The sequence below is a fragment of the Rana temporaria genome, chromosome 7, assembly GCF_905171775.1.
Source record: "Rana temporaria chromosome 7, aRanTem1.1, whole genome shotgun sequence".
Classification (NCBI taxonomy): Eukaryota; Metazoa; Chordata; class Amphibia; order Anura; family Ranidae; genus Rana; species Rana temporaria.
In genome coordinates, this window is record NC_053495.1 from 171,820,184 (window position 1) to 172,045,367 (window position 225,184).

Sequence of the window (225,184 nt, forward strand, 5' to 3'; positions counted from 1 at the left end):
TGCTGATGAAGATGTATTACAAGCTCACTATTCAGAAATCTGTTTGATTTTCTAGGAGTGATTATTAATTGATTCATTAGTAGCTGATGGTTTGATGTAGTAAAACTTCCCAGGTGCAGAGTTACTGGTCGGTCCCATAGAATAGAGCGATAGCTGGAATAGATGGGGGGGCATTCACATACTGGATATTTCTAAATAGATTTTTGTAAATGGTTTATTGGAAACCTTCCCTGCGACATACAGGACATGATCAGTAGCTCATATGGACTTGGGACTCTACTACATGAATGAGCTACCAATGGCCTGGCTTGTGTGTGGGGTTGCCACCTTTTCTTCAAGTCAAACCTGAACACTTTTAGCGGCACATAGCATTTTTTATTGTAGTATACACTATACATATATTTTGCTATTAAATAAAAAATTTTAATCACATGAAGTTAATAACATGAGTCCCCCTTTACATCAGAGTCCACAGAGTTTCCCTTTTACATCAGAATTTGCAGAGTTCCCTTTCACTGTAAGAAGGGACTCTGCAGACTCTGATGTAAGGGAGAACTCTGGGGACTCTGATGTAAGGGAGAACTCTGGGGACTCTGATGTAAGGGAGAACTCTGGGGACTCTAACATAAGGGATCCTCTAGGAACCCTGATTTAAGGGGGAACACTGAGAACTCTGATGTACGCAAAATACTTTGATGTAAGGGGGAACACTGTGGCCTCTGGTGTAAAGGGGGAACTGTGATGTAAGGGGTGCTCTGAGAACCCTGATTTACTTGTTCATTTATTTGGTGGGGGGTGGGTCAGCCACGCCCTGTGATCTTTGACATCTGGGAACCCGCTTTCTGACTTTTGACCTCTGGGGGAGGTCCCTGTTCCAATTCCTGAGTCCTAGCCTTATTCTTCAATGGAAAACCCTAACCCTAAACCCTAACCCTAAACCCAGTTCCCAGTCCATAGTCCATAGTCTACAGTCCCTAGTCCATAGTCCCTAGTCCATAGTCTATATTCAGGGCAGAACTTAGGGTGGTGGGGGCCCCTGGGCTTGAGTCACTTTCGGGCCATACAGTCCCTAGTCCCTAGTCTACAGTCCCTCGTCCATAGTCTACAGTCCCTCGTCCATAGTCTACAGTCCCTCGTCCATAGTCTACAGTCCCTAGTCCACAGTCCCTAGTCTACAGTCCCTAGTCCACAGTCCCTAGTCTACAGTCCCTAGTCCATCTTGGTAGGGAGCGAGAGAGAGTGGCTACGTTCCTACTATCAGTGGGATCATATAGAGCGAACGTTTCCATCCTCTAAGGCCTCGTACACACGACCGAACATGTCTGCTGAAACTGGTCCGCGGACCAGTTTCCGGACATGTCCGACCGTGTGTACGGCCGACCGGACCGGATTCCAAGCCTAGCGGACAGGTTTCCAGCGGACAAATGTTTCTTAGCATGCTAAGAAACATGTCCGCTGGAACCATGTCCGTCGGACATGTCCGATGGTCAGTACGACTCATCGGACATGTCCGCTCGGCCGAAATCCCTCGCATGCGTCAAAGTGATTCGACGCATGCGTGGAAGCATTGAACTTCCGGGGTCGCGTATGTCGCCGCGTCATCGTCGCCGCCACGTCGCCGCGTCATCGTCGCCGCAATGTCGCCGCCACGTCACCGCATATCCTGTCTGCGGGGAATTTGGTCTGATGGTGTGTACAGCCATCAGACCAAATGATCCCATTGGACCGGTCCGGTCGTCTGTACAAGGCCTTACAGGAAGACAAATGACAGCAGAAAAAAAAAAAAAGGAATTTGGAGATTATCGGAAGGTTGCGAGGAATGGAAGGCATTAAAAATAAATACTTGAATATCATTTTATTTTTTTATCCAGAGTTTAGTGTCACTTTCAATACATGTGTATATATTAGCAGCTAGCTAACTGTAAAAAAAAAATTGCAACTTTGCTGCCATCTTGTGGCTTTGTGTAGTAGTACACTGGGTATATTTTACAATATAGGGCCGGATTCAGAAAGGACTTACGACGGCGTATCTCCAGATACGCCGTCGTAAGTCCAAATGTGCGCCGTTGTATCTTTGCGCGTATTCTTAAAGGCAGTTACGCCTGAACTTGGCCAAGATACGACCGACGTAAGTCTCTTACGCCGTCGTATCTTGGGTGCATATTTACGCTGGCCGCTAGGGGCGCTTCCGTAGATTTACGCGTCGAATATGCAAATTACCTAGATACGCCGATTCACGAACGTACTTGCGCCCGTCGCATTCAGCTACGCCGTTTACGTAATTCTTACGTCCGGCGTAAAGTTATATGAGGCGCAGCTAATGTTAAGGTATGGACGTCGGAACAAGCGTCGAATTTTACGTCGTTTACGTAAGTCGTACGGGAATGGGGCTGGGCGTAGGCTACGTTCACGTCAAAAGCATTGAGCCGACATATCTTAGTGAGTATTTGCGACATGATTCTGAGCATGTGCGCGCATGCGCCGTATGAACGGCCCTTCATTTACATGGGGTCACAGTTAATTTAAATGTAGCATGCCCACTACCTGCCTAATTTGAATTAGACGGGCTTACGCCGGCCCATTTTCGCTACTTACTGAGCAAGTGCTTTGTGAATACTGTCCTTGCCTCACTATGTTACGTCGGCGTAGCGCAAATGGGATGCGCTACGCCGGCCAAAAGATGCGCCGAGCTACCTGAATCTAGCTCATAGAGTTTACTATATTTGGAAGAATGTAATTGGACAGTTTCCAGAATAGACACGGTTCTCCAGTCCTTGAAGTGTTAAAATGGAAAAGAAGGAACAAACTGAGCAGAGCAGGCATTTGCCTACTCAGAATAATTAGGACCTTAAGGAGATTTTGTGTCTATTGATAGGTGAGCATAGATAACACAAATTGTTTGAAAAAATACAAAATGTATTAAAAATAAAATAACATGATCATAAAATCATTTTCCCTTATAGAATGCTGGTTAGCGACGGAAATGATGCTGGTCACCAACATGTTTCACTGTAAAGCGTCATCAGGGTGCCGCATCCATCTAACTCTTCATTTGATCAAATACAAAACAAAGCACAAAGGGTGTCATCAGTATAGATCTACATTAAATGATACAGAGAAACGATCCGCCGGCGTCCGATGGAAACCATAGAGTAGACTGGTGACCAGATGGTCACCAGTCATCTCTATGATCGTCGGAAGCCCGGGCGCGATGTTATGATGTCACGCCCGGGTCCTGGAATGTAAACACAGCCGCAATGGATCTGTGAATTTTTTTTCACGATCTAATGGTTTCCAGCCTGGAGGAGAGATGTGGGGTCTTATTGACCCTGCATCTCTCCATAAAGAGTTCCTGTCACAGTGATTCCTATTACAAGGGATGTTTACATTCCTTGTAATAGGAATAAAAGTGATCAAAAAAATAAAAAACATGTCAAAAAAAGTGTAAAAATAAAAGAAGTTGAGTAAAATAAAAAAATAATATAATAAAAAATATATTTTTAAACGCCCCTATCCCCGGTAGCTCGCGGTCAGAAGCGAACACACACGTAAGTCCCGCCCACATATGTAAACGCTGTTCAAACCACACATGTGAGGTATCGCCGCGTGCGTTAGAGCGCCAGCAACAATTCTAGCACTAGACCTCCTCTGTAACTCTAAATTTGTAACTTGTAAAAAAACAAATAAGCAACGCCTATGGAGATTTTTAAGTACTGACGTTTGGCGCCATTCCATGAGTGTGCGCAATTTTAAAGCGTGACATGTTAGGTATCTATTTACTCGGCGTAACTTCATCTTTCACTTTATACAAAAAAATTGGGCTAACTTTACTGTTTTGTTATTTTTTAATTCACAAAACCGTTTTTTTCCCCAAAAAAAGGCGTTTGAAAAATTATTGCGCAAATACTGTGCAAGATAAAAAGTTGCAATGGCCGTCATTTTATTCCCTAGGGTGTCTGCTAAAAAAACATATATAGTGTTTGGGGGTTCTGAGTAATTTTCAAAAAAAAATATTATGATTTATGCATGTAGGAGAGAAGTGCCAAAATAGGCCCAGTATGGAAGTGGTTAAAGTGGAGTTCCACCCATTTTTTTATGTTTGTCTGTGCTGCATGCTCTAATCTCATAGTGTTCAGAATGGACAATTTTTATTTAATTTGTTGCTTGTAAATACCTTTATTTTGTAGTCCTTCATTACTTCCTCCTCCTTATTTGCCTAGGCTATTTGCAAGGGTTTCTGGGATAGGCATCATGTTTCCCAGTAGTCCTTGCAAACCTGACTGAAACCTATTACATTGCTTGTGCACTGAGCATGTGCGAGATATGCAAAGCTGAAATCCAGGAAGTCATACAGTCTGGCTTCATGATGCCCACACTTAAGATGGCCACGGTCTATTTCTAGATTATAAACTATTTAAATGCTGTAACAACCTAACAAAACGGACCTTAGTTTACAGACTAACTTTACTAGAATACATTAAGCTTGTGTATTACAGGGGTATTTATATTTAAAAAGTGAAATTGTGGGTGGAACTCCCCTTTAAGGTCCTAATTATTCTGAGTAGGCAAATGCCTGCTTAGTTTGTCCCTTCTTTTCCATAGAGTTTACTATAATTTCATAGTTTCCAACTGTCAATGATTTGGAGGGACTGTCCCTCATTATAATAAAGTCCCTCTGTCCCTCTTTCCCCCTCATTTGTCCCTTATTTTGGTCTGATCTATATAGTTGTATATAAAATGCACTTTTTATCTTTCAAAAGGTGTTGCCCAGTGCTAAACCTTTCATCCAAATTCTGAAGTAAATTGCTGCATTTGTAAATTTCAAAAGCCAATATAAAGGAATAGTAGTGGTAAAAAAAAACACTTGTGGGTTTAACTAAATTTCTTTTCTAACTTTCCTTTTCAGGGGGCGTGGCAAGGTGCAGTCCTCCTTCACTTACCTCATCCCTCGATTTTGCTTTTAAATGTCCTTATTTCTTCTGAGAAATCCTCACTTCCTGTTCTTCTGTCTGTAACTCCACACAGTAATGTGAGGCTTTCTCCCTGGTGTGGAGTGTCGTGCTCGCCCCCTCCCTTGGACTACAGGAGAGTCAGGATGCTCTCTACGTTGCAGATAGAGAAAGGAGCTGTGTGTTAGTGGGCGTCCTGACTGTAGTCCAAGGGAGGGGGCGAGCACGACACTCCACACCAGGGAGAAAGCCTCACATTACTGTGTGGAGTTACAGACAGAAGAACAGGAAGTGAGGCACTGTGTCTTGTGCAGATATTTGCAAATGTGTGCAAACAAAACCCTCTGCTTTTTAGCGTGAAATGTTAGGCAAGGTCAAGTTTTTGCAGTTTACTAATGTACATCTAATGATATGTACCCCAAGTTTTGCTGGCCTCTGATTACTGTAATACTCCACCTCTCGGTGGTGCTGGAGACCCCCCACAATTATAAGCTTCTGGGTCTTTGGGAGTTAATAGCAGTGGCTGTGACTGTGGAAGACGACTTGCACTGCTCACCCTCTCCTTCCTGTCCCCTCATCCATTCACAGCATTCCTAATATTCTTCTCCCAGATTGCATCATGTTCTGTGAATGAGCAAGGGAGATCCTGTCCTTCATCTGCCCTTCCTCCATTCACAGGTTAAAATGTCAGCTTTAAAGCGGTGTTTCACCCTGAAAAACAACTTTATAGCATCTCATTGAGCATAGTAGCGTGAACTACAGTATGCCTTTATATTTTTTTTGGGCGCGGTACTCACTGTGTAATCTCGTAGTAAAATGTCAGACTCCCCGCGGGGAATGGGCGTTCCTATTCAGAGGGCTCGTGATTGACAGCCGGCTATGGTGCGTCACGCTTCACGGAAATAGCCGGAGTAGGTCTCGGCTCTTCCCGGCGCTATACGGCGCCTGCGCACAGACATCGGAGCTGACTGCGCAGGCGCCGTGAAGAGCAAACACCTATTTCGGGCTATTTCCATGAAGCGTGACGCGCCATAGCCGGCCGTCAATCACGAGCCCTCTAAATAGGAACGCCCATTACCCGGAAACTTTCGTAGGCGATTACACAGTGAGTACGGCGCCAAACAAATGTATAAAGGCATACTGTAGCTCACGCTACTATGCTGAATGAGGTACTAGAAAGTTTTTTTTTTTTTTTTTAGGGAGAACCCCCGCTTTAAGGTAGGGTGACCAGACATCCCCGGTTTCTGGGGACAGTCCCTGGATTGAGGACACTGTCCCCGGACCAAGTCTGTCCCCAGTTTTGTCCCCGGATTGGATTTGAACAGGGACTGGGGAAATTTCAAGGACAGTCAGTGCAGAATTAATAAAAAAAAAATCTGAATTACAGCCCCCCCCCCCCCACTCCCCCGCACCAACTAGGTAGGGGGGTGTATTTTTTCCATTATCTGCGCCCCTTTCTGATGATCATGTGCTGGTCGGAGTGGGGGGAATATTTCTTCAGTTTCGGGCGCATGCCCATTCAGCTCCGTTCGGATGTTCTTCTGCCTTGGCTTAAGTCCCAGCCAGCCGCCTGCCTGCTTATCTCCTTGCCTTCCCTGGTGGAGTGATCTTCCTCCGCTCCCCACCCAGTAGTAGCGGGGGGCCCGGAGAGTAAGACTTGCCAGGCTGTGAGGTGGGTGGCGACGATGGGCAGAGAGTCGCTGATTGCCGCCATTACTCGTAAAAAAAAATGTCCCCGGATTTTCATTCCCTTCCTTGGCGGCAGCGGCTTTCCCTACCCCTGCTCTCCACGGGCATTGCGGCGGTTTTAATTTCCTCCCTCCTCCTCGGCGGCCAATTAGGACTCTTCTTTTTCGGCCAATTGGAAAACAGGTCTCAGACCTGCTTATGATTGGACTAGATTTAGGATCAGTTTTTCAATGGTAAATATTAATTCGCTGTTCTAACACCTGGGTGGGCTCCTGGCGCAATGCTCTGCGCCACAAGCCTTCCCTATTTCAAAGCCTATTAGAGCCTCTGCTGCTGTAATTCATGCGCCCTGCGTCCTGAAAGGGGCCAGACGCATGGATAAGGGGTGGTGGCGTTCTGTCAAAATAGCAGCCGTGGATGGAGCATGGGGGTGGCGGTTGCGGATAGAGGGGGCGGCACTCCGGTGCCCCCTAATGGATGGGCTGCCACTGTTTAGAAGCGTATTGCATTGGCGGTAATGCATGTTTAGCCGCGTTTAGCAGTGTTACTATTTAGCAGCGTTTCTCTGCCCTCTTCTATCTTCTACTCCCAACTCCAATTACTACAGCTTAAAAACTATTGACGCTGCTTAGCGCTGTATAGAGCGTTCACACGCATTATGCCACAATTACTGGCAGGACCTGAACATAGCGCATGCGCAGATCGTCCGCCGCATTGTCCAACACTATGCAAACAGCGGAGGGAGGTCGTAATAATCAGATTATGCCCCGCTACTGCGGGGCGTGTTTTGTGTGTGTTGCAGTGCGGCTTCAGTGTGTTGAACGGCGGGTTTTGCCTGTGTCTAAGGTCGTATTGCAACACACAAAACCTGGCGTTCAACACACTGAAGACGCACTGCAACACACACAAAACACACCCCGCAGCAGCAACAACATATCATATCAGCTGGAGTGACGTTCTGTACCGCGCATGCGCATAACCATCGGAGGCATTTTTCAGCGGGAGGCACTATTCGACAGAACACCGGCAGACTCGATGTCCGCCAGGACCGGCAGATCATTCCTCAGAGAGGTAGAACAGCTGTCTGCAGATGTAAACAAGGCAGATCGCTTTTCTGTTAGTGAGCCCTGGTTCACACTGGTGCGTTTTGACATCCCAAATCACATGTCAAATCGGCGGCATTTGCCGGCAATGGCACCGTCCTAATCGGTGTGATGCATCATCTGCGGCGCTGCACTGATTTCAAAAAGTAGTTTCTGTACTACTTTTTGTGATTTTGGCCCGTTATTTAAATTGACATCTGTGCAGAAACCCGCACAGATGTCTTTGAAATCGCGGCCGAAATCGGGACTGACAAGCGGGAGTGAAATGGTGCGAGTTCAGCTGAAATCGCACGGCTTTATTCCCGCAGCCCAGTGTGAACCTGGGCTTAGAAACACGGATCTCTGCCTTTGCATAGTACAAGCACCTCCCCCACAGTTGGCAAGCACTCCCTAGAAACACATTAACCCTTTGATCACCTCTGATATTAACCCCTTTCCTGCCAGTGACAGTGCATATTTTTAGCACTGATCACTGTATTGGTATCACTGGTCCCCAAAAAAGTGTCACTTAAAGTGGTTGTAAACCCACTTTTTTTACTTTTACCTACAGGTAAGCCTATAATAAGGCCTGCCTGTAGGTATAAAGAATATCTCCTAAACCTGTACGGTTTAGGAGATATTCCCCTCGCAATGCGCCGCTGATTGCAGTGGCGCATGCGCAGGGGGGATCCTCGGCTGAAGGACCGGCCCTGCCGACCCATGCCGGAAAGGAAATCTCCCGTGCGCATGCGCGGGAGTGACGTCATCGCCGCTTCAGCCAATCACATCGCTGGAGCGGCGATACCCGGAAGACACGCTCGGCTCGGCGTGGACCAGGTAAACTTCCCTACCTCGTTCCGAGGTAAGTACTAGCTCATTATGGCTTTTGCCTTGCAGGTGTAGAAAAAAAACCCCATTTTATGCGGGTTTACAACCGCTTTAAGCCCTGTACACACGATCGGTTTATCCGGTGAGAACAAACAGATGGACCGTTTTCATCGGACAAACCGATCGTGTGTGGGCCCCATCGGTTTGTTTTCCATTGGTGAAAAAAAAATAGAACATGTTTTAAAATTTTCCTATGGATAAAAAAAACGATAGAGAAAAACGGTCTGTGTGGAAGTCCATCGGTCAAAAATCCACGCATGCTCAGAATCAAGTCGACGCATGCTCGGAAGCATTGAACTTCATTTTTCTCAGAACGTCGTAGTGTTTTACGTCACCGCTTTGGACAGGGTCGAAATTTTGACCGATGGTGTGTAGGCAAGACTGATTAAAGTCAGCTTCATCGGATATCTGATGAAAAAATCCATCGGATTAGATTCCATCAGATATCCGATCGTGTGTACAGGGCTTTAGTGTCCGATTGTCCGCCACAATGTCGCAGTCCAACTATAAGTCGCTGATCACCCGCCATTACTAGTAAAATAAAGAAAAAAGTCCATAAATATATCCAATAGTTTGTAGACGCTATAACTTTTGCTCAAACAAATTAAAATACCAAAATATGCTTATTGGGATTTTGTTAACCAAAAAACATGTAGCAGAATACATATTGGCCTAAATTGATGAAGAAATTCGTTTTTTTTTTATTTATTGGATATGTTTTATAGCTGAAAATAAAAAAATATTGTTTTTTCTAAATTGTCCGTTTTTTTTTGTTTATAGTGCAACCGCCCCCCCCCCCCCCCCAAAAAAAAACGCAGAGATGATCAAATACCACCAAAATAAAGCTCTATTTGTGGGGAATAAGGATGAGCTCTGGCGTATTCGCATAGAACACGTGCAGAGCCCGCCAGGAAGTGAGCACGGCGCTGTGCTAATCACAGCCACGGAGACATTGTCTCGATGCTCGGCTGCAGGGATCGTGAAATGTCTCCCTGGCTGTTATTAGCGCAGCGCCATGCACACTTCCTTGCGGGCTCTGCACGTGTTCTATGCGAACACGCCAGAGCTCATCCTTAGTGGGGGAAAAAAAGGACATTAATTTTATTTGGGTACAACATTGCACGACTGCACAATTGTCAGTTAAAGTAACGCAGTGCCGTATCGCAAAAAATGTCCTGGTCATGAAGGGGGGTAAATCTTCCGGAGCTGAAGTAGTTAAAAAGTTCTGAACTTGTAAAGGATCAGCAGTTTTGTGACCACTGTGATTGGCTATCATAGTGGTCACATGATCAGGAGCCAGTCCCACTGACTGGCAATCGATAGTTATAGCGGTGGATAAGGATGAGCTCTGGCGTGTTCGCATAGAACACGTGCAGAGCCCGCTAGGAAGTGTGCACGGCGCTGTGCTAATCACAGCCAGGGAGACAATTGGCCAGATTCAGGTAGGGCAGCGTAACTTTGTGCGGGCGTAGGGTATGGTATTTACGCTATGCCGCCGCAAGTTAGAGAGGCAAGTGCTGTATTCACAAAGCACTTGCGTCCTAAGTTACGGCGGCGTGGCTTAAATGTGCCGGCGTAAGCGCGCCTAATTCAAATGAGGAAGAGGTGGGTGTGTTTTAGGGAAATTAAGCATGACCCCACGTAAATGACGTTATCAACGAACGGCGCATGCACCGTCCGTGGACGTGTCCCAGTGCGCATGCGTCGGATAGAATGCCTAAGATACGTCGAACACTGCCTACGACGTGAACGTAACTTACGCACAGCCCTATTCGCGTACGACTTACGCAAACGACGTAAAAAGATAGGCTTGTTCCGCCGTCCATACCTTGCATTGGCTGCGCCACCTAGGGAGCAGCTTTATCTTTTTGTATCTCTTACGTAAACGGCGTAACTAATTGCGACGGGCGCACGTACGTTCGTGAATCGGCGTATTTTTCTCATTTGCATATTCGACACGGAAAAGAACGGAAGCGCCACCTAGCGGCCAGCGTAAATATGCACCCTAAGATACGGCGGCGTAGGAGACTTACGCCGCTCGTATCTTAGCCTAATTTAAGTGTATCTGGTTTCCAGAATACGCTTAAATTTACGACGCCGTAGATTCAGAGTTACGACAACGTATGTACTGATACGCCGCCGTAACTCTCTCTGAATCTAGCTAATTGTCCCGATGCTCGGCTGCAGGGATCGTGAAATGTCTCCCTGGCTGTTATTAGCGCAGCGCCGTGCACACTTCCTGGCGGGCTCTGCACGTGTTCTATGCGAACACGCCGGAGCTCATCCTTAGCGGTGGATATGGGAATGAGTGCGATTTACACACGCACCCGCAATAGTGTGAACATTGGCTAGAGTAGGAAGTGTGCTACTGGTCAAATCACTGGACGAAAATAAAGGAAAGAAAAACCAATGCAGCCACCACGTCTAAGAACTGGTAAACTCTTTTTTTTTAGTATTGCTTTAATTTTTGTATTTTTATCATATTTTTAAAACATGTATGCAATGGAGTTTGCAGTTTCTGTGGTTTGTAACATTATCATTTGTGAAACTCAAAATATAAATATCATTTTCTGTCCTCCAAATTAATTAATTAAAAGTTACAGGATCTCCACTTCATATATAATTATCATTGCATTATACAAACCAGGAACACCTGACACCTGTCCCACACACAGAACTCTGATGTTTGTTATTTCTGTGTCCACAAGCAGCAAATCTGCAACACTGTGTGCCAAAACTTACCGGCCAATCGGCAGCCAAGAAGTCTTCTTTTCTTTTGCTCTTCAGAGCAGTCTGCTTGTTAACCACTTGTCTACCTGGGCATTTTTATTTATTTTTTTCATTTTTTTTAGCACACGTTAAAATCTGAATTTTTTGCTAGATTGCATCTACCCCCCTCCCAGTCATAACAGTATATCTTTTCTGAAATTGGGCATGCCCATAGAATCGCCCGAAACGCTGGTACCCAAAATTCTTCATAGGTGATGCTTTAACCACTTGCTTACTGGCCACTCTCCTGCCCAGACCAATTTTCAGCTTTCATCGCTGATGCACGTTGAATGACAATTGCGCTGTCATACAACACTGTACCCAAATGTTATCATATTTCCCCCACAAATAGAGCTTTCTTTTGGTGGTATTTGATCACCTCTGCGCTTTTTAATTTTTGTTGAAAAAATGTAAAAAGACTGAATTAAAAAATATATAAATATTTGTATAGTTTGTTATAAAATTTAGCAAACAGGTAATTTTTCTCCTTCATTGATGTACGCTGATGAGGCTGCCCTAATGGGCTGTATTGATGGGCACCAATAAGACAGCAAGGGTGGGCACTGATAGGTGGCACTGGTGGGCACTGAAAGGTGACGTGACACTGATGGGTGGCACTGAAGGGCATTGATAGGTGGCACTGATGGGCACTAATAGGTGGCACTGATAGGTGGCAGTGATGGGCACTCATGTGTGGCACTGATAGGTTACACTGATAGGCAGCACTGCTAGGTGGCACTTATGAGGCACTGATTGGCACCACTTGTGGGCATTGATGGGTGGCACTCGTGGGTATTGATAGGTGGCACTCGTGGGCATTGATGGGTGGCACTTGTGGGCATTGATGGGTGGCACTTGTGGGCATTGATGGGTGGCACTCGTGGGCATTGATGGGTGGCACTCATGGGTATTGATGGGTGGCACTCATGGGTATTGATAGGTGGCACTTGTGGGCATTGATGGGTGGCACTTGTGGGCATTGATGGGTGGCACTCGCGGGTGATCGATTACCAAGCTTTGTTTACATTACGTGATCAGCTGTCATTGGCTGACAGCTGATCACGTGGTAAAGGACCGGGGCCGGGACCGGGACTCGGATCTGTGATCACCTGAGTCTCAGTGACTCGGTGATCACAGCAGGGCGCGCCGGGCGCGTGCAAATGGTCCCAGCAATTCAGGTCCGCTCTGTAGCTGTCATTCGGCTATAGCGCGGACGGCAAGTGGTTAAAAAGCTTTACAGGTTCTCAGTTTAGAGATAATCGTGAATTATGGCCCTGGAAATATTACATTCATGTGCGGTCAGGCCCGGATTTACTCCCTTTGCCGCCCCAAAGCCAGGTCCTTCAATACCGCCTGCGCCTGCGCAGTACAGGGGGGGACATTATCCGCCGGGGGACTTTTTCGGCAGGACACTGAGAAGCGGGGGGGGGGGGGGATGTTGCTGCCAAAAATGACATTGAGAAGGAGGGGGGCTGCTGCTGCCAGGAACTATCTCACCATCCGCATGACAGGGGGGAACTCCCGATATGAAAGTAAAAGTGTCCTCTCCTCTCAGCCGCAGTGCCGCCCCAGCACCCACTGCCACCCCGAGGCCTGGCCTTGTTTGGAATCCGGCCCTGTGTGTGGTGCAGTTGATGTTTCCATATATTTGCTCGCCCTACGCCACCCTTTTTATGTGAGGTGTGTAGGAGGGTGACGGTGGATGCATTCCTGGTGCTTTTTTTTTTTTTTTCACTATACTAGGGTCCAGCATGTTTTTGATGCGTTTTTTTTATACGTTCCAGTGCGTTTTACTGTGTTCCAGTACAGTCCAGTGCAGGAAAAATGCAGCATGATGTACTTTTTTTTTTTTTTTCTGGAACTGGAAAGCCCTGGAACTGGCTGCACTGGTGTGAACTATGCCATTGGAAACCATTAGCTAGATTCAGGTAGAGTTAGGCCAGCGTATCAGTAGATACGCCGACCTAACTCAGAATCTGCGGCGACCTAAGTTTAAGTGTATTCTCAAACAGAGATACGCTTAAACATATCCAAGATACGACGGCTTGCGCCGTCCTATCTTAGATTGCAATATTTCTGCTGGCCGCTAGGTGGCGCTTCCATTGCGGTCGGCGTAGAATATGCAAATCAGTGGATACGCCTATTCACGAACGTACGCCCGGCCGCCGCAGTACATTCACGCCGTTTACGTAAGAGATAGGCCGCCTAAAGTTATTCCATCAAATAGATGAAATAGTAATGTTAAGTATGGCCACCGTTCCTGCGTCGAAATTCGAAAATTGTATGTTGTTTGCTTAAGTCCTCCGTTTACGTCCACGTCGAAATCAATAGGCCTGTGCGGGGGACGTAGCCGCAATGCACACTGGGAAATGTAGGCGCACGGCGCATGCGCAGTTTAAAAAAACGTCAAAACCGTCAGGTCAAGCCCCATTGACATAAAACACGCCCCCTTAGCTAAATTTGAATTAGGCGCCCTTACGCCCGCCCGCTTTAGGCTACGCCGCCGTAACTTAGCAGGCAAGTACATTGTGAATCATGTACTTGCCTCGCTAACTTACGGCGGCGTAGCTTAAATGCCTTAAGCTACGCCGCCTTGAAGTTTCGGCCATCTACGTGAATCTGGCTACATATAACCTACTTTGAATGCGTTTTTGATGCAGAAAATGCACTGGACAGCATGCGGTTTTAACTGACCCTTACACTTTATGGGCTAGATCACCGCACATGCAGTCCAGTGCATTTTATAGGATCTCTCTCTTTCTCTCACACCGGCCTCCTTGGGCTGTGTTGCTAGATATAGACGCGCTAATCTCCCTCGTGTCGTATTGCGTCCGTTCCAATCAATGCACCGTGTTGGTATGCGGTGGAAGAAAAGTTGGACATGTTGGATTTTTGTGCAGCGCAGTGCGTTCCAATATGATGTAAGTTCGCTCAGCAATACACTGCCAGGTATTGGGGGATGATATATAAAATATAAAAAGGTGGGGGGGGGGGGGCTGGAGTGTGTATTACAATGCATTGTGTTATAAATGACTTGATGCACGCCCGCCGCTGTGAATGAGCCCCTCATCTGGGCACAGCCCCCCTATAATGTGAGTCATGACTTCCCTGCAGAAGAATAATGAATACAGTAGAGGAGAGGGGAGGGCCATGTATGGCCAGCTATGTGATTGGTGAGAAAAGTTTATTGGAAGATAAATAAATAATGTGATTGGTGAGAAAAGTTTATTGGAAGATAAATAAATAATGTGATTGGTGAGAAAAGTTTATTGGAAGATAAATAAAGTGATCTCTTCATCCAGATATAGATTGTTATGGAAGAACATTCCTCTGATTGTATATAGATAATAGAGAATGTGTGATCCCAGGATGGAGAATATTCTCACTCCTCTACACCCCAATGTATCATCCCTGGGGGGTGTGTACTGTATATTGTTACATTCAGCTCTCTACAAGCTGGGGGAGGGGTGACTGCTCTCATTTCTATACATTTAGTACGTTTTGCAATATGAGGGGGGGGGGGGGGGTCTGTATATAATGGGGGTGTTAGTTGTTTTAGGGGATCTCAGTATATGTAGGAAGAGTGTCAGTATATAATGGGGGTGTCAGTGTATGTATAAGCAGTATAAGTAGTATACAGGGGGGTCAGTATATTGGGGGTGTCAGTGTGTAAATAAAAGCGGTGTCAGTATATTAGGGATGTCAGTGTATATATAGGGGGTGTCAGTATATAGAAGGGGTGTCAGTATATTGGGGGCCTCAGTATAATGAGGTGTCAGTATATAGAAGGGGCCTCAGTATAATGAGGTATCAGTATATTGGGGGAGGGTGTCAGTATATAGGAGGTGTCAGTATATAGGAGGTGTCAGTATATAGGAGGTGTCAGTATATAGGGGGTATCAGTATATTGGGGGGGGGGGGGGGTGTCAGTATATAGGAGGTGTCAGTATATTGAGGCGGGGTATCAGTATATAGGAGGTGTCAGTATATAGGAGGTGTCAGTATATAGGAGGTGTCAGTATATAGGGGGTATCAGTATATTGGGGGTATCAGTATATTGGGGGGGGGGGGGGGGTCAGTATATAGGGGGTATCAGTATATAGGGGGTATCAGTATATTGGGGGGGGGTGTCAGTATATAGGGGGTATCAGTATATTGGGGGGGGGTGTCAGTATATAGGAGGTGTCAGTATATAGGGGGTATCAGTATATTGGGGGGGGGTGTCAGTATATAGGGGGTATCAGTATATTGGGGGGGGTGTCAGTATATAGGGGGTATCAGTATATTGGGGGGGGGTGTCAGTATATAGGGGGTATCAGTATATTGGGGGGGGTATCAGTATATAGGGGGTATCAGTATATTGGGGGGGTGTCAGTATATAGGGGGTATCAGTATATTGGGGGGTGTCTCAGTATATAGGGGGGTATAAGTATATTGGGGGGGTGTCAGTATATTGGGGGGGTTGTGTGAAATGTTTTAGGGGAACTGAGTAATGTGGGGGAGGGTGAGATGAGATATAACGGTGTGATGTGGGGGCGGGGAGTGTCAGTCGGTCGCAGTGTCCGGAGGGGGAGATCGGAGATAGATCGGGCTCCTCCATCATGTCGGATGACGTCTCCTCTCTGGGCCTCCCCACTAGGATCCTTCGGTGTGCTCGGTGCCGTAATCACGGGGTTCTGGTCCCGGTCCGGGGTCACTCCAAACACTGCGGATGGAAGCTTTGCTCCTGTGATAAGTGCGCTCTGCTCACCGACAAACACCGAGCCATGGCTTCCTACAGGCGGAGCCGCAAATCGCCCATCAACCAGGACAACACCCCCGAGGAGGCCGCACCCGCCGATCCCAGCCGCCCCGGAGCCGGTAATCTCCATACACCGGACATCACACCGGCACACCTATCACACTGCACAGCCCGGATCACCTCCCTGTACTGTGATCGGTCTCCTTCTATCACACCGTCTATAGGACAATATATAGGACGATGTAGATTTGTTTTGATAATTTCCTAATCTCAGTGCACACCAAGCACCGTGCACCATGAGCCTCACTGCAACCCCAGCAATCTTCTGATAATCGCATTATTATTACTCCTCTTCCTACAGCCAATCAGTACAGTTCATGCAAAATTATCCCAAGGGACAAACATGACAATCTTCCCCGTATTATACGTACAATCTTCATTTATTCACCGAAAAAAAAGCCTGTCAGAGCCGATGTACTAACGAGCCGACATTAGTACAGCGATTTCCCTGCCAGAACACTCCGGCCAGCGCTCTCTGCCATTGGCTGAGAACACTGATCGGCAGTCGGCTGCTGGTTTTCCAGACAGACCGACATACACACAGTTTTGGTCTGAAAAAAAAAAAAAATATACGAAACCCGCGCATGCTCAGAAATGAAATAATACATGAAAATACATCATTTCTGGAGTTCTGTTCTGTCCTGAGAGGATTTTTATCACTTTAGTAACCTCTTGGTTTTCAATATGAGACCTGCATGCAAAAAAAAAAAAAAACGGACAATCGTTCATCCAATAGTCTCATCGTGTGTACAAGGCTGAAGACAGCGCCTTTCATTTTAAAAACGTAATTGCTTTCACACTGAGGCGGGGGGCGTCGGCGGTTATTTTACTATTGTTTTTGCGGCGCTATTTGGCCACTAGTGGGGCTCTTTTAACCAAAAAGGGTAAAAACCGCCAGCTGTTCGGCGGCGCTGCCCATTGATTTCAATGGGCAGGAGCACTTTCGTAGCGGTGTGTACACCGCACCCACAGTGCTGCACAGATACACCTAGGCGATTTGAATCGTGGGCGAAATCTCTGCAATTCTGCCTGCGATTCCGAATCGAGGAAAAACACGGGGTGCAGTAATTCTTAATGACAGCCCAATCGCAGTGCAATTTTGTTGCGATAAATCGCGGCTGCAAAAGAAGCTCCTTTTTGAGCAACAAGCTTCGCTTCGATTTTAGCCATGATTGCAGCCCAATTAATCGCGACCAAATCGCACTGCAATTGGGATGCCATTAAGAAGGAAACGTGTCGCGTGTTTGCCTTGATTTTGAATCGCGGCGATTCAAATGGCCTAGGTGTGAATAGAGCCTAAAGAGTTCCTAAAGTGCAGTCACCAATAGTGACCAATCAGAAGCCAGCTTTTACCGACCCGACTTTATAGTGGGTTGTAAATGATTACACCCCTTTCACACTGAGGCGGTTTGCAGATGCTATTGCACTAAAAATAGCGCCTGCAAACCGACCTGAAACAGCGGCTGCTGTGTCTCTAATGTGAAATCCTCGAGGGGCTTTCACACTGGAGCGGTGCGCTGTCAGGACGGTAAAAAAAGTCCTGCTAGCCACATCTTAGGAGCGGTGTGTATACTGCTCCTGCCCATTGAAAGCAATGGGACACCGCTGTAGAGCTGGGCGATTTTCTCCCCCCAAAAAATCTGTGATTTAAAAAAAAAAAACTCGATTCACGATTTAAATTGATTTTGTTTTTTTGATGGACACCACGCCGGTCCTGAGGAGCTTCAGGCAGGAGTTTTTAGGCGAGGCCGCAGCTTCGGCCTAGTCCACGGTGTCCAGCCTTGTGGACTAGGCCGAAGCCCCGGCCTCACCTAAAAACTCATGCCTGCAGCTCCTCAGGACCGGCTGAAAATCTGAATCGATTTGACCTCGCAACTCGATTCACGATTCAAATTGATTTCTTTCCCCAGCCCTTCACCGCGGCTATACCCCTGGCAAAGCACTTCTGCAGAGGCGCTTTGCCTTTTTTGGACGCTAGTGTGGGCAAACCCGCCCCTGCTAGCGGCCGAATAGTGCCGCAAAATTGGCGGTAAAGTACTGCTAAAAATAGCACCACTTTACCGCCACTGCACCTCTTGCCCCAGTGTGAAAGGGGCCTTACTGAACTATAGAACGAGCACCTCTCCTTGTAGAACGAGGCTCGGTGTCTGCTGTCAGGCACACAGGATGGATTTGTGTTGTGATTGGCAGACATTTTGTACATTTCTATTGACTGGTATGAGGAGATAAAAACAAACCTCCGCCCTCGTTCACATTGAATGCATGTCAGTGGGACTTCAGATGCGACTTGGCTGACATCTTTGTGGCTTAGTGCACAGATGTCTATGCAAGTCGCACCTGAAATCACCAAAAGCAGTGCAGGAACTACTTTTTTAACTCTGCACCCCAGAAGCGGAGGATCGGGGCCACTCTGTGAAAAACAAACTGCACAGTGGAGGAAGGTATATTATGGTTGTTATTTAAAAAAAAAAAATCACTTTAAGGCTCATGGGGTCAGCGGGGAAGTACAAGAGTGGTGTGATCCAATCAAGTTACTTGGATTTTATATGGTTGCTAGGGGGTTGCTAGGGGATGCTGTACATCTGTGATATAAACACTTAGGGCCAGATCCACGAAGCGTGGCGCTTCTCTCCGCCCGGCGTAGTGTATCTCAGATACACTACGCCGCCGTAACTTACTGTTTTTTTTTGTATCCTCAAAGATTTCCCGCCATAAGTTACGGTGGCGTAGTGTAACTTAGGTGGCGTAAGGGCGCGCAATTCAAATGTATGTGATAGGGGCGTGTTTTATGTTAATACATCGTGACCCGACGTAAATTACGTTTTTTTTTTAACGGCGCATGCGCCGTCCGTGGGGGTATCCCAGTGCGCATGCACGAAATTAAACCGGAACAAGCCAATGCTTACGACGGTGACGTCATTCTACGCAAAGCCCTATTCGCGAACGACTTACGCAAACGACGTAACATTTTCAAAATTCGACGCGGGAACGACGGCCATACTTAACATAGGATGCGCCTCATATAGCAGGGGTAACTATACGCCGGAAAAAGCCGAACGCAAACGACGTAAAAAATGCGCCGGCCGGACGTACGTTTGTGGATTCGCGTATCTAGCTAATTTGCATACTCGACGCGGAAATCAACGGAAACGCCACCTAGCGGCCAGCGTAAAAATGCACCTTAGATCCGACGGCGTACTAAGACGTACACCAGTCGGATCTAGCACAGCTTCAGGCGTATCTTGTTTTGTGGATACAAAACAGAGATACGACGCGGGAACTTTGAAATTACGCGGCGTATCCATAGATACGCCGGCGTAATTCGTTTGAGGATCTGGCCCTTAGGCCCTATTCTCAACACTGACACCTGTGTTTGTATGCAGAGGACATTTCTAAATACATGTGTGTTTTTTTTTTTTAACTACTTGACCTCTGGAAGATTTACCCCCCCTTCCTGCGATACGGCACTGTACTATTTAACTGACAATTGCGTGCTCATGCGTGTTGTACCCAAAAAAAAAATTAGGAATTTTTTCCCATAAATAGAGCTTTCTTTTGGTGATATTTGATCACCTCTGCGTTTTTTATTATTTGCGCTATAAACAAATAAAACCAATTCTGAAGAGAAAAAAAAACAATATTTTTTACTTTCTGCTATAAAACATATCCAATTAAAAAAAATCAAATTGCAATGCAAAAATTGCACTGAACTCCAGGAAAAACCCGCGTGAGAATCGCACCCATTCGCATCACATAAGTGTGAACCCAGACTTTTTTTTTTTTATTATACAAATCTAAAGAACAGAAAAAGAAAATACCATGATATAATCCCAAGGTATCTGTGGTTTGTTTGGGACTTGTGGTTGGGTGTGGTAAAAACGCAGCACGTTTGCGCATTTTTGCCACCTGTGAACTGCCCCCCCCCCCCCATCAAGCTGCAATAGGCAGCGGACAGGGACATGCCGCAAAGCTTCGCGTCCACGACCAAAATTCACTTGACATGTAGCGGTTAGTGGGTGGTAAGCCCGCCAAACACTACACATTCACTACAAATACTACACTACACATGCCAAACACTGCACATTCACCACAAACACTACGCATAGAGGTGTCCGTTTATGAAGCAGTGAAGAGTGGTGATCCCAGGGATCACCACTGATCACAGCCCATAAACAGTTTATGAAACAGAGATAATCGGGGGGAGAAGTGTTTGAATTTGTTTTCCCGCCGATTATCTCTACACACAGAGAAGTCTCATAGACTGACACAGAAACGGCCAGTTTATGAAGCTGTGATCTGAGCTCTTCACTGGCGATCTGAGTCACAATTCACATTCCCCGATTCACCATCTCAGAGCTGGTGAAGCGGGGAGTGAAGAGGGAATCCCGGGGGTTCTGAGGAGGAAGGAGGAAGATTTTTAACTTCCTTCTTCCTCGTTCAGACCCCCCAACACTGTAAATATGCCCCCCTGTAATATTTATGTGTATACATACATACATATATACAGTATAATGTGTACATGTATATATATATATAATGTGTGTGTGTGTATATACATGTATATACAATGTGTGTGTGTGTGTGTGTGTATACATGTATATATTTTGAAGGGGGACTCGTTATTTTAATTACATTACCCACGCCGTCTATCAGTGTACAGAGCGTGATAATTTATCACTGCTCAATAAACTGACATCTCGTTTTTTTTGTGAATTTCTGGTACTGTAATCTCGTAAAGTCTCACAAGATTCCAGTATCAGGGGCCGTTCTCCACTGTTTGAAGCGTTGGAAGATCAGTTCACTCCTCCGAGGGTGAAGCGATTTTCTCTGCTTCATAAACAGGCACACAGAGGAGAAAAATCTTCACTGTGAATGCCGGAGAACGAAGCAGTGAATAGATTTCACTGCTTCATAAAAGGACACCTTACTACAAACACTACACTACATATTCACTACAAACACTACACTACACATGCCAAATAGTACACATTCACTAAAAACACTACACATGCCAAATACTACACATTCACTACAAACACTACACTACACATGCCAAATACTACACATTTTCGACAAACACTACGCATTTACTACAAACACTACACTACACATTCGCTACAAACACTACACATTCACTACAAACACTATACTACACATGCCAAATACTACACATTAAAGCAGGGGTTGACAAATTTGCTTGGAATCTAGGAGCCAGCTAAAAAAGTTAGGAGCCAGAAAACACGCTCCGTCCCGACGAGCTTGCGCGCAGAAGCGAACACGTACGTGAGCAGCGACTGCATATGTAAATGGTGTTCAAACCACACATGTGAGGTATCGCCGCGATTGGTAGAGCGAGAGCAATGATTCTAGCCCTAAACCTCCTCTGTAACTCAAAACATGCAACCTGTAGAGTTTTTTAAACGTTGCCTATGGAGATTTTAAAGGGTAAAAGTTTGACGCCATTCCACGAGCGCACGTAATTTTGAAGCGTGACATGTTGGGTATCAATTTACTCGGCGTAACATTATCTTTCATAATATTAAAAAAAATGGGGATAACTTTACTGTTGTCTTATTTTTTTATTAAAAAAAGTGTAATTTTTTCCCAAAAAAAGTGCGCTTGCAAGACCGCTGCGCAAATACGGCGTGACAGAAAGTATTGCAACGATCGCCATTTTATTCTCTAGGGTGTTGGGATAAAAAATATATATAATGTTTGGGGGTTCTAATTAGAGGGAAGAAGATGGCAGTGAAAATAGTGAAAAATTACATTAGAATTGCTGTTTAACTTGTAATGCTTAACCTGTAATACCAACGGCCACCACCAGATGGCGCCAGCTTACACATCTGGTGGTAATAACTTGTAAAACCAACGGCTCACCACCAGATGGAGCCAGCTCACAAAAAAAAAAATTTTTTTTTTTTTTTTTTGCCCCCCCTTCCAAGCCAAGTCGCCAGGACCCTATTTCTAGGCGACCTGGCGCCCGGAATTTGTCGAGCCCTGCATTAAAGTAAATGGGGAAGTGCGGCAAGCGCCCTGCAACTACATGCAAATTAAAAATGGGTTAAAACAGGCATTGAGGTACACCATTCCTTATGGTCAAAAATGTTAGGTTTGTTCTTTTTCTTTGTATAACATGAAAATTATAAATAAAGAAAAGTAAAAAAAAAAAAGTGTTGTGGAAGCGTTGCATCACTTATCCCTGGTTCACACTGAATGCGGCTTTGAAATTGCACAATTTCAAAGCCACCTGCTAGTGTGACTTCAGGTGCGACTTGGCTGACATCTGTTGGATTTCATGCACAGATGTCTATGCAAGTCGTACCTGAAAGCTTATGGACATTTTTGTGAATAGAAGACATTTTGTGCTCTAAATAGAGAGAACTGTTGTCTGGGAACCAGATGCCATGGGTGGGAAATAGTGTAAGACCCCTTTCACACTGAGGAGTTTTTCAGGCGGTACAGCGCTAATAATAGCGCTGCTATACCGCCTGAAAAACTCCTGCACTGCATACTTAATGTGAAAGCAGGAGGGCTTTCACACTGAGGCGATGGGCTGGCGGGAGAGAAAAAAATCTCCTGCCAGCAGCATCTTTGGAGCGGTGAGAGGAGCGACGTGTATACCGCTCCTTCCCATTTAAAACAATGGGAAATCGCGGCAATACCGCCCGCAATGCGCCTGTGCAGAGGCGCATTGCGGGCGGTATTAACCCTTTATCGGCCGCTAGCGGGGGTTAATACCGCACCGCTAGCGGCCGAATCCCGCGGCAAAGCCGACGGTATAGCGCCGCTATTTTTAGCCCCAAAAAAAGGGGCCTTAGGCACACAGGATGGATTTGTGTTGTGTTTTAGTCAGACATAGACTGGTATAAGGAGATAAAAACAAACCTCAAAGTGACAGTTCTTAAGGCTGCGTTCACACCTGAGTGCATCGTTTTAAGGCGAAAAGTTGCGTAATTTTACTGTGATTTTGAAATGTTTTTGGCCGCAATTTTGCCACAATTTTATACAGGTCAAAAGGTCACCAATGAAAAAAGCAGAAAAACGCTTGTACTCTACCAAAAAGAAGCTTGTGTACTTTTTTGAGCTTCAGGCGTTTTGCTTCAGGCGTTTTGCTTCAGGCGACAGACCGCTCAGATGTGAACAGGGGCCATTTAAATGAATGGGATTTTGCTTGTTGGACATTTTGGAACCTTTGAGATGAGCGTTTTCCTAGTGTTTTCCTAGCTGAAAATGCTGAGGTGTGAATGGGCTCTAACAGGCCGTGAAGGCAGGGGTGTCAAACTCAATTTCATTGTGGGCTGCATCAGCATTATGATTGTTCTCAAAAGGGCCGGTTGTATCTGTAAGATTAGATGTCCAGCGCACCCCACTTACATTGGATGTCAAGAGCCACCCCACCATCAGAAGTTGAGTCCCCCCACTCTCCCTTACATCACAGTGCACCCCCTTTCCTTATGCTGCTGCTGGGAAGAAGCTGGATGCATTGCTTGAAAGCAGAAAGTAAGGGTCTGGAGTAGGACCAGAGGAGGGCTGGAGCTCTCCTGCAGCTGCAGGAGAGGTGCAAGAGCCACATGAAATGGCCTGGAGGGCCGCATTCGGTCCGTGGGCCTTGTGTTTGACACCTGTGGATTAAGGTATGAGTGTGCTCTACAGACACAGATTTAGCTGTTGTTTTATATTGTATAACTAGTGCTAATTTTGACATCAGAAAGGCCAAAAATTTGATTTGGGTAAAGTGTCGCACGACGTGCAATTGTCAGGTAAAGTAACGCAGTGCAGTATCATAAAGGGCCTGGTCAGGAAGGGGGTAAAACATTCTGGAGCTCCAGTGGTTACATAAGGAGTGTCCAATGCCACTGATTGAAGTTGGTGTAAACAACCCCTTTTTATTTCCCTTTGGAAGTATGTCACCAAAACTGACATTTTTGTTGCAGGGGATGCCAACATTTTTTGTGTATCTTGGAGCAGACAAATGAGTGAGCCAATCACACAAGCAGACAATAACACATCTGGGGGGGGGGCGTCTGTACACCATCTCTATAAAGAAGGCCTCCAGGTTGCCATCTTGCAAGTTACAGAAAATGACAACACTGCAGAATGAAAAGCAAAGATTATTTTTAATATTCAATTACATTATGACGCGTTTAGTAATTTTAATCTATTAAATAAGAAATGTTTCTAATGTGTTGTTTTATCTTGTAGCTGCATCTCCTACCACACGTGGCTCTGAATGCGTGTCGAGTCTGGTTAGCTATGAGCGAGAGAGAGAGCCCTCAAGGATGTACCTTGGCATCCCACCCTTGTACCACTACTCCGCCTTCCCCATGGGCTTTTCACCACCAGCATTTGGAAGTGCAGCCCCATCTCCGCCTGGCATGCCTATGACTTCTATCCGGCCATACCTCCCAGTGAGTACAGTATATATAGATCCCGTATGTATACCTCCCAGTGAGTACAGTATATATAGATCCCGTATGTATACCTCCCAGTGAGTACAGTATATATATAGATCCTGTATGTATACGTCCCAGTGAGTACAGTATATAGAGATCCAGCATGTATACCTCCCAGTGAATACAGTATATATAGATCCAGCATGTATACCTCCCAGTGAGGACAGTATATAGAGATCCAGTATGTATACCTCCCAGTGAGGACAGCATATAGAGATCCAGTATGTATACCTCCCAGTGCGTACAGTATATAGAGATCCAGTATGTATACCTCCCAGTGAGTACAGTATATAGAGATCCAGTATATATACCTCCCAGTGAGTACAGTATATAGAGATCCAGTATGTATACCTCCCAGTGAGTACAGTGTATATATATATAGATCCAGTATGTATACCTCCCAGTGAGTACAGTATATAGAAATCCAGTATATATACCTCCCAGTGAGTACAGTATATAGAGATCCAGTATGTATACCTCCCAGTGAGTACAGTATATAGAGATCCAGTATGTATACCTCCCAGTGAGGACAGCATATAGAGATCCAGTATGTATACCTCCCAGTGCGTACAGTATATAGAGATCCAGTATGTATACCTCCCAGTGAGTACAGTATATAGAGATCCAGTATATATACCTCCCAGTGAGTACAGTATATAGAGATCCAGTATGTATACCTCCCAGTGAGTACAGTATATAGAGATCCAGTATGTATACCTCCCAGTGAGTACAGTGTATATATATAGATCCAGTATGTATACCTCCCAGTGAGTACAGTATATAGAAATCCAGTATATATACCTCCCAGTGAGTACAGTATATAGAGATCCAGTATGTATACCTCCCAGTGAGTACAGTATATAGAGATCCAGTATGTATACCTCCCAGTGAGGACAGCATATAGAGATCCAGTATGTATACCTCCCAGTGCGTACAGTATATAGAGATCCAGTATGTATACCTCCCAGTGAGTACAGTATATAGAGATCCAGTATATATACCTCCCAGTGAGTACAGTATATAGAGATCCAGTATGTATACCTCCCAGTGAGTACAGTATATAGAGATCCAGTATGTATACCTCCCAGTGAGTACAGTGTATATATATAGATCCAGTATGTATACCTCCCAGTGAGTACAGTATATAGAGATCCAGTATATATACCTCCCAGTGAGTACAGTATATAGAGATCCAGTATGTATACCTCCCAGTGAGTACAGTATATATAGATCCAGTATGTATACCTCCCAGTGAGTACAGTATATATACTCAACATTGTTGAGTATATATACAATTTAACATTGTGGTGTTAAAAAAAAAAAAAATATATATATATATATATATATATATATATATATATATATATATATATATATATATATATATATATATATATATATATATATATATATATATATATATATACAGTCCTCAAAATTTCCACTCGCCTACTAGCATTTGGCGAGTGGATTTAAGCTGGGGGCGAGTGATGACAGGGCTGCATGACCAATCTCCCTCCAATCTGTGCCTACACTTAGAGTCCTGATGAGATTGGCGGCCGAAGAGGAAAGGTGCATGCTCGGGAAAAGTAGTCTGGTGAGCCAGGCAGAGCAGTACACAGGTGCTCTTATTAAGCCATGGGACCTAACAGTATGACCTCTCTGAGCCTGCCCCCCTCCCCCGACCAATGTAGCTGGAGAGCAGAAAGTAATGAGTGAGGTGGAGGATTGCAAAAATTACCACTCCGGTGCAGCGCTCACTGAAAGTTGCCCTGACATGAGAGCAGCAGCCTTCTAGTTTGTGCAGTTTTCTTCTCCTTGTGCTCTATGTAAGTTTAGCCTGAGCACTGTGAACAGACTGGTCTCAATGTGTGCTGTGCGCTGTCAGTGTGCGCTGTGCTATGGTGTCAATGGCTGTGCAGTTGTGTGGATCTCAGCGCTGGATTGTACTCCCTCCCGCTGTGTTGCAGCTCCTCTCCTCTCTGCCAGCCTGAATAAAAGGGGGAAGTGGGGACATGCAAGCGTGGAGCCGCACACACAGGCTCCTGATGATGAGATGAATGGGAGAGAGAGAGAGGATGGATGGGAGTTGCAGAGGAGACAGCAAGAGAATGGGGAAGAGACCCAGTTCTAGTGCCCTGTCCCTCTGATCTGCCCCCAGTGCCCTGTCCCTCTGGTCTGCCCCCAGTGCCCTGTCCCTCTGATCTGCCCCCAGTGCCCTGTCCCTCTGATCTGCCCCCATTGCCCTGTCCCTCTGGTCTGCCCCCAGTGCCCTGTCCCTCTGGTCTGCCCCCAGTGCCCTGTCCCTCTGGTCTGTGCCCTGTCCCTCTGGTCTGCCCCCAGTGCCCTGTCCCATTTTGTTAAAGTTGTTGTTGGTAATATTTAATTTTGTAACTTGATTCTGCATAAAACATTGTCATTCCATGAGATAATCTACGAGGGTGTGTTTACGGGTGCAATTAGGCGCAGGGCAGTGTATGAATTAGGTGGGGCAACTGGTGGCGAGTAACTCTTGAGGCCTGGCTAGTAGCTCAGGACTTGAAATTTTGAGCCCTGTATATATATATATATATATATATATATATATATATATATATATATATATATATATATATATATATATATCCAGTATGTATACCTCCCAGTGAGTACAGTGTATATAGATCCAGTATGCGCATTTGTTCTGCTTTTGATATTTCTTGAATGGTTTGCTTGTGTTTGCCACCTTTTTGTGGGTAAACATGGTGTCATCTTTTGAGTAAGATGGTTGCAGCTGGGTAGAAGTATATAAGTGGGGCGCACAAGTCTCATGGTAACTAAGTACACCCATAATTTTGCTCCACTAGGCTTCTGCTTCCCACCCTTCTCCATTCCCCAGCAACACAGGGTGCAATGGATGATGTCATTGCCTTTTGGGGTTTTTGGCCTGGGATCATAAAAAACACAGAAAATTACAGTTTTTCAAAAATATTTATATTTTTATATATAATTGTATTATGTTTATATCCCTTTAAATTCTATGTATGTTTTCACACTGGTCCATTGGGCTTCCATTGTGGTGTTAAAAATGTATCTCCTAGTTCAAATGCTTTGAAAAGGCAGCAAGAACCCATCAAAAACGCACCTGTGTTACATTTTTATGCGTTTTTTGAGTCACATGACCTATGAAAAACACAGTATATCATGGTAAAATTGCTACAAAATCAGGGCGCATACGTGGTAAAATCGCAGTACGTTTTTGGTGCCATTATCAGCACTTTTTTCTCTTATTATAATGCAATTTTCGGAAGAAATTTCTGTGCATCACTAATTTCAATAAAGGGATTTAGGACCAGCGGTGGTGTGCAGCCATTTCTTCTTCCAGTACAAATACCATGTGACATAAAAATTGCAACAACCGCCATTTTACTCGATAGGGTCACTGCTAAAAAAATATATGTATGATGTTTGGGGATTCTGAGTAAGGCCCCTTTCACACAGGTGCCTCTATGTAGAAGAGTAGTGGGGGATCACTCCGCTGATCCCTGCTGAGCAGGCGGATTACAGGTCTGTGTCTTCTCTGCACAGACACAGTCCCGCTCTCCTCTATGGGGAAATTAGATGGAAAAGGTCTGCCTGTCCATTTCCATCATGTCCGATCCATCGGAGGGATGGAAAATAGGACCACCATTGGTCTGTTTTTTTGTGGGCAGGTTTGGATCAGATGGCGGCGGTTGCCAGCAGACATGTGTCCGCTGACATCCGCCGCTCCATAGAGGAGACTTCAGGGTCCGATCAGGTCTACCTAAAATACTGACAGGCAGACCTGATTGGACAACCCGTATGAAAGGGCCCTAATTTTCCAGCAAAAAATACAGATTTTTACATGTAGGAGAGAAATGTCAGAATTAGCCTGGGTGGGAACTGGCGAATGGCGGCTAAAAGAACACCTGCACTGATTATAAGACACCCAAGCAGGGGGGGGGGGCACCTTTATCCTATATGTCACTGCCTATACTTGCTGCAACCTTCTGATCTCTTCAGAAACCACCAGACTGATAAATCTTGACTTCAATCTTGATGGATGGGGGGGGGACCCCCAGTTACTAGTTTATACAACTATGTGTGTTTTCTGTTTTTTGTAGACTGCATGGAGGATGGAGCAAGATGGAGGAGGAGAAGATTTCCGTGGCCAGGGTTACTACCCTTCATTCGCTCCATTAATGCCGGGAATATATTACATGCCTCCTCATATGCCTTTGAGTCCCAGCATGATGGCAGAGTTCAGTAGGACCATGCATGGTGAGTGGTGGAAATGAGAACAGGAGCCAGGGATAGTACAGAAATGATTGGACTGTGATGAAAAGGGAGGATTCTGCAGCTATGAAATGCAGGCAATCTCTACCTGTACTTCATCAAGTATACCTCCATTCCTGTTGGCCAGTATGGCTGTCTCTCTAAGTGATGGACAGTAGAAAGTGTTGTGGTTTAGTGGCAAGATCTGACGTTACCTGGAAGTGTTGGGGCTTATCCTGTCGGTGCACCTGGGATTTAGCTGTGATAGGAAGGTTTAGATGGCTGTTTTGCAGGTATATCCAGGTACCACTAAGTGCCTCCGCTTCATACCTGCAGAAATCAGTCTTGAAATAATCGCTATACAATCACATGATCATAAGTCTGTTTTGAATTCATTCATAACAGCTGGGTTTCCTATGCTGTGATTGGCCCACAGCTATCACATGGTGTGTGGGCCAGTCTCAGCGCCCTGTACCATGTGATTAGCTGTAGCCAATCACAGATCGCTGATGACCACGGCTGTCGAGCATGGTTAACCCATTCATGATAAAGTGTAAAAGAAATTCCCTGATCACCCCCCAGAGTGGTACAGTGCACTGAACTCCTCTGATGAAAGTATGTAAAAAAATATTAATATTAATATTAAAAAATGAAAAAAAAAATATTATTAATATTATTATTATTATTTTTTAACATACCATACGTCACTAGTCGGTGTCCCTGATCACTGTCACATCAGTCATATGATATATGGGCTGCCTTAGGCCCCTTTCACACATGGATACAGTGCAGTTTGACTGCACAGTGGGTGTAGCACAGTGTTTGGTGCAGGCTTGCTGCTCTTTCCCATAGAATTCTATTATGTCCTGCGATTTTCAGGCTTTTTAAAAAGTCCTGCATACAGGAGTTTTGCTGATCTGGGGGTAGGTCCGTTTATACCTTCCTGTCCATAGAGGTGAATGGACCTTCTGATCGGGTCTGCCTGAAAAACTGCTGACCTGATCAGACCTGCCGTGTGAAAGAGGCCTAAATGCGCTGCTAAGGCTAGGAAGCAATTTTTTATGTCAAAGAGCTTTATTGGGAGGAAATTTCTAGTACAGTATTTTATTTTTTAAAGTTTTGTAGTGGAGATGAAATATAACTCCTGTCAGTTTTCACTGCTGTCTGTGCCCCCGTTAGGGAACTTCTCCCTCTCTATTTGTCCTGTTTAATGTTATCATTGAAAGTAAAACAAAGCCTCAAATCTTAATATGGGGATACTAGTTCTGGTGATGCCCCCAAGGGATTCCCTTAATTTGCAGGGATTTCCTCACTTCCTGTTTTGGCTACGGGACAGGAAGTGAAGAGAAATCTCCCCAGTGGGATACAGATGGCAAAAAAAAAAAAAAATGACAGGGGTTATCACCCTCTCTTACTGTATCTAAAATGGAAAAAAAAAGTTGCTTTTAGTTCTACTTCCAGTGCAGCAGAATTGTCTACATACAAGGGGCCAGATCCACAAAAACGGGCGTATATTTAGGCGGGCGTAGCGCATCTCATATGCGCTATGACGCCGTAACTCAGAGTGGCTCGTAGGGTATCCACAAAGCACTTGCTCTCATATGTGCGCCGGCGTAACGTAAATCTGCCGGCGTAAGCCCGCGTAATTCAAAGTAGGCTTGGAGTGGGCGTGTTGTATGGTAATCTGGTATGACCCCATGTAATTGACACTTTTTACGAACGGCGCATGCGCCGTCCGTGGACGTATTCCAGTGCTCATGCGCGAAATCACGTCGCAAATAGTCAATGCTTTCGACGTGAACGTAACTTCCGCAAAGCCCTATTCGCGAACAATGTACGCAAACGACGGAAAATTCGACGCTGTCCCGATGTCCATACATAACATTGCGTACACCTCATAGAGGCAGGGGTAACGTTACGCCGAAAAAAGCCTTACGTAAACGACGTAAAAAAATGCGCCGGGCGGGCGTACGTTTGAGAATCAGCGTATCTAGCTAATTTGCATACTCTACGCTGAAATCAACGGAAGCGCCATCTAGCGGCCAGCGTAAATATGCACCTAAGATCCGACGGCGTACTAAGACGTACGTCAGTCGGATCTAGCCCACATTCAGGCGTATCTTGTTTTGTGGATACAAAACAAAGATACGACGGCGCATCGTAGAACTTACGCGCCGTATCAATAGATACGCCGCCGTAAGTTCTTTGTGGATCTGGCCCAAGATGTTAGCAGCTGACTGGATTTCTGGCAGGATCAACAGAGTTTATAAAGAGACCTTACATGAAGAAATGTGCATTTTTTTTTTTCAGATATGTACTAAATATTATTTTTTTAAGATTTTGACCTCACATTTGAGAGAAATACTTTTGTAGATTATACGGATGTAATTAACCCTTTATAACCCAGATGTATTTGTATTCTAGCTTCAAGGTCAGAAGATGACCAGTTGCATGTGATTGAGAGAAGCGAGACATCAAACAAGGAGCCGCGTTTCTAATGTTCTGGCTATGATGTGCTGTATCTGTTAATTACAATAGAAGTTTATTTAGCAGTATTAGGAAGCAAAGTTTTTTGTTTTTTTCTAATCAAAACCAAAAATAGTGAAAAAAAAAGCTGAACTCCTGATAGAAATTGTAAATGAATATTAGAAATGTCAGTTGCGACATTTACCAAATACGGTCTTTTAACAGTTGTTGTCACTGAGCCATTGATCGCTCTACCTTTTTAATGCAGCATTTACAGGGTTCAATGTCACTAATTTCCTTTATGTGAGACCAGTTGGTCCACTTCTTCCCCAGCCCCCCAGTCATGTAATATCCCTGTGGCAGAGGCGGCTCTTAATTAGGCAAATTAGGCGGTCGCCCAAGGCCTTGCACTCACAGGGACCTCGCGGCCTCCTAATTTGCCTCTGCTCAATCACAATGTGCTAGATCCGTGCATCTTTCTGCAGCCATTTTTATTTGCTTGAATTTTTGGGGGGGGCCCGTGTCTAAGTTTTGCTTAAGGCCTCAGAAAGCCTAGAGCCGCCTCTTCCATGTGGTAGTCAATTTTAACAGTGGTGGTGTCATTATATGGCTGCTTATGTACTATAAGCTAATCAGGCTCAACTGCATTGCATGGTGCTGTCACTATAACATGTTTCAAGGACTGGGTGCTGCAGGGAAGTATTTAGGCAGTCTACAGCCAGTTTCACACAGTCTTCACCTTGTATAGGAATAGCAGAGCTTCCGGCAAGCTTTGTTGAAGCTTTTAAAGTACTGTTTGGCTCCAGTTTGTAAACGTTGAACACAGATCCTAATGGGAGTGCTGACTGTCACTTTAAACAAGCCACTTTCTTGAAGCTTGTTGGAAGGAAGCCTGCTAGCCTCTTGATTAAGGCTCCATGCACACTGAAGCTGATAAAAGCTATAAAAAAATGCCAGTAGCTTTGCAGGGAGCCTTTCAATGTTTTTTAGCGTTTTGCAATAGCTTTAAGCAGCGTTTTTCAGTGTAGCTTATTTTTTTTCCAATGGATTAAAAAACGCGAAAAAACGCTGACACCTGCGTTTTTGAGCGTTTTTAATCGTTTTTCAGCGGTTTGCGTTTTTCAGCGTTTTTTCCCGCCAAAAAAACGGCACTTTGAACGCAAATTTCGGGCGTTCAGAAAAAAGCCAATAAACGCCCAGGTGTGCATGGGCACATAGGCTAATATAGAGTTCATTTTATGGGCTCTAAAAAAAAAAAGCCAAAATGCCAATAAACTGCAGTTTATCAGCTTCAGTGTGCATGGAGCCTAAAGCTGAACTCCAGCTTTTGATACACTTTACGTAGTTTGTTTTGCCAAGCTTATCCAAACCAACGGTGTTCCTCACTAACAGGCAAGGCCACTGGGTGTGCTGTATAAACTGTATGTAGCGAAAGTGTTTGGGGTTCAAGCCAAGGCATCCTGTCTCATACCCCAAACACAACTGAGTTTGAGCGGCGCTCAGCCATTCATAGAAAGCGTTGTATTCTAGCAATGAATACAAAGCTTCCCCTGATTGGCTGAGTCAGAGAGGCGGGCGAATGATGTCACAACCACTGGCTCAGCCAATCAGAGGAAGCTTTGTATACATTGCTAGAATACATTGCTTTTTCTAAATGGTCGAGCGCCATTGTTCCTGGTACGAGAATGCAAGTCTCGGCTCGCACCCAGAACACAGTGTGGTATGCTGTACGTGGCCTCGGCTACACACACTTTATACCGCACATCCAGCGGCCTAATATGTTAGTGAGGGCCAAACAAGCTATGTAAAGTGTATCAAAGGCAGCTTTAATGTGGCAATCAGCACTCCCATTAGGATCTGTGTTCAGCCTTTACCAACTGGAGCAGAATAGTACTTTAAAAGCTTCAACAGGGCTTGCTGAAAGCTCTGCATGTGCTTTGTCAAAACTTGCTGTTCACGCTGCTGTTATACAAGCTGAAACCTGCGTAAGGCTGTATTCATATCTATGCATTTTCAGTGCTTTTTGCAGATTTGTACTACAGTCCATTTAACATGGTTTCCTATGGTACATGTTCTGTAGTGCAAATCTGCAAAATGCAAAAAGCACTAAAAATGCATAGGTGTGAATCCAGCCTGAAACGGGCCTACTGGATGAAGGGAGCACAGGGAGGACCTAAGCCATGGCGCTGCAGTCCAAACAGCATGCAGTTGACATAGAATGCTGTAGCTCTGCAAAGTGAGTGGTGTCCTTCCCACTGGCCGGGATGTGTGAATAACATTTTAGCTAAGTAAATATTTTGTCACATATGGCCTGTTTCACACGGGCTCCAGCTTGTATAAGAGCAGTGTGAACAGTACGCTTTTATAAAGCATTTGCAGAGCTTTCAGCAAGCTTTGTTGAAGCTTCAAAAGTACTATTCAGCTCCAGTTTATAAATGTTGAACGCAGATCCTACTGGGAGTGTTGATTGACGCTTTAAGCAAGCTGCTAGCAGGCTTCAACAGGCTTTCTAGAAGCGCTGAAGCCTGCTAGCAGCTTGTTTAAAGCGTCAATCAACACTCCCATTAGGATCTGTGTTCAACATTTACAAACTGGAGCTGACTGGTACTTTTATAGGCTGGATTCACACCTATGCATTTTTTATGTGAATAGGTGATGGTGACTGCGCTGTTTAGCTAAAAAGAACAAATTTTTTATGCTCTTTGCATTTTGCAGATTTGCACTACAGAACGTGTTCCATAGAAAACCATGTTAAATGGACTGTAGTGCAAAATGCAAAAAGCACTAAAATGCATAGGTGGCAATCCAGCCTAAAAGCTTTAACAAAGCTTGCCGAAAGCTCTGCAAATGCGTTGTTAGGCCTGATTCACACCTATGCATTTTTAGTGCTTTTTGCATTTTGAAGATTTGCAGTACAGTCCATTTTACATGGTTTCCTATAGAACACGTTCTGTAGTGCAAATCTGTAAAATGCAAAAAGTGCCATAGGTGTGAATCACGCCTGAAAGTTTGCTGATCACACTGCTCTTATATAAGCTGATGAATGTGTGAATCGCATCCAGTGATTACTTGTTACGTTTTTTTTGTATTGATATGTTTTAGGTTTAATGTTCGGTGTTACGTTTGCACTTGATGATTAGGTGTAATTTTGCACTTATTTTTCTTTTGTATTATGTTATCATACTTTAAAGTGGAAGTTCAATCAAAATCTAACTAAGGCTAAATCTGCTCCCACCCCTATTCCAGAGAACCCATTCTAAACCTGTGAAGAAAAGATCTGTGTACTTACCTATCCTGAAGACGGTACGGCCACATGATCTCTCCAGCAGCAGTTTCTATGTAGAGGAGAGATCACCGACAACGGCTGCAGATACTGGGAGATGACGTCACCCAGAGGCGGCTCTTTAATTAAGCAAATTGGGGCGGTCGCTCAAGGCCTCGCTCTCACATGGGGCCGCGCGGCCGCCTAAATTGCCTCTGCTCAATCACTGTGTGCTAGATCCGTGCATCTTTCTGCAGCCATTTTTATTTTCTTTAATTTTTTTACCCATTATGGGCATGAGTGGGGCCCCCATGTCTAAATTTTGCTTAAGGCCTCACAGAGCATAGAGCCGCTTCTGACGTCACCCAAAAGCTTACTATGGGGCATCTGTTGTTGACCGGTCTTCCGCCGCTGACAGCCAATCATGGCACCCAAGTGACTTAAAATTAGCTAAGTATAGGGATCTTTTCTTCACAGGGCTAGATAGAATAGGCTAAGACTGGCCATACACCTATAGATTATCTGTAGATTTTCTATGGTCAGATGGAAAAGGTGGAACAGATTCCTCCATCTACGCTGAACTGTAATGCCGCGTACACACGGTCGTTTTCTGCGATGTAAAAAAACGACGTTTTTAAAAACGTCACTTTAATTGATCGTGTGTGGGAGAAAACGACGTTTTATGTCTTCTGAAAAACGACCAAAAAAAATTGAAGCATGCTTCAATTTTATGTGTCGTTTTTCAAAACGTTGTTTTTTACTTCACAGAAATTGACCGTGTGTAGCAAAAACGACGTTTCAAACGACGTTTTTACACCCGCGCATGCCCAGAAGCTAGTTATGAAGCGAGCTTCAATGGAAAAACGTGGTGAACGTAACCTCGCTTTGCTAGAGCACTGTGAAAAAACGATGGTGTGTAGGCAACATCGTTTTTGAAAAGTGTCGTTTTAAAAACGTCGTTTTTTTACTTCACAGAAAACGTCGTTTTTTTACATTGCAGAAAACGACCGTGTGTACGCGGCATAAGAATGGAAGAATCTCCCACTGGCCCAAGCTTCCATGTCTTCCATGGCTAGTCGGCCCGTTGGCTCTCACAATACCTGAGCATTCTGATTGGGTGCAGGCATTGTTTAGGTTGAGAGCCAGCGGGGCCAACTAGCAAGATACTGAAGCTTGGCCCAGTGGGAGATTCCTCCGTCCACACAGTTTAGCGTACATGGAGAAATCTGTTGCACTTTTTTCATCTAACCATAGAAAATCTGCAGATAATCTATAGGTGTATGGACATCTTTATAATAGGGGTGGGAGTAGGTTTAGTCTTAGTTAGATTTTGATTGAACTTCCACAGTAAAGCCTTTACACGCAGTATATGTTCACTGCAGTGTACTGCCATTCATTCTGCACATATACTGTACTACCAAATGGATCTGCGCTATACAGCGCTATACAGCACTACAACTCACACGTGTGCCTTGTCAATATTAGCGTGTTCTTTCGTGCCTTGAGGGGCATTGGAAGCCTTTATTAAACGAAATGCCCCGCCAATTCACAACACGCCTCAACGCACACAGAGGTGTAAAAAGGTCCTAATAGAACCTATATAGAACTTGGATCAGTTAAATTGGATAAAATCTGACTTTTGCGGTGTACAATATTGCACACCAACGTGTTTTTTTTAGCAATAAAAGGTTTATCTTGTTCTAAAATGATTTTGGCTGGTTTATTACATATTGTGATTTTTTTCTAAAACACAATGACACGTTTTACAATAATAATAAAAAAAAATTATGTTTATGCTGAGCTGATTAATTCTGTATTAGCACAGACTTGGTGTGAGTAGGGATCATTATTTAGCCCAGGTCTGAGGGCGATCTTTTTCAGAAATAGTAAGTGATCCCTATTAGAATTATTCTTAATTCAGCATGGGAAATACATGTAAGTGATAATTTAAAGGGGTTGTAAAGGTTTGTTTTTTATTTTCTAAATAGGTTCCTTTAAGCTAGTGCATTGTTGGTTCACTTACCTTTTCCTTCCATTTCCCTTCTAAATGTTTTTTTTCTTTGTCTGAATTTCTCACTTCCTGTTTCTCCCCAGTACGTTTGCCCTTATCATCCGTGGGGGTTAGTCAGCCAGAACAACTTACTGAGGAGGAACAGGAAGTGAGAAATTCAGGCAAAGAAAACAAAAAAAAAAACATTTAGAAGGGAAATCGGAGGAAAAGGTAAGTGAACCAACAATGCACTAGCTTGACCACTGGGCACTTAAACACCCTTAATAACCAGACCAATTTTCAGCTTTTGGTGCTCTCACATTTTGAATGACAATAACTCAGTCATACAACACTGTATCCATATGAAATTTTCGTCCTTTTTTTCCACACAAATGAAGCTTTCTTTTGGTGGTATTTGATCACCTCTGCGGTTTTTATTTTTTTCGCTATAAATGAAAGAACGTAAATTTTGTAAAAAAAATTTTTTTTTTAATTTCTATTATAAAATGTTGCGAAAAAGTAAATTGACGTGGCACTGATGGGCACATGTGGCACTGGTGTGCACAGGCTGTAGTGGCACTGGTGTGGCTCTGGTTGCACTGATTAGCGCACAGGCAGCACTGGTGGGTACAGGCCAGGGCTGTGGAGTCGGTAGATAAATGTTCCGACTCCGACTCCTCAGTTTTATGTACTTCCGACTCCGACTCCCCGACTCCGACTCCTCTGTATTAATATGCGAATGTATTTTATACATTCCTTGAGGGAAAGAAACGCAACCTACCACAGGACTACTGGCTGGGAAGCCAACAGTCTACTGTATTGCACAGTTTAAGCAAAAGACAAACACAATGAAAACAAAGTTTTTTTTTTTTTTTTTGTATTAATCAATCAATCAATCAAGTGGCTGGATAGTAGCAGCAGGCATAAACATCAGGAACAGGATCTTTACCAGTTCAAAAATACAAACCACATTATTTGGTTGTTTTAGAACAAAAACAAAGCTTATCTATAATGAACCAAAAACAAAATCTGTAAAACCTAGAAATGGTTTATATTAATCTTGAAATGTAGTTATAGGCTTAGCAAATGCAAATCAATTCAATGTAGAGTTCTAAGGAAGAGAATTGCCTCTGCCAGATCCTCTTTCATAGAGGCTCTTAAGTCAGACTTTATTATTTTTAGGGCTGAAAATAATCTTTCGACACTGACTTGGGTGGGTGGCATTGCAGTAACTATTCTGGCCACATCACTAACGATCTCTGGATAAACAAGGATGGCTTCTTCAACAGTAAGTTTTGATGAGCGATCATACTTTTCAACTTCTTTTAGTGCTTTATAAAACTCCTGTTGGAATTTTTTTGGACACTTACTGGTTCTCTAACATGCGTTCCCTGTAAAAGCAGAACACAATACTATGGAAAGTATAAGTATTGCAGCTCCTAATTGTGCGTTGCGTGCCATATAGTGAAGCACATGAAAAGCATGCTTCTTCACGGTCACTTAACGTGTTCGTTTTGCGGTTACGTGAGGCACTGCATGCATTGGTCTTTATTCTTACAGTAGAGGAGTCATTAATTATAACTTTTTGTGAATTGGGACATTTAAACTTGCTTTTTTTTTTTTTTATTCCAATCTAAATTTAGTAGGAGTCGGAGCCGGTGCAATGTTTGCCGACTCCGACTCCAGGTACCCAGAATTTCCCCCGACTCCGACTCCTCGACTCCGACTCCACAGCCCTGGTACAGGCTGCACTGCGTGGGCACTGATGTGGCGCAGATAAGCACTAGTGGGCCCAGGTGGCACTGATGGGCACAGGTGTGGCACTGATGGGCACTGCTGTGGACTGTAATGGCACTGGTGTGGACTGTAGTGGCACTGGTGTTTTGGTGGCACTTTGGGGCACAGATGTGGCACTGCTGGGCACTGCTCAATAGAAAAAAACTCACTGTTTGGGTCACAAATCACTCTCCTCTCTTCTCACGCTGGATCGATGTGAGGAGAGAAGAGTGATGAACTTGCAATGACCCTGCTGTCTGTTTGTTTACATTTGTGATCGCTCTGTCATTTGACGGAGCGATCACGTGGTAAACGCCACTGTCATTGGTTGTTTACCGAGATCCGTGTTGCTACGGGTCCCGTAGACCCGGCGCGCACGGATGTTCCCGTGTGCGCGCGCCAGGAACGATTCTCTGGGAGGACGTTAATTAACGGCCTCCCAGAGTTAAGCAACCACCCTGTAGACGTACTTTTGCTATAGGGCGGTTGTAAAGTGGTTAAAGGAGCCTATTTAGAAAATAAAAAACAAACCTTTAGAACCCCTTTAATTTAAAGTGGAACTCTTTTCAGTAGTAAAAAGTACTGGAAGAACCCCCCCCCCCCCTTTATTCCTGTTCCCTATATATACTGCACCTTACTCTGAGACAAGTAGTACTTTTCTTGTCATCTTAAACACTTAGGGGTGTATTTATAAAAATGCACAGCTCTTACTATTAACTGCATTTAAATTCATTCCTTGTAAATGCGGCAAAATCAAATGTTCTCAGGCTGTATTCTCTGCAGATCTAGCCTATGAATGGGGAAAATAGCACATTATGGCCATTAGATGCTGAGAATTTTAGGAAATAAGTTTGTTTATCAGCTCCATCTAGTGGCCATAATACAGTATTTTCCCCATTCACACATTTTAGAGCTTTCAAGTTTGCCCCTTTCGCACAGAACACATTTAAATGCAGTTTTAAAAGATGAACATATATGCAATATTTTTTTTATAAATGCATGCCTTAGACCAGGGGTCTTAAACTGGCGGCCCTCCAGCTGTTGCAGAACTACAATTCCCATGAGGCATTGCAAGGCTGACAGTTACAATTCCCATGAGGCATTGCAAGGCTGACAGTTACAAGCATAATTCCCATAGGCTGAGGCATGATGGGACTTGTAGTTCTGTAACAGCTGGAGGGCCGCCAGGATGAAACCCATGCCTGCAGGGTAGGATGCAGTAAGGTGAAAAAACACAAAGGTTTACAATAGAGGTCGACCTATATATCGGCAGGCCGATATTTGTCCGTTTTGGAGAAATCGGCATCGATTTTTTTCCAAATTAGGCCGATTTTTAACATGGCCGCTAGCGGTGCCACGGCTCCGGAGCTAGGCCGAAGCCGCGGCCTTTTCTGATGCTGTGACCGCGGCGGCAATCCGCGGATTGCCGCCGCGGTCACAGCATCAGGAAAGGCCGCGGCTTCGGCCTAGCTCCGGAGCCGCGGCCATCTTGGTACACCCTGCGCGGCAGCCAACCAGCGGGCCTGTAACAGCCAATCGGCGGCGGCCGCTGCCGACATCCTCCACTCTGGGAAAAAAAACGTCCCCTGACATGCTTCGCGCCCTGCCTCTGCCTACAAACCCCAGAATGCAGCGCGCATTCTGGGGTTTGTAGGCAGAGGCAGGGCGCGCAGCATGTCAGGGGACGTTTTTTTTCCAGAGTGGAGGATGTCGGCAGCGGCCACCGCCGATTGGCTGTTACAGGCCCGCTCTGCCTTCTGGGGATTTTAGGCAGAGGCGGGGCAGCACGTCAGGGCCAGGGACATTGGAACTTTCTTGTGCTGGGAGATGGAACGGAGCCTGGAGCGCTCCGCTGGTGGCAGTGAATGACATTGGGCTGTACTGGTGGGCACTGATGTGAGGCACTGATGAGGTGATGCACTGGTTGGCACTGATGAGGTGATGCACTGGTGATATGCGCTGGTGAGATGCACTGGTGGGCACTGATGAGGTGATGCACTGGTGATATGCGCAGGTGAGATGCACTGGTGGGCACTGATGAGGTGATGCACTGGTGGGCAATGATGGGATGCACTGGTGCATTGGTGGGCACTGATGAGGTGGCACTGGTGGGCACTGATAGACACCAATGAGGTGGCCCTGATGGGCTGCACTGATGTGGCACTGACAGGCTGCACTCCACCCTAAACAATTATCTCCTCTCCACCCTAGGTTTTTCGAGATGAGGGGAAAAAATAATAATAATAAAAAAAAAAAAAATCGGCCTAAAATATCGGCCGCAAAAATCGGCAACACATATCGGCCGCCCCGATTTCCAAATATCGGCCAGAGAAAAACCCATATCGGTCGACTTCTAGTTTACAACCCCTTTAAGGGGATTGGATCGGAGGGTAGTCAGGTGTAAACATACAGCAGAGTCAGTTTACTTCCGACTTCCCATAGAGCAGGGCAGCCTCTGTCCATGCCCACTCTGCAGTAATGGAGCAGACCTAGATGTGTCATCCACCCTACTCTGCTCCAAACAGCAGGGGACCTATGAGCTGATCCCCCTGCTCATCAGAACAGAATCTGCCCCCTGTGACGGCAGGGTCTCAGTGTTATGTCAAATACTAGATACTTCTTTTCACTCCTGTCGGACACTGATATTAAAGTTCGGAAAACAATAGTAGACTTTTGTTCCATATTTTTACATGTCAGAATGTTTTTCTTAGTGGGGTCAAATTGATGTTCATTGGTGAGAAAATTCAAAGGAGCAGGATGGAAAAAAGAACATTTAATACAAGAATTTCTAACAGTGTACGTAGTTTTTGTTCGGTGAAGTCCATTCATTCCAAAAATCGATATAGGCAAAATAAATCTTTCAGACATTAAAATGTTCTGAGAATTTATGTGCAGAAGTTCGACTAGTTTATACCCAGTTGAAAACTTCCCTGGTTTGTTTAGCAAGCCTTGTACAGTGATCTTCTGAAAATAAAATGCATAAAAAAAAACAATGGTGGAGGAGCGGGAGCAAATTTTAGAGTGGTGATCACGTTAAAAAAGTGGTAATATCTGGTATTATTTTTCACCACTAGGTGGCAGTGGAACATTGCAAGGTTCAACATAATGTATGATGTAGTTGCTGATGCACAAAAAAAATATCATAAAAGACCATATACAAAAAGTTCTATTAAAATTTGTTTTGCTTTTGGGAGGCAATAAAGGATTGTCCCCCCACATCCATTGGAACCCCCATCTTTAATAGATCTCTCCCTTAGTCCTTGTTGCGTATAAATAAAGCAGAGATATGATAAACAGGTAAGTTCCTGATAGACAGCCTTGGTGTACTCTAAGGCTGCCTCTTTTTCAACCAGGGTGCCCAGGCTTGTTGAGGTTTCTTCAGGCAAAATGCCTAAAAATGTATCACGAATTGTATATAAGCCAGCAGGCGGATAAAGCCTGCCTTTTAGTTACACAAAGCCTCAGGTTTTCATTATGCACCATTACAACTTTCTAGACACCGTCATCCTAACAACCATAACATCATCAGTTAATAAGGAGGATGTCTGTTTCCTCCATGGCATCCTTGTTTGACGCTCCTGTGCCCCTCTCCCTCAGCACTGGGGTGACATTAGCTGAATGATGGAGAGCAATTGAGGGAGACTAGGAAAAATTGGCATACTAGTCAGTACCAGTGTGCAAAAATGTATTTGCCTTGGAAGAATAAATCACCTCTAATGTAATAATTAGCAGGGACTATGACCAGGGACTCAAGCTTCTGCATTTTTTACAAGTTCCTGGCCAACGCCCTTTGGACAAAAGTCTTACGCTTTGTCCACAGAAAATCCGATTGTGTGTATACACACAGAGATCCACGTCCCTGCTTTGTGACAAGCAATCGCGGGTGCCCGGCGGACATCGCGGCCGCCGGGCACGCGCATCAGGTCCCCAGTGATGCGGCGAGTGCTCGCAACACTGCAGGGAATCCTCAGACATCATATGACTATACGCCGGGCGGGAAGAGGTTAAAGACAAATAGATTGTGCACCAGAACTTAGTAAATGAGGTAAAGCTTCACTTTGCAAAGAATACCCAATTACGTGCAAGGGAAATACAAAAACATAATTTTTGCTTGCACATGATTGGATGATGGAAGTGAGCAGAGCTTCACCTCATTTACTAAGCTCTGGAGTGTTAGTAAATCAACCCCATTGCCTCCTAGCTGCCTGTCAAATGCCCTTTAACCGCCTCCTGACCGCCGCATGCCAATATGCGTCGGCAGAATGGCACGGCCAGCCAAATGGGCATACCTGTTACGTCCCTTTGAATGTGCCGCCTCGCCGTGCGCCTCGGGAGTGTGCCCACGGGTCCCGCAAACTCGATGTTCGCCAGCGGCCCGCGATTGTGGTGAGGAGAGGCAGAACGGGGAGATGCCTATGTAAACAAGGCATTTTCCTGTTCTGCCTAGTGATATAACAGGGATCTACTGCTCCCTGTCTTCAGGAGCAGTGATCACTGTCCTGTCACTGGTAGCCTATCACTCCCTAGGACACACTTAACCCCTTGATCGTCCCCTAGTGTTTAACCCCTTCCCTGCCAGTGTCATTTATACATTAATCAGTGGCTATTTATAGCACTAATCGCTGTATAAATAACAATGGTCCCAAAATAATGTCAAACGTGTCCGAAGTGTCCACCATAATGTCGCAGTCCCAATATAAATCGCAGATCGCCGCCAGTACTAGAAAAAAAAAAGAAAATTTATAAAAATGCCATAAAACTATCCCCTATTTTGTAGACACTATAAATTTTGCGCAGACCAATCAATATACGCTTATTGTAATTTTTTTTTTTTACCAAGAATACGTATCAGCCTAAATTGAGGAAAAAAATATACATTTTTATATATTTTTTGGGGATATTTATTATAGCAAAAAGTAAAAAATATTGCTTTTTTTTTCAAAATTGTCACTCCTTTTTTGTTTATAGCGCAAAAAATAAAAACCGTAGAGGCGATAAAATACCACCAAAAGAAAGCTCTATTTGTGGGAAAAAAAGGACGTAAATTTTGTTTGGGATCCACGTCGCACGACCGCGCATTTGTCAGCTAAAGTGATGCAGTGCCGAACCGCAAAAAATGCTCTGGTCAGAAAGGGGGTAAATTGTTCCGGGGTTGAAGTGGTTAAGTGACATGCACAGTGGCGACAATTAAAGGGCACAGTGGCGACAATTGGCACATTGGCGACAATTGAGGGGCACAGTGGCTGCGTTTGATGGCATGGCACAGTGGTGACAATTAATGGCACAGTGGCTGTGTTTGATGGCATGGCACAGTGGCTGCGTTTGATGGCATGGCACAGTGACTGCGTTTGATGGCATGGCACAGTGGTGCGAATTTAAGGCATAGTGACTGCATTTGATGGCATGGCACAGTGGTGATAATTGATGGCACCGTGGCTGCGTTTGATGGAATGGCACAGTGGTGACACTGACAATTGATGGCACAGTGGCTGCATTTGATGGCATGGCACAGTGGTGACAATTGATGCCACAGTGACTGCGTTTGATGGCATGGCACAGTGACTGCATTTGATGGCATGGCACAGTGGCTGCGTTTGATGGCATGGCACAGTGGTGACAATTGATGGCACAGTGGCTGCATTTGATGGGCACAGTGAGGCTGCAATTTTTTTCTTTTTTCGTTTGCGCCCCCCCAAAAATTTTGAGCACCAGCCGCCACTGTTAAAGAAGCGATCCACTGATTCATTTTCAGAGAGATGACAAGGGCCGTTTACAGGAGCCCTTAAATAAGAATCCTTTTTTTTTTTTTCTTGTAAAATCTATCAATAAAGCTAATTTTGACATTTTACTATTTTATATAAAAAATGACTTACTATTATCACTATTAAAGAACTACTGGCTATTCGTTTATATATTTGATGGTGTGGTCAGTGGTAGGCTTCTTATGTTTCTGCAAAAGACTGCGCAAAGCTTTTGAATAAAACTAATACAAGACAGATATAAAACAAAAACCACGGCTCTCGTTTCACAAAATTCATCCTTTTTCTGTTATTGTTTCTCAAATTCCATTTCATTTGGACAACTTACATTGCATGGCGAAGTCACTCAATTACCCAATCCTGGTTACTTGGAAATGTTGTGTAATGGAATCCATCTGACCAGTCCTCTTTATTTAATTTCCTGTTACTTCTAATTATTAACTCGATTACTCTTTATTAGAATGCTGTTACTGCTCTAACAATAAGATTTAGTGTTCCGCCTGGAGCAGATAGGTCTGAAAGCATTTTGTCATTTTTATGGACCTTGTAATGAAATGCAGCTTCAGACAGAAGAGGAAGTATCTGCGCTATAATGTGCTTTCAGACTTCTTAGCGTTGCTGCAGTCGGATCATTGTATTTTGGATGCACAAATTTATCCTAAGCAGTCACAACAAATATTAATTCGCTATTGTCAAACAACTGGGTGAACTCAGGGCACAGTGCCCTGCATCCCGAGACCACCTTTTTTTTAAAGCCAATTAGAGCCTCTGGCTGTAATCACGTGCTTCCAAAAAAAAAAAAAACCCCATTGGAGTCTATGCGTCCGGCGCCCTGCATGTAGATTAGATGCTGAACGCATGGATTATGTGGACGGTGCTGATGCGTCCCGTCTGGATGAGTCGCCACCGCCACTTTCCTATTAACACCAATCTCTGCCCTGATGACATGTCCACTGCTCTACTGACAATGTCCACTGTCCTACTGACACTAATCTCTGCCCTACTGACAAGTCCACTGCTCTACTGACACTAATCTCTGCCCTACTGACAAGTCCATTGCTCTACTGACACCGTCCACTGTCCTACTGACACCAATATCTGCCCTACTGACATGTCTACTGCTCTACTGACACCAATCTTTGCCCTACTGACATGTCCACTGCTCTACTGACACCAATATATGCCCTACTGACACATCCACTGCTCTACTGACACCGTCCACTGTCCTACTGACACTAATCTCTGCCCTACTGACAAGTCCACTGCTCTACTGACACCGTCCACTGTCCTACTGACACCAATATCTGCCCTACTAACAAGTCCACTGCTCTACTGACACCGTCCACTGTCCTACTGACACCAATATCTGCCCTACTAACAAGTCCACTGCTCTACTGACACCGTCCACTGTCCTACTGACACCAATATCTGCCCTACTGACATGTCTACTGCTCTACTGACATTGTCCTACTGACACCAATATCTGCCCTACTGACATGTCTACTGCTCTACTGACACCGTCCACTGTCCTACTGACACCAATCTCTGCCCTACCAACAAGTCCACTGCTCTACTGACACCATCCACTGTCCTACTGGCACCAATATCTGCCCTACTGACATGTCTACTGCTCTACTGACACTGTCCTACTGACACCAATCTTTGCCCTACTGACATGTCCACTGCTCTACTGACACCAATATCTGCCCTACTGACACATCCACTGCTCTACTGACACTGTCCTACTGACACCAATCTCTGCTCTACTGACAAGTCCACTGCTCTACTGACACCGTCCACTGTCCTAGTTACACCAATCTATGCCCTACTGACAAGTCCACTGCTCTACTGACACCATCCACTCTCCTACTGACACCAATCTCTGCCCTACTGACACATCCACTGCTCTACTGACACCGTTCACTGTCCTACTGACACCAATCTCTGAACAACTGACACGTCCACTGCTCTACTGACACTGCACCACTGTCCTACTGAAGCCAATCTCTGCCCAACTGACACGTCCACTGCTCTACTGACACCACCCACTGTCCTACTGACACCAATCTCTGCCCTACTGACACGTCCACTGCTCTACTGACACCGTTCACTGTCCTACTGACACCAATCTCTGAACAACTGACACGTCCACTGCTCTACTGACACTGCATCACTGTCCTACTGAAGCCAATCTCTGCCCTACTGACACGTCCACTGCTCTACTGACACTGCCCACTGTCCTACTGACACCAATCTCTGCCCTACTGACACGACCACTGCTCTACTGACACCGCACCACTGTCCTACTGAAGCCAATCTCTGCCCAACTGACACATCCACTGCTCTGACACCACCCACTGTCCTACTGACACCAATCTCTGCCCTACTGACACATCCACTTCTCTACTGACACTTCCCACTGTCCTACTGATGCCAATCTCTGCCCTACTGACACGACCACTGCTCTACTGACACCGTCCACTGCCCACCATCCATGTTTTAATACATTTTAAAATGTTTCTTTACATTATTTTTAACAGTGAGTGTTTGTATGTATAAACGTCACGTGATCATTGATGCAACGCGCCGGAAGGAGTTGGTGACGTGTTCATCCGGTGTCTCAGTCACGCGGTTGTAACGGTGAGGAGGAGTGCAGTGTCTCCCTGAGCCTGAGCCTTACATAATACAAGCTATATACAAGATGATGTACCATGTGAGTGGGATATCACTTTGTTTTTATCTCTGGCCCTGATGTAATTACCGTATTTATCGGCGTATAACACGCACAGGCGTAAAACACGCACCCTAACTTTAAGTGGGAAGTTTCAGGAAAAAAACTTTCCACAGCCCCCTGCGTACAACAAGCAGGCACAGTTTACCCTCTATTTTCAGGGTAAAAAAGTGAGTGTTATACGCCAATAAATACAGTACATTGATGAAAGGCTGTTTTTCTTTTGCCGAGTCACTTTAGAAGACGGCTGGATCATCTTTAAAACATATTATTTAGAGCTTTGCATGACCCAAGGGGTTCTCCTAAGGAAACCCATGGCTGGTTTCCTAATGGTGACAAAAGTTGAGCATGTTGGCGTGGTAGCTTTGTAGTTTCCATTGACAATTCAGAACAATTAGGAGATAGGGACAGGGAGCTGTCACTCTATAGCAGGAAGTGCCTAAACAAGGACATTTATGGCAGGATCAACAAGTATTATTTTAAAGCGGAACTCCAGCCTGCTGTATAAACTCAAAGAATGCAGTAACCAACAATCTGTCCAGTTTTAATGTTCTGACATAAAACAGAAAGTATAAAATACAATAAAAGATGTGATAAATCATATATACATGAGGTCTGTGCAAGAGAATATGTGAGAAATGTGAGATAATTTCAAAAAGGAGAACAATACTCTCCATGATATACATTGTTTATATAAAGTCAAATTTCCAAAGTGCCTCAGCCCGCCTGTGCCTTCCAATGCTGTCGTGGGCAATCGCGGTACCACAGAAATAATATACAGGAAAATGAATGAAGAGGTTTCTCAGTTATATATTAAGGGCCAGATCCACGAAGCGTTTACGCTGGCGTATCTATTGATACGCCGTGTAACTTCTAGGTTGCTCCGGCGTATCTTTGTTTTGTATCCACAAAACAAGATACGCCTGAAGCTGGGCTAGATCCGACTGGCGTACGTCTTAGTACGCCGTCGGATCTAAGGTGCATATTTACGCTGGCCGCTTGGTGGCGCTTCCGTCGATTTCCGCGTCGAGTATGCAAATGAGCTAGATACGGCGATCCACGAACGTACATCCGGCCAGCGCATTCTTTTACGTCGTTTTCCGTAAGGCTTTTTTTGGCATATAGTTACTACTGCTTTATGAGGCGTACGCAATGTTAAGTATGGACAATGCGCCAGCGTCTAATTTTCCGTCGTGTACGTCGTTTGCGTAAAAAAACATTCGCGAATAGGGCTTTGTGTAGAATTACGTTCACGTCAAAAGCATTGGCATGCTGCGGGTTAATTTGGAGCATGCGCACTGGGATACCCCCAGGGACGGCGCATGCGCCGTTCAAAAAAAACATCAATTACGTGGGGTCCAGTCAAATTAACATAAAACACGCCCACATCTTTATCATTTGAATTCCGCGCCCTTACGCCGGCAGATTTACGCTACGCTGCCATAACTTTAGAGGCAAGTGCTTTGTGAATACAGCACTTGCCTCTCAAAGTTGCGGCGGCGTAGCATTACTACGATACGCTACGCCTGCCTAAAATTACGATCCGCTACGTGGATCTGGCCCTATGTGTTTAAAGGGATACCAATGCTTCAATGAAAATAGAACCCCTCAATCAGTAGAGCCCCCTAACTCTAAAGCTGGGGGAATGTCTACCCGATCTTGTCTATGAAGAAAGGTAGATTGGTTGTTAAGACCCTCACCAATGGCCAGTCTATGGGCAGTCCACATTACTACCCCATAGGGATGCACCGGTATCGTTGTCGACACCAAGCATTTGCACGAGAAGCATTACTTGCGCAAATGCTCCTGATACCAAAACCGATACTGCGCCAATACAAAATGAATGGGCACGAATCGCGCTGCAAAGAGTCACATGCGATTTAAGTAATTAAAGTAATTAAAGCTTGAGCTCTGCAATCATTAAGGAGCATAAGCTCCGCTGATTGTAAATGAATAGCTGTGACTTGCCAGGGGTGTCTGACCTCTGCAGAGAGACCACTTCTTCCACACAGAGAGCAGGGAATCCTCTATAGCTTGCTGGCAGCGAACAGGCTTTTCTACACAGGCTGTGTCTGCTTTCTAAAGAAAACACATTTATTGTGGTTTAAACTTTCTTTTTGTATCTGTAATGTATTTAGTTCAGTTGGGCTTGAATACTGTAAGTTTCTTGAAGAGAGGGGTTTAGGTAGAGGCAGTAAGTGTTTCATTACAATATAACTGAAGATCTTTGAATTTATTTTGTTCATGGACTTTAAAGAGCAAAACCCCAAAAATTATGATTTTCTGTTGCAGTTGGTAAGTTGAATATACTCGCCTCTTTTGACATTCAGATACCCCAAATTCCCATAGTGTTCATGGGGTGCAAAAATATGTGTCACACTCAGGGCTGGACTGGGACAGAAATTTGTTCCCTGGACTTCATCCAGACTGGCCCACTTTGACAGGTCTCTCCCATGGCGGCCGGGCAACTCCCGCACCCCCATCCCCCAGGCCACCCAAGCCCCCCTCCCCCTTCACTAGCCACTAGCCGTTCTACTTTATTAGAGTAGAACGGCTGGTACTGGTACTCTTATATGCAGTACCAGTGGGGAAGCTAGACATTATTTCTCCCCCGGGGCAAAGAATCAGTTCGGTGCCCCCCCTTATGGGACAAGATTAGGCAGAAGTGAGAAACTCCCAGGCCATAGCTGTTGAGTCAGCTGTCTGTCCCCTCCCCCTTGCTCCTATGTCCCCTCCTCCTTGCTCCTCTGTCACCCCCCCTGCTCCTCTGGTCCTCCCCCTGCTTCTCTGTTCCCCCCAGGTGAGCGCTGAGGGGTGAGCGCTGTGGGAAGGGAGAGACAGAGGAGCAGAGGGGGGCAGTCCGCTATCCCTGAAGCCGGCCCATTGAGCCATCGGCCCACCGGGAAACCCTCTGTAGTCCCAATGGCCAGTCCATCACTGGTCACACTCCACCAACAAATTCAGAATAATATAGAATAAATAAATTCCAAGTCTAGCTATGAGAAAGTGACTCTTTCATTAATGTCTTGTGGAAGGAGATGTAGACAGAGATGAGTACCGCACAATCTCATTGGAGCTTCCGAAATACACATGCCTTTGGCTTTCCACCACTGTCCACTGAAAATGAGAAAAACGTTTATTGGTGCAGCTGCCCTTTTAGTTTTGGCAGAGCAAGTCCTAAGTGCCAGTATAAATGGACGGTATCTGAGGAAGGCAGTGGTCAAAGGCAGCATGAGGAAAGAAGTCTCTGTCTGGTGAGCAGATTGATCTGATGTCTTCCGATACACACTGAGCACCCGCATTACCGCTGTGTAATTCATACCCTGCAGGAAAAAAAATATAGTCACTGAACACGCAAAGTAAAGGGATGCCCTGCAAGTGATGAGAAGAGGTGATAAGTCAACCTGAGGTTGAGAATTGTTTTTTTAACTCCCGGAAAACACTTCATTGTGTAAGGAAGACCCAAAATTTGTAAGTCACCCTGAAGTTGAGAAGAGGTGATGATAAAGGCGCAAATTATCAGGGGTCCTCAAACTTTCTAAACAAGAACCAGTTCACAGTTGTGATTTATATGAAGACCTCTCAGTAAAGAGAAATAACATGACATTAAAGTACCATCATCCTAACATAATTTGAATAAAGGTAGGGTTCGTTGGGACCCCAGAGACCCAAGGAAGCCAAGGGGAGTGGGTGGGGGCTGGTGGACTGTATCGGTACTAGATAAATCAGTTATACAGAAGAGTATAGTAAAGGTAAAAAAGTTCAATTTATTAAAAAATAAACATAGCATAAGGGGATTAAGGAGTACACAATATTTTAAAATTATAACAGTAGTATAACAGGCAACGATGAGGCGGAGGGGGTCATATAGATCAGGATCTCTACTAGTTTCGCTACTCATGGTAGCTTCGTCAGGAGATATTGGTCTGTGCGCACAAATTCACTCCTTGGGGGAGCCTGAGCCCAAGGTGGAGAAAAGGATCTCACACGGGGTGTGAGGTGGTAAGGATGCCCCCAGCCCTGGGACACGCTTGACGGTACACCTACCACAAGTGGTCTTAAACCTATTTACCTTCACCGCTGGTACCCCTCAAATTGGCTTCTTCCAGCGCTGCTCCTGGCGGTTCCTTTCTAGTCCCTGCCTACTATCAGTTAGGTCCTAGGGCCCTAAAGTTTTGAATATTTCTTACAGTCACCACAGATCCTCACCTTGCTGGCGGCATCCTTACCACCTCACACCATGTGTGAGATCCTTTTCTCCACGTTGGGCTCAGGCTCCCCCAAGGAGTGAATTTGTGCGCACAGACCAATATCTCCTGACGAAGCTACCACGAGTAGCGAAACTAGTAGAGATCCTGATCTATATGACCCCTTCTGCCTCATCGTTGCCCGCAGATTAGGGCTTGTATACCATCTCTATGATGTGTTGGCTGGTCGTATAATCCATCTGTTTTACACTACTACTGTTGTAATTTTAAAATATTGTGTACTCCTTAATCCCCTTATGCTATGTTTATTTTTTAATTAATTGAACTTTTTTACCTTTACTATACTCTTCTGTATAACTGATTTATCTAGTCCCCACCCACTCCCCTTGGCTTCCTTGGGTCTCTGGGGTCCCAACGAACCCTACCTTTATTCAGTTCACAGTTGTACAATTACCGTATTTATCAGCGTATAACACGCACTTTTTTCCCCATAAAATCAGGGGGAAATCGTTGGTGCGTGTTATACGTGTTATGGCGGAGGCGGGACTGTGCGGGTGTGACGTGTTAGCCGAGTGGGAACCAAGTGGAGAGGAGATGACGGCTCAGTGATTTCCGGCGGGCGCTCGTCCCCCTCCTTCCCCTGCGAGGTATGTGTGAGAGGTAAGTGTACTTCGTACACTAAGTTTTACTAGGTGGACGGCCAATCCTTGCCACTGCGATCAAAACCTGCATCTGCAGAGAAGTGCCAGTAGAAATCTAGTCTCATTATTTGGGGGCATCCCAGGCTCTATGATTACTTTGCCTGTGTCCTGTACTTTATGATTAAAGGGTTTCTAAAGCCTCAAGGATTTTTAACTTTAATGCATTCTTCTGTGTTACAGACCTGCCCCCTCACCCCCTTATACTTCCTGAACCCCATTGCGATCCAGCATTATGCATGAGAGCTGCTGCTCTCCTAGTTTTGTCCCCCCCTCCCATCTGTCAGGAAAGTCTGAGCGACACCCCAGAGACTGGCTTAGATTGCTTCAAAGTTGTTTATTAAAAAAAATTGTTTTTCCAGAAAATTCCCTCTTAAAATTGGGGTGCGTGTTATACGCCGGCGCGTGTTATACGCCGATAAATACGGTAAATTGTGTAGTGTATGGTCAGCTTAAGAGACAGAAAGTGAAAAGGAGATCGGTACCTGAAGATTGTCCACTAGAAACTTGATATTGGTTTGGGTCAAGTGACTCTCTGCTCAGACACTGGATCTCTCGATAGCACTCCGGGTATTGCACAAAATTGCCCTGAAATTCTGGCAAGAATTTACATTCAATTAAACAATCACCAATGCGAATTACATTTCTCAATCAGATTTTCAGTCATCAAAATGTATTTTGGATGATTGTAAAGTAAGCAAACAGTTTGGCCTGGCAGTAGGTAAAGGTAATAGAATTCTGGGGTGTATCAGTAGAGGGATCAACAGTAGGAGGAAGGAAGTCCTGATCACCCAATATAGATCTTTAATTATCACTAGAGGGATGGCCAGCAGGAGTGAGGATTTCCTAATTCCTCCTATATAGATATTTAGTTATGACTAGAAGGATCACCAGGAAGGAGGTCTTGATTTCCCTATACAGTGGAACCTTGGATTACGAGCATTATCCGTTCCAGGAGAATGCTCGTAATCCAAAGCAATCGCATATCAAAGCGAATTTCCCTATAGAAGTCAATGGAAATGAAAATATTTTTTTTCCGCATTGACTTCTATGGCATGCAATACCACATGTGGCCAGAGGTGGGGGCGCTGGAGAGCCCCGGAAAGGCTCAGGAACAGCTTGGTTGAACTCGGAAAACCTTGGAAAGGCTCGGAAAGGAGTATTTTCAAGTTATTCCAAGTATTTCTGAACGATCGGATCAGCTCCGGCCAAATGCGGTACTGCACACCGCTGTGGTTTGAATCCTGCTCGTTTTGCGAGACAACACTCACAAACTGAGTCAGGATTTTCAACAAAAAAAATCTTGTATTACCTTGTTACTCGCAATTCGACGTTTCACTGTATAGATCTTTAGTTATCACTAGAGGAATCACAATGAAGAAGGAGGTCCTGTTTCCCCTATATAGATCTTTTAGCTATCACCAGAGAGATCACCAGGAGGAAGGAGGTCTTAACTCCCCTATAAAGATGTTTAGTTATCACTAGAGGGAATCGCCAGCAGGAGAAAGGAGGTTTTGATTCCCCTATACAGTATAGAGCTTTAGTTATGACTACAGTGATCACCAGCAGGAGGAAGGAGGTCTTGTTTTCCCTATATGGTTCTTTAGTTATCACTAGATTGAATCACCAACAGGAGGAAGGAGGTCTTCATTCCCCTATATCAGAGATGGCATACTTTGGCACCCCAGATGTTTTGGAACTACATTTCCCATGATGCTCATGCACTCTGCAGTGTAGTGGAGCATCATGGCAAATGTAGTTCCAAAACATCTGGGGTGCAAAGGTTCACCATCACTGCGCTATATAGAATCACCAGCAGTAGGAAGGAGGTCTTGATCGCCTAATAAATCTTTAAAAAATCTTTAGTTAGACTTTATTTAGAATAGTGTATCAGGAGACCTCACTTACAAATTCTGGGCCAGATTCTCAGAGGAGATACGCCGTCGTATCTCTGAGTTGCGCTGTCGTATCTATGCGCCTGATTCTTAGAATCAGTTACGCATAGATTTCCCTTAGCTCCGACAGGCGTAAGTCTCTTACGCCGTCGGATCGTAACTGCATTTTTACGCTGGCCGCTAGGGGCGTGTACGCTGATTTACGCGTCGAAATATGTAAATCAGCTAGATACGCGAATTCACGAACGTACGCCCGGCCGACGCAGTAAAGTTACGCCGCTTACGCTAGGCTTTTCCCGGCGTAAAGTTACCCCTGCTATATGGTGGCATAAGTGCGGCGTACCAATGTTAAGTATGGCCGCTGTTCCCGCGTTGAATTTTTAATTTTTTACGTCGTTTGCGTAATTCGTCTGTGAATGGGGCTGGACGTCATTTACGTTCACGTCGAAACCAATGACGTCCTTGCGGCGTACTTTGGAGCAATGCACACACACAAATTCCGTCAATCACGTCGGGTCAAGCCTGATTTACATAACACACGCTCACCTCTTCACAATTTGAATTAGGCGGGCTTACGCCGGCCTATTTACGCTACGCCGCCGCAACCTTCTTTTAAGAATACGGCACTTGCCTGTAAAAGTTACGGAGGCATAACGTAAATAGGATACGTTACGCCCTCACAAAGAAACGCAGATCTACGTGAATCTACCCCTATATTGATAAAATAGAAAATGCACACAGAAGAGCAACAACAATGGAAACATTTCTGGTGGATGAAACATCCGGAGAAAATTAAGGAACTCGGAAATCTTGAAATATTTGAAGGATGTGAAAAAGGTCCAGGAGGGCAAAATTTTCAGTATGAAGCTAAGATCAAGGACACAGTGACCTGATCTCAAACTAGCAGGAGAAAAGTTCAAAATCTTGGAAATTAGCTGATTGGCTACAATGCAGAGCTGCACCAGATTTTACACTCTCCACTTTTAGTAACTCAAACCTTTTGTTTTTCTCTAAATCTCAATTGGAGAGATTTGCCAGCACTCATAGAAACTGTAAACGCATCCAAAAGTAAAACATTTTGGCTGGAGTTGTGCTTAAAGTGGAGGTTCACCCAAATAACATCTATATCAGACCAACTTCTTTATACTTCTAACATGTACAGTCCGCATTTTTTTTTTTTTTTACGCTGTAAATACCGTATAATCTTTATTTGCAATCTGGCTTCTGGGTACTTTCCAAGCTGAGGAGGAATGTCCTCTGGGAGGTCGCCCAGATGATTGACGTCCTTTCAGAAAAAGTTCACCCTGGCGGATAAGGCCCCACCCCCTCTATTGCGTAGGCGCGTCACAAGTCACGGCGTTTCCGAAAGAAGCCGAACATGAAGAAGCTCTATACGGTGCCTGTGCAGTCAGCTCTACACGGCTCCTAGTCGGTGCCCAGGCGCCGTATAGAGCCGACTCGCAGCTCTGCATGTTCGGCTTCTTTCGGAAACACCGTGACTCGTGGCGCGCCTACCCAATACGTGGGGCGGGGCCTTATCCGCCGGGGTGAACTTTTTCTGAAAGGACCTCAATCATCTGGGCGACCTCCCAGAGGACATTCCTCCTCAGCTTGGAAACGCCTACTCCCGCGGGGAGAAGTACCCGGAAGCCAGATTGCAAATAAAGATTATACGGTATGTACAGCGTAAAAAAAAATAAAAAATGCGGACTCTACTGTTAGAAGTATAAAGAAGTTGGTCTGATATAGATGTTATTTGGGTGAACCTCCGCTTTAAACTGTTGGCTGAGCGGTAAAGACAGTAATTGGTACAGACACTTTGAAAGCATCCCAGTGTTTTAAATATAAAATATTTATACACACTACCGGTTTTCCCGGCAGAAAAACTGCCAGGGGAGTTTTTGGCCGGGAATCCCGGCCGTGCGTATGCTCCCTAGCAGTTTTCCCGACAGGAAAACTGCCGGAAAAAAATAGATAACCTGCTGTCTATTTTCCCGTCGGGATTCCCGGCATGCCGTGCATGCTCGATAACAATTTGACGCATGCGCAGTAGCATAGAACGTAATTTAGCCGGATCGTCATAATCTTTGACGTCACTGCGTGCTTGCCATTCAAAAGAACGACGGGTCTTTTGTGTGGCCGTGTGCATACATGACTTTTCAATGCAAACTTGTCAGGAATCCCGTCGGGAAAACTGACGGTTTTCAAACAGACGGGATTCCTGCCCGTGTGTACAGGGCCTAAGGCCCCTTTCACACAGGTGGTTCAATCAATTTTTCTGGTGGACATGATCAGAAGCTCCATGTAGGTCTATGGACAGGCGCATGTAAAATATATATTTAAATGAATTTATTTTTAAAAAGGGGGGTTGACATCTGGGGCCCTGGGGACCTCTGGGCCCTTTAATAAAAAAAAATATATATATATATATATATATATATATATATACACACACAATTATTTTTTTTTTAGAAAAATAAATTACAAAAAAAGGGGGGTTGCCATCCGGGACCTCTGGGCCCTTTAAGAAAAAAAAGAAACCTCTGGGCCCTTTAATAAAAAATAAGTAAATAAAAAAATATAAAAAAAATAAAAATAAACATTTATAAAAAAATGGGGGGGTTGCCATCCAGGGCCCTGGGGACCTCTGGGCCCTTTAATAAAAAATAAATAAAAAAAAGGGGGTTTGCCACATGGGGCCCTGGGGACCTCTGAGCCCTTTAATTATATATATATATATATATATATATATATATATATATATATATATATATATATATATATATATATATATATATATATATATATATATATATATAAAAAAAATAATAATATAAAAAATAAATAAAAAAATGTATAAAAAAAGGGGGGTTGCCATCCGGGGCCCTCTAATAATAATAATAATAATAATAATAATAATATATAAATATATATATATATATATATATATATATATATATATATATATATAAAAAATAAAAGAACTAAAAAAAATATAAAAAAAAAAAAAATTTTATAAAAAAGGGGGGTTGTCATCCAGGCCCCTGGGGACCTCCGGACCTCTAAAAAAAAAAAAATTGGCCCTTTAATAAAAAATAAAATAAAAATATATTAAAAAAAATATATATTTTTTTTATAAAAAAAAAAAAAAAAAGGGGGGGTTGCCATCTGGGGCCCTGTGTGCCTCCGGGCCCCTAAAAAAAAAGGTAGTTGTCCCCAGGGGCCATTCGGGGCCCTTACAGGTGTACTGCCTGTACCCCCCTGATGGCGGCCCTGGACACAGATGTCACAAACGTGACACCCATCCCATTCTGATCTGATTCAGCAACAGACCTATCCATGAATTCCCTGTTGAATGGACAGAACTGTGCCCATGTGAAAGAGGCCAAAAATAGAAGACATACAATTGTTATATTTTGCATCTTTCAGATGAAGAATCGCACCTGGAATCTGGTTGGTAGGAATAACACAGACAGTCTCATTTCCTCCAGTTTGTATACACACCTTGCACATGGGTGGCTGTAGGACTCTGAAACGTGGAGTAAGGTTTCCCGGTCAGACAATGCTCTGTGTTGGGGGATTTCTGGTGGCAGCTCGGAGAGGATCCCTTGTGCAGCATTGGAGAGGACACCGCAGGTTTCAATGGAGCTGAAAAATTTGCAAGAGTGGGGGAGGATATCCTGCAATATACAAGGGGAAAAAAATATTTAAAAAATTACTTGTTTCCTTTTGTGAAATCTGGGGGCTGAGAAGAGGTGTAATGGCTAAAAAGACCCCGTCTGGTCTCTAAAGGAATCAAAAGTCAGTAGTCAGTTAGTATACCCACACCATATAACTCACCCTAAAATTCAGGGCGGCCACCCTGTTTTTACACATTACCCTGCATGATGTACAAATCTCTTTTGAATTCGCTTATTTACCATTGGCCTGATCCAGCACTTTTTCCTACATAGTCGCCAGATGACTCATATTTTGCAGGACAGTCCTGATACATTAGTATGTAAACAAGGCAGATAATGTGTTTTTTGCTGTTTTGGTAACTATTAAGCCTCGTACACACGATCGGATTTTCCGACAACAATTGTGTGATGGCAGGGTTTTTGTCGGATAATCCGACCGTCTGTATGCTCCATCGGAGACGGCCCTGTGAGAGAAGTAAAGAGACTGGAGCCATCCTCTCTGCTGCCTCTGCAAGCCCAGCTGGCGATCTGTTGCTGGTTGCTATTCAGTCCCTGATTATTTCAATGAAGTTCTTCTTTAACCACTTAAGCCCCGGACCATATTGCTGGTCAAAGACCAGAGCACTTTTTGCGATTCGGCACTGCGTCGCTTTAACTGACAATTGCGCGGTCGTGCGACGTGGCTCCCAAACAAAATTGGCGTCCTTTTTTTCCCACAAATAGAGCTTTCTTTTGGTGGTACTTGATCACCTCTGCGGTTTTTAGTTTTTGCGCTATAAACAAAAATAGAGCGTCAATTTTGAAAAAAATTAAAAAATTTTACTTTTTACCATAATAAATATCCCCCAAAAATATATAAAAAAACAATTTTTTTCCTCAGTTTAGGCCGATACGTATTCTACATATTTTTCGTAAAAAAAATAGCAATAAGCGTTTATTGATTGGTTTGCGCAAAAGTTATAGCGTGTACAAAATAGGGGGTAGTTTTATGGCATTTTTATTAATATTTTTTTTTTTACTAGTAATGGCGGTGATCAGCGATTTTTTTCGGTACTGCGACATTTTGGCGGACACTTCGGACACTTTTGACACATTTTTGGGACCATTGTCATTTTCACAGCAAAAAATGCATTTAAAATGCATTGTTTATTGTGAAAATGACAATTGCAGTTTGGGAGTTAACCACAAGGGGGCGCTGATGGGGTTATGTGTGACCTCAAGTGTGTCATCGATTGTGTCCCCCTATAAAAGGGATCACACGATCGATGCAGCCGCCACAGTGAAGAACGGGGAAGCCGTGTTTACACCCGGCTCTCCCCGTTCTTCAGCTTCGGGAACCGATCGCGGGACTCCAGCGGCGATCAGGTCTGTGAGTCCCGCGGTCACGGAGCTTCGGACCGGGCTTAAAGGACAACATACCTATACATTGATGTGCCCAGCCGTGCCATTCTGCCGACGTATATCGGCGTGAAGGGGTCGTTAAGTGGTTAAACAGTGCAGCGCTACCTATTTTTCACTCCATCGGACAATTGTTGTCGGAATTTCCGACAACAAATGTGGGATAGCATGTTCTCAAATTTTGCCACAACAGATGTGTCTTGTCGGATTATTCGATCGTGTGGACTAAAATCCAAAGTAGAAACACGCATTTTCTGAACCAATGCCAAACATAAGACAACATTAGCAGAAGTTGCCCAAAGGGTGGCGCTAAAGAGAAGAAAAACCACGTAGTTTTGTGTATGTTGGCTGAAAAAGTTCTGCCGCCTGTATGCAGAGCAAGTTCACAGCCAACGCCTTTCGCACAAAATTCCACGGATTTGTCCGATGGAAATCTGATCGTGTGTACGAGGCTTTAGGCTTCGTTCACATGTGGGACTGTGGGAGTCAGTAAAACCAGGCGGTTGAGCCACGGTTTAATCACCCTTGATCTCCTGTCTGAACAATACAGCTGCTTACGGCTACACATGCCATGGCCACAATGCTCTGCGTTATGGTCGCGATGCTGTACTTCATGTCCAAAGCAAAATTTAAGCAGCATGTCACTTTCGGCTGGCAGTGCCGCCTCTGAAAACAGAAGAGGGAAGGGGGTGCCAAGCAGACCATACTGAAGTAACAAGGTTTATTAGGAAAATTTAAAACAGCTTAAGTGGCACTCACAAGCGTAAATAAGTGAAAGCATGTTTCTACACTCAGTCGGCTTCAAGGATCGGTGGAGATGGGATGGCCGGATCACAGCAGCCTCATCCACTCCACTTCTCCACTCCGCTAAACATGACCAATACAGTTCTATGGGGCTGTGCCCCCAATTTGCAATGAGGTAGTACGTCAGTTATAGGATTAAATCATATTGCCTCCTCACCACTTGTTAAACATCTCTGAAAAGCAACAGGAGTGTGTACACTTTTCAGAGGAGCGACAGTCACTTGAGTTGGGAAGCCTAAGTACAACAAACATCCTAATTGCACCGCAATGACCACATACAATGCTATGTCCGTCTCATAATACAATTTATGTAAAATCTCTAAATTAATATCTTTTTTGTGTTCATGTGATCACTAATCTCCGATCTATGCCTCTTTCTATGTGTGCAGTGGGATACACTGTGTACTGATGTAATACCCTGTTTCCCCAAAAATAAGACCTACCCTGAAAATAAGACCTAGCATTAATTTCCAGGAGAGCTGCAATATAAGACCTACCCCAAAAATAAGCCCTAGTTAAAAATGCTTGTAAAATCCACTCTATTACAGTAGTATATAATGTACAATGTATGTGTTTCTGTAATATAATTGCGGGGAAGAGAGCTCCGGTGGGTCACAGAAGCACAGAATGGCGCTATAACAAAGGTATTTGGCACAATTATATTACAGGAACACGCACATTGTACATTATATAATACTGTAATAGAGTGGATTGTAGAATTTTACAAGCATTTTAACTCAGTTCACACTGGGGATTCCTGATAGGCAGGGAGGGGGAGGGGGAGAGAAGACAGCACATTACATGGTAAGACCTACCCCGAAAATAAGCCCCACTGTGTCTTTTGTTGGCATAATTAATATAAGACCCTGGCTTATTTTCGGGGAAACACGGTAGCAGGAAGTGACCTACTGCCTGCTAGAACTTTGCTAATATGGACTCGAGACAAGTTATTATGCCGCGTACACACGATCGGTTCGTCTGATGAAAACGGTCTGATGGACAGTTTTCATCAGACGAAGCAATCGTGTGTGGGCCCCATCGGTTTTTTATCCATCAGTGAAAAAACTAGGAACTTGTTTTAAAATGATCTGATGGTTAAAAAAACGGAGGTTACAGGTTTTAGGTGGGTAACATAGTAATATTTAAATATGTTGGGAGCTCCTAAACCACCTTGCGAGCGGGGGGGGGGGGCCATGAGGTAAATTTTAAAGCATGCTATCCCACATTTGTTGGCAGAAATTCCGACAACAATTGTCCAATTGAGCGTACAAACGGTCTGATTATACGACAACATCCTGCCATCACACAATTCCCGTCGTAAAATCCGATCGTGTGTATGGGCCTTTAGTATAGGGTTCTGCTCAAATAGTTCCACCTTGTCATTTTTGGCCAAAATATAATTACTGTTAAATCTTGAAAGCACTGATGACTTGAAATACACTTTTCATTTTTATATATTAAGTTGTAAGAGTGTTAAAATAAAAATGGGTGCGCTGAAGAACTCAGTGGGATGACCGGTGGGCGGGCCCTGGGGAATGTTGGTGGTCAGGCCTGGGGGGGGGGGGGGGGGTGTCAGGCCAAAAATTGTGTAAGGGGTCCCAAAACTTCTGATGGCTGCCCTGCTACATACTGTATGTATTGTAATGTATACTGGGCACTGAGAGCTCCCTCCTTAATTAGAACGTTTGACATCATTGACTTATCATTAGCACGTGATTCAAAATATTATCAGTGCAATCAAAAATGTAATATATTGCAGCTCACCAATTCTTAGATATGGTAGCTGCATTGTTTTTTTTTTACATTTTGGCCCAGATCCACAAAGAACTTACGCCGGCGTATCTATTGATACGGCGCATAAGTTCTACAATGCGCCGTCGTATCTTTGTTTTGTATCCACAAAACAAGATACGACTGAATGTGGGCTCGATCCGACTGACGTACGTCTTAGTACGTCGGATCTTAGGTGCATATTTACGCTGGCCGCTAGGTGGCGCTTCCGTTGATTTCCACGTAGAGTATGCAAAGTAGCTAGATACGCCGATCTTCAAACGTACGTCCGCCCGGCGCATTTTTTTACGTCGTTTACGTAAGGCTTTTTTCGGCGTAACGTTACCCCTGGGTCTATGAGGCGTACGCAATGTTAAGTATGGACGTCGGGACAGCGTCGAATTTTCCGTCGTTTACGTCGTTTGCGTAAAACGTTCGCGAATAGGGCTTTGCGTAAATTATGTTCACGTCGAAAGCATTGACTATTTGCGACGTGATTTCGAGCATGCGCACTGGGATACCCCCACGGACGGCGCATGCGCCGTTCCAAAAAAACGTCATTAATGTGGGGTCAAGTTGAATTAACATAAAACACGCCCACATGTTAGTCATTTGAATTGCGCGCCCTTACGCCGACACATTTACACTACGCCGCCGTAACTTACGGCGCAAATTCTTTCTGGATACGGAAAGTACGCTGTAAGTTACGGCGGCGTAGTGTATCTGAGATACGCTACGCCTGCCTAAAGATAGGCAGATCTTTGTGGATCTGGGCCTTTGTTTTTATTTTCGCATGTTTATCAAGACAATAAATCTGTTATTTTTTTTACTTAATTTAAAAGATCTAAGGGCCAGATTCTCGTAGAATCCGTGGCGGCGTAGCGTAAGCCATTTACACTACGCCGCCGCAAATTACTGGAGAAAGTGCCGTATTCTCCAAGCACTTGCTCCGTAATTTGCGGTGGCGTAGTGTAAATGGCCCGGCGTAAGGCCGCGTAATTCAAAGGGGGCGGCTTGTATTTAAATTAAGCGCGCCCCCACACCGATCGAACTGCGCATGCGCCGGGCGTAAAAATAGCCCAGTGCGCATGCTCCAGCTCACGGCGGAAAACGTCAATGACGCCGACGTGAGCGTCATTGACGTAAAGATCTATTCGCGAACAAATTAGGAAAACGACGTAAACGACGGAAAAAGACGACGCTGACCCGACGCCATACTTAACATGGCATACGACGGACCTTCGTAAACTTACCCCTCATATAGCAGGGGCAAGTTTACGCTTACGGAAACGTCGTAAATTCACTGCGTCAACCGCGCGTACGTTCGGGAATCTCGCGTAAATAGCTAATTTGCATAGACAACAGGGAAAACGACGAGGCGACACCTAGCGGCGGAAAAAAAAATTGCATTTAAGATCTGACAGCGTAAGAGCCTTACGCCTGTCAGATCAAATGGATATCTATGCGTAACTGATTCTAAGAATCAGTCGCATAGATACGACGGCCCAGATTAGGACTTACGATGGCGCAAATGGCGTTGCGCCGTCGTAAGCCCTTTGAGAATCTGGGCCAAACTGTCCAGAAAAAGTGGCAGGAGGATTTAGTCACTTCAGGTTTTGGTTTGTTTATTTACAAGCCGTTACCGGCTTGTAAAGCAGCCAATTAATCCAATATCGGTTTCTTCAGGTGCTTTGAAAGCCACAGGAGAGATAAAATAAATATAAATAAAATAATAATAATAAAAAAAATATATAGTGCAGTCTGTATTACAGTAACAAATTAGAGGGTTTAAGTGGGCTTTAATGGGATAAATGGCGCACTATAGCTATGCCCAGACATAACAAAAAAAAGAATATGATTATACATTTCAAGGCTCGCTCGCTTGTTCTGATCTTTAACAGATCACCTAAATTTCTATCACCCAAAATGTTGGCACACTTCTATTTGACTATCACACCATAAAAAATTCTGCAAGTGTGAATTTGTTCCCAGCTTTCCGTCCAGTTGTGGATCAATCCACTGGACAGGGCCCATATTTAGCACAGCTATTTGGCCGCTGACCAGCTTCTGTTTGTTGACACGTCTCCTAGAAGCTGTTCTGATTTTATGACGACATAGTAACCTGGACAAGTAGCATTTATCATAGCAGCTGCAGCTACGGAATGGGTCTGCATTAAAACCTGTGCGACCATTCCCAACTTCATATTATAGTATCATACACAGCTGTGTTCTTCTAGGCTGCCTACATTTGTGCCATCTATGCTATTATACATACATTTAATGTTGGATTAATTAGTTGATAGATGTTTACAAAGAGATTGTTGAAGCAAATTTTATATACAAATTAGTTATAGTACTTTAAATAGTTTTACATTGTATTTTTTGGAGATATGTATGGGAACACGATGTGTGTGTATATAATATATATATATATATATATATATATATATATATATATATATATATATATATATATATTATATATATATATTATATATATATATATATATATATATATATATATATATATATCATGATGTGATATATACACATCATGTTCCCATACATATCCCCAAATATAATGTAAAACTATTTAAAGTACTATAACTACCCGTATTTATCGGCGTATAACACGCACTTTTTCCCATTAAATCCAAGGGAAAATCGCAGGTGCGTGTTATATGCTGAACAGCTGCCTCAAAGGAAATGAGCGCCACCGAAATAAACAGAGCAGAGTGTACTGTGTAATAGGCTCCGCTCGCAGTCACTCCCAGTCTGGATTGGCCTGTAATGCACACAGTGCTCTGGATGGTCTGAGGTGGAGGCCTGTAATGAACACAGTGCTCTGGACGATCTAAGGAGGAGACATGTAATGCATTGCACACAGTGCTCTAGACGGCCTGAGGAGGCCTGTAATGCACACAGTGCTCTGGACTGTCAGAGGAGGCCTGTACTGCACAGTGCTCTGGACAGTGGTCTGAGGAGAGATTTAGCAATCCCCCATCAGAAAGACACATAAAACTGTGTCGACATGCGTAGGGGACGGCGGGAAAGTATAGTGTACAGTGTAAGCAGCAGTGGCTCACTGAGGAGCTGTGAACATACATACGGCTTTACGGCTTCATCTGAGAATTTACAGTGTCTGCACTGTACAGATTGATGAGCTGTAAGCATCTACAAAGACTGAGTACATCTATTGAATTTTAAATAAACAGAAGTGGTTTTATGATATAAGCACTATGTAGCTTGTTTCTTAATTGCATGCACTGAAGATATCCATTGAAAGGATCTGCACAGAAGTCTGGAGATTTACCAATTAAAGAGCCCAGGGGTGGCTCAACAGCGCACACTGACCAAACTTAATTGTGAGGCCACACTCCCTGAGGTGAGGATAACACCAAAAGAGGGGGAGCACAAGAGTGGTTGCACAATTATCTTTGTTTGGAGCAGAATCACATGGATTTATATAATTAAAGAAATCACGAAAGGATAGACACTTATGGACTTGGAGTTTTCAAGCATAATATCTCACTTATTGAGAAGAAACATTATATCAGTTTTATTATATATATTTTTCACATTGGAATAGGTATTTTGATAGAATATGCATGAGATGTATTAATCCACTGGATTTATTGATTTAGAGCACAGCGCAACATTTATTGGTTTATATTTATTTTTGCACTTTACAGGTGGCCTGAGGATGCCTGTAATGCATAGTGCTATGGATGGTCTGAGGAGGCCTGTAAATGCTGCACAGTGCTCTGGATGGTCTGAGGAGGCCTGTAAATGCTGCACAGTGCTCAGGATGGTCTGAGGAGGCCTGTAATGCACACAGTGCTCTGGACAGTCAGAGGAGGCCTGTACTGCACAGTGCTCTGGACAGTGGTCTGGGGAGGCCTGTAATGCCTTGTTTCCACTGAGCGAATCAGTTCGATACTGTTCGGGACGGTGCGCTATTTTGGGTGTTTCCATTATGAAAGTGTGCCAAAAAACCGAACTGTACCACACCATTCTGGGTCCTGCTTCAGATGTTGGGCCATAGAAAATGGAACGGTTCGGTTAGGGCGGAGCGACAACACATTCCACTGATTGGTGGACATGCTAGGCATTTTTTCGAAACCCTGTATGGCCCCTGACGGTCGGACTTGCAGTAGAAACGCTCACCAGAATAGACCGGATCATTCTAACCTTTCCAAACTAAACCGACCCGAACCGCTCCGCTCAGTGGAAACAAGGCATAATGCACAGTGCTCTGGAAGGATTGAGGAGGCCTGTAAATGTTACACAGTGCTCTGAATGGTCTAAGCAGGCCTCTAATGCACACAGTGCTCTGGATGGTCTGAGGAGGAGGCCTGAAATGCATTGCACACAGTGCTCTGAACGGTCTGAGGAGGCTTGTAATGCACACAGTGCTCTGGACGGTGGGAAGGCCTGTAAATGCTGCACAGTTCTCTGGACAGTCGACTGTCTGAGGTGGCCTGTAATGCACACAGTGCTCTGGTGGCCATGCATGCCACACCACTAAGCATGCTACGGTCTCTACCTTGCTTGCTGGGAGGGTAAACACTCAAAGGCTTTACAGGCAGAGCTCCAAGAAAACCAGGCATTCACGTGGGTAATCGTGAATGGGTAAGGAAAATTGTATTCATTTTGACAATTGATGAAAATGTGGGATAATTTTCATTTAGTTTTCATCACTGGAAATATGCTGCTGACAAAAATGTTTTAGTCTACGAAATTAACACTGTTGTGAAGGTAGTTGCCTCCTCTATCAAGGACAACCACAGCAGTGCAATAAAGCCTGCAATACACAGCTCAGATTTTGGGCAATTCTGTTTTTCTACGAAGATAATTATGGAACTAAGATTATCTCGACCCTTTACGTTTCCCAAGACAAGAATAATTTGTTAATCATTCCATTGTTGCTCTTGGTAAAAGAAGTAAAAGAGATATTTCCAACTATATTTACACATTTATGTTCATATATTATGAATATTATGTTCATGGACAGAATTGTGATGAAACCGTAGTCTCTTTAAAGAGAATTCCATTGGAATTCCATTGGCAGACTTCTTTTTTGCATAATGAGAAACTGTTGCTGAGTTTTATTTTTTTCACTGCTGTCCAATAAAATCGTGTTGTGTAATACCAAGTTTTTCCCAATATATAGCCATTATTTTAACTGCTGTATGTGTCTTTGTTTTGTCTTCTCAACGGTCTAAAACATTTCCCCAGTGTTAAGGCAAAGCCAGATTGGTGCTTTAGTACTTACTCTGGCAATTTTGTCAGTCACTAAAAATATTTTTAGTAGCCAGAGCAGAATTTCTGCATAGTCAACACAGGCCGTGGCTTAGGGGGTGCTATGGGCGGCAGACAGCCATTCATTCATATACAGTATAATATTACTGATGGCCAGTAAGGCCTCGTTCACACAGGGCAGCGACATGCATGCCATATTTGTCTACTGGGACACCTGGCCGCATGGACACATCCTCTGTGTCCCAATATAACATTTGTGTGAGTGCGGGTGCGAGTCTCCAAACTTACCCTGGGTGCTTTCAGAGATATATATTTACACCCACATAGATGTCATATTGGGACACAGTGGCTGTGTCCGTGGAGCCAGGTATCCCCATAGACAACAATGGTATGCCAACACAGGGATGCAGGCAACACCCGTGCACACCCATGCTGGCAAAACACGGCCCTACATGGGACCCGCTTTTCATCACTCTGTGTGAATGACACATGCCTAATACATTCCCATGCCTCAGGCCTCGTACACACGACCGTTTTCCTCGACAAAATCCATCAAGAAAAATGCTGGCAGAGCTTTTTTGCCGAGGAAAACGGTTGTGTGTATGTTTTTCGTCGAGAACACTGTCATGGATCTCGACGAGAAAAAAAGAGAACAAGTTCTCTTTTTTCTCGTTGGGAGTCTCAATTTCCTCGTCGTGTTTCTCGTCGGGCTGGTTTAAGACGAGAAACACGTTCGTGTGTATGCTTAGAAACCAGCGCATGCTCAGAATAAAGTATGAGATGGGAGCGCACCTTCGGTAAAAGTAGCGTTCGTAATGGAGATAGCACATTCATCACGCTGTAACAGACTGAAAAGCACGAATCGTCTCTTACCAAACTTTTACTAACACGCGGTAACAAGAGATTAGCAAAAGCAGCCCCAAGGGTGGCGCCAGTGGAATCGAACTTCCACTTTATAGAGTCGTTGTACGTGTTGTACGTCACCGCGTTTGAGAACGTCAAGATTTTGTCTTGACAGTGTGTACGCAAAGAAAGCTTGACAAGATTCTCGAAAAGCCTGACAAGAAACTCGTTGAGGAAAACAATGTTTCTTTTACGATGAGATTCTGGGTCGTGTGTACGAGGCCTAACACATTCCTATATAAAACTAAAGCACCCAAGCTGCCATCTCACCTGGCAGAGCAATCAAAGGGGCACTCATTGTTATTGTCCCTCTACTGTATATTTTTATTTTATGTTCACGTTCACAAGACCAAAACTGAGGGGAAATACAAAATGTTGAAGTTGTCACCAGAATAAGAGATGAAGGTAAGCCTTTCAAAGGGGACAGCTGTTCTGGTGATAAATGTATAGGAAAATAATTTACCTCACTTTAGGGAGATTTCTTCTTAGACACCTTTCACGTGGGTGGTGTCGATTCCATCTCAGCAGGTGATGGGTCACCTATGACATCTGTGTCTGTTCTGATTTTTCATCCATGGAGAAAACTGACTCATGTAATCCCTATGGATGAGTGGATATAAGTGGACTTGTTCATCTCTGGTCTGGTCCATAAAGCAGACTTGAACACAAACATTTTCTGTTCAGTCCAACAGACCTGAACAGACCCGGAGGTCGGTTTATATAGGCGGAGACAAGTCCTCTTGCATTCACCCACCCATAGGGATGTATTGTTGTCTGTTATGATCCTTATAATCACGGGCCAGACAGACTGCTGGTGTGAAAGGGGCCCCCAGGACAGGAATGGGTTTTTAACCCTTCTCTACAAAAAATGTTTTGTCTCACTCTCATTTCTTCTTGTTGCATGTTGAAGTAAAATAATAATAGTGCAGCGCAAAACAAACAATTTTAAACTATACATACAGAAAGTTAAAACATATGATATATGATATATAATTAAAAATTATATAATAAAGTCCATATAAAGTGCTCAAGTGCAAAAAGATGATCCAAATCGGAATATAATAGTGCAAAAATCCAAAGGGTGATATCCAGAAGGAACCTCCACCAAATAGCAGGAATGGCCTCTCACCTTACAACTTCGACCTGCAATAGGTCACAAAGCATAATCAGAGAAACACCTGTTCTCAGAGGACAGCAAGCAATGCAGCAGTAGAACCACGATATCAGTCAGACTCAGGATCAGGACATGGCAATCAGGGCATAAAAAACAAAGGAGAGGAAATCTAGTGCTCTCTGAAGCCAAAATACATTTATTTAAGAATAAAAAACGAATACACTCACTGTATAAGCACTCTCAAAGGAGTGCAGCGAAACAGCATAAAACATCCATAAGAGCATGGGTTTCAGTCTAGGTCGGCGATCGCGGTTGACGTCACATGTGGCCCCTTCCCCTCGTACGACGTTACGTCCCTATGAGCGGGACTTCATCAGCGTGGGGTGAAAGAAGGCAGCATGCAAACGTCCCGCTGTCTAGGTATAAGAAGCCTGTGGCTGCCATGACACACCCACTAGTAATCAAGCCCTCCCATCAATCCTAATTAGACAACAAAGACTGTCAGCAAAGGAAGGCACAAACTGCACCATGATGGAAAAAAGTGACAGATTCGATCATAATGGGAAAAAGGAAACACATTCGATCGGAATACTATCAAAGGGCAGACTCCTAAATACCAAAAGTTATATATATGCAATAAGGATAGAAATCCTCAAAGGCAAAAAAAACCCCTTTAAAAAGAAATCTTACATAAAAAATATAAATGACGTCAGCCACGATCGCACACCCAAATTACATAAAATACATCAAAAACACATATGTAAATCCTTATATATTAACCCATTAAGGTCTCGAAAAGGAACACTACGTGTAACAGATAGATACTGGACATAAATGTTAAGAATATTAAAAATAAAAATATTAAAATATATATATATATATATATATATAAAATATAATATATACAAAATATAATTAAAAATATTTAAAAATATTTAAAAATATACAGATACATAAGAAAGGGGGGATTATCTATTGGAAATAAAACAATTAAGGTCAAACTCTACATTTAAACCAGCTGGCGAGGATACTTTAGTCTCATATATCCAATAAGACTCACGCCGACTCAATTGGCGGATGTAATGTCCCCCTCGCCAATGTTTTGTAACTTTTTCAATGCCCCAGAATTTTAACCCTTTGGGATTCCTCTGGTGACACTGCCTAAAGTGTTTAGATACACTGTGACTCCTAATACCCCTTTTGATATTGCTGATATGTTCCCCCACTCTCACATGCAATGCCCGTGACGTGCGACCCACATACTGCAAGCCGCACTCACACTCAAGCATATAAACTACGCCGATAGTATCGCACGTAATTAATTGCTTGATGGGATACTCTAACTGGGTCACATTGGAACAGAAAGACTTCCGTTTCTTAATATGCTGTTTGACATGCTTGCAGGTCGCACAGCGACCGCAAGCATAAAATCCAGATAGGAAGTCAAAAAGTTTTGGCTGTGCAACAACTGGCGGGTCAATTACACCAGGGGCTAGACTATCCCTCAGAGAGGGGGCTTTTCTATAGATGAATTGTGGCCGATCCGGAAGGGCCGGACCCAAAACAACATCGCCCTTCAAGATGGGCCAGTGTTTGGCCACTATTTTTTCAAATTTCTTATACTGAATGTTATAGTCAAGCACCATTTTGAAGTTAGATGGCTCCTTATCAGTAATGGGTGGTTTGTCAGCTACAATAACACTCCTCTCTAACAGCCTAACTTTTTCCATTTCTTGCATAATCAAGGGGCGAGAGTAACCTTTAGACACAAATCGATTAGATAATTCCTGCGACTGGGCCAGATAATCCAACTCCAGGGTGCAATTCCTGCGGAGCCTCACAAACTGGCATGTTGAAGCTCTACTTGGAACCTTGTTAAGATGCAACAATGTAAAATATGATTTTTTTCCCTTTTTTAAGTGGTCTTAAACTTTTGATCAGGACTGTATATATACCTGTCGTTCAGCATACTTTGCATGTACATATGAAGTCAGTGTATGCTACTTCTACCTATAAGTTTGTGTTTGCAATTCTAGTTTTGTAGACACAGTTGTGTTTAATCATTATTTTGCACCATTGTGAGATTTATTTACCTGCTAAGTAATGTCAAATATATTTAAACATTTTAATATTTATGACTCTTATTTTTATAGTTACATCTTATTAAAAGGCCATATTCATTCACTTCATTATTTTTGACCATTACAAATTCTGTGTACAAAAATTATTTTGTAGCAGCAGAAAACAAAATTGCAGTGAATCATCCAACTTACAGACAACGGCTACTGTAAAAACCTTTGAGTTAAATTAATGTATGAACTGGCAGCTCTTTACGAGGTTCTTAGCAACTTAACGATTAATTTAGTAGGTCATAAATTATTTATTTCAAACCCCTGAACAGAATCTTAAGGATCTCCATAAAAGAGGGCTTTAAGAGCAACTGTTAGTGCTTAGACTGCAGGTTTCCTGAGTTGTGCAGACTTCACAAACATTAATGATGGGATAGGGATGGCCGTACAGGTTTCTGTATCTAACTCATGGTCTTCAATCATTACGACTTGAGGCCTGACAGACTGACGGCTCTTTACAACTCTGGGCCTTTGCCTCCCACCCCCAGAGTAAACAGCGTCCTGATGCGGTCACATCCTGCCTCGGCATTTGCAAGTAAATTACAAGATAATTTCAGTAAAATATTTAAATGTCCAGATCTCTGGGAAAAGGGAGTCCGCTGCTGTTTTTGGCATGGTCTACAATACACAGCTTACCCTTTAAATCAGGAACGGTGAACTCAGAATGAAAGAGTCCAGAATTAAGTAGGATAACTTCATAAGAGGCCAAATTAATTTCACTGAAGTCCAAACTTGTAATTACTAAAACATTCTGTTCCACATTGAGGACTTATATACTTTTGATTATTTTATATTAGAAATAAAAATAAAAAATAGCAGTCAAGTGTAAACCTGTAAAGACTTACCTTGTTCGGTCTCACACTGATCGACCTGCTTACGATTCAGCCATTGCACCACTCAACACCCCATGGCCTGGACACCTCATCCTAGCTACCAATTAGTCGCAGCGATCTTGGCATCCAGTTTCTTGGCAATGCAGTCTGCTGGCCCTGAGTCTGCTGGCACCTGATTTGAACCTCACTGGCACTGTACCCAATGCTTGGGAAAGGTTTAACTATGTGCCTCACTGGCAGCCATTACTGTACCTGAATTCTGCACTTGCCTGTCATCTGACCCGTTGCCCGTGTACTGATCTTGGTTCTTCCCTGCTGCCTCCATCAATCCTTGCCTGTTTACTAACCACATGTCTGCTTGCTGCCTGGACTGACTCCTTGCCTGCTTACTAACCACATCTCTGCCAGCTGCATGGAATGACCCCTTGCCTGCATACTGACCACACCTCTGCTTGAACTAACCTCTTGCCATGTCCCTCTAATTACTCTTCAGCTGAGGCACATGTTCCACCATCCTATGTGGATTTGTGTATCATTCTGAACCACACGTACTATTTTTTTATCCTTACTCAATCTCTTAAAATACCCGGCCAGAGAGTATAGCATCATGCATGTTGGGGCAACCAAGTACCAGTAGGCCTGCTTGCCTTAGGGGAATGGGGTCTGCTATAAGTGAAACTTCACTAGCCAGCTTTACTCTCTGATCACTTGTACAGGAGTGAACATTACAAAAGTGAGGCCAGAGCAGAGTATGATTATAAAAATATATATGTATATACTTGTAAAAATGATCCATGTCTTGTCCTTAAAGCGGATCTCCACCCTAAAGTGAAGTCGCGCTGATCGGCACCCTCCCCCCCTCCGGTGTCACATTTGACACCTTTCAGGGGGGAGGGGGTGCAGATACCTGTCTACAGACAGGTATTTGCACCCACTTCCGGCCACACGATACGGGCAAATGACGTTTTTTTTCCTGGCATCCCGTCCGTCCCCCGTTGTATGCTGGGAACACTCGGCTCCCAGCACACAGCGGGAGCCAATCGTAGGGAACCGGGCAGTGAAGCCGGAGCGCTTCACTTCCTGGTTCCCTCACCGTGGATGGAGGGGGGAGCAGCAGGGTGACGAGAGATCGCTCGTCATCTGCTGCGGACGGCGCTGGACTCCAGGACAGGTAAGTGTCCTTATATTAAAAGTCAGCAGCTGCAGTATTTGTAGCTGCTGGCTTTTAATTATTTTTTTTAGTGGCACATCCGCTTTAAAGCCCAAAGCTAGGTAAAAAAAAAGGTCCCTTTTTTATATATATAAAAAAAAGCAATTAGTACATTAAAAAAGCTTTGACTGTAATACTCACATCCTCTCCAGCGCTGTCTCTCTCAGTAATTCCTATTCACTGTTGTCAGTTTTCTGGGTTTAATAGCACTCAGCATTGTCTGTCATCCATCATAATTTCTCAAAGACTGAGGATATACTGTGAGTACAGATTATCATAGATCCAGCCCCTGAGGGGAAATTACCACAATATCCTGCAATCACATTGTAATGCTGCAGAGAAGATGCACATTTACAACCACCCACTGCCGGAGAAGATGTGCAGAAAGTGTGTCACATGACCATCCTGAAGACATCTGAACAAGGTGCGTATAAACAAAAAGCATAAAATACATAAGGGGGCATCATGGGGGAGGGAGCGCTGTAATGTGTATCTTTTGATCCTGCAATGCACAAAAACAAAATATTCAAAGTGAACCAAAAAAGTGCATGGGAACACACACAAGTGCATTAGGATGTGTAAAATGGTTTCTTCCTGAAGAGGGAAGGACCCCTCCATGACCACCCGGGATGCAAGACTCACAACAGGGGTCAGCCAAACTCAGGTCCAAGACGCCAAATGGCCCACCAGACCCTGCTTCTCATGATCAGCCAAAGCCAACCGAGTACTGGGTGGGAGGCTGTCCCGAAAAGTGACCCCCCCAAGACAGAGGAGATAGGAATCTAATGGCCACACATTCTTCTCCGAGACATCAGGATAGGCCCACAGACTGACACCCCACAATCCTGAGTGATAAGGTTACCCCAAAAAAGTGCAGTGACAGATAGTGAGGGAAAAATAAAAATAAGTGCCAAAATAAAATACTTTGGCTAGGCCTTGTGGCCTGGTAACAAAAATTGCCCTGATCCCAGCCAAAAGGCCTAGCCCATGATGCGTTGTGCAGAAAAGCCACACAGTTGGCTCGTAAACCTATAGTGTTACACCGCCACCTCTGTGATGTTATTCCAAGAGGGTGCTCGACACCACAGGTCCTCTACCTTCCCAGCTCTCAGCCAGACAAGGTTGCACAGGTTGAATCAGGAGGCTCTAGGCCCCTCGGAGTCCCCCATTCTAGGAAAATACTACCGACCCACATGGCTGCACAGTCAGATTTCTTCCCATGGGAGAGATCCCTCAGGATCTGTCATATTTACAGGGATACTATACAGCCAGCCATCCCAGCCAAAAGTCCAGAATGGCAGCGGAGCACCCCTCCTGGACATTGATACGAGCAGATACTACAACCCCACTTCCAAAAAAGTTGGAATGCTGTGTAAAATCAACATGAAAATAACTTTTTTGTAATTGGGGTTGTACCTATGTTGGACTTTAAAGTGTATGTACAGGCAAAAATTTGGTTTTAATTTTGGATGGAGGGTGGAAGAGTTAGAACATCATACCAACAGTCAAACTTGGTGGTGGTAGTGTGATGGTCTGGGGCTGCTTTTCAGCTTCAAGATTTGGAAGACTTGCCATGATTGATGGAATCATGAATTTTGCATTCTGCCACAAAATCCTGAAGGAGAATGTCCGGCCATCAGTTTGTGACCTCAAGCTCACTTGGGTTGTGTAGCAGGACAATAATCCAAAACACATCGGCAAGTCCACCTCTAAATAGCTCAAAAAAACAATATGAAGGTTTTGGAGTGACCTAGCCAAAGTCAGAACCTAAATCCTATTGAGATGCTGTAACCTTAAATGGGCCATTCATGCTCGAAAACCCTCCAATGTGGCTGAATTAAAACAATTCTGCAAAGAAGAGTGGGCCAAAATTCCTCTACAGCAATGTGAAAGACTTTTTGCCAGTTATCGCAATTGCTTGATTGGAGTTGTTGCCGCCAAGGGAGGCACAAGCAGTTATTAGGTTTAGGGGGCAGTTACTTTTTCAAAAAGGGCCAGGCAGGCGTTTTCCTTTAATAAATTAAATCATCATTTAAAAACTGCGTTTTGGATTTTCTCAGGTTATCTTTGTGTAATATTAAAATTAGTCTAATGATCCAAATCATTTAAGTGTGACAAATATGCAAGATAATAAAAAATAAAAATATCAGAAAGGAGAAAATACTTTTTCACAGCACTGAACACTGTTAGAAATATGATAATTTGAGACAAAAATTTCCATCCTGTCTTTTTGAATTCTTTCTGAATTCTCTCTTCACTGTGGTCAAAAACAAATGTCGATTTGACCCCATTATGGTTAAAAAAAATCAAACAGCGGATACTAAAATGAGAAAAAAATAATTGTGTATATCCAGTTTAAATCCCCCAAAAGGGACATCTGTTTTGGAGCCAACCACGTAAGTGCTTCTCTGGGACATGAATAAAAGTGAAATCTCACAAATACAACACAGCAAATAGGACAAAAAAAATAACCTGATAGGGGTTTCCTACTCTATTCTAAATTTAAAAAATCATGTTTCACCTATACATATATACATATCTCATACTATATAAAGGTTTTTACGCATCATCACAATCTTCCAAACCTTGCCACAACAAGGATAACATGGAAATTACTTGTTTTAAAGATGGGTGTTGCCAAAAGTTGAGTACCAACCTTATTCACAGAACTTCACCTTGAAATATTTAATAAATCAGGCTCCAAATGTATTTTTGAGAGCCAAAACTTCTGGGAGCGCAAGTGCAGAAACATTCGAAAAACGATCCTTAAAGGGGTTATAAACGTTCGTTTTTTATTTTCTAATTAGGTTCCTTTAAGCTAATGCATTGTTGGTTCACTAACTTTTTCCTTCGATTTCCCTTCCCCTGCTCACCCCCTTCCTTGGGACAACATCCCTGTGAACACAGCGTCTGCCCGCAGGGATGTAGTCCTAAGGGAGGGGGTGAGCATGCTAACTAACCCCCAGCCAGAACGGCTTGGGTGATGTAGGCAAGCTTACTGAGGAGGAACAGGAAGTGAGAAATTCAGACAAAAAATAATAATTTAGAAGTGAAATCGAAGGAAAGGGTAAGTGAACCAACAATGCACTAGCTTAAAGGAACCTTTTTTAAAAAAAAACGAACCTTTACAACCCCTTTAATAACTTGTGGGTGGCTTTGTTTTTTTAAATCGGCCTGTTTTGGAAAGACAAACTGACAGCAGAATTAAATGGCAGTTAGGCTTTGCATACCTACCTCTCTAGAGCTCTTTCTGTGACTGACATCAGGCAGCTAGAAGGGACCTCTATATCAGGACATCGCAACGAAACTGGAGTTATTATTCCTGGGCTCACTATGTTGTGATTATTGGAAGACACGTTAAAAAAAGGTCCCTTTTTTATATATATAAAAAAAAGCAATTAGTACATTAAAAAAGCTTTGACTGTAATACTCACATCCTCTCCAGCGCTGTCTCTCTCAGTAATTCCTATTCACTGTTGTCAGTTTTCTGGGTTTAATAGCACTCAGCATTGTCTGTCATCCATCATAATTTCTCAAAGACTGAGGATATACTGTGAGTACAGATTATCATAGATCCAGCCCCTGAGGGGAAATTACCACAATATCCTGCAATCACATTGTAATGCTGCAGAGAAGATGCACATTTACAACCACCCACTGCCGGAGAAGATGTGCAGAAAGTGTGTCACATGACCATCCTGAAGACATCTGAACAAGGTGCGTATAAACAAAAAGCATAAAATACATAAGGGGGCATCATGGGGGAGGGAGCGCTGTAATGTGTATCTTTTGATCCTGCAATGCACAAAAACAAAATATTCAAAGTGAACCAAAAAAGTGCATGGGAACACACACAAGTGCATTAGGATGTGTAAAATGGTTTCTTCCTGAAGAGGGAAGGACCCCTCCATGACCACCCGGGATGCAAGACTCACAACAGGGGTCAGCCAAACTCAGGTCCAAGACGCCAAATGGCCCACCAGACCCTGCTTCTCATGATCAGCCAAAGCCAACCGAGTACTGGGTGGGAGTCCCGAAAAGTGACCCCCCCAAGACAGAGGAGATAGGAATCTAATGGCCACACATTCTTCTCCGAGACATCAGGATAGGCCCACAGACTGACACCCCACAATCCTGAGTGATAAGGTTACCCCAAAAAAGTGCAGTGACAGATAGTGAGGGAAAAATAAAAATAAGTGCCAAAATAAAATACTTTGGCTAGGCCTTGTGGCCTGGTAACAAAAATTGCCCTGATCCCAGCCAAAAGGCCTAGCCCATGATGCGTTGTGCAGAAAAGCCACACAGTTGGCTCGTAAACCTATAGTGTTACACCGCCACCTCTGTGATGTTATTCCAAGAGGGTGCTCGACACCACAGGTCCTCTACCTTCCCAGCTCTCAGCCAGACAAGGTTGCACAGGTTGAATCAGGAGGCTCTAGGCCCCTCGGAGTCCCCCATTCTAGGAAAATACTACCGACCCACATGGCTGCACAGTCAGATTTCTTCCCATGGGAGAGATCCCTCAGGATCTGTCATATTTACAGGGATACTATACAGCCAGCCATCCCAGCCAAAAGTCCAGAATGGCAGCGGAGCACCCCTCCTGGACATTGATACGAGCAGATACTACAACCCCACTTCCAAAAAAGTTGGAATGCTGTGTAAAATCAACATGAAAATAACTTTTTTGTAATTGGGGTTGTACCTATGTTGGACTTTAAAGTGTATGTACAGGCAAAAATTTGGTTTTAATTTTGGATGGAGGGTGGAAGAGTTAGAACATCATACCAACAGTCAAACTTGGTGGTGGTAGTGTGATGGTCTGGGGCTGCTTTTCAGCTTCAAGATTTGGAAGACTTGCCATGATTGATGGAATCATGAATTTTGCATTCTGCCACAAAATCCTGAAGGAGAATGTCCGGCCATCAGTTTGTGACCTCAAGCTCACTTGGGTTGTGTAGCAGGACAATAATCCAAAACACATCGGCAAGTCCACCTCTAAATAGCTCAAAAAAACAATATGAAGGTTTTGGAGTGACCTAGCCAAAGTCAGAACCTAAATCCTATTGAGATGCTGTAACCTTAAATGGGCCATTCATGCTCGAAAACCCTCCAATGTGGCTGAATTAAAACAATTCTGCAAAGAAGAGTGGGCCAAAATTCCTCTACAGCAATGTGAAAGACTTTTTGCCAGTTATCGCAATTGCTTGATTGCAGTTGTTGCCGCCAAGGGAGGCACAAGCAGTTATTAGGTTTAGGGGGCAGTTACTTTTTCAAAAAGGGCCAGGCAGGCGTTTTCCTTTAATAAATTAAATCATCATTTAAAAACTGCGTTTTGGATTTTCTCAGGTTATCTTTGTGTAATATTAAAATTAGTCTAATGATCCAAATCATTTAAGTGTGACAAATATGCAAGATAATAAAAAATAAAAATATCAGAAAGGAGAAAATACTTTTTCACAGCACTGAACACTGTTAGAAATATGATAATTTGAGACAAAAATTTCCATCCTGTCTTTTTGAATTCTTTCTGAATTCTCTCTTCACTGTGGTCAAAAACAAATGTCGATTTGACCCCATTATGGTTAAAAAAAATCAAACAGCGGATACTAAAATGAGAAAAAAATAATTGTGTATATCCAGTTTAAATCCCCCAAAAGGGACATCTGTTTTGGAGCCAACCACGTAAGTGCTTCTCTGGGACATGAATAAAAGTGAAATCTCACAAATACAACACAGCAAATAGGACAAAAAAAATAACCTGATAGGGGTTTCCTACTCTATTCTAAATTTAAAAAATCATGTTTCACCTATACATATATACATATCTCATACTATATAAAGGTTTTTACGCATCATCACAATCTTCCAAACCTTGCCACAACAAGGATAACATGGAAATTACTTGTTTTAAAGATGGGTGTTGCCAAAAGTTGAGTACCAACCTTATTCACAGAACTTCACCTTGAAATATTTAATAAATCAGGCTCCAAATGTATTTTTGAGAGCCAAAACTTCTGGGAGCGCAAGTGCAGAAACATTCGAAAAACGATCCTTAAAGGGGTTATAAACGTTCGTTTTTTATTTTCTAATTAGGTTCCTTTAAGCTAATGCATTGTTGGTTCACTAACTTTTTCCTTCGATTTCCCTTCCCCTGCTCACCCCCTTCCTTGGGACAACATCCCTGTGAACACAGCGTCTGCCCGCAGAGATGTAGTCCTAAGGGAGGGGGTGAGCATGCTAACTAACCCCCAGCCAGAACGGCTCGGGTGATGTAGGCAAGCTTACTGAGGAGGAACAGGAAGTGAGAAATTCAGACAAAAAATAATAATTTAGAAGGGAAATCGAAGGAAAGGGTAAGTGAACCAACAATGCACTAGCTTAAAGGAACCTATTTAAAAAAAAAACGAACCTTTACAACCCCTTTAATAACTTGTGGGTGGCTTTGTTTTTTTAAATCGGCCTGTTTTGGAAAGACAAACTGACAGCAGAATTAAATGGCAGTTAGGCTTTGCATACCTACCTCTCTAGGGCTCTTTCTGTGACTGACATCAGGCAGCTAGAAGGGACCTCTATATCAGGACATCGCAACGAAACTGGAGTTATTATTCCTGGGCTCACTATGTTGTGATTATTGGAAGACACGTTATACAGACCTGGAAACAGGGAAAAGCATTTTATTAGCACATGGCTATTGCATTCGTTTTGTAGTATGATAACATGGACCTTTCATTTTCTTAAACAGAGCTACCAGAAATCAGAAGAATGCACAGTTCAACTGTGTCACTGTTTTAAATGCTTCACGCAGTAATTCTGTTCTGTCACTGTTAAAATGGTCGTACTCTTAAAAAAATAAAAATAAAAAACCTGTATCTTTAAAGCAGGATATACAGCATAGTGCTTGTGCAGTGCATCCCATTCTATGCTGTAAAATACCTGGTTGATCTTGCCGGTGTGTCCAACTTAGTGTGCTGACCACTGTAATCGTGGCTGCAGATCCATGATACCATGGTCAGTTTACATGCCCCTGTCATCTCACAGTCTCTCCCTCTCCCTCCTGCCTGTCAGTTGGGGAGTCTGTGTGTGCAAGCCATCTCCTCTCCGCCCCTCCCCTCCCCTCCGGTCGCTATTCCGCTGTGGCTTTAAAATTATTAATTTCAAATCCTGGAATTCCCTCTGTTTCAGCAGGATATACTGTGCAGTGTCTGTTTTAAAAAAATAATGCAGCAAAATACCTTATTTTAGAGCACCGCTGTGCGCTCACGTGACCTCCCACCACTCTCCTCCCTGCTGACGTCAGAGGGGAATCTCAGCCAGTTCCACTGCAGTCCTCAGATCAGGGAAGGAAAGCGCCGGGAGGTCACGTGACCACACAAAATAAGGTAATTGTTAAAAAAACACATACACTGCACAGTATATCTTGCTGTAACAGAGGGGATTCCAGGGTTTGTGATTAGTGACTTTACAACCACTTTAAGATTCACTCACTGCTGCCAGGGTATATAGTCAAATCCCCAACCTAATTTTTTTCCACTGTAGTTAACACAATGCAGCTTGGTGATGGACCTGTCCCGGCCTGTGATTGGATAGTAAAGAAGTAGCATCACAATGATGGGGTTATCATTCTGCTCTCTGGAATTGCAATTGGTATTTTTAGATGGTTGTCAGTAGAAGGTTTTTTAAAAAAGAAAAAAAAAACAGCTTAATAAGTCAGGATACAAAACTAGGAGCTGCTTTGGCTGCCTTGGTCTTCAAAGCACAAGCTCTTGGAGTTATAACTAAGTAAGAAAGAACTAGTATAAACACCATGTAAAAAAAATCACAGAAATATTTATTGACACAATTGCACTACATTCAATATAAATATACACATAACTAACACCAGTCAAAAAAAACCAAAAAAAAACCTGTCTTGTCTATACACACATGGCACCACCATGTTCTCTCTACTAGCGAGGCACTCGTCTATTAAAGAAGCAAAGGCAATATGGGATTCCATGGACAGGAGAAAATGATAGAAACCCAAATATTCGTAATAACTTCTTGAGGTGAAAAATATTTGCTTACATCATCAAATTGGCTCCTAACCGGGATGATCACCAAAGTCCTTACAGTAGAGCATAGATTAGCATACGATAGGCTCAGTTCACAAAGCTAACATACCAAGAAAAAAAACCCTATTAACAGTTATTTTTAGCTGAGTTCAAAGAATTTGGGGAATTACAATGAAACGGATGAAATAAAGATTCTAATCAGTGTAAGCTGAAGCTTATCTCAAAGGAATTGTAAAAATGCTCCCAGGCAGTGGGGCTGTCCCTGCACTAAAAGGGTTACACGCTTGTTTAGGTCTATGGGACCAGGAGAAGTCGTTTTACTTACCTGATCCTACGCTCCTCTAGAAACCAGCGCACTCTTCTACTACCCTACACTCCGGTGGTGGACATCCAATGCAGGGCTAGGAGCTCTGCATGGTACTTGACAGGGCTGGACTGGGACAGAAATTTGGCCCTGGACTTCATCCAGACTGGCCCACTTTGACAGGTCTCTCCCATGGAGGCCGGACTACTCCCGCACCCCCCCCAGCCACCCGCACCCCCTCTCCCCCTTCACTAGCCATTAGCCGTTCTACTTTATTAGAGTAGAATGGCTGGTACTGGTACTCTTATAGGCAGTACCAGTGGGGAAGCTAGACATATTACCCGGGGCAAAGAATCAGTTCGGTGCCCCCCTTATGGGACAAGATTAGGCAGAAGTGAGAAACTCCCAGGCCATAGCTGTTGAGTCAGCTGTCTGTCCCCTCCTGCTCCTCCCTCTGCTTCTTTGTTCCCCCCAGGTGAGCGCTGCGGGGAAGGAGAGACAGAGGAATGGAGGGGGGCAGCAGTCTGCTGTCACTGAAGCCGGCCCACTGAGCCATCGGCCCACCGGGAAACTCCCTGTAGTCCCAATGGCCAGTCCATCCCTGGTACTTGATGACGTCAGAGGACCTGCCACCGCTGCAGCGTAGGGGAGAAGAGAATGCAAGGACTGGTCTAGCAGTGTGGAGGGAGCCAGCAGGAGGGGAGGATTCGGTAAGTAAAGCTTTTTTTGGTCTCCAAGATATAAATGAGCTTTTAACTCTTGCAGTTCAGAGGCAGCTCCTCTACAAGGGTGGAATTTTACTTTCCCTGGAGCTCAGCTGTAAGAGCTCATTCACTTGGGTGTATGGAATTTACTGAACTAAACGCCAGATCCTGCCGGAAGAAATGTTATAAAAACTCTGCGTTACTAGTGTTCAGATGTGTTTAGACATGGAAATTGTTTAGATGTATATAACTCTTCATCCTTTATTCTAGTTCTTTTTCAGGCTGGGTTTACACTTATGCGAATTGGATGTGGGTGTCTCTGCATCCATTTTGCATGCCCGGCTCTCAATAGAGCCGGTTCACACATCTCCGGGGCGGCCACGGAGGGCATTGTACAGGGGTCCTGAAATGGAGAACAGGGACGCACCGGACCCCTGCTGTGAGCCGCATCCATATGTAGCACTACCCCCGAAGGAGCTGCTGTTTTATTTTTGGGTGGCATGTCTTCTCGCCATCTAGGGTACTGGATGAGAGCTGTAATAAAGTCAATGTCCATGTCTTTTCTGTGCTTTTATTACCCAGCCGGGTAAAAATGATAAAAGTAGAAGTAGGTGAAGGGATAGAAGAAATGGAAATGGCGGATTCAGGGTTAACTGGTGCGGAAACAGTCCTGCTTCCAACTTCTTCACCACTCTAGCCAGAGTGGGTATAGTGCATCTGGATAGGCCTCTCTTACCAGGCTAGCAGAGTGTCACTCTGAACTTTAGGTTAAAGTCTCTGCCACAGACCCTCCTAAAAGTGGAGACAATCTCGGTCCAAAATCCCTCTCAACTGAATTCAGCACCCGGATCTCCTTCAAATAGCTTCAGTTACATCAGGAACTGATAGGCGACCATCGTCCAGCCTCTCAGGTACGAAGTATCCTTCGATGAGCAGATAGGCCCCTCCTGCGACACCAGCCTTGTGCTCGGTGTCCTTTAGACAGGTTCTCCATCGCCCGGCTTCCTCCACTTTGGACGGACAGCACAGGACCACATGTAAATCTGTAGACTCAGTCTGCTTACTGAGCCTACGAGGTAGATTGACGCTCCAAACCAACGTGGTCCTGGAGCCAGGAACACGGCAACACTTAGGCCCCGTACACACGGCAGAGTTTCTCGGCAGAATTCACCGAGAAACTCGGTCAAAACCCGGATTCTGCCGAGAAACTCTGTCGTCTGTACAGTTTTGGCTCGATGGAGCCGCCGAGGAACTCGACGAGAAAATAGAGAACATGTTCTCTATTTTCTCGTTGTTCTATGGGAGAAGGCGGCCCGCCGAGCTCCTCGGCGGCTTCATCCCAAAACTCGACGAGGAACTCGACGTGCCAAGCACGTCGAGTTCCTCGGCCGTGTGTACGGGGCCTCACACACACCCCGAACAGGAGGGCCACACACGGGGGTGGTGGGACGACTGCCCAGGTGGAAGGTGTGAGGCGATGACGGGAACCAATGGCGTCTGCCCCCTAAATACCCCTCCCCAGCATGCATAGCGAGGCGATCAACCCTCCTGGTTGGCTGCCGAGGAGAAGTATCCACACTACCCTCTGGGGGGACTGAAGTCCCCAGACAAGAGGATAGGCACACAGCACAGCCAGGGCTGGAACAGAAGCCTATGAAATTTGGCTAAATTAACATGGTCAGAGCCAATTAACTCTCTGACCCCCTTCTAAATTTACAATAACACCTGCTATGAAAGTAGCCAGGCATACACATATTAGGTGTGAACCCAGCCTGAATCCCAGAATTCCCAGTGTATACTAAAAATAGTGATTCTGCTTTTTTTTTGCATTTTGTTATGCAATTGTCTTCTTTCCAACAACTTAAGCCTCATACACACGATTGGATTTTCTGCCCACATACCGTAGGACTTTTGTACGAAGGGCGTTGGCCATGAACTTGTCTTGCATACAAACGGCAAAGAATTGTCGGCCAACAAACATGAAAGTACATGGTTTTTCAGCTCTTTAGCACCACCCTTTGGACAACTTCTGCTAATGTTGTGTTATGGTTAGCATTGCTTCTAAGCATGCGTGTTTGTACTTTGGATTTTTTTCCAAATGACTTCTGTACACACAATCGGATAATCCGACAACACACATTTATGGTCGGAAGATTTTAAGGCCTGCTATCCAACATTTGTTGGCGGAAAATCCGAAAACAATTGTTCGATGGAGTGTACAAACGGTCGGATTTTCCGACAACAACCTGTCATCACACTTTTTCCTTGTGAACAGGCCTTTAGAATACTGTTCAATGTTCGGTAACTAAATACAAGGGGCCAGATCCACAAAGATCTGCCTATCTTTAGGCAGGCGTATCGTATCTCAGATACACTACGCCGCCGTAACTTAGAGCGTAGTTTCCGTATCCAGAAAGAATTTGCGCCATAAGTTACGGCGGCGTAGTGTAAATGTGTTGGCGTAAAGGCGCGCAATTAAAATAACTAAGATGTGGGCGTGTTTTATGTTAATTCATCTTGACCCCACGTAAATGACGTTTTTTTTTTTTTTACGGCGCATGCGCCGTCCGTGGGGGTATCCCAGTGCGCATGCTCGAAATCACGTCGCAAATAGTCAATTCTTTCGACGTGAACGTAATTTATGCAAAGCCCTATTCGCAAACGTTTTACGCAAACGACGTAAACAACGGAAAATTTGACGCTGTCCCGACGTCCATACTTAACATTGCGTACGCCTCATAGACCCAGGGGTAACGTTACGCCAAAAAAAGCCTTACGTATACAACGTAAAAAAATGCACCGGGCGGACGTACGTTTGAGGATCGGCGTATCTAGCTAATTTGCATACTCTACGTGGAAATCAACGGAAGCGCCACCTAGCAGCCAGCGTAAATATGCACCTAAGATCGACGGCGTACTAAGGCGTACGTCAGTCGGATCGAGCCCACATTCAGTCGTATCTTGTTTTGTGGATACAAAACAAAGATATAATGGGGCATCGTAGAACTTACGCGGCGTATCAATAGATGAGCAGGCGTAAGTTCTTTGTGTTCCCAGAAATGTAAGAGGAAATCTTCCAATGGGGACAATAGTTTGGGTGATCTGGGGGTCCCCAAGAAAGTCCCTTAATTTGCAGGGATTTCCTCTCACTTCCTGTTTGGCTATGGGACAGAAATCTACGCAACGGGACACAGAATAATAATTTAACAGGGGTTTTAACCCTTTCTTGCTGTATCCAAAATGAAAAAAAAAAATTTGCTTATAGTTCTACATTAACCACTTCAGCGCCGGACCATTTGACTGCCCAAAGACCAGAGCACTTTTTGCGATTCTGCACTGCATCGCTTTAACTGAAAATTGCGCGGTCGTGTGACGTGGCTCCCAAACAAAATGGACGTCCTTTTTTCCCCACAAATAGAGATTTATTTTGGTGGTATTTGATCCCCTCTGCGGTTTCTATTTTTTGCGCTATAAACCCAAAAGAAATTTTGAAAAAGTTTTTTGAAAAAAAAAGCAATATTTTTTTGCTATAATAAATATCCCCCAAAAATATATAGAAAAACATTTCTTTTCCTCATTTTAGGCCGATATGTATTCTTCTACATATTTTTGATCAAAAAAATCGCAATAAGCGTTTATTGATTGGTTTGCGCAATAGTTATAGCGTCTACAAAATAGGGGATTGTTTTTTGCCATTTTTTTCTACTACTTATGGCGGCGATCAGCGATTTTTATCGTGACTGCGACATTATGGCGGACACATCGGACACTTTTGACGCCATTTTGGAACCATTGTCATTTATACAAGTGATCAGTGCTATAAAAATGCTGTGTAAATTACACTGTCAGTGAAGGGGTTAACCAGTAGTTAAAGGGGTTAAGTGTGTCCTAGGGATGTGTTCTAACTGTAGGGGGGATGGGCTACGTATGACATGACACTGATCGCTACTCCCAATTACAGGGAGCTGTGATCAGTGTCCTTGTCACTAGGCAGAAGGGGGAAATGCTTGTTTACATCAGCATTTCCCCATTCTTCCTCACCATGAGACAGTCGCGGGACTCCCGGTTGACATCACACTCACGGAGCTCGCAGTGGGCACGCCCAGAATGCCGCGTCAAAGGGGACGTACCTGTACGCGCATATGCCCAGCCGAGTCATTGTGCCGACGGCCCGACGTATATATAGTCGTGCGCTGGTCGGCAAGTGGTTAAAGTAAAACTAAAGGCAAAACTTATTTTTTTTAAACAGGGGTTATAACCCTTTCTTGCTGTACCCAAAATGAAAAAAAAAAAAAAAATTTGCTTATCCCACTAGTCATGAGCCTTTTCCCTCTGGACATTTTCAGTAAAAATCATTAAAGGGAATGGAGTAGAATTATATCCTAACCTTCTGCATCCTGAGCTAATTAGGAAGATTTACTAGGCATGCGTCACAGACTATGCTGCTTTGTTTTAAACTTTACCAGGGTTGAACAATCATCATCTACTTTTTTTGCGTTGTTTATTACGTGAATGATGTCACCAAATGTGAGCGAATTCAGCATGGCTAAGCACCTGGATTTCTGGGTTTTTATAAATATGTATCTATGTACCAAAAAATCTAAACATTCTGGGGATCAACTGTGTTCATGCTAGAATTCCAGTCGTTCAATATACCGCGTCAGCTTAAATTATGGAGCTTATAACAAGGTTCTAGTCAATCCTGAAGTTCTCAGATTAAAGTGTATCCAAACCTAAAGATAACATGGACTATATTCAGGGCCGTCTTTAATGTTGATTGGACCCTGGGTAAAAAAAATGCAATTTCGCTCTCCACCTGCTCTGTGACACACAATAAAAATCAGCTAGACTTAAAATCAGTTTACTGTATCAGATCATGCAGTGATTGCGATTGGTTGATAGAGGTCACAGCACACATTACGGCTCACTGATTAGTTGCTAGGGGTTACAGCACATGATTTATGCTTGTTGATTGGTTTCTAGAGATTACGGTCCAGTAATACTGCTCACTGATTGGTTGTTAGAGGTTACAGCACATAATCTCTTCACTGCAGAGGGGCATGATATACATATGAATGCCGCCCTTATTTACATATGCAGGGCCGCCATCAGGGGGGTACAGGCAGTACACCTGTAAGGGACCCAGAGGTCCCCAGGGGCCCAGATGGCAACCCCCTTTTTTATTTATTATTTATTTATTTTTATTTTTAATATATTTTTATTTTATTTTTTATTAAAGGGCCAATTTTTTTTTTTTAGAGGTCCGGAGGTCCCCAGGGGCCCGGAGATCCCCATTTCCTTTTTTAGGCTTGTTGCCTTTATTTTCACCTGATGATCCTGCTAGTAAAACAATTTCTGTCTTAGTTTAACAAGCTTACTCATGGTTCTGCACCTATGGAGGAACAGCAATGTCACCTGTTGACAACAAGTATGTTAGGACCACAGCACACATTCCTTTTCCTTTTGTCCATAACATGGGTCGAGGGGTTCCGTAGTTCGTAGAGTAGAACTGGCCAGGACTGTATCACTGAAGCAGAGCCACAATGCACCACAGGAGGTTACAAGCTCCGTGGATTTTTGGCAGAATCATTAAAGTATAACCAAAGCCAAAAGTTTGTGCAAAACCCTTGCACAGAGCAGGTAAGTATGACATGTTTGTTATTTAAAAAAAATAAAATTAAAATTATTATTTATTTATTTTTTTTAATTCTAAAATGCTTAAAGCGGGGGTTCACCCAAAAAAAAATGTTTAACATTACATTCAGCCGAGTTGTCAGAATAACAATCGGCTGTTTTTTTTATTTTATCCCCGTACATACCGTATTTTCACAGCCGCTTCCGGGTATGTCTTCTGCGGGACTGGGCGTTCCTAATTGATTGACAGGCTTCCGACTGTCGCATACTGCGCGTCACGAGTTGCCGAAAGAAGCCGAACGTCGCCGCGCCGTATAGAACCGACTCGCAGTGCAGCTTCTTTCGGCAACTCGTGACGCGCTGTATGCGACGGTCGAAAGCCTGTCAATCAGTTAGGAACGCCCAGTCCCGCAGAAGACATACCCGGAAGCGGCGGTGAAAATATCGTATGTACGGGGATAAAATAAAAAAAAACAGCCGATTGTCATTCTGACAACTCGGCTGAATGTAATGTTAAAAAAAAAATTTGGGGTGAACCCCCGCTTTAATGTCCTACATAAATATATTTTTATTTTTAAATTTAGTTATTTTCTTTTTATTTAATTTTCTAAAATGCTCTTCTACGTACAGAACAGGGGGTTCTAAATAAATAAAGAGAATAAAAATAAACAGTGTACAGCAGTTGACATCCCAGCTACTTTCTCTGAACAGTTCAGCAGAGTTAAGCTTTCTGCTGCAAGAAACATTCAAGTAATGAAAAGCCGGAGGCGGCTCTCCGCACATTAATATTGTGGTTTCTTTGAAATAAATAAAGAGAATAAGTGTTTTGAGCTGGTCTATAACCCTTACTATCCCAGTTAAATATGTCCCTACTATAAATGAGCAAACATCACTGCTAACTCTTCAGCAGTACCGGGTTAAAAGAATTTTCATAAAAAAAAAAATACATTTTACAATTATGATTAATGGCTACACAACAAATGCTTTTCCATCTGTTTGTGATTATAACCCAATGGAAATCGCTGCATAGTTGATGATCATCAGAGCTCTGAAACATCATGTGATCTGGGTTAGTAGAATTTGAACATACCTGCCACCATGTCACGTGGCCGAGCACCATTCAGAATTTCTTGGGTGATGGTTTTTGCCCACTTGCCATCCAGAATGTGTTGTGCCTGTAGGAAAACTGTACACAGTGAGTACCAAGAGTGATAGCTAGTGACACGCAACATTCTAAATTTGGCCCAATCATTACCTAAAGTACAGAGCCATGAAAAAGTATTCATACCCCTTGACATTTTACACATTTTGTCATGTTACAATCAAAAATGTTAATGTTTGGTTTCTTTGACTGTTACATGTAACTTTCTTTGGTCAATAAAGGAATTATAAAAAAAATAAAATAAATGTTAATGTATTTTATTGGGGTTTTATGTGATAGACCAACACAAAGTGGCACATAATTGTGACGTGGAAGGAAAATGATAAATGGTTCTCAATTTTTTTTATAAATATATGAAAAGTGTAGCGTGCATGTGTATTCCGTCCCCCCGAGTCCATACTTTGTAGAACCACCTTTCACTGCAATTACAGCTGCAAGTATTTTTGGGGATGTCTTTTTTTTATATAATCACTTTTTCTTTATTAAGACAAATTCCATATTGCACAAAATATCTATAAATAATTTCCTCCCTTGTTTGGTTTTGTTCCTTATACATTTCCCCCAAAAAATTCTGGCAATCTGGTTGTACCCAAGTTAATTGATCAATCAACTTGGGGACATTGGGCCAGATCCTCAAAAGGGATACGCCGGCGTATCTACTGATACGCCGTTGTATCCCTGTTTCTATCTTTGGAACTGATCCACAGAATCAGTTTCCAAGAGATAGACAGAAGATCCGACATGTGTAAGGGACTTACACTGCCGGATCTTAGGATGCAGTACCGCATCCGCCGCTGGGGGCATTTCGCGTTGAAATGCCGCCTCGGGTATGCAAATTAGCACTTACGGAGATCCACAAAGCTTTTCAGCTTCGTTTTTTCTCCGTAAGTTTTAGTTTGCAATGGTAAAATTAGGGCTGCTTTTACAAAGTGTAAACTGTTTACACCTTGTAAAAGCAGACCCTTCTGTCCAGCGACGCGTTTTTTTTTTTGTTTTAAATTTTTGTTTTCCCGCCGTATCTTTTTTTTTTTTTCCGACACAACTTTATTGACCCGGCGCGATCCACAAAGCTTGGCGTAACGTAATTTCGCTCTATGCACGTTGGGGAAAATGACATCACGAGCATGCGCAGTACGGCCGGCGCGGGAGCGCGCCTAATTTAAATGGGAATCGCCCCCATTTGAAGAGGAACGCCTTGCGCCGGCAGAATTTAAAGTGGTTGTTCCCCCTTAAAAACAACTTTTTTTTATTCCACTGCCCCCCCACATTCCATCACGATTAAGGCACATATTTTTTTTTTCCTGCTGTACATACCTTACTACAGCATATTCACCCGTGCATCCGGGTTGCGAGTCCCGCGGGAGTGGGCGTTCCTCACATGATGTTGATTGATGTTTCGCCCAAAAACGAGCTCTCTCCCCGTCGCGTAAGCCGCGTCACGGTTGGCGAAAGGAGCCGAACGGCGAGTCGGCGCTATACTGCGCATGCGCATCGCCGTTCGGCTCCTTTCGCCAACCGTGACGCGGCTTACGCGGCGGGGGGAGAGCTCGTTTTTGGGCAAAACGTCAATCAACAGCATGTGAGGAACGCCCACTCCCGCGGGATTTGCAACCCGGATGCACGGGTGAATATGCTGTACTAAGGTATGTACAGCAGGAAAAAAAAAATATGTGCCTTAATCGTGATGGAATGTGGGGGGGGCAGTGGAATAAAAAAAAGTTGTTTTTAAGGGGGAACCACCGCTTTAAGTTACACAGCCGAAAATTTCTAGGTAAGTGCTTTGTGGATCGGGCACTTAGGTAGAAATTTTAAGGCAGTGTAACTTAAATGGGAATTTTTACATTACGCCGGCTCTTTGTGGATCTGGCCCATTCAGCCTACCCATACATGGTTTGAATTTTAGCCTGTTCCCGCTAAACCGGCAGAGACTTGAACCACAGAGCAGTGACCAATTAGGGACAGGCCTCAATGGAGATAGATTACGTCTAAACAGCAAATAGCCCAAAATATTTTTTTCACAGTTTTAAAATGAATGAGGTTTTCCTCGCTTTTGAGTACCGAAAAAGCAAACATCAAAGCCCATGTATACAGCACACAGCAGTACATAATGAAATGTGGGCTAATCTAATAGAAAAGCAGTTAGGTCATACTGCTGCATTATAAATGGACCCCATTAAAATTTTGATTCAATAAAAAATTCGGGATAACATGCAAGTTTGAAAAACCTGTCTGACTTTATTATGGGATTATGAATTCAACCAATATTATGGATTCTAAAAACAGAGTTTCTCATTAGACTTGGTTCAGAGCAATAAATCAAACACTTTCTACAGTAATTGTCTTTATTGATGTAGTGTTGCTACCTTATTGCGCACCTGCTGCTCCTTCACTGTGTGGGCTTTCACATGTTTCCGCAATGAGCTGGGATCTGTGTATCGCTTGCAGCAACCAGGAATTTGACAGGCGTATGGTTTCTGCGTGAAAATATGAAAACATTAACAGTTGGAAAAGGATACTTGTGGAGACACTACTGTTACTGCTTGGATTCTGCATTCATTGCTCTGGGGGTCTACAAGTATTCCATTACACCGCATGCTCGTATGGTCACATATTCATGCACACATTTGTTTTACTAAATTTATAGGAAACCTTTCACAAATCTAGGTTAATCAAAACAGGTTTTTGAGGAAAACTAGCATGCCATGTCAAATGATTAATCTAGAGATATACAGTGGGGAAAATACTTATTTGATCCCCTGCAGATTTAGTAGGTTTGGCCACTTATAAAGAAATTAAGGGTCTATCATTTTTATCATAGGTGTATTTTAAATGATAGAGACTTTGGGGCAGATTCACATACATCTGCGCTTAGCGCAGCGTATGTAAGACAAGCTACGCCGCTGTGACTTACTTTGCTTTGGTTTGAATCCTGAAAGAATTTGCGCCGTAAGTTACGGCGGCGTAGTGTATCTCTCGCGGCGTAAGGGCGCGGAATTAAAATTTGGCGGGTAGGGGGCGTGTTTCATTTAAATGAAGTGCGTCCCCGCGCCGAACGAACTGTGCATGCGCCGTCCCTAAAATATCCCAGGGTGCATTGCTCCAAATGACGTCACAAGGACGTCATTGTTTTCGACATGAACGTAAATGGCGTCCAGCCCCATTCACGGACGACTTACGCAAACTACGTAAAAAGTTCAAAATGCGAGGCGGGAACGACGGCCATACTTAACATTGAGTACGCCACCATATAGCAGCTTTAACTATACGCCGGGAAAAGCCGACGTAAAAAAATGCGCCGGCCGGACGTACGTTCGTGGATCGCCGTAACTAGCAAATTTGCATACTCGACGCGGAATTCGACGGAAACGGCACCTAGCGGCCGCCGAAAATTGCATCTTAGATCCGACGGCGTACTAAGACGTACGCCTGTCGGATCGACCCGAGATGCCGTCGTATCTTGTTTTGAAGATACAAAACAAAGATACGACGCAGGAAATTTAAAATTACGCCGGCGTATCAATAGATACGCCGGCGTAATTCTTTTGTGGATCTGCCCCTAAGGGTCTATCATTTTTATCATAGGTGTATTTTAAATGATAGAGACAGAATGTCAACCAAAAATCCAGAAATAACACATGATACAAATGTTATAAATTGAGTTGCAGTTCAGTGAGTAAAATAAGTATTTGATCCCCCTACCAACCAACAATAATTCTGGCTCACACAGACTGGCTACAGTCTGTGCTCATGTAGTACATAGATTAATCCTGTAAATTTAAGAAGGTGCTCCTAAAGACTCCTGTCCACAGAATCTCTTTCTTCCATTCAAACCTACTATCATGGGCAAGACCAAAGAGCGTTAGGGATGGTTAGAATGGTCTAGAGGACCACCAGCAAGAAGCTTGGTGAGAAGGAGACAACTGTTGGAGCAACTATTCGTATTTGGAAGATAACCATCAATCGCCCTCGGTCTGCAGCTCCATGCAAGATTTTGCCTCATGGGGTAAGAATGATCATGAGAAAATGAGAAAAGCGAGGGATCAGCCCAGAACTACACAGGAGGAGCTGTTATAGCTGCAGTGGGTGGGCCAACTCAATGTTGAACCCTACGGACTAAGACTGGGATGCCATTAAATTTCATGTGTGTGTAAAGGCAGGCGTCCCAATACTTTTGGCAATACCGTGTCTATATATATATATATATATATACCATATTTATCGGCGTATAACGCGCACTTTTTTCCCCTTAAAATCAGGGGGAAATCGTGGGTGCGCGTTATACGCCGATCCCCGCAATCTGAGTGCCGTCGCCGACATATACCGAGTGCAGTACACTCGGGTACACTCGGCTGGGCTCGGCTCCGCTCGCGGTCACGCCCTGTGCCGCCTCCTAGCCTTCATGCGAGAGGAGCCGAGCGTGGCCGAGCCCAGCCGAGTGTACCACACTCGGTGTATGTCGGCGGCGGCGTTCAAAAACAGCATGGGAGAAGCGGGGAGGACAGCACGAGGACACCACGAATGCCGCAGACGGACGCCGGACCGGACAAGGCCGCCGATGGACGCCGGGCAACTGTAAGTAACTGTAAACTGTCAGTATTTCTTTTTTTCCTTAGAATTCCCTTCTAGGTTTGGGGTGCGCGCTATATGCCGGTGCGCGCTATAGGGCGATAAATACGGTATATATATATATATTTTATATATATATATATATATATATATATATATATATATATATATATATATATATATCAGATTTACACTTTATATCACAGGCTTATTTTGTATTGTATTGTATGAGTGTTATTTGAATTATGCACAACTATTTTATGATTTAAGACCTGGGTATGGTATGTATATTACACACCAGTATTGGCAGCAGTTTCTCAATAAATATTGCATATAACATTTACTCACAGGGATCCTTTGTGCTGATTTCTCTTTTTTATACTTGTCACATAAAAAATACCTGTCTCATTTTTTTCAGCACACTACAACACAATGCATTGAGTCCTTATTACACGCATTGTGGGGCACTGCGTGAATGAATGAATGACAACGCACATGCACATATTGCAATGGTGCTCATATGTGTGAATCCTGCCATTGGTCAGTTTACACACATTCAAATCTTGTATTCATGGATTGTATGTTACATATATAGTGAATTGCATTACCTTTCTGTTGTGAATTTACATTTCACACAAAGACAGAAAAAGAGAAAGAGAAGAGTGTAGGTTAGTAAAAGATATACAATTCAGATAGAAAACTTTATATAATTTGAAAGTCAGGATATTAAAAACAACACATATTTGTAAGACCAGACAGATTTAACTGAATTTTTTTATTTGAGTTATTTTTCTACATAATCGGACATATAGAACCTTTTAAATAATACACTTTTGTTATCAGTGTGGTAAACCAACAGGTTCATTAAAACTACAATGGCCTGAGGTCAATTTGATCATTTTATTTAGAATTGATATATTTTTAAACTCACATTTTATATATATATTTTTTTCCTTTTATGCGCTGTCCTAATTTTACAAAAAACATTAAATACAGGTAGCAGCCTGGTGTAAAAAAGGTTGTATTTGTATCTTAAAAAGAGAACATACTGGAAGCTGCTTGCCTTCAGACTCTCTCTCTCACATTGAAATGTCTCTCCAAGCCTCTATTCACATCTCAGCGTTATCAGAATGATCTTAGTGTATATTTTTATCTCTGTCAAAAAAATACTGATACATTTCTCTAGCATACACATGTGGAAGATTTAAATATTCATAGCTTTCAAGTTAAACATAAAGGGCCAGATGCACATAGATCGGCGTAACTTTAAATGGGCGTAGCGTATCGTAGTAACGCTACGCCGCCGCAACTTTGAGAGGCAAGTGCTGTATTCACAAATCACTTGCCTCTAAAGTTACGGCGGCGTAGCGTAAATCTGCTGGCGTAAGGGCGCTGAATTCAAATGACAAAGATGTGGGTGTGTTTTATGTTAATTCTACTTGACCCCACGTAAATGACATTTTTTTTTAACGGCGCATGCGCCGTCCGTGGGGGTATCCCAGTGCGCATCCTCGAAATCACGTCGCAAATAGTCAATGCTTTCGACGTGAAAGTAATTTACGCAAAGCCCTATTCGCGAACGTTTTACGCAAACGACGTACACAACGGAAAATTTGACGCTGGCCCGACGTCCATACTTAACATTGCGTACGCCTTATAGAGCAGGGGTAACATTACGCCGAAAAAAGCCTTACGTAAAAGAGGTAAAAAAATGCGCCGGGCGGACGTACGTTTGAGGATCAGCGTATCTAGCTAATTTGCATACTCGACGTGGAAATCAACGGAAGCGCCACCTAGCGGCCAGCGTAAATATGCACCTTAGATCCGACGGCGTACTAAGACGGACGTCAGTCGGATCTAGCCCAGCTTCAGGCGTATCTTGTTTTGTGGATACAAAACAAAGATACGCCGGAGCATCCTAGAAGTTACGCGGCGTATCAATAGATACGCCAACGTAACGTCTTTGTGGATCTGGCCCTAAGAATCCTATCTTGAAAGACACACAGGGTAGCCATTGCTAGCAACTTTATGAAAATGCTAGTTTCTAGGCAATCAATGCTGACCCTCCTGCTTCAATACTTTGAATCAGTGACTCTGTACAGCTATCCCGATAAAGATTTTCCGCCGTTTCTAATTAGCAATAGAAAAGTTCTTTGCCAGTTATTCAGTTTATCCAGTTCTTTGCCAGTGGTTCAGTATAACAGGAAGGCATGACAGATTCCTTCATAAAATAAAAAACAGATGTGTATGGCCACCCTTCCTTAGCTCTTAGTGGTAGAGGAAGACTAGTTTCATAGAAGTAACCATTCTGACTTCAGAATCTGAAACAACAATGCCAGTAAAAACCTGATCCTCTAGGGTGCAGTGGATCGCCTACGTTAGATCTTTTCCTACTTAGAGAGCAATTGGCTTATCGCCATAGAAAAGCGATAAACAAATTTCACTTTATTTGGAAAAGTTGGCTTGGAAACCCAAGTCTTGCCCCACCACAATTAGTGATGGTAAGGTTATTACAATTATAAGACCACTTATGCCGCGTACACACGATCAGTTCGTCTGATGAAAACGGTCTGATGGACCGTTTTCATCAGACGAAACGATCGTGTGTGGGCCCCATCGGTTTTTTATCCATCAGTCAAAAAACTAGGAACTTGTTTTAAATTTATCTGATGGTTAAAAAAACGATCGAAAAAAACGATCATCTGTGGTGTCCATCGGTTAAAAATCCACGCATGCTCAGAATCAAGTCGGAAGCATTGAACTTCATTTTTCTCAGCACGTTGTTGTGTTTTACGTAAACCGCGTTCTGACACGATCGGATTTTTAACCAATGGTGTGTAGGCACGACTGATGAAAGTCAGCTTCATCGGATATCTGATGAAAAAATCCATCAGACCGTTTTCATCAGATGAACTGATCGTGTGTACAGGGCATAAGAGTTATTATGGTTATAGCCCAAGTTTGGGAATTTCCCAGCTGTAAATCCGAGAGTAGACAAAGAAGGCTTCTGAGGAAACATCCCACAATAAACCCGGGCTGTTTTGTTTTTGTTTGTCTTGACCTATGTTTTTCTTTTTTTATGATTTTTGTGTTTTGGATATGTCTTGATGTGATGCTTTGTACCTGGTCCTATATTTTATATATTTTATATTCAGTGCAAATGTTGATGGTTGACATCTATGCTTTCCAAATCTATATTGTATACGCACTTTATTGTCTTCCTTGTCAATAAAAAAGTTTTGATATAAAAAAAAAAAGAAAAGAAAAAAAAGACCTGATCCTCCATCTAAAGGTAAACTTTCAATCCACAGTCCTTCTTAACCACTTGCTTACTGGGCACATAAACCCCCTTCGTTCCCAGGCGAAATTTCAGCTTACGGCACTGCGTCGCTTTAACTGACATTTGCGCGGTCGTGCGACGTGGCTCCCAAACAAAATTGACGTCCTTTTTTTCCCCACAATTAGAGCTTTATTTTGGTGGTATTTGATCACCTCTGCGGTTTTTATTTTTTGCGTTATAAACTAAAAAAGAGCGACAATTTTTTCGACGTATTTTTGTAAAAAAAAAAAAATCGCAATAAGCGACTGGTTTGCGCAAAAGTTATAGCGCCTACAAAATAGGGGACATAATTATTATTTTTTTTTATTATTTTTTTTTTTACTAGTAATGGCGGCGATCTGCGATTTTTATTGGGACTGCGACGTTATATCGGACACTTTTGACACAAATTTGGCGCCATTCACATTTATACAGTGATCAGTGTTATAAAAATGCACTAATTACTGTATAAATGTGACTGGCAGTGAAGGGGTTAACACTAGGGGGTGAGGAAGGGGTTAAATGTGTATCCTAGGTGTGTTCTAACTGTGTGGGGGGAGGGGGGTGACTGGGGGAGGTGACCGATGCTGTGTCCCTATGTACAAGAGACACAGATCGGTCTCCTCTCCTCTGACAGCACGTGGAGCTCTGTGTTTACACACAGAGCTCCACGTCCCTGCTGTCTTACCGACAATCGCGTGTACCCGGCAGACATCGCGGCCGCCAGGTACACGTATCGGCTTCCCAGCGATGCGCCGGGACAGTGTTTACCCGCTGCGCGCCCCCCAGAGGTGCGCGCCGGTAATGCTTTTAAATGACGTCCAAAGACGTCCAGTTGGCACTTGAGAGCCGCGCTGTTGACGTCTTTTGTCAATAGCGCGGGTCTCAAGTGGTTAAATTGCATTTTTACGGCGCTCAGTTTTTTAGAGACTTGATCTCCCTCTGCTGAGCATTTAGCTAAAACGTATATTAACATATATTAAAATACCCTGCAGGGCTCTGGGGATCCTCACAGGACACAAGGACTTTCCTTCAAAGTCTTCCCAGCCAATCAACGTGTGTCCTTAAGGCCCACATTTCATTTTGGTTAGAAATTGCTATTGACAAAATACTCAGCAAAAGGAGGGAGGCCATGAAAGATGGGTCTGACAAAAGTGTAGTTATCCTTTCATTTAAGTATTTCCACTACTGAGGCATAGATACTTTTCCTTCTACATTTTAGTCAGTCAATCAGTCAGTCGTACAGTTACAACAACTACAATCCATTACGTACACTGGCACAGAAAACATATTGTGTTACACATGACTATGTTTACCGGTGTACCGAGCCAACATCTATCAGGTAACAGAACTGTGCGTGTTTTCTAAACTTTTACATTTTTTTTTGTTTTGGCTCTGATATAATTTTGGTGTACACCCTGCCAAGCTCTCGAAGAGATGGAATGAATAAATACGTGTTTTACTTTGATTTTATTCGTGTTTTTATTGTTTTGTTGTGTATAATTTGCATATTTAGCTGCATTATGTAAAATGTTCTCACAGTCGTCACTATTAATATTCAGGCCAAATGTCTAAGTGGGTGTGCCGTGAGAACTGTTTTTATGTTTAATTATCTGAATATGTCAACTAGTAAATGTAATTTGTGCTCCAGAGACAAGAACCAGCTGTATATAACCAACACACATGTATCTGGGCATGTTTATAGACACTTTTTGCACCTCGTCTGCTGTTTTCTTTTATTGTAGATATGGCTCATCTCCTTAAGGACATTTTGATAATTCATTTTTGTACAAGGTTTGGGGTTTGGGTTTTTCTGCTATGGAAGAATGTATTATCTTTGTATTGTTCCTCCACAGCTTTGGAGGCTTGGGATGGCATAGAAATAATGCCCAGTCTTCCATTGTTTCTCCTATTTAAAGGTCTGTGATCTATTATAGACCTGTAATAAGTCACAAGCAGTGCTTTTATGGCTTTAGAAAATGTAAGGCTGTTCTGTGCTGAATTTTTGTTTATTTTAACAATTTTGGAAAATGTATTCGAACAAGGATACAAAATTACAATAACTAGAGAAAGGTTGATTGTCTCCTATTTACCAAAAATATGTCAGGAGTGAAACTGGATCAAACAGCATTAAATCTACACCAGTAGATTATTTTTTAATTTTTAAATCATTTATTTGACAAAAATTTTACATCTTGCTCCTTCAAATTTTCTTTCTTATGAATAAATGTATTTAAATAAAAAAAATCTAACTAAATTACACCAGTGTGTATGGCCAGCTTAAGGAAGGTTGCCTATTAAAAAGCACAAAAAGTGGAGATTAGATTGTATAGCTTTGCAGAAGAGGCCTTCCCCAAGCTCCTCTAGAATGGAAAGATCTTAGAGCCGGGTGTTTATGTTACTTGAACATCAAACAAATGGGATTTTTTCCAGAGGGGTGGGGGAATAGTTAGGGTAAAATAAACAACTTGTTCGGAGGGCTTTAATTCCTCCATAAGCAAGGTTGCAGATAAGGGGGTACCACTGTTCCTTATGTATGAGGCCAGGGTCCTTTAAGATCAACAGGGGAACCCGGACAGTAGGGGGAAGAGGATATAGACAGAAAGTGTGATTAGTGAAGCGGCCGGGAGGAAATGACTGGAACTGATCCCCCTGCAGCAGCTGAAAGTTGGCTTCTGGTCCTCTTCCCGGATTACAGTTGCTGCAGGGGAATCAGTTCCAGTTATTTCCCCCACCTGCCGCCCCGACCACACTCTCTGTCTACATCCTTCTCCCCCTGCTTCCTGAGCCCCCCTGTTGTTTATACCATGCTGTGTGGTCCTTCCCACCGCAGCGCTGCCAGCTTCCCTTCTCTCTCACTGGCTGCTGCAGGCACACAGGGGTAACTTCAGGATGGCGAGCAGATATGGGGGTGGTAACTATACAATATTTACCGGACCTTTCCTAAATGAACATAGTGAGTGACCGATATCAATCACTCACTATGTTCATTTATAAATGAAGCATAGTGAGAGATTCAGTTCAGTTTACAAATAAACAGGAGCCTCTTTATAGAATGCTTCCTGTTTATTCATCTGCAGTGCAGCTGAGGCTCCAGAGAAAGATTACTTTGTGTCCCAAAAGTGAGATACCAGGGGTCTGTTTAGATCCTGATATCTCACCAAAGACCCCACAACAGGTCTGTGAGAACAATTACAAATTTTAAAAAATTGTTTAAAAAATAAAGGGCTTATTCACATGTGTCCTCAGGGCTGGAGATGCCTGTTACTCTAGGGCAGTGGTTCTCAACCTTCCTAGTGCCGTGACCCCTTGATAAAATTTCCTGAGTTGTGGGGACCCCTAACAGTAAAATACATTTTTGCAGCGTGGGTTGTTTGCACTCAAGGCAGGACAAGTAATTTGCGCCCCTAACCCGCAGACATTTAGTGCTCCCTGAGTACCTTCCACTCGTACAATATTAAAACCCCTTATAGTACATTTTAGGCTATGCCACTCTCTTTGTTTTCCTTCCTTTCCCTTTGCTCTGTCTCTATCCTAATTTCTTGTTTTTTCCCCATCCCTCTCTCTAGCAGTCTCTTGTTCTTTCTCTTTTTTTTCTTTGTTCCCCCCCCCTTTCATGTATCCTCTTTTTGTATTCCTTCTATTACTCCTTGGTGGGGGGAGTTGGGATGAGTGGCAATGTTGGGGGAAGTTCTGATCAGCCAACTTAGATGCTCTTGATCAAGGTCATCTGCTAAACTGAGAACTGTAGTGGGGACTTTAAATGGCAACTCTAATCACAGGTAGTGTTACTCACTGTGTCTCAGGCTTCACTGTGTCTCCAGCACTGTGGTGTCTTGCAGCAGTGACACCTATGCCAAAATCAGGAGATGGGGTCTCATTCAGCCCCTCCCACTTCACATCCATCACTGACCTCTAGTTTCTGCCCCCAAGCCATGCCGTGAACTGAATGGGCGGCTGAACAGAGGCTTAGTGGGCAGCCACGGGCTCCAAAAACAGCCCAGCTGGGCGACCGAGAAAAGGCTGGGAGAGTGATGTAGGCTTCAGGAACAGCCCAGGATTCGGTGACCCCTGGCAAATCATCATTTGACCCCTGAGGGGGTCCCGACCCCGGGTTGAGAACCACTGCTCTAGGGGGATGCAGCACCTGTACAAACACAGCCACAGGTAATTTTACTGGTGAGAAGGTGAAAGAGAGTGGCCCCGAATGCACATTGTCTGTGTTCGGGGCCATACACCTGTACCCACATGCCTGTCAAATTAAGACCCGCGACTGTGTTGGTATATCTGCTGTGTCCCCATAGCGTAACGTAGGCTCCGTGATTTCTAACAGCACCCCGGTCTGTGAGTGATAATGTTGAGTTGTATTTCATAAAAATACATTCATAAAAGACTTTTGTTTTGATATTTGTTTTGATATTCACATTTTTTTCTATTGCCTATCATACCAAATTTCCAGAGCCTATTTAAAAATTGTTTTTATTGTACTATTAGGGATTAAGGTGTGTCACTGGTCACATCAGACCTTTCTTTTATATATATTTTACTTTTATTTATTTCCAGAGCGTATTTCTCTTCTTTGTAAAATCTTTATTTTCACTTTTTCAAGTAGAACATTCCTGACATAAGACTTCAAAACCAACAGTTAGGGCCCTTTCACACCAGCAGACGAACGGTCCGCTTTTCATAAGTCCGTTTACGGACTTACAATGGTTCCCTATGGGATCACGGCCATTAGCGGATGGAGCATCCGCTAACGTCCGTAATCACCTGCCTCCGTCAGGATCCGGTTTTTCAGACGGAAGAAAACCCTATTTTTCTTCCGTCTGATGGATCGGATTGGATGAATACGGACAGACGCTCCGTATTCATCCGATTCCCCATAGGGGAGAGCAGAGGAGAGACAGGGTGGTCTCTGCACTGTGTGCGGGGACCGCCCTGTCCGCCGACAGCTCAGCGGGGATTAACGGAGGAATCCCCGCTGAGCCAAACGGGCTAACGGAGCGGATCAATACGGATCCGCTCCGTGTGAAAGAGTCCTTACAGAATACGTCCATAAGCATGCAATCCAAATTAAAGGGTTTATACCTCTATTAAAATTGAAAATACTGAAAGCATGCTTTAAATGATAGGAAAGGCCATATGGAATGCAATGTAAAGGGAAAGGCATAGTTCTCTTCTAATAATTATCTGTATGTCAGATTGTTCAGTCTGCATTCATACTAAATGGTTGCTGAGAAACATTTAATTACAGGATAAGCCACTTATAGTTTTCAAACAACCTCTGCTGGCTCAGGAATACAAAAGGTTTTGCAAACATTAAAGCTGGCCATACATTATATCATTTTTGTATTCAATTTCCATTAGATTTGCCTTTGTGAAAGTGTTTAGGTCTGGCCTCATATTATATGGTTTTGGTAAATCTAAAGGAAAATTGTACAATAAAATTGAATAATGTATGGCCAGCCTAACACATGTTAAAATAATTTACATTAACTGGATCACATTCACTTGTATATTTAAAAGAATCAAACAGATCAAAGATTTTAATTAACTATCTACTCATTCAGCAGCACTCCCACTTTCGACCCCCCCCTGTCCTCAGTCCCTTTGTATGTCCCCCTTACTGTGTCCTGATGAGTCCTCTGATGCTTTGCTCTGTCACTGGAGTTACTGAACGCTTTTTGGCAGCCGGGGTGCTGACACAGGTAAGGACGTTCTCCTGTGTGACTTCGCAGGTGAATCTTCAGGTTCTCCAGCCTTGAAAATGCCTTGCTGCAGCCTTCAAACTGTAATAAAAGGTAGAGAACACTTACATGGGGATGGGATTCCAAATAATTACACATTTCATTTGTGAGGTTGATGGCACTTCACAGGCAAACAGTTACAATTTAGGCTCTTTAACCACTTAAGACCCGGACCTTTAGGCAGCTAAAGGACCCGGACAGTTTTTGCGATTCGGCACTGCGTTGCTTTAACTGACAATTGCGCGGTCGTGCGACGTGGCTCCCAAACAAAATTGGCGTCCTTTTTTTACCACAAATAGAGCTTTCTTTTGGTGGTATTTGATCACCTCTGCGGTTTTTATTTTTTGCGCTATAAACAAAAATATAGCGACAATTTTGAAAAAAAATCAATATTTTTTACTTTTTGCTATAATAAATATCCCCCAAAAATATATATATTAAAAAAATGTTCCTCAGTTTAGGCCGATACGTATTCTTTGCAATAAGCGTTTATCGGTTGGTTTGCGCAAAATTTATAGCGTTTACAAAATGGGATAGTTTTATTGCATTTTTATTAATTATCTTTTTTTTACTACTAATGGCGGCGATCAGCTATTTTTTTCGTGACTGCGACATTATGGCGGACGCTTTGGACAATTTTGACACATTTTTGGGACCATTGTCATTTTCACAGCAAAACATGCATTTAAAATGCATTGTTTACTGTGAAAATTACAATTGCAGTTTGGGAGTTAACCACAAGGGGGCGCTGATGGGGTTATGTATGACCTCATCTGTGTTTCTAACTGTAGGGGGGTGTGGCTGTAGGTGTGACGTCATCGATTGTGATTCCCTATATAAGGGATCACACGATCTATGACTGCGCCACAGTGAAGAACGGGGAAGCTGTGTTTACACACAGCTCTCCCCATTCTCCAGCTCCGAGGACCGAACGCGGGACTCCAGCGGGATCGGGTCCGCGAGTCCCCGAGCTTCGGACCGTGTCGCGTCCACGCGCCCGCAGCACGTGCGACCCCACGGCTGGGCTTAAAGTGCAACGTACAGGTACGTTGATGTGCCCAGCCGTGCCATTCTGTTTCTGTTATAACATTTAGTAAATAAGTATGTTTTCTTCTTCACTGACGGGCACTGATGAGGCTGCACTGATGGGCACGGACAAAGTGGCACTGATGGGCACTGATAAGGTGGCACTGATGAACGATGAGGCACTATAATGATGATAATGATGAGGCACTAATATGCAGCACTGATATGAGGCACTGATAGGCACTAATAGGTGGCACTGATGTGTGGCACTGATAGATGGCACTGATGAGAAGGCACAGACGGTCATTACTGATGGACACTGATTGGCATCCCTGATGGACACTGATTGGCTGCTCTGGTGGGCACAAGTTGGCATCTCTGGTGGGCACAGGCTGGCACTCTTGTGGGCATCCTTGATGGGTCTGCACTGATAATCACTGATATTAGCGCAGACTCCCCCTGTCAGGAGAGCCGCTTTTCGGCTCTTCTTTACTCGTGCCTTGTCAGCGTGAATAGAGGAAAAAAGCCGATGCGATCATTGGACACAGCTGATCACATGGTAAAGAGCCTATATCGTCTGCTTTTTACTGAGATTGGAGATGCAGTGTGTCAGAGCGACACCCCGCACCACTGATCAAGGCGCTGTGTGCTGGACATAAGATGACGCGCAGTCAGGATGAGGAAACCCCCGCCTGGTCGTCATTTTGCTATAGGCCGGGTGGGATGTGGTTAAAAAAATTTATCAAGGCGCCTCTAAGTGCAGAAGTATAAAACTTTTAATATCCCCTAAAGGATTTAAAAACACTTACAAGATAGTGGATGAAACAGGCATGTAGCAGGTAAGTGCGTCCAGGAGATGTTTCAGTGGCAGGGCAGTCCCAGTCTGTGATGGTAAAGCTTCCAGGGAAGTCCACGAGATAACAGCCGACTTGTGCTGTGAATGTTCAGAGGACACAATACTGCTGGAGCCTGGGGATGACGTCAAAGTAAGCGAGACAGAAACCAGCATGGAACACAAACAGGTCACTGGCTGAAGAAGGAACCAATGAGCTGTTCCGAAACGCGTCCCGCCTCTATAACACACTTCCTGTCCACTTCCTGTTTATGTTCCATGCTGGTTTCTGTCTCGCTTCCTCTGACGTCATCCCCAGGCTCCAGCAGTATTGTGTCCTCTGAACATTCACAGCACAAGTCGGCTGTTATCTCGTGGACTTCCCTGGAAGCTTTACCATTACAGACTGGGACTGCCCTGCCACTGGAACATCTCCTGGACGCACTTACCTTCTACATGCCTGTTTCATCCACTATCTTGTAAGTGTTTTTAAATCCTTTAGGGGATATTAAAAGTTTTATACTTCTACACTTAGAGGTGCCTTGATAGTTTTCTGAACATTCACAGCACAAGTCGGCTGTTATCTCGTGGACTTCCCTGGAAGCTTTACCATCACAGACTGGGACTGCCCTGCCACTGGAACATCTCCTGGACGCACTTACCTGCTACATGCCTGTTTCATCCACTATCCTGTAAGTGTTTTATACTTCTGCACTTAGAGGCGCCTTGTTTGTTTTTCTGTTTCCATTAGAGATTGCTTGTCTCCCTGAGTGCTGCCTAAAGTGTATGAAGATTTGCTACCCTCTTTAACACAGACTTTATCTGTCAGGATTCAAATGCTTGGAGCGCTCTGGATATATATTTTTCTGGATTTAAAGAAAACTATACAGAAGCTCTGTTTCTGTACCTTCTCTTCTTCTTTTAAAAAAAGACAATAAAAAGAATCTTACAAAAAGAAAACTAAACAGGCATAAATATGTACGCTGCCATTACTCAGAACGTGTTGAAGCTATTGGACTGAAATGAAAGCCAGGTTACTTGCATTTTTAAAAGAAGCTCTGAATTTCTCCCAGGACAGGTTTAACTGGAATGGATTTTATTTTTTACCCGCGTAATTGTGGCATACATCGTCACTTTGGAGGGAAATTTACCTTACTGCTCAGATACACAAGAGATATTAACTACTTAGTAGCATGAAATCAAGTATTTGTCCACAACTGCCTTAGTAGAACTATTGGAAAGTGACAAAAGTCAGTCCAAAGTAATTGTTTGCTTTAACATTTCCTTTTGGAACGAATTAACTTTCTGGAACAAATCTGTGTAAGTTTGAGAAATATTTTCTATCCCGCTCCCTCAAATTTTCAAATAATTATGAGGATTTTACCCCTCTAAGGCCGCGTACACACGACCGAGTTTCTCGGCAGAATTCAGCCAGAAACTCGATCGGAGCTGGATTCTGCCGAGAAACTCGGTCGTGTGTACACTTTTCAGCGAGGAAGCCGACGAGGAACTCGTCGGGCCGAAAAGAGAACATGTTCTCTATTTCCTCGTTGTTCAATGAGGAAAGTCGGCCCGCCGGCGGCTTCCACACTGGACTCGATGAGGAACTCGATGTGTTTGGCACGTCGAGTTCCTCGGACGTGTGTACGGGGCCTAATGATTCGAAAATTGAATGCACGTTTATAAAATGAAAAATTTGTAATGAAATTCTACTAGCATATGACCAGATTTAATCTCATGCTACTGAATGATTCTGAATTATCTAGGTGAATCCTTATTGGGCACCTCAAGAGATGTTTACTTTATAGAATGTGAAAAACAGCAATAGATGTGAAAGTATTTCCAAGGAAAAGTAACCATTCTTACCAAACCTGGGACTATTTTTAATGGAGATATCTCCCCTGAGTAAGTGGTCACCAGATTATATACATGATCCTCCTGTGCCCAGATTGGGTATGCTTTATTTTATTTTTATAATCACCATTTTTTTCCTTTACTAAGACAAATTTCAACATACAAATACATACCAAACATAATATCTATACAAGACCATTCATTGACATAAAACATTATAACCCCTCTTCCCCAAGAAGATACACCGGGTCCCCCGATTGTGCCCATCTCCAAAAGAAGAAGAAAAAAAAGGAAAAAAATTCTCTTCCCTATTCCCTTCCCACCCTCCTTCCCCCTTTACACACCAATCGTGCAACACATTATTCAAAACATAATTAAGAAAGGCGCATAATAGCACCTTATTGCATGTTTCCAACAACCAACACTAAAAAAAAAGATTTTCCTTTCCCTTTCCTTGCCCCTCCATCCTCCCCCCCCCCTTGTTCCCCTCCCTCCCTCTTTAAACTGGTATGCTCATTAATGAAAGATTGAGGGAATGATTTATTTATTTATTCAAAATTCTTTTTATTGTAAGTTTCAAAAGTTTAGTATGATACAGTGCCTATTGGGCATACCCATGTTAGTAGGACAAACCAACATTGAACAAAAAAAAAAAAGAAAACTAAACAACACAAAAACTAAAAAGTATGCTTAGACCACAGAAACAGATTGAAACCACAGTGAGTTCATACATGAGATCAGTGCTTAGGGACAAAGGGGGATGATGATCAAGGCACCTTTACAGGTGTATTCACCTAGCCAAGTATTATATCACAAAGAGCAATAACACAGAATACCATTTCTCTTGAACACCTTAATAACAACGGTATACCTGTACGTGATTCTGCACTCCCAGGTGTGGGATGCGTACGGCCGGCAACCCTCCTCCCCTGGTGGACACCAATTGTTAAAAAGAACATTCCCACATCTCCTCCCAATCTTCCTCATCTAACTCAGGGAAGTCAATAAGCCACTTAGTTCTGAAGGACTCGAGCCCTATATGAATCAATCATAGTAACTCTTTATAAATGGTGGACAGAGGTTTGACCATGGTCTCATCCCTGAGCAGGTTTTCCAGACCTGAGGCGTAGAGAGCAACTGGCTGGTTATCAAATTGAGTATTAAAGTCATATCTGAGTTGTAAGATATGAGTTAGGTAAACCATGCTGGTGCTTCAACATATCAAAGGTCTGCAACTGACCCCCAAGACAGATTTGATTTAGATTTGGTATGCTTTAACTAGCTGGGAATCCATTGACAGGTGAGTAGAGAAGCAGGATAAATGAAGAAGTGGTAGAACACAAAGTTGTTGTTTTGTTTTTAAACTTTCTTTGCCTCTTTCACATTTCCTGGCATCCACCGAATATTTTTGGTTACACAATGACAAAATTAAAGGAAGGTTGAGGTTGGAGGGACCACAATAGCAACTACCAATATTAGAAGTCACATTTCCACTGACCACCAATGTCAGGGACACTAACATTTTCTCTATTGGTGTTTCTTTTCTGACCCTTATTTTTATTATTCGTTCCACTTCATGATTGTTTGCATCTGTGCACTCTGGAAAGCCTTCCTCCATATTCCCCTGTGCAGTGAGTTCCCCCTCAGGCCCCCCCCCCCTCCTCGGCCAGTTCAGCTATATTCAGGGACCCTGCCAGTTTCTGGGCATAATTTAGAATGTCTTTAGGGAGGGGGTCACCGCTGGCACTCTTAGGGGTTTTGGGAGGTCTACTCACAGCTTCCTTAGAAGTGGACTAGGAAAAAAGAGCTGACATGTTTTGCATCATGTGATGCTTACTCGTACGCTACGAGTAAGCATCACATGATGCAAAACATGTCAGCTCTTTTTTCCTAGTCCACTTCTTGTTTGACTGCATGAATTTTGGCTGTTTTTTCCATATGAATTTTTGTTGTTTTTTCATGTTTTAAATAAAGACATCGTTTTTTGAGGAGTGAGGCGATCCAGGATTTTTTCTTTCATCCCATGCTAATTGAGCACAGCCAGCACCCTCTTGGTTTGTTGGGACAGAAGCAACGGAGACTAATTGCTTTATAGAGCGGTATACTTTTCTTCACCCAATAAAATCTCATAGAAACTTTTATCAGTGTGTTTTCAAAGGTAATTTTCAAAATTTTTAAATCTACAGATTTTAATAAATTAATTAGGGCTGTGGAAATTAACTATCAATTCATTGATTAATCTTTAAATTTTTTGATCGACCAAAATTATTTTGATTGGTACTCACCTCTCCGCCGGCTTCCGGGCTTTCAGGGAGTTCCGTCGGAGATCTGGTGACGTCGCGGACACCGGTGGGGCTTGCCATGTCCATCTGAAGGGCTCCTTTGCTGTGCCTTCATATCTGCATGCTGGCGGGACCTTACTATCTGCCACACACAAGGGCTGTTACACTTCCCTCTATCAACCTGGGATTCTACAACCATCCACTGGGAGCTGTGATAGTTCCCTTCACGGGACATCTACATGCCGACAGACTGATGTTAACTTCTCCTCATCTGGATTCAGCAGTGGTATCGTTGTACACATTTTTATACCAGTATCATACTTAGCTAAATGTTTTTATGACTGCTTTTGTTACCGTTTGGTATTACTCGTACCATTTTTACAGTTTATGTAGCTACATCGATTTTATCTTCAGTGCAATATTTATTTTGTTACCTACTTGAAGACTATAAAAGTTTTAATGCTATTCCCATCAAGCGCTGCCTTTGTGTGTTTTTTGTATCCTGCTATCCATTTTTTCAGTGGTTGGTAGCTGCACTAGGAATCAGCCTGCAAGGAGGAGATCAGCTAAAAGTAAGGAATAGAATGATCCCATTGCTTTGTCCCTCCAATGCTCTATCTATAATAAAGTGGCGTTCTCCTTTAAATGGGAAAGAAAATGCCTGTTTCTATGCCTGAATAGAGAACTCCTGGGAAAATGAAAGGGATCATGATCATTGTGCTCTCAATTACACAGTTTAATGGCAAAAAGAAGTGTTTGTTCCAGAATATGAAACGGTCTAAGCTTGAAATGATTAAAATGCAATAATACACAAGCATCCGTGGCATTTTTTCATAATGCAATCCCCTTCTACCAGCTACAATAAGCAGAGGATGCCACATCTATGGTTCTTGTCATTGTGATAAATCTCTGTTTTTCATACCATTCTTTCAAGGTTTTTTTGGAGTGTTACTAGGTACAAGCATAAGTACTGTGGCAGGCATATGGATCTTGAACTCTTGCTTGTTAGGTGAAGAAACATTACCCAGGAAAGACAATGAAGAGCCAGTCCAGCCAAAACAGACATTTTAAAGTAGATCTAAAAATCCCAATTTACTTGAGGAGAATCTTTACATTCGGGAGCCCTCTGAACAGTTGAGGTTGGGTCCCCTCTCTTCCATTTTGGTCAGTACACACAGCTGGTGCCTCGGTCTGGTCCACAACGCCAAAGTGATAACTACGTATCTTGTAGGAAGAAAGTGCGGAATACTGTATCGCTTCTCCTTCTCTTGTCTTCTGTGCCCTCCCTCCCTTTCCTGCCCCCTTTTTTTTTTGTTTACATTTTTTGATTACCATTATTTTGTATTATTTTGCTACCGACCAGTTACCTGTATTAGCTTTTTATGTGATGTTGGCATTTTTTCATCACTTTTTTTCCCCTTCCCTTTTTTCTTTTCGTTCCCCTTATTGTTACATTACCACTTAAGACCCGGACCATTATGCAGGTTAAGGACCTTGCCCCTTTTTGCGATTCGGCACTGTGTCGCTTTAACTCACAATTTTGCGGATGTGCGACGTGGCTCCCAAACAAAATTGGCGTCCTTTTTTTCCCACAAATAGAGCTTTTTTTTGGTGGTATTTGATCACCTCTGCGGTTATTTTTTATTTTTATTTTGTACCAAATGAAAAAAGTTTGTAAACAAAAAAGTATATTTATTCTTTACAGAAATTCAAAGAAGAAGATTGATGGGAAATCACTTGAGCAAAGTGGGGGAGGTACAGCGTGGTGGGGTGTCAGTAAACACTTACAGTCCAGTTGCAGAGAAAAGAACTTGTATTAATGTAGGATCCAATAATTCACAACAAACCTGATGGAAAGGCACGTGACCAGGAAGACTCACAGAATATTTCAGCAGTGTGTAACAGAGCAGATCTGAGGGGTGTCTGTCTTGAGGGGCAGAATGTGGCCTGGCCCATCCGTATCCAAATCTGGAGGTTCCCAGGAAGGATGGCGTGTCCCTATTCTTACCCTACTCATCTGGAACCTCTTCATGCCATATACCATCCCTGTCAGAAGGGTGACTTGTCCCTACACTACCCACATGCAAAATGCAAAGAGGAGTTTGTCTCCCATGGTTGAGACGCAGGATCTTTCATTTTCTATTAATAGTGTAGGACCCACTGATAATGGGGTACTTTGACGCAGTAAGTGGGCCTAGCACTATATGACCATATAGTGTGCCAAAATCCCAATATTTTTGAATATGTTCAGGTGTTTTAAGTAGCCTTGCATGATCGAAATGTAATTTTTGTATGTGTGTGCTGTAATCTATTTTGTTACTGCATATACAGATTGATTTTACTGTTGTGGGTTTAGTAACACTTTAATCTGCCCATAGATGCATAGAAATTCGGCCGGTTCAGCAAGGAATTTCTATAATTTCTATCCATCTATGTCTGTTCCTGCTAGAGAGAAGCTGATCTAACTAACCGTTGGCTTCTCTTGAACAGGAATGTTGGAAATGTTTTATTTGAACAGCGGCTGCATCGCTAATTCGTGTATTTTGACAGCGGAGAAGTCCAGCTGTCAAAATATAATTGCATAGCAGAGGAGGGTGCCTTTATTCACCTGGATTGTGTGGATGGGGGAATAAATGCATTTTTTTTTGTATTTTATCAGCCGGCTGGCTGATCAGAAAAAAAAAAACAATCGATCTATGGCCAGCATTTCAGCCTTAAACTTGGTCTGAAACCTCTGCTCTCAATAGAAGATATCACAAGTGATAAAAAGTAACTACCGTATTTATCGGCGTATAACACGCACTTTTTTCCCCTTAAAATCAGGGGAAAATCGCGTGTTATACGCCGATCCCTGCTGTCTGAGGGAAGAAGAGCGAGCGCCGCTGAATTACATAGAGCCATGATCTCCTTCCTGTGTATCCGGTGCTCCGTCACACACAACCACGCCTCCTGGCCCCGCATTGGACCACTGTACTGTCTATCATATGAGCAGGGGCAGGAGGCGTGGCTGTGAGTGACGGAGCACTGGGTACACAGGAAGGAGATTGCGGTTCTATGTAATTCAGTGGCGCTCGCTTCCCTTCTTCCCTAGGAGACAGCAGGGATGATCTGACACTGAAAGGTGAGACTGCAGATGGGCACTGAACAGGCAGGGCATTTTGGGGTAAATTTATAGGCTGCAGATGGGCAATAATCAGGCTGCAGTGAGGAGCAATGCTGCAGATGGGCACAGATCAGGCTGCACTTAAGCTGCAGATGGGCATTGAGGCTGCAGATGGGCACAGACCAGGCTGCATTGATGCTCAGATACCATTATTTTGCTTCAAAGTGGTTTATTAAAAAAAACAAAAATATTTTTTTCCTGAAACTTCCCTCTTAAATTGGGGTGTGTTTTTTACGCCGGTGCATGTTATACGCTGATAAATACGGTACTTCCAGAGAGGTAAGGCTGAGCTAAAACATGATTATATAACCCATTTGGTGACACATTCTCTTTAAGCTGTTTTTTAAGCTCTCATTTACATGCCTCCTCACAAACGATTTCTAAGCTTAAGCTCTTTGATGGATAATAAAGCCCAATTCCATTGGCTTGGCCGAAAAACAGTACCAATCTTTTCTGGCCACAGATGAGTTAAACAGGCTGTAGCGATGCCTCGGACCACCATGGAAAATTCACAGCCTACAGAAGCTGGAAATATGGTCATAATCCCTTCTAATTAATCTAATCACAATATTTAACTAGCGGGGCTCCCACTGAAGCAGCTAATTAAGTCTTCTGCCATCAGGCCGTGTTTTGATTAAGTGATGTAGTCCTGGCCATTAGAAACATAGCACAAGATATACAATGAGTGTATACATTACGTCAGACTCAGCACCAAACAAAGCTCCTATTCAGTACAAAGCTGGCCACAGCCCGTTCACAGTTTTGTGTGGGTTTCATTTGGGTATTAACAAATTATCATTTTACTGTGGGTGGTTTGCAGACAAGCCATAGTGGCTAAATCCACTCAGAGGCTGCACCAACAACATGACGCCTATGTACAGTAATGCATGTAGAGTTTAGAGGCATCCTGTAAATTATCTAATGTCTCCCCATGCTAGATAAAAGTTATTACTTCATTTTATTTTTTCTTGCCACTCAAATTTTGAGTTGCACAATTTAGGAACATGTATCTAATTTGGTTTCATGAGGAGAAATACATTTAGGCCCAGATTCACAACGGAGATACTACGGAGTATCTCCAGATACGCCGTCGTATCTCTGCGTTGCGCCGTCGTATTAATGCGACTGATTCTTAGAATCAGTTACGCATAGATATCCAGTAGATCCGACAGGCGTAAGTCTCTTAGGCCGTCGGATCTAAACTGCATTTTTTTTTTTGCCCGCTAGGTGGCGCTTCAGTCAAATTCCGCGTCGAGTATGCAAATTAGCTAGATACGCGAATTCCCAAGCGTACGCGCGGCCGACGCAGTAAAGTTACGATGTTTACGTTACGCTTTTCCTGGCGTAAAGTTGCCCCTGGGTCTATGAGGTGCAGCCAATGTTAAGTATGGCCGTCGTTCCCGCGCCAAAATTTGAAAAAGTTACGTTGTTTGCGTAAGTCGTCCGTGAATGGGGCTGGACGGCATTTACGTTCACGTCGAAACCAATGACGTCCTTGCGACGTCATTTGGAGCAATGCACACTGGGATATTTTCCGGACGCCGATTGCGCAGTTCGTTCGGCGCGGGTACGCGCTTAATTTAAATGATACACGCCCCCTACCCGCCGAATTTGAATTCCGCCGGGTGATTTACGCTACGCCGCCGCAACTTACGGAGCAAGTGCTTTGAGAATACAGCACTTGCCCGTGTAAGTTGCGGAGGCGTAACGTAAATCAGATATGTTACGCCCGCACAAAATTGCGCGGCTGTACGTGAATCTGCCCCTTAATGTCAACTCCACCTAAAATTGGTTTCCTTTCAGTTACAGGTGGATGCCAATGGGCTACATCTACTTGTATTATTGAACACCTCTTGTAAAGATATTTCTAAAAATGTAAGCAGCAATTTTAAAATATTTTGTAGCCTTCTTTTGGGGGGGTTATGAGAAATGGCCCCCCCCCCGAACAGGGTATTGCGTTAAACCTGTAGGTCAGGGATCTCCAAACTACACATCCCATGAGGCATTGTAAAATTCTGACATTCACAGACATGATGGGAATCGTAGTTCCTGAACAATTGGAGGGCCATAGTTTGGAGGCCCCTGCTGTAGGTAAATAAGAGAACCAAAACCTTTGCTAAGTGGAAGAGTGGGATTGATATTAAAGTTGGCAGTGCCTCCACCCAGGACAAGGCTTCTGTCAAAAGAGGGGATTCTCTTCCTGGAAAACGAATCAGTAATCTAACTAAAACAATTGGAAGCAGAACTACTGGAACCAGAATATAACATTAAAGCGGAGGTCCACCCGAAAAAAAAAAAAAAAAGGCAAGAAGGCTAAAAAAAAATTGAAAAAAAATGTATATATATATATATATATATATTTTTTATACTTACCAGAAGTGGCTGTTACTAGGCAGATCGTTCTAATCTACCACTTCCTCGTCTGCGGTGGTCTTCTTTCTTCTCCTTCTCGCGCTGCCTCCTGGGAAATGTGGAGCGGTGTCTTCAGGGACCTCGTGTGTATCCCAGGAGACATCCGCCCATTCACATAGCGCAACGCGACTCGTGCATGCTCAGTAGTGAACGGGGAAGTGAAGCCGAATTCCCTCACCGAGGATGGCCGAGGGGCAGCCGAGACCCGAACGATTGCTCGGCTGCCGACAACGCGGGCACCCTGGACAGGTAAGTGTCCTTATTAAAAGTCAGCAGCTACAGTGTTTGTAGCTGCTGACTTTAAATTATTTTTTTTAAACGCCGGACCTCCGCTTTAAAAAGGAGCTTTACCCAAAAGGGGAAGTCCTGCTTTAAGGCCTCCTTCCCCCCGCCTCTTTATGAAATGGTACTTTTTTTGACAGGTACCTGTTCCGTATTCCGTTCAGATCACCTAGGCCATCCGAGCAATAGTTCCCCCCCCCCTTTATATAAGAAAAAATGAATAACAGTTCATGCATTCAATGTACAAACAGGTATTATTAGCAAAGGACTAAATAGTCCTGGTGGAATTGTGCACATATACTTGGGTATATGTAGCTATTAATAGAGATACCTCCAGATGAATGTTGCAGCAAAGTCACATTGCAGGGGCCCCTGAGCTGATGATGCAGTGTCTGTCTTTGTGTCAAAGACCTGAAGACAAGATCTGTGGTGCTGAGTAGACCCTCCAGCAGTTACCCAACCAGTTTGGAACGCAGTCCTAGTTATCTGGCAATAATTATTTCATCTGATCTGGCATTAGTAGCATGGTCAGGACATGTCAGGACATGTGACTGACGCCTTCTCTGGCAGAAGGAAGTTTGCACTTTCATCTCATGAAGTGGCTTACATAATTTCATTACAGTGTGATACTAGTAGCTGACAGTAGAGGGCAGAGGATTCCTACAATTTTTTTTAGCTGTGCTATGTGAATAGGAACATGTAACATATATAAAGTAGGTGGTACACAACCTACCAATGCTGGGTGGAGCTGGAACGTCATCATGTAGAAGCCAGTTGTATGATCGATCATATATTTTTACATAAGGCGATATACTCCTAAGGTTGATGGCAATCCACTTATTGTGCACTTTACTGCATGTTTGCACTTTATATACAAAAGCATTTGCATTCATTTTTGTATATTTTTATTTTACATTGGACACATAGGGATTGGTATATACCAATTTTTAGTGCTGTTACTTTTGGTTTAAAAGAGAAGTATGTTTTTTTTTTTAGAAATCATACTTACCTAGGTGGATGCAGCAGCACCGTTGGCTCTAAGACTGACAACTGACGATCAAACACCACTGATCACTCAGTTCTCAGTGCTCTGTGAGCAGAGAGCTGGTAACTGCCAGTCACCGGCTCTCTGCTCTGCCACCTTGACTCACTGAAGCTAATACTTGCTTATGTTGTTATCATGTGGGTGCTCGTTTTTCATTAACCTATTACCCCTCTTGTTCCCTCTAAACCTCTTTCCCCTGTTTTGTACCCCCAATTTACATTTTCGTTTAATAAAAGTAGATTGTGTAAAAAATAAATAAAACTTAAAAAATTTGGATTAAGATACACTTTAACGAATCCATAGAATCCTAGAAATTACAAATACAAATAACACATATACTGTATATAGTTATATTGTTTTCCCCAAAGGTTTGGGGTATTTATCTAATTTCCCAAAGAAAACTATTAAACTCTTATTATCTCCCATGCACAGCCCTCTTCAGACGCCCCCCCACCCTCACAGATATTTAATCTGAATCAGGTCTGGGCTCTGGCTGGGCCATTCCAAAACTTTAATCTTCTTCTGGTGAAGCCATTCCTTAGTTGGTTTGGTTGTATTCTTTGGGTTGTTGTCATGCTGAAAGATGAAGTTCCTCTTTGTGTTCAGCTTTCTAGCAGAAGCCTGAAGGTTTTGTGCCAATATTGACTGGTATTTAGAACTGTTCATAATTCCCTCTACCTTGACTAAGGCCCTTGTTCCAGCTGAGGAAAAACGGCCCCAAAGCATGGTGTTGCCACCACCATGCTTCACGGTGGGTATGGTGTTCTTTTGTGATGTTCAGTGTTGTTTTTGCGCCAAACATATCTTTTGAAACTATGGACAAAAAGTTCAACCTTGGTTTCATCAGACCACAACACATTTTCCCACATGTGTTTTTACAAAAATGTAAATGGAAACACATAACAATTATGTAGTGGGGTTTTCTCAAATTTGACTGTAAACATAGAAGTACACTTTCTCTGTGGGGAGAGGCTGGGGATTAGGGAGACTACCTGTTATTTATGGTCTCGGAGATAATATTTATTCAACACACAAAGAAAAACTAAATCTCCAAGACTGACACCGACAGCAACCCCCCCACTCCTGAAAAAAAACACTTCTTACCATTAGAGTAGGGGAAGACTACAGATTTCTTTGCTCTGTCTCTTTTGGAGATTTTTCCTTAACTCCTGTCCAGGTGACAACATTGTCCAGATGTGAGAAAAAATCTCCCCAACCAGGACTCAGAAAGCAATAAATAACTAACAGAGTTTCTATTCTATCCATATGCCCTCCAAAAGTGTTAAAAAAAAGAAAAAAAAAATGGGCTACAATGCAGGAAGTAATCAATAGCCTTGTTCCTAAAAGACTGACGTTCCCTTATCTAATTCGATTTGCATGTCATTGAGGGAAATCAGAAAATGTTGATCCTGGGCTATCACCTCAGGACATAAATTGGGGTGAAAAATCTCTTCAAACGCTTAACAGTCAGAAACAAAGTCCCGCCAAGGGACCCAAGCCTTTTCGCATTCTAGTCAAAGGTAGTCTGGGGTGGATTTCCGCTTTCAGTAAATGTTACTGAAAAACCTCTTAATATACGCGGTTGAAGTTTTAAATTTATTACTCCAGTAAATGACACGGACTGGTGGTAGTTAACACGTAAATGTATTGCGCAACGGGTTCACAGTAGCTTGTAACTGCAGCAGTGTGTACATAGTGTCCAATGCAGTTTGTGCGTGTGTTGTCATTACATCACTGTTAAGTAAACCCCCCCCCATCCCCGGTCCTCTTATAAAGTCCATGACTTGGAGAGGACTCCCAGAGGCAATATATTTTGAGCTGTAGGGGCTGGTACCCTCCAGATGTAGTCATTCCACACAGCACAAGGTAGTAATTATTTGCAGGCCAAGGTGAGATTTACAGTTAGGAAAGTTGAGACAATGTTACATTTGGATTCTATTTTCATTCTCTGAACCATGAGTGATCAGTATTTATGGCTGATGTGCAATGCGTTATTATGTACGCAATGAGCTCTTAGCACAGTATGTGCTGTTGGGCATGCAACACATGTTATTTATTATATGTATATGTTCTGTGGTCTCTACTTTTTATTTTCAATGCCTTATCTATATTATTTATTATACTGGCACTGAGAAAAACAAATGAATCATGTAAATAATATTAAAAGTAAATTTAACATGTTTTCAAGAAAAAAAAATATATCAAGGAAAGGACTGCCAAAAGACAATTAAACAGATGGTCCCTTTTATTTTCTATCCAACTCCAGACAAAGCCACAGGGCAGCCAAGGGTACTATTCATAGCAAATACAGTCTTAGAAAGACTAGTCTCAGAGCTGGGCTCAGACTTCTCACAGCCCCAGAAGTTAACAAGCTGAAGGCCCTAACTAACTTAAAGTGGAAGTAAACCGCATCTATTTTTTTTTTTACTCTACAAGGTATAATGTGCAAGTATGCATCGCATACTGGCACATTATGAAACACTTACCTTATTATGAAGCCTTCCAGCGCCACGCTGCCACTGCCCTTCCAGACTTGCATCCTCCGGTTGTCTGACGTCACTCCTGCGTCTGTGTGTGGGGGTCACGGACCGCGGCACAGAGCTATGAAGGGACAGCATTGGTGCCAATGATGTCACCAGGGGCATGCAGTGTGAATATCGCCTAAGCCGTGCAGGTTTAGGAGATATTCACTGTACCTACAGGTAAGACTTATTATAGGCTTGCCTGTAGGGACAAGTATAAAATAGGAGCTTACTTCCACTTTAAAGCAGAACTTCATATAAAATTAGAAGTTCCACTCATTTTACTCACCCCCCCCCCCCAACATCATTTATTTTTTTAGGGGAGGGTACCTACTTTTGACATGTACCCGTTCACACTTGAGTCCCCCACATCCCTGCCCACAACCTCCTGGGACATGTCACGGGTCCCAGGAGACTGCAAGACCATTGAGAATGTGCAGCATGACTTATGCATGTCCCGTTGGGGGGCGGCTATAAGACATGAAGTCTCCACCAGCTTCCTACACTCAAGATGGAGGTGCCAGGAACCAGAAGACTGGTGAAGAACCGGCACAGGTGATGACAGTTCATGTATTTGTAGCTGTTGACTTAAAATGTTTCTGCAAACAGCTGGAGTTCCTCTGTAACAACCTCATTGCATGAGTTAAGCTGGCCATACATGGCAGGCATTTTGTCTGGTTCCTGCTGAACACATATTGTAAGGATATAAATCATTATAGCTCACCTGCATACGTAAAGAAACAAGTTAAAGGGGCTTTTTCTAGGGCCAGATTTAAACCTTGGGGGGGCCTAGGGCACGTCAGGTTCTGTTGACCCCTCATACACAGATTTAGTTTAGATTCTCTATGACAGACACACATTTTCAAAATTCATGACAGAATGTAATTTTGAGGTCACGCGCACGTGGACACGCACGCACATACACACAGTCATAGCGCTCTACGTGTGGTTCACGTGAGCTGCCACTTTTTTTTTTATATATATATACCAATATACCAGTCCAGAGTAAAAACGTTTACAGATGATGGTCGACAAAATATTACTTCCTAAAATACATTCAATAGAAAATACAAAGCAATTTTTATTATTTTATAATATTTTATTATTATTTTTTTTATATTATTTTATATTTTCCATATAGAGGGGGGCATCTTCTCTCAGGGGGCCTCTTGTTTGCCCCCTTTTTGCCCCCTTATAAATCCTGCACTAGCTCTTTCACGTGGGTGGTCCGGGAGGCAGTTGAGGTGCAGTTTCACCTCCCCTGGTCACACACCCAAATCCTAACAATAAAGCTGGACAGGGCAATACGCTGTGACATGGCTGTGATGCTTTGCTCTGTGGCTGTGACATTTTTAACTCAGGCTGCAGAGTTTGACAGGGGACCTTGGGACCGCTTTGCAATTATGAGTCAAAAGCTCAGCTTGTGGTTTTGATATGGTCCCTCAATGTAAAATTGTCGTTTGGCATCAAGAGGAGGAAGCTGCTTCTATACCTCCCCTCTGAAAGGCAAGCATTACTGCTAATGTGAAAAAAAGCCAAAAGTAAATTGTTCAAAATTACTAGCATAAAACTGTAGTGTTCATCTAGGAATGCATACGGCAGTGTTTTATTAAACTTTGGGTGGGGATCCAAATTGGTCCCAACCCAAGATATCACCAGCACACTTTAAGTCCATTAGGACGAAACACGTCGGGCTTGGCTTACTGCTCCCCACATTGCTTTTTATTCTGTGATCACAGATTTTGTTCTCATGGATGTATGTTGTTGTTTTTTTTTAAAGCCTTTTTGACCCATACCATATGGAGCACTTTTTCTTTCTTTTTTGGCTGTCCAGTTTAGTCATCTGAGTTACAGCTTGATGGTTACCTGCGCGATTCTCAGGAGTCCCTCTTGGAGTCCCTTGGATTCCTTGGATCGTTCTGGAGAGCTGCCGATTTGGGCACCCCTTGACTGACTCGTTGTCGCTGACACTCGAGGCCACCGTTTCCGGTAAGAGTATTTACCCCTTATTTTTGGTGGATGGTACATTATCCCTGAAGCTCTACATGCTTGTCAAAGCCACTGTATTCCACTTCTGAGAAACAACCATTTTATGACGGACTTTATATGTTTACCTCAGGACTTCTCCACCATTTGGACTGATTTATTTGTGTCTTCACTCATTATATACATGATTGTTACATTTGAGATTGTTTTTCATCACAAAGTTATTACTTGTTTATTAATTATTGGTACATAGCGCATCGTAAACTATTCTTAGCACTGCATTCTACACTATCCTTCATTCTGATTTTTTGTCACATTCTTATGTAGCAGCTGTTTATTCTTTTTCACGTATTGGGTAAGCGCAGTAATATCATTCATTTACATTTTTCGACCCCATCCTCTGCCCTGCTGACCCCGTCATATGTCCTGCTGGCCCCATCTTCTGCCCTATTGACCACATATGTGGCACTTGGAAGAATTATATCTCAGGGTCTGATGAGGAAGCCCCAGATGTTCACTGTGAACAACTGCAGCTTCCTCATCAGACCCTGAGACAAAAATGGTATACCACGACTGGGGTGGGACAAATATAGATGGGGGCACCCGATTTTAGTCTTGCCTAAGGCAGCATAAAAACAAAATACACCACTATATACAATGCAAGACCAGCAGTCTTGCCCACAACCTAGATTGTCAGAAAGAAGAGTGCTATCCGTAGGAGGAGCAAGGGATAAGGTAAGCAAAGCTGTTTGCTTACAAAATAAACCATTTTCCTTCTTGCAGTTTGAGGTGGAGTACATTCCAAGGGTAACTTTGGATTTTATCCATAGTTAAAGTGGTGGTTCACCCTTAAAAACAAGTTTCTACCATTAAATCCAGCATACTAGTGTGAGCTACAGTATGCCTTAAAAAAGTTAAATACAATCCCATAGTGTGATATTTTAATAATGTTAAAAGAAAAAAGGTAAACCGTGCAATGTGTTGTACCAATTCACCGCCTCTTCACAGCGCACACCAGTAGGCAAAAGTTACACAGAGCATACCATTTGCTTTCTGGCATTATTGGCCCTGGATTTTTAAGTCTATAGATTGCTACTTGATGAAGTAACTATGTAATTCTAACACAACAGTCCATACGAATAACAACAACCACTCTTCATTCATAGATTAGAAAGCTGAATGTTGCAGCACGCACTGCCAGAGCAATGGATGCTACTCCATTTCCATACACAAGCCTATTAGGTTCACTTATTTCTGCTGTCTCAGACAATCAAAATTCCATTTGTCTGGAACATTGAATCTAAGAAAGCAGGAAAATTAATCTTCAAACAAGAAGGTCTTGAAGGCATTGCCTCATTATTATACTTGGACCTTTTTCTGATTATTATGCAGATAAACCTCCAATGCAATAAAACTAAAACAACACGCACTAAGTATGAAACATAACAGGATATTGCAGGGAGATTAGACAGCTTCCTCTTACTACTGAATGTCTCAAGCAGGCCATAGAGCAGACCCCGGCTTATAGTAATATTTAGGGGGAGATAAGAGGAGGGATCTGGATGCTATGGACAAGCAAGGGAATCCTTGTGCAGACAGATGATAGGGAGGAAGGTCATAATTGCCAGCAGATGTAAGGATGTGCTGTAACCACCAGGCTTACCTTCGAATCACTTTGTAGGACTATCATAAAAGGATTATCTGGCATTTTATAAGACAGCTTCTTTACAATATAAATGTCTCATTTGTTTCCTGTTTTCAAGTTGCCCAAATTCCTCTGTCTATTAAAACACATAATGTGTCCGTCATTTGGAAGGATATCTTCTGCCGTCAATTGTACTAAGGACTATTTACTGTTTCAAAACCTAAAATTCCCTACTGCTGCTATTAGACTGGGGGTAGTCTATCCTCTCCTTTTACCTTACACAGGGGTACCCGGAAAGGCTGCCTGGGAGTGCTTGTTTCTCGACAGGTATCTGACTATATTAACATTAATCTTCTTCTGGTGTATCAAATTGCCAAGGCAGAGTTGAAAGCATTGGAGAACTTGCCTCTGTCTCTACTAGGCCATATCAACCTGAAAAAATTAAATTACCCGTTTCAACACTCTCCACGGTGGATACCAAAATCCTTTTTTACACAACTTTACCAACTTTTTTTCTTCTTTTCGTGGGGCTCTTGTCCCCCCAGATACAAACTGAACGCTTTTGATGCATCCGACCTCTAGAGGAGGATTGACCCTTCCTGATTTTCATAAATATTTCTTAGCTTCACAACTGGTGATGGCCCAGTGGTGGCTGTACCTTGATATGTCTAATGCCTCTATGTTACTGGAGGCAGCAGTAGTCCATTCCCTTGAGGCCCTCCAGAATCTTGTATTCAAGCGAATCCTGCAGCCCCCTTTTTCTTGACTCCTTTCATGCCCACCAGTCTCAAAGCCTGGAAAGCTTAACCTGTAAAGGCTTTCTGTGAACTGCTATTTCACCAAATACACCATTGTGGCTCAATCTGACCCTACTTTCCTTTTACATGTGGCCTGACCCACAGGCCTGGGCTAAGTACAAAATGAAAGTGATCTCCCACAGTGTTGATAACTGCTCTCCAAAGTATTGCTGTTGTCGCCATCAGAAATCCTACCCTAAGAAAAAAACATGGCAGCTGGAGGAGTGTATGTAGACAAGAAGAGGTTGCAGGAGATCAGCAGTATTTTAGATGCAACAAAGTGTGAGGGGAGATGAAAACAATTTATTTTATGAAATAAAATGACAATTGTTTATGTAGCCCCCTGCTCCTGATGACCAAGTGCTATGTTAAATTTAGTGGGTGTCTGAGCTGATAATTGGCTCAGACTTTGATGACTGATACAAAATCAGCCTCTGTTCTGGCTGTGGCTGTGCTTGGAGGGATTTTTCCGCTGTTGCCTGTAGGAGGCGATACCACCACCGGCCAATGTTGGAACTCAGGCAGGCTATGGTGTATTGGGTGTCTTTGCCCGGCAGCAGCCCAGTGGGAGTGGTCTCCCTGCTGGGAATGCTGGGGAAGGATACTTGAGGGACAGACGCCATGTTGTGAGAGGCTCTTCACCTCGTGGCCCTCCTGGCGCAAGGTATGTGCAGTGTGATACTTAGCCTCAGGGCCACGTTGGCCTGAGGCTGCTTTTCTGCTAGGTAGGCCGAGGTTTGTCCTGACTGGGGCCTTCGCTCGTGAGGTGATCCTGTGCTGTCTCAATGGAGGAAACCAGGGGAGGACTTGTCCCGGAAAGCACCAAGCTGAAGTCCGGAATCCCTCATCTTAACTTGCAACCAGTCTGTGGCAGAGACTGTTACTGATCATTGTTTGTGCATCATTCCGGCTGCTAGGCCAGGTGAGAGGGGCCTATCCAGGTGAGCAATACCCACTCGAGAGGAAGTGGTGAGTGACTTCTTGGAACTTAGAAGTTTTCTCCAGTGATCTGTACTATGCGCCTGAACCTTCCCCTGCTCCTTCTACTTTTCTGCAAGTTATGAGAAAAATAAAACCTAACAGCAAAAGTTTTTACAACCTGTCTGGACATTGGAGTTCATTACAGACTTTCTTCCCCTAGACAACGAAGGATGAGGTAATGTGCAAGTCCCAAATCTAATCTAGCAGCTCCTACAGGGGGTAGTGCTACATTTATGATACAGAAAACTTTAGCATACAACATTTCATTCATTTAGGGTCTACATTTACTTTAAAGTATATTTATTGGAAGATATGTGTACTCACCATGCACTTGTTTGGCTTCTCCCCAGAGTGAACTCTCATGTGAATGAGCAACTTGTAACGAGCATTGAAAGGCTTAAATCGTCTTACACAGCCAGCCCAAAAGCATGTGAAATCTTCTCCTGTACGCTGGTCAATATGTGTCTTTTCAATGTGTCTCACCAGTTCCTCCTGCTGTTCATACAATGCACTACAGTCTATCCAACGACACAGTTGTATCCCTTCTGCTCCAAGCTTATCCTGTTCATTGGTTAGTGCCTTAGGGGACATTGCTGAGGGAAGATGGAGGGGCGATAGAAGCCCCTGCTGATAGCTATCCTCTGGTTCTTGCTTTAAGAAGCTGAGTTTACTACAGTCATTTTGGGTGGTGTTGAGGTGGAGGTTGGCGGTGACCCCTGAGCAGGGTATGTGTACTTTTTCTGGGGGTTTTAGTTCACCCTCATCAGAACTAGAAAGGATACCCAAAGCAGAAGATGGCGACCCACAAAGACCTTCTGCCAGTGAAGCTTTTGGTGGGCTGCTGATAGGGACACTTCCAGAACTAAAGAGCACCCTTGTGGGTGATACACAAACCTTGTTCATATAGGAGGGCATAGAAGTGTTTGAAGAATGAATAATTCCCACAATTTCAACGCTATCACGGGAGCATCCACTTCTCCCTGCAGATTGGAATCGAGGAGATGGAGAATTGCTGCTGCCTGTCTCTGAGCCTGGAAAGGTACTGTGCACAGAGTCTAAAAAGTATGATGACAGACGGGTTTTAAGTCTATTTTGTGGCAGAACGTTGTCAGAAATGAGAGCCGCCCTTAGCTCTGAGATGCCAGACAGGCGAGAGGGCGAGGAGAGGTGTGAGAAGTCACAGAGACCCTCCTGCTTGATGCGGCTGGTAGAGTGCATCCCATTCAAGCACATAGAGGTGTGGAACCGTGCAGACCTGCAGGGAAAGAAGACAGAGAATGACCGTAAAAAAAAAAAAAAAGTCACTGAAACATTTGGCTACTATATAACACTGTATTTACCCTAGACAAACCATTAAAATGATTTTCAGCTAATAGGGAACCCCTGCAAAAAGTTATATCTACAGTTCACAATATATTAGAGTGATGAGTAAATTTTAGATACAGGAATAAACAGAATAATAAATAATGTGCTATAGCGAATGAATTTAAAGTGTATCTAAGCTCTAAGCCAAAAATGTAATACATTGCAGATTACTAGTGCTTGGTGTGATAGCTGCAATTGTTTGCTTTTTTTCAAACTTCTTTTGCTTTATTCTCATCTGGAAATTCTGCAAAAAAAGACAAAAACAAGACACTTCCTGTATCTATGGAGGGAGCCATGACTGTCACCCTAAATTGCTCTCCTGATATATAATCTAAATATGAGTATATCTCTTCATCTCCATTACATGGGATGGAGGGCAATTGATAGTTTATGGAAGATAGCTATATTCTTTAGCGCAACTCACAGAAAGTGACACATAAACAGTAGGGATGAGCCGAACACCCCCCGGTACGGTTCACAGCAGAACAGGCAAAAAATGTATTCGAACACATGAAAACCGTCAAAGTCTTTGCTACACGAATGTGAAAAATCAAAAGTGATAATTTTAAAGGTTAATGTGCAAGTTATTGTCACAAAAAAAACGTTTGGGGACCCGGGTCCTGCCCCGGGGAAATGTATCAATGCAAAAAAAAAGTTTTAAAAATTGAAGTTTTTTCAGGAGCAGTGATTTTAATAATGCTTAAAGTGAAACAATAAAAGTACAATTTTCCTTTACATTTCGTACCTGGGGGGTGTCTACAGTATGCCTGTAAAGTGGTGCGTTTTCCCCGTGTTTATAACAGTCCCCGCGCAAAATGAAATTTCTAAAGGAAAAAAAAGTAATTTAAAACTACTCGCGACTATAATGAAATGTCGAGTCCTGGCAATACAGGTAAAAGTAATTGAAAAAAAAAATGCCATGAGTTCCCCCCCCCCCCCAGTCCATTACCAGGCCCTTTGGGTCCGGTATGAATATTAAGGGGAACCCAAACCAAAATAAAAAAAAATTGCGTGGGGATCCCCCCAAATTCCATACCAGGCCCTTCAGGTCTGGTATGGATTTTAAAGGGAACCCTGTGCCAAAATGTAAAAAAATGCAGTGGGGTTCCCCCCAAAAATCCATACCAGACCCTTATCCGAGCACGCAACCTGGCAGGCCACAGGGAAAGAGGGGGGACAAGAGAGTGCTCCCCTTCCTGAACCGTACCAGGCCACATGCCCTCAACATGGGGGGGATGCTTTGGGGTATGGACCCCAAAGCCCCATGTCGGCCCACTTAATATTGACTCCTATGGACTAAGACCGGGATGCCATTAAAGTAAAGGCAGGTGTCCCAATACTTTTGACAATATAGTGTATCTCAGTATCTCATATATCCTTCACAAATCATGTGACCAGAGCATGGTCCACAATTGTCATCATCAGAAAACCCACACTGAGAAATGCCTGGCAGCCATTGTTAGAATGAATGTAGACAGAAGGTACCTGCAAAGAGGGTGCACAGAATCAGCAACCCTGCTCTCTGTGAATAAGCAGCAGTCTCTCTGCGGTGGTCAAACACACGCCCCAACTAAAGCTGGTTTCATATAAACAGGATTAGCCATACATTGCATCGAAATTTCGATGCATGTATGGCCAGCTTACGTCAGACCTAAAGCTTTGCAATTAGCAGAGAGCATAAGCTTGCTGACTGCAGGTCTATTGGTATGAGTTACTAGGGAGGGGGGAGAGTCAGACCACTGTAGAGAGACCGCTGCTTACACACACAATAGCAGCGTTTCTCAGTAGCTGCCTTTTGGATCAAGGTGCTCTCCTGGCACTAGTGGTTGGGTTATATAGAATACAATATTATGACATATGCAGCCTCAAAGTAAACAGATAATTTTTTTTCTGAAACTGCAAGTTTTAAAGTTGCACTAATCAATTTACCTTGATTATTGAGTATTGCTTTTGTAGGCTCCATGCACATTGGCTTAAAAATGGCTGATTCTACAGGAGTTTTGTGTTTTTCCTGTAGAAGCAGCTAATGTTATCCTATGTGTCCATGTACATTAGGATGATTACAGGCATATTTTAAAGTAGCAGTAAACCCTAAAGACCACTTTGTACTAAAGGTAAGCTTACCTGTAGCTACCCTGGATCTCTCCTGTATCAGCATGTGCCTACGTCATCAGCACATGCGCAGCTAGTGTGCTGCTACCGGCGGCTCCCACGCGCAAGCGCAGGAATGATGTCATTACAGCTCCGGCCAATCTCAGCGCCGGAGCCTGAGATACCTAGAAATAACTCTGGGAGCGTTGTCGCCGGCCGGAGCGTTGTACGGGGACCGCTACGGGGGCTTCGATCTAAGGTGAGTATTTCATAATGAGCTAGTATGCTATGCTTACTAGCTCATTATGCCATTGTCTTGCAGGTTTTTTTTTGTGGGTTTACAACCACTTTAAGTTCAACGTTTAGAGGCAGGTAAAAATAAAACTTCCGGTTTGCGTCTTTGATTGAAACTTTCTGGCAGAAAAAAAAAATGCCAAACTCTCCTAAACTCATCTAAACTGTGTACAAACACGCTCTATATTAGCATTTTTCTGCCAAAGGAACTGTTGTTTTTAGTGACACTAAAGGTTTATTTTTAATTTTTTTAAATAATTCTCTCCACTGTGGAGTTTGTTTTGCACAGAGTGGCCCCGATCATCCTGTTCTGGGGTCCCTCTGTGGCTCTTGCAGCTCCTCCCCACAATAGATAACCCCCTCTGGGAAGCTTTCTGCTGAGGGGGTTAACTTTGGGGGCGCGCTCCCGTGTCATACACTTGGCGCCCATAGCCACTGAGTGTATGACTCAGCCCCGCCCCCTGGTGCCTGCCTCATTGGATTTGATTGACAGCAGTGGGAGCCAATGGCTGAGCAGCTATCAATCTATCCAATGAAGAGCCGAGAAGCCGTGGAGAGAGAGATGCGGGATCGCGCCCACAGAAATTCGAGGCTCAGGTAAGTAAAACGGGGGAACTGGGGGGCCGGACACTGCAATGGGTTTTTTCACCTTAATGCATAGGATGCATTAAGGTGAAAACACATGAAGGTTAACTACCCCTTTAAGCCCAGTGTGCATGGATCCATAATGAGTAAATGCTCATATTGTAGCTATTATTATTATTACATTCTTAGAATTCTCCTTGTCAGTATTATTCTCATAGTATTATAATTATTTTTAGGCCCCTTTCAGACGGATGGCAGTTTTGCCGCAATTAAAGCATGTACATTTTCAGTGAAATTCAAGTCTCCAGGCACTGCGATTAGCTGCATTTGTACATTTCGATTACATGCGATTACATGCGGTTACATGCGGCCACGTTTAGCTGCGGTAGTCATTTCCATAGCAACCCTTTTTTTTCTTTTATTATGATGTGCTTCCTGTTGTTCTTTTTTTCTTCTCACGCTGCTATCCGCAGTTGACACAAAAGACTGCAATTACCTGCGGTTAAGTGCATATAGCTGCGCTAAATCGCACCTGGACGCATTCAATTCTATTTTTTCTATTCGCACCAAACCGCATGCAACGAAATCGCAGCTAAACGTTGTGTGTGAATGGGGCCATTGTGTGCTTTTAGCTGCAGTAGAAAACTAGAAAATCTGCAGCTAAAAGCACCATTCTATCCGTCCGTGTGAAAGGCCCCTTACCTTCCTGGAATGGCTACCTAACAATGTTGTATCTATTATTATTATTACATCCCTGGTTATCTTTACTTAGCAACACATTTTCATAGCTTCTTCTGTAATTACTATTTGTTGCATTTATTATATTCTAATACCAACATCTTATTTTAGCAATACATCTTCACCGTCTGCTGAAATGACTCCAATATCACTTTGCTTAATATTATCAACTCAAATTCACTTCTTCCCAATTATACACCTTTTATTTTACTTTATTGTTCATGATGATCTTATCTCTAATACGGATTTCCAATAAAACGTGTGTAATGGAAATAAGCTGAACTACAAAAAAATTCAGCTGAGATCATAAAGCTCCACTTGCATGGTCAGACTACAAAAAAGTCACAACCATCTCTAAGATGTAAACCATAAAAAAAAAAATAACCAACAAAGCCCTTCAAATCTAGACACAGAGCGTCACCTAAAAATAAAGTTTACAATTGCACAACTACGCAGCACACAATGCAATATTCATATTACGGTAGATTCCTCCTGAATGGATCCCAATGTAACGAGGCTCTTACTAACACACTTACTGTTGCTTCCATCTAGATCACACCATCCAGTACAGGTAGATCTATACAGTATGATCTTGTCTTTGATGTAGAACCTGACTGCTGAGACTAAGACGAGGCCATGAGACCAGGACAATGAACTTGCTCCTGTTCAATGTGTCTCTTCGTCCTGGGAAAAGCATGAGGGATGAGATGGAGAAAGAGGTCGAATTTCTGATGTACGAGCATCTATCATCCCCTCATTATGGGAAGCACAATATGGTAACGAGTATCCGGGCTGACCTATAACCTATGCTTTATACTCAGCCTCCTAATTACTTTTGTTTTATAATTGCCCTCACTGACAGGAGATAAGGCTCTGTAATTACATTCATTTTTTGGTACTGAGATATTAACTGGACAATCCTATAACCCCAACTACACACCAACTGGCACCAATCCTCAATGATGCTAACTCATCAGCTACTCTGTCTTTATCACACAACCATTGAGTGTGAACCTGCAAAAAGCCCCGGCACTTTGGCTTTGTCTACCAGTTATATTTGCAAGAATGTCTACACTGCACAAGTCAGAGCACCTCTTCAAACTAACAATAAAGTATATCTGAAGCCAAATATTTGTTTGCTGGTTTTACAGTGCCTTAAAAAAGTATTCATACTAGGGCTGTTACTGATCAAAATGTTTGTGTTCGATGAATCGTTTTTTTTTTAATCGATTAATCGACTAATTTCGATTAATTATAACGCACTTACAGATCCAACTACTTTTAGCTGATCTCCTCCTTGCAGGCTGATTCCCAGTGAAGCTACCAACCACTGGAAAAATGGATAGCAGGATACAAAAAACACACAAAGGCAGCGCTCAATGGGAATAGCATTAAAACTTTTATAGTCTTCAAGTAGGTAACAAAATAAATATTGTACTGGAGATAAAATCGATGTAGCTACATAAACTGTAAAAATGGTGCGAGTAATACCAAACAGTACCAAAAGCAGTCATAAAAACATGTAGCTAAGTATGATACTGGTATAAAAATGTGTACAACGATGCCACTGCTGAATCCAGATGAGGAGAGGTTAACATCAGTCCGTCAGCATGTAGATGTCCCGTGAAGGGAACTATCACAACTCCCAGTGGATAGTTGTAGAATCCCAGGTTGATAGAGGGAAGTGTAACAGACCTTGCGTGCGTCAGGTAGTAAGGTCCCGCCGGCATGTAGATATGAAGGCACAGCAAAGGAGCCCTTCAGATGGACACAGCAAGACCCGCCAGTGTCTGTGACGTCAATGGATCTCCGACGGAACTCCCTGAAGGCCCAGAAGCCGGCGGAGAGGTGAGTACCAATCAAAATAATTTTGATCGATCAAAAAAATTAAAGATTAATCGATGAATTAAAAGTTAATTTCCACAGCCCTGATTCATACCCCTTGACATTTTCTCCATTTTGTCATGTTGCAACCAAAAACATAAATGTATTTCATTGGGATTTTATGTGATAGACCAACACAAAGTGGCACATAATTGTGAAGTGAAAGGAAAATTATAAATGGTTTTCAAATCTTTTTACAAATAAATATGTGCATTTGTATTCAGCCTCCCTCAATACTTTGACTAACCACCTTTCGCTGCAATTACAGCCGCAAGTCTTTTTTGGGGATGTCTCTATCAGCTTTGCACATCTAGAGAGTGACATTTTTGCCCATTCTCTGCAAAAAAGCTTAAGCTCTGTCAGATTGGATGAAGAGCATCTGCGAACAGCAATTTTCAAGTCTTGCCACAGATTCTCAATTGGATTTAGGTCTGGACTTTGACTGGGCCATTCCAATGCCCCGTACACACGTCTGGTTTGCCCGTCAGAGTTTTTTGTCGGGAATCCCGACCGCGTGTATGCTCCATCTGACTTTTTCCCACAGGAAAACTGCCGGGGAAAAAAGTGAGCAGGATCTCTTTTTTCCCCATGAGGAAAAAATCCTAGCGGGAAAACCATTCGCCTGTATGCTTTTCCTTCTGGAAAAAAAACATGCATACTCGGAAACAATTTGACACATGCTCAGAAGCATAGAACTTAATTTTGTCGGCTCGTCGTAGTCTTTTACGTCAACACGTTCTTGGCAGTCAAAAGTTCACCGGACTTTTGTGTGACCGTGTATATGCAAGGCAGGCTTGAGAGGAATTCCGGCAGAAAAATGATCAAGTTTTTTTCCGAAGGGAAACCCGCTCGTGTGTACGTGGCAAAACACATGAATGTGCTTTGATCTAAAACATTGTAGCTCTGGCTATATGTTTAGGGTCGTTGTTCTGGAAGATGCAAAGTGCAGATTAAGGTAGGCAAAAGTAAAAAGAACCGTTACAAACTCTGGAAATTCAAAACATATCATGAAAAGGTGCGTAAGCAGAAGCCACCGTAAGATCTCAAGCTGAAGTTATTTACCTGTCCTTCAAAATGTTGACCTTACTCATCTTAAGTCTTTCTAGTGGTCATTCAGGATGCCCATGCAAACTGGAATACTCATCAGGAGGAGGAAATAAATGGAGCCAAGCTTGACTTTTACAGCAAATGTTAAGATCTGCATCCAACTTTACCTGTATATCTAGGCCTACTGATGCTTAGGGATCAATGTATAAAAAAATTGCCACAGAGATGTCTTAATCATTCCCACAGATGCCACAAATGGTCAATATATTGTTTGTAATGTGATTATATTCTATGATCGTCCGTTCTATCTAGTGGCCGTAAAGTGGTATCTTCCTGAAATACACTATTAAAAATCTACATTATATCCACTAGATAGGGCATGAAGAACATAGTAAATAGTCATAACTTAAAGAGCCAAACAAAAAGTACCCTCTACATGGGACTTTTTAGGGCATCAATCGCTTCAATGGTATATAACAAATCTATATTTTACTGGAAAAGGTTAAAAATATGTTTCATAACAAAATACAATATAAGAAGAAATGCAGTTAACAGATAGCCATTAGATCAATCAACACATTTGATTTGAAGAAGACAATATTAGCCCAATGTGTTTAACATTTTAACAAATTTAAATCTTTTCTTCTTCAGGGGCAATTAAATGTCAAAATATAGTTATGCAGTAAGAAAGGAGAAATTGCATATGAAACCACATCAACACTTTTAAAGGGAAGGTTTATCTTATTCTGCTGTAGATCACAAGATGAACGGTAAACACATTTGGGCCTCCACGAGAGCGCCCAACCTCCCCAGCCACTGAGGGATAAGAGGTCCCCACCACGTTGTGCCTATTAGTTGTACAATTAGAATTTCCTAAAAATGTAGAGAGGCACAGAAAAGTATCCAATAATAGGGCATCAGGCCCATTGGATTTCAAGACAGGGTTCACTGAGATAGGGATATTACCATACTTCTGAAAACCTAGTAAGTATCTGAGGGATATAAATTGATGTCTCAAAGGTAACACCAAATGGAATACCTCTGGAATCCAAACCTGCTTGGCAGTAGTGGAGCAGCAATAAAGTCATAACTTAAAGAGGAACTTCATTATTTAAAAAGTGAAGTTATGCTGGTTTCCTTCCTCCTGCCACCCTGTAACTGATTTTCATTTTTTTTTGGGGGGGGGGGGGGGTTGGGAGGTTAGTACCCATTTTTAGCAGTACTCTCGCCTAGGTGAGGCGCCTGCCTAGGCAAGGCACCTCCTCTGGTGCAAGGCTATCCACAGAGTACCCTGCCAGCTCCTGCATGCACATCGTGTCTGTAGTTCCTCTGGAAGTCACAACCAACTTCCAAATTCAAGATGGTGCCACCGGGGGCCAGCAGCAAGAAGAAGAACCAGTTGCAGGAAGACAGTGCTGAACTCTAGGCATTGGTAAGTACCCAATTTTTAAAAGTCAGCAACTACAGTAGTTGATCTTCTGTCCAACCACTGTCCCCATACATGGATTGAAATTTGTCTGGTCCCCGCTGAACAAGCCAAATTTCAATCCATGTATGGCCAGCTTAAGACATGCATACAACATCCACACTGCAATTTTTTTATTTATTATTTATTCTTTGTATTTTCTACATACTGTATGTTCAGCCTGAATTGTCCATGTTTGTGTTCACAAGCTTATATATGTATGAATATTCTATAATTAATTGTAGCACATGTTGGAGAGGAATCCTCATCAGAATGTACAAATATTACCTGTTGTCAACATACTCCGTAGTGGCAGCACCCTCATAGCTGCTCATATGGTCACCAAAAGTTGCAGAATTCCCAACCTGGCATAAAAAGCTCTCTCTGCCCTCCAGGATCTCACTGGTCATTCCTTCAATTCCCATCATGCTCTTCTTCAAATTATACTGTGCAAATCCTCCATTCACTGAAAGAGAGACAAATTCTATCATCTTCAAATTTAGTATCAGTTGTTGTATTTAATAGAAGAAACAGTTATGTTCATGATAGATCTAATTCAGTTATTAAAACTGAATTCCAGGTATCAATATTTTTTCCTAGTAACATCCAGCTTGTACCCATTTAACATCACTTTGTAAAACAATCCAATCAGTTTAACCACTTACTTACTGGACACTTAAACCCCCTTCCTAGGACATTTTTCAGCTTTCAGCGTTGTCACACTTTGAATGACAATTGCGCGATCATGCTACATTGTACCCAGGGGTGGACTGACCATTTGGGCGCTCAGGCACTGCCGAGGGCCCCATGCCACTAGGGGGCCCATCAGGGTTGCCAGGGACAGTATGTAAAAATCTTCTTTTTTTTTTTTATCAGAAAAGAGAAATTTTATTTTGTCATTCACAATACAAGATATATGCCATTCAATATACAATATTAAAGGAGCATAGCATTAGTCACTCTGCCGTGTCGTACAATGCATACAGAAACATTTAAACCAAAATTACAAGAATTGACATATATAAACGGGCATATCATAACTAAGGAAAAAGGAAAAAGAAAAAAAGAAAAAAGTCTGTCTGAACCCTCAGAGCCCTGAGGTTAGACCTAGAAACATACAACCACGACCCACCAAAGTCACCAATGCCATAAGGGATCCTATGTGACATTGGACTCAATCAGCTACTAATCTGAATTACTTATAGCCTCACCCCTGTAGGAGCCTGTCTCTAATAAGGTGATGCGGTGCTAATCCCGGAACATCTAGCCAGGCTTGCCACATTGAATAGAATTTGCGTGAGACATTTCTATGTTGGTACATCAACTTTTCTCTTATCAGTAGTTTATTAACCTGCTCTATCCATTGTCGCCTGGTGGGCACCCTGGGAGTAATCCAAGATTGTGCAATCAGTTTACGGGCGACATACAATAGTCGCAAAACCGCAGTGTGGGTCTGCGGTGTCAGGGACTCCTCGTCCAGGGCTCCCAGCAGATGCTTGAAACTTTTACATTCATATGTTGTTTTTGATATTATTTGCACCATTTTTGTGTGGTTCAGACACTATTTTCATTCATGATTTTCATCATTTGTTTGGTATTAGATTAGCACACCTATCTTTTTAATATTATTTTATTCTATGTGGATTGTGTCCGAGGTTCTTGAGATAGTCCATTTTTTCTCTTTTCTCTTGTTAGGGGAACTGTCTCCTTTCCAATTTTTATTAATTATCTGGGTGATGGTACCCCCATTTGGTATTTGAGTGTAACCCTGTTAGAGGCTTGCCCTTGATATCTGACCCAACGAATTATTAGAGAAACCAACTTTCTTAAAACCTTCTTTTCCTACGAATTTTCCTTCGACGTTCTACCCATTTATGACCTGACTAATACCACTGTTGTTTTACAGAAACAACCCAGGAAATAGATGATGGGGTCACCTGGACATGTCCAATGTCTTTATTATCCCTCCAAATTTCTTTTTATCTGACATAGAAGAAAAAAACGTGCGAGATTCGACTCCTTGGGGCGTTTTTCTGCAGTTGTGGTTTTGATTAGAAAACAGATCTGTAAATATATTGCGTATGTCAGAGCTCAGAACATGTCCTTATGACAAATGATCTGTTTCCTGAGGCTTACAGTTTTGCTTTCTTCAAAAGAAATGATTAAAATAATGGATGCCTCCCACTCATCAAGTCATTTTCACGTTTTATAAATACCCCAAATCCTTTCATGACTGCATATCTAAACATGCCTTATAGGCAGGAATCTGTTCGGTTGCATGATAACACCCCACACTGAATGACTGGCCTGACATTCATGGTTGTGTTTATCTTGCAGTTATCAAATGCATATGAGAAAGCAATCTAAAAGCAGTAGCAGTGATAATATTTTTCTATTGCATTCCTTCGGTTTTTGGGTCACTTCAAGGGTCAGTTCATCACTACAGGGTAACCACTACTGACATATTCAGTGTGAAATGCTCCAGGTTGAGACATTTTCCCTTAAAATTTTAAGCAGAGCTCCTGTTTGCATTTGTTAAAGCGGGAGTTCACCCAAATTTTTTTTATTAACATTAGATTGATGCTCATTTTCTCAAGGGGAATCGGGTTTTTTTTTTTTAATCGAAGCAGTACTTACCGTTTTAGAGATAGATCTTCTCCGCCGCTTCCGGGCATGGTCTTCGGGACAGCAACCGTCTCTCTGTTTACATCACATGTCTGGGTGACACGAGCGCATCGGGCATGCACGGGCGCAATCCCCCTCCTTCTGAGGGACGTTTCTGAACGTTCACTCAGAAGGAGAGGGCGCCCACCTGGCCTTACATATGTAGTGGCCGGGTGGGAAGTGGTTAACTGACAATTGTGCGATTATGCGATGCTGTACCCAAATAAAATCAATGTAATTTTTCCCACAAATAGGGCTTTCTTTTGGTGGTATACGATCGCCACTGCAGTTTTTATTTTTTGCGCTATAAACAAAAAAAAGACTGACAATTTTGTACTATCAGCTACAGCGGATCGTACGAACTTAGATAGCCAGATCGATACATGGCCAGAATGATGGAAGAAATCCAGGATCTCCAGTGGACACTCTGAAGGACCTCGTGGCACTCCAACGAATCCAAGACAGCCAGTTGAATGGAGAACCCCTCTCAAACTGCAACTGATTGGATGTTCGTTCTGTTCGGCGGACTGTTTTCTGCCCAGCTCCGTACTTGTTGGGGGTGAATGAAGATGCTGCTGATGAACTCTTCACGTTATGGCTATATAAGTTCGTACGATCCGCTGTCGCTGACATACAGGTCCATCAGTTGCGGTAAGGGTACTCATTCTCACTACATTTGAAAGGATTGACGTCTTCAGTGGGTTTGTCTTGTACATCAGCCTGTTGTGACCCACTAGAAGAGCAATATTTGATTTGTATGCTTTCTTTGGATTGGATTGAAGTCCATGGACTAGACTAGCCTTTACTACTTTGTTTAGGAAATTGGAGTTTTATTTATTACTTTTTATCCATTTTATGCATACCATTATGTGGGACTTTTCCATTTAGTTCTGAACGTATTCAGTTACGTCCATTGTTTAATGTGTTTATTTCATATCACATTAGGGTCAGCGCTACATTTTACTCACTTTCCTTTAGAAAATGTGTCACATTTTTATGTAGCAGCTTTCACATTATTTATTACGTATAGTATTCTATTGTTTTTTTCACTCTTTCATTGTTTGCGCAGTATTTTTCCACTTTCCTCTACACTCCCCTTGTCAACATGCATTTTCTCCTGTGTATTTCTTACACTGAACTTTTGCTATGATCACTAACATCCATTTAAAACCCAGAAAAGTCGCCACGTGACTTCAGCATGCCCAATCATGCTGGGGTTTGGAGCAACCAATTCTGGGAGAGCTGGAGAAGAAAGGAGGAGGGGATCTGAAGTACACAGAATGCCTCTCTCAGGCTCGTGCATGAGATATGTAAATCACTTGTCACTCACAGCAAAGGGGGAGAAACTGACTCCTATTTCTCTGTCTGTTTTTATCTCACTGAAAAAAGATAAGAGGATTGTGCATACCTGGATTAACTCTTCGTGGCAAGACTGGGCACAGATGGCATGAAATCCTATACTGTACAAGGTGCAGGCCTTAATTTAAAAAACAAATGTTGGGTTTACATCCACTTTAATGAGGGAGGCAAAATACCAATGTTTTGGGTATAGTGGGTTATAAATGGCTCCTGATGTTTACAACTATCCTGTACCTGTTATTGTACCAAAAAAAAAAAAAATAGTCCCTCGCTAGGCTCATTGTTTTAATTTTTTTTTTTGGCAGAATGAAAAAAAAAAAAAGGACAAAAACTTAAAATTAATTTAAAGTAATAATACACAAAGAACAATGAAATATGCTCACAAAACAGGAAAAGCACAAATGCAAAGAACCTTAAAAATTAAGAGTTTCAACTGGTAATGCAACCATTAAAGAGGACCTTCAGTCATTTTTTAAACTTTCCATCTATTAAGTCTTCTGCCCTTTTTAATTTAACTTTGGATAGTAAAACATTTTTTTCTGCCAGTAAATACCTTATACAGCCCACTTCCTGTTTCTTGTCTGGTCATTAGCCTAGGCTTATGGCATCATGCACAGCTCTCTCTCTCTCTCTCTCTCACTCTGGTGAGAGTTTGCCAGGAAGGGAGGGGGGTGAGTCATAAGAGGGCCAATGAGAGCTGCAGAGCTGGAGGTGTGCCTCTGTGTAAATCCAGAAAGTGAACAGGCAGCAGCTTCAGCTGCCCACAGTTAAAATGGATGCAGCCAGACTCAGTGGAGGGAAATTTCTGCAGCATATTTGGCAAGTACAGAATCACAGTATACATAAAATAATATGCAAAGTGGTTGGAGGGAAGCTTTGGAATGGCAAATATCTTTCTATTACAAATTATGTGAGCAGACTGCAGTTTTTCATTAAGTTCACATTTAAATGAATTATGCCACAATCACTCAACTACAGGTACCTTCAACGAGCAAAGAAGTGATGGAGGTGCTACCATATGATATATCAGTTTTCCCTCTCTGTAAGCTGGGACAAGGCTGATCCTGTACATGTAAACGTTGATGAAAGTTATCTTCCACCCTTTGTCCTGACAGAAATGATTTGAACGTTTGACAGCGGAGAGTTTCATGTGACATGGGTCATAGAGGGAAAACACTGAGTCTGGCTCACTGAATTGATGCTCCTCTCCAGATGACAGCTGTTACTATGAGCGTACAGAGCTGGGATGAAAGGTCATATTATCTAGCCAAATAGTAAATGCTGCTAAAACAAAAACCATACTCAGTCTGCTAGATAACATGGCTTGGAGTGGCTTGGAGAGGAAAATATAATAATTTTTGGTCATTTTTATTGATCACACACTTTTTTTTACATATACCGTATTTATCGGGGTATAGCGCGCTCCCGCGTATAGCGCGCACCCCTAAAGTTGCCCCGAATTCCTGTGGAAAAAAGATTTTTTGTACTTACAGTTTTGGTGTCTTGCGCGGCGTCCATTGGCGGCCTCGTCGGATCCGGGTCCGTCTGCGGCTTCGGGTGTCCTCTTCGTCGGGTCCGGCGTCCTTCTGCGGCGTCCTCGCGTCCTCCCCGCTCGTTTCCCGCGTCGAGTTTGAATACTGCGCCGACATATACAGAGCGCAGTACACTCGTGTATTGTCGGGCAGGCTCGGCTACTCTCGCGCTGACGTCCTGTACGTCCAGGACGTCAGCGCGAGAGGACCTGAGACTGCCCGACAATACACGAGTGTACTGCGCTCGGTATATGTCGGCGCAGTATTCAAACTCGGCGCGGGAAAGCGGGTATCGGCGTATACCACGCACCCACAATTTTGCCCTGATTTTCAGGGCAAAAAAGTGTGCGGTATACGCCGATAAATACGGTAATAATTTCATACATTTCATTCTTCTGAGCAACCCTATTGGTCAATGAGAACACTTATCACATTATAGTGGGATTACGGAGGAGGGTTGAAAGGCAGTAAGAGGTAGGGCCAAGCCTAATTTTTTCCCTTTTAGAAAAGTCAAGAGCTTCACGTAAATTTGGCTGTAATATATATTTCGTAGTGTGGGTTGTCAGCACCCAAGGCAAGACAAGTAATTTGTGCCCCTAACCCACAGACATTTAGTACTCCCTGAGTCCCTTCCACTTGCACTGTATTAAAACCCCTTATGGTATATTTTAGGATGTACCACTCTCTTTGTTCTCCCTTCGTTCCCTTTTATCTCTCTCTATCCTAATTTTTTGTTTTCTTTCCACATCCCTCTCTCTAGCCGTACTTCTTGTTTTCTCTCCCTTTTTCTTTGTTTCTCCCCCTCTTCTCCTCTTCCTTTCATCTATTCTCTATTTCCTTCTCTTACTCCTTGGTAGGGGGAATGGGATGAGTGGCAATGCTGGTGGGAGTTCTAATCGGCCAACTTGGGTGCTCTTGATCAAGGTCATCTGCTGATCTCAGAACTGTAGTGGAGACTTTTCACAGTCAGGTGCAGTATTGGGCAATAGAACGATGTCCTATTGGATGAAACGCGTTAGGAAGATCCCTGAAGACACAAGCACGCTATGAGCCGTGGCAGTTCATGTATTTTATACTTTGATGCTCGTTTTTATCTACCTGTTGTAAGTACAACTTTAACAAATTGTTTCATATTTTATACTGGTGACCCCATATTAGGGATAAAACTTTTTTTGCGGAAGGGAGTTTAACAAGACACGTGGCTACTCATTAAAATTAGAAGAAAAGAGGTTTAACCCTAAACAAAGTAGAGCAGTGGTTCTCAACCTGGGGTCGGGACCCCCTCGGGGGTCAAATTACGATTTGCCAGGGGTCACGAATCCTGGGCTGTTCCTGAAGCCCGTGCTGCTCTCCCAGCCTCTTTGCGGCTGCCCAGCAGGGCTGTCCCTGGAGCCTGTGGCCACCCAGCTGGACTGTTCCTGGAGCCCGCAGCCACCCACTCAGCCTCTTCGCAGCCGCCCATTCAGTTTACGGCATGGGTGGGGGCAGAGACTAGAGGTATGCTGACTGGTGAGGAATGTGAAGTGGGGGGGGCTGGAGGACATCCTATCTCCTGATTTTGGCATAGGTGTCACTGCCTTGGATGCTGACAGCCCACGCTACGAAAATAATTTTACTGTTAGGGGTCCCCACAACTTGGGAAATTTTATCAAGGGGTCATGGCACTAGAAAGGTTGAGACGCACTGAGGTAGAGGGTTCTTTACTGTAAGAGCATCAAGGATGTGGAATTTCCTTCCACAGGCAGTGGTCTCAGCGGGGGATCAATGGTTTTAAGAAACTTTTAGATAAACACCTGAATGACCACAACATACAGGGATATACAAGGTAATACTGACATATACAGTAATTACACACATAGATTGGACTTGATGGACTTGTGTCTTTTTTCAACCTCACCTACTATGTAACTATATTCCTTTAAGGGCTTCCTATGTGCTGCTTTATATTTATACTGGTGACATCGTCCCTACGATGGGGGGAATGTGCATAGTGAACCTGAATACTGGATGTCCTAGCTAAGTCCTATTTGGGGAGAAGTGATTGATGCAAGTCCTGCTGCCTTTCTGATTTTTTTCGTACCCGGAGTTGGGCTTTAATGTGTTTGTAAATACTCTTCAGTCCTTTCTTTTGAAAAAAAAAAAAGGAACAATTGCCAAAACGAAATTGTTAATCGTTGGCTTTGCATCTGAAATAAAACGAATGCTGGTACATTTTTTTCTTAATTAGGAGCTTGCCAGAAATTAGATGCAGATATGTGTGAAAGACTATTAAGAATCTAGCTTATTTTTCTCGTCATGGTCTTTTCTAATACACCCACACTTTGCTTGTGCTGGCAATGTAATCATAAGTAACAGCATAATATGTTCTTTTTTTGCTATTTTTTTTTAACATAAACAATTACATATCAGGTACAAAAGGTTACCAGTGCTGATATATGTGTTAAAAGGCAGGGTCCTGTGCACATCATCCTTGGCGGGGTGGGGGGTTTCTAGTGGGAACATTTATTATGTGTGCAAATGGTCACATATATTGGTATATATGTGAAAACTCAAACCAGTAGCGTCTGCTTCTTAATGCGCGAGGTCCAGTGTCCAATATTTGTTCTGTAAGCAGTGCTGTCAATCAGCATGACACAGCATGACACAGTAAAGTAGCAAGGGTGTCAGTCAGGTAGGAGAATGTACAATAGCTGCTATTTAATATCAAAGCAAAGTAGGAAAATGTATATGTAGCGCTCACCCCCGAAGGAGCCGCTGATTAGTTTGGGATCGGCTTACTGAGTTACTTTCTTGACTTGGTCTAAGGGTGATTTCTGTGAGTGTGAATAAAGACCAAGTGTCCAGACATCAATTCAGTTTTCAATGCTTTATTCCAAGGCCCAACACGGCCAACATCAACATGGCACACGACAGAAAAAGGTTGATGAGCGTAAGGAAACTTTAGTATCAGGCCTTGGATATGGAGAGAGAGCAAGCCTGCTCTCAGCAATGATATAGCTCAATTCGTCGCCACCCCAATCAGGGTGGGTATAGTGCCCCCGGACAGGCGGTTATCTCAGGCCTGGCAGCCGGAGCGTCACTTGCGGATCACTGGGAGGAAACAGACCTCTGCCACAGGCCTGACTCAGGGCCTCTGCCACAGGCTGGACAACTTAGGATTTGTGAGATCAATTTGAGCAAATCCTTCCAGTTAGTTCAATCAGTGTCACCCACTGACAGCTTGAGCATACCTGTCATATGGTCTGGTGACCGGATCCCCGATGGTTCGTCTAGGCCTCCTGGACAACCTCTAGTTCTAGGTTCCCCCGAGCCGATCCCCCATCGCACAGCCTCCAGCTTAGGATCCTCTCAACAGAAGGTTGGGACCCAGCAAGCCGCTGGGGCCCCTTTCAATGTCAGGATGAGGCTCTGCATGGTGCACAACTTCAGCGAAGCAGGCCACGGTGGCGGGCCCATGGATGCGCGTACCCTGAAGGTGGGTACTGCACCTGGAACTCGGGCCCCGCATAGAACAACCCGCCAAAAGCGGCTGCCCCAGATATATCCCCCTCCCAGCATGCCCAAAGAGGGAAGAACTCCTCTGATTGGCTGCTGGGAGAAGGTGGGTCCGTCAGAACCCCTCTAGTGCCAACTGCCGCCCAGGGGTGATAACATTCCCCTGGAGCGCAGACTGACCTACAGGACCGATTCTGAAGTGGGCAGCAGCCTGAGTTTCCATAAATCACGAATGGGAGTAAAACTAACCCTTCCATTCCCCACTAACTTTAGTGTAGCGCCCGCACTGAAAGTAAGGGGGGCGCTACATATATATAAAAGGAACATTTTTATTTTTGTTGTTTTAGAGTGTTTAAGGGTTCTACAAAGCTTTTAATCCAAAAACAAGGGAGACAATGACTGTCATGGTCAATTCCATGCAGAATTTTTGAACCAGTAGGAACAAGTTAAGAGTTTTCAGATTCCAAATGGGCCGAACTAATCTACTTGGCTTGGGAAATGTAAACAGGTTCGAGTAGACACCATGGAAGCATTCCTAGTTTAGGACTGCAAAAGTAGCTGATGCATAGCAACAAGAAGATCCACCTGTCAACCCTATTTTGTAGCCCCTGTAAATGATACTCTGGACCCAAGCATCTGAGATTTCCTGGGACCAGAAGGCCAAAAAGGCAGACAGACATCCCCTGACTCTAACAAGCGGAGGCACCCCATTCCTGAGATTAATGCTTGGAGCCAGACTTGGCTGGTTTGGAGGACCATGTCCTCGGATGAAAGTTTTTTTCAGAAGTAGACATGGAGCTGGACACCAGAGAGGGACAAAGGGAGCTTTTCCTAGCCCCAGGAGAGAAGGTTTACCCATGGCAATGCAAGCCTTCTTTTTCTTGGGAATGAGAGTACTATATCTGCCCTCATAGGTGTGCGCAGCTTATTGCATTAGGGTGTGCACCCCAAAGCTCAAACACACATTACCGATCACTCACAATGTTCATTCAGAAAGGGAAGGGGCCGGTAAATTACATATTTACTGGCCCCTTCCCCCACTCATCCTAAACATCTCCGCAGCAACAGCCGACGGGAGAGGAGAAGAGGGAAGTCAGCAGCGTGGTGGGAGGGGGGGCAGTAGGGGGAATCTGTGCTGCACAGGATGATTTGGATGTGCCCGGTCACACGTGGCACACCCTGTGCGCACGCCTATTTATGCCCTATCTACTCTATTTTTCTGTTGTACATATCTAAGGAGGCACCAAACAGGTACTCTGACTTAATGGATAGTTTACCAGGTACATGGTAGCATAATGCACTACGGAGTTCCAAAAACATGTAATCCCGGGGTACGACCAAAAAGCATGGAACAGGTCCACATTTAATTTTTAAGTAGCAAGAAGAGGTTCTTAGGTCCATAAGGTATCTACATGACTTTTAATAGGCATCACTGTATGTGGATTGTTAGGTACAATAACTGAATTAAAAAATATAAAAAATTACTTTTGAAATGACATTAACATGATCAACGGCGTATGACATTTTAGTGATTAGATTTAACCACTTGCTTACTGGGCATGTAAACCCCCTTCCTGCCCAGACCAATTTTCAGATTTCAGCACTGATGCACTTTAAATGACAATTGCGCGGTCATACAACACTGTACCCAAATGAAATTTTTATAATTTTTCCCCACAAATGGAGCTTTCTTTTGGTGGTATTTGATCACCTCTGTGGTTTTTATTTTTTGTTTTAAAAAAAATTAAAAATACATATATTTTTTTAAATTATATATTTTAATATTTTGTTATAAAATTTTGCAAACGGGTAATTGTTCTCCTTCATTGATGTACGCTGATGAAGCTACAAGGATGGGCACTGATGGGCTGCACTGATGGGCACTGATAGGCGGCACTCATGGGTGACACTGATGGGTGGCACTGAAGGGCATTGATAGGTGGCAGTGGTGGGCACTGAGAAGTGGCAATAATAGGTGGCATTGATTGGTGGCACTGATGGGTGGCAGTGATGGGCACTGAGAGGTGGAAGTGATGGGCACTGATGGGTGGCAGTAATGGGCACTGATAAGTTACTCTGATAGGCAGCACTGCTAGGTGGCACTGATGAGGCACTGATTGGCACCACTGGTGGGCATTGATAGGTGGCACTTGTGGGCATTGATAGGTGGCAATCATGAGCATTGATAGGTGGCACTGGTGGGCACTGTGGGCACTTGCAGGTGGCAATGGCAGGTGGTACTGGCAGGGGGTACTGGTGGTCACATATGAGGCAGAAATGCCTCTTCCTCTTAGGGACCGATGTCCCTTACAAATAAGCCAGTGACCGGCTTTTTTTTCTCCTCATGCTGTCAGCACGAGGGGAAAAAAAACGATTACCGGCTTTTGTTTACATCACATGATCAGCTGTCATTGGCTGACAGCTGATCACATGGTAAGGGGCTGGGACCTGCCCCTTACTCGGATCTGTGATTACCCGAGTCTCAGTGATTCGGGTGATCACAGCGCGCACCGCTGTAGCCATCATTCAGCTATAGCGCGGGCGCCAAGTGGTTAAATAAACTTTAAACGAAAGACTGCAAAAACAGCTCACAATATATATTCTCTGAAAATACACTTTTCCTTTAAAGCTACAAATTCTTTATCTGTGTACAGCTGCAATTTATCAAAATCAGCCCCGCCGAATAGTCCTATTAAATGGAGTTTTCAAGTGTAAATACTTCTAAATTACATTTATACTACTGGCACATTATTAAATAACGGCCCATGAATTTTCCAAATGCGGGACACAAAATGCTCAAACATAAACACATTGTTGCATAATCCATAAATGTCAATATAATTTGTGTCAACGTGGCTATGAAAAGATTGATTGTGCCCATGAAAAGCTACAGAAATAAAATAAGAACCCATGCTGGAAATCACTCCGGAGTGAATTAAGCCATCAATTTTGAATGCCATGATAATTTCTTTAGAGTTCTCAAATTCCATCTAGATAAATCCTTCATCTGTGCCAGGAAGACTGTCTAATATCACGATATTCTTTGTGTTTTTGGCACCTGCTAAAAGAAATCAATTACCCGGCACCGACGTATTCCAGTTATTAATACTTTCTTAATCATTTGGCCAGCAGGTTTATGTGTATTAATGGTTGGAACTTGTTCTTAGTACTGGGTGGAGAAAAAAGGCCCAAAATGGTGCAGAAGGGAAAATCTTAGTTCTTTTATTATGGAAGACCAACCACCAGGCCATTTCACACCATCTTCAAGGCATTATGAAAGCCACAGGGATTCACAAATTGGAAACATTTTTTTTATTTCTTGAGGATACTCAACAATTCAACTTTCTTTTGCTATCCCAGAATTCCCTTTGACTTTTTGTGCTAATGATTCACAGATATCATAAAATGCCAAGCTCTCTTAGGCTCAAAAAAATATGGGCACGTTCTCAGATCAGAATGTTCACCCCCAGAGTTGTAATTGAAAGAAAATGGATACCACTTAAAGATAATCTACATCAGCTCACTACTTTGATGGCGTTCAAACTAAGAACAGGGCACTCTTGGACATGACTTAAAGGGGAGTTCCACCCACAATTTCACTTTTTAAATATAAATACCCCTGTAATACACAAGCTTAATATAGTCTAGTAAAGTTAGTCTGTAAACTAAGGTCCGTTTTGTTAGGTTGCTAGAGCATTTAGTTAGTTTATAATCTAGAAATAGACCGTGGCCATCTTAAGTGTGGGCATCATGAAGCCAGACTGTATGACTTCCTGGATTTCAGCCTTGCAGATCTCGCACATGCTCAGTGCTGCACAAGCGATGTAATAGGTTTCAGTCAGGTTTCCATAGCAACGGGAGTGTCAGAGGAAGTTGCCGCCCCTTCTCTATGCAAATAGGCTATTTGCAAGGACTACTGGGATACATGATGCCTATCCCAGAAACCCTTGCGAAAAGCCTTATGACTTAATATCCTAGGCTAATAAGGAGGAGGAAGTAATGAAGGACTACAAAATAAGAGTATTTACAAGCAACAAAATAAATAAAAAGTGTCCATTCTGAACACTATGAGATTAGGCCATGCAGCACAGACAAACATAAAAAAAATGGGTGGAACTCCACTTTAATTAATCTTGGGCACCCCACCAGTCTTCTTGCCATGCTGCTTTACATTCACAATAGAACAGGGATACCTTTGTTAAAAAGGGTGCTATATGTTGCTCGGTCTTTGCACGCAACGGGGGTTGATTTACTAAAGGCACATAGGGCCAGATTCTCATAGATCAGCGTATCTACGAGCGGGGTGTAGCGTATGCCATTAACACTACGCCGCCGCAACTTACTGGAGCAAGTGCTGTATTCTCCAAGCACTTGCTCCGTAATTTGCGGCGGCGTAGTCTAAATGGCCCGGCGTATCCCCACGTAAATCAAAGGGGGCGGCTTGTATTTAAATTAAGCGCACCCCCGTGCCGAACGAACTGCGCATGCGCCGGCCTTAAGCGTAGGCCACTGCGCATGCTCCGTAGTACGCCGCAAATACATTGGTTGCGACGTGAACGTAATTAACACACAGCCCTATTCGCGACGAGTTACGTAAACGACGGAAAAACCCGACGCTGTCCCGACGGCCATACTTAACATGGCATACGGCGGACCGACGTAAGGTTACCCCTCATATAGCAGGGGTAACCTAACGCTTACGGAAACAACGTAAACTACGGCGAAGCGGCGCAAAAACGTTCGGGAATCTGCATATTCGGCTCATTTGCATATGTGACGCTGAAATCGACGTAAAAGCCACCTAGCGGCCAGCGTAGTATTGCATTTAGGATCCGACGGTGTAAGTGACTTACACCAGTCGGATCCTAGCCTAATTCTGGCGTATCTTGTTTTGAGAATACAAAACAATGATACGCCGGCGGGATTTTCGAATTACGCCGGTGTATCATAGACTTTTTGTTTTATCAAGGGAAATCGCACTTTGCAATGGTATTTGCCCCAGAACTTTGTGAATAGATTGAACTTTCTCTTTGCAAAAAATATGCAATTACCGTATATACTCGAGTATAAGCCGAGATTTTCAGTACATTTTTTTGTGCTGAAAATGCCCCCCTCGGCTTATACTCGAGTCACCTTTTTGCGCCTGATCTCCCGAACTTTGGGGACCCGGTACCGGCCAGCCTTAGGTCCCCTGGATGCCAAACGTGGCACACATGTAGCCCCACTCTTCCTCTACAAGTATCTAAAGATTATTGTCCAGGGGACCTATGGCCAGGGAGCACCGATTTTTCAAAGCCGGGCACCCCTTCCATGGACTCCCATGTTGAACGGTCATTTCTCCGGTGAGTTTGGGGACCCGGTACCGGCCCGTCGTAGGTCCCCTGGACCCATTTCTCCTCTACAAGTGCGCAAAGTTTGTTGTCTGGGGGACATAAGGCTGGGGAGCACTGATTTTTCAAAGTCGGGCACCCCTTCCATAGACTCCCATGTTAAACATCAGCCTAGTCATGGAAATAGTGAGGCATGGACATAGTGAAGCATGGGCACAGTGAGGCATGGACACAGTGAGGCATGCACATGGACACAGTGAGGCATGCACATGGACACAGTGAGGAAAGTGAGGCACAGTGAGGCATGGGCACAGTGAGGCATGGAAACAGGTCAACTATGAATACATATGATTCTTGTATTCAGGGACGGCTTTAATGTTGATTGGACCCTGGGCAAAGATTTTGCCCTCCATGTGCTATGAGACATAAAATAAATATCAGCTAGACTTAAAGCGGTAGTTCACCCTCCTTTCCATCATTAGACCATTAAATTCGGCATCGTAGCGCGAGCTACGGTATGCCGGTCTTAAATTTTTAATCCCCGTACTCACTGTGCTAGCGATGATTGAAGAATCCGTCTCCCGCGGGGAATGGGCGTGCCTATGGAGAGGGAGGATGATTGACGGCCGGCTCTGGCACGTCACGCTCCCCGAAGACAGCCGGAGTAGGTCTCGGCTATTCACGGCGCCTGCGCACAGGCTATGCGCAGGCGCCGTGAATAGCCAAGCCTATTTCGGCTATTTCCGGAGAAGCGTGACGTGCCAGGGCCGGCCGTCAATCACCTTCTCTCACCATAGGAACGCCCATTCCCCGGATTCTTCAATCATCGCTAGCACAGTGAGTACGGGCATAAAAAATGTAAGACCGGCATACCGTAGCTCGCGCTACGATGCCGAATTTAATGGTCTAATAAAAAAAAACTTTTTTTTTTTTTTTTAACAGGGTGAACCCCCGCTTTAAAATCTATTTACTGTATCAGATCAGGCAGTGATTGTGATTGATTGCCAGAGGTTACAGCATATCATTACCGCTTACTGACTAGTTGCTAGAGGTTACAGCACATGATTTCTTCTTGTTGATTGGTTGCTAGAGATTACTGTATAATAATACTGCTCACTGATTGGTTGCTAGAGGTTACAGCACATCATCTCTTCACTGCAGAGGGGCATGATATACATATGAATGCCACATTTATTTACATATGAATGCTGTCGGTCTGAGCTATTTACGTAATAATGCTGCCGCTATTTACATATGAATGATCCCATTATTTACATATGAATGACGGTTATTTACATGTAAACGCAGGGTCTGCAGGTGAGTCACTTGTACACAACAATAGGGCAGAGCTGGGCAGCATTGTTAGCAGCACTTCACACTGAGATATCAGGACACAGCACATGACTAAAACTTCAAGAGACGAGGGAATTTAAACTGGGATAGTTGACAAGTATGAGGTAGCTGCTTTGGGCCCCACAATAATGACAGGGCCCAGGGCAGCTTCCCCTTTTGTCCTGCCTTAAAGATGGCCCTGTTTGTATTTAGAAGATATTTGACTTTCCCAGAGTTCAGCTTTAACCACTTAAGGACCCCTTCACGCCGATATACATCGGCAGAATGGCACGGCTGGGCACAAGCACGTACCTGTACGTCCTCTTTAAGAGCCCAGCCGTGGGGTCCGAAGCTCCGTGACCGCCGCACCCGATTGCCGCCGGTGTCCCACGATCGGTCACAGGAGCTGAAGAACGGGGAGAGGTGTGTGTAAACACACCTTCCCCGTTCTTCATTGTGGCAATGTCAGTGATCGTCTGTTCCCTGATATAAGGAAAGACAATCACTGATGTCACACGTCCAGCCCCGCCCCCCTATAGTTAGAAACACATATGAGGTCACACTTAACCCCTACAGTGCCCCCTAATGGTTAACTCCTAAACTGCAATTGTCATTTTCACAGTAATCAGTGCCTTTTTATAGCACTTTTCGCTGTGAAAATGACAATGGTCCCAAAAATGTGTCAAAATTGTCCGATGTGTCCGCCATAATGTCGCAGTCACAAATAAAATCGCTGATCGCCGCCATTAGTAGTAAAAAAAAATATTAATAAAAATGCCATAAAACTATCCCCTATTTTGTAAACGCTATAAATTTTGTGCAAACCAATCGATAAACACTTATTGCGATTTTTTTTTTACTAAAAATAGGTAGAATACGTATCGGCCTAAACTGAGGGAAAAAAAAATTTTATATCTTTTTTGGGGATGTTTATTATAGCAAAAAGTAAAAAATATTGAATTTTTTTCAAAATTGTTGCTATTTTTGTTTATAGCGCAAAAAATAAAAACCGCAGTGATCAAATACCACCAAAAGAAAGCTCTATTTGTGGGAAAAAAGGACGCCAATTTTGTTTGGGAGCCACATCGCACGACCGCACAGTTGTCAGTTAAAGCGACGCAGTGCCGAATCGCAAAAAGGGGCCTGGTCCTTAACCTGCATAATGGTCCGGGTCTTACGTGGTTAAAGTTATAACTCATGAAAGTCCTACTTGAATCTCCTCCATGGGATCAGGAGAAATCTTCTTCTTTTAGCACTGTTGCATGCTTTCCTGGATAGCACAGCAGCTGCCGTGTTTGTCTGGAGCTGCTCATTTGTCTATCATTTCCTCATTACTAAACAGGCATACTAGGATCCCATCTTTTTAATATTAGTGAATGATCCGTGTCACTACCTACCTGGAAGTGGCACAGACAACCGATCCGTGTCACTACCTACCTGGAAGTGGCACAGACAACCGATCCGTGTCACTACCTACCTGGAAATGGTACAGACAACCTCTTTTCCATAGGTGTGCGCAGCCTGTGGCATTAGGGTGTGCACCTGAAAGCTCAAAAACACAGTACCGATCTCTCACTGTGTTCGTTCAGAAAGGGAAGGGGCCGGTAAATGACATTACCCCTTCCCCCACTCATCCTGAATTATCATCTATGTATGCCCACTGCAGTAGCCAATGGGAGAGGAAGGAAGCCAGCCATGCTGTGGGAGGGGGCACCGGGCAGCAGGGGGAATCTGCACTACAGGGAGTGATTAGGGTGTCCCTGGGCACACCTGGCACACCCTGTGCGCACACCTATGCTCTTTTCCTTATTTCAGGGAAAATCCCGTTCATCTTTCTGTACCTAGCGAAGCAGCAAGAGTTCTTCACGTCACACATTGCAGAAAATAGAAAGCAGATGTGCCGGGCCGGTGGTTCCGCAGCAAACTTTATTTCCAGAATTTAACACCGCTACACTACATGTCAAAGAAAAAACTGAACACAGCCTGGCAGGGCTGCCAAGCCACAAGACAAATGAAGTTTAAAATCTCCGAAGATATCAAATGTGCAGAAGAGGAAAAAAATAACTTGCATTTCCTTTGCGGTTGTTTCACGTCTGGGAAATGCAAACAAGTGCAGACATATTAGACAAACTGTGGCTCCTCTACTCTTGGTGAACCGTATTCTGGTAAGGCACGCCGGGATCTGTAGATGAACCATAACCAAAGACCCAGAAGAAAGGCAATGTGTGCCATTGGAAGCTTGAGAGACCCAGGTGATGGGATGGTCTTCTTATAAAACTCAACTATTGAAAGTGACAGCTCATCTGATTGTGATCTAGATAGGACTTTTTATTCATCAAAATGAAATGGTCTATTAAGGTCATAGCCAACGTGTTTTGGGGGTGATGTACAAATTCCCTTTCATCAGGGCTTTGTAGTCTGTGGTTAGAAGTTTGCCCAGTTAAGTTGTCCAGCAGCCAGTTGGCACTCACTTCCTCTGATTCTATATATACCGTATTTATCGGCGTATACCGCGCACTTTTTTGCCCTGAAAATCAGGGTAAAATCGTGGGTGCGCGGTATACGCCGAAAACCGCTTTCCCCCGCCGAGTTTTGAATACTGCGCCGACATATACCAAGCGCAGTACACTAGGGTATAGTCGGCCAGTCTCGGCTCCTTCCGCGCTCACGTCCTGGACGTACAGGACGTGAGCGCGAGTGTTGCCGAGCCTGCCCGACAATACACGAGTGTACTACTATTCAAACTCGCCGCGGGAAACGAGCGGGGAGGACGCGAGAACGCTGCAGAAGGACGCCGGACCCGACGAAGAGGACACCCGAAGCCCGCAGACGGACCCCGGACCCGACGAAGAGGACACCCGAAGCCACAGAAGGACCCCGGACCCGACGAAGAGGACACCCGAAGCCCGCAGACGGACCCCGGACCCGACGAAGAGGACACCCGAAGCCACAGAAGGACGCCGGACCCGACGAAGAGGACACCCGAAGCCTGCAGACGGACCCCGGACCCGACGAAGAGGACACCCGAAGCCGCAGAAGGACGCCGGACCCGACGAAGAGGACACCCGAAGCCTGCAGACGGACCCCGGACCCGACGAAGAGGACACCCGAAGCCGCAGAAGGACGCCGGACCCGACGAAGAGGACACCCGAAGCCGCAGAAGGACGCCGGACCCGACGAAGAGGACACCCGAAACCGCAGACGGACGCCGGACCCGACGAGGCCGCCGATGGACGCCGCGCAAGACACCAAAACTGTAAATACAAAAAAAAAAATCCACAGGATTCGGGGCCACTTTAGGGGTGCGCGGTATACGCGGGAGCGCGTTATACCGCGATAAATACGGTAAGTTGACTCTCCCAGGGACCCAGCTCCACTGGGCTACTATAGCAACCAGAACCTTAAAGCGGAGGTCCGCCTACATTTTTTTTATTAAAAGCCAGCAGCTACAAATACTGCAGCTGCTGACTTTTAATATTAGGACACTTACCTGTCCAGGGTGCCCGCGATGTCGGTAGCCGAAGCCCAGCAATCGCTCGTCTCTCGGCTGCCCCCGTCGCCATCCTCGGTGAGGGAATCAGGAAGTGAAGCATTGCGGCTTCATTTCCTGATTCCCTACTGCGCATGCGCGAGTCACGTTGCGCGTCTTCACTGGTCCCCGCTGTCTCCTGGGACCAGTGTTTTTCCCAAAAGACAGCGGGGGGGGGGCAGGAAGGGGCGTGACTGCACCCCCCTCCCCCTGAAAGGTGCCAAATATAACACCGGAGGGGGGGTTCCTAAAGGCGGAGGTTCACTTTTTGTGTGGACCTGCGCTTTAATAAGATATTGACCACCTCAACACAGGGCACATACACCCTCTTCCTGCCCAGGCCATTTTTCTGCTTTCAGTGCTGTCACACTTTAAATGACAATTGCGCGGTCATGCTACACTGTAACCATGTGAATTTTTTTTATCATTTTCTTCACACAAATAGAGCTTTCTTTTGGCGGTATTTAATCACTTCTGGGGGGGGGGGGGGGGTTCTCCCAAAAAAGACCAGAAATTTGGAAAAAAAATAGTTACTGTCAGTACATTTTATAAAGAAATTTTTCTCCTTCACTGATGGGCACTGATGAGGCGGCACTGATAGGCTGCACCGATGGGCACTGAGGAGGTGGCTCTTATGGGCACTGATGAGGCGCAACCTATGGGCACTGATTAGGTGGCACTGATGAGGAGGCACGAATATGCCGCACTTATGGGCACTGATAGGTGGCACTGACGAGCACTGATGAGTGGCACTGGTGGGCACTGATGGGCGGCACTGGTGGGCACAAATAGGCGGCAATGATGGGCACCAATGGGTGGCACTGATGGGTGGCATTGATGGGCAGCAGTGATGGACTGCAGTGTTAGCCAGCACTGACTGGCATCACTAATGGCCACTGATTGCTGGCAATTGTGGGCGCAGATTGTCCAGATTGTTGCTCTGATACAGAAGGAAGAGTGAAAGTTGGCATCCTAGGACTGGAAGTGTGTTACTGGCAGAACCAAGTGCAAATAAAAAAAAAACAACTAATGCAGGTACCACCTCTAATATCTGAAAATTGCAATATATGACATTACAGGGTTGTAAAGGTACAATTCCCCCCCCCCCCTAAATGGCTTCCTTTACCTTAGTGCAGTCCTCCTTCACTTACCTCATCCTTCCATTTTGCTTTTAAATGTCCTTATTTCTTCTGGGAAATCCTCACTTCCTGTTCTTCTGTCTGTAACTCCACACAGTAATGCAAGGCTTTCTCACTGGTGTGGAGTGTTGTGCTCGCCCCCTCCCTTGGACTACAGGAGAGTCAGGACGCTCTCTACGTTGCAGATAGAGAAAGGAGCTGTGTGTTAGTGGGTGTCCTGACTTTCCTGTAGTCCAAGTGAGGGGGCGAGCACGACACTCCACACCATGGAGAAAGCCTTGCATTACTGTGTGGAGTTACAGACAGAAGAACAGGAAGTGAGGATTTCTCAGAAGAAATAAGGACATTTAAAAGTAAAATGGAAGTATGAGGTAAGTGAAGGAGGACTGCACTGAGGTAAAGGAAGCTATTTAGGAAAGAAAAATTGTACCTTTACAATCCCTTTAAATATTTCTCCTCAGACAAGTTTTCTCTCACGTACTAGAACCTGCTTCAGGAACTCCTAACCTTCCAACATTCACCATCTTCAGCCACTTTTCACCAGCCTAGTCCTGCTAGTCACATCACTTCTTCCATGAATCGAATTTCTCCTCATGTAGATTTGGGTGTGTCAAAGTTTCACGGTTAAAACCAACTCGTCCTGATGCAAGTATTCTCTTTCCAGTGGAAGAAATGAAGACGTTCTGAGTAGCATGTCTCATTTTCCAATTCTCATACACATGAACACATGACGTGCTTGAGTGGGGAAAACCATTTCATTGTCATTAGCTGCCACTCATTGAACCTGAAGGGTACGGATCACATAGTGCAAAGACCACAATAATAAAACACAGCAAAACACTGAGCTGATGGTAGAAGCAATAATGGATGACTCACATACCATCCTACCTTTCAGCTCAGTACAAGGCAGAAATGATGAACTTTTGACAGGCAGCAATGTAACTGATCCATTTAACGTGCGGCTAAAGCGAATCACTAAAATTTCATATAAGGTTTAACATGTTGATTGAATTTCAAAAGCTGTTTTCAATTTTAAACCCGTAGCTTTCATGAAAAAAATACCAGGTGATCCTGTTTTAAAGGTCCTTGTTCAAGCAATTATTGTTATGAAGTGAAAACTGTCTTTCAAATGTGCTCTTGCGTTGTCACCCAATCACATGCATTGCAATAATATCCCTTCAAAATAAATGTATTAGGACTTTAAGGCCTCGTACACACGGACGGACATGTCCGCCCGGAGATTTCTGTCTGATGGTTGTACACACCATCAGACAGAAATCCGCTCGTAAACAATACGCGGGGACGTGGCCGCGCCGTCGCCGCGACGATGACGCAACGACGTGGGCGGCCCTGGAAGTTCAAAGCTTCCACGCATGCGTCGAATCAGTACGACGCATGCGAGGGATGGCGGTGGGACGTGTCCGGTGAGTCTGTACAGACGACCGAACACGTCCGACCGACAGGTTTCCAGCGGACAGATTTGTTAGCAGGCTAAGAAATTTTTGTCCGCTGGAAACTGTCCGATCCGCCGGACAATTGTCCGGTCGGGGCTACACACGACCGGATCTGTCCGCTGAAACTGGTCCGTCGGACCAGTTTCAGCGGATAGATCCGGTCGTGTGTACGGGGCCTAACGTTACCAACACAATACATCTTTTATATAGAAAAGTATAACATTTTTTTTTTTTTTTAACTAATAAAACCACAAATTAACCACTTGACAACCGCCGCACGCCTATTTACGTCGACTGAATGTCATGGGCAGGCAGACTGGCGTACAGGTATGTCCCTTTAAATCTGCTGCCCAGCGGGTGCGCGGGTGCCTTGCGAGTGTGGCCGCGGGTCCCGGGAACTCGATGTAAACAAGGCGTTCCATTATTATGCCTAGTGACACTGTCACTGATGACCGTTCCCCGTGATTGGGAACAGTCATCAGTCACCTGTAGCCACGCTCCCCGAACAGTAAGAATCACTTCCTAGGGAACACTTAACCCCTGCAGCGCCAGCTAGTGGTTAACCCCTTCACTGCCAGTGTCATTTTTACCAACCAATAAACGCTTATTGCGATTTTTTTTTACCAAAAATATGTAGAAGAATACGTATCGGCCTAAACTGTGGTAAAAAAAAAATTTTTTTTACAGATTTTTTGGGGATATTTATTATAGCAAAAAGTAAAAAATATTGTAGGGCTGTGGAAATTACTGGTAACTATTAATTCATCGATTAATCTTTAATTTTTTTGATCGATCAAATTATTTTTGTTTTAGAAGAATACGTAGCGCACAAACTAAAAAACGCAGAGGTGATCAAATAAAGAAAGTTCTATTTGTGGGGAAAAAAGGACGCCAATTTTGTTTGGGAGCCACGTTGTACGACCGCGCAATTGTCAGTTAAAGCGACGCAGTGCCGAATCGCAAAAAGTGCTCTGGTCTTTGACCAGCAATATGGTCCAGGGGTTAAGTGGTTAAAAAGTGAATGTTTACCTCATTTACTAAGCTCTGGGGCAGCTGCCCTTGCAGAATGCACAGTCTATTTGCCTTTAGTAAATCAACCCCTTGGTGTTTGTCCAGCTCCACTAAACACCTTTTTACATGTTTCTGTTCTGCACATGTCTATCAAAAACCTTAAAAGCGTCCCTTTTTTTCCTGCCCATTGTGCACAAGGCCTGAGGTGAAAACAGAATTTTATATTTGATAATTACATTTTTGGTACCCTTATATTGTAGCTCACTGAACCAGTGCTTCATCCTTCCTGAAAAGTTATGAAATTCAAAGCAATTGTCTGTATTTCTGCACGCCTTTGATATGTCATATTGAGTAAAGCAAAGAAAATATGACAAGAGAATAAATATTGATTTTTCTACTATGGGTTTTCAAATGGGAAAGGAAAGGCCACGTGGCATGTATCTAATATAGTAAAATAAATACAAGTAAATCAACCAGCACAAGTAGAAAACCGTAAAACAGCAGCCAGAACACTGAGGGTCAAATTATCAAATCCCCAATCGTAACTGATGAAGTCCCGCCCCCTGGGACGTAACACGTACGGAACCATGTGACTTTTGTTTGTGACGTCACCTGAGTCCTACACGCTGATTCTCGTGGAATACACTACGATATGCTGTGAATACTATGACTTGCAGACTGCAATTTATAGCTTGCCTTTATGTGCAAAATGGCTGCATCCAATGGGGGAATGACTGGGTCTTGGAACAGACTTGAGTAGCATGGTTGAATTGCTAATAAGCTGAACAGTTCATATTTGGCAGCAGTGCAGAGGAAACAGAAAGAGTAACTTAAAAAATAAACCACTTGAGAAACCTCAATAGCAGCGCTCCTTATGACAGAAGTTGTACCATTTTGATGAAGTAATGAATAATGCAAAATAAAAATAAAACCGAAGTTTCCTTACATATTCCACAACTGGAAAAAAAAGACACTTGACAGTCTATTAACCTGCTGGGATCTAGTCTGTGTGAGGTCTGGGTAGGTCCAATTTAACTTAATCTTGCTGAGTTTTTACAAGCCTAGGAAACTATTTCTCTGAACGTTTCTTTAAATGAAAAAAATCAATAGGTGCTATAAACTGTTAACCTTCATATATATATTACCGCAATTTAAAGAGCTTCAGGTTAGAAATAATATGTACAAAATTCAACGTATCTCCTCATAAACTCCCTACAAGTGCGGTTATTCTGATTTATTAGATGTGCAGGTCCGAGCGACGTGTCATAAATTAAAGGCTTTTTCTTTTACATATGTAGCACTGCCAAAGGTGATTCTATGTTTTGAAAATTTCTCAGCTTGTGAGGGAGAGTTTTGTATTTGTGACCAAGAGCTTCACAGAATTGTATAAAGTGATGTTGGCAGGATGGTGTGTGACAGCGCGGCTCCTCAGTTATATGGAAATATGACGGAACACTTCAGGAACGCAAGGATCCAAATAAACCAGACTTTGTGTACATCATCTTCACAGCCAGGGGAGAAGGGCATATTATTTATATGGTAGCCACAAACAAGCACAGTGCTAACAAATCTCAGCACCCAAGCCTGGAGTCCATTGATGTCCCTCTTATAACCACTATTACTTTGCTGAGATCTATTAAGCACCCGTACACGATGGGAATTTCCGATGGAAAAAGTCAGACAGACTTTTTCCATAGAAAATTCCGACCGTGTGTATGCCCCATCGGAGTAATTCCGATGAATTCCATCGGATTTTAGATAGAGAACATGTTCTCTTTTACTCCGATGGAATTCCGTCGGAATTCTGATGTGAGTTTGGCCTGGCAAAAGCCAGATCATGTGTACGGGGCTTTAGTCACCATAGTCTAGGTCAGTGATGGCGAACCTTGGCACCCCAGATGTTCTGGAACCACATTTCCCATGATGCTCTACTACACTGCAGAGTGCACGAGCATCATGGGAAATGTAGTTCCAAAACATCTGGGGTGCCAAGGTTCGCCATCACTGGTCTAGGTTGACCAGACATCCCCGGTTTGCCGGGACAGTCCCCGGATTGAGGACACTGTCCCTGGACCAAGTCTGTGCCCGGTTTTGTCCCCGGATTGGATTTGAACAGGGGCTGGGACAATTTCATAGACAGTCAGTGCAGAATAAAAAAAAATAAAAAATATCTGAATTACACCCCCTCCCCCGCTCCTACCAGCTTAGGGGGTGTATTTTTTTCCCAATATCTGTGCCCCTTTTTGATGATTATGTGCTGATCGGAGAGGAGGGAATATTTCTTCATTTTCTGTTGCATGCCCATTCAGCTCTGCTCTCATATTCTTCTGCCTTGGCTCAGGTGCCGACCAGTCGCCACTAGACATGTGCAGACTGGAATATTTTGTTTCGTTTTTTCGTTTGGAAAATAAATTTATTTAGTTACTCCCGAAAATCGTTTTGATTTATTTTGTTTTTCGTTGGGGAATAGCTTTCGTCCGAAAATCCAACAATACTTGGTTTCTGTCGAATGGTCAAAAGAATATTCGACGGAACGTCGAAACTTTACATCGAATCGTACATTTCCGTTAGAATATTCCACCTACAAGAATTCTAATGTTGTATGACTAGTAATAATGTCGAATCTATTCTCTATAATGTCAAATCTATTTTCTCATAAATCGAAATCTATTCTCTGTAATGTCGAATCTATTATTTCTATAGTGTCGAATCTTTTCTCTATGATGTCGAATCTTTTCTCTATGATGTCGAATCTTTTCTCTATAATGTCGAATCTCTCTATATGGAATTTTTACCACAACGAAAACGAAAATAAAGCATTTTTTATGTCGGATCTTTCGGTTTTAGTTTCTTGCGCTTTTGTTATTGTTTGTTAAAACGATAACGAAAAAACACGATTTTCGGACGAAAATGCATTCTAACGAAAATGAATACACATGTCTAGTCGCCACCTGCTTATCTTCTTGCCTTCCCTGGCGGAGTGATCTTCCTCCGCTCCCCACACAGTAGTAGCCGAGGCCTGGAGAGTAATACCTCGTACACACGTTCCGGTTATCGTACGACGTATCATTTGTATTTTGTTGCATCAAACGAATATCGAATACAACAGTGCAAAATGTGCTCTACTAAAAGCACAATTTTTGTCGTACGATTTTGGAAAAACCTTTCCGGTGTGCGTAGCTACTGCATATATACGGATCTCTGCTTTGGGTAAAACTGTGTAACATGTTAGTACTATATAAAAAAGGTAAAAAAAATTATACATTATGATACAAAAAATGATACATTATATACACTTAGGGCCAGATCCTCATAGCGAGTATGCCGGCGTATCTACTTTCAAATTACCCGCGTCGTATCTTTAGTTTGAATCCTCAAACCAAGATACAACGGCATCTGGGTTCGATCCAACAGGCCTACGGCTTTGTACGCCTTCGGATCGTAGATGCAATACTTCGGCGTCCGCTGGGTGGAGTTCGCGTTGTTTTCCGCGTCGGGTATGCAAATGAGCTTTTTCCGACGATCCACGAACGTACGCGTGGCCGTCGCTTTCTCTTACGTCGTCTCTAGTCGGCTTTTTCCGGCGTATAGTTAAAGCTGCTATTTTGCGGCGTATTGATAGACTTGCCATGTTAAAGTATGGCCGTCGTTCCCGCGTCGAAATTTGAATTTTTTTTTTTGCGTAAGTCGTCCGTGAATAGGGATGGACGTAAGTCACGTCTAAGTTAAAAAAATGACGTTGTTGCGACGTCATTTCGCGCAAAGCACGGCGGAAAATTTTGAAACAGAGCATGCGCAGTTCAATCGGCCGCGGGGACGCGCTTCATTTAAATGAATCACGCCCCCTAATCGCTGATTTGAATTCCGCCGCCAGAAATACACTACGCCGCTGTAACTTACAGGGCAAAATCTTCCTGGATTCGACTTAAAGCCAGGTAAGATACGGCGGCGTAGCGTATCTCTGATACGCTGCGCCTATCTAAATGTATATGAATCTGGCCCTAAATTTTCACTCAGACGAAAACAGAAAGCATCACAAGATGGGCAGCTCTCTAATTAAGTCATTTTTTTCTCACTTTAACAGAGAATAAAACTAAGTAGCTCTACAATTTGCCAGATGAGCTCAGAATTTCCTTGCAGAATTCAGCTTTTCATACTTGGTAGCATTTTGTACGTGTCTCGAATGAATGACGTACCTTTCATACTCCAGTCCTGCTCTCCATCTGTCAGCACTGTGCTAAAAATGTGCCAGGCGGTGAGAGACTTTGAATTAAATGGTTGTAATCTCCAGCTTGCCACACCTTTATAGTTCATATACCTAACCCAAAGGTACCTTGGCCCTAAAACTTCATATTTATATTCCATGCCATACAGGTAAGAATCATTTTATATGAAAATTTACAAGAAGCTTTATTAAGGCAAATTCCAGAAACAATTAAATATTAGGTCTTAAACTTCCTACAGGGAAAATGGAAAACCATAAGCTAAACTACAAGAATATGCATAGCAAGTATTCCTAGTCCCACCCAAGTACTTTTTTTTATGACTTCTGAAAATCGCCATGTTTCTGGTGTTTTTTCTGACATAGGAGCATCACTAGTAAGTTTTTTCATCTGAATTTTTAACACCATGAAAGAGCGTATTGGTGAATTTTTGTAGCAGATATGTATTTGGCACCGATGCCCTTAGCCCATGAGTTTATTGAACACACATTAAGCATGCTTGAAAGATTTGGTTATTTATTCCTAATCGCAGCCTAAAGCCGTGTACACACTATCGTTTTTTTCAAGAATCAAACTATAAAGCCCTGTACACACGATCGGATATCTGATGGAATCTAATCCAACAGATTTTTTCGTCGGATATACGATGAAGCTGACTTTCATCAGTCTTGCCTACACACCATCGGTCAAAAATCCGACCGTGTCCAACGCGGTGACGTAAAACACTACGACGTGCTGAGAAAAATAAAGTTCAATGCTTCCGGGCATGCTTCGACTTGATTCTGAGCATGCGTGGATTTTTGACCGATGGACTTCCACACAGACGATCGTTTTTTTATCCATAGGAAAATTTTAAAACATGTTCTATTTTTTTTTCACCGATGGAAAACAAACCGATGGGGCCCACACATGATCGTTTGTCTGTTTTCATCAGACAAACCGATCGTGTGTACAGGGCTTAAGACACTATTGAGCTTGTACATAGTTCCAAAAAAGAAAAGCAAAAGGCACATTTCCAGACCTCTGCTCATTGTTTCAGAGGCTTTGGCCAGATGGGCACCATGTTCCATATTTGGCGACAATGCCCCAAAATAAGCAAGTTTTGGATTAGGATTTTCAATTTAATGCTTGTTAGAGCTAGAATGAATCTTCCAAACTGCTGTTTTATTTCTTAAATTCAATAAGGAGATTCCTAAACACTCAAATAGCCTATTGGCATACAGCTTAATGGCTGCCTAAATAGCAATAGCAAAAAATTGGAAAAGGTTAAAGTGGTTGTTAACCCACCAAGATAGAATTACAGTTTCCTCTCCGTTTATTCATGTAAAGTGGTCCTGTGTCTGTGCCTTACAAAAATAATGCCGCTATATGACGATTGGCGCTCACATGACCTGCCACTTAATTTGGCCTGACAGCTTCAGCAGGCAGGGCTGAGGATCCCCGCTAAGGTCAGTCAGAGAGGTGGTGGGTCACGTGAGCGCTGATCAGCACTCAGTAAACAGGTATATAGCTGCATTATTTTTACAAGGCACAGACACAGAAGCACTTTTCATGAAAAAACAAAGAGGATACTGTAAAAAAATGTGCAGTCATTTGAGCAGCAGGAGGGAAGGGGGCGGCACAGACACGGAGCTGACAGGCAGGGAGAGGGGAGAGGATGGAGGAGAGCACAGAGGAGGACAGAGGAGAGAGTGAATGACAGAGGCACACAACAGTGTTAGAGCTCAGCAGCCATGATACGCCGTGGTCAGTTTACAAAGGGGAGGGCAGAAACTGGCAGGATCAGCCAAGTATTTTATATGGTACAGGGGGGCAAATGACACAGCACAAGCACTGTACTGTATAAAATGCTTTAAAGAAGCAGGATCCTTTTTTTTTTTTAGGTTAACAAACGCCCCAAAAGTTCCCATTGAATTTGTTATACAGAAAATCAACTGTATCATGGTCAGTGATATGCTGACAAGTGTACTACATAATTCACAACAGAAATTCAATAAAATGTGGAAGCCATGGATCCAATATTCGTCACAAGAGTTGTTAGGCCCAGGACCTCCTTCTCTTTCACCTATTTTCCTTTTCTTTTGACTACTGCTACTTCTTCATTACTATCTCTAAAGCCTAGTACACACGGGACGAATTTTGGCTGACATTGGCCAGTTCAATAGAAACCTGCCAACTTCCGGCCCGTGTATATGGAAGCCGGTCCGAAAGAAGCCGGCCATTCAGCCGCCTTCTGTCAGACGAGCATGCTAGAAAACCATTAATATATAAACTGCTGGCAACAAAAGTGAGTACACCCCTAAGTGAAAATTGGACCCAATTATCCATTTTCCGTCCCTGGTGTCATGTGACTCGTTAGTGTTACAAGGTCACAGGTCTGAATGGGGAGCAGGTGTGTTAAATTTGGTGTTATCGCTCTCACTCTCTCATACTGGACACTGTAAGTTCAAGGACTCTCTGAGGATCTGAAAAAAAAATTGTTGCTCTACATAAAGATGGCCTAGGCTATAAGAAGGTTGCCAAGACCCTGAAACTGAGCTGCAGTACAGTGGCCAGGACCATACAGAGGTTTAACAGGACAGGTTCAACTCAGAACAGGCCTCGCCATGCTCGACCAAAGAAGTTGAGTGCATGTGCTCAGCGTCATATCCAGAGGTTGTCTTTGGGAAATAGAGGTATGAGTGCTGCCAGCATTGCTGCAGAGGTTGAAGGGGTGAGGGGTCAGCCTGTCAGTGCTTAGACCATATTTGCCGCACACTGCATCAAATTGCAACACCAATGTCTCTAGAAAAGGTATCTTCCAACACCATATATTTACCCTACTTACACTCCATTGCAGCTTCTTGCTCCTCAGCTGCCAGCAATACTACCCAGCACTTCTGAGTAAGGGGGACCATGTGACCCGCTTCCCTGTAATAGTGCCCAAGCCAATTGCTAAGCCCTGATCATTGTCACCTGATCAGGGGAGTGGCGTTACAGTTTTCCTAGGTCACCAATGCAGTCTGCATAGAGGCAAGTACCTGCAAGGGAGAACAGGTAAGGCAAGTATGGGGGGGTGGGGTCACAGGGACACTGTCACCCCGCCTTGTCATTTTTAGTGAGGTTGTAGTGTGTGTGTGTGTAGTAGAATCAAACTTTTAAAATCATTTTTTATAGCATGCAATAAAAAGCACAACAAAAAAAATCTGTCAGAAAACAGTCATTATATCAATCACAATCTTGATCATAATCTGGGCTAAATGTACAAATTTCATCAATGTCACACTTTCCAGACTAGCAGTTTGAAAGAAAGTCTGACCATTTAAAGAGGGTCTAAGAGCAGAAAGGACATAAACAGATAGTTAAAAAACAAAGTTTAGGAAGACCATTGTAGTAAATGGGCAGGTATGAAAAGAAAAGGGAACCAGTCTAAAGTGGACAGGAGGAAGGATATTCACAAGGCACAACTTATACAGTCCAGGTTTTTCTCAGATTCTGGCTGTGGTTCTCTTGACTGCTTCCCAATCCACAACAAGCCCGGAGACTTTAATATTTCAAGTTAAATGAAAGCTGATTAAAAAAGAAAATATGTTTTTAATAGACTGAAACTGGCTGAAGCCACACAACGTCCAACAGTGGGAATCCGTGCCCAGCAAACTGGCTCCGCTTGGTCCAAACAAGGACTACATTAATAAGAAACACACAGCAACCGCACAGAATGAACTAATGTGCAACAGAGCCAGAGAAACGGCTCGTAATTGTTCTGAATAAATCTCTCCAACAGTAATGGAGGGGGGGGGGGCAATTTGCTATAGCAATTTTTATTCCTCCATGGGATCAGATGATGGGTTGTGAATCTCAATCTTGATATAAAGTCCTAAGCAACTACTGTGTTTACACACAAACAAAAACAGGAAGGCTATTAAAGTATTACCCTTCATACGTTAAATGTGGCTGCTCATCCAACAACGAATACCGCTCAAGAGTCAGGGAACCCTCTACTGCCTGGTCTATGAATGGTTTGGGCAATGATACTCTGTCTAGAGGACAGTGGCTGGCAGCAGCCAACATTTAAAAATAGATAACATATCTTTGTGCTGCTACTCCAGTGTATATAATATTGGCTAAGACGCCGAGTATGCCACATACAGTTGTGATATACTGTAGTAAAATAAAGTAATGTAAAACCCTACATGCAGTGGGTATAGAAAGGAATCACAGATTAAAAGTATGTATATACTGTGCTGTGCCCTTAAAAAACATACACTGCTCAAAAAAATTAAAGGAACACTTTAAAAACATATCAGATCTCAACGGGCAAAAATCTCACGCTGGATATCTATACTGATATGGACTGGGCAATGTGTTAGGACTGAAAGGATGGCAAATCATTTGATGGAAATGAAAATTATCCACCTACAGAGGGCTGAATTCAAAGACACCCTGAAAATCAAAGTGAAAAAATGATGCAGCAAGCTAGTCCATTTTGCTGAAATTTCATTGCAACAACTCAAAACGGTCCTCAGTAGTTTGTATGGCCCCCAAGTGCTTGTATGCATGCCTAACAACATCAGGGCATGCTCCTAATGAGACGACGGATGGTGTCCTGGGGTATTTGCTCACAGATCTGGACCAGAGCATCACTGAGATCCTGAACAGACTGAGGTGCAACCTGGCGACACCGGATGGATCGAAACATAATGTCCCAGAGGTGTTCTTTTGGATTTAGGTCAGGTGAGTGTGGGGGCCATTCAATGGTATCAATTTCTTCATCCTCCAGGAACTGGCTGCATGCTCTCGCCACATGAGGCTGAGCATTGTCGTGCACCAGGAGGAACCCAGGACCCACTGCACCAGCATAGGGTCTGACAATGGGTCCAAGGATTTCATCCCGATACCTAATGGCAGTCAGGGTGCCAGTGTGTAGCCTGTAGAGGTCTGTGCGTCCCGATGTTACAGGCAACATAAAGTTCTCCGCAGCTTCTCCAGACCCTTTCACGTCTGCCACATATGCTCATGGTGAACTCTGCTCTCATCTGTGAAAAGCATGGGGCACCAGTGGTGGACCTGCCAATACTGGAAAATGCCAATCAAGCTCCACAGTGTCTGGCAGTGAGCACAGAGCACACTAGAGGACGTCGGGACGTTTCTGATTGTTTGGTCAGAGACATTCACACCAGTGGCCTGCTGGAGGTCATTTTGTAGGGCTCTGGAAGTGCTCATCCTGTTCCTCCTTGCACAAAGGAGCAGATACCAGTCCTGCTGATGGGTTAAGGACCTTCTACGGCTCTGTCCAGCTCTCCTAGAGTAACTGCCTGTCTCCTGGAATCTCCTCCATGCTCTTGAGACTGTGCTGGGAGACACAGCAAACCTTCTGGCAATGACAGGTATTGATGTGCCATCCTGGAGGAGTTGGACTGCCTGTGCAACCTTTATAGGGTCCAAGTATCGTCTCCTGCTACCAGTAGTGACACTGACCCTAGCCAAACGCAAAACTAGTGAAAAACAGTCAGAAAAGATGAGTAGGGAAAAAAATGTCAGACACCTCCACCTGAAAAACCATTCCTGTTCTGGAGGTCGTCTCATTGTTGCCCATCTAGTGCACCTGTTGTTAATTTCAATTAACAGCAAAGCAGCTGAGACTGATTAACACCCCCTCTGTATACACTCCTTCCCCTCTTCTACTTAACTGACCAGATCAATATCCCAGGAGTTCTGATTCAAAAGTGTTCCTTTAATTTTTTTGGAGCAGTGTATAGAGCAGCCAGCATGGCCAAAGACAAACAGCAAATCAATAAGTGAAAAAAATGCAGCGCTCATATATATATGTTAAAGACCTATATGTGGATATTAGCACAAAGTGAAAGGTGTACCCATTAGATAAACAAACAATTGTGAAACAGCTGAGACGATCGATGCACAATAAAAATATGAAAATATAATATAATTTAAAACGTAAATCACGTGTGAGCTTGTTGGTAATAACAACCAAATAGAATACGGTTGGTCACTGATCCAGATCGATCACCAAGTCTCCATGGGTCTAATCATCAGCAGGGTCTCAATAAGTATATGGTGGGGTTCATATAGAGGAAGGTCAACGAATATCCACATGTTCATACGATATAACCATAAATTGAAGAGAGATACCGGCATAGTGTGATAACGTTTGAGGATTTTAATAGAAAAAGATTAAAGGGGTTGTAAAGGTTTATTTTTTGTTTTCTAAATAGGTTCCTTTAAGCTAGTGCATTGTTGGTTCACTTACTTTTTCATTCGATTTCCCTTCTAAATGTTTTTTTTTGTCTGAATTTTTCACTTCCTGTTTCTCCTCAGTAAGCTTCCCCCCATCATCCGAGCCGTTCTGGCTGGGGGTTAGTCAGCCAGAACAGCTTACTGAGGAGGAACAGGAAGTGAGATATTCAGACAAAGAAAAAAATGTTTTTTATTTTTTGGTTGTAACATAAAAAAAATTGGAAAATTTCAAGGGGTATAGAGCTGCACTATTAATTGTCAAAAATCGTTATCACGATTTCTCCCCCGGAGCTGAAGAACGGGGAGAGCTGTGTGTAAACACAGCTTGCCCGTTCTCCATTGTGGCGCCGTCATCGATGGTGTGTTCCCTAATATAGGGAATCACAATCAATGACGTCAGACCTACAACCACACCCCCTACAGCTAGAAACACAGATGAGGTCACACTTAACCCCTTCAGCACCCCCTTGTGGTTAACTCCCAAACTGCAATTGTCATTTTCACAGTAAACAATGCATTTTTAATGCATTTTTTGCTGTGAAAATGACAATGGTCCCAAAAATGTGTCAAAATTGTCCGATGTGTCCGCCATAGTGTTGCAATCGCTGATCGCCGCCATTAGTAATAAAAAAATTATTTTTTTTATAAAAATGCAATAAAACTATCCCCTATTTTGTAAACGCTATAAATTTTGCGCAAACCAATCGATGAACGCTTATTGTGATTTTTTTTTACCAAAAATAGGTAGAAGATTACGTATCGGCCTAAACTGAGGAAAAAAAAAGTTTTTTATATATTTTTGGGGATATTTATTATAGCAACAAGTAAAAAATATTGTTTTTTTTTCAAAATTGTCGCTCTAAATAAAAACCGCAGAGGTATGCGATGTATGCGACCGTCGGAAGCCTGTCAATCAAATAGGAACGCCCAGTCCCGCAGCCCATACCCGGAAGCGGCGGAGAACATCACTCTCTAAAACGGTAAGTACTGCTTCGATTTTAAAAAAACCACCCGATTCCCCTAGACAAAATGAGCCTCAATCTAATGTTAAAAATTACGTTTTTGGGTGAACCTCCACTTTAAGTGGTTAAACACTAAACCTTTTTCTGACATTTGTTGGTCTCAAGTTAATCATATTTTTTTTGCTACAAAATTACTTAGAACCCTCAAACATGTTATATATATATATATATATATATATATATATATATATATATATATATATATATATATATATATATATATAGGTTTTGCACCAATCTTATTGATATATTGTTGGCATTTTTTACCTCTTTAATGAATAAAAAAAATAAAAAATAAAAATAACCAGTAAAGTTAGCCCAATTGTTTTTTGTATAATGTAAAAGATTTCGTGATCTTTATTCTAAGCAACAAAAATTGTGATTCTCATTTTGGCCAAATTCGTGCAGCTCTAAAGGGGTAAGAATACTTTTTTAGGGCACTGTAAAAGCAGTCCACACATTACCTTGGTATATGGGGAAGCAATAGTTTAGCAAAGCAAATACACCATTTGGTGGTTCCTAGCTTCCATATAAAGGTTAGTTTGGTTTGTCAGAGGTAATGAGGTTTAACACACTCCTGCCACAATACAAATTCACATCATTCTGGCAGCATCTTTAAAGGCTAGCCCAGCATCTTGTCTAATATCTAGAAGTTCTCTCCCAACCTCCAAATCTCAGTATAGTCTAATTCATGAAACAGGACCATGTGTGTATAAACTCCTCCTGGATACCAGCATGTGGATATCATTTATGGCTATTACCACTGAAAGCTCGTCTTCTCTGTTTGTGTTGGATTACAGAAACTTTCAGTACTTCTGAGTTAAAAGAATTCCTCCACGTGATTTTTTTTTTTTTCCCCTTAAACATAAAATTGCCTGCTCAATTCCCCATGGTGATAAAGTTAAACTTTAAAAAAAAAAAAACAATATATTTCAAATAGTAAATTTCTTAATAAGATGGCTTCAGCAAACAGTATTATAGAACATAGCAGTTCATTTATGGTACATGCAGAAATAAACTAAAACAGTCCAAGCTCCTGAACAGAAGAGTTTGGTTTATAGAATATTATTTCAGCCATAAAATAAAAATAAATAAAAAAAAGCCATACAAAGACAGTGAGGTTGATTTACTAAAATTGGAGAGTGCAAAATCTGGTGCAGCTGTTCATGGAAGCCAATCAGCTTTCAGGTTTTGTTGTCAAAGCTTAATTGAACAAGCTAAAGTTAGAAGCTGATTGGCTACCATGCACAGCCGCACCGTATTCTGAGCGTTCCAGTTTTAGTAAATAAACCCCAGTGTGTCTAGTGTTTCCAGAATTGAATTGCCCTGTACCAAGTTATTACCTTGCAAAATTGACCGTTCTAAAGATTGCAACCAATTTATAAAGTGGAGAAAATAACTATTTTTTTTTTTTATCTCAGAAATTTAAATTGTTTATTCCCTGTGCAGAAAACAAGGAACGATTAAATGTTTCCCCAATAATCATCATGACCTCCCAGGTAATCCCTAACTTAACCCTAACACTTAACCCTTAGCCCCACCTGAATTATAACACTTTACCTAATCCCTAAAAAAGGTCCCTTAACTCTTGGGTACTTTAGAAGCCTTAACCGAGCCCTAAACTTAAAGCAGATGTAAACTCTAGTTTATATCTAGCCTGCAAATCTTAGTTTGCTAAAGAATTGTGTATCATGGCTTCACCGTATTAATAAAATTGTTGAGATGGAGGACTTAATTTATCAGGCTAAGGATAACCCGTCAAAATATCGAACTACGTGGGCCTGTTGGATTCACTTTAGGGACTCCCCAAAAATTTGCAGGAATTACTTCTCATTTAATTACTTTCTCCTATGGTGTTCATGGTAGGAAGTATATCATATGCTCCCCCTCCTTTTCCCTGGTTGAAATGCCCATCTGGTTTGGAGTGCCTGGCTCACTCTCTTACCCCCATAATTGAGCGTTGACCTGCACACTCCCCCTTTATGACCCTTTCCCATACTTGGACATGGAGCACTGTGATCATTATCTCTTAAGAGACACTCACCTTTATTGGCAGACATGGTCTAACGAGCTAACACAAGGTCGAGCTCGAGACTTTTCCAAGCCATTTCCTCCCATGACAATATCCCCACGCTCCCAAGAACTAGGCTTTCTGTCACTAGATGTGGATTTTGGGAAACCATTTTCGTGACCATGTGGATCACTGTAAAACCTGGGGTGCTACTGCGCTTGGGGCGACTCCACCCCCTCACCCGCACAGCAAGCTCCCGTTAAGGGTCCGCGGGTGGGGGGTGGGCTTGTCCTGGGCCACTTGCTTTTACCCTGGCATACCCTTCGTGTGAAGGGAGCCTAAAGCCTCGTACACACGATCGGACATCAAACAAACTTTCCCTTGGATTTTTGTCTGAAGGGAGTTGCCCGGTCACACCCATAGCATACACACGCTCTGACTTTTTCGGCAACAAACACGAATGTAGTGACGTTTCAACGTACTGACAAGAGTTTAAAAGAGGAAGTTCAATTCTCCGGCGTCACCCTTTGGGCTCCTTTTGCTAATCGAGAGTTAGTAGAGGTTTCGTCTGTGTGCATTCGCGATTTTCAGTTTCGTGCAATTTTGTTAGTTTCTGAACGTCCGTTCGTCAAGCAGACATGTTGCACAATGGGGTTGTGCTAACAGTCCGACATAATCAGACCCTCCATTCACCTCTATGGAGGAGCGGCAAATGTAAACAGACTTGTGTCCGCTTACATCTGTCTACCTCTAATCCGATCCCCTCTGTCGCCTGTTCTTCTCAATATCTATCTCCGCCCGCTTTTTGAAATCATCAGCAACCAGAAGTTACTTTACCACTCTTATGCAGATGACACACAACTGTATTTTCGCATCTGCAACAAAAAGGATCATTATCTTGGACTAGAGAAATGCCTTTCTTTGATAGAAAAGTGGATGACAAAGAGTTACCTTAAACTCAATGGCTTAAAAACAGAACTTCTCCTGTTTCAGGCCAATCGGAAGATTCATCCCGCAACAACATGGACGCCCCGGCCCATTCTGGGTAAAATCATCACCCCCAGCACCAAAGTCAAAAGACTCGGAGTCATCTTCGACACCTACATGACAATGGATGCACAAATAGGGTCAGTAGTCAGCGGATCGCACCATCTGCTGCGCCTTCTACGCAGACTCACTCCCTTTATCCCAAAAAAAGACATAGCAGTCGTGGTGGGGACACTTATCAACTCCAGACTTGACTATGCAAATGCCCTCTATCTTGGACTTCCAAAATACCAAATCACTCGTCTGCAAGTCGTTCAAAATACGGCCGCTCGACTTGTGACTGGGAAAAAAACATGGGAATCAATCTCACCTTCGTTGAGATCCCTTCATTGGTTGCCCATAAAAGACAGAATCACTTTCAAAGCTCTCTGTCTAACACATAAGTGTATTCTGGGAAATGCCCCCCCAATATCTATGCGAGAAACTAAAAGCTCACAACACCAATCGCATTCTGCGATCCACCAACCAAAATCTACTCCAGGTACCCAAAGTCAGATACAAGTCCAAAGGAGAACGAAGATTTGCGGTCCAAGGACCCAGACTATGGAACGCTCTACCAACCAGCATCCGATTGGAGGTAAACCACCTGGCCTTCAGGAGAAAGTTTAAGACCTATCTCTTCTGAGGGCCCAGGGAATGGATACCAAGCGCCCAGAGGCGATTCAGTTCGCATGTGTTGCGCTATATAAGTTTCCCACTCACTCACTCACTAAGAAAAAGAACATTAAAAAAAATAGAGTAGAATGGGCTGTGTCCATGTCCGCTCTTCATATGCGGAGTGAACATAGACCTGTCATCTTCCTGCTCCACTCATTGTGGCCCGCGACCGGTTACCAAGTTGCTTAAGTGGCCCTCGCTCTTCAAAAGGTTGGGCGCCCCTGTTTTACACACACATGAACTTTAATGGCATTCCAGTCCATAGGTTCAATATTGAGTTGGCCCACCCTTTGCAGCTATTACAGCTTCAACTCTTCTGGGAAGGCTGTCCACAAGGTTTAGGAGTGTGTCAGGACTGCAGACTGCAGGCCAGTCAAGTTCCTCCACCCCAAACTCGCTTATACATGTCTTTTTAGACCTTGCTTTGTTCATGTTGGAACAAGAAGGGGCCATCCCCAAACTGTTCCCACAAAGTTGGGAACATGAAATTATCCAAAATGTCTTGGTATGCTGATGCCTTTGATAGAACACCTTTGGGATGAATTAGAGTGGAGACTGCGAGCCAGGCCTTCTTGTCCAACATCAGTGCCTGACCTCACAAATGCGCTTCTGGGAGAATGGTCAAACATTCCCATAGACACACTCCTAAGCCTTGTGGACAGCCTTCCCAGAAGAGTTGAAGCTGCTATAGCTGCAAAGGGGGGGGCAACTCAATATTGAACCCTACGGACTAAGACTGGGATGCCATTAAATTTCATGTGCGTGTAAAATACTTTTGGCAATATAGTGTATCAATTATATTTGGAAAATTGGAAAGAAACTGCGTTAAATACTAAACAAACAAGAAAGAAAGAAAGAAAAACTACAATGAAATCACAGTCTATTCAATCCGAGAGCTGCAATTACCATGTAAACAATAGATACAAAAAACAAACAGTGAGAAAAATATAAATCGCTCTACCTCTAAACCGTGTGAAACAAATGTTTGAATCACAAAACACACAAAACGATGTGATATATATTGATATAAATCATAAACTATGTGGTATATGATAGTATTATATAAATAACTAATATACCAAAAAACAAGAGAGGTTGATAGCCACTAGAGGGCACTATATAGCACTCTCAAGTCCCTCAATAACAGTGACACAGTGATAATATTGATAATGAACATCAAGAAAATAAATACAAAATATCAACATATCTTTAAGTACCTAATGCCAGTATAATCCCAGTAATTTTACTAATTATATTAATTGCGTATATATAACCACCATGCAGCGCTATGTATTAAACCGCACTATAAATAAAAATAATATTAAAACTTCAAATATAAACTCTCACACTCTTCAAAATAAAAATGTATTATTGCTTAGTGCAAACAACCGTTGTGCAGATTTCAGTTTCTAACTTCAGCTTTTAACTTTAGCTTCTTCCGTTAAGCTTTGACAAAAAATCCTGGAAGCTGATTGGTTTCTATGCAGAGCTGCAGCAGATTTTGTGCAGATTTCTACATAATAGAGCATTTTGCGAATTTGAAGAGTGTGTGAGTTTATATTTGAAATTTTAATAATATTTTTATTTATAGTGGAGTTTAATACATAGTGCTGCATGGTGGATTTTAAAACATTGGATCCCCACATTTGGATATAGGCAATGTATTTAATCTGTAAAATTACTGGGATTATACTAGTATTAAGTACTTTTAAAGATATATTGACATTTCCCCCCCCCCCAAATGAATCAATGCATTTTATTTTATATCAAATGTATTTTTCTTAAAAAAAATTATAATTTTAACAACTCATTTGCATGATTAAAACACTTCTAGAAATTAAAGATTTAGAAGAATGTGTACTTATCATATAATTTTACAAAAAATCCAAAATTGACATATTTTACAGAAAGTTGATTAGCAATAATATTCATACATATCTACACATTTCGTAGGTCTAGCCTACATTTTCAGGTGCCTTAGCCCCCATTCACATCTAGGCGTTTTTACGCCTGTAGCGCTACGCCGCTGCCGCCAGAGGGCTGGAAACACATGTCCCTCTATGGAGATGGTTCACATCTCCACGCCGAACGCCGGACGCCTGACGCCTGCCGCCTGAAAAAAGGTCCCGGACCTTTTTTTCAAGCGTCTTTCGGCGTTCGGCTAGGAGATGGGAAGCATCTCCATAGAGGGGGTCAATCTGGGGCACATCTAGGTGGACAATACCGGCGTTTTGTCGCCGCAAATCGCGGTACAAAACGCCGCTATTTGTACCGCGATTTGCGGCGACAAAACGCCGCGATTTCGTCCGCCTAGATGTGAATGCAGCCTTATGCTGTAAACGGTTATTTGTAAATAACAACAATCACAAAATTATAATTTAATATGTCATAACTTTACATTATATAGATAAAGGGGTTGATTCAATAAAACTGGAGAGTGCAAAATCTGGTGCAGCTCTGCTTAGAAACAAATCAGCTTCTAACTTCACCTTGTTCAATTGAGCTTTTAGTAAATCCAGTTTTAGTAAATCAACCCCAAAGTGTATCATACAATTAGGCAGATCAATTGTAGCTTCATTAACCTCCCTGGCGGTATGATTATTTCAGATTTTAGGTGCTGAAAGCGGTACAATTATTTTGCATGGAAATTTGGCGTTTTATACTGTAGGCCTGTAATTCTTAGGAATAACTCACTTAAATCTGTCCAAACAAGAGTCTAGTAGACATCCTGGGTATGATAAAGTTTGAAAAAAAAATCATAAATTATAATATAATAAATAACTGTAAATAATTATAACAAATAATAATGTAATTATAATAAAAATTATTCAATAATGTAATCAAATCAAAAAAACTGAAATTTGCGCGCTCGCTCACACAGCGGGGAGGCATTGCAGGATCCAGGGACAAGGTAAGTAACTTGTGCCTGTGGATGCTGCGAGGCGAGCCTGAGTCTGGCTCGGGGTTACTGATCACAGCACAAAAATCTCAACCCGAGCTAAACTCGGGAATACCGCCAGCCAGGTTAATGGAAATTAGGTTTTCAACCATCATTGCAAATACAAAGTATGAGGCATAAGTGGGAACTGCGTAGGGTACTAGAGATCAAGGAAAACATTCTGCATGGTCTCTATATATGAAAAAAATAGATACACTGTAGTATTGGGTAAGAATGGAATTTACCTTAAGTTAACAACTTCAGCCCCAGAAGGATTTACCCCCTTAATGACCAGGCCATTTTTGGCGATACGGCACTGTTTTAACTGACAATTGCATGGTCGCGCGAAGCTGTACCCAAATAAAATTTAGGTCCTTTTTTTCCCACAAATAGAGCTTTCTTTTGGTGGTATTGACTCACCTCTGCGGTTTTTATTATTTTGCACTATAAACAAAAACCAATTCTACATATTTTTGGTCAACAAAAAAAAAAAATCGCAATAAGCATATTTGATTGGTTTTCGCAAAAGTTAACGGGCGTCTACAAAATAGGGGATATATTTATTTCATTTTTATTATAATTTTTTTTATTTTTTTTTACTGGTAATGGCGGTGTTTAGATTGGACACTTTTGACACTTTTATGGGACCAGTGACATTATTACAGTGATCAGAGCTAAAAATTGATTACTATATAAATTACACTGGCAGGGAAGGGGTTAACACTAAAAAGGGGCAGCACAGTGGTGCAGTGAGTAGCACTTTCGCCTAGCAGCAAAAGGGTTGCTGGTTCGAATCCCGACCACGACACCATCTGCCTGGAGTTTGCATGTTCTCCGAGTGCCTGCGTGGGTTTCCTCCGGGTACTCCGGTTTCCTCCCACACTCCAAAGACATGCTGGTAAGTAAATTGGATCTTGTCCAAATTGGCCCAGTATATATATGTATTTCTGTGTGTATGACTGTGTGTCCCAGGCGTGTCACGATCCTATGGGGTAAAATGACCGCACCAGCCAAGCAGACTCTGGCTGGAAAAAGCGCCCAGAGGCAATTCAGTTCGCATGAGTAGCACTATACAAGTCATTCATTCATTCATTCATTCATTCAGGGAAGGGGTTAACACTAAGTGGCAATTAAGGGGTTAAGTGTTCTCTAGGGAGGTGTTTCTAACTGTGGTGGAAGGGGACTGACTGATAGTAGAGAGAGATCGCTGTTCCTGATCACTAAGAACATTCAATCTCTCTCTACTCCCCTGACAGAATGGGTGTCTGTTTGTTTACTGTGAGAGATCCCCGTTGCGGCTCTCTGTGAAGCAATTGCGGGTGGCCCGCGGACATCGCGGCCTTCGGCCATGCGCAACGGCTCTAGCGATGCACCGCGGGCCTGCTATAGCCGTTAAAGGGACCGCCGTACCGGTACGGCGATTCATGCAGACGAGCCAACCTGCCACAGTATAACTGAGTGGTTGTTCGGCAAGTGATTAAAACAAATTGTTTTATTTTGAAACAGATTATGAACAAGCTCTGACTCAGCAAGAAACTTGGCAGACTTCTGCAGAGAGATCACTGCTTCCACACAAAGAGCAAGGGCCCTTCTCTACAGAATGCTGTAGGAAGAGGTTCAACCTAAACTGAAAAGGCAGCTGGGCTTTAGGTCAGGAAGTTCACTTAGTTTACTTTAGTCTGAGTTTTGTGCATTCCCGGTAAAATAGGCACACAAACCTCTACTGGTTCTATCTCTATACTACATCGGTTATCAAAGGCACAATGTAGGACACCCAACATCACCAGCAGATTCATCAAAAGATTACAGCAAAAAGAATTGGGGTGGACTGGTTTCAATGTAGTTTTTTCCTTCTGAACAGTTTGTTTTGAGTTTACCAGCACTTGGAGTGTTGTTCAATTGGTTTTGGGATAAACATATATTTAACTGTTATTTGCACTTTTTACAATACAATTAGCTGGATCAGACTTTAGGCTGCATTCACACCTGAGCGTTTTGTAGCCTGAAGCCTGAAGCTATAAAACGCTAGAGGGGAAAAAATACATTATTCTCAATGAAGATGGTTCACATCTCCACTCCAAAACACCTGAAGCTGAACGCCTGAAGCTCAAACAAGTTCTGGACCCTTTTTTGTCACGCAAATCGGGCTGATTTGTGCGTTTTTGGGCATTTGTATTCCCATAGAAACGAATGGAAACGATCGATTCATGCATCTAGCGCGACAACAAGCGTTTCTACGGGCGTTTTGTCGCTTTAATCTGTTCTGTGGAATAGAACATTCACACAGGAAGAAGATAAAAAAAATCTACAAACATAGCAACAAATGATGAAAGAGATGATAATTTTCCCTTCTGGCTAAAATAAAAAACTACGAAGTTCAAAAACGTCGGACAACGCTGTATGCAAACGCGCGACAAAATGTGCGACAAAACGCCGGAAAAAACGAAAACGCTACGCTCAGGTGTGAATGCGGCCTGGGGTCGGTTTATTATTAGCTGAAAGGCAACGCTACTTTCCCCCTATTTATTTATTTTAAAAACCTGACTTAATTCGTGGAGTTTTTCTTGTGGAGGCAGCAGCTCAGCCTATACCTAAGCACGGAATTCCAATTTTTTACAACAAATATCCGACGGACCTGTTTTAGCGGACAATCCGACCATGTATACGCTCCATCGGACAAACTTTTTTTGCTTTTTCATCGGACAAATGTTTCGCTGTGAGAACAGACTAACTTTCCGGCAACAAATGTCCTACGTCGGCTAATCCTATCGTGTGTACACAAGTCCATCTTACTAAAGTCCAAAGTACAAACACGCATGCTCAGAACCAATGCTAAAGATCAGACAACAATAGCAGAAGTTGCCCACAGGGTTGCATTAAAGAGCTAAAAAAAAACGTGATTTGGTGAAAGTTGGCTGCTGTGTGTATGCATACCAAGTTCACGGCCAACGCCCCTTCGGAAAAAAAAATCCATGGGAAAAATCAGATGGAAGTCCGATCATGTGTATGAGGCTTAAGAAACCTAAAATGTGCCAAACAAACAGAACAGTGTATTTTTTTTTCTCTATTCACTAATACATTAATTATTCATTTGGAAGCACTGATCAATAGCAGGATAGGAGTTCTCTACTGTATCCATACCTCCCAACACTTTGAGATGGGAATGAGGAACACCTATCAGCAAAAATATGCAGACATAGGACACACCCCTTGTCACGTCCCCTTAAAGGAGAATTGTACAAAAAAAATAAAATAAGATTGGTTAAACCCACAAATGCTTGTTTTACCACTACTATTCCTTTATATTGGCTTTTGGAATTTACAAATGTAGCAATTTAGAAATCAGATGAAAGGCTTAGCACTGGGAAACACTTTTTTATAGATAAAGTGGCAGATCCACATACATACACTGCACCCGGCGCAGATGTAAGATACGCTACACCGCTGTAAATTACCTGGCTTTGGTTTGAATCCTCAACAAATTTGCGGCGTAAGTTACGGCGGCGTAGTGTACCTCTCGCGGCGGAATTCAAATTGGGCGGGTAGGGGGCGTGTTTCATTTAAATGAAGCGCGTCCCCGCGCCGAACGAACAGCGCATGCGCCGTCCGTAAAAACTCCCAGGGTGCATTGCTCCAAATGACGTCGCAAGGACGTCATTGTTTTCAACGTGAACGGCGTCCAGTCCCATTCACGGACGACTTACGCAAATGACGTAACATTTTTAAAATTAGACGCGGGAACGACGGCCATACTTAACATTAGGTACGCCACCATATAGCAGCTTTAATTATACGCCGGAAAAAGCTGAACGGAAACGACGTAAAAAAATTTGACGGCCGGTCGTACATTCGGGGATCGTCGGAAATAGCTAATTTGCATACTCGACGCGGATTACGACGTGAACGCCACCTAGAGGACGCCGAAAAATTGCATCTAAGATCCGACGGCGTATGAAGACGTACGCCTGTCGGATCTAACACAGATGCCTTCGTATCTTGTTTTGTGGATACCAAAACAAAGATACGATGAGCAAAATTTGAAAGAGATACGCCGCGTAATTTCTTTGAGGAGCTGCCCGAAAAAGTGCTTTTTATAAACATATGGATCAGACCAAAATGAGGGACAAATGAGGAGGAATGAGGGACATTGCTCCAAATCAGGGACAGTCCCTCGAAATTAGGGAGAGTTAGTTGGGAGCTATGCAGTATCTAAAATCCTGTAAATTCAAAATAAAATGAAGGAAAATGTGGTTAATGACAGAATGATTTATACTCCACACTGAACATTATACCGCTATTAACCCACATTTGGCACTATATTGCAGAGCCCTGATTTAGATGAGCAGGGTCACAGGATCAATCACGGCAAAACGAATTTCAACAAGACAATCCCTCTAGTCCGCGTTCCACTGGCACAGAAACCATATTCCCAATCTGCAGTGTTTTGCCTTTGCTGTACAAATTGCTTGGGTTTTCCTGTAAGTGCTGCCTTGTATTTGATTCAGTCCTCCTTTGTAAAATATGCCCCTTTTATCAGCTTTTAATGTCCCAAATGACTTAATCAGGAACACATGGCATCATGAATACGGCCTGTCAAAGCGCATTAGTTTCACGCTTACGACTACAAGCCGATCGGCAGGCAGTGTGTCATGAACGAGCCTTGAAAACATTATATCTTTCATAGGTAAAGTCAAACCATGTGTGGCCTCTGACCAGCGCAGCCTCAGAAAAAGGGGACCTCAGGTATTATCTTTTGCATTCCAAAAGCCTTCAAATGCTGATAATTAATTGCGTACAAAGGCAATTTTTCTGTACGGGGCTCTGATTCGTAAGCCGTGATCAAACGGCCGTGAAGCCTGCGAGGCACCTGTTAATAAAAGCCTGCTGCTCCCGACTTGATGTTTGCAAGGATTTCCTAGTAAAAATGGTAGGGGGTCAGGAAGGTGTTAAGTGTTGTGATTAGAAAGGAGGTCAGGAATCCAGTAAATGCGAAATCTCATGTGTGATTCAGAGGAAAACATGTTGGCTTTGGCTGGAGATCAAACCCTGAATTATTTAAGACCATCACATTCAGAAGACAGTACATTTCACTTATCTGTCATTGATTAGCATTATCTATACTCGCTGTCAATCCTAGGGACAATGTGCTATAAGGACTCGTGCCCAGAAAAGAGGCGCTGTCCATAACAACCAATCAAAATCCAGCTTTCATTTCTGCTGCCGATGCTGAGCAGATCACTATCTCATTGGGGGAAACACCTCCAGTTTTTCTCTTCCACAATTTTTTAGGCTATAATGTTTTTGATCACGTTCATTTAAAAATGTATCTTAGGCCTCTTGCACATGATACTCCTGTTTGAGCATCTATATTTCCAGACTTTTTTTTTTGTATGTATATGCATGCATTTTTATGCATATGCGTTTGTGCAATTCTGCGTATTTTCGCTTCTTAAAGCTATCCGCCCACTGAAGAAGTGGATACCGGGGGTTATGGCAGCTAGCTGCTGCCATAATAAAGATATTCCACTCCAAAGAGCCGATGTATAACGACGGCGGGCGGTCCGTAAATAGTTAAATACAAATAGCTAGATTCACGTAGTTTGCCGCAACTTTAAGGCGGCGTAGCGTATCGTATTTACGCTACGCCGCCTTAAGTCAGAGAGGCAAGTACTGTATTCTCAAAGTACTTGCCTCCTAACTTACGGCGGCGTAGCGTAAATGCGGCGGGCGCAAGCGCGCCTAATTCAAAATAGGCTGAGGGGGCGTGTTTTATGATAATATGCTTTGACCTGACGTGATTGACGTTTTTTTGGAACGGCGCATGCGCCGTCCGCCTACATTTCCCAGTGTGCATTGCGGCTAAGTACGCCGCACGGGCCTATTGATTTAGACGTGGACGTAAATGACGTAAATCCCTATTCACGGACGACTTACGCAAACGACGTAAAATTTTCGAATTTCGAAGCGGGAACGGCGGCCATACTTTAACATTACTATTCCAACTTTTTGTTGGAATAACTTTAGGCCTGATAAAGCGTTACGTAAACGGCGTATCTGTACTGCGTTGGCCAGGCGTACGCTCGTGAATAGGCGTATCTAGTGATTTACATATTCTATGCCGACCGCAATGGAAGCGCCACCTAGCGGCCAGCCTAAATATTGCACCCTAAGATAGGACGGCGCAAGCCGTCGTATCTTAGATAGGTTTAAGTGTATCTCTGTTTGAGAATACACTTAAACTTAGGTCGGCGCAGATTCTGAGTTAGGTCGGCGTATCTACTGATACGCCGACCTAACTCTACCTGAATCTAGCTAATACAGTATAGGTATCTGATTTTACCCTATCAGTCTCTTGCAGTCTCTGTATTGAGAAGCAACACAGGTAGCCAATCAGTTCATGGACTGATGAGAGGCATGCTGGTAAGAGGAGGGTGACAGTGATGAGCTCATCACTGTGCTACTTCTTCTTTCACTGTCCAGTCACAGCAGTATGGGAATGATTCTTGCCATCAAACTAGGGTGACCACATTTCCAAACTGCCATTCAGGGACAACCCCCTCCCCAAAAATCAGCTTGTGCTGTAACGAATCACAGCACAGTGATTGGACACAAGAGGTGGGATTTATGATTTCTCCAATCACAAGCAGGGGGCAGGGATTGTGCTTCTCCAGGCATTCCCAGGGCAAGTACTGTCAGTGAGTAAAGCAGTGATGTGGCAGCTATTTTTGGGGGCATCAGATTGGCCTGGGGGTGGCTGTGTCAGTTTCATTCCGGGACACTGTATTGTCCTGGAATGAAGGTGCCCGGGACAGACCTGCAAAATGCGGGACTGTCCCGGGCAACCCGGGACGCGTGGTCACCCTACATCAAACAGAGGGCATTTAGTGGCAGAAAATAAGTACTTTTGAAGCTTATTATTGCAGCGAAGCTGATTTTTTTTTTTTTTTTCTCTTTTCATTTTCATTTTGTCTAGATTTCTTCTTTACGTGGTTACACCCAAAACTTCTTATGTTTTTGGAAAAAGTGGGAGAAGCACAGAACCTCTGATGTGCAGTATGTCTTTCTATGTATACTTTGACTACAGAGAATGCCTTCCAACACATCGGCAATGTATAAACTGACAACATTTTATACACAGAAGTGTCGTTGTAAACCAGGGATCTTCAAACTACGCTCCTCCAGCTTTTGCGGAACTACACAACCCATGAGGCATTGTAAAACTCTGACATTCACAGACATGCATAGGCATGATGGGAGTTGTAGTTCCTGAACAGCTGGAGGGCCAAAGTTTGAAGACCCCTGCTGTAAACCATGACAGCCAGTCAGCTGTTGGCATGGCAATAACTTTCTAATCATAATAATATAAATATAAGTGTAAGATCTGTAGAAAAGACAGCTCACAGATCTGTCCCAAAGTATTAGGGAGGGTTCACCTCTTTTCTGGAAGATCTCACGATAAACAGGCTCAGATATTATGAAATTGCTTTAAAATTAAGCATGAACAATACAGAAATAAATGGGTTTTGTTCCCAGAAGCATAAAGTTTGATTGCAGGGATAACTGAACACTTACACAAGAATTTTACAACTGGTATAAGTTAATAACTTAAAAAATATTTCCATTTCCATTTTTTAAGTCTTTAAGTTTTTCCCATGCACGCAGTATATCTAAAAATAATTAAAAAAAAGTTTGAACCTTTCTAATTGTTTAACTGTAGCAGATTTATACATAGAACTCTACAGGCAGTTTGTTTTTTATTGTGCTTTAGAAAACTAAATGTGCAAATAAGGGACCAACTGAGGGACAGATGTTCTTTTAAGTGCATTAACATATAATGTACCACCCAAAACTTGAGATCGTAGGCCAGATTCACAAAAGAGATAGGACGGCGTATCTCCTGATACGCCGTCGTATATCTGTTTCTATCTATGCGGCTGATTCATAGAATCAGTTACGCATAGATATCCATAAGATCCGACAGGTGTAATTGTTTTACACTGTCGGATCTTAGGATGCAGTACCGCGGCCGCCGCTGGGGGGAGTTTGCGTCGTAAACCAGCGTCGGGTATGCAAATTAGGAGTTACGGCGATTCACGACGGATTTTCTCGTTCGCTACGTCGCCGCTAGTCTAGTTTCCCGTCGCAAAGTTAGTCGTTATTTGACCTGCCTTAACTTTACACAGCAATCGTATTGCTGTATAAAGTATGGCCGTCGTTCCCGCGTCGAAATTCAAAAATGAACGTCGTTTGCGTAAACCGTCCGGGAATACGGAATTACGCTACGCGCGTCGCCGTTCGAAAAAATGACGTCACTGCGCGCAAAGCACGACGGGAATTGCGAAACGGAGCATGCGCAGTAGGTCCGGCGCGGGAGCGCGCCTAATTTAAATGGCACACGCCCATTTAAATCACACGGGCTTACGCCGGAGGCTGCCAGCGTAGGTTTTCATTGCAAGTGCTCTGTGAATCAGGCACTTGCGATGAAAACTTGCGGCGGTGTAACGTATCTACGATACGTTACGCCGCCGCAATTCTACGTGAATCTGGCCCTTAAATCTTAGAACACACAATGTGCACATCTAGTTTACAACTGACAGTGAAGATCTGCCAGTGCAGTATAGACAAGGTTAATTAGGGTAAGCATAACTCCCCAGCCTCCTAATTAATAATACATAGAAGGGCAACACTATGTAGGCTTTTTAACTTTTTCCCATCTGCGCGCATCTGGTGTTCTCTGTGACCGCTGTTTCCTTTGGAGACAGCTGATCACAGATCACAGTAAAGGGCCAATCACAGCAGCCTGTTACCTTGTGATCAGCAGTGTCCAATCACAGTTGATCACATGTAAACAGACTTGCCAGTACAGCAGTCCTTTTCTCCATTAACCGGTAAGACTGTCAGTACATTGTTTACACTGATAATCAAGGCACTGATCATCGGTGCAGCCCCATCAGTGCCAATCGGTGCCCATCAATGCAGCATATATAGGAAATTGCTTTAAAATTAAGCATGAAAAATAAGCCCATCAGTGTTGCCTATCAGTGCCCATGAGTGCCACCCCATCAGTGCAGCCTCATCATTGCCTACCAGTGCACATCAGTGCAGCCTACCAGTGTCCATCAGTACAGTCTCATCAGTGCACATCTTTGAAAAATAAAAATGACTTATATGCAAAATTTTATAACAGAAACAAAGAAAAACTAATTTTTTTTTTCAAGATTTTGATTAAATACCAGCAAAAGAATGCTCTATCTGTCTCAAAAAAATGATAAAATTTCACTTGGGTACAGTGTTGCATAACCGTCCAATTGTCATTCAAAGTGTGACAGCACTGAAATCGGAAAATTGGCCTGGTCAGGAAGGGGGTGAAAGTTCCCTGTATTGAAGTGGTTAAAGCGAAGTTCTACCCAAAAGTGGAACTTACGCTCATCGGATTCCTCCCCCCCTCCGGTGTCACAATTGGCACCTTTCGGGGCAGGGGGGACAGGATACCTGTCTTTGACATCAGCTTCCCTCCTCTGGCCACCAGGCCAGTAAGAAAGAGGGGCGGGCCTCGCGCATGCGCAGTAGGGTTCCCGGCGTGAAGACGAAAGGCTACACTGCCGGGTACCCTTACCCGCAATGGCGGCGGCAGCACCCGACAGCTGATGGAAACATCAGCTGCGGGTGCCGACATCGATGGACTCCAGGACAGGTAAGTGTCCAGTTATTGAAAGCCAGCAGCTGCTGTATGTGTAGCTGCTGGTTTTTAATTTTTTTTTTTGACGGAACACCGCTTTAAGCATGTAAAAAGACAAGCAATCATTTTTGAATGGGAACATGTAACACATAGAAATTTGGCTGCAAGAATGAAAATACCATTTAAAGCAGAGACCCAGGAATTAGACAAAATGTACCCTTGTAGTGGAGTCCCCACTGCAGGAATAATGAACAATACTTACCTTATTGCTGGCTTCCACCATCCATGAAACCGGTCCAGAGTTGCCACTTCTCCAAGGAGTTCCATGATCACCTTCTCCACATACAGTAAAACCTTGGTTTGAGAGTAACTTGGTTTGAGAGCGTTTTGCAAGGCAAGCAAAATGTTTTAATAAATTTTGCCTTGATATACAAGCGATGTCTTGATAAAAGAGTAGCGTCATAACTGAGTATAAAGAAGAGAGGAGCCTCTAAGTGTAGCAATATGGTTACATTTAATGAAGGTACAACATTTAGCAACTTATTGCTACACTTAGGCCCCGTACACACGACCAAACATGTATGCTGAAACTGGTCCGCGGGCCAGTTTCAGCATACATGTTTATGTTTGGTCGGGTGTAGGCGCGAGCGGGCAGATTTCCAGCAAACATTTGCCCGCCGGGCCTTTTCCCAGCAGACAAATATTCCTGGACGTGTTTTAAAACCGTCCGCTGGAATCCTGCCCGCTCGGACATGTACGGTCGTCAGTACAGACCTACCGTACATGTCCGAGGGGCCCGCCGTCCCTCGCATGCGTCGAATGAGTTTGACGCATGCGTGGAAGCATTTAAATGGCAGGCCCGCCCACGTCGCTGTGTCATCGCCGCGTCATCGTCGCGGCGACGACGCGGCCACGCCCCGCGTATTGTTTACGCGCGGACTTCTGTACGATGGTTAGTACAGCCATCGTACAGAAGCCCTCGGGCAGACATGTACGGTGAAAACGGTCCGACGGACCGGTTTCATCGTACATGTTTGCTCGTTAGTACCCGGCCTTAGAGGCGCCTCTCTTCTCTTTTATACCCTGTAAAAAAATGCTTTGCTATACAAGTGCTTTGGATTACAAACATGTTTCTGGAACGAATTATGCTCACAATCCAAGGTTTTACTGTATAATGTAAGGTTAATAGCACTGCACTGTACGCAATGACATCGAAGGACTGTCTACAACTCGGAGCTTCAGGTTGAAGAAAACAGATGGGCCTTACTGCAAGGGTAGAATTTGTCCAATCATTTCAACTGGGGTTACAGGAAAACATAAGTTTTAAAATGTCTTACGTTAATTATTTAGTTTATTGGACTTTCAAGCCAGCCCCAGCAGGGCCGATCCTAGGCAGGGTGCATGGGGTGCTCCGCACCCAGGCGCCGAAGAGGTGGGGGCGCCGAAGCTCCAAGGTGCTCCCCTCCCTCCTCCTTGTCTGTGTCCAGAGGCGGAGCGCATTTAGCGGATGCTGTGGTTCCCCACCCCGCTTGCTCTCTCCGCTGGCAACTGACAAGAGTGCATACCTCCCGCTGTCCATGGAATCCGGGCTGAGTACCACAGCGGAGCCTAGTACTGGAACACGTTCCGGTACTAGGCTCCACTAATTAATTCTGTCCGCTGTGCATTGAGCAGTCTCCTGTCTGCCCTGCCCCCTCTGCGTGTGTCGGCTCTTTTCCCATAGGCGGTGTGATGAGAGGCTTCTGGGTTGGCCGGAGCTGCTGCCAATCATCCTGTGCACTCTCAGAAATGCTCTCTGAATGCCACTCTACAAGTAACCAAAGATGCCACGTATGTCCCGCCCTTCTGTAATGTGCTTCTGCTCCCAGCGCGCCCGAGCTACATGGATCTGATGTGGGGGGCTCTGATGGGGACACCTGCTGTCGGGGGGCTCTGATGGGGGACACCTGATGGGGGGCTCTGATGGGGGACACCTGCTGGGGGGTCTGATGGGGGACACCTGCTGGGGGGGGCTCTGATGGGGGACACCTGCTGGGGGGGACTCTGATGGGGGACACTAATGAAGACTTCTTAGGGGAGCATCTCTGTGTTTGAGTCATAGCCATAGAAACATTTGTAAAGGGAGAGGAGTTAGTAAGATGACCATGCCCATGTGGGGGGGCGCCAGAAATATTTCTGCACCCAGGCGTCTGTGACCCTAGGATCGGCCCTGAGCCCCAGAAGTCAGTTTTTCAGCTTGCAAATGAAGATAAGTGCTGCTTACTTCTGTATGAGTGCAGCAATCTATCTTAAGAGGTCTGACACGCCCCCTGCGCAGTCGCAGGTACTGTGCTGCATTCAGCAATGCTCATCATTGAAAGGAGAGCAGTAGTAGTGACTATCCATAGGGTCGTGTTGGCCCACTGGAGACCGCTCACAGAAAATAGGAGAGGGCAGTGGTTCTTACCTTCAGTGTGCTACAAAGAAGCAGACTTTTGTGACCGGTGCTAGAGCACAATAACACAAATTATTAATTATGTAAAGCAATGCATTTCAAAATCATTTTTTCTGCAAGCCCTGTTGATCAAGTCTTAGTTTTCTCAGGCTACAAATGAACTTACATTTTTCATTTTTTCAACTTCACTTGAGCACAATGAGCTTTTGTTGTTGGACAATTAATTCAACATTTTTATTTTATTTTTATGGATCTTTTATGATTTATAACTGCAATTAGCACCTTGTAAATTAAGTCTGGCAAAACTCAGATCCTCCAGCTGCTAAGAAACTACAAGTCCCACAACATATGTTGGGAATTTAGTTAAATTAAAGGAACCCTCCCAACCTGACCCAATGCAGTAGGTACACAATGTTTTGCTCCCGATCATCTAATTTTATGACTATTATCACCAGACATATAAAGAATCCTTTCCTGAGATACACATACAATGGCCCTGCCATGCCATGCCACCATGAAGTGCTCAGCGCCAAGCAGCCAATTGCCAGCCCTGAGCGCTGTCTTATGAGTGTGCGAGAATTGACCCTTCGTATAAAATACATTTTTGAACAGGATCTTTGGGAAGGGTGGTATCAGACAAAATTGCAACAGGCATGGGCACTAATTATGAATGAAATCATCAGCAGATAATGAATCCCCAACAGTTAAACTTTAGGCAAACAGCTAAATACGCATTTGAAACATGTACAGGATATGGGAACTGTCTTACCCACTGAAAGATTTTCAGTTATTTTTTAGCCAATCTTGTGATCTAGACACCATTGTGGAACAGCAAAGGTAGATCAAGAATCTCCCCCTGCTCACCGATGGGACAAGGAAACACACTTCATTGCACTTGCCTTGCTATAATATACAGAAGGTGTACTGGTCACATAAAATCACCTTGGCAATGTAGATATCCAATTCATGTCATGGTTTGCTATATTAAATCTTAATTTCATGCTGTCAATAATATTTTAGTTGTGAGATTGCAAAACTGTGCCATATGGTAATATGGGTACAGATCAAATACTTAGCAATAATGTTGTGTCGGCTGAAATATCATAAAAAACTTGGTTCAATGTTGCTACGTAAAAAATGTCATACCCATATTCTTTAAGCATTCAACATTAAAGTGACCCTGTGGTTGCTTTAAAAGTGGCAAAAGTGCGCCAGGGGTAGTAAGTAGGCACCTACAGCAACTTTAGAAACTATACTTATGCTTGGCCTTTTTCACCCTCCCTAATTTTCTTATGATAGGTTACAACAGGCACTGGGGGAGAGGAGGCAATCATGACTTCAGTTCCTGAAGTTGCGTTTTGCATATCAGGCCACATCAAGTTTCGAGGCTTCTGTATCATTTTACACAGCATATGAGAAAACAAACAGCCACCAAAATGTCAACTCTTGATAGACCTTTTTTTTGTGACAAATAAAATTCACATCTGGACCAATCCCTACAGATTGGCATTCTCATCCTTTTACTCCATACAAGCTGATTCTCCCAGAGAGGTCTAGCTAACTGGTAAAATATGGACCTAGGACAGGAGGCTTTATCCCATCCAAACCTCTAAAAAGCCTCCAGGCTTCAGGACCCAGACCAGGACTTAGGACCGGGGAAAAACCCAAACCATTAAAAACTAACTTAATGCTTGGCCCTCCCCCTCCCACCTTCAGTGCATAATAAGTGCCTATAAGTATGATATGCTGCAACAGGCACTAGAAGAGAGGGGGAAAGCATGACTTAAAGTGGTTCTCCAGTCTATGATAAATAATGAATCTGTAGCTGCTGACTTTCAATAATAGGATTTTATTTTTAACTCAAAGAGTATATGATAAGGTCTCAGATACAGGTTAAGGAATCAAATCAAAGAGTATACGATAGGTATAAAATTTATCACATTTTAGTATCCCAAAATACCCCCTCTACACCCAAGCAACCAACTTCAGCATCACTATGGACTTGCCCAGCTTGTAAAACAATCATAACTATACCACATACTGTATGTAATTATATTCACAAAATTCTGTCCAATATTAAATCAACAACCGATAATCCAGGAGTGTCCAGTCATGGAGACCACACCGCCTGAAATTTGTGCTGGCTTCCCCTATGCTGGTAAATATATTTTTTCAGGCATAGTGTGTCCCCCCATTGCAACCATCCATTCCTTCCATGTGGAAGGATCAGCGTATTTCCAATGTCGGAGAATCAATTTTCTGGCCTGAAATAAAGCTCGGGCCAATGCCTGTTTTGTAACATCCTCTACCGGCAGGTCATCCAAGACACCCAAAAGACAAGGTTTAGGGTTCCGTCTAATAGTGACTTGAAATACCCTATTTAAGGTATCCAGGACTTTCTCCCAGTAGAGGTATAATTTGGGACATCGGCATAATAGGTGGATGAGATCACCGTGAGATCACCGTGGCCCCTAGAACATCTCCCACCCCTATTTTGAAGAGTCTTGCTGGGGTAAGATGAACCCTGTGAAGGATGTACAACTATGACAGTCGTGTAATATTGAGTGAGCACATCTGCACAACCTGAAGAGCCTCCTCCCACTGTTCCTCCTCAAAAGCCCCCACATCACCTGCCCATCTGGTCTCAGCCCTTAAAGGAAAATCTCTCAAGAAGATGAGCAGCAACATGTAATAGGATCATGATACAACATGTAATAGGATCATGATATAAAGCCCTTATACACCTCTACTTCAGACATATAGTTAAAAATAGGTATTGGAGTCTGCACCCAAGGTTCAGAACCAGACTGCGTCTTAACCGCATTCTGGAGTTGGATATAGTGGAAATACATATTCTGAGGAAGTTGAAATTTAGCCTGTAAAGTGGTGAAAGTTTACCATTTTCAATTAAATGGGATAAAAGCATAATACCATAGTGTCGCCACTTGGTCCCATATTGTAACATCTGCAGCTCCCCATAGTGTGCATTGTCCCATATCGGGCTGTATCTAGTAAACCCTGTAACCTTCTGCATTTGCCGTTGTATCAGGGTAATTTTTGGACCAGGTCATGGCTCTAGCAATATGCTGTAACTGGCCTGCCACATAGTAAAAGCCAAGGATTGGGCAATGCCAGACTGCCACACTCCTTCGGTCTTTAAAGTATTTATAGCTTAATTCTCTTTAGTGTGCCATATAAGTGCATGAAAGGTGGAGTTGATAAAAATGTATATCTTGAGGGGAATAACCATGGGAGAGTTGTGTAATATATAGAATAACTGTGGCATAGGGATAATTTTTATAAGGTTAGTTCTCCTTACCACAGATAGCCTAAGTTTAGTTCATATTTTGACTTTATCCCGAATGCATGCTATTAAAGGTGACAGGTTCAGGCATATATAATCCAGAGGTGAAATTAGAGGCCACAGGGATGTTATGGAGGGCAAAATCTAAGTTCCCTGGCTTAGCATCCTTGGAGCTTTTGGCAACGATGTGTGGGATCTCGCACCTAAATAGACCAGTATGGTGAATGGTCTGAGATGCCTCTCTGGGCATATGTTACATCCTGTATTAAGTATGATGCAGGTGGGGTACAAAGACAGAGATCAATCATTGATAGAGAGCTATGGGTTTTGGAAAAGCAGGAGAATTGCTTCTGTCCGGGATGCCTATTACGCCAGGGGTGTATCCACCCTGCCTCATCAGCAAGTTTCAAAAGTGCCATACGGCGGGTGCCACTTCCGGGGGCACACTGGGGGATTTTTGTCTATACTTGGGTCCAGATAACAATTGAGGTCTCCTACTAAGTACAGGGGGATCCCAGGGTTGCCCAGCTGGTAAGTCAGCATAACCCTTAGTACTGCGAAATTAAATGGAGGTGGTATATACACACATGCAAGAATATATTTGACATGAAAAATACAGCATAACAGGATTACATATTGACCCTCAGCTTCCACACGCTTATCGTACACCTGAAAGTTCAACGTGCGGTGGACCATCACACTTACCCCATGGAGTAAGAGGTGTGGGTAGAGTTGAAGTCCCACCCCACCCAGGAGTACTCCAGGAATGACAGCGTATCCGTGGTGAGGTGAGTCTCTTTCTAAAACACATATTGCAGGTAAGTACTTTCTTAGTGTAGAAAAGACCATAGATCTCTTAAGTGGGTTATGGAGCCCTCTAACGTTCCATGAGATAATAGTCACAGCTGCCATCTTTTAAAGGTGAGTAAAGGTTCAACAAAATGTGGAGAAAGCGCCTGATATGACCTGTAGGCATTCCATTCCCAGTAGGGACTGGGATCAAATCAACAAGGCAGGGCAAAGTCACAGTGGCCCAAAGCAGTACTGACCGGCGGTATAACACCATAGCCTGAGGGGTACAGTAGACCTCTCTTGAACAACAAACAGAACGGGTGCAAACCAAACCATCTGTATGCAAAAACTGGGTGGTGTGATCGACCATAATGCCGGTTTGCACAGACCACTACGATGCTGGTAATAATAAACAGAAGATCAAGGTCTCAATCCAAGGTAGTGATAAAGTGGTCACACTAAGATTTAGCAACAAAAAATGTATCATAATCATGGAGGACAACAGGTCTTTCCATTCAAAGAGTACTTGGGAAGACGCCATTAGGCCTAGATTGAAACATGTCAATTAAAGCTCTGTCAAAGTTATAGCTCATTTACCAGCACATTGTAGGAATAGGATAATCTATTCTCCCAGCCATAACGACATGACTGAAGTGAACTTGATATATGGTTTCTGCTTGGAGAAGTAGGCAGGTCGTCAGTCGTCTTCATCTGCTTCCCTCCTCGTCTGTCAGGGCGTTTTCATTAGCATTCAGACATTCCGATACATCAGTTTTAGATTCAAAGAAGTGGGTTTTCCCTCTGGCAGTGATACCGAAGTTTGGCCGGAAACCATAGTATAGGTTACTTGGGGATTTTGAAGCCTCCGTTTCACATCCGCAAAGCGGGCTTTGCTTCTTTGAAGCTCTGCTGAAAAGTCAAAATAAAAGGATTTTCTGACTCCATTGTATTGATGTTGCGGTTCTCTCTAGCTTTTCGGAGGACAATTTCTTTATTATTATAGTTTAGCAATGGGGCCAGCATTGTGCGAGATGGGCATCCCGGAGGTAATGGTCTTGACGGCACTCTATGTACCCTTTCAACCGAGTATAGGGGAGTGAAGGATCCTTTACCAAACACCTCTAGAAGCCATTGTTCCACAAATTCTGTGGGGTCCCTCCCCTCCACTTTCCCTGGGAACCCCACATTCTGCATGTAATTTTGTCTTAGACGATTATCTATATCCTCTGCTCTCATTTTTGTGGCCTTTGCTAGCCTTGGAGTGGATTGAGTGTCTCTAACAAGTGGGGCCAGCTTATCCTCCACATCGCATTTTCTGCTTTTAACTGCTGTTGTACGCTCTCTCATCTTTTGTAAATCCTGGTGTATCAATCTCACCTCCTGCTTAAACCCCCCAAAGTGCTCTTTTAGTGCATTGACAGACAAAGTGCACTTGTTCACTGCTTTAAGTATTTCAGATAGAGTAGGTTGCTCCACCTCTTTTCACCCTCCTCGTTGTCTGAGGGGAGCTGTTCTGCACTGGCAGCTGAGGCCTGCACTGATTGATCATCCACAGTCCCTGTGTGGAAAATAGCTGGTATGACAGCGAAATCTTCTCCGTGCCCTGCCCAGTGGGGCCCGCTAGCTTCAGGGCATAGTACAGCATGTCTTTAGAGGGATCTTTGCTTGTTGACTTGAGGGAGTTGGGCGTTTTACTCATTGTGTCTTTAAGTTTATCTGCTCCACTGTGAGAGAGCCGCCGCGCAATTTTGGATGTCGAGCTGTGCTCCATCCTCCTTGCCTGCCTTTCTGGTCAGCATGATTAGCATTGCCACAATCAGGAGCCACCGCTGATGCAGAGAGAGGTACTGCCGCTGGAGAGAGCCAAGACAGCCGGGTATACAAGCTAGGAGAAGGATCAGAGAAGGATCGGTGTCAGGAGCCCTGTGAGATGCAACCGCTCACATGGCCGCTCTTGCCCATGGCCCCCCCCAAATAATAGGACATTTAAATGTCCATGGATCCAGCACCGTCCTCACCTGGGCTAGTTTTTCACTAGCCTTCGGGTTCCCAGCGCCGGTGTTCTATTGGATAGTGGTGTTCTGTGCAGCGCATGCGCAGCTCGTCCCAGGCACATATCAATAGCTGGCACTATCTGATAGAACACTGGCTTCCCACTGCACACAATGGTCCTGCAGTGTTCTGGGACCTGTGACAGGTCCAAGAAGACTGCAGGGAGGGAGGGGGAGGGAAGAATGTTGCCTAGGCAATCCAAGCAGAAGTGGGAGTGGGTACCAGTCAAAACTAGGTACTTGCCTCCCCCCAAATTATGTGCCAACTTAAGTAGAGGGGGGGAGACTTAAAGTGGAACTTACCATTTTGGGCAAAGTTCCACTTTAAGTTACTAAAGTCACTATTTGCCAAAAGTCGCTATTTGCATATCAGGCCACATTGATTTGGGGGATGTTGTAGCACCATACACTGTATGTGGGAACACATGCCAACATCTCCACACTTACTATCGCTGACACTTTCCCCCACACAATCCTTTTAATTATATTTTCCAAGAGCTATTACTTTAGACAAGGAATACAATGACTAGTCGGATTGTCATAGCACACCAGTTATACAAAAGACATTTTGTAATAAAACGATTTGACAACTATATGAAAATCTCCCTTATTTCCAGCAAAATGAGGAAAATGTGAGCACAAATCACAGATAGTCTAAACAAACCATTACTCTCGGAAAATAAATGGAACCTTTGTTAAGTTTAATTTGAAGCATAAATCTGAAAATATTATTTCAATGTTTGGAAAGGTGGAGGGGGCTGTATCAGCGGGATTAGTGCAATCCTCCAAAATGTAAATATAGTCTGATCTCAATTTTTTAAAACAACAAACAGCAATTAACAGCAGAATCTCTTTTTGTATAGATTTAAAGGCTTTACAAATAATTGTGGCCTTTATAATTGTGGCCATTATGAAGAACAATGAAGAAGATTTTTTAAGAAAAAGCCTAAATTTTTTTTTTTTTTTTTATATATCATTTGAATTTACATGTATGAGCTGATTTCTAAAGGCAGGAAACTCTTTGCAGCTTCTTGCTATGGGTGCAGAGGGCAAATGTTGCCATATGCCAGGGAAGATTTTAAAGTGGTTATAAACCTCTGACATGAAATATGAACAAAGCATATTCCTCTATAGTGTACAGTTGCCTCTAGCCAAATTACCTATTGTGATTTCTATTTGCTGTCTCCTTCTTCTGCTATCTGACTCCAAGGGATCCAGCACACAGTCGGTGATTGACAGCCTCAGCTGTGCATGTTTCCCTATGAGACTGCCCCCACCCACCGCCACACCAATCATTCTCCCTGCCCATATCCAATTCATCTGCTGCCCCGGCCCAGTACAGGAAGACAGGTGGTACCCCCATATCCGTGTTCGTGTCACGGAAAGGCAGAACGGGGGGATGCCTTTCCATAAACAAGGCACTCTTTACGTCTAGAGGAAAAGAGATTTCACCTCCAAATACGGAAAGGTTTTTTCACAGTAAGAGCTGTGAAAATGTGGAACAGACTCCCTCCAGAGGTGGTTCTGGCCAGCTCAGTAGATTGCTTTAAGAAGGGCCTGGATTCTTTCCTAAATGTACAGAATATAACTGAGTACTAAGATTTGTAGGTAAAGTTGATCCAGGGTAAATCCGATTGCCTCTCGGGGGATCAGGAAGGAATTTTTTCCCCTGCTGTAGCAAATTGGATCATGCTCTGCTGGGGTTTTTTGCCTTCCTCTGGATCAACTGTGGGTATGGAGTTGGGTGTATGGGATTGTATTGTGTTTTTTATTTTGTTTGTTTATTTTTTTGTGGTTGAACTGGATGGACTTGTGTCTTTTTTCAACCTGACTAACTATGTAACTATGTAAGGCATCTCCCTGTCTCCCTGTTCTGCCTACTGCTCCCTGTAAATTCGGGAGCAGTGATCAGTGTCGTGTCACATGTAGCCCAGCCCCCTCACAGTTAGAATCGCTCCCTAAGACACACTTAACCCCTTCCTCGCCCCCTACTGGTTAAAAAAATAACACGATAAAAAACTAGTAAAAAATTAAATTATAATAAAAATGCCATAAAACGACCCCCTATTTTGTAGACACTATGGGCCAGATTCAGATACAATTGTGTATCTTTAGGCGGGCGTAGCGTATCTCCTATACGCTACGCCGCCGTAACTTTAAGAGGCGAGTATGGTATTCAGAAAGATTATGCGCCCGAAGTTACGGCGGCGTAGCGTATAAGGGCCGGCGTAAGCCCGCCAAATTCAAATATGGAAGATGTGGGCGTGTCTTATGTAAATTAAGTGTGACCCTACGTAAATGACGTTTCTAACGAACGGCGCATGCGCCGTCCGTGAAGGTATCCCAGTGCGCATGCTCCTAATTACGGCGCAAATAGTCAATGCTTTCGACGTGAACGTAACTTACGCAAAGCCCTATTCGCGAACGACTTGCGCAAACGACGCAAAATTCGGCGCTGGCCCGATGTCCATACTTAACATTGGCTACGCCTCATATAGCAGGGGTAACTTTACGCCGGAAAAAGCCTTACGTAAACGACGTAAAAAAATGCGCCGGGCAGACGTACGTTTCTGAATCGGCGTATGTACCTAATTTACATATTCTACGCATAAATCTCCGGAAGCGCCACCTAGCAGCCAGCGTAAATATGCAACTAAGATAGGACAGCGTTAGAGACTTACGTCAGTCGTATCTTAGCCAAATTTCGGCATATCTTGGTTTCTGAATACAGAAAGAAGATACGCCGGCGCATCCTAGAATTTACGTGGCGTATCAATAGATACGCCAACGTAAACTCTTTCTGAATCTGGGCCTATAACTTTTGCGCAAACCAATCACTATACACTTTTTGCGATTTTTTTTTTTTACCAAAAATATGTAGAATAAATATCAGCCTAAACTGAAGAAAAATTATTTTTTTTATATATTTTTGGGGGATATTTTTTATAGCAAAAAGTAAAAAATATAGCTTTTTTTTCAAATTATCGCTCTATTTTTGTTTATAGCGCAAAAAAAACAACAACGCAGAGGTGATCAAATACCACCAAAAGAAAGCTCTATTTGGGCGAAAAAAAGGATATAAATTTTGTTTGGGAGCTACATCTCACGACCGGCGCAATTGTCAGTTAAAGCGACGCAGTCCCCAATCGCAAAAAGTGGCCCAGTCATTTGGCAGCCAAATCCTCTGGAGCATAAGTGGTTAAAAGCAAATATAAAAAAAAAAAAAAAAAATGAAAGGATAAATAAGAACATTCATTGTATAAAATCATTGTCTGCAGAGAGGCCCTTTGGATAGTAGAAGAAAATCATCTTACAGAGTATTGTTTCTCTTCACGCAGGAGCCCCAGTGACAGCCGGCTAACAAAGAAGGCAAACACGGGGACTCAGCACACACATTACTGAATTTAGTAGCTCTCATGAGACTTATGGAATCAATTACCTCATCGTGTAAATAAACAGTTTTTATATTAAAACAAACCCCCCTCCTTTCTCAAGAGTTGCATCATGCTAAAATGGATCAGGGACAACAAGGGGGGAAATAAATGACCCTGCGACTGTAATATATCATAATAATCAAGTCTGCAAATGATTTAGTCATTGGAAAACAATATTTAAAGGGTAACTACAGTTGTAAACACCCCACTGTCTCCCATGTGTGTTGCCCTCCTTGACATATGTGTGAATGTAATGGTGGACCTCAGATACAGGCCTGGATCAGCAGTTGCAGCCTTGTGGCCTGGCCTTGTTTTCATCTTGCAGTATTCCTAACGCTACTTTAACCACTTAAGACCCGGACCAAAATGCAGCTAAAGGACCCGGCCAGGTTTTGCGATTCGGCACTGCGTCGCTTTAACAGACAATTGCGCGGTCATGCGACGTGGCTCCCAAACAAAATTGCCGTCCTTTTTTTCCCACAAATAGAGCTTTATTTTGGTGGTATTTAATCACCTCTGCGGTTTTTATTTTTTGCGCTATAAACAAAAATAGAGCGACAACTTTTTGCTATAATAAATATCCCCCAAAAATATATAAAAAAATAATTTTTTCCTCAGTTTAGGCCGATACGTATTCTTCTACCTATTTTTGGTAAAAAAAAATCACAATAAGCGTTTATCGGTTGGTTTGCGCAAAATTTCTAGCGTTTACAAAATAGGGGATAGTTTTATTGCATTTTTATTAATTTTTTTTTTTACTACTTTACTACTTGTGACTGCGACATTATGGCGGCCACTTCGGACAATTTTGACACATTTTTGGGACCATTGTCATTTTCACAGCAAAAAATGCATTTAAAATGCATTGTTTATTGTGAAAATGACAGTTGCAGTTTGGGAGTTAACCACAGGGGGCGCTGATGGGGCTATGTGTGACTTCATCTGTTTTTACAACTGTAGGGGGGTGTGGCTGTAGGTGTGACGTCATCGATTATGTATCCCTATAAAAGGGATCACGCGATCGATGACGCCGCCACAGTGAAGAACGGGGAAGCCGTGTTTAAACACGGCTCTCCCCGTTCTTCAGCTCCGGGGACCGATCGCGGGACTCTAGCGGCGATCGGGTCCGTGGGTCCTGGTCACAGAGCTTCGGACCGGGCGCGCGCCCGCGACCCACAGCTGGACAATAGCACGGCACGTACCTGTACGTGCATGTGCCCAGCCGTGCCATTCTGCCGACGTAAATGTGCAGGAGGCGGTCCTTAAGTGGTTAAAGCTGAAGTTTAGGAAAAAAAATCCCCTACAGCTTTATTCACATCACTTACCTGCCCCATGTTGTGCAGGCAGCTGTATTCTGGAGAAATGTTCACTGTAGGGATGCCCTGTCCTCTTCCTGTGTCTGAAACTCCAGTGCTGCCATGATTAAAGTAATTGTAAAGGTTTGTTTAAAAAAAATACAAAAAATAACAAACATGTTATACTTATATGCTCTGTGCAAGGGTTTGCACAGAGTGGCCCCGATCCTCCTCTTCTAGGGTCTCCCGGCGGCGCTCCTGGCTCCTCCTCTAGTGCCCCCAAGGAGAGCCGCATTCCATGGGGGTACTCATGCAAGCGCGCTCACTAGTCCTGCTGCTGCGTCCATTGACTTTGCCCTGCCCCCATGTCACTGGATTTGATCGATAGCAGCAAGAGCCAATGGCTCCTGCTGCTATCAATCTATCCATAGAATGCATTAAAGCAGAGTTCCACCCAAAAGTGGAACTTCTGCTGATTTGTCTCCTCCCCCCTTCGGTGCCAAGATTTTTTGCAAAAAAGGCAAAATAAAGCTGCTACCATAAAATTATAAATTAGCACAAAGAAACAAGAAAAAACAACAAGGTTTCCTCAAAGCAGTAATATCCCATAAACATAATGTAACGGGAGGGCCCGTGGGACCCAGAGGCTCTTGCAGGGTGTGGGGTACTCCTGTTTCAGCTTCACAGAAGACTCTCGTGTCTAAAGTCATCCTATGTCCACTAGGGGCATAGGATGACTGAGAAATTATATCTTGGACTACATGAGATGGGGCAGTAATGTAATCCACAATATATTCAAGAATGTCTGGAAGAACTAATTACAGGTTGTTGATTCTGAACCCAACAGGTCAATAGAAGAGTGACTCATTCATGTGGGAACACAGTCTGTGTTCCCACATGAATGAGTCACTCTTCTATTGACCTGTTGGGTTCAGAATCTTAAGGGGGTAATTAAGTCTGCTACTGTCATGTAAACTAACCTTAGTCTGGCTTCTAAAGACCTTTCATTGTGTTATGCGAATGAACACTGTATTGTGTGAATTTCTATTGATGCTAAATGTGTATTGTATAGCAGGTGAGAAGAGCTTATCTCGGAGTCACCTTGTCTGGGTAAATGATTAGTAATTTTCTCATGTAGATTCTCTAGGAGACAGAATGTCTGTCTCCTAAAGGATGTGTATTGAGTTTCTTGTGTCATGTTGTGGGTGGAGTTAAGTCATTGTTCATTGTGGTTCCTAAACTGTATATAAGAAGCCTGAGTTTACCATTAAAGTCTATTCCTGTTGAACCAGAGAACAGAGCTGTGTCTCGTTTCTGGGGAATCTGTATGGGCCATGTTCGTCTGCCGGATTGTGGAGTGTTGATAAGCTGTCGTGGGTTGGTGGAATGGAATATCGTAAACGGCATTAACCCCTGGCCGTTACACATAACAATTATACAATTATTATATTTATTATACATAATAATACTATTATTATTATTATTATTATACATAAATACAATACATGTATGTATAAAAATTATAATAGTATAATTGTTATGTTTATAGGATAGCGCTTCCTTAAGGAAACCTTGTTTTTTCTTGTTTTTTTTATAGCAACAGATTACCTTAAAGTGTTTGTTACCCCAACACTTCATAATCCCGATATGTGCTAGCTGCACCATGTGCTTGTATGAAAAAGTATCCTGTTCCCTTTGTATTGCTTCCTTTGTGTGAAACCCCCAATGTTGCTGCTAGTTCCCTTGCTTTCCTGTTAAAAACTGACCACACTAAGCAGGTGAGCACAGCATGGTCAGTTCTCTGGCTATGCTGGGAACTCAGTATGCTCACCTCCAATGATCAGACTTGTCATGGCACCCTCGCTGCACAGGTATTTACTGGGAAGCTTAGTATGCAGCTGCTTCTCCTCCTACCTCAGCTCTTATGCAGCTGAGGACAGAGGGAATGTGATCAGTTATAAAAAAGGAAAAAAAGGTATTTATAATGTTTTTTTCTTTTAAATCTATACAAAAAATGTTTTGCATTTAATTTACATTTTAAACTGAATGTGCTATTGTATTGTAATTCCCGCCTTCTGGAGCCAGTGCAGCGCCTATGATGGACGTCACACATCCCGCGGCCACGGCATTGGACCAGTGGGACGTCCATTATAGGCGTTGCGCAGGCTCCAGAAGGCGGGACCTGCTATGGGACTCGGCCACACTCGGCTACATTCGGCGGCGCTCGGGATCAGATCGATCCCGGCGCTTGCCACTCGCTCGGCGGCTCGGGGCTAATAATGCAGTCCTGCCACCGTGAGACTTGGGCCTTGACGGGGTTACAATCGGGGCTTCAGCCGATGCCTCTGCAGACAGTTTATGTGAAATTATCCAAAGGGAAAAGCACAACATTGTTTCTTGTAAAATAAGAACTAACGATTTTCTTTTAATCAGTACAGTATTTGCACGTAAAAAAATTGAGTGACCAAGACTGCGCATACTCCGAAACAAAATAGTACATTACAATACATTACGTCATTGCAGGACATTGTATTCTGTCTGAAGAGAGTTTTCACAACTAGTAACCTATTTGTTTTCAATATGAGACTAGCATGCAAAATAAAAAATTGACGAGCATTTATCCGATATTATCATTGTGTGTTCCAAGCTTAATACATTTAGCCAAAACTGTGTTGTGCAGAGTATTGAAATAATGCGCTGGAAGCTTCTTGTATACAGCAATACACTTTGGGCCAGATTCATGTACTTTTACACGTAACGTATCCCGTTTACGTTACACCGCCGCAAGTTTTCAGCGTAAGTGCTTGGTTCATAAAGCACTTGCCTGTAAACTTGCGGCGGCGTAGCGTAAAGCCGTCCGGCGCAAGCCCGCCTAATTCAAATGGGGCGTGTACCATTTAAATTAGGCACGTTCCCGCGCCGAACTTACTGCGCATGCTCCGTTTTGAAATTTCCCGCCATGCTTTGCGCGAAATGACGTCGCCCCGACGTAATGTTTTGAACGGCGACGTGCGTTACGTCCTTTCATATTCCCGGACGACTTACGCAAAAAAAAAAAAATTGAAATTTGACGCGGGAACGACGGCCATACTTTAACATGGGCTGTCTATTTTTACACCACCTAAATAGCAGCCGTAACTTTGTGACGGGAAAAGCCGACTAGCGACGACGTAAGAGAATGCGACGAACGCACGTGCCTTCGTAGATCGCCGTAAACGGCTAATTTGCATACCCGACGCGGAAAACGACACGAACTCGACCCAGCGGGCGCCGAAGTATTGCATCCTAAGATCCGAAGGCGTACGAAGCCGTACGCCTGTCGGATCTTAGCCAAATGCCGTTGTATCTTTGTTTGTGAATTCAAAATAAAGATACGACGTGGCAAATTTGAAAGTACGCCGGAGTATCAGCAGATACTCCGGCGTACTTTTTCTGTGAATCTGGCTCTTTACTTTCATGGAGGATATTAGATTATGTCTTACAGCATGGAAACAGGAACAGGAACAACAAGAAGCATACAAGAGAACAGTGAGGTGAGTAAAGCAAAAGCTTCTTCTCATTACATTACCATAGAGAACACACTATAAAACTGCAGTGCCACCTGCTGCATAGATAGGCATAATGCATACATTAAATAGTCACAGTACTTTACATTACATGCTGTTGTTCTTCCAACAAACGGCAACATTTCACGTTTTTTAGAAATAATTGGGGGAACTGAAAACTTTACTTTACAACTGCGTGGTAAAAGCCAACAGGATGATATTCAAAAATACAAAAAAAAAAACGAAAGAAAAATGTTAAACTTCTGCACTCTCCCCGAAACGAAAAAAAATATCCCGATATTAGGCTTAAAATGACCCTGTCAGTTCCTCAACAGAATAAATCTGATATGAGAAATGTGCAGAAGTAGATCAGTTTCTGGTATTCGGGATTCCCCGTGGATGGAAAGTCGTTGATATTGACTGATTATGCGCTGATTACTTGGCAGCAACAACATGAGTTTGCAAAGAAAGCGTATGTTATATTTAGAGAGCACATATTTTTATTATTTTAGTCATTGACTTAAAGTACTTTTAGATATTACTTCAAATGTGTACATGGTTAGTCTTATAGAAATCTAGTGTTGTAATAAATGTAGAGGTTTGTAAATTACCCACTAGATCCGGGGTCTCCAAACTTCCTAAAGAAAGGGCCAATTTACTGTCCTTCAGACTTTAGGGGGGCCAGACTGTGCACAGTGGGAGTAAACAATCCCCGATCCTTGGTATTAAGGGAAGGAAAAGTTGGTGTCAGTGGGAGTCAGTGGGAGGAAGAGTGCCCCATTTTTGTTGTCAGTTGAAGGAATTATGTCCCATCATTGGTGTCAGTGGAAGGAATAGTGGCCCATTGTTGGTGTCAGTGGCAGGAATTATGCCCCATTGTTGGTGTCAGTGGCAGGAATTATGCCCCATCATTGGTGTCTGTGGAAGCAATAGTGGCCCATTGTTGGTGTCAGTGGCAGGAATCATGCCCCATTGTTGGTGTCAGTGGCAGGAATAATGCCACATCGTTGGTGTCAGTGGAAGGAATAGTGGCCCATTGTTGGTGTCAGTGGCAGGAATTATGCCCCATCATTGGTGTCTGTGGAAGCAATAGTGGCCCATTGTTGGTGTCAGTGGCAGGAATCATGCCCCATTGTTGGTGTCAGTGGCAGGAATAATGCCACATCATTGGTGTCAGTGGAAGGAATAGTGGCCCATTGTTGGTGTCAGTGGCAGGAATTATGCCCCATCATTGGTGTCTGTGGAAGCAATAGTGGCCCATTGTTGGTGTCAGTGGCAGGAATCATGCCCCATTGTTGGTGTCAGTGGCAGGAATTATGCCCCATCATTGGTGTCAGTGGAAGGAATAGTGGCCCATTGTTGGTGTTAGTGGCAGGAATCATGCACCATTGTTGGTGTCAGTGGTAGAAATTATGCCCCATCATTGGTGTCAGTGGAAGGAATAGTGTGTGTGAGTAACTTGTATAGCGCTGCAATAGTATAAAGCAGGAATTACGCCCCATTGTTGGTATCGGTGGAAGGAATATTACCCCATTGTTGGTGTCAGTGGCAGAAATGATGCCCCATTATTAGTGTCAGTGGCAAGAGTTATACCCTTAGGACCAGATAAAGGTAAGCGGCCACATCCGGCCCCAGGGTGGCAGTTTAGAGACCCCTGCACTAGATGATGGCCTCAGTGGCTCAGTGCTATCCATCTTCTTCATTCCTTCAACAACCATTGAGATAAGGGATCAGCTACATAAGTAAGTGCAATGTTTTCAATAGGACAGTTGACTCAGAAGCAGCCCATAAATTACTCAATTTTCTTTCCTTCCACCACATTTTTTATTTCCGAATTTCCGAACTTCTGAATTTTCGTATTTCCGAATTTTTCAATTTCCGAATTTTCGAACTTCCGAAATTTCCGAATTTTTTAATTTCCGAATTTTTAATTTTCGAATTTTCGTATTTCCGAATTTTGATTTTTAATTTTTCACATTTTAGAATTTTCTAATTTTTGAATTTTCGATTTTTCAAATTAAACTTTTTTTCATTATCGAATTTTTCAATTTTCGAAATTTCTAATTTTTCATTTTTTATTTTTCGAAATTTCGAGTATTCGAATATTCGATTTTTTATTTTTCAAATTTACATTTTCGAATTTTTTATTTTTTAAATTTTCATTTTCAAATTTTTTATTTTTCGAATTAACGAATTTTTCATTTTCGAATTTCAAATTTTCGAAATTCGAAATTTCGAAAATTGAATAATTCGAAAATTGAATAATTCGAAAATTAAAAAATTCGAAAATTAAAAAAAAATCGAAATTGTGGAACTTTCGATTTTTTTTCATTTTAGAATTTTAGAAATTCCGAAATTCCGAATTAAAATTTTTTCGTATTTCCACATTTTTTCATTTCCAAATTTTCCGAAATATCGGAAATTCGGATTTATGGAAATTTGGATTTCAAATTTTCTAAAATTCGGAACTTTCGATATTTTCGAAATTCCCAATTTTCAAATAAAAAATCGAAAATTCAGAATTTTGAAAATTCGAAATTCGAAAATTCGAAATTCGAAAATTCGAAAATTCGAAAATGAAAAAATTCGAAAATTCGAAAGATATAAAATTAAAAAAATCGAAATTTCGAAAAATTCAAAAATTCGACATTTCGAAAATTAGAAATTTCGAAAATTAAAAAATTTAAAAATTCTGAATTTTGAAAATTAAAAAATTCGAAAATTAAAAAAATCGAAAATTCGAAAATAATAAAAATCTGAATTTTTGAAATTCTGAATTTAAGAAATTCGAAAATTAAAAAATGTGAAATTGTAACATTCAAAAATCTAAAGTTCAAAAATGGTAAATTTCCGAATTTTTTGAATTTCCGAATTTCCGAAAATATATTTTTTTCATTTTCGTTTCATTCGTTTTTTTCGGAAATTTATTTTTTTACGTTTTATTGGTTTTTTGCTTTTTCGGAAATCCGAAAATTCGGAAATCCGAATTTTCTAATTTTCTAATTTACGAATTTACGAAAAAAGCAAAAAAAACGAATAAAACGGAAAAAAAATATTTTACGATTTTCCCGAATTAACGAAAAAACGAAAAAAAAAACTGCAGTGCACATGTCTGGTGCTGTGTGTTTATATTGTGTGTGTATATTGTGTATACTGTGTATGTTTACTGTATGTGTGTGTATGTATACTGTGTGTGTGTATACTGTATGTGTGTGTATGTATACTGTATGTGTGTGTATACTGTATGTGTGTGTATACTGTATGTGTGTGTATGTATACTGTATGTGTGTGTATACTGTATGTGTGTGTATACTGTATGTGTGTGTATACTGTATGTGTGTGTATGTATACTGTATGTGTGTGTATACTGTATGTGTGTGTATACTGTATGTGTGTGTATACTGTATGTGTGTGTATGTATACTGTATGTGTGTGTGTATACTGTATGTGTGTGTATACTGTATGTGTGTGTATGTATACTGTGTGGCCCCATAATCTATTGCCCGGGGGCTTCATAATCTCCTATTGCCCGGGGCCCCATGAGTTGTCAGTCCACCCCTGCTCATCACTGTGGTAAAAAACAAACATCGATTTGACCCCACTAATGATTTGAAAATCAAACAAACATTCTTAAAATGAAAAATTTTGAACAAAATTCTTCTAGTGTATGGCCAGCTTAAGTAAGAAAATTAGAGAACGACCCCCCGGCATGGACAGCAAAGGGTTCCGTGATTTCTCTAAATCCAATATAGTTCCAGATTTGCTGTATGTCAGTGTTCAACAACTGAGTGATCATTCTCACCAGTAACAGAGCTACAAGCTGATTTAGGATTTAAAACATAACACATCATCCAGGAGATCATCAATGTACAGCCCTAGCTATGGTTACCAGGAGAAGGTAAGTGGGTACAGGTGGCATCACTCACCCTTCATGCTGCTGTAGCGATGGTCAGTAGCACATTACTTGTCCGGTGTCACTGGGCTGATTCTTCCCTTAGTGACGGGCACTCTTCATGTCTTCTGAACGTGCCCAGTGCCAGGCTGGCAGTACAGGAGCCGAGAGCCAAGTCTGGGGGCAGAGAGGGGGAATAAATGAAGGAGGATCTTTTCTCATCCCTATAATGCACACACCCCTCCAACTACAACACACATCCAACAATGGCCAACACTTTACTAAAAGGACCTTTAGAGCTAATTATTTATTCTACATAACACTAAAGAATATACAGATATATACATCATAAATCCTAAAGAAAGAATATACATATCATAAATCCTAAAGAATATACACATATATACACAATAAATACTAAAGAATATACACATCTATACACAATAAATACCACAGAATATACATATATATATATATATATATATATATATATATATATATATATATATATATATATATATATATATTATAAATACTAAAGAACATACAAATATATACATCATAAATCCTAAAGAATATACACATATATATACACAATAAATACCAAAGAATATACATATATATATATATATATATATATATATATATATATATATATATATATATATGTATATTATAAATACTAAAGAACATACATATATATATATATTATAAATACTAAAGTACATACACATATATACATCATAAATTTTAAAGAATATACACATATATACACAATAGATACCAAAGAGTGTTCACATATATACCATATAAATAGATGCCTAAAAAAAATGCATAGACTTTGGAAAAGTGAATGTACAAAGCACAGAGGATGCTAGGAATTAATCTTACATGAGTTTTTGAATATCCAGTAAACTTCACTGCGTATGAAGACATGACTTCAGATTACATTGTAGTATCTGCTGGATTGAGATGGTATACAGATCTATAGTATGCATTACATCCATACACTGCATAGTCCTGCATTACATCCCTATCATACCTCTGCTGAAAAATGTGTCAGTATCCTCCCTCCTCCTTCTAATAGGATATGAGAACGTTGTTATATAATACGTATAATATACATAACGCATCAGTACCCTCCCTCCTCTTCCTAGTAAGGCAGGAGAACATCTGTATAGAGAGTATACATTGTATATCAGTATCCTTCCTCCTCCTTCCAGTTATGTCCAGGTATGAACACATCTGTATATAAAGTATACATTACACATAAGTATCCTCTCTTCTCCTTCTAGTAAAGTATGTGAACATCTGTATATTAAGCATACGTTGTATATCGGTATCCTCTCCTAATACGCATAGTAAGTTATGCAAACATCTGTATATAAAGTATATGTTGTATATCAGTATCCGTATCTAATCTTCAAAGCATGGTATCAGAACATCTGTATATAAAGTATATGTTGTATATCAGTATCATGTCTAAATCTCATAGTAAGGTATGAGAACATCTGTATATAAAGTATACATTGCATATCCATATTCTTCCTTCTCCTTATAGGGTATCAGAAAAACTCTGTCTAAAGTATATGTTGTAAATCAGTATCACTCACTCCCCACTTAGTAAGATATGAGAACATCTGTAGATGTAGTATATCAGCATCCCATCTTCTCCTCCTAGTAAGGTATGAGAACACATGTATATAAAATATACAGTAAAACCTTGGTTTGAGAGTAACTTGGTTTGAGAGCGTTTTGCAAGACAAGCAAGATGTTTTAATACATTTTGCCTTGATATACAAGCGATGTCTTGATATAAGAGTAGCGTCATCTCACATCTGAGTATAAAAAAGAAGAGAGGAGCCTCTAAGTGTAGTAATATGGTTACATTTAATGAAGGTACAACATTTAGCAACTTATTGCTACACCGGGTGAGTCCCTTAGGCTGCATTCACACCTCCGCGACAAGGTACGCCGCGTATTTTGCCGCGAGTGTGTAACTTTTTTTTTTTTTTTTAACAAAGCCTTCCCATTGCTTTGTATGGCCGAACGCCAATGCCGCCTGAAAAAAAGGGTCCGGGACTTTTTTTCAGGCGGCAGGCGTACGGCGTCTATGAGATGTGAACCATCTCAATAGACAGCAATGGGAATTCTCCCCTCCAGCGGCACGAGCGTCCGGCGTCGGGCATTTTGTCGCGGAGGTGTGAATGGGGCCTTAGAGGCGCCTCTCTTCTCTTTTATACCCTGTAAAAAAAATGCTTTGATATACAAGTGCTTTGGATTACAAGCATGTTTCTGGAAAGAATTATGCTCGCAATCCAAGGTTTTACTGTACATTGTATATCAGTATCCTCTCTCCTGCTCTTTATAGTAAAGTATGAGCAGTGGCGGCCCATCCATAGGGACGCACAGGCGCCGCCCCCCCCCCCCCCTCCCGCAGTCACACAAAAAAAAAAAGTAGCTGCGTTTGATGGCATGGCACAGTGGTGACAATTGATGGCACAGTTGCTGTGTTGCATGGCACAGTGGTGACAATTGATGGCACAGTTGCTGAATTTGATGGCATGGCACAATGGTGACAATTGATGGCACAGTTGCTGTGTTTGATGGCATGGCACAATGGTGACAATTGATGGCACAGTTGCTGTGTTTGATGGCATGGCACAGTGGTGACAATTGATGGCACAGTGGCTGCATTTGGTGGCATGGCACAGTGGCTGCATTTGATGGCACAGTGGCTGCATGTGATGGGCACAGTGAGGCTGCAATTTTTTTTTTCGTTTGCGCCCCCCAAAAATTTTGAGCACCAGCCGCCACTGGGTATGAGAACATCTGTATATAAACCGTATTTTGTATATTATTATGCTCTCTCCTCCTCTTTAAAGTATTTTACGAGGACATCTGTACATAGAGTATATTTTGTATATCAGTGTAATCTCTTCTCCTCCTAGTAAGGTATGAGAACATCTATATATAAAGTGTATGTTATATCAGTAGCCTCTCTCCTTCTTAAAGCAAGGTATGAGAACATTTGTGTATGAAGAAATGCATTGAACATCAGTATACTCTCTCCTCTTCCTAGTAAGATATTAGAACATCTGTATCCAAATCATCTACTGCCTATCAATATTATTTCTACTCTGTATAGTAATGTATGATAACATCCACATACACAGAAAATAATTCATTGTATATCAGTATCCTTTATACTCCCCACAGTAAGCCATAAGAGCATCTGTATATACAGTAAGTATTCATTGCTTTTTGTTTCTTTTCGTAGTAAGGCATGAGAACATTTGTTTATAAATCTTCTACATGCAGTATAAAGTACTGTATATATTACCTATCAGTATCCTCACATAGTAAGGAATGAGAACATCATATACAAGTTTCAAATCCATGAATCACAGTGAATTCTCTAGTACACATTTGATATACCACTACTACATCTTTGCCATACAATAGTCTTTCTCAACCAGAGTTCAGTGGAAATGTACAGTTCCTGTAGAGGTTCCTTGAGCAATTTTTGCCTTTCAGATAAGCAACTGTTGACAGCAATGATCTTTTTAGCTATCTGTAAGGGGACATTCTTCCCACTGACCACCAATGTAAGGAACATTCTTCCCACTGACCACCAATGTAAGGAACATTTTTCCCACTGACCACCAATGTAAGGAACATTCTTCTCTCTGGCCACCATTGTAAGGAACATTCTCTCTGGCCACCAATGTAAGAAGCATTCTTCCCTCTGATCACCAATATAAGGAACATTCTTCCCTCTGGCCACCAATTTAGGGAGTGTTCTTCCCACTGACCACCAATGTAAGGAGCATTAGTCCCTCTGGCTACATATGTAAGGAGCATTCTTCCCACTGACCACAAATGTAAGGAGCATTAGTCCCCCTGGCCACCAATGTAAGGAACATTCTTCTCTCTGGCCACCAATGTAAGGAGCATTAGTCCCTCTGGCCACCAATGTAAGGAACATTCATCTCTCTGGCCACCAATGTAAGGAACATTCATCTCTCTGGCCACCAATGTAAGGAACATTCTTCTCTCTGGCCACCAATGTAAGGAACATTCTTCCCACTGACCACCAATGTAAGGAATATTCTTCTCTCTGGCCACCAATGTAAGGAACATTCTTCCCACTGACCAGCAATGTAAGGAACATTCTTCTCTCTGGCCACCAATGTAAGGAACATTCTCTCTGGCCACCAATATAAGGAACATTCTTCCCACTGACCACCAATGTAAGGAACATTCTTCTCTCTGGCCACCAATGTAAGGAACATTCTCTCTGGCCACCAATATAAGGAACATTCTTACCACTGATCACCAATTTAGGGAGTGTTCTTCCCACTGACCATCAATGTAAGGAGCATTCTTCCCTCTGGCTACATATGTAAGGAGCATTCTTCCCACTGACCACAAATGTAAGGAGCATTAGTCCCTCTGGCCACCAATGTAAGCGTTCTTCCCTCTGGCTACCAATGTAAGGAACATTCTTCTCTCTGGCCACCAATGTAAGGAACATTCTTCTCTCTGACCACCAATGTAAGAAGCATTCTTCACAATAATCACCAATATAAGGAGCATTCTTCCCACTGATCACCAATATAAGGAACATTCTTCCCTCTGGCCACCAAATTAGGGAGTATTCTTCCAACTGACCACCAATGTAAGGAGCATTCTTCCCTCTGGCTACCTATGTAAGGAGCATTCTTCCCACTAACCACAAATGTAAGGAGCATTAGTTCCTCTGGCCACCAATATAAGGGAGAATTATTCCCGCTGACCACCGATGTAAGGAGCATTCTTCCCTCCGATCCACCAATGTAAGGGAGCTTTCTTTTCAATGACCACCAATATAAGGTACATTCTTCCCTCTGGCCACCAATTTAATGAGCATTCTTTTCACTGACTTCCAATTTAAGGAACATTCTTCCTTCTGGCCGCCAATGTAAGGAACATTCTTCCTTCTGGCCGCCAATGTAAGGGGAGGCATTCTTCTCTCTGACCACCAATATAAGAAACATTCTTCTCACTGACCACCAATGTAAGGAACATTCTTCCCTCTGGCCACCAATTTAGGGAGTGTTCTTCCCTCTGGCCACCAATTTAGGGAGTGTTCTTCCCACTGACCACCAATGTAAGGAAAATTCTTCTCTCTGGCCACCAATGTAAGGAACATTCTTCTCTCTGGCCACCAATGTAAGAAGCATTCTTCCCAATAATCACCAATATAAGGAGCATTCTTCCCACTGATCACCAATATAAGGAGCATTCTTCTCACTGATCACCAATATAAGGTACATTCTTCCCTCTGGCCACCAATGTAAGGAACATTCTTCCCTCTGGCCAACAATGTAAGGATCAATACCAACCATTCACGTAAGAGGGCATTCTCTACTGACCACTAGAAGAACAATGTATTTTTTTTGTCTGTGTTTCTTTTCTGGGCATTATTACTGTTTATTTAATTGAATTTTAACTGTGGATGTCACATATCTTATTCTTTTACATATTTTTATATCTCAACTCAATGCTAATGCACTGTGAGTTATAGATCTACTATTTATTAGCTGGGATTCCCTAAGACCTGAATGTTATTTAAAGGGTTCTTCCATGTTAAAGACCTTGAAAAGGGCTGAAATACAGGACATAGAGGCCGATATTCCCGTCTGCTGTGCATTATAGCAGTCTTAGCACAGATATCGCTGTAAAGCAGCATGGTTTTGATGTGTCACCCGAACTGCATGGCAACACCTGGTAACAATATAACAGATTCTTTACAGTTGCTATAAAGATCTGAGTACAGAATTTGCACAGTTTGGGGTTGATTTGATTTATGAATAAGAAGAAGCTGTGTTCACTTCCATTATTCAATCACATGCTAGAAAAGAAATGCGGTTTTCTTTTACAGATGATTGGGTATTCAAGGTGAACATAGCTTTGTCTTATATAAATGGTCAAAATGTAAAACCATATATTAATTTCCACGTTGTATTTCATTTATTTCCAACCTATGCTTATTAATCTTATTAATTGATCTTGAAGTTTATAAACTTAAAGCGGAGTTTCACCTAAAAGTGAAACTTCTGCTTAATTGCTTACTCCCTCTCTGGTGTCACATTTGGCAACTTTCGGGGGGGACGGGGACCTGTTTTTGGCACTGCCGGGCCAAATTCAGAAAGCGCAGCGTGCTTTGCACATGTGCGGTAGGGAACCGGGTGTGAAGCCGAAAGGCTTCACTGCCAGATTCCCTTACCTGGAATATCGGTGGTTGCACCCGACACTCGATCCGAAGATTGGCTGGGGTGAAGGCTCCCTGGACAGTGTCCATATAGTAAAAGTCAGCAGCTACAGTATTTGTAGCTGCTGACTTTAAATTTTATTTCCCCAAGGCGCAACTCCGCTTTAATTTGTAAAGATCCCCACACATTTGCTTCCTTGAATTCTCTGAGGCCCCATACACACCATAGAATCTATCCGCAGATAAATCCCATCAAATGGGTTTCTGCGGATAGATCCTATGGTGTGTACACTCCGTCGGATATCTATCCGCAGATAAATCTCCCCTGGAATGGATTTCCAGCAGATAAATATTTGTCGACATGCACAGAATATCTATCTGCTGGAATCCATTCCAACGGATGGATCCGCTCGTCTGTACAGACTTACCGGATCCATCCGTCCAAAGGGATTCCCCGCACGCGCCGTAATGAATAGACGCATGCGTGGAATTCCTTATATGACAGCGTCGCGCCCGTCGCCGCGTCATAATAGCGGCGACGGCGCGACACGTCATCGGCAGAGGATTTCAGCGCGGATTTCAATGCGATGGTGTGTACACGCCATCGCATTGAAATCCTCTGAAATCTTAGAGAGGATTTATCCGCGGATACGGTCCGCTGAACCGTATCTGCGGATAAATTCTATCGTGTGTATGGGGCCTCAGACGTAGTTATGATGTCCTGTGAGTAGCACTGCTGTGTCCCACATTTCACAGAGCCTGCCTTCTGAACTACAGAGGTGCTGAGAGGAGGAGATTCAGAATGCAGAGTCAGTAAACAAATCACTGCTTGCAGACAGCATGGTACCATGGGATATATAGTCCTTAGAAATGGAAAGTAAACAGCAGAGGAGAAGATGCAAAGCATGCAGGGAATTCTGGAAGTTGTGGAAAGAGACGACTAGCGAACAGGCAGCCCTCACAATATGTAAGGAGATTTTTCAAGTAAGAATATATTGGATTGTCAAATACCGCTACTGTTTGTATTGTTATTATAATGCTAAGGTTGTTAAATGAAAGTGTATGCTGTGACTAGAGAATTCCTTAAAATTACAAAGCTAAGTGAACAGTTAGGAAGAGCCAACGTCAACATTGTTCCTAATGTGGGAACGCACAAGGAATCAGAGTACAGATTAAAGTGGGAGTAATCTCTCATGCTAAATTTTTACTAATAGGTAAGCTTATAATAAAGCTTACCTATACAGTAGGTACTGTAAATATCTCCTAAACGTGCACCATTTAGAAGATATTTACTGTAGATGCAGCCGGTGACATCACCAGCGTATACGCTCTGAACATAGGCGTGCGCAGCCTATTGCATTAGGGTGTGCCCCCCAAAGCTCAAACACATATGTGTGTGTATATATATATATATAGCAATGGACAGTGCCAGCATAGCAGTGGACGATTTCAGTAGGGCAGAGATTGGTGTCAGTAGTTTATTTTAGAATTTTTTTTAGTTTTTCTCTTTTACAATTTTATTTTATTTTATTTATTTTTTTACAATTAATAGTTAAATATTTGGTGAAATATCAGCGGTCTAAACAGACCCCTGATGTCTCACTTTTGAGACAGAGAAGGGGACTGAGGACAGAGATTCCCCAGTCTCTTTCTCTGCAGCCAAGCAACAGGGGGAATCTGTGCAGTATAGGGTGATTAGGGTGTGCCCAGGCACACCTGGCACACCCTGTGCGCACGCCTATGGCTCTGAAGGAATGGCCAACTGGGCAGCGGCTCGCACATGCATGTGCAGTAGTGACATCATTGCGGCTTCAGCCACTCACACAACCAGAGTCTGCAACCCGGAAAAAAGACTGGATCAAGATAGATTTTGTTCATATTCCCATTGTGCACTTTCCTGGAATAGAGGCTCATCAGTAGTGGGTGTTGCAGGGATCACCAGCTGGACACTGGACATATCACAGATAAATACACATGTTCACCAGCACACCATGGATCTTGAATTGCAGTCCAAAACTTTTATTGCAGAAAGATCACATCACAACAGGATAAGTGTAACATTTCGGAGCCACGCAGCACCCCTTTGCCAGGCATGTAATAGAGTGCATACAGTGGAAACAGAATATAAATGAACTACCACCAATCAAAATTAAGGAAAAAAGTAACACCTCCAATCCTCTGACGTCACATGGCGGGCATGTGATGTCAGAGGATGGGGAGGTGTCAGTTTTTAATTTGATCTTGATTGGTGGTAGTTCATTTATATTCTGTTTTCACTGTATGCACTCTATTACATGCCTGGCAAAGGGGTGCTTCGTGGCTCCGAAATGTTACACTTATCCTGTTGTGATGTGATCTTTCTGCAATAAAAGTTTTGGACTGCAATTCAAGATCCACGATGTGCTGGTGAACATGTGTATTTATTTATGGGTGAAGATGGAAGCACTTTCAGTGGTGACAGCGTGTCGCTGGAGGATCTTCTTTCTAAGGTAAGCTTTACATAATGTTCTAAGTATGTGACGCATACTAGCAAATTATGGCATTGCCTTGCAGGTTGCAAAAAAAAAAAATGTGGTTTACCTACTCTGGATAGCAGGGTTGGGACAAGGGGTTGGCAGGAGGGCGAAGGGGGGAGGGGCCTCAAGGAAATTTGGGGGTGAAAATCTGTGCTGGAAGGGGGAATTTGGAGGACAGCAGGGGGTAAGAATTCTTTTAGTTGGGAAAACTTGGGAAGGGGGTGCTAGGAGAGGTGATTTGGCAAAGATTTGTGCTGGAAGGGGGGATGGGGAGGAGGATTTATGCTGAGATAAGGTATTTGGGGGGATATGTGCTAGAAGATGTCCTACAGTATAGTAGAGGGGGAGGGCATTTGTGCTAGGTGAAGGGAATTTTTTTTGAGGGGGGGGGGGATTTGTGTTAGTAGGGGTGAAAATAGGGGGGGGGGGTTTGTGCTAGGAAATCAGAAATCTCAGAATAAATACACTACACCTCTCATCTCCCATCTGCAGCACATTGACTTGTAGATCTCAATCCACTCATCAGTCCATTGGGGTTGATTTACTAAAACTGGATGGTGCAAAAAAAGCTGATGCATGGTAGCCAATCAGCTTGTTCATTTTTCACTTCGGCTCCATTCACACCTAGGCGTTTTTACGCCCAACGCTATTGCAGCCTGAAATACGCTGGAGGGGTGATTTAACATTGTCGGCTATGGAGATGGTTCACATCTCCACGCCGAACGCCGAAACGCTGTACGCCTGAAGCTCAAAACAAGTCCCGGACCCTTTTTTTCAGGCGGCTTCGGCGTTCGGCATAGCCGACAATGTTTAATCACCCCTCCGGCGTATTTTAGGCTAAAAAAACGGCGCGTTTTGTCGCGGCAAATCGCGGGACAAAACGCCGCAATTTGTCGCGGCAAATCAGGTGTGAATGCAGCCTTAGGGGTGTACTCGCTTTTGTTGCCAGCGGTTTAGACATTAATGGCTGCGTTTTGAGTTATTTTGAGGGGACAAAAAATGTACACTGTTATACAAGCTGTACACTCACTACTTTACATTGTATCAAAGTGTAATTTCTTCAGTGTTGTCACATGAAAAGATATAATAAATATTAACAAAAAATGTGAGGGGTGTACTCTCTTTTGTGAGATACTCTGTAGGGAAATGTGTTTCATCTCTGTGTATCATGGTAGCGAATGAAAACACAAATATGATGCATTTTTCATGCATTGTCATGCAACACAACCTTGTCACAACCTAAAATAGCTGTTTGATGGACAACATAAAAAAAAAGATGTGACGCATGAAAACTTGAAAATGCTTATCAACAAGCATGGCATGGCAAGGCATGAAAACAGAAAGCTGTGAACCTACATGCAGACCAAGCTGTCCAGCAAAGTGACAAGGGTTGGAACAAATAATAACACTATCAGGGGTACTTACAAAGACTAAGGGCTAGATTCAGGTAGGGGGACGTAAGTTTGTGCGGGCGTAGCGTATGTTATTTACACTACACCGCCGCAATTTAGAGAGCCAAGTGCAGTATTCACAAAGCACTTGCTCCGTAAGTTGCGGCGGCGTAGCGTAAATCTGCCGGCGTAAGCGCGCCGAATTCAAATTGTCAAGAGGTGGGCGTGTTTTATGAAAATAAAACATGACCCCACGTAAATTACGTTTCTCACGAACGGCGCATGCGCCGTACGTGAGCGTATCCCAGTGCGCATGCTCCTAATCACGTCGCAAATAGTCAATGCTTTCGACGTGGACGTAATTTACGCAAAGCCCTATTCGCGAACGACTTACGCAAACAACGCAAAATTTGACGCTGGCCCGACGTCCATACTTAACATCGGCTACTCCTCATAGAAGCAGGAGTAACGTTACGCTGGAAAAAGCCTTACGCAAACGACGTAAAAAAATCCGCCGGGCGCACGTATGTTTCTGAATCGGCGTATCTAGCTCATTTGCATATTCTACGCTGAAATCAACGGATGCGCCACCTAGCGGCCAGCGTAAATATGCACCCTAAGATACGACGGCGTAGGAGACTTACGCCGCTCGTATCTTAGCCTAATTTAAGCGTATCTGGTTTCCAGAATACGCCTAAATTTACGACGGCGTAGATTCAGAGTTACGACGGCGTATCTACTGATACGCCGGCGTAACTGTCTGAATCTTGCCCTAACTTTTTTTCTAATGGTATAAATCTTCCTTTAAACCCAGGTTCACACTGGGCTGCGGGAACTCGCAAGATTTCACTCCCACATGTCGTGATTTCAGACACATCTGTGTGGGTTTCTGCACAGATGTCAATGTAAATCGTGCCCCAAACTCGCAAAAAGTAGTACAGAAACTACTGTTTAAAATCCATGCAGCGCATGTAAAATCGCATGTCAAAACGCACTGGTGTGAACTAGGGCTCAAGGTGCCTTTGCTTGTTTGAATCCTCCCCCATCCCTTCCACTGTCGCATTTGGAACTTTTTTTAATGGGAGGAGGGTGTACCTTCCAATCAGATCAACGCGGCAATCTGTGCGGACATTCGGCCCCCTCCTCCCGCAGTATTTTTAGCTGCTGACTTCAATTTTTTTTTTGGGGGGGGTGGGGTTGGAGATCCTCTTTAAAGCAGGAGTTCACCCGAAAAAAAAATGAGTAGATTGGGCTTAATTACGGGAAGCAGAATCGGGTGTTTTGATTAAAATCAATGCAGTACTTACCTTTTTTGAGATAGATGTTCTCCCGCCGACTCCGGGTATGGGCTGCGGGACTCGGCGTTCCTATTTGATTGACTGGCTTCCGACGGTCGCATACAGCGCGACACGAGTTGCCGAACGTCGGTGCGGCTCTATGCGGCGCCTGCGCACCGACGTTCGGCTACTTTCGGAAACTGGTGACACGCTGTATGCGACGGTCGGAAGGCTGTCAATCAAATAGGAACGCCGAGTCCCGCAGCCCATACCCGGAAGCGGCGGGAGAACATCTATCTCAAAAAAGGTAAGTACTGCATTGATTTTAATCAAAACTCCCGGTTCTGCTTCCCGTAATTAGGACCAATCTACTGTTAAAAATTTATTTTTTTGGGTGAACCTCCACTTTAAGTGTCCCTCGAAGCTTAATTGTAATTGTTTGTTCCAACCATTGTCACTGTCATTTTTCCTGGACAGCATGGTCTACATATAAGTGTGGGGACAAACAGAAACAAAGACATGTGAAATAGAAAGGAATATACTGAAAAGTATCGGTAAATGTAGTAACCCCATGCAGTTATGGGAACATTTAAATTTGTATAGTCACCATAAAATACCTTTCTTGGGGTCTATTGAGGAAATTTTAGACTGTTGAGCATGGGCATCCGCTCCATAGGGCAAGGGGGGTCGTTTGCCCCCCCCCCCCTGGATTCGCCAGGAGCAGGGCCGAACTGGCCCTGGGGCAGATTTAAGCGGTGACTGCCTCGCTCCCCTCCCCTCTAGTTGTCCCTTATTTAGAGTGCCTGTCCCTCTTCTGGAATCAAATCCATTTGTCCCTCATTCCAAAGGGTTACTCTTTTTGACCTGAAATAAATATACTGTCAATATAGTGTAGTGTTTCAATCAAGGAAAAGGGTGCTGTGTAATGTAAAGGGGTCCAGAGCTGTGGGGTGCTGTGTCATGTAAAGGGGTCCAGAGCTGTGAGGTGCTGTGTCATGTAAAGGGGTCCAGAGCTGTGAGGTGCTGTGTCATGTAAAGGGGTCCAGAGCTGTGAGGTGCTGTGTCATGTAAAGGGGTCCAGAGCTGTGAGGTGCTGTGTCATGTAAAGGGGTCCAGTGATGCAGTTGTGGAGAGGGGGTACACAGTAGTGACAAAGAGATATTGAAAGATGCAGGGGGCACAGTGGGGTGTTTTTACATTTTAACGTGGGGGGGGGGGGGGCTTTTAACCCACGCTAGAGGTTCGAAAAAAGGGTAAAATGCGCCCCCCTCTGAAAAACTTTCAGCGGACACCCATGCTGTTGAGTTATATTTTGTGTCCCGCAGTAACATTTCTATTGAGGTCATTTTAAGACTGACAACAGTGCAACCCAGCACTGTAAGAATCCCTATGTCCACAGTGGCTTAATGGTTGGCACTACTGCCTTTCAGGACTGGGGTTATTGGTTCCAACCATGAAGCTATCTGCATGGAGTTTGCATGTTCTTCCCGTGCTTATGTAGGTTTCCTCCCACACTCCAAAGACATACTGGTAGGGTAACTGCCTCCTGACTAAATTGGTTCTGGTAAACTAACATATATGGGAAGGACTGTCTGAAAAAAAATCGATAAAACCTGGGCCGCTTGGGCGGAGGCGAGGCAGCTGACCCTTGAGTAGAGTTCGGAGGCCCCTCTTTACTTCTGAATACCTCCTGATTTACCCATGACTTGATCGGGTTGGGATTGGTTTTCTTAATATATTGCACTACGTTCTATGGGGCAGATCCACAGAGCGAGTACGCCGGCGTATCTACTGATACGCCGGCATACTTTCAAATTTCCCGCGTCGTATCTTTGGTTTGAATCCTCAAACCAAGATACGACGGCATCTGGGTTAGATCCGGCTTCGTACGCCTTCGGATCTTAGATGCAATACTTCGGCGTCCGCTGGGTGGAGTTCTAGTCGTTTTCCGCGTCGGGTATGCAAATTAGCTATTTCCGACGATCCACGAACGTACGCGCGGCCGTCGACTTCTCATACGTCGTCTCTAGACGGCTTTTTCCGGCGTATAGTTAAAGCTGGTATTTTGTGGCGTATCGTTAGACTTGCCATGTTAAGTATGGCCGTCGTTCCCGCGTTTATTTTTAATTATTTTTTTTTTCTTGCGTAAGTCGTCCGTGAATCGGGATGGACATAATTCACGTCTATGTTAAAAAAAATGACGTCCTTGCGACGTCATTTAGCGCAATGCACGGCGGGAAATTTAGGGACGGCGCATGCGCAGTTCATTCGGTGCGGGGACGCGCTTCATTTAAATGAAACACGCCCCCTAATCGCCGATTTGAATTCCGCGCCGTTACGCCGCTTGAGATACACTACGCCGCCGTAACTTACGGCGCAAATTCTTTATGGATTCGATTTAAAGCCAGGTAAGGTACGGCGGCGTATCGTATCTCGGATACGATGCGCCGTGGCAGATCTGCCCCTATATCTATATGATATGTATCCCCCTAGATCAGGCATCCCAGCCGCTGGTTGTAAATTTAGCCAATTGCTATGTTTGCTGTACTACTATGTATATGCACTGTGTAACTGTGATATCCAACTACTGTCTGTAATTATGATTTCTTATTTTTCTTGTTTTTGGTTTTGATTGTTCACTTTTCTTTGTGTCCGCTCTATAAATTTCAATAAACTTTATGTAAAAAAAAAAAAAAAGATTGGTTCTGGTATGTGAGATTGGAACGTTAGATTGTAAGGGCGGGGACTGATGAGAAAGAACAATGGGCCAGATTCACAAAAGGGATACGACGGCGTTTCTCCTGATACGCCGTCGTATCTCTGTTTCTAACTATGCGACTGATTCATAGAATCAGTTACGCATAGATATCCATAAGATCCGACAGGTGTAATTGTTTTACACTGTCGGATCTTAGAATGCAATACCGCGGCCGCTGCTGGGGGGAGTTCGCGTCGTATTCCAGCGTTGGGTATGCAAATTAGCAGTTACGGCGGATCCACAACGGATTTTCGCATTCGCTACGTCGTCGGTAGTCAAGTTTCCCGTCGCAATTTTAGTCGTTATTTGACCTGCCTTAACTTTACACAGCAAACGTATTGCTGTATAAAGTATGGCCGTCGTTTCCGCGTCGAAATTTAAAAATGAACGTCGTTTGCGTAAGCCGTCCGGGAATACGGAATTACGGTACACGCGTCGCCGTTCGAAGAAATGAGGTCACTACGCGCAAAGCACGACGGGAATTTTGAAACGGAGCATGCGCAGTAGGTCTGGCGCGGGAGCGCGCCTAATTTAAATGGCACACGCCCATTTAAATTACGCGGGCTTACGCCGGAGGTCGCCGGCGTAGGTTTTCATTGCAAGTGCTCTGTGAATCAGGCACTTGCGATGAAAACTTGCAGCGGTGTAACGTATCTACGATACGTTACGCCGCCGCAATTCTACGTGAATCTGGCCCAATATATGTAAATTGTCAGCCCTATAAACATTTCTATAATATACACGTCTATAATAAATAAACTAGAATAGGATTTTTTTACTCCCTGTAAAATCCTTTTCTTGGGGTCCATTGAGGAACACAGGAATTCTTATGCCCCGTACACACGACCGGTTTTCCCGTCGGAATAAACTCTGGCGTTTTTTCCGACGGAATTCCGCTCAAGCTGTCTTGCATACACACGGTCACACCAAATTCCGACTGTCAAGAATGCAGTGAGGTACAACACTACGACGAGCCGAGAAAATGCTTTTAATGCGTTTAATGCTTCCGAGCATGCGTCGACTTGATTCTGAGCATGCGTGGTTTTGACTTTTTCCGTCGGAAATTCCGCTCGTGTGTACAAGGCATTAGACTGTCAGCGGTATAACCCAACAGTCTACTAATTCCAGCGTCCTTCAATGTGGTGGCTGCATTTGTTTTCTTTTTTTAGGTTTTCATTATTTTATTTTGACCTGGTGATCCTGCCAATAAACCTGTTGTTTTTATTTACGAGAACTAGCTGTCCTGCAGATGTAGCAGTTAGAAGGATGATCAGCCTTTCTTTATTTATGTAAAACTATGATCTGCTAGAATAGTGGTCTCCAAACTTTCTAAACAACGGGCCAGTTTATTGACCTTCAGACTTCAGGGGGGCCGGACTATGGCCAGTGGTAGTGGACATTTTGTTGGCATCAGTGGGAGTAAACATCGTCATAATTGGTATTGGGGGAGAAGCATTACCCTATAATTGTCAGGAATAGTGCCCCATCATTGGTTCAATGGGTAGAAACAGTGCCCCTTTGGTATCAATGGGAGGGGAGGAATAATACCCCATCATCGGTATCATTTGAAAGCAATAATGCCCCATCATTAGTATCAGTGGGAGGGATAGTGTCCCATTATTGGTGTCAGTGGGAGATATTGTGCTTCATTGCTGGTATCAGTTGGCAGAATCGTGTCTTGTATCTTTGGAACTAGTGACCCAAGGGCCGGATAAAGGCAGGCAAAGTGCCGCATCTGGCCCCAGGGCCGCAGTTTCGAGACCACTGTGCTAGAACATCTAAAACCTCCCTCCCCCAGACTGACAATGTTGTCTAAAGGGGTCTCTCTTGCTCCAGAGTGGGGGCACTCTAATACAGGAGGTGTGTTACTGGCCAGATCACCAGGGGAAAACAGAGAGAAGAGCCTAAGTAATAGAAAACGAATGCAGCCACCACATCTAATGATTGGTAAGCTGCAATATATTATATTGGTTTGGGGTTTAATTTTAAACCAAATATAGTATTGCAATATATATATAAAAACTCAATATATCATACAAGTTTGTCAGTTGCCAAAATCAAACATATTCCCAGGAATAAAAGAAATTCTCAGGATTCCAATAAAACTTTGGAAATCAGGGACAGTATTCTGCTATGTAGGTTCTCTAGTCTTCTGTGACCACAATGTGACACATAGAGAGTTACACTCCCATTGTAATCTATCAGAGCTACAGAAAAGGAGACATGCATTCTTACCTGCTGCACAGCAATCGGTATGAGTCCTGCACAGGTCATCAGCTGTCACCCCTGTGTCCAGTACATCCTCTCCGCATCTATCACTCCGCATCTATCACTATCACTCCGCATCGATCTCTCTGCATCATTTAAAGCCCCCGGCTCAAACTTCAGCACGTTTTTTCATGCAAGCGTTTATCGTCGCCATCTAGTGGTCATAATTAGGTGTTGCAGGGCATTGCAGCGCTCAGTTTATCACAACTAATACCCACTTTAAGACCATTTTTTTTCTGGAACTATTTGTATACGTATTGCTTGCTAGAAAATTACTTAGAACCCCCAAACATTATACTTTTTTAAATAGCAGAGATCCTAGGGAATAAAATAGAGATTGTTTCAAATTTTTATGTCACAGTATTTGCGCAGCGGTTTTTCAAGCGCAATTTTTTGGGGGAAAAAAATAAATTTTAACCACTTGCCTACTGTCTTGCCCAGACTAGATTTTAGCTTCTGGCACTGCGTCGCTTTAACTGACAATTGCGCGGTCGTGCGACGTGGCTCCCAAACAAAATTGACGTCCTTTTTTTCCCCACAAATAGAGCTTTATTTTGGTGGTATTCGATTGCCTGTGCGGTTTTTATTTTTTGGGCTATAAACAAAAAAATAGCGTCAATTTTGAAAAAAAAACACAATATTTTTTACTTTTTGCTATAATAAATATCCCATTTTTTAAAAAAAAATATATTTTTTTCTCAGTTTAGGCCGATACGTATTCTTCTACATATTTTTGGTAAAAAAATGAAAATCGCAATAACCTGGTTTGCGCAAAAGTTATATTGCCTACAAAATAGGGGACATAATGATTTTTTTTTTTTTTTTTTTACTAGGAATGGCAGAGATCTGCGTTTTTTTCGGGACTGCGACATTATAGCGGACACATCGGACACTTTTGACACATTTTTGGGACCATTCACATTTATACAGTGAACAGTGCTATAAATATGCACTAATTACTGTATAAATGTGACTGGCAGGGAAGGGGTTAACCACTAGGGGGTGAGGAAGGGGTTAAATGTGTATCCTGGGTGTGTTCTAACTGTGGGGGAGGGGGGTGACTGGGGGAGGTGACCGATCTGTGTCCCTATGTACAAGAGACACAGATAGGTCTCCTCTCTCCCTGACAGGACGTGGAGCTCTGTGTTTACACACAGAGCTCCACGTCCCTGCACAGTTACTGGGCAATCGCAGGTGCCCGGCGGCCATCGCAGCCGTCAGGCACGCGCACTGTGTTCCCAGTGACGCAACGGGCGCGCGCCCTAGAGGCTTTAAATGACAGGACGTCATATGACGTCCTGTGGGAACAATAGAGCATTCCACCCACCATCATTTGACGGTGGGCGGATGTTAAGTGGTTAATGAATTAAAAAAAAACACAATATATACCCCAATTTTTTTTTATAGGAGCAATGATGTTACGCTGAGTAAATAGATACCTAACATGTCACGCTTTAAAATTGCATACGCTCGTGGAATCACAACAAGCTACAGTAGTTAAAAATCTCCGTAGGCAACGTTTTAAACTACAGGTTACCTGTTTAGAGTTACAAAAAAACAGAGGGGGGGGGGGGGGAACACGTCTTGCAGAGTTCTGGACACACTCTGAAAGATGGCTGCCTTCCTTTTTAACCCTTAATACCATCCGTGAGTTCTTCAGTGCAAATGGCACAAAAGTATTGTGATGGCCACGGCGACGTCACGGATTTGCTCTCCCTGCCGCCCCAAGGCCAGGTTCCGCAATGCAACCCCCTCCCTGCCAACCGAACCCCCCCCCCCCCCCAAATCAACGGAGAATGAGCGGCACGGTTAGTTAAAATATGTTTTGTTTTTTTACTTTTTTATCACTTTTTGTTTATTATTATTAGTAGATTGTCGCTTACTTTTTTTAATTTTTGTATAATTTTCTTATTCTTTACTTTTTTATTTTATCAATTTAATTATTAATTCTTATTATTTATTTATTTTTTTATCAATTTTTTTCACTTAACTTGTTTGCTATCACACAGCAGAAAACAAACAAAGTTCTACAGACTTTGGTTGCCAGCGTTTAATCCTCTGGTAGGCAGCAGTATAGCCTGACAGTGTATGACTTCCTGAATCACCCAATGGGCAAGAATGTAAAGCAAATGAATTCCATATGACTAAAATTAAATATTTTGTAAATGAGTCAGTTCTGAGATAATCAATAGACATACCAGTCTTAGCAGGTTTCCCCCCCCCAAAGGTAAAATTGTCATGGAGGCTTCCGTTAGTGACTTTGCTGTATGACCCTTTCTTTAAATCATCAACCTAGCACATGTATACAGATTAAAGTGGTTGTTATCCCACTTTACATAAGCCTCCTCGTTACCTAATGACAGGAGCGGAAATGCCTCCTTTGCCGTATATTTCAGAGCAATTCCCCACGATCATGTGACCCACCGGCTCCCTCCTCTGCCCGGCTGACAGATGCAGTGGGTGGGGCCGAGATTTCCCTGCTGACATCAGCTGGGAGGCGAGATGGAGCCAGCCACGTGATTGCAGGGAACCTAAAATTTGGTAAAGGAGCCATTTTTTTTAATATAAAACAGACAGGAGCTCCTGTCATTAGGGAACAAGGAGAAATATGCAAGATTATAACAGTTATGAGAGCAGCAGGAGTTGCGGTAATGAGCACTGTCACAGGAGCTGACAGGCAGGGAGGGAGGACAGAGGAGAGCTGCGAATGACAGGGGCACGTGAGCTGACCACTAATATACCATTGTCAGCTTACAGGGGGAGGGCGGAAACTGGCAGGATCAGCCAGGGGATACAGGGGGCCAAATGACACAACACAAGCACTGTGCTGTGTAACATGATTTAAAAAAGAACAGAATCCCTAGTTAACCTAAAAAAAAAAAAAAAAAAAACACACTTTAAAGTGGATGTAAACCTGATTCATGAAAATTTGAGCTGGGCACATATCTACAGTGTTTTGTCATCTCTCTTCAAAGCAATATGGGGATTATTTACGAAAGGTAAATCCACTTTGCACTGCAAGTGCACTCGCTGTAGATCCGAGGAGAAGATCTGAAATGATGGTAAGCTCTGCTAATTAGATCATCTAATCATGTGCACGCCAATGTGTTTTTTTTCGCTTGCATGTCCCCCTCAGATCTACAGTGACTGCACCTGAAAGTGCAAAGTGGATTTGCCTTTTGTAAATAACCCTTTATTTTCCATAGCCGTCTCCTGCTCCGTTCTTCCGTTATCAGCTTTTTAACAAGGTTGGTCTTTATTGAGAAAACATAGCTTGACACAAGGCAGTCATTAAAATACTCAATTACAGTCCATAAAGAAAAATAAAACAGGAAAATTAAGCAAAAAGGCATTCATACACATAATAATCAATGTATAGGCGGATGTCCAGCATACTTGTACATAGCCAATACAACACACAGCGTCACATTAAAACATGGGGAACAGACATAGGCCACCCCCCCCATAAGGATCCCAAGGGACTAAACCCCAGGAACACCACCACAAGAAATCACAACTGCTCAGTCCAGGGCAGCCACACACGGTCAAACTTCTGGGGGCAACCCCTGTTGGTGTACATCAGCTTATACAGGGGTAATACAGCATTTATGGAAGAGTCCCAAGACTCCACCGTAGGGGGGAGGCGGATGTCCATTTAAGTAAAATTTCCCTTTTAGCATAAAAACAAGTTATCAGCTTTTTAACTCCTGACAAGTTTTCCATCACATATGATAAAAGCAGCCAGAGTTTTGTGTTGGACAGGATGCTATAGATTAGGACAGAGCTGAAAGTGTCTACCTATGAGGAGGGGGTGTGTCCCTTTCCTCCAATCAGCTGTCTTGGCAGTATTCCCGGGCTTCACTGCAGTGCTGAACAGGAAGGGAAAATCTAAACACAATCTGAAACCGTATATAAAGTTGAAGACAGCAGATATGGATGTAAAACTTATGTAGGAGGATTGATTTCATCCCTTTGTATCTTCTAAAGCTGTTCACTTCACTGGTTATATGAGGGTTTACATCCACTTTAAGGTCATTGACTCTACTGTAACTTTCCTGTTGCAGACCAGTAACTAAAAAAGTATTAAAGCCAGCGGGCTGAATACCTGGCAGGTAACCAGCCTTTTCAACAATGGCAGCCCTCATTTGTCTGACAGATTTTAAAAATGGAAGAGAAATATATATTTTTTTTAATTGTTAGTAGGTGTAGTAGTATGGAAAAAAATAAAAAAAAAAGGGGGGGGGGACACAAAGGTTGATGTACTAAAGGCAAATGTACTGTGCACTGCAAGTGCACTTGCTCCAGAGCTTAGTAAATGAAGTAAAGCTTCACTTTGCAAAGAATATTTAGGGAAAAAAAAAAAAAAAAAAAAAAGCAAAAAATAAAATAAAAATATTAAAGCATTTTGTTTGCACATGGATAGAAAAAAAACACACCAGTAGAGCTTCCCCTTATTTCAGCATGTCCTCCTCAGATCTAGAGCAACTGCACAGTATATTTTCTTTTAGTAAATCAACTTCCCCATTTCTTCCAGCTTAAGGGCTTCCTCCCTGCTAGCATTGTCCCTCCAATTGTACACAGAGCCACACATGTGAAGGTCAGTGTACAATCTCAGCACACTGTGGGTGCCAGGACAAAGTAACCCCAACCTGCCCATGTGTTACATTGTTGCTGGCTGGCTAAAATCAGGACAGCTTAGGAGTCTGTATCCAGAAGATGTCAGGAGTGGCGA

The 225,184-nt window shown here is 43.2% G+C and overlaps 2 protein-coding genes across 2 annotated transcripts; one reads left to right on the top strand and one right to left on the bottom strand.

Annotated features, from left to right (window-relative positions):
• The first annotated feature begins 15,926 nt into the window (after positions 1–15,926).
• On the top strand, positions 15,927–31,866 carry DMRTB1 (DMRT like family B with proline rich C-terminal 1). The gene is made up of 4 exons (XM_040358621.1): positions 15,927–16,237; positions 24,384–24,589; positions 28,759–28,915; positions 31,334–31,866. The coding sequence occupies exons 1-4, from the start codon at positions 15,979–15,981 to the stop codon at positions 31,405–31,407; spliced, it is 696 nt and encodes a 231-aa protein (XP_040214555.1). The 5' UTR covers positions 15,927–15,978; the 3' UTR covers positions 31,408–31,866.
• Positions 31,867–49,687: 17,821 nt separating this feature from the next.
• On the bottom strand, positions 49,688–220,529 carry GLIS1 (GLIS family zinc finger 1). Its single transcript, XM_040361052.1, has 13 exons — positions 220,420–220,529; positions 204,021–204,163; positions 132,872–133,049; positions 123,439–124,369; positions 102,168–102,329; positions 91,019–91,129; positions 88,584–88,668; positions 79,321–79,453; positions 76,487–76,505; positions 76,032–76,168; positions 57,199–57,374; positions 52,285–52,395; positions 49,688–50,216 (listed from the first exon to the last, which is right to left on the bottom strand). The coding sequence occupies exons 2-13, from the start codon at positions 204,025–204,027 to the stop codon at positions 50,071–50,073; spliced, it is 2,196 nt and encodes a 731-aa protein (XP_040216986.1). The 5' UTR covers positions 204,028–204,163; positions 220,420–220,529; the 3' UTR covers positions 49,688–50,070.
• Positions 220,530–225,184: the final 4,655 nt, after the last annotated feature.

What these genes read in the sequence shown, in the direction of transcription:
- DMRTB1 (XM_040358621.1), top strand. Translation starts at nt 15,979, where the DNA reads ATGTCGGATGACGTCTCCTCTCTGGGCCTCCCCACTAGGATCCTTCGG. An exon ending in TCCCAGCCGCCCCGGAGCCG is followed by an intron (nt 16,238 to 24,383) that starts GTAATCTCCATA and finishes TTTATCTTGTAG; the next exon opens with CTGCATCTCCTACCACACGT. An exon ending in CTATCCGGCCATACCTCCCA is followed by an intron (nt 24,590 to 28,758) that starts GTGAGTACAGTA and finishes TGTTTTTTGTAG; the next exon opens with ACTGCATGGAGGATGGAGCA.
- GLIS1 (XM_040361052.1), bottom strand. An exon ending in AGAGGACTCATCAGGACACA is followed by an intron (nt 91,130 to 102,167) that starts GTAAGGGGGACA and finishes ATTTTCACGCAG; the next exon opens with AAACCATACGCCTGTCAAAT. An exon ending in GCCACGTGACATGGTGGCAG is followed by an intron (nt 79,454 to 88,583) that starts GTATGTTCAAAT and finishes CCCTGTTTCCAG; the next exon opens with GTCTGTATAACGTGTCTTCC.